Source organism: Plectropomus leopardus, chromosome 3 (genome assembly GCF_026936395.1).
Source record: "Plectropomus leopardus strain MGB_pleo_1.0 chromosome 3, ASM2693639v1, whole genome shotgun sequence".
Lineage (NCBI taxonomy): Eukaryota > Metazoa > Chordata > Actinopteri > Perciformes > Serranidae > Plectropomus > Plectropomus leopardus.
This window is the reverse complement of record NC_142178.1, coordinates 32,273,005-32,561,362: the sequence shown is the minus strand read 5'-3', so window position 1 is coordinate 32,561,362 and position 288,358 is coordinate 32,273,005. Positions and strand designations below refer to the sequence as shown.

General features: G+C 38.8%; 13 protein-coding genes and 2 pseudogenes across 16 annotated transcripts in view; 7 read left to right on the top strand and 8 right to left on the bottom strand.

Annotated features, from left to right (window-relative positions):
• Positions 1–12,197, top strand: part of chrnb3a (cholinergic receptor nicotinic beta 3 subunit a) — a 17,786-nt gene extending 5,589 nt beyond the window's left edge. The window contains exons 2-8 of one of the 2 annotated variants that reach the window (XM_088073494.1): positions 2,879–3,033; positions 6,122–6,166; positions 7,908–8,017; positions 8,196–8,709; positions 9,377–9,567; positions 10,123–10,327; positions 10,569–12,197. In XM_088073494.1, the coding sequence (XP_087929620.1) occupies positions 2,879–3,033; positions 6,122–6,166; positions 7,908–8,017; positions 8,196–8,709; positions 9,377–9,567; positions 10,123–10,327; positions 10,569–10,700 (1,352 nt within the window). In that variant the 3' untranslated portion in view covers positions 10,701–12,197. The remainder of the gene's footprint in view (positions 1–2,878; positions 3,034–6,121; positions 6,167–7,907; positions 8,018–8,195; positions 8,710–9,376; positions 9,568–10,122; positions 10,328–10,568) is intronic. The other variant, XM_042485487.2, reaches the window with a different exon arrangement.
• A 47,961-nt stretch (positions 12,198–60,158) lies between these two features.
• LOC148190031 (uncharacterized) lies at positions 60,159–61,878 on the bottom strand (annotated as a pseudogene).
• Positions 61,879–68,589: 6,711 nt separating this feature from the next.
• On the top strand, positions 68,590–115,614 carry chrna8 (cholinergic receptor, nicotinic, alpha 8). The gene is made up of 10 exons (XM_042485486.2): positions 68,590–68,964; positions 79,648–79,787; positions 87,968–88,012; positions 92,522–92,631; positions 103,002–103,081; positions 104,236–104,403; positions 108,544–108,738; positions 109,253–109,339; positions 111,365–111,474; positions 112,117–115,614. Exons 1-10 carry the CDS (start codon positions 68,895–68,897, stop codon positions 112,699–112,701), a joined length of 1,590 nt encoding a protein of 529 aa, XP_042341420.2. The 5' UTR covers positions 68,590–68,894; the 3' UTR covers positions 112,702–115,614.
• Positions 115,615–123,853: 8,239 nt separating this feature from the next.
• dnah6 (dynein, axonemal, heavy chain 6) lies at positions 123,854–204,402 on the bottom strand. 2 transcript variants are annotated; one of them, XM_088073455.1, is made up of 82 exons: positions 204,261–204,402; positions 191,868–191,955; positions 191,080–191,156; positions 190,728–190,907; positions 189,909–190,259; positions 189,622–189,756; positions 189,408–189,510; positions 189,257–189,323; positions 188,469–188,655; positions 187,868–187,969; positions 187,678–187,785; positions 187,417–187,506; positions 187,215–187,335; positions 186,882–187,033; positions 185,575–185,727; positions 185,189–185,440; positions 184,013–184,141; positions 183,761–183,874; positions 183,501–183,644; positions 183,223–183,378; positions 181,921–181,971; positions 181,051–181,143; positions 180,820–180,939; positions 180,344–180,524; positions 180,163–180,259; positions 179,719–179,950; positions 178,986–179,150; positions 177,156–177,266; positions 176,866–176,991; positions 175,973–176,128; positions 175,044–175,205; positions 168,924–169,061; positions 168,396–168,563; positions 168,157–168,305; positions 166,452–166,559; positions 165,422–165,548; positions 164,827–165,039; positions 164,521–164,742; positions 164,213–164,335; positions 161,897–162,079; positions 161,464–161,607; positions 159,135–159,356; positions 158,838–158,985; positions 157,779–157,936; positions 156,117–156,248; positions 154,699–154,870; positions 153,076–153,222; positions 152,876–152,949; positions 152,603–152,757; positions 151,150–151,381; positions 150,875–151,027; positions 150,204–150,344; positions 149,347–149,589; positions 149,011–149,178; positions 148,170–148,405; positions 145,931–146,075; positions 145,555–145,671; positions 144,426–144,549; positions 143,998–144,194; positions 143,192–143,395; positions 141,290–141,415; positions 140,914–141,078; positions 139,931–139,998; positions 139,532–139,712; positions 139,181–139,360; positions 138,765–138,998; positions 135,232–135,367; positions 134,869–135,041; positions 134,134–134,324; positions 133,811–133,971; positions 133,294–133,382; positions 131,084–131,230; positions 130,857–130,995; positions 128,349–128,468; positions 128,051–128,172; positions 127,587–127,716; positions 127,312–127,439; positions 126,682–126,867; positions 125,657–125,729; positions 125,067–125,218; positions 124,427–124,649; positions 123,854–124,165 (listed from the first exon to the last, which is right to left on the bottom strand). In XM_088073455.1, exons 1-82 carry the CDS (start codon positions 204,288–204,290, stop codon positions 124,062–124,064), a joined length of 12,204 nt encoding a protein of 4,067 aa, XP_087929581.1. In that variant the 5' UTR covers positions 204,291–204,402; the 3' UTR covers positions 123,854–124,061. The 2 variants fall into 2 exon arrangements, with proteins under 2 accessions (XP_087929581.1, XP_087929589.1); XM_088073463.1 differs by lacking the exon at positions 204,261–204,402 and adding an exon at positions 193,839–194,114.
• LOC121942498 (histone H4-like) lies at positions 196,496–197,271 on the top strand. Its single transcript, XM_042485717.2, has one exon. The coding sequence runs from the start codon at positions 196,589–196,591 to the stop codon at positions 196,898–196,900; it is 312 nt and encodes a 103-aa protein (XP_042341651.1). The 5' UTR covers positions 196,496–196,588; the 3' UTR covers positions 196,901–197,271.
• Positions 198,167–199,028, top strand: LOC121942539 (histone H2B 1/2-like). Its single transcript, XM_042485774.2, has one exon. It carries the CDS (start codon positions 198,305–198,307, stop codon positions 198,677–198,679), a length of 375 nt encoding a protein of 124 aa, XP_042341708.1. The 5' UTR covers positions 198,167–198,304; the 3' UTR covers positions 198,680–199,028.
• Positions 202,481–204,834, top strand: LOC121942398 (histone H1 pseudogene; annotated as a pseudogene).
• Positions 204,835–205,920: 1,086 nt separating this feature from the next.
• On the top strand, positions 205,921–207,249 carry LOC121965986 (histone H3-like). The gene has a single exon (XM_042516093.2). It carries the CDS (start codon positions 205,974–205,976, stop codon positions 206,382–206,384), a length of 411 nt encoding a protein of 136 aa, XP_042372027.1. The 5' UTR covers positions 205,921–205,973; the 3' UTR covers positions 206,385–207,249.
• Positions 207,250–207,835: 586 nt separating this feature from the next.
• Positions 207,836–208,855, bottom strand: LOC121941861 (histone H3-like). Its single transcript, XM_088075288.1, has one exon. The coding sequence runs from the start codon at positions 208,826–208,828 to the stop codon at positions 208,418–208,420; it is 411 nt and encodes a 136-aa protein (XP_087931414.1). The 5' UTR covers positions 208,829–208,855; the 3' UTR covers positions 207,836–208,417.
• Positions 208,856–209,326: 471 nt separating this feature from the next.
• On the bottom strand, positions 209,327–210,604 carry LOC121942562 (histone H2B 1/2-like). Its single transcript, XM_042485808.2, has one exon. The coding sequence runs from the start codon at positions 210,587–210,589 to the stop codon at positions 210,212–210,214; it is 378 nt and encodes a 125-aa protein (XP_042341742.1). The 5' UTR covers positions 210,590–210,604; the 3' UTR covers positions 209,327–210,211.
• A 1,390-nt stretch (positions 210,605–211,994) lies between these two features.
• p2rx3b (purinergic receptor P2X, ligand-gated ion channel, 3b) lies at positions 211,995–219,425 on the bottom strand. Its single transcript, XM_042484272.2, has 12 exons — positions 219,304–219,425; positions 218,825–218,960; positions 218,661–218,732; positions 217,131–217,200; positions 216,899–216,992; positions 216,454–216,531; positions 215,676–215,817; positions 214,434–214,570; positions 214,062–214,155; positions 213,785–213,850; positions 212,887–212,964; positions 211,995–212,532 (listed from the first exon to the last, which is right to left on the bottom strand). Exons 1-12 carry the CDS (start codon positions 219,423–219,425, stop codon positions 212,407–212,409), a joined length of 1,215 nt encoding a protein of 404 aa, XP_042340206.1. The 3' UTR covers positions 211,995–212,406.
• Positions 219,426–222,379: 2,954 nt separating this feature from the next.
• Positions 222,380–225,390, bottom strand: LOC121941486 (GTPase IMAP family member 9-like). 2 transcript variants are annotated; one of them, XM_088073413.1, is made up of 3 exons: positions 225,372–225,390; positions 224,692–224,821; positions 222,380–224,025 (listed from the first exon to the last, which is right to left on the bottom strand). In XM_088073413.1, the coding sequence occupies exons 2-3, from the start codon at positions 224,711–224,713 to the stop codon at positions 223,010–223,012; spliced, it is 1,038 nt and encodes a 345-aa protein (XP_087929539.1). In that variant the 5' UTR covers positions 224,714–224,821; positions 225,372–225,390; the 3' UTR covers positions 222,380–223,009. The 2 variants fall into 2 exon arrangements, with proteins under 2 accessions (XP_087929539.1, XP_042340215.2); XM_042484281.2 differs by lacking the exon at positions 225,372–225,390 and having other exon boundaries at positions 224,692–224,924.
• A 2,088-nt stretch (positions 225,391–227,478) lies between these two features.
• Positions 227,479–245,480, bottom strand: tesk1a (testis associated actin remodelling kinase 1a). Its single transcript, XM_042484276.2, has 11 exons — positions 245,281–245,480; positions 243,955–244,749; positions 237,549–237,670; positions 236,529–236,577; positions 236,101–236,247; positions 235,138–235,220; positions 234,302–234,392; positions 233,334–233,417; positions 232,888–232,974; positions 232,581–232,674; positions 227,479–231,600 (listed from the first exon to the last, which is right to left on the bottom strand). The coding sequence occupies exons 2-11, from the start codon at positions 244,159–244,161 to the stop codon at positions 230,381–230,383; spliced, it is 2,184 nt and encodes a 727-aa protein (XP_042340210.2). The 5' UTR covers positions 244,162–244,749; positions 245,281–245,480; the 3' UTR covers positions 227,479–230,380.
• Positions 245,481–249,590: 4,110 nt separating this feature from the next.
• tmx2b (thioredoxin-related transmembrane protein 2b) lies at positions 249,591–254,869 on the top strand. The gene is made up of 8 exons (XM_042484282.2): positions 249,591–249,906; positions 250,615–250,675; positions 250,771–250,884; positions 251,261–251,337; positions 251,437–251,543; positions 251,628–251,693; positions 251,911–252,040; positions 252,201–254,869. The coding sequence occupies exons 1-8, from the start codon at positions 249,718–249,720 to the stop codon at positions 252,378–252,380; spliced, it is 924 nt and encodes a 307-aa protein (XP_042340216.1). The 5' UTR covers positions 249,591–249,717; the 3' UTR covers positions 252,381–254,869.
• Positions 254,870–254,975: 106 nt separating this feature from the next.
• On the bottom strand, positions 254,976–287,948 carry zdhhc5a (zDHHC palmitoyltransferase 5a). Its single transcript, XM_042484275.2, has 12 exons — positions 287,402–287,948; positions 277,347–279,491; positions 275,088–275,209; positions 273,948–274,105; positions 270,175–270,347; positions 269,856–269,958; positions 268,884–268,975; positions 268,056–268,182; positions 267,346–267,454; positions 267,109–267,218; positions 263,172–264,316; positions 254,976–260,973 (listed from the first exon to the last, which is right to left on the bottom strand). Exons 2-12 carry the CDS (start codon positions 277,508–277,510, stop codon positions 260,739–260,741), a joined length of 2,538 nt encoding a protein of 845 aa, XP_042340209.1. The 5' UTR covers positions 277,511–279,491; positions 287,402–287,948; the 3' UTR covers positions 254,976–260,738.
• Positions 287,949–288,358: the final 410 nt, after the last annotated feature.

The following is a 288,358-nucleotide window of genomic DNA, read 5'->3' as shown; positions in this document are numbered from 1 at the left end:
CTCTACCCTGCCCCCTCGCTCTGCCTCGCTCAGACACTGAAGGGAATTGCTCTGGGTCACTCTGTCTCACTCCTTCCCTTATCAGCTCTCTCCATTCCTCCACTCCATCCCCCTTGTTTGGGAGGCTGTTGATTTGAACTTCTCTTTTCTGTCTATCAGCCTCTGCCCTTGTTGCAGCAGTACCATTGGCAGTGCCCGATATCGTCCTCTTATGTAGTCGAATGCTTAGAGCTTTGAGTTGATAGTTACTGTGGGAGGCTCTGTTGTGAGGCTCACGTATAAATACCACATAATGCTCTGAGCATCCAGCAAATGCTGCTGTCATCTGCATCTCTCAGAGTGAATTACAATGAGTAACAGGGACGAGGTTTAGTGTCTTGCTGAAGGACAATTTGACGGAACATACAGTACAGCTCCTGAACGGCATGCTGGCTGTCGGAGGAATCAAGTCTGCAAACTTTAAGCTATTGAAGTGTTTTTGAACAGTCTGACTATAGACTTAATCATTCGTTTTTTCCGAATCAAACATGTATCTCGATTGTTTATTTCCATCTGAGGAGTTAAGTCGAACCAAACTGAATTACACATCATACATTTTTTATTCTAAATTTGCAAATCATTTTAGTGTGTTTCCTTAATTGTCTACGAAACATGTCTGATATCTCCCAGCTGTCTGCAAACACCACAGACAGGTCGCCGACGAAGTGAAAGTTCCTTCATCGCACCGTCTCCTGCTCGACGTGAGCATCACTCTTTAACTGACTATTATGTCTTGTGCCTGGCTGCACAAAGCGCTCTGAGCTCAGCTCGTCTCCCCTGGCAATTGTCCTGTCTGAGGTGATCATGTCAGCGTGATCATTTTGTCAGCCTTGGGAGCTTAGATGCATTCGCTCGGCCATGACCAGCTGTCAGTCCAGGGTTGACACTGTGTGTGTGTGTGTGTCTGACTCTAAGGCCTTGACTTAATTTTTCTCTCCACTTACTTTGGAGACTCTGGAGATGTGGTTGACTTTGTTCATGCATGACTTTTTCTCTGTATGTTCTTAAACATGAAAAAGATGAAAGAAGTTGACGCTTATGTGCACATCTGTCTGTGCACATAAATATTACATGCATGTGAGGGAATTAGCCATATAATCAGGGCCGTTTTCATTATTGATTAATGCATTTTCTTTTCTTTTATGAATCAAATTATTTACAAAATGTCTAGAAATACAGGGAAAATTGCCCAGAGTCCTTGATAGTGCTCTCACACATATTGTTTGGTCCATTTTGTTGTTTGGTCAGTCCACCACTTTGGTCCAGACTAAAATATCTCAACAACCCTTAAATGGATTGTTAGCATTTTTTTTTATTTTTATTTTTTTACTGATATTAACGGTACCCAGAGAATGAATCCCATCACTTTAGTGACTTTCATTCCTTGGCATTGTGAAGTTTTAATTTGTGCTTTTAAGTGCAGTAACTTGACAACAATTGAATGGATCGCCATGAAATTTGGCGGACCCTAATTTTACCCTCAGGATGAATTGTAATAACTTCAGTTTCACAGACATTTGCAAAAAAAATCTCAGTCCATCTGAAATCTTTGTTTTTGACCAAATACCTACAATTTTGAGATTCAGCTGCACTTTGTGTTTAGTTCACATGCTAGCATGCTTAACTAAGATGGTAAACATAGTGATGATGACACCTGCTGAACATCAGCATCTCAGGACTGTCATTGTGAACCTCACAGAGGCAACTCAACGTCTTAAGTGACATGCAGCAGCAATGTAAGTCCTCTATCATTAGGTTTGGGAAAAAAACCTAGTAACAGTACCTGCATTTGATCCTTTTGGTACCTGGATCTAGAAAAAAAAATGGTTTTGTATGTTTTTTCTTCAAATTGATTTAATGTGGAAATAGCCCACTACTTTAGCAACTACAACCCATACAGGCTGCAGTGTGGTGAATTTGTGTCTTGTGTATATGACAGTTACAAATACAGTTCAGCATTGGCAGAGATGGCAGTTCAGTATAGCAAGATGCCACCAAAATGTTCAAAAGTAAGCTATACTGTATGGTGGCCTTTAGGTGGCCTTTAACACAAGTGAAATTCTTATAACGGATATTGAATGAAGTGGAACAAAAAACCACATTAAATGAAGTACTCAGTTGTTGTCGGTATCACTGGTATTGGTGTTCATGCTGGTATTGGTATCATAATTTTTAAATACTCAGCTGTATCAGTCAGTATCTGCACAGGATCCATTCAGGCACAGTGTTGAGTGTAGGTCTCTTTATGTTTTGGCTGAACTTACACAACAAATCTAATACACAATCATTGTAGTTGCATTCATCAAAGGAAGGAAAATAGACTTTAACGTTGTGTTATCAGTGGACACGGAAGTGTCACCAAGCATGCCGATTTTCCATGGAGCACTGCTCGCCTCCTCTCAGTGTCCAACTTAACCAACTGGCCTGCTCACACAGGACACGGCCAGCTTGCAGTTTGCAGCAAATGCTTTGGTGTTTATTTTAGCGAATCTGACAAGAGGACATACTAATAACCTATTATGTGTGATATAAAATATATATTAAATATGATTTGATTACAAGTGACCTGATTATGTTAAATTGTAGAATATGCATCCCATGCTTTTATAGCTATGTCAGTTGTGTTCTGCATCTGTATAATCACACATTTAGTCTTTTTAACTTTATAAAACACTTTCACAATTACTCAGTTTCAAAATTATTGCCAAAGCGTATTACTTAATCAAATAATCTTCTAATTTCAGCACTACTTCTAATCATATTCATAGCAATATTCTAATGAGCGCTAACATTTTCTCCCTATTTTGTTCTAATCACTTCTTTCTTCTCCTGCTCCCTGCAGCTCAGGAAGACTTTGTGTCGCTGGCCGAGATGGAGGATTCCTTGCTGAAAAACGTTTTCAGTGGTTACCAGAAGTGGGTGCGGCCTGTCCAGCACGCCAACGACACCATTACCGTACGCTTTGGACTCAAAATCTCACAGCTGGTCGATGTGGTGAGGAAACAACACCTGCATATGCAAACACACATGTAGGAGGCACATAGCATGGAGAAATGTTAAGTTATTTTAAGAGAGTGGGCCTTCTGGGCTGTGTCTAAAAGCACATGTAAAGCAAGGCTCATACATGCTTCATTACAACTGTTCAATTAAACACATGCACACACAATAACACAACACAAGAATGAATGCTTCCTTTGTGTAATTTATCATGGTCAAATGTCTTTGTTTTTAGCTCTTTCGTTATCATTAAGGCCAGTTTGTGCTGTCATAGTTCCAGTTATTGTGCTGCATTGAGAAAGGGAATAGGTTTATATGAAATGGATAATGAGCAAAATCATCAGGCTGTTTTTGTCCTAAATTCTCAGCAAAATAAAGATTTAAATTGCTATATATACGGGGCATTCAACAGATTTTGATTTGAACATCTACATCCTATTCGTGTGCAGCTGCCTGTGAGATAACTTTGCACTCTAAATTATATTGACAGAGGCAGGGCGGAGGAAGAAAAGTCAATAAATTCAGGCTGACCTTTGCAAAGCCGATCAGAAAGTAGATGTAGCTGAAGCAAATAAAATAAAATGCTGAGAACATGACCTCAGTGTCCTCACTAGTAGCTCTGGCTCTGTCCATGCTATACATTATGTATCATATTAATATTATATAGATGAGGGTATTTTCAACCGTCTCTGCAGTGATCACATCCTGAGCGCCCTTGAGCAAAGTGGAACCAGACATCGAGGCTCTAATGCTTCCAGGAGACCAACGCAGCAAACAGTCTTAAGCTGTGTGTACCTGTTAAGGAAGCTCTCTGCAGAAATGAAAATTGGCTTATATGATGTGGTTAATAGAATCCTGTTATGGTCTTTTGAGAATCAGAGGGTTATATTTTTGGAAAGAGAGAGAGAGGAAGGCAGGAAGGGAGAAGGAGAGGAAGGAAAACTCACCAGAACTGAGACACACAAGAATATAGAGTACAGGAAAGAAGTGTAATTATTTTTGAGAGAATAAAGAGGCATGGAGGGAATAGAAAAAAGTCAATGAGAGGAATTGAGTTGAAATTGCTCAGAGGTGGCTCATCATCTGTTTAGGATGGTACAGAGAGTTACTGTTGAATGTTTAAGTTCAAGTGTGTAAGATTTAGGGAAGTTTAGTGGCATCCAGCAATGGGGATTGCAGATTGCACCCAGCTAAAACTTTTTTACCAGTTAGAATTCCTTCAGTTTTGATTGTTCAGGAGGTTTTTACCGGGAGCCAAAATATCTGCAGAGATCTCTTCCTCTCCTAAACGAATGAACTAGGTGATAAAGACCAGTAAAAACACTGAATAAATCAGTGTCACATTACAAATTAGTGTTTCTCCTATACTGTTTGGCCTGTCAGAGATGTGACTCTTAACCCAACACCTTTTTATGTGTGCTCACCTTTATTCTCTGATAACTTAAGATCCAGACGTTCAGGAGGGTTTTTTTTTTTTTTGTTTTTTTTTTTAATCCAGAGGCGAATTATCTGCAGAGATCTCGTCCTCTCCAAAACAAATGGACACTGTGATTTAATCTGGTATTTTTCCACCCCTTCTTGTCACTGAGGGGCTTCTAATTACAATGGTGACACCAAAACCTTAATGGCCCCAATCTAGAGCCAGTGTTTGGTTTGTGCATTCTGGGCTACTGGTGGTGCAACATGGTGATCTCCGTAGACAAGGACCCACTCCCCAAGTAGATATAAAGGGCTCTCTCTAAAATAACAAAAACACATTGATTCATGTTTTGAGGTGATTTCACCCTAAAGAAAGCTTAAGTATTATAATATATTATATATATGTCACCCGAAATCCTACACACTGGACCTTTTAGAGGAAAACACAACAGGTAACCAGGGCAACAGAAGGCTAATACAAGGACAGGAAATGAAGGTTAGGACTGTAAGACACAGACAGGGGTTGTCTCTTGAGGGAGGGCAACAGAGGAACTATACTATAGAAGCTACTCCAAGAAGAGAAGTGTGAGGATAAATGAGGAGGAGGATGAGGAGCTGAGGGATTTAAAGTGGCAGAGACAGGAAGAGAGTAAAAAGAAGAAAGGTTAAAAGAGAGGTCCAAAGTGGTCTTTCATGGCAGCAGAGGAAGTAATGAGGCCATCAGGCTGAGAGGAACCAAATCACATTTATTATTTAAACAAGGACACACACACACAAACGCACGCACGCACACACACACGCACACACACACACACACACACACACACACACACACACACACACACACACACACACACACACACACACACACACACACACACACACAAAGCTGCTTCCACAACCCCACAGAGGGCCACATTTTGACTACATCAGCCTTTGATGTTCGTACTTCTGCCATGCTGAAATAACATTTAAAGGAGTGCCATCTTGTGGTAGTCTAACTTGACTACTGTGAATAAAATAATAATAAAAACATCTCAGATCAATTTTTGTTCAGATAAGATAGGTATGCAATCATGTTTGCCTCAGTGCTTTGCAGAAGAAGACAAACTGCAAAATCCATTCTACAGATTTTTAATTTTCTCTGGTTTTACTCTTTTTGTTTCTGCAAGGCTTTTCTTGCACAAAAACTCAACTTAAAACCTTTCTGACATCAAAGAAATCATCACTGTCTTTGTCTCCCCACTCCTATTCCTCTCCATATCTCTCTCTTTTGTATTTGTACACTATAATGTCCACACTTTGTATTGAGCAAATGAGGCAGCAGTGCTTTTAATACTGTAGTACTGCCAGTGATTTTGGTCACGGAAGAGTAAATTGTGCTTCTCCCGCTCATTAAATGCTGTATATCCTGAAGCAATGCACTTCACCCCCGGGCTGTTCCAGTGTGCTTTCTCAGTGGCAAGCAAGACAAGCAATTAACCCACTTTAGAAAAAAAATCTTTCTTTTTAACTAGGTTTTAGTACTTTCCTTCATCCCACTCAACTCTTTGTCTCCAGCTTGTGGTTTGCTCCTCACCTCCTCATTAGCCTCTCTTATCGCTCACAGTGAGCACCGCTAAGATGTATAAATAGTGAAGAAAACTTCTTCCCTGTCTTCCCGCAGGATGAAAAGAACCAACTGATGACTACAAATGTCTGGCTCTGGCAGGTAAAAATTCTGAAGTGCTATTTTCACATCTGGGGATTCTTAAAGTGTGCAACATTTTAAGACCTCCATTACTGAGGTTGTTAGGTTGTTATGATGAGTTCATTTTAACACAGTTTGATATTGCATTCATCGGCTGCAATGTGCTATGATAGCCTATATAAAATGTGCAATGTCACACATTATGAAGTGTGATTTCACTGAAGGACTATTCGAGCAGAGCTCACAAATGTAATATACATATTTATTTCTTTAATATGCACATATTTCAAGAAATTGCAAGATATTTGAAAAGAGCTCCATATATTGATAGACTGTTGTAAATTCCATGTGTAATTGCTACTGGAGATATAAAATATGTTATATGATCTGGATTCTAATTTCTGCATAATATCATATTATAATATATTCCATAATATCTGCTTTGCATAACAATTACAATAAACTTACATCTGATTAACTGTCCAATTAATCCAAATAGTGAAAGCAATAACTGCATGTTTGAGATTTTTTTTTTTTAGTTTTTTGTGTGTGTGTGAATATTATATCAGTAAAGAGTTTTCCTGGTAGTTTTAGGAACTTTATACACAATTCTCTGCATGCATTATATATTCATATTTAAATTTTTAACAATCATGCATACTTAATATGATTCTCTTTTGGACAGATTCAGTGTTCTCTTCTCCCCTCTTGGCCATCGCTCTATTAGCTCTTTGGTTCTGCAAAACACAGCTGGCCTTATCCTATGAGATTTTATTTCAAAGTTTTTTTTTTCTTGAATAATGATCTAAACTTTAAAAATAACAATTTAATTTTAGTATCTTACACCCCTTAAAATGATTTTGTTACTTTCTTTTGTTTTTTTTTGAAGTGGAGAAAAAAACCTGAAAAAAAATTGCTACTTACATACAATATGGTTTGAACGCTTGACACAAATCTAGTCTTTGAATAAACAATGACCTATTAAAATGTATAAGCAAAACATTTGATTCATGTTGTATACTATCATCTTCACTGTGGTGCTCCTACACTATCAATATCCTATTATGGATAGTTTTGGTTAGCAGAGTGAAGAATTTGTCTGCCGTAGTGAAGGAAATTGATGTAGCAGCTTCTAAATCTGATGAACCATCACGTAGCAAAATCATAAGAATAAAAAATAAATAACAATGAATGTTTCACATCTTTATAATATTAATTATCTTTAGAAAATATGCCTAAAAACAGGTGTGAGTGATTAATGTTGATGTTATACCCTTATCTGGGCAATATATCCTCCAGGATACAGAGTTTAAATACCTAATTATCAAAAATTGTGATAATACAAATCATTTTATTTATTAACAAGAACATATAAAATCATCTGTATAAAACAATTTTCTAAACAAAATTCCCCCCAAAATATAATGAACATGAAAAAACAACAACTGGTATGTCATGGCCATCGACTTTGTTCACGTAGAATTACATTTTGGATTTTGCTACCTATTATGAGTATATTTTTGGATGTTGGCATGAAGTCACTGACCTGAGTAGCTGATCACTGGTTTACTGAGGTACAGCAGATTTTGAAGCAGCCCCCAGAGACACAGCGATCACTAAAAAATTATGTTTTATGTCACACTATACTCCAAACTTAACAAATGAAGTTAATGTTGAAAAATAGCAACGCTCTCTTTTAAGCTACCCTATGTCTACTAATGTCTTATCATGTTACTATCACACTTTATTTATTTATTCAAAGGAGTGGGTTGATGTGAAGCTGAAGTGGAACCCAGATGACTATGGAGGCATTACATCCATCAGAGTGCCTTCAGAGACTATATGGCTGCCTGACATCGTCCTGTATGAAAAGTGAGTCATGCAGCTCTCTGCACGAATCATTAGCACATTCTGAGGCATTTCCCTGTCCTCACTGATGTGTCCTCCACTTGATTCGCCTCTTCTGTCCTCTTCCACATTTTACCTTGCCCGTTCTTTATCACTTGTCCATACCACATTACCCTTTCACTTTCTTTCAATTGTCTCCCAGTGCGGACGGTCGTTTTGAGGGTTCCCTGATGACCAAAGCCATTGTCCGCTGGGATGGTACCATAACATGGACTCCACCTGCCAGCTACAAGTCCTCCTGCACCATGGATGTCACCTTCTTCCCCTTTGACCGACAGAACTGCTCCATGAAATTTGGCTCCTGGACTTACGATGGAAACATGGTGGATCTCGTCCTGGTGGATCACTATGTGGACCGCAAAGACTTCTTCGATAATGGCGAGTGGGAGATCCTGAATGCTACAGGAGTGAAGGGGAGCAGGAGGGATGGGGTGTACTGGTACCCGTTTGTCACCTACTCTTTCATCCTCAAGAGACTACCCTTGTTCTACACCCTCTTCCTCATCATCCCATGCCTTGGCCTTTCCTTTCTGACTGTGCTGGTGTTTTATTTACCATCAGACGAAGGAGAGAAACTGTCACTTTCGACATCTGTGCTGGTGTCGCTCACTGTGTTCCTCCTTGTCATAGAAGAAATCATCCCTTCATCCTCAAAGGTGGGTTTACTAAATGGGTAAAAGCTGAAGTTAATTTTAAAATTTTCTACTGGGCTCTGTATTTTAAATCCATCCTGCTTTTTCCTGTGTTCACTTATCGTAATTGTAATCTTAATTGCAGCATGTCCTAATTAACACAGATCACAACCACAGCCAGATCAATTACCCACAGCTTAAACTGCATGTCAACTCAATTAACAAAATGTTGACTTCAGATGCATCTTTGTCTTCTACAGAAAAGCAGACCGTTTAAGACAATGACTGCATCCAAAATCACTGACTAACTGTACCCTATACTCCACTGTTCCATATTTTCTCTTGGAGATTATTTTGGCATGTCTTGATGCCTTTTTGTCTGCAAGTATTGTACATTATCTGGGTACATTCAGCTTCTTCTTTTGATGCATTGGCAGTAATTTTTACTCTGTAGCATTTAGGATGCATTGGTTTGTATTGTAATGTATGCATGAAATCAACAACTACCTGACATAACTTTGTCACCTCCTTGGCTATGTCACCCCTTAAAAACAGATTTTATATCAGCTGGTTGTCATTTGGTTAGATAAAGGTTAAATAAATTAATACATGTCAAATCATATTTATTTAATTTAAAAAGTAATGAACCTGAAATTACCATGACATAACCACCACATTTTACTGTCTCCAGGTGATCCCACTGATTGGAGAATATCTGCTCTTCATCATGATCTTTGTCACTTTCTCCATCATCGTCACTGTCTTTGTCATTAACGTCCACCACCGTTCCTCTGCTACCTACCACCCCATGGCCCCCTGGGTAAAGAGCCTCTTCCTTCAGCGGCTGCCCAGACTGCTGTGTATGAGGGGGCACACTGACAGGTAATACAGGATCAACAGTAGTTAAAGGAATGGTTAATTATTTCTAAAAAAAGTGCTGCTTGCTATAGAGTTAGGAGCTTAGCTTAGTTTAGCAGAAAGAATGGACATAGAGGAGAAAGCTAGCCTGTTAGCTATGGAAGCAGTTTTTTTAGGCAATTAGCTGACAACCCAGGAAGTTACCGGTCCTGGGCAAGAAATACTCATTACACATAACCTTATTAAAACATTGAATTGTCATTTTTCGGTTTTCATGTGGATTAAACAAACAAGATATGATGTGTTAATTAGTGAGCTCTAGAGGTTCTTTCAGACAGATTTTGTTACGTTTGGACATAGCCAGGCTTGCTATTTTCTTTTTTTCCACTCTTCGTGCTAAGCTAAGCAAACAGTCTCCTGCTGGTAGCTGTATATTGAGCATACATGCATGAGTGGTATCAACTCCCAGTAAGGAAGCGATTAAGTGCAAAATGTCAAACTATTCATTTAATATCTGCCAGTGCACGTTAGTAGATCATATCTAAAATGAATAAGTCAATTAGTGTCCATTATCCTCAGATACCACTTTCCAGATATGGAGATGCGCAGCCCAGAGCTGAAGCCCCGCAAAGGTGCGGGGAGGAGGGGGGCTCCTGGCCAGCAGAGAGGCCCCCTTGCAGGGAAAGAGGACGAGAACCAAGCCTGGCTGGCCATGCTGGAGAAAGCCACGAGTTCAGTTCGCTACATCAGCCGTCACATCAAAAAGGAGCACTTCATACGAGAGGTGTGTGGGCAGACTTTGGATGAACGTTTGCATGCATGCAATATTAAAGCTTGTTGTTTGTCGAATGGATCTCATTTGCTTTATAACTACTTATCAAAATGACACAAAGTAGTTCTTGAATGAGGGATTTCATTGTGAAGAAAGTGCTTGAGATTGACACAGATTCCTGTGGATCTTTTATGTTTTGGTCATATCTTCCTTTTCCTTTGTCTGACTCTCCCTCTTTCTCTGTCTCTTTTAGGTTGTTCAAGACTGGAAGTTTGTGGCTCAGGTGTTGGACAGGATTTTCCTGTGGGCCTTCCTCACAGTGTCAATACTGGGAACTGTCCTAATCTTCACCCCTGCTCTGCAGATGTACCTCAGCACACCTTGATCAAAACACACGCACACATACACACACGCACACAAACTCATGAATTTGCTCCAACAGTTTGTTCTTGTTTCCCTGTTTGTTTTTTGGCTGTGACTTATTAATGAAGCTCAAAAAAAAAACCAAAAAAACATTCACACTCTGGGCCCTATTTAGATGATCTATAGCGCATGATCTAAAGCCATGGCGCAAATGCGTTTAGGGCGTGCCAAAATCCATTTTGCTAGTTTAATGGCGGATAATCTGGGCGTCAGAGGCAGCGCGCGTCGCAGAGGGGTTGTGTTTAGACTGAATTAGTGTGTATGAATTAACAAATCTGTGCGTCACTTCCCATTCCGTTTGAAATAAACAAGGTGCACCAGGAATTGGCGGATTGTAATCTAAATGACAGATTTGGCGAATGACAGATGTGAGAGATGTTCTGCTAAATAAACCGAACTGCTTGTTTGCGAGGCGAAGGCGCGCAGGCAGATAATTTGCGGAAGTAGTTGATATCCACCAAAAGCAGCAGAGGTAAAGCAGGCATGAGAGGACGTGGCGGTGCAGGTTCAGTAATCTTTTGGAACCTCCAGAACGGCCTTACAATGCAGAGAAGTGTATAGTGATGTGAGGAGGGGTAAACAAAGCTCGCCGCTCAGCGTAAAAATCAAGCAGCTGATCTCTCAGTGCAGGTGTTGCTGCTGGCGTATTTGGGTTAACTGGCATCGACACACGCAGGTAAGCCTCACGTCTTCCTATGTCCTGTAATGTGCCCTCATGTATGTCCAAGTGACATCCATGACGCATATCAATGTTGTGCAACACGCAAAATGCCACAAAAAAGCACCGACTTTGATGGCTGTATTGTGATGTTCCACCTGATTTATCCAAACATCTGAACCGCATTGCAGGCGCATCTTGCTATCTGAATAACCCCCCCCCCCCCTTTAAGTAGCAGGAAACAGACGGCGCCTTTGACTTCAGACCAGTTTTTATTTGGTCAATGGCGCATTGGCTTTCTGTTCCCTCAAAATAGTAATCCGCCATCAGTGCGTCTGACCACACCTCACTTCAAGACCGACACGCCCAGGCACGCACAGATGGGCGCAGGTACATTTGTCATGTGAAGGACCTGGGCACCAGGCGTGAATCTTTATATTTTAGAAACAAGCTTAAGCTACAAACGTTTACCTCCCTAAAGTTTGGCCTGAAGCCTGTAATGACTACTGTTAAACTGTGGTGTTCTCGATGCAACTTGTCATTCATTGTAAGGTGCATGCACAGGAGTGCAAATGAATGAAAGCAATAAGCCAGTTAGTGTAGCGTGTATGATTTGAATATTCATCTTTGTATAATTGTAACATTGTAATTATACATGCAACAAAATTCACAATATCACTCTAAGAATAATTACTTGTTTTATGTGTCACATGCACCTTGTTGTCCAGCCAACTGTATTCTACTGTAAGTGCTGTGATGATGATGACAATAAAAAGAGATTCAATTGGGGAAAAAAACAAATCATTTTTCCACTCTTATTTTTGATGAAAGCGTGATGCCTACAATTAAGCAAAATGGGCCACTACTCCGGAGACCCAAAGAGTCTGAGAAGTTAAAAACATGGTAATTTGTTAATTTGATGAACTGCAAATTAGTTTGGTAGTGCTGTTTATACCACAGAAGCATCAGGGAATTAAATGTCCGGGGACCTTAAGGTGACACTTGCATTAGTGCATATTTTTGAATAATGTGCAATACACACTAATTATTAACACTAATAATTAGTGTGTACACACTAATCCATAAATCCATGCAAGTTCCTTTGCCTGGCAACATTTTACATCTCCTCCTGTGGGATTGCGAGATTTTTGCCATCTTGGACAACATGCTATTGTATAACTTTTTTGTGCTATTTTGGACGAAATGCTCTAGTATGTCTTTTTATATAATTTTGAGAGACATGCTACAGTATTATTTTTTTAATGCAATTTTGATGCTTGACTTTTTTGTGCTACTTTGAACAACATGCCATAGTATGACTTTTTTGTACTATTTTGGACAGCATGCTGTAGTATTTATACAGTATAGTAGTAGTATAGTAGTAAAAAAGTCAAATTTTGACATGTCTTAAAAATGGCTTAAAATGACATATTATAGTTTGGAGAGATGTGTTTTAGTAAACAAAGCGAAAATAAAGGCCAAAAGCGGCCATGTTACTTAGTACTGTTTTAAGGTGTTTTCAGCTGTTTTTGGCACAAACATTTTGACATTTTTGCCATACTAAAGCCTTGCTTCTTTGGTCATTTTTGACATACTATATTATGTTGGTCTTTGACCATATTTGCATGTTTTAATGCTATGGCGTGTATCAGCACGCTATTTTATGCTGTTTTAAAATGTTTTAAGCTTTTTTTGGGACATGTCAAATTTTGACATTTTTGCCATACTATAGCCTTGCGTCTTTGGTCATTTTTTGACATGCTATATTATTGTGTTTTTTGGCCATATTTGCACGTTTTAATGCTTTGGTGTCTCTCAGAATTCTATTTTATGCTGTTTTAAAGTGTTTTAAGCTGCTTTTGGGACATGTCAAATTTTGACATTTTTGCCATACTATAGCCTTGCTTCTTTGGTCATTTTTTGACATGCTATATTATGTTGGTTTTTTACCATATTTGCATGTTTTAATGCTATGGCGTCTCTCAGCACGCTATTTTATGCTGTTTTAAAGTGTTTTAAGCTGCTTTTGGGACATGTCAAATTTTGACATTTTCGCCATACTATAGCCTTGCTTCTTTGGTCATTTTTTGACATGCTATATTATGGTGTTTTTTAGCCATATTTGCACGTTTTAATGCTATGGCGTGTCTCAGTACGCTATTTTATGCTGTTTCTAAATGTTTTAAGCCATTCTTGGGACATGTCAAATTTTGACATTTTTGCCATACTATAGCCTTGCTTCTTTGGTCATTTTTTGACATGCTATGTTATGGCGTTTTTTGGCCATATTTGCACGTTTTAATGTTATGGCGTGTATCAGCACGCTATTTTTTAATGCTGTTTTAAAGTGTTTTAAGCTGGTTTTGGGACATGTCACATTTTGACGTTTTGCCATACTATAGCCTTGCTTCTTTGGTCATTTTTTGACATGCTATATTATGGTGTTTTTTGACAATATTTGCACGTTTTAATGCCATGGCATGTATCAGCACGCTATTTTATGCTGTTTTAAAGTGTTTTAAGCTTTTTTTGGGACATGTCACATTTTGACGTTTTGCCATACTATAGCCTTGCTTCTTTGGTCATTTTTTGACATGTTATATTACGATGTTTTTTGACCATTTTTGCACGTTTTAATGCTATGGCATGTATCAGCACGCTATTTTATGCTGTTTTAAAGTGTTTTAAGCTTTTTTTGGGACATGTCACATTTTGACGTTTTGTCATACTATAGCCTTGCTTCTTTGGTCATTTTTTGACATGCTATATTATGGTGTTTTTTGACAATATTTGCACGTTTTAATGCTATGGCGTGTATCAGCACGCTATTTTATGCTGTTTTAAAGTGTTTTAAGCTTTTTTTGGGACATGTCACATTTTGACGTTTTGCCATACTATAGCCTTGCTTCTTTGGTCATTTTTTGACATGCTATATTATGTTGGTTTTTGACCATATTTGCATGTTTTAATGCTATGGCGTGTATCAGCACGCTATTTTATGCTGTTTTGAAGTGTTTTAAGCTTTTTTTGGGACATGTCACATTTTGACGTTTTGCCATACTATAGCCTTGCTTCTTTGGTCATTTTTTGACATGCTATATTTTGGTGTTTTTTGACCATTTTTGCACGTTTTAATGCTATGGCATGTATCAGCACGCTATTTTATGCTGTTTTAAAGTGTTTTAAGCTTTTTTTGGGACATGTCACATTTTGACGTTTTGCCATACTATAGCCTTGCTTCTTTGGTCATTTTTTGACATGCTATATTATGGTGTTTCTTGGCCATATTTGCACGTTTTAATGCTATGGCGTGTATCAGCACGCTATTTTATGCTGTTTTAAAGTGTTTTAAGCTTTTTTTGGGACATGTCACATTTTGACGTTTTGCCATACTATAGCCTTGCTTCTTTGGTCATTTTTTGACATGCTATATTTTGGTGTTTTTTGACCATATTTGCACGTTTTAATGCTATGGCGTGTATCAGCATGCTATTTTATGCTGTTTTAAAATGTTTTAAGCCATTTTTGGGACATGTCAGATTTTGACATTTTTGCCATACTATAGCCTTGCTTCTTTGGTCATTTTTTGACATGCTATATTTTGGTGTTTTTTGACCATATTTGCACGTTTTAATGCTATGGCGTGTATCAGCACGCTATTTTATGCTGTTTTAAAGTGTTTTAAGCTTTTTTGGGACATGTCACATTTTGACGTTTTGCCATACTATAGCCTTGCTTCTTTGGTCATTTTTGACATGCTATATTTTGGTGTTTTTGACAATATTTGCACGTTTTAATGCTATGGCGTGTATCAGCACGCTATTTTATGCTGTTTTAAAGTGTTTTAAGCTTTTTTTGGGACATGTCACATTTTGACGTTTTGCCATACTATAGCCTTGCTTCTTTGGTCATTTTTTGACATGCTATATTTTGGTGTTTTTTGACCATATTTGCACGTTTTAATGCTATGGCGTGTATCAGCACGCTATTTTATGCTGTTTTAAAGTGTTTTAAGCTTTTTTTGGGACATGTCACATTTTGACGTTTTGCCATACTATAGCCTTGCTTCTTTGGTCATTTTTGACATGCTATATTTTGGTGTTTTTGACCATATTTGCACGCTTTTAATGCTATGGCATGTATCAGCACGCTATTCTATGCTGTTTTAAAGTGTTTTAAGCTTTTTTGGGACATGTCACATTTTGACGCTTTTGCCATACTATAGCCTTGCTTCTTTGGTCATTTTTGACATGCTATATTTTGGTGTTTTTGACCATATTTGCACGCTTTTAATGCTATGGCGTGTATCAGCACGCTATTTTATGCTGTTTTAAAGTGTTTTAAGCCATTTTTGGGACATGTCACATTTTGACGTTTTGCCATACTATAGCCTTGCTTTCTTGGTCATTTTTTGACATGCTATATTTTGGTGTTTTTTGACCATATTTGCACGTTTTAATGCTATGGCGTGTATCAGCACGCTATTTTATGCTGTTTTAAAATGTTTTAAGCCATTTTTGGGACATGTCAAATTTTGACATTTTTGCCATACTATAGCCTTGCTTTCTTGGTCATTTTTTGACATGCTATATTTTGGTGTTTTTTGACCATATTTGCACGTTTTAATGCTATGGCGTGTATCAGCACGCTATTTTATGCTGTTTTAAAGTGTTTTAAGCCATTTTTGGGACATGTCACATTTTGACGTTTTGCCATACTATAGCCTTGCTTCTTTGGTCATTTTTGACATGCTATATTTTGGTGTTTTTTGACCATATTTGCATCGCTTTTAATGCTATGGCGTGTATCAGCACGCTATTTTATGCTGTTTTAAAGTGTTTTAAGCCATTTTGGGACATGTCACATTTTGATCGTTTTGCCATACTATAGCCTTGCTTCTTTGGTCATTTTTGACATGCTATATTTTGGTGTTTTTTGACCATATTTGCACGTTTTAATGCTATGGCGTGTATCAGCACGCTATTTTATGCTGTTTTAAAGTGTTTTAAGCCATTTTTGGGACATGTCACATTTTGACGTTTTGCCATACTATAGCCTTGCTTCTTTGGTCATTTTTTGACATGCTATATTATGTTGGTTTTTGACCATATTTGCACGTTTTAATGCTATGGCGTGTATCAGCACGCTATTTTATGCTGTTTTAAAGTGTTTTAAGCTTTTTTTGGGACATGTCACATTTTGACGTTTTGCCATACTATAGCCTTGCTTCTTTGGTCATTTTTTGACATGCTATATTTTGGTGTTTTTTGACCATATTTGCACGTTTTAATGCTATGGCATGTATCAGCACGCTATTTTATGCTGTTTTAAAGTGTTTTAAGCCATTTTTGGGACATGTCAAATTTTGACATTTTTGCCATACTATAGCCTTGCTTCTTTGGTCATTTTTTGACATGCTATATTTTGGTGTTTTTTGACCATATTTGCACGTTTTAATGCTATGGCGTGTATCAGCACGCTATTTTATGCTGTTTTAAAGTGTTTTAAGCTTTTTTGGGACATGTCACATTTTGACGTTTTGCCATACTATAGCCTTGCTTCTTTGGTCATTTTTTGACATGCTATATTTTGGTGTTTTTTGACCATATTTGCACGTTTTAATGCTATGGCGTGTATCAGCATGCTATTTTATGCTGTTTTAAAATGTTTTAAGCCATTTTTGGGACATGTCAGATTTTGACATTTTTGCCATACTATAGCCTTGCTTCTTTGGTCATTTTTTGACATGCTCTATTTTGGTGTTTTTTGACCATATTTGCACGTTTTAATGCTATGGCGTGTATCAGCACGCTATTTTATGCTGTTTTAAAGTGTTTTAAGCTTTTTTTGGACATGTCACATTTTGATCGCTTTTGCCATACTATAGCCTTGCTTCTTTGGTCATTTTTGACATGCTATATTTTGGTGTTTTTGACCATATTTGCACGTTTTAATGCTATGGCGTGTATCAGCACGCTATTTTATGCTGTTTTAAAGTGTTTTAAGCCATTTTTGGGACATGTCACATTTTGACGTTTTGCCATACTATAGCCTTGCTTTCTTGGTCATTTTTTGACATGCTATATTTTGGTGTTTTTTGACCATATTTGCACGTTTTAATGCTATGGCGTGTATCAGCACGCTATTTTATGCTGTTTTAAAGTGTTTTAAGCTTTTTTTGGGACATGTCACATTTTGACGTTTTGCCATACTATAGCCTTGCTTCTTTGGTCATTTTTTGACATGCTATATTTTGGTGTTTTTTGACCATATTTGCACGTTTTAATGCTATGGCATGTATCAGCACGCTATTCTATGCTGTTTTAAAGTGTTTTAAGCTTTTTTTGGGACATGTCACATTTTGACGTTTTGCCATACTATAGCCTTGCTTCTTTGGTCATTTTTTGACATGCTATATTTTGGTGTTTTTTGACCATATTTGCACGCTTTTAATGCTATGGCGTGTATCAGCACGCTTATTTTATGCTGTTTTAAAGTGTTTTAAGCCATTTTGGGACATGTCACATTTTGACGTTTTGCCATACTATAGCCTTGCTTTCTTGGTCATTTTTGACATGCTATATTTTGGTGTTTTTTGACCATATTTGCACGTTTTAATGCTATGGCGTGTATCAGCACGCTATTTTATGCTGTTTTAAAATGTTTTAAGCCATTTTTGGGACATGTCAAATTTTGACATTTTTGCCATACTATAGCCTTGCTTTCTTGGTCATTTTTTGACATGCTATATTTTGGTGTTTTTTGACAATATTTGCACGTTTTAATGCTATGGCGTGTATCAGCACGCTATTTTATGCTGTTTTAAAGTGTTTTAAGCCATTTTTGGGACATGTCACATTTTGACGTTTTGCCATACTATAGCCTTGCTTCTTTGGTCATTTTTTGACATGCTATATTTTGGTGTTTTTTGACCATATTTGCACGTTTTAATGCTATGGCGTGTATCAGCACGCTATTTTATGCTGTTTTAAAGTGTTTTAAGCCATTTTTGGGACATGTCACATTTTGACGTTTTGCCATACTATAGCCTTGCTTCTTTGGTCATTTTTGACATGCTATATTTTGATGTTTTTGACCATATTTGCACGTTTTAATGCTATGGCGTGTATCAGCACGCTTATTTTATGCTGTTTTAAAGTGTTTTAAGCCATTTTGGGACATGTCACATTTTGACGCTTTTGCCATACTATAGCCTTGCTTCTTTGGTCATTTTTTGACATGCTATATTATGTTGGTTTTTGACCATATTTGCACGTTTTAATGCTATGGCGTGTATCAGCACGCTATTTTATGCTGTTTTGAAGTGTTTTAAGCTTTTTCTGGGACATGTCACATTTTGACGTTTTGCCATACTATAGCCTTGCTTCTTTGGTCATTTTTTGACATGCTAGATTTTGGTGTTTTTTGACCATATTTGCACGTTTTAATGCTATGGCATGTATCAGCACGCTATTTTATGCTGTTTTAAAGTGTTTTAAGCCATTTTTGGGACATGTCAAATTTTGACATTTTTGCCATACTATAGCCTTGCTTCTTTGGTCATTTTTTGACATGCTATATTTTGGTGTTTTTTGACCATATTTGCACGTTTTAATGCTATGGCATGTATCAGCACGCTATTTTATGCTGTTTTAAAGTGTTTTAAGGTTTTTTGGGACATGTCACATTTTGACGCTTTTGCCATACTATAGCCTTGCTTCTTTGGTCATTTTTGACATGCTATATTTTGGTGTTTTTTGACCATATTTGCACGTTTTAATGCTATGGCGTGTATCAGCATGCTATTTTATGCTGTTTTAAAGTGTTTTAAGCCATTTTTGGGACATGTCAGATTTTGACATTTTTGCCATACTATAGCCTTGCTTCTTTGGTCATTTTTTGACATGCTATATTTTGGTGTTTTTTGACCATATTTGCACGTTTTAATGCTATGGCGTGTATCAGCACGCTATTTTATGCTGTTTTAAAGTGTTTTAAGCTTTTTTTGGGACATGTCACATTTTGACGTTTTGCCATACTATAGCCTTGCTTCTTTGGTCATTTTTTGACATGCTATATTTTGGTGTTTTTTGACCATATTTGCACGTTTTAATGCTATGGCGTGTATCAGCACGCTATTTTATGCTGTTTTAAAGTGTTTTAAGCCATTTTTGGGACATGTCACATTTTGACGTTTTGCCATACTATAGCCTTGCTTCTTTGGTCATTTTTTGACATGCTATATTTTGGTGTTTTTTGACCATATTTGCACGTTTTAATGCTATGGCGTGTATCAGCACGCTTATTTTATGCTGTTTTAAAGTGTTTTAAGCCATTTTTGGGACATGTCACATTTTGACGCTTTTGCCATACTATAGCCTTGCTTCTTTGGTCATTTTTTGACATGCTATATTTTGCGTTTTTTGACCATATTTGCACGTTTTAATGCTATGGCGTGTATCAGCACGCTTATTTTATGCTGTTTTAAAGTGTTTTAAGCCATTTTTGGGACATGTCACATTTTGACGTTTTGCCATACTATAGCCTTGCTTCTTTGGTCATTTTTGACATGCTATATTTTGGTGTTTTTGACCATATTTGCATCGTTTTAATGCTATGGCGTGTATCAGCACGCTTATTTTATGCTGTTTTAAAGTGTTTTAAGCCATTTTTGGGACATGTCACATTTTGACGTTTTGCCATACTATAGCCTTGCTTCTTTGGTCATTTTTTGACATGCTATATTTTGGTGTTTTTTGACCATATTTGCACGTTTTAATGCTATGGCATGTATCAGCACGCTATTTTATGCTGTTTTAAAGTGTTTTAAGCTTTTTTTGGGACATGTCACATTTTGACGTTTTGCCATACTATAGCCTTGCTTCTTTGGTCATTTTTGACATGCTATATTTTGGTGTTTTTGACCATATTTGCACGTTTTAATGCTATGGCGTGTATCAGCACGCTATTTTATGCTGTTTTAAAGTGTTTTAAGCTTTTTTGGGACATGTCACATTTTGACGTTTTGCCATACTATAGCCTTGCTTCTTTGGTCATTTTTGACATGCTATATTTTGGTGTTTTTGACCATATTTGCACGCTTTTAATGCTATGGCGTGTATCAGCACGCTATTTTATGCTGTTTTAAAGTGTTTTAAGCCATTTTTGGGACATGTCACATTTTGATCGTTTTGCCATACTATAGCCTTGCTTCTTTGGTCATTTTTGACATGCTATATTTTGGTGTTTTTGACCATATTTGCATCGTTTTAATGCTATGGCGTGTATCAGCACGCTATTTTATGCTGTTTTAAAGTGTTTTAAGCTTTTTTGGGACATGTCACATTTTGACGCTTTTGCCATACTATAGCCTTGCTTCTTTGGTCATTTTTTGACATGCTATATTTTGGTGTTTTTGGACCATATTTGCACGTTTTAATGCTATGGCGTGTATCAGCACGCTATTTTATGCTGTTTTAAAGTGTTTTAAGCCATTTTGGGACATGTCACATTTTGATCGTTTTGCCATACTATAGCCTTGCTTTCTTTGGTCATTTTTGACATGCTATATTTTGGTGTTTTTGACCATATTTGCACGTTTTAATGCTATGGCGTGTATCAGCACGCTTATTTTATGCTGTTTTAAAGTGTTTTAAGCCATTTTGGGACATGTCACATTTTGACGTTTTGCCATACTATAGCCTTGCTTCTTTGGTCATTTTTGACATGCTATATTTTGGTGTTTTTGACCATATTTGCATCGTTTTAATGCTATGGCGTGTATCAGCACGCTTATTTTATGCTGTTTTAAAGTGTTTTAAGCCATTTTTGGGACATGTCACATTTTGATCGTTTTGCCATACTATAGCCTTGCTTCTTTGGTCATTTTTGACATGCTATATTTTGGTGTTTTTGACCATATTTGCACGTTTTAATGCTATGGCGTGTATCAGCACGCTTATTTTATGCTGTTTTAAAGTGTTTTAAGCCATTTTTGGGACATGTCACATTTTGACGTTTTGCCATACTATAGCCTTGCTTCTTTGGTCATTTTTGACATGCTATATTTTGGTGTTTTTGACCATATTTGCATCGTTTTAATGCTATGGCGTGTATCAGCACGCTATTTTATGCTGTTTTAAAGTGTTTTAAGCTTTTTTGGGACATGTCACATTTTGACGTTTTGCCATACTATAGCCTTGCTTCTTTGGTCATTTTTGACATGCTATATTTTGCGTTTTTTGACCATATTTGCATCGCTTTTAATGCTATGGCGTGTATCAGCACGCTTATTTTATGCTGTTTTAAAGTGTTTTAAGCTTTTTTGGGACATGTCACATTTTGACGTTTTGCCATACTATAGCCTTGCTTCTTTGGTCATTTTTGACATGCTATATTTTGGTGTTTTTTGACCATATTTGCATCGCTTTTAATGCTATGGCGTGTATCAGCACGCTTATTTTATGCTGTTTTAAAGTGTTTTAAGCCATTTTTGGGACATGTCACATTTTGACATTTTGCCATACTATAGCCTTGCTTCTTTGGTCATTTTTGACATGCTATATTTTGGTGTTTTTGACCATATTTGCATCGTTTTAATGCTATGGCGTGTATCAGCACGCTATTTTACGCAGTTTTTAAGTGTTTTAAGCTTTTTTTGGGACATGTCACATTTTGATATTTTTGCCATACTATGGCATTGCTTCTTTGGTCATTTTTGACATGCTATATTTTGGTGTTTTTGACCATATTTGCACGTTTTAATGCTATGGCGTGTATCAGCACGCTATTTTATGCTGTTTTAAAGTGTTTTAAGCCATTTTTGGGACATGTCACATTTTGACATTTTTGCCATACTATAGCCTTGCTTCTTTGGTCATTTTTTGACATGCTATATTTTGGTGTTTTTTGACCATATTTGCACGTTTTAATGCTATGGCGTGTATCAGCACGCTATTTTATGCTGTTTTAAAGTGTTTTAAGCCATTTTTGGGACATGTCACATTTTGATCGTTTTGCCATACTATAGCCTTGCTTCTTTGGTCATTTTTGACATGCTATATTTTGGTGTTTTTGACCATATTTGCATCGTTTTAATGCTATGGCGTGTATCAGCACGCTATTTTATGCTGTTTTAAAGTGTTTTAAGCCATTTTGGGACATGTCACATTTTGACGTTTTGCCATACTATAGCCTTGCTTCTTTGGTCATTTTTGACATGCTATATTTTGGTGTTTTTGACCATATTTGCACGTTTTAATGCTATGGCGTGTATCAGCACGCTTATTTTATGCTGTTTTAAAGTGTTTTAAGCCATTTTTGGGACATGTCACATTTTGACGTTTTGCCATACTATAGCCTTGCTTCTTTGGTCATTTTTGACATGCTATATTTTGGTGTTTTTGACCATATTTGCACGTTTTAATGCTATGGCGTGTATCAGCACGCTATTTTATGCTGTTTTAAAGTGTTTTAAGCTTTTTTGGGACATGTCACATTTTGACGCTTTTGCCATACTATAGCCTTGCTTCTTTGGTCATTTTTGACATGCTATATTTTGGTGTTTTTGACCATATTTGCACGTTTTAATGCTATGGCGTGTATCAGCACGCTATTTTATGCTGTTTTAAAGTGTTTTAAGCCATTTTTGGGACATGTCACATTTTGACATTTTGCCATACTATAGCCTTGCTTCTTTGGTCATTTTTGACATGCTATATTTTGGTGTTTTTGACCATATTTGCACGTTTTAATGCTATGGCGTGTATCAGCACGCTTATTTTATGCTGTTTTAAAGTGTTTTAAGCTTTTTTTGGGACATGTCACATTTTGACGTTTTGCCATACTATAGCCTTGCTTCTTTGGTCATTTTTGACATGCTATATTTTGGTGTTTTTGACCATATTTGCATGTTTTAATGCTATGGTGTCTCTCAGCACGCTATTTTATGCTGTTTTAAAGTGTTTTAAGCTTTTTTGGGACATGTCAAATTTTGACATTTTTGCCATACCATAGCCTTGCTTCTTTGGTCTTTTTTTGACATGCTATATTATGTTGGTTTTTTACCATATTTGCATGTTTTAATGCTATGGCGTGTATCAGCACGCTATTTGATGCTGTTTTAAAATGTTTTAAGCTTTTTTTGGGACATGTCAAATTTTGACGTTTTGCCATACTATAGCCTTGCTTCTTTGGTCATTTTTGACATGCTATATTTTGGTGTTTTTGACCATATTTGCATCGTTTTAATGCTATGGCGTGTATCAGCACGCTATTTTATGCTGTTTTAAAGTGTTTTAAGCCATTTTGGGACATGTCACATTTTGACATTTTGCCATACTATAGCCTTGCTTCTTTGGTCATTTTTGACATGCTATATTTTGGTGTTTTTGACCATATTTGCACGTTTTAATGCTATGGCGTGTATCAGCACGCTATTTTATGCTGTTTTAAAGTGTTTTAAGCCATTTTTTGGGACATGTCACATTTTGACATTTTGCCATACTATAGCCTTGCTTCTTTGGTCATTTTTGACATGCTATATTTTGGTGTTTTTGACCATATTTGCATCGTTTTAATGCTATGGCGTGTATCAGCACGCTTATTTTATGCTGTTTTAAAGTGTTTTAAGCTTTTTTGGGACATGTCACATTTTGACGTTTTGCCATACTATAGCCTTGCTTCTTTGGTCATTTTGACATGCTATATTTTGGTGTTTTTGACCATATTTGCATCGCTTTTAATGCTATGGCGTGTATCAGCACGCTTATTTTATGCTGTTTTAAAGTGTTTTAAGCCATTTTTGGGACATGTCACATTTTGATCGTTTTGCCATACTATAGCCTTGCTTCTTTGGTCATTTTTGACATGCTATATTTTGGTGTTTTTGACAATATTTGCACGTTTTAATGCTATGGCGTGTATCAGCACGCTATTTTATGCTGTTTTAAAGTGTTTTAAGCCATTTTTGGGACATGTCAAATTTTGACATTTTTGCCATACTATAGCCTTGCTTCTTTGGTCATTTTTTGACATGCTATATTTTGGTGGTTTTGACCATATTTGCACGTTTTAATGCTATGGCGTGTATCAGCACGCTTATTTTATGCTGTTTTAAAGTGTTTTAAGCCATTTTTGGGACATGTCACATTTTGACGTTTTGCCATACTATAGCCTTGCTTCTTTGGTCATTTTTGACATGCTATATTTTGGTGTTTTTTGACCATATTTGCATCGTTTTAATGCTATGGCGTGTATCAGCACGCTATTTTATGCTGTTTTAAAGTGTTTTAAGCCATTTTTGGGACATGTCACATTTTGACGTTTTGCCATACTATAGCCTTGCTTCTTTGGTCATTTTTGACATGCTATATTTTGGTGTTTTTTGACCATATTTGCATCGTTTTAATGCTATGGCGTGTATCAGCACGCTATTTTATGCTGTTTTAAAGTGTTTTAAGCTTTTTTTGGGACATGTCACATTTTGACGTTTTGCCATACTATAGCCTTGCTTCTTTGGTCATTTTTGACATGCTATATTTTGGTGTTTTTTGACCATATTTGCACGTTTTAATGCTATGGCGTGTATCAGCACGCTATTTTATGCTGTTTTAAAGTGTTTTAAGCCATTTTTGGGACATGTCACATTTTGACGTTTTGCCATACTATAGCCTTGCTTCTTTGGTCATTTTTTGACCATATTTGCACGTTTTAATGCTATGGCGTGTATCAGCACGCTATTTTATGCTGTTTTAAAGTGTTTTAAGCTTTTTTTGGGACATGTCACATTTTGACGTTTTGCCATACTATAGCCTTGCTTCTTTGGTCATTTTTTGACATGCTATATTTTGGTGTTTTTTGACAATATTTGCGTTTTAATGCTATGGCGTGTATCAGCACGCTATTTTATGCTGTTTTAAAGTGTTTTAAGCTTTTTTGGGACATGTCACATTTTGACGTTTTGCCATACTATAGCCTTGCTTCTTTGGTCATTTTTTGACATGCTATATTTTGGTGTTTTTGACCATATTTGCATCGTTTTAATGCTATGGCGTGTATCAGCACGCTATTTTATGCTGTTTTAAAGTGTTTTAAGCCATTTTTTGGGACATGTCACATTTTGATCGTTTGCCATACTATAGCCTTGCTTCTTTGGTCATTTTTGACATGCTATATTTTGATGTTTTTTGACCATATTTGCACGTTTTAATGCTATGGCGTGTATCAGCACGCTATTTTATGCTGTTTTGAAGTGTTTTAAGCTTTTTTTGGGACATGTCACATTTTGACGTTTTGCCATACTATAGCCTTGCTTCTTTGGTCATTTTTTGACATGCTATATTTTGGTGTTTTTTGACCATATTTGCACGTTTTAATGCTATGGCGTGTATCAGCACGCTATTTTATGCTGTTTTAAAGTGTTTTAAGCCATTTTTGGGACATGTCACATTTTGACGTTTTGCCATACTATAGCCTTGCTTCTTTGGTCATTTTTGACATGCTATATTTTGGTGTTTTTGACCATATTTGCACGTTTTAATGCTATGGCGTGTATCAGCACGCTTATTTTATGCTGTTTTAAAGTGTTTTAAGCCATTTTGGGACATGTCACATTTTGATCGTTTTGCCATACTATAGCCTTGCTTCTTTGGTCATTTTTGACATGCTATATTTTGGTGTTTTTGACCATATTTGCACGTTTTAATGCTATGGCGTGTATCAGCACGCTATTTTATGCTGTTTTAAAGTGTTTTAAGCTTTTTTGGGACATGTCACATTTTGACGTTTTGCCATACTATAGCCTTGCTTCTTTGGTCATTTTTTGACATGCTATATTTTGGTGTTTTTTGACCATATTTGCACGTTTTAATGCTATGGCATGTATCAGCACGCTATTTTATGCTGTTTTAAAGTGTTTTAAGCCATTTTTGGGACATGTCACATTTTGACGTTTTGCCATACTATAGCCTTGCTTCTTTGGTCATTTTTTGACATGCTATATTTTGGTGTTTTTTGACCATATTTGCACGTTTTAATGCTATGGCGTGTATCAGCACGCTATTTTATGCTGTTTTAAAGTGTTTTAAGCCATTTTTGGGACATGTCACATTTTGACGTTTTGCCATACTATAGCCTTGCTTCTTTGGTCATTTTTGACATGCTATATTTTGGTGTTTTTTGACCATATTTGCACGTTTTAATGCTATGGCGTGTATCAGCACGCTATTTTATGCTGTTTTAAAGTGTTTTAAGCCATTTTTGGGACATGTCACATTTTGACGTTTTGCCATACTATAGCCTTGACTCGTTGGTCATTTTTGACATGCTATATTTTGGTGTTTTTGACCATATTTGCACGTTTTAATGCTATGGCGTGTATCAGCACGCTTATTTTATGCTGTTTTAAAGTGTTTTAAGCCATTTTGGGACATGTCACATTTTGACGTTTTGCCATACTATAGCCTTGCTTCTTTGGTCATTTTTGACATGCTATATTTTGGTGTTTTTGACCATATTTGCACGTTTTAATGCTATGGCGTGTATCAGCACGCTATTTTATGCTGTTTTAAAGTGTTTTAAGCCATTTTTGGACATGTCACATTTTGACGTTTTGCCATACTATAGCCTTGCTTCTTTGGTCATTTTTGACATGCTATATTTTGGTGTTTTTTGACCATATTTGCATCGCTTTTTAATGCTATGGCGTGTATCAGCACGCTATTTTATGCTGTTTTAAAGTGTTTTAAGCTTTTTTTGGGACATGTCACATTTTGACGTTTTGCCATACTATAGCCTTGCTTCTTTGGTCATTTTTTGACATGCTATATTTTGGTGTTTTTTGACCATATTTGCACGTTTTAATGCTATGGCGTGTATCAGCACGCTATTTTATGCTGTTTTAAAGTGTTTTAAGCCATTTTTGGGACATGTCAGATTTTGATCATTTTGCCATACTATAGCCTTGCTTCTTTGGTCATTTTTTGACATGCTATATTTTGGTGTTTTTGACCATATTTGCACGTTTTAATGCTATGGCGTGTATCAGCACGCTTATTTTATGCTGTTTTAAAGTGTTTTAAGCCATTTTTGGGACATGTCACATTTTGACGTTTTGCCATACTATAGCCTTGCTTCTTTGGTCATTTTTGACATGCTATATTTTGGTGTTTTTTGACCATATTTGCACGTTTTAATGCTATGGCGTGTATCAGCACGCTTATTTTATGCTGTTTTAAAGTGTTTTAAGCCATTTTTGGGACATGTCACATTTTGATCGTTTTGCCATACTATAGCCTTGCTTCTTTGGTCATTTTTTGACATGCTATATTTTGGTGTTTTTTGACCATATTTGCACGTTTTAATGCTATGGCGTGTATCAGCACGCTATTTTATGCTGTTTTAAAGTGTTTTAAGCTTTTTTTGGGACATGTCACATTTTGACGTTTTGCCATACTATAGCCTTGCTTCTTTGGTCATTTTTTGACATGCTATATTTTGGTGTTTTTTGACCATATTTGCACGTTTTAATGCTATGGCGTGTATCAGCACGCTATTTTATGCTGTTTTAAAGTGTTTTAAGCCATTTTTGGGACATGTCACATTTTGACGTTTTGCCATACTATAGCCTTGCTTCTTTGGTCATTTTTGACATGCTATATTTTGGTGTTTTTGACCATATTTGCACGTTTTAATGCTATGGCGTGTATCAGCACGCTATTTTATGCTGTTTTAAAGTGTTTTAAGCTTTTTTTGGGACATGTCACATTTTGACGTTTTGCCATACTATAGCCTTGCTTCTTTGGTCATTTTTTGACATGCTATATTTTGGTGTTTTTTGACCATATTTGCATCGTTTTAATGCTATGGCGTGTATCAGCACGCTATTTTATGCTGTTTTAAAGTGTTTTAAGCCATTTTTGGGACATGTCACATTTTGACGTTTTGCCATACTATAGCCTTGCTTTTTTGGTCATTTTTGACATGCTATATTTTGGTGTTTTTGACCATATTTGCATCGTTTTAATGCTATGGCGTGTATCAGCACGCTATTTTATGCTGTTTTAAAGTGTTTTAAGCTTTTTTTGGGACATGTCACATTTTGACGTTTTGCCATACTATAGCCTTGCTTCTTTGGTCATTTTGACATGCTATATTTTGGTGTTTTTGACCATATTTGCATCGTTTTAATGCTATGGCGTGTATCAGCACGCTATTTTATGCTGTTTTAAAGTGTTTTAAGCTTTTTTGGGACATGTCACATTTTGACGTTTTGCCATACTATAGCCTTGCTTCTTTGGTCATTTTTGACATGCTATATTTTGGTGTTTTTTGACCATATTTGCACGTTTTAATGCTATGGCGTGTATCAGCACGCTATTTTATGCTGTTTTAAAGTGTTTTAAGCCATTTTTGGGACATGTCACATTTTGACGTTTTGCCATACTATAGCCTTGCTTCTTTGGTCATTTTTTGACATGCTATATTTTGGTGTTTTTGACCATATTTGCACGTTTTAATGCTATGGCGTGTATCAGCACGCTATTTTATGCTGTTTTAAAGTGTTTTAAGCCATTTTTGGGACATGTCACATTTTGACGTTTTGCCATACTATAGCCTTGCTTCTTTGGTCATTTTTTGACATGCTATATTTTGGTGTTTTTGACCATATTTGCACGTTTTAATGCTATGGCGTGTATCAGCACGCTATTTTATGCTGTTTTAAAGTGTTTTAAGCCATTTTTGGGACATGTCACATTTTGACGTTTTGCCATACTATAGCCTTGCTTCTTTGGTCATTTTTGACATGCTATATTTTGGTGTTTTTTGACCATATTTGCGTTTTAATGCTATGGCGTGTATCAGCACGCTATTTTATGCTGTTTTAAAGTGTTTTAAGCTTTTTTTGGGACATGTCACATTTTGACGTTTTGCCATACTATAGCCTTGCTTCTTTGGTCATTTTTGACATGCTATATTTTGGTGTTTTTGACCATATTTGCACGTTTTAATGCTATGGCGTGTATCAGCACGCTATTTTATGCTGTTTTAAAGTGTTTTAAGCTTTTTTGGGACATGTCACATTTTGATCGTTTTGCCATACTATAGCCTTGCTTCTTTGGTCATTTTTTGACATGCTATATTTTGGTGTTTTTTGACCATATTTGCACGTTTTAATGCTATGGCGTGTATCAGCACGCTATTTTATGCTGTTTTAAAGTGTTTTAAGCTTTTTTTGGGACATGTCACATTTTGACGTTTTGCCATACTATAGCCTTGCTTCTTTGGTCATTTTTGACATGCTATATTTTGGTGTTTTTGACCATATTTGCGTTTTAATGCTATGGCGTGTATCAGCACGCTATTTTATGCTGTTTTAAAGTGTTTTAAGCCATTTTTGGGACATGTCACATTTTGACGTTTTGCCATACTATAGCCTTGCTTCTTTGGTCATTTTTTGACATGCTATATTTTGGTGTTTTTTGACCATATTTGCACGTTTTAATGCTATGGCGTGTATCAGCACGCTATTTTATGCTGTTTTAAAGTGTTTTAAGCCATTTTTGGACATGTCACATTTTGACGTTTTGCCATACTATAGCCTTGCTTCTTTGGTCATTTTTTGACATGCTGTATTTTGGTGTTTTTTGACCATATTTGCGTTTTAATGCTATGGCGTGTATCAGCACGCTATTTTATGCTGTTTTAAAGTGTTTTAAGCCATTTTTTGGGACATGTCACATTTTGATCGTTTTGCCATACTATAGCCTTGCTTCTTTGGTCATTTTTTGACATGCTATATTTTGGTGTTTTTGACCATATTTGCACGTTTTAATGCTATGGCGTGTATCAGCACGCTATTTTATGCTGTTTTAAAGTGTTTTAAGCTTTTTTGGGACATGTCACATTTTGATCGTTTTGCCATACTATAGCCTTGCTTCTTTGGTCATTTTTGACATGCTATATTTTGGTGTTTTTTGACCATATTTGCACGTTTTAATGCTATGGCGTGTATCAGCACGCTATTTTATGCTGTTTTAAAGTGTTTTAAGCTTTTTTTGGGACATGTCACATTTTGACGTTTTGCCATACTATAGCCTTGCTTCTTTGGTCATTTTTTGACATGCTATATTTTGGTGTTTTTTGACCATATTTGCACGTTTTAATGCTATGGCGTGTATCAGCACGCTATTTTATGCTGTTTTAAAGTGTTTTAAGCTTTTTTGGGACATGTCACATTTTGACGTTTTGCCATACTATAGCCTTGCTTCTTTGGTCATTTTTGACATGCTATATTTTGGTGTTTTTGACCATATTTGCACGTTTTAATGCTATGGCGTGTATCAGCACGCTATTTTATGCTGTTTTAAAGTGTTTTAAGCCATTTTTGGGACATGTCACATTTTGATCGTTTTGCCATACTATAGCCTTGCTTCTTTGGTCATTTTTGACATGCTATATTTTGGTGTTTTTGACCATATTTGCGTTTTAATGCTATGGCGTGTATCAGCACGCTATTTTATGCTGTTTTAAAGTGTTTTAAGCTTTTTTGGGACATGTCACATTTTGACGTTTTGCCATACTATAGCCTTGCTTCTTTGGTCATTTTTGACATGCTATATTTTGGTGTTTTTGACCATATTTGCACGTTTTAATGCTATGGCGTGTATCAGCACGCTATTTTATGCTGTTTTAAAGTGTTTTAAGCCATTTTTGGGACATGTCACATTTTGACGTTTTGCCATACTATAGCCTTGCTTCTTTGGTCATTTTTGACATGCTATATTTTGGTGTTTTTGACCATATTTGCACGTTTTAATGCTATGGCGTGTATCAGCACGCTATTTTATGCTGTTTTAAAGTGTTTTAAGCCATTTTTGGGACATGTCACATTTTGACGTTTTGCCATACTATAGCCTTGCTTCTTTGGTCATTTTTTGACATGCTATATTTTGGTGTTTTTGACCATATTTGCACGTTTTAATGCTATGGCGTGTATCAGCACGCTATTTTATGCTGTTTTAAAGTGTTTTAAGCCATTTTGGGACATGTCACATTTTGACGTTTTGCCATACTATAGCCTTGCTTCTTTGGTCATTTTTGACATGCTATATTTTGGTGTTTTTGACCATATTTGCACGTTTTAATGCTATGGCGTGTATCAGCACGCTATTTTATGCTGTTTTAAAGTGTTTTAAGCCATTTTGGGACATGTCACATTTTGATCGTTTTGCCATACTATAGCCTTGCTTCTTTGGTCATTTTTGACATGCTATATTTTGGTGTTTTTGACCATATTTGCATCGTTTAATGCTATGGCGTGTATCAGCACGCTATTTTATGCTGTTTTAAAGTGTTTTAAGCTTTTTGGGACATGTCACATTTTGACGTTTTGCCATACTATAGCCTTGCTTCTTTGGTCATTTTGACATGCTATATTTTGGTGTTTTTTGACCATATTTGCACGTTTTAATGCTATGGCGTGTATCAGCACGCTATTTTATGCTGTTTTAAAGTGTTTTAAGCCATTTTTGGGACATGTCACATTTTGACGTTTTGCCATACTATAGCCTTGCTTCTTTGGTCATTTTTGACATGCTATATTTTGGTGTTTTTGACCATATTTGCACGTTTTAATGCTATGGCGTGTATCAGCACGCTATTTTATGCTGTTTTAAAGTGTTTTAAACTTATTTTGGGACATGTCACATTTTGACGTTTTGCCATACTATAGCCTTGCTTCTTTGGTCATTTTTGACATGCTATATTTTGGTGTTTTTGACCATATTTGCACGTTTTAATGCTATGGCGTGTATCAGCACGCTATTTTATGCTGTTTTAAAGTGTTTTAAGCTTTTTTTGGGACATGTCACATTTTGACGTTTTGCCATACTATGGCCTTGCTTTCTTGGTCATTTTTTGACATGCTATATTTTGGTGTTTTTTGACCATATTTGCACGTTTTAATGCTATGGCGTGTATCAGCACGCTATTTTATGCTGTTTTAAAGTGTTTTAAGCCATTTTTGGGACATGTCACATTTTGACGTTTTGCCATACTATAGCCTTGCTTCTTTGGTCATTTTTGACATGCTATATTTTGGTGTTTTTGACCATATTTGCACGTTTTAATGCTATGGCGTGTATCAGCACGCTATTTTATGCTGTTTTAAAGTGTTTTAAGCTTTTTTGGGACATGTCACATTTTGACGTTTTGCCATACTATAGCCTTGCTTCTTTGGTCATTTTTTGACATGCTATATTTTGGTGTTTTTTGACCATATTTGCACGTTTTAATGCTATGGCGTGTATCAGCACGCTATTTTATGCTGTTTTAAAGTGTTTTAAGCCATTTTTGGGACATGTCACATTTTGACGTTTTGCCATACTATAGCCTTGCTTCTTTGGTCATTTTTTGACATGCTAGATTTTGGTGTTTTTTGACCATATTTGCACGTTTTAATGCTATGGCGTGTATCAGCACGCTATTTTATGCTGTTTTAAAGTGTTTTAAGCCATTTTTGGGACATGTCACATTTTGCCGTTTTGCCATACTATAGCCTTGCTTCTTTGGTCATTTTTTGACATGCTATATTTTGGTGTTCTTTGACCATATTTGCACGTTTTAATGCTATGGCATGTATCAGCACGCTATTTTATGCTGTTTTAAAGTGTTTTAAGCTTTTTTTGGGACATGTCACATTTTGACGTTTTGCCATACTATAGCCTTGCTTCTTTGGTCATTTTTGACATGCTATATTTTGGTGTTTTTGACCATATTTGCACGTTTTAATGCTATGGCGTGTATCAGCACGCTATTTTATGCTGTTTTAAAGTGTTTTAAGCCATTTTTGGGACATGTCACATTTTGACGTTTTGCCATACTATAGCCTTGCTTCTTTGGTCATTTTTTGACATGCTATATTTTGGTGTTTTTTGACCATATTTGCACGTTTTAATGCTATGGCGTGTATCAGCACGCTATTTTATGCTGTTTTAAAGTGTTTTAAGCCATTTTGGGACATGTCACATTTTGACGTTTTGCCATACTATAGCCTTGCTTCTTTGGTCATTTTTGACATGCTATATTTTGGTGTTTTTGACCATATTTGCACGTTTTAATGCTATGGCGTGTATCAGCACGCTATTTTATGCTGTTTTAAAGTGTTTTAAGCTTTTTTGGGACATGTCACATTTTGACGTTTTGCCATACTATAGCCTTGCTTCTTTGGTCATTTTTGACATGCTATATTTTGGTGTTTTTTGACCATATTTGCACGTTTTAATGCTATGGCGTGTATCAGCATGCTATTTTATGCTGTTTTAAAGTGTTTTAAGCCATTTTTGGGACATGTCAGATTTTGACATTTTTGCCATTCTATAGCCTTGCTTCTTTGGTCATTTTTTGACATGCTATATTTTGGTGTTTTTGACCATATTTGCACGTTTTAATGCTATGGCGTGTATCAGCACGTTATTTTATGCTGTTTTAAAGTGTTTTAAGCCATTTTTGGGACATGTCACATTTTGACGTTTTGCCATACTATAGCCTTGCTTCTTTGGTCATTTTTTGACATGCTATATTTTGGTGTTTTTTGACCATATTTGCACGTTTTAATGCTATGGCGTGTATCAGCACGTTATTTTATGCTGTTTTAAAATGTTTTAAGCCATTTTTGGGACATGTCACATTTTGACATTTTGCCATACTATAGCCTTGCTTCTTTGGTCATTTTTTGACATGCTATATTTTGGTGTTTTTGACCATATTTGCATCGTTTTAATGCTATGGCGTGTATCAGCACGCTATTTTATGCTGTTTTAAAGTGTTTTAAGCCATTTTTGGGACATGTCACATTTTGACGTTTTGCCATACTATAGCCTTGCTTCTTTGGTCATTTTTTGACATGCTATATTTTGGTGTTTTTTGACCATATTTGCACGTTTTAATGCGATGGCGTGTATCAGCACGCTATTTTATGCTGTTTTAAAGTGTTTTAAGCCATTTTTGGGACATGTCACATTTTGACGTTTTGCCATACTATAGCCTTGCTTTCTTGGTCATTTTTTGACATGCTATATTTTGGTGTTTTTGACCATATTTGCATCGTTTTAATGCTATGGCGTGTATCAGCACGCTATTTTATGCTGTTTTAAAGTGTTTTAAGCTTTTTGGGACATGTCACATTTTGACGTTTTGCCATACTATAGCCTTGCTTCTTTGGTCATTTTTGACATGCTATATTTTGGTGTTTTTGACCATATTTGCACGTTTTAATGCTATGGCGTGTATCAGCACGCTTATTTTATGCTGTTTTAAAGTGTTTTAAGCTTTTTTGGGACATGTCACATTTTGATCGTTTTGCCATACTATAGCCTTGCTTCTTTGGTCATTTTTGACATGCTATATTTTGGTGTTTTTTGACCATATTTGCACGTTTTAATGCTATGGCGTGTATCAGCACGCTATTTTATGCTGTTTTAAAGTGTTTTAAGCTTTTTTGGGACATGTCACATTTTGACGTTTTGCCATACTATAGCCTTGCTTCTTTGGTCATTTTTGACATGCTATATTTTGGTGTTTTTGACCATATTTGCACGTTTTAATGCTATGGCGTGTATCAGCACGCTATTTTATGCTGTTTTAAAGTGTTTTAAGCTTTTTTTGGGACATGTCACATTTTGACGTTTTGCCATACTATAGCCTTGCTTCTTTGGTCATTTTTGACATGCTATATTTTGGTGTTTTTGACCATATTTGCATCGTTTTAATGCTATGGCGTGTATCAGCACGCTATTTTATGCTGTTTTAAAGTGTTTTAAGCTTTTTTTGGGACATGTCACATTTTGACATTTTTGCCATACTATAGCCTTGCTTTCTTGGTCATTTTTTGACATGCTATATTTTGGTGTTTTTTGACCATATTTGCACGTTTTAATGCTATGGCGTGTATCAGCACGCTATTTTATGCTGTTTTAAAGTGTTTTAAGCCATTTTTGGGACATGTCATATTTTGACGTTTTGCCATACTATAGCCTTGCTTCTTTGGTCATTTTTGACATGCTATATTTTGGTGTTTTTTGACCATATTTGCACGTTTTAATGCTATGGCGTGTATCAGCACGCTATTTTATGCTGTTTTAAAGTGTTTTAAGCCATTTTTGGGACATGTCACATTTTGACGTTTTGCCATACTATAGCCTTGCTTCTTTGGTCATTTTTGACATGCTATATTTTGGTGTATTTTGACAATATTTGCACGTTTTAATGCTATGGCGTGTATCAGCACGCTATTTTATGCTGTTTTAAAGTGTTTTAAGCCATTTTTGGGACATGTCACATTTTGACGTTTTGCCATACTATAGCCTTGCTTCTTTGGTCATTTTTGACATGCTATATTTTGGTGTTTTTTGACCATATTTGCACGTTTTAATGCTATGGCGTGTATCAGCACACTATTTTATGCTGTTTTAAAGTGTTTTAAGCTTTTTTTGGGACATGTCACATTTTGACGTTTTGCCATACTATAGCCTTGCTTCTTCTTTGGTCATTTTTGACATGCTATATTTTGGTGTTTTTGACCATATTTGCACGTTTTAATGCTATGGCGTGTATCAGCACGCTATTTTATGCTGTTTTAAAGTGTTTTAAGCTTTTTTGGGACATGTCACATTTTGACGTTTTGCCATACTATAGCCTTGCTTCTTTGGTCATTTTTTGACATGCTATATTTTGGTGTTTTTTGACCATATTTGCACGTTTTAATGCTATGGCGTGTATCAGCACGCTATTTTATGCTGTTTTAAAGTGTTTTAAGCTTTTTTTGGGACATGTCACATTTTGACGTTTTGCCATACTATAGCCTTGCTTCTTTGGTCATTTTTTGACATGCTATATTTTGGTGTTTTTGACCATATTTGCACGTTTTAATGCTATGGCGTGTATCAGCTCGCTATTTTATGCTGTTTTAAAGTGTTTTAAGCCATTTTTGGGACATGTCACATTTTGACGTTTTGCCATACTATAGCCTTGCTTCTTTGGTCATTTTTGACATGCTATATTTTGGTGTTTTTGACCATATTTGCACGTTTTAATGCTATGGCGTGTATCAGCACGCTATTTTATGCTGTTTTAAAGTGTTTTAAGCTTTTTGGGACATGTCACATTTTGACGTTTTGCCATACTATAGCCTTGCTTCTTTGGTCATTTTTGACATGCTATATTATGGTGTTTTTTGACCATATTTGCGTTTTAATGCTATGGCGTGTATCAGCACGCTATTTTATGCTGTTTTAAAGTGTTTTAAGCCATTTTTGGGACATGTCACATTTTGACGTTTTGCCATACTATAGCCTTGCTTCTTTGGTCATTTTTTGACATGCTATATTTTGGTGTTTTTTGACCATATTTGCACGTTTTAATGCTATGGCGTGTATCAGCACGCTATTTTATGCTGTTTTAAAGTGTTTTAAGCTTTTTTTGGGACATGTCACATTTTGACGTTTTGCCATACTATAGCCTTGCTTCTTTGGTCATTTTTGACATGCTATATTATGGTGTTTTTTGACCATATTTGCACGTTTTAATGCTATGGCGTGTATCAGCACACGCTATTTTATGCTGTTTTAAAGTGTTTTAAGCTTTTTTGGGACATGTCACATTTTGACATTTTGCCATACTATAGCCTTGCTTCTTTGGTCATTTTTTGACATGCTATATTTTGGTGTTTTTTGACCATATTTGCACGTTTTAATGCTATGGCATGTATCAGCACGCTATTTTATGCTGTTTTAAAGTGTTTTAAGCTTTTTTTGGGACATGTCACATTTTGACGTTTTGCCATACTATAGCCTTGCTTCTTTGGTCATTTTTGACATGCTATATTATGGTGTTTTTGACCATATTTGCACGTTTTAATGCTATGGCGTGTATCAGCACGCTATTTTATGCTGTTTTAAAGTGTTTTAAGCCATTTTTGGGACATGTCACATTTTGACGTTTTGCCATACTATAGCCTTGCTTCTTTGGTCATTTTTTGACATGCTATATTTTGATGTTTTTGACCATATTTGCATCGTTTTAATGCTATGGCATGTATCAGCACGCTATTTTATGCTGTTTTAAAGTGTTTTAAGCTTTTTTGGGACATGTCACATTTTGACGTTTTGCCATACTATAGCCTTGCTTCTTTGGTCATTTTTGACATGCTATATTATGGTGTTTTTTGACCATATTTGCACGTTTTAATGCTATGGCGTGTATCAGCACGCTATTTTATGCTGTTTTAAAGTGTTTTAAGCCATTTTTGGGACATGTCACATTTTGACGTTTTGCCATACTATAGCCTTGCTTCTTTGGTCATTTTTTGACATGCTATATTTTGGTGTTTTTTGACCATATTTGCACGTTTTAATGCTATGGCGTGTATCAGCACGCTATTTTATGCTGTTTTAAAGTGTTTTAAGCTTTTTTTGGGACATGTCACATTTTGACGTTTTGCCATACTATAGCCTTGCTTCTTTGGTCATTTTTGACATGCTATATTATGGTGTTTTTGACCATATTTGCGTTTTAATGCTATGGCGTGTATCAGCACGCTATTTTATGCTGTTTTAAAGTGTTTTAAGCCATTTTTGGGACATGTCACATTTTGACATTTTGCCATACTATAGCCTTGCTTCTTTGGTCATTTTTGACATGCTATATTTTGGTGTTTTTGACCATATTTGCACGTTTTAATGCTATGGCGTGTATCAGCACGCTATTTTATGCTGTTTTAAAGTGTTTTAAGCTTTTTTTGGGACATGTCACATTTTGACGTTTTGCCATACTATAGCCTTGCTTCTTTGGTCATTTTTTGACATGCTATATTATGGTGTTTTTTGACCATATTTGCACGTTTTAATGCTATGGCGTGTATCAGCACGCTATTTTATGCTGTTTTAAAGTGTTTTAAGCCATTTTTGGGACATGTCACATTTTGCCGTTTTGCCATACTATAGCCTTGCTTCTTTGGTCATTTTTTGACATGCTATATTTTAGTGTTTTTTGACCATATTTGCACGTTTTAATGCTATGGCGTGTATCAGCACGCTATTTTATGCTATTTTAAAGTGTTTTAAGCTTTTTTGGGACATGTCACATTTTGACGTTTTGCCATACTATAGCCTTGCTTCTTTGGTCATTTTTGACATGCTATATTTTGGTGTTTTTGACCATATTTGCACGTTTTAATGCTATGGCGTGTATCAGCACACTATTTTATGCTGTTTTAAAGTGTTTTAAGCTTTTTTTGGGACATGTCACATTTTGACGTTTTGCCATACTATAGCCTTGCTTCTTTGGTCATTTTTGACATGCTATATTTTGGTGTTTTTTGACCATATTTGCACGTTTTAATGCTATGGCGTGTATCAGCACGCTATTTTATGCTGTTTTAAAGTGTTTTAAGCTTTTTTTGGGACATGTCACATTTTGACGTTTTGCCATACTATAGCCTTGCTTCTTTGGTCATTTTTTGACATGCTATATTATGGTGTTTTTTGACCATATTTGCACGTTTTAATGCTATGGCGTGTATCAGCACGCTATTTTATGCTGTTTTAAAGTGTTTTAAGCTTTTTTTGGGACATGTCACATTTTGACGTTTTGCCATACTATAGCCTTGCTTCTTTAGTCATTTTTGACATGCTATATTTTGGTGTTTTTGACCATATTTGCATCGTTTTAATGCTATGGCGTGTATCAGCACGCTATTTTATGCTGTTTTAGAGTGTTTTAGGCTTTTTTTGGGCAATGTCACATTTTGCCGTTTTGCCATACTATAGCCTTGCTTCTTTGGTCATTTTTGACTTGCTATATTTTAGTGTTTTTTGACCATATTTGCACGTTTTAATGCTATGGCGTGTATCAGTACGCAATCTTATGCTATTTTAAAGGGTTTTAAGCTTTTTTTGGGACATGTCACATTTTGACGTTTTGCCATACTATAGCCTTGCTTCTTTGGTCATTTTTGACATGCTATATTTTGGTGTTTTTGACCATATTTGCACGTTTTAATGCTATGGCGTGTATCAGCACGCTATTTTATGCTGTTTTAAAGTGTTTTAAGCTTTTTTTGGGACATGTCACATTTTGCCGTTTTGCCATACTATAGCCTTGCTTCTTTGGTCATTTTTTGACATGCTATATTTTGGTGTTTTTTGACAATATTTGCACGTTTTAATGCTATGGCGTGTATCAGCACGCTATTTTATGCTGTTTTGAAGTGTTTTAAGCTTTTTTTGGGACATGTCAAATTTTGACGTTTTGCCATACTATAGCCTTGCTTCTTTGGTCATTTTTGACATGCTATATTTTGGTGTTTTTGACCATATTTGCACGTTTTAATGCTATGGCGTGTATCAGCACGCTATTTTATGCTGTTTTAAAGTGTTTTAAGCCTTTTTGGGACATGTCACATTTTGACGTTTTGCCATACTATAGCCTTGCTTCTTTGGTCATTTTTGACATGCTATATTTTGGTGTTTTTGACAATATTTGCACGTTTTAATGCTATGGCGTGTATCAGCACGCTATTTTATGCTGTTTTAAAGTGTTTTAAGCTTTTTTGGGACATGTCACATTTTGACGTTTTGCCATACTATAGCCTTGCTTCTTTGGTCATTTTTGACATGCTATATTATGGTGTTTTTGACCATATTTGCACGTTTTAATGCTATGGCGTGTATCAGCACGCTATTTTATGCTGTTTTAAAATGTTTTAAGCCATTTTTGGGACATGTCACATTTTGACATTTTTGCCATACTATAGCCTTGCTTCTTTGGTCATTTTTTGACATGCTATATTTTGGTGTTTTTTGACCATATTTGCACGTTTTAATGCTATGGCGTGTATCAGCACGCTATTTTATGCTGTTTTAAAGTGTTTTAAGCCATTTTTGGGACATGTCACATTTTGACGTTTTGCCATACTATAGCCTTGCTTCTTTGGTCATTTTTTGACATGCTATATTATGGTGTTTTTTGACCATATTTGCACGTTTTAATGCTATGGCGTGTATCAGCACGCTATTTTATGCTGTTTTAAAGTGTTTTAAGCTTTTTTTGGGACATGTCAAATTTTGACGTTTTGCCATACTATAGCCTTGCTTCTTTGGTCATTTTTTGACATGCTATATTTTGGTGTTTTTTGACCATATTTGCACGTTTTAATGCTATGGCGTGTATCAGCACGCTATTTTATGCTGTTTTAAAGTGTTTTAAGCCATTTTTGGGACATGTCACATTTTGCCGTTTTGCCATACTATAGCCTTGCTTCTTTGGTCATTTTTTGACATGCTATATTTTGGTGTTTTTTGACCATATTTGCACGTTTTAATGCTATGGCGTGTATCAGCACGCTATTTTATGCTGTTTTAAAGTGTTTTAAGCTTTTTTTGGGACATGTCACATTTTGACGTTTTGCCATACTATAGCCTTGCTTTCTTGGTCATTTTTTGACATGCTATATTTTGGTGTTTTTTGACAATATTTGCACGTTTTAATGCTATGGCGTGTATCAGCACGCTATTTTATGCTGTTTTAAAGTGTTTTAAGCTTTTTTTGGGACATGTCACATTTTGACGTTTTGCCATACTATAGCCTTGCTTCTTTGGTCATTTTTTGACATGCTATATTTTGGTGTTTTTTGACCATATTTGCACGTTTTAATGCTATGGCATGTATCAGCACGCTATTTTATGCTGTTTTAAAGTGTTTTAAGCCATTTTTGGGACATGTCAAATTTTGACATTTTTGCCATACTATAGCCTTGCTTCTTTGGTCATTTTTTGACATGCTATATTTTGGTCTGTTTTGACCATATTTGCACGTTTTGATGCTATGGCATCTATCAGCACGCTATTTTATGCTGTTTTAAAGTGTTTTAAGCTTTTTTTGGGACATGTCACATTTTGACGTTTTGCCATACTATAGCCTTGCTTCTTTGGTCATTTTTGACATGCTATATTATGGTGTTTTTGACCATATTTGCACGTTTTAATGCTATGGCGTGTATCAGCACGCTATTTCATGCTGTTTTAAAATGTTTTAAGCCATTTTTGGGACATGTCAAATTTTGACATTTTTGCCATACTATAGCCTTGCTTTCTTGGTCATTTTTTGACATGCTATATTTTGGTGTTTTTTGACCATATTTGCACGTTTTAATGCTATGGCGTGTATCAGCACGCTATTTTATGCTGTTTTAAAGTGTTTTAAGCCATTTTTGGGACATGTCACATTTTGACGTTTTGCCATACTATAGCCTTGCTTCTTTGGTCATTTTTTGACATGCTATATTTTGGTGTTTTTTGACCATATTTGCACGTTTTAATGCTATGGCGTGTATCAGCACGCTATTTTATGCTGTTTTAAAGTGTTTTAAGCTTTTTTTGGGACATGTCACATTTTGACGTTTTGCCATACTATAGCCTTGCTTCTTTGGTCATTTTTTGACATGCTATATTTTGGTGTTTTTTGACAATATTTGCACGTTTTAATGCTATGGCGTGTATCAGCACGCTATTTTATGCTGTTTTAAAGTGTTTTAAGCCATTTTTGGGACATGTCACATTTTGACATTTTGCCATACTATAGCCTTGCTTCTTTGGTCATTTTTTGACATGCTATATTTTGGTGTTTTTTGACCATATTTGCACGTTTTAATGCTATGGCGTGTATCAGCACGCTATTTTATGCTGTTTTAAAATGTTTTAAGCCATTTTTGGGACATGTCAAATTTTGACATTTTTGCCATACTATAGCCTTGCTTCTTTAGTCATTTTTGACATGCTATATTTTGGTGTTTTTGACCATATTTGCACGCTTTTAATGCTATGGCATGTATCAGCACGCTATTTTATGCTGTTTTAAAGTGTTTTAAGCTTTTTTTGGGACATGTCACATTTTGACGTTTTGCCATACTATAGCCTTGCTTCTTTGGTCATTTTTTGACATGCTATATTATGGTGTTTTTTGACAATATTTGCACGTTTTAATGCTATGGCTTGTATCAGCACGCTATTTTATGCTGTTTTAAAGTGTTTTAAGCCATTTTTGGGACATGTCACATTTTGCCGTTTTGCCATACTATAGCCTTGCTTCTTTGGTCATTTTTTGACATGCTATATTTTAGTGTTTTTTGACCATATTTGCACGTTTTAATGCTATGGCGTGTATCAGTACGCAATCTTATGCTATTTTAAAGGGTTTTAAGCTTTTTTTGGGACATGTCACATTTTGATTTTTTGCCATACTATAGCCTTGCTTCTTTGGTCATTTTTTGACATGCTATATTTTGGTGTTTTTTGACCATATTTGCACGTTTTAATGCTATGGCGTGTATCAGCACGCTATTTTATGCTGTTTTAAAGTGTTTTAAGCTTTTTTTGGGACATGTCACATTTTGACGTTTTGCCATACTATAGCCTTGCTTCTTTGGTCATTTTTTGACATGCTATATTTTGGTGTTTTTTGACAATATTTGCACGTTTTAATGCTATGGCGTGTATCAGCACGCTATTTTATGCTGTTTTAAAGTGTTTTAAGCTTTTTTTGGGACATGTCACATTTTGACGTTTTGCCATACTATAGCCTTGCTTCTTTGGTCATTTTTTGACATGCTATATTATGGTGTTTTTTGACCATATTTGCACGTTTTAATGCTATGGCGTGTATCAGCACGCTATTTTATGCTGTTTTAAAATGTTTTAAGCCATTTTTGGGACATGTCACATTTTGCCGTTTTGCCATACTATAGCCTTGCTTCTTTGGTCATTTTTTGACATGCTATATTTTGGTGTTTTTTGACCATATTTGCACGTTTTAATGCTATGGCTTGTATCAGCACGCTATTTTATGCTGTTTTAAAGTGTTTTAAGCCATTTTTGGGACATGTCACATTTTGCCGTTTTGCCATACTATAGCCTTGCTTCTTTGGTCATTTTTTGACATGCTATATTTTAGTGTTTTTTGACCATATTTGCACGTTTTAATGCTATGGCGTGTATCAGTACGCAATCTTATGCTATTTTAAAGGGTTTTAAGCTTTTTTTGGGACATGTCACATTTTGACGTTTTGCCATACTATAGCCTTGCTTCTTTGGTCATTTTTTGACATGCTATATTTTGGTGTTTTTTGACCATATTTGCACGTTTTAATGCTATGGCGTGTATCAGCACGCTATTTTATGCTGTTTTAAAGTGTTTTAAGCTTTTTTTGGGACATGTCACATTTTGACGTTTTGCCATACTATAGCCTTGCTTCTTTGGTCATTTTTTGACATGCTATATTTTGGTGTTTTTTGACAATATTTGCACGTTTTAATGCTATGGCGTGTATCAGCACGCTATTTTATGCTGTTTTAAAGTGTTTTAAGCTTTTTTTGGGACATGTCACATTTTGACGTTTTGCCATACTATAGCCTTGCTTCTTTGGTCATTTTTTGACATGCTATATTTTGGTGTATTTTGACAATATTTGCACGTTTTAATGCTATGGCGTGTATCAGCACGCTATTTTATGCTGTTTTAAAGTGTTTTAAGCTTTTTTTGGGACATGTCACATTTTGACGTTTTGCCATACTATAGCCTTGCTTCTTTGGTCATTTTTTGACATGCTATATTTTGGTGTTTTTTGACCATATTTGCACGTTTTAATGCTATGGCGTGTATCAGCACGCTATTTTATGCTGTTTTAAAGTGTTTTAAGCTTTTTTTGGGACATGTCACATTTTGACGTTTTGCCATACTATAGCCTTGCTTCTTTGGTCATTTTTTGACATGCTATATTATGGTGTTTTTTGACCATATTTGCACGTTTTAATGCTATGGCGTGTATCAGCACGCTATTTTATGCTGTTTTAAAATGTTTTAAGCCATTTTTGGGACATGTCAAATTTTGACATTTTGCCATACTATAGCCTTGCTTCTTTGGTCATTTTTGACATGCTATATTTTGGTGTTTTTGACCATATTTGCACGTTTTAATGCTATGGCGTGTATCAGCACGCTTATTTTATGCTGTTTTAAAGTGTTTTAAGCCATTTTGGGACATGTCACATTTTGACGTTTTGCCATACTATAGCCTTGCTTCTTTGGTCATTTTTGACATGCTATATTATGGTGTTTTTTGACCATATTTGCACGTTTTAATGCTATGGCATGTATCAGCACGCTATTTTATGCTGTTTTAAAGTGTTTTAAGCTTTTTTTGGGACATGTCACATTTTGACGTTTTGCCATACTATAGCCTTGCTTCTTTGGTCATTTTTTGACATGCTATATTTTGGTGTATTTTGACAATATTTGCACGTTTTAATGCTATGGCGTGTATCAGCACGCTATTTTATGCTGTTTTAAAGTGTTTTAAGCCATTTTTGGGACATGTCACATTTTGCCGTTTTGCCATACTATAGCCTTGCTTCTTTGGTCATTTTTTGACATGCTATATTTTGGTGTTTTTTGACCATATTTGCACGTTTTAATGCTATGGCGTGTATCAGCACGCTTATTTTATGCTGTTTTAAAGTGTTTTAAGCTTTTTTGGGACATGTCACATTTTGACATTTTGCCATACTATAGCCTTGCTTCTTTGGTCATTTTTGACATGCTATATTTTGGTGTTTTTGACCATATTTGCACGTTTTAATGCTATGGCGTGTATCAGCACGCTATTTTATGCTGTTTTAAAGTGTTTTAAGCTTATTTTGGGACATGTCACATTTTGACGTTTTGCCATACTATAGCCTTGCTTCTTTGGTCATTTTTTGACATGCTAGATTTTGGTGTTTTTTGACCATATTTGCACGTTTTAATGCTATGGCATGTATCAGCACGCTATTTTATGCTGTTTTAAAGTGTTTTAAGCCATTTTTGGGACATGTCAAATTTTGACATTTTTGCCATACTATAGCCTTGCTTCTTTGGTCATTTTTTGACATGCTATATTTTGGTGTTTTTTGACCATATTTGCACGTTTTAATGCTATGGCATGTATCAGCACGCTATTTTATGCTGTTTTAAAGTGTTTTAAGGTTTTTTTGGGACATGTCACATTTTGACGTTTTGCCATTCTATAGCCTTGCTTCTTTGGTCATTTTTGACATGCTATATTATGGTGTTTTTGACCATATTTGCACGTTTTAATGCTATGGCGTGTATCAGCACGCTATTTTATGCTGTTTTAAAGTGTTTTAAGCTTTTTTGGGACATGTCACATTTTGACATTTTGCCATACTATAGCCTTGCTTCTTTGGTCATTTTTGACATGCTATATTTTGGTGTTTTTGTCCATATTTGCACGTTTTAATGCTATGGCGTGTATCAGCACGCTATTTTATGCTGTTTTAAAGTGTTTTAAGCCATTTTTGGGACATGTCACATTTTGACGTTTTGCCATACTATAGCCTTGCTTCTTTGGTCATTTTTTGACATGCTATATTTTGGTGTTTTTTGACCATATTTGCACGTTTTAATGCTATGGCGTGTATCAGCACGCTATTTTATGCTGTTTTAAAGTGTTTTAAGCTTTTTTTGGGACATGTCACATTTTGACGTTTTGCCATACTATAGCCTTGCTTCTTTGGTCATTTTTTGACATGCTATATTTTGGTGTTTTTTGACAATATTTGCACGTTTTAATGCTATGGCGTGTATCAGCACGCTATTTTATGCTGTTTTAAAGTGTTTTAAGCTTTTTTGGGACATGTCACATTTTGACATTTTGCCATACTATAGCCTTGCTTCTTTGGTCATTTTTGACATGCTATATTTTGGTGTTTTTGACCATATTTGCACGTTTTAATGCTATGGCGTGTATCAGCACGCTATTTTATGCTGTTTTAAAATGTTTTAAGCTTTTTGGGACATGTCACATTTTGACATTTTGCCATACTATAGCCTTGCTTCTTTGGTCATTTTTGACATGCTATATTTTGGTGTTTTTGACCATATTTGCACGTTTTAATGCTATGGCGTGTATCAGCACGCTATTTTATGCTGTTTTAAAGTGTTTTAAGCTTTTTTTGGGACATGTCACATTTTGACGTTTTGCCATACTATAGCCTTGCTTCTTTGGTCATTTTTTGACATGCTATATTATGGTGTTTTTTGACCATATTTGCACGTTTTAATGCTATGGCGTGTATCAGCACGCTATTTTATGCTGTTTTAAAATGTTTTAAGCCATTTTTGGGACATGTCAAATTTTGACATTTTTGCCATACTATAGCCTTGCTTTCTTGGTCATTTTTTGACATGCTATATTTTGGTGTTTTTGACCATATTTGCACGTTTTAATGCTATGGCGTGTATCAGCACGCTATTTTATGCTGTTTTAAAGTGTTTTAAGCTTTTTTTGGGACATGTCACATTTTGACGTTTTGCCATACTATAGCCTTGCTTCTTTGGTCATTTTTGACATGCTATATTTTGGTGTTTTTGACCATATTTGCACGTTTTAATGCTATGGCGTGTATCAGCACGCTATTTTATGCTGTTTTAAAGTGTTTTAAGCTTTTTTGGGACATGTCACATTTTGACGTTTTGCCATACTATAGCCTTGCTTCTTTGGTCATTTTTTGACATGCTATATTATGGTGTTTTTTGACCATATTTGCACGTTTTAATGCTATGGCGTGTATCAGCACGCTATTTTATGCTGTTTTAAAGTGTTTTAAGCTTTTTTTGGGACATGTCACATTTTGACATTTTGCCATACTATAGCCTTGCTTCTTTGGTCATTTTTTGACATGCTATATTTTGGTGTTTTTTGACCATATTTGCACGTTTTAATGCTATGGCGTGTATCAGCACGCTATTTTATGCTGTTTTAAAGTGTTTTAAGCTTTTTTTGGGACATGTCACATTTTGACGTTTTGCCATACTATAGCCTTGCTTCTTTGGTCATTTTTGACATGCTATATTTTGGTGTTTTTGACCATATTTGCACGTTTTAATGCTATGGCATGTATCAGCACGCTATTTTATGCTGTTTTAAAGTGTTTTAAGCTTTTTTTGGGACATGTCACATTTTGACGTTTTGCCATACTATAGCCTTGCTTCTTTGGTCATTTTTGACATGCTATATTTTGGTGTTTTTGACCATATTTGCACGTTTTAATGCTATGGCTTGTATCAGCACGCTATTTTATGCTGTTTTAAAGTGTTTTAAGCTTTTTGGGACATGTCACATTTTGCCGTTTTGCCATACTATAGCCTTGCTTCTTTGGTCATTTTTTGACATGCTATATTTTAGTGTTTTTTGACCATATTTGCACGTTTTAATGCTATGGCATGTATCAGTACGCAATCTTATGCTATTTTAAAGGGTTTTAAGCTTTTTTTGGGACATGTCACATTTTGACGTTTTGCCATACTATAGCCTTGCTTCTTTGGTCATTTTTGACATGCTATATTTTGGTGTTTTTGACCATATTTGCACGTTTTAATGCTATGGCGTGTATCAGCACGCTATTTTATGCTGTTTTAAAGTGTTTTAAGCTTTTTGGGACATGTCACATTTTGATCGTTTTGCCATACTATAGCCTTGCTTCTTTGGTCATTTTTGACATGCTATATTTTGGTGTTTTTGACCATATTTGCACGTTTTAATGCTATGGCATGTATCAGCACGCTATTTTATGCTGTTTTAAAGTGTTTTAAGCTTTTTTGGGACATGTCACATTTTGACGTTTTGCCATACTATAGCCTTGCTTCTTTGGTCATTTTTGACATGCTATATTTTGGTGTTTTTGACCATATTTGCATCGTTTTAATGCTATGGCGTGTATCAGCACGCTATTTTATGCTGTTTTAAAGTGTTTTAAGCTTTTTTTGGGACATGTCACATTTTGACGTTTTGCCATACTATAGCCTTGCTTCTTTGGTCATTTTTTGACATGCTATATTTTGGTGTTTTTTGACCATATTTGCACGTTTTAATGCTATGGCGTGTATCAGCACGCTATTTTATGCTGTTTTAAAGTGTTTTAAGCTTTTTTGGGACATGTCACATTTTGACGTTTTGCCATACTATAGCCTTGCTTCTTTGGTCATTTTTGACATGCTATATTTTGGTGTTTTTGACAATATTTGCACGTTTTAATGCTATGGCGTGTATCAGCACGCTATTTTATGCTGTTTTAAAGTGTTTTAAGCTTTTTTTGGGACATGTCACATTTTGACGTTTTGCCATACTATAGCCTTGCTTCTTTGGTCATTTTTTGACATGCTATATTTTGGTGTTTTTTGACCATATTTGCATGTTTTAATGCTATGGCGTGTATCAGCACGCTATTTTATGCTGTTTTAAAGTGTTTTAAGCTTTTTTTGGGACATGTCACATTTTGACGTTTTGCCATACTATAGCCTTGCTTCTTTGGTCATTTTTGACATGCTATATTTTGGTGTTTTTGACCATATTTGCACGTTTTAATGCTATGGCGTGTATCAGCACGCTATTTTATGCTGTTTTAAAGTGTTTTAAGCCATTTTGGGACATGTCACATTTTGACGTTTTGCCATACTATAGCCTTGCTTCTTTGGTCATTTTTGACATGCTATATTTTGGTGTTTTTGACCATATTTGCACGTTTTAATGCTATGGCGTGTATCAGCACGCTATTTTATGCTGTTTTAAAGTGTTTTAAGCTTTTTTGGGACATGTCACATTTTGACGTTTTGCCATACTATAGCCTTGCTTCTTTGGTCATTTTTTGACATGCTATATTATGGTGTTTTTTGACCATATTTGCACGTTTTAATGCTATGGCGTGTATCAGCACGCTATTTTATGCTGTTTTAAAGTGTTTTAAGCTTTTTTTGGGACATGTCACATTTTGACATTTTGCCATACTATAGCCTTGCTTCTTTGGTCATTTTTTGACATGCTATATTTTGGTGTTTTTTGACAATATTTGCACGTTTTAATGCTATGGCGTGTATCAGCACGCTATTTTATGCTGTTTTAAAGTGTTTTAAGCCATTTTTGGGACATGTCACATTTTGACGTTTTGCCATACTATAGCCTTGCTTCTTTGGTCATTTTTGACATGCTATATTTTGGTGTTTTTGACAATATTTGCACGTTTTAATGCTATGGCATGTATCAGCACGCTATTTTATGCTGTTTTAAAGTGTTTTAAGCCATTTTGGGACATGTCAAATTTTGACATTTTGCCATACTATAGCCTTGCTTCTTTGGTCATTTTTGACATGCTATATTTTGGTGTTTTTTGACCATATTTGCACGTTTTAATGCTATGGCATGTATCAGCACGCTATTTTATGCTGTTTTAAAGTGTTTTAAGCTTTTTTGGGACATGTCATATTTTGACGTTTTGCCATACTATAGCCTTGCTTCTTTGGTCATTTTTTGACATGCTATATTATGGTGTTTTTTGACCATATTTGCACGTTTTAATGCTATGGCGTGTATCAGCACGCTATTTTATGCTGTTTTAAAGTGTTTTAAGCCATTTTTGGGACATGTCACATTTTGACGTTTTGCCATACTATAGCCTTGCTTCTTTGGTCATTTTTTGACATGCTATATTTTGGTGTTTTTTGACCATATTTGCACGTTTTAATGCTATGGCGTGTATCAGCACGCTATTTTATGCTGTTTTAAAGTGTTTTAAGCTTTTTTTGGGACATGTCACATTTTGACGTTTTGCCATACTATAGCCTTGCTTCTTTGGTCATTTTTTGACATGCTATATTATGGTGTTTTTTGACCATATTTGCACGTTTTAATGCTATGGCGTGTATCAGCACGCTATTTTATGCTGTTTTAAAGTGTTTTAAGCTTTTTGGGACATGTCACATTTTGACATTTTGCCATACTATAGCCTTGCTTCTTTGGTCATTTTTGACATGCTATATTATGGTGTTTTTTGACCATATTTGCACGTTTTAATGCTATGGCGTGTATCAGCACGCTATTTTATGCTGTTTTAAAGTGTTTTAAGCTTTTTTTGGGACATGTCACATTTTGACGTTTTGCCATACTATAGCCTTGCTTCTTTGGTCATTTTTTGACATGCTATATTTTGGTGTTTTTTGACCATATTTGCACGTTTTAATGCTATGGCGTGTATCAGCACGCTATTTTATGCTGTTTTAATGTTTTTTATGCCATTTTGGGACATGTCACATTTTGACGTTTTGCCATACTATAGCCTTGCTTCTTTGGTCATTTTTTGACATGCTATATTTTGGTGTTTTTTGACCATATTTGCACGTTTTAATGTTATGGTGTGTATCAGCACGGTATTTTATGCTCTTTTAAAATGTTTTAAGCTGCTTTTGGGACATATCAAATTTTGACATTTTTGCCATACTATAGCCTTGCTTCCTTGATCATTTTTTGACATGCTATATTATGGTGTTTTTTGACCATATTTGCACGTTTTAATGCTATGGCGTGTATCAGCACGCTATTTTATGCTGTTTTAAAGTGTTTTAAGCTTTTTTGGGACATGTCACATTTTGACGTTTTGCCATTCTCTAGCCTTGCTTCTTTGGTCATTTTTGACATGCTATATTTTGGTGTTTTTGACCATATTTGCACGTTTTAATGCTATGGCGTGTATCAGCACGCTATTTTATGCTGTTTTGAAGTGTTTTAAGCTTTTTCTGGGACATGTCACATTTTGACGTTTTGCCATACTATAGCCTTGCTTCTTTGGTCATTTTTTGACATGCTATATTTTGGTGTTTTTTGACCATATTTGCACGTTTTAATGCTATGGCGTGTATCAGCACGCTATTTTATGCTGTTTTAAAGTGTTTTAAGCTTTTTTTGGGACATGTCACATTTTGACATTTTTGCCATACTATAGCCTTGCTTCTTTGGTCATTTTTTGACATGCTATATTTTGGTGTTTTTTGACCATATTTGCACGTTTTAATGCTATGGCGTGTATCAGCACGCTATTTTATGCTGTTTTAAAGTGTTTTAAGCTTTTTTTGGGACATGTCACATTTTGACATTTTTGCCATACTATAGCCTTGCTTCTTTGGTCATTTTTTGACATGCTATATTTTGGTGTTTTTTGACCATATTTGCACGTTTTAATGCTATGGCGTGTATCAGCACGCTATTTTATGCTGTTTTAAAGTGTTTTAAGCTTTTTTTGGGACATGTCACATTTTGACGTTTTGCCATACTATAGCCTTGCTTCTTTGGTCATTTTTTGACATGCTATATTATGGTGTTTTTTGACCATATTTGCACGTTTTAATGCTATGGCGTGTATCAGCACGCTATTTTATGCTGTTTTAAAGTGTTTTAAGCTTTTTTTGGGACATGTCACATTTTGACATTTTTGCCATACTATAGCCTTGCTTCTTTGGTCATTTTTTGACATGCTATATTTTGGTGTTTTTTGACCATATTTGCACGTTTTAATGCTATGGCGTGTATCAGCACGCTATTTTATGCTGTTTTAAAGTGTTTTAAGCTTTTTTTGGGACATGTCACATTTTGACGTTTTGCCATACTATAGCCTTGCTTCTTTGGTCATTTTTTGACATGCTATTTTAAAGTGTTTTTGACAATATTTGCACGTTTTAATGCTATGGTGTGTATCAGCACGCTATTTTATGCTGTTTTAAAATGTTTTAAGCTGCTTTTGGGACATGTCAAATTTTGACATTTTTGCCATACTATAGCCTTGCTTTCAATGATATGGCGTGTCTCAGCATTATTTTTTATGCTGTTTTGAGGTGGTTTTGGACATTTTTTTGGACATTCTTAATTATGAGGATTTTGGTCTTTTTTGGCCTTCATTTCTACTTTGTTCAGTATGAGGCTTTCTCTACAATGTACAATATATCATTTTCAGCCATTTTCATGACATTTCAAAATTTTACATGTTTGGACATACTATACTTTGGCAACACGCGTCATGTTGAAAAAAGTCAAATTTTGACACGTCATTAAAATGTCAAAATAATCAATCAATCAATGAAAATGACATATTATACCTTGTACAGATGCATCATAGTATACAAAGTGGAAATAAAGGCCAAAAAAGACCAAAAACCTTATAATTTAGCATGTCAAAAAAAATGGTCAAAAATGCTATAGTATAGTATGGTGAAAAATGTTGAATTTTGACATGTTTTAGAAATGGCTGAAAATGACATATTATAGCTTGTGGAGATGCTTTATAGTATACAAACTGGAAATAAAGGTCCAAAACATCATAATTCAGCATGCTAGAAAATTGACCATAATCATCATAGTATAGTATGTGGAAAATTGTCTAATTTTGGCACGTCATCAAAATGGCTGAAAATGATGTTGTAGCTCGTAGAGACACGTCCTAGTGTACACAGTGGAAATAAAGGCAAATAAAGGCCATTAACATCATATTATAGCACGTTCCAAAAAATGGCCAAAAATGCCATGGTATGGTATGGAGAAAAATATCAAATTTTTACATTTGGCATTTTGACATTTTTACAAATGGCTGAAAATCACATAGAACAGCATGCGGAGACATGTCATAGTATCCTAAGTTGAAAGACAACACCCACAAACGTAATAATATACAAGTAGCATGTTGGAAAAATGCCTTAAAATGACATAGTATAGTATGGCAAAAAACGTCAGATTTTGACATCTTGAAAAAAAATGCTGAAAGTGACAAAGTATAGCTTGTTAAGACGCGTCAAAATAAAGCATGTTCAAAAAATGGCCAAAAACATCATAGTGTCAAGGATCCGCAGCTCTCCTCTTTAAGAGTCTCTGTCTCTCCCCATACGCAGACAGTCCGAACAATTAAATGCCGCCTCAGACCTACAAGAGCATGGCTTGTTTGAGAGGTAAGATATCTTTTCTTTTTGAGTGATGGATATCTAGTAGCGTTTACTTTTCAGTTGACCAGACCAGGAGAAAATCCCTTTACCACTTGGTCTTAGGAAGTGTCTCTGGTCCGTCCTCTCTTGGGGGATCCAGGGTGGCTCAGGGAGTACCTCTGGTACTACCCTCCCTTTATTTTTGTTAGTTTATTCACTTGTGATCAAAACCAGGCAGCAGACAGTTCGCTTTGTCCAGAAACCTGTTTCTTTTTTTTTTGTTTTGTCTTTAAGCCACTCACCAGAATCTCAAGGATGAAAAGCAAACACCAAAGGATGGTAAAAAAGGTTAAAACTGCTCGAGGCAGGCTTTATTCAAGGACAAAAATGTCAAAGCGTTAAGCTAAGATAACAGTTACACTCCCTTTCACAGGAGCTACACAAACCATCTAACACAGTGTCTAGGCAAGATAAGACAAAAAGCACTCACAGTGATCTGTTGTACCTCTTATTTGGACGTGCATTGTGTCATCACTCTCTCCACTCCCCATCTCTCCTCATTGGCTGGACTTGGGGTGGCGTGTTCGAGTAGAAACTTCGTCCTCCCGCAAGGGAACTTCCGTTCCTCGGCATGTGCTTTACTGTTAACGGTTGCTCAAACGGCTAATGGTGCTGATTCATAAAAATGTTAAACATGCTCATGAGCCAGGGTGCAGCCCCTTGCATGTTCATGAAGGGGTTCATTGCCCTGGTAGGGAATGAGCTGCCGGGGTTAGGATCTGGGTGCAAGTTTCAGTACCTGGCTGATCTCCCAAAATATAGCATGTTGAAAAAAATAGCTGAAAACAACACATTATAGCATGCAAAGACACGCCATAGTATAGCATGTTCAAAATACGGCCAAAAACATAATATAGCAGGTCAAAAAAATGAATGAAAATGACATAGAGTAGTATGGAGAAAAATGTTGAATTTTTATGTCGAAAAAACGTCTAAAAACGACATATTATAGCTTGTAGAGAAGTTGTAAAAACATCCAAAAATGTCATAATATAGCATGTCGAAAAATGTCCGAAAACAGCATAGTATAGTATGGCAACAAACATATATTATTTAATATTTATAATATTTTGACATGTTGAAAAAAACGCTGCCAGTGACATAGTATAGCATGCCAAGACACGTTATTGTATAGCATGTTCAGAAAATGGCCAAAACCATTATAATATAGCATGTCCGAAAAATGGCCAAAAACAACATGGTATGGTATGGCGAAAAATTTTGACATGTCGAAAAAATGTCTGAAAACGAAATAGTATACTACAACATGTCTCGGCATGCTATGCTAAGTTTAAAAAACAGCCAAAAACATTGTAAAATAGCATGTCGAAAAAATGAATGAAAACAGCAAAGTACAGTATGTCAAAAAACGTCAAAATTTCACATGTAGAAAAAATGTCTGAAAACGCCATATTATATCTTGTCTAGACATGTCATAGTATAGCATTTTCAAAAAAATGATAAAATGGGCGAAAACGAATGTCGAAAAATGTAAAACTTTGACATGTCGTAAATGGCTGAAAATGACGTAGTATATAATGTCTAACACATCATAGTAAAGCAAGTTAAAAAAAACTGCAAAAAACATCATAATATAGCATTTTGAAAAAAAGGCTGAAAATGACATAGTATAGTATGTCGAAAAACATCATATTTTGACATGTCAAAAAAAACAGCTTAGAATGACACGTCACGACACACTATAATATGACTTTTTCTTGTGACATTTTTACAACATACTGTACTGTGGCTATTTATATTATGATTATGATTATTATTATTATCATTATTATTATTATTTATGACATACAGTACTAGAACTTATTTCTGACAATTTTAATGATATACTATACCATATCTCTTTTAAAATTTTTGGTACTACACAAAGTCTTTTTATTATGTCTATTTATTATTATTATTATTTCTTTAATTCTACTTAAATAATTACCTTTAATTAGAATTTATAATGGCAAACAATAATATGACGTTTTAAAATAACATTTCTGTGTCATTTTGTACTATGTCTTTTTAAAACATGTTTTATGAGAGACGATGCTATGACTTTTTTATGACTTTGTTTAGGACACACTATACTACAACATTTTTGTTGTATGTTTTATGACATACTAAGACTTTTTTTAGAGCAATTTTTACAGCAAACTTTACTATGAATTTTGAATATAGTTTTTCCAACATAGTTTACTGTGACTTTACATGACATTTTGCAGGAGATACTTAACTATGATTTTTTTTCCTATTACATTTTAACAACATAATATACTATGACTTATTTCTGAATTTTTATTTATTTATTTATTTTTATTACAACATACTATAATATGACTTTTTATTTTTGACATACTATGCTATAACTTTTTAATGCTATTTTTTTTAGTTAACATTTTGGTAGGCATGCTATACTATGATTTTTATGCTATTTTGGACAACATGCCACTCTGACTTTTATGCTTTTCTGAAACACATACTACACTATGACTTTTTCATGTAATTATGGGCGAAATGCAATACTATGACTTTTTACACTAGTTTGAATGACATCCATTTCTATTTTTTTTTAATGTTATTTTTGACAACATGCTATACTATGAGTTTTTAATGCTACTTTGGATAAAATACAATACTATGAATTATTTAATGACACTTTTTACAACATACTTTTACTATGACTTTTTTTGTCACTGTTTTGTGTAATTTTTACAATATACTTAAGTATGACTTTGTTATTGCATTTGTATAACACACCATAGTATGACATTTCCATGAAATACTATTGAATGACTTTCTTTGACATGCTATACTATGGCTTTTTTAGGACGTTCTATCCTATCACTATTTTACTGAACTATTGAAGGCATTGTATACCTTTGACTTCTTTTTTATTACACTTTATAAGACACAGTACTACACTATGACTTTCTATATGACATCTTCATGACATAGGATAGTATGAATTCTTTCTTAGATCTTTTAAGACATCCTTTTCTTTGACTTTTTTAATTACATTTTTGTGACATAATATACATACACACAAGTTTTTTGTGCACACCTGCACAGAGGCAAACACAGTAACACTCTAACATTAATTACAGGCTTGAGAAACCAGAAAGGTTTTGAGCTCAGCTTTAAATTTAGATGCATTTCTCACAGATTCCAGCTCAATTGTCAGATCATTTTAGGGAAAAAATAGACTGTGGACCAGGTGGATTGGATCACAGGTTGTGTTTTTGACTGTAATGACATAGTATGGCCACTGAATGGCAGCAAAAATCTCTCTTTTAAAGAGAGCTGCTTTTGTTTAAATTCTGCTTCACTGCAATAGTGACATGACAACAACAAATTATGTGCGGTATATGAGAACCCAAATAACAACTTCAAAAGATAAGAATAGATACTTAATTCAGCAGGGTACCATGGTAGAGATCAATTTTTGGATAATGTGACCAATTCATGATCATATCCTAAACAAAAAACAATATATCTTATCTCACAGCATCAGCCCAAATGAGTAGCTTCATGGGAGAAGGCGTAATCTCTAACAGAGCAGTGCAAACACACTGTACAGGTGGAGGGAAAATAGAATAAAATCTTGTGCAATAAGGTCAGATACTAAATACTATCTCTATGAAGCTTATAATGTCCACCTTTTTTAGGAAATTATATGACAGTAACACTTAAAGTATTTAAAAAGGAACAGAAAGTTAAAATAATGCAGAAATCAAAAACAAAAAAAGACAGAATAAATAAATAATAGTAAGAGCTGGTAACATAAATAAATAAATGTGTCACCCCTCTTCAAATTAGCTCTACTCAAGCCTTCCTAAATTGTTGCTAAAGGGCACATCATCAGTAGTAATTATAAGAGGAGACAGTGGCTAAATCATTTCCCCCATTTCATTCCTCCCAACCGTCTGAGTTTTTCTATCTGAACTGCCAACCTTCCGGTTATTAGCTGCTCTTACTTTCTTGTCTAGCCTTCAGGCTTTTGTCACCCACCAAATTTGTTACAAGTGGCAGTCCCCGGTGATATCGCAGCGTTGTGTGTGCTTCGACCTAGTTTTAGGGCAGACATGAGTTTGTTCTCTGACTTATTAAAAATGGCTGGCATGCTTAAGTGAGAGCCTCTCCCGTTTCCCCTGCACTTGAACAGTCTGACCTCAGCCCACTCTTCTATTATTCACAGCTACAGATCTGACTCAGGCAGACAGGTGTGTGTGTGTGTGTGTGTGTGTGTGTGTGTGTGTGTGTGTGAGTAAGTGCATGTCTGTGTTCAAGAGAGACAGAATGAGAGAAGGGCATATTGTGTGTGTGTGTGTGTGTGTGTGTGTGTGTGTGTGCGTGTGCGTGCATGCGTGTGTGTGTGTGACACAGACACACTGTGACAGAGGAGGGTGTGAGCCCCTCAGGATTCCATACAAATAAACAAGCTTTCAGGTCTAAAAATCTGTGACGGTCTCTGAGACACCCAAAATGTTTTGAAGAGAGCCAGCAAAAACATATTTCATGTACTCAGATTCTCTAGTGCTGCTGTGAAATTTATAATTTACTACTACTAAATATAATGAAAAAAAAAAAGTATTTGTATCAAAAGAGCAAAAAACTGTCAATCTAATGCGATTTCTGTATTAAACTTTCTTGGACCAAAATCAAAGCCTCACCCTAATCTTGATAAAAATCTAATTATTTGATTTTAGCTGATGGCTGGTGAAAATGTCATTAATTTTGTAAGTGTTTAGTTATTACTACAATGTATGACTTCATGATGGCATGAGATTAAAAAAAAGTCAGGGGATCACTAAAAATAGTACTTATTCTAACACAGATTGAATTATTTTAACTTAATATACATTTAATACAACATACTTACATTAAATTCTGCTATGTAGTTACATCTACATCAACTAACCCAAACTACGACTTTTTTCCTAAACCTTATCAGCAGGGGCATTAATTTAGGAAAACAGTCCTGTGGGCCTGAATAGATACCCATGTGAGCACACAGGGTGTATAGTTTGGAGGACTTGTTGTATATTCTGAAACCTCCTGAAAAGATTTCTTGTGAGCAAACTAAGATTTTAAAAGTCAAGAAAATTTACAGATCCTTTGAAATCTGAAGCAACATCACTTCTCTTGTGTTCTTTTTTTTAAGTTTATTTCATATTGTAATGAATTGTAATTGTGTTGTTCATAATATTGGCCATGTAATGTTAAAAACTGCATAATCATGTCTTTCATATGGTGCCTAGATGAAGTTTCAATTTCCTACTCATGTCTTCACAGCACATCCAGCATCACTCTCTTACTCGACCACACGGTCACGGTGCACGCACACAAGGCACTGAGCTGAGAGAGGATGAGAAAAAATGACAAGTCTCCCTGCATGCTCTGCAGCATTTGTTCGGTTTGCTGTCACATCTCTTGACACCATATTTGCGAAAACAAATAGCAGAAAAGTTCTGCCACAAAACTATATTGTTATATATACCTGCACATTTTTAAGTGGGTACGTGGAAATCTAGATGCTTTCTTGGTGGGAATACAGCATGTACTGTACCTGCGCATCACAAACTACACTACTGGTCTGTACTAAGTTTCCTGGCAATCCATCCAGTAATTTGTGGAATTGACCAGCAGACTGACAGACAGTATAACAATGGTATCCTTGGAGCCATGCAACAGAAACAAGAGGAAATGTCTGTATGGAGTCTACATATACTATTATTATATTCATAGAGATTTTGACTGAGTTGTAGTGGTTGCCTTGTGCCACAGGGCAATTGGATCCATCTGAGTGAACATTATTTACTAAGCTCAGCCCTATACACTCTGAATCCAACCTGACCTGAATTTATATATCAGGTACTGCAATTTAAAGTCAAGCAAATTGAAATACACAATAAAAACTCATTCTGAGCAACATGCAGAGAGAGTGAAGAGTTGCCTTTGTTTAGTATCGACTTTGGATGTGAATACTTTATTTTCTGTGACGCTTGTGTACAGCTCCACTAGCAATGAACAAGAAAAGATTGAAAAGGTGATTATGGGAGCACTCTGGGGATTTTTTTTTTTTTTTTTGGTTTGTTTGTTTTGTTTTTGTTTATGGCATGACTCAATTTTCTGCTTCACATCTGTTATCACTGCTGTGAATTGAAGCTCATCTGGATGGAAAGACTGAAACATACATTCTGTACAAGGTCAGTCTCACATACATTCTTAATGAAGCAACCCCAGGTTGTGCATCATGGGGAAATTATAGGGTGGAGTCCAGGCTCTGTGGCCGCAAGCAGCTCTGGAAGAGAGCTAATCACGCATCCAGTTACTGATTGAACTGCCAGGAAAACAAAAGCAATAAGATGACTGTATCTCACCTGTGCTATCCCCAATAACGTCACAAACACAGACTGTGCGTGTGTGTGTGTATGTGTGTGAGCCTTGTCACTTTCTGGCTACATGAGTCAAACTGCCAGTAGCACTCTAGCAGTGTGAAAAGGTTGTTGTAGGTTCTACAAAACATGCTCTGTTGCTCACTTGAACCTTCCCATTTTAAGGTGTGATATTTTGTTTCGAAGAAAGCAGAACCTGATTTGAGCACGACCTTGACCTTCTACATCCTCTACAAATCAAGGTACACTGTCTGAGTGAAAAGTTTTATAATATGTTTGCTCACTTAGACACAAGATGAGACAACAACTAAATGGTGAAGCATTTAGCTTGACTTAAGCAGTTTGCCAGAGAAATGACTCCAAATATATGCAAATGTTGCTTCTCGCACGCTGGATGTAAATAGGCACTAGTTTGTAAACACAGTTCCTAAATCATCCATCCATCCATTTTTGTCCGCTAATCCGAGGACGGGTTGCGGGGGCAACAGGCTAAGCAGAGCACTCCAGGCGTCCCTCTCCCCAGCAACACTTTTTAGTTCCTCCTGGGGGACCCCAAGGCATTCCCAGGCCAGATGAAATATATAATCCCTCCAGCGTGTTCTGGGTCTGCCCTGGGGCCTCCTACCAGTAGGACGTTCCTGGAACACCTCCAGCGGGAGGCGCCCAGGAGGCATCCTGATCAGATGCCTGAACCACCTCAACTGACCCCTTTCGAGGCGAAGGAGCAGCGGCTCTACTCAGAGCTCCTCACGGATGTCCGAGCTCCTCACCCTATCTCTAAGGCTGAGCCCAGCCACCCTCTGGAGGAAGCTCATTTCAGCCGCTTGTATCCGCGATCTCATTCTTTCGGTCAGTACCCAGAGTTCATGACCATAGGTGAGGATTGGAACATAGATAGCTCTTTCTTCTCCATGACAGTCTGATTGCAACTCCTGCATCACTGCGGATGCCGCACCAAACGGCCTGTCCATCTCACACTCCTTTCTACCCTCACTCGTGAACAAGACCCCGAGATACCTAAACTCCTTTGCTTGGGGCAGCAACTCACTCCCCACCCAGAGGGATGAGTCCACCATTTTCCAGCAGAGAACCATGGCCTCAGATGGAGGTGGTGACTCGCATCCTCGCATCACTTCACACTCGGTTGCAAACCGCTCCAGTGCATGCTGAAGATCACGGTGTGATGGAGTCAAAAGAACCACGTCATCTGCAAAAAGCAGTGACTCAATTCAGATGTCCCCAAACCAGACCCCTTCCTCCCCCTGGCTGCGCCTTGAGATCCTGTCCATGAAAATCACAAACAAGATCAGAGACAAGGGGCAATCCTGGCAGTGGCCAACACTGACTGGGAACGTGTTTGACTTCATGCCGAGTATGCGGACACAGCTCCCACTTTGGTTATACAGGGACCGAATGGCTCGCAGAAGCAACCCTGGTACCCCGTACTGCCGCAGTGAAGGACGTGAAGGCAAGGTTCAGGAGTTCCTCAAAGTGCTCCTTCCACCGTTCGACAATGCCAGAACTTCCTTGAGGCCGACCGAAAGTCCTCCTCCATGGCCTCCCCGAACTAACAACAAAACACCACTTGAGTTTAGATTGGGTAGGCCGTTCCTCCCAATCACGCCCTCCAGGTTTCTCCGTCGTTGCCTATATGAGTGTTGAAATCCCCCAGAAGAACTATGGAGTCCCCAGTCGGCACACTTTTCAGGGCACTGCCCAGAGACTCCAAGAAAGCTGGGTACTCTGAACTGATGCTGGGTGCACATGCACACACGACAGTCAGAGACCTCTTCTCTGCGACTCTCAGTCGCATCGAGGTGACCCTCTTGTTCCCTGGGGTAAACTCCACTCTCCAGGGGTATGGTTCCAGAACCAGTGCTGTGCGTCGAGGTGAACCCAACTATATCTAGTTGTTACCACTCAACCTCCCGCACCAGCTCCAGCTCCTTCCCTGCCAGAGAGGTAACGTTCCACGTCCCTAGAACCAGTTTGCGATGCTGAGGATTGGCATGCCCCGGGAACCCGCCCCCGCCTGCTACCGGGCCCCATGGGCAAAGGCCCAGCCACCAGACGCTCGCCAGTGAGCTCCCTCCCCAGGTCTGGCTCCAGGCAGGGGCCCCAGTGACCCCATATTGGGCGAGGTACCCTCTACTTTTGGCCTCCACCAATGACTGCATATAAAAATGGACGTGTCTCATATTCCTCCCACTGTACAAAAGTGAAGCAAAAATATCCATATCATGTCAGCTGACATCTTATGCTGGTGATGTCTTTTAAAGCCTTTGCCACCAGCTAGTACAGGTTTTTGTTTAAACATTCGCACCAAAAACAACTTCCTGCTGCTACCTGAAAACTACTTTATGAAAGCAGTGTGAGTGAACCTTAAAATAATGTTGTGGTCCACACAGAAAAACAATGAGCTTTAGCTTCATAAAGCAGAGGGGATGGGGCTGTAGATTCAATTAATAATTGCCATTTCCATTATTATTTTCTTTGGCAGTATCTGCTTCACACCATTTCATTTCCCATACATGTACAGTACATTTAGATGTAACATGTTGAAGTATGCTGACACATATGCACTGGCATAAGTGTCAGCACGCACCACATGTCCAGCCGAGCTTGATGATGTTGTTTATGATATTTATGGCATGGGCTCGAGGGTGCCGTGTACTGTATATGTTAATGTGATGTGTGTGGTAAAGGGAGGGAGGGCTCTTTCAGTTGGACTACAAAAGACAACACAACACTGCACTGTAAATAAACAGGTGCACACATAAGTACACACATAAGCCTGCACTCTCACAAATACACACACAGGACCAACTCCAATCCCTGCAGGCTCAGCCAAAAGGACATTTACTTAATGTGAGCTGATGGCAGTCTACATACATGTGCAGCACAGTGTCCAGACTGAAGCCAGAGGGAGACAGAAAGACAAGGAGGGGAGGTTGGGGTTCCGCACTGAGGTTGGAGTGAATGGGAGAGTGATAGATAGTGAGGGCTTGAGAAGCGCTGCGGGCGTTCTCGTAATGGTCTGAGGACATCACAACATCTGATGCTCAAACTGCAAGAGAACAAAACAGAGACATGAAATAGGAAACAGACGAGGAGGAGAAAACAGACAGGATGATCAACCATGAATAAGTGTGTACAGCAGATGGGTAGAGGGTACAAGAAAGGAGACAATGGCAGGAAGTGAGAGTGGATGACTCAGAGAAACACAAAAAATGAAAAAGAACAATAAGACGATGATGCAAAGATGACAGGGGTGGCGCGTATGAGCAAGCTTAGATCATCAAAGCATCATCACACCAACAACTTGAAGCATCTACATACTAACGAGGCCACAAACTCATTCCCACACACACCTGCACATGCAAACACAAAGCAACATCTCATGTGACTGCAGTGTAAACGGTGCTGCCCTGAAGATGTTTCTTTCCCGCCAACAGCACCACACCGGAGCTCAGGCTGTCTCATTAGAGGTAATTACGGGATGCAATATGCTTTAACAACTGGCTACATGCACCAAAATTCACCACACTGGACTGCTGCCAAGCTGATTAAAGACACGTTCAGTGATGCGTGCTGACATGAATTTATTTATGACTTAATTCATCATCTGCGCCACTGCTGCACAGAAATGCTTGGAACTCAAAATAGCAACATATATTGTCCTTGTTATGAAATGTACAGTACAGCAGCTGATATCCCTGATTCTACAACTATTATTTAAGAGGGAAACAAGGTACAACATAGAGCAAAATAATAATGTGCAGATTGATTGGGCTCAACAGCTTTCTTTTTGCCACACAGTAATATTTATGACTTTTCTGTGGACATTTCTGTAAACCACATTTATATTTATAGGATGATTTTTCTGTAATGATTTCTTCAAGGATGGAGACACCCGTTGATCAATCAATACACGTTTAATACAAGTATAAATATACAATTATGATAACAATTACAACAAATACAAGTATCTAATTAAAGATGAAGGCAACGGTGAAAGGGCCCTCGCACCCCACGTATGTCGAGGTAGTGGTGAACTCCAGCTAAAGCTGTTCATTTCTGTGAAAGTCGGATAATGCACGCAGAGAGTTTGGACCCTGGAGATATTTCATGATGTTGTACTTCCAGTGCCCACTAGCTGGCACTGGAGGGCACAAATAAATTTCATGTCATCTCAGTGTATGTCATTTGTAGACCAAATCATGACAACTTCATTTAACTTAATTTCTAAATCAATTAATTAATTAATATTAAAACAAAAAACTATTTGGAATGTTGAGTTTGAACCTTAACCAGGGCAGGTATGTTTTACGGGCTGCCTCCTAGAGAAGAGTCTGAAGAGCAACTTAAAACATAGTTGAAATGTCTCAAGGTATAGCTCAGTACGTTATAGGGCTTGCCTGGAGACTATGAGATCATTGGTTTGAACCTCACCCAAGACAGGTGAATTCAGTTGTCCAAAGCAAAGAGATATCTTTAAGGTAAAAGACAGGTGAAGTGTCAGATGCATTGGCTCGGTCTGTTAAAACACTTACTAATAAACCATGAGATTTCAACTTTAGGTTCAGCAGAATGTCGAAAACACACAAAGTGTGTGGAGGGTTGGCTCAGTGGGTAAATCAGGTGGTTGGTGTGCCTGACATAGCTGGTTCAAGTCCTGCCTGAAGCAGGTGAATTTGGTCTTTCATTGCATAAATAAAATCAAATATCAGCTGATATATCTGTCTGCTCTGCTGATAAAAGTCATCAATGACATACCTTGCAACAAACATTTAAAAAAACATACAATTGTCTCCTGGTCTCCTGAATTTTCATATGCTGAATACTAATTTTCCCTGCCAAGAACTTAACTGATATATAAGTCAGGTCAATAATCAACTGAGTTTTCAATGCATGTCACTACCGATACTGAGCTAAAGGGAATATCCAAAGTATGCAAAGTGTACAGAGGTTTGGCTCAGTGGTTAAATCAGGTGGTTGGAATGCCTGAGATTGCTGGTTCAAGTCCTGTCTGGGGTATGTAAATTTGGACTTTTATTGCATAAATAAAATCAAATATCGGCTAATATATCTGTCTGCTGTGCTGTTATAAGTAATCAATGACGTATCTTGCAACTAGCACTTCAAATAGTTAAAAAAACATACAATTGTCTCCTTGTCCCCTGAATTTTCTTATGCTGAATACTAATTTTCCCTGCCAAGAACTTAGTTGATTATCGACCTGACGCATATATCAGTTGAATTTTCAACAGATGTCACTGCCGACACTGAGCTAAAGGGAATATCGAAAGCTTATAAAGTGTCCAGAGGTTTGGCTCAGTGGTTAAATCAGGTGGTTGGTGTGCCTGAGGTTGCTGGTTCAAGTCCTGTCTGCAGCATGTGAATTTGGACTTTTACTGCATAAATAAAATCAAATACCGGCTAATATATCTGTCTGCTGTTCTGTTATAAGTAATCGATGACGTACCTTGCAACTAGCACTTAAAATAGTTAAAAAAAGACACAATTGTCTCCTTGTCCCCTGGATTTTCTTATGCTGAATACTAATTTTCTCTGCCAAGAACTTAGTTGATTATCGACCTGACTCATATATCAGTTGAGTTTTCAACATGTCACTGCCAATACTGAGCTAAAGGGAACGTCGAAAACACATTAAGTGTGTGGAGGTTTGGCTCAGTGGGTAAATCAGGTGGTTAGTGTTCCAGAGGTTGCTGGTTCAAACCTTATCTGGGACAGGTGAGATTTGATTTTCAGCATGACTCATACATTGGTCGAGTTTTCGAGAGACGTTACTGCCGTTACTGAATTTTGCCTTTCAACACCATATGACCCTTATATCATCAGAGCAGACATATATCAGCCGATATTTTGTTGTATTTATGCCGTAAAATATAATTTTGATGTAGACTCATACAGTTTTGACACTGATTGTTATATTGCAAATGAAATTTGGGCACGTAAGTTAAGTGATATATTGTTTTGGCCGATAAATTAAGTCAAGTGGTCCTGGTAAAACCAGTATCGGCAGATGCGTCTGTCAAAATAAAAAAATATCGGCCTGACTCATATATCAGTTGATTTTTCCACAGACGTCATGGCTGATACTGAATTTTGCATTTTAACATCATATGACCCTTATATCAGAAGAGCAGATCAATATATCAGTCGGTATTTATTTTATTTATGCCATAAAATACAGTTTAGACACTGATTATAATATTGCAGAACAAATTAAGGCACATAAAGATGAGTGATATATCGTTTTGGCCTATAAATCAAGTGAAGCTGTCCTGAAACAGGAAAAACCAGTATCGGCAGTGACGTCTGTCGAAAACACTACTGAAATATGAGTCAGGCTGATATTTTGGCAGGGAAAATCAGTATTCAGTCTATGAAAATTCAGGAGACAGGGAGACAATTGTGTGTGTTTTTTTTAACGGTTTTAAGTGTTTGTTGCAAGGTACGTCATCGATGACTGATATAAGCAGAGCTGACAGATATATCAACCAATATTTGATTTTATTTATGCCATAAAAGTCAAATGTCACCATGACACTTTGCATGTTTTCGACGTTCCCTTTAGCTCAGTGTCGGCAGTAACATGTTGAAAACTCAACTGATGTATGAGTCAGGCCGATAATCAACTAAATTCTTGGCAGGGAAAATCAGTATTCAGTATATGAAAATTCAGGAGACAAGGAGACAATTGTGTGTTTTTGTTTTACAAGATATTTTTCACTTTAATGATAGAGCAGCTGTAGAATGACAGGAAATGTGGGAGAGAGAGGGGGAATGACATGCAGGAAAGGACCTTGGGCCAGAATTGAACCCGGGCAGCTGCAAAGGCCTCAGCATACAGGGTGCACAGTCTAGCAGGTGAGCTATAGGCCACCCCACAATTATTTTTTTAACTGTTTAAGTGTTTGTTGCAAGGTACGCCATTAATGACTTATATAAGCAGAGCAGAGAGCTATATCAGCTGATATTTGATTTTATTTATGCCAAAAAAGTCAAATGTCACATGTTTCAGACAAGACTTGAACCTGCAATCTCTGGCACACAAACCCAATGATTTACCTACTGAACCAAACCTCCAGACACTTTGTATGTTTTCGACGTTCCCTTTAGCTCAGTATCGGCAGTGACGTGTTGAAAACTTGACTGACGTATAATTGTGCCACCCCAAAATTATATATTTTTTTAACTGTTTAAGCATTTGTTGCAAGGTAAGACATTACTTATATAAGCAGAGCAGACAGATACATCAGCTGATATTTGATTTTATTCATGCCATAAAAGTCAAATGTCACCTGTTTCAGACAAGACTTGAACCAGCAACCTCTGGCATACTAACCACCTGAGTTACCCACTGAACCAAACCTCCACACACTTTGTATGTTTCCGACGTTCCCTTTACCTCTGTATCGGCAGTGACATGTTGAAAACTCAACTGATGTATGAGTCAGGCTGATAATCAACTAAATTCTTGGCAGGGAAAATCAGTATTCAGTATATGAAAATTCAGGAGACAAGGAGACAATTGTGTGTTTTTGTTTTACAAGATATTTTTCACTTTATTGATAGAGCGGCTGTAGAATTACAGGAAATGTGGAAGAAAGAGGGGGAATGACATGCCCGAAAGGACCATGGGCCAGAATTGAACCCAGGTAGCTGCAAAGGCCTCAGCATACAGAGTGCACACTCTAGCAGGTGAGCTATAGGCCACCCCACCATTACATTTTTTAAATGTTTTAACGGTTCGTTGCAAGGTACGCCATTAATGACTTAAATAAGCAGAGCAGAGAGCTATATCAGCTGATATTTGATTTTATTTATGCCATAAAAGTCAAATGTCACCTGTTCCAGACAAGACTTGAACCTACAACCTTTGGCAGACTAACCAAGTGATTTACCCACTGAGCCAAACCTCCAGCCATTGCTTTCAATGTTCCCTTTAGCTCACCACTAGGTGCTCTGCCCTAATAAACAAGGACAACACAAATGAAGACAAATACAAAGACCAACTAATACGAACTATAAAATAAGATGAGTACAACAAAAAACAAAACTTATGCTTTAGTGAGTTGTGCAGCTTTTTAGGCACCAAACAAGAGTATTTTGTAGCAACCTGCTGCTTTTTCACACATAAAAAATTGTTGTTTTAGAGACATTGCTGCATTTCCTGCTGGGATTGTACCCCTAAAACTGTGTTTTTGAAGACAACACATGATCTTTTATATTTATAATATGATGCTGCGTTTCTGGCCAGGAAAGCAAGTGTTAAACCAAGAAATTGTTGCATTTCCAGTTGACATGCAACAAGAAAGGGGTATTTTTTTCACCTAAACCTAACCACACATTAATCCTAGTGTTGAAACGTAAAGTGAAGTGATAAAATTTTAACATATCCGCTGTATAATAATGTGTGAATTTTTGCTTCGGTGGTTTGCAGAAACATACAGCACCAACACTTGCAAAAGACGAAAAGGCTGCTAAAAGTGAAGAGTTTGAAGAAGAAAAATCCCACAGTAAAAAATTAACAAAGGCAATATTATTTTCAGGCGCCCACCTGAACTTTAATAGTACTCTTTTTGAAGGAAATTCTTTATTCCTGCTCAGATGCATTAGACTAACTCAAAAAAGGTTAACATTTAACATTTGCATGAGCAAAAAAGTTTTCCAAAGTTGCAGTGTGTTGGGATTTCCTGCGTCCTTGCTCATCCCTCCTTAGTCATAAGCCATAAAGCTGATGAGGATGAGCCCGAAATGACTTGAGGGGACAAACATTGACGAAGTTGACGGCATTGCGCAGAAGCAGCCAGCGGACAGGTGGCTGTCATCATCAGCGCACACGGAGGAGACAGGAAACGCGCAGAGGACAAGCTCGACATGTTTGATATAAAGATACAGCTGAGCGCGGAGAGAGGGGAGGAGAGCGGAATCCAAAGTGACTTTTGAGGTGACGGTCGCGTTGGAAACAAGGAGACAGACGGCATCGTGTGTGTCCGAGAGAGAGAGAGAGAGAGAGAGAGAGAGAGAGAGGGAGAGAGAGACAGTGAGAGAGAGAGAAAGAGAGAGAGAGAGCGCAGCAGCACCAGCAGTCTGACAAAGCTGCGCTCCCTCTAAGTTTGACATCCCCAGCGGGCTACAGAGGGAGTTGTGCTCCGTCGCTGCCATGGAGCCTCCGAAGTGTTTTGGATCTGTATTGATTGGATTTTACCTGTGGGCGACGCTCAGCTGTCAAGGTGGGTCACTGATGGAGCCTTCAGTCTGTTTTCTGTCTGTCAAAGGATGCAGAGACTGACAGAAAAAGCTGCAGCCGCGCACCTTTTCTTTGATATGTTTGACTTTTGCGCATCATTTCCATCAACATTTGTCAGAAAGATGAGAGCTGCGGTTAAGACAACTTCGGCTTAGTCTGGCTGTTCATTGCACATCTGGTGTGACAGAAGCATCTGTATGCACAACTGTCAGGAGGAGTAGATGTTTCTTAGGAAAAATGTAGTATTTGGTCAGAAAGACAATTCAACCCTTTAAAACCTGGAAAGACGTCAGTGTTCTTGTGCTGCGCTCAGACGCCTTTTACAAGCATTTAACGTGAGCAAATAAAAAGATGTGGAAAAGGCGATCAGCGACGTGGCATTGAATGCCCCACAAATTCAAAAAGAAACAAGTAAAGTTGATGAGGAAATGACCTTAAAATTATCTTTAAAACGTGTGAGAGAATCATTACAAATATTTCTGGGATAAAATATCAAGAAAACTACATTTATAATTATTATAATTATACAATTAAAATAAGGTTACAGAAAAAGGATTTATTAGTATTAATTTTAGTATTCGTTCTTATTTTATTCCTGTTTTCGCTATTTTACGTTTCTTTCTGCTAATTTCTGGTAGTTTTCTTTCTTTACCTTTTTTTTTTTTTTTTACCAATTTCTTGCTAATTGTTAATTAATCTGCTCATTGCCTTTTTCCCCATGCTTTTGTGAAAAAAAAAGTCAAGCCAATTGGCTCAGGTTTCTAAGGGTAAAAGGAGAGCTCAAAGCATAATCATCTTCTTTCATTTGTTCCAACATTTTCTATTTGTGTTGTTGTATGTTTAAGGCTGCTTAATCCCTTAAGATCACCACAGTTTAATAAATTGTTATAATATTTAATTTACAAGCTTGCAGCACATGGTTAAGTAAATGTTTGTGTGCACGCATGCGAATGAGCCTTCTTTAATAGTCCTACAACATCTGGCCCAGAATGGGCGTCCCGGTGGTGATGCACGAAGCCCACTGGGACCGCTCATCCCCTCAGTGTAATCTGCAGCTAAAGGATTGTTAAATGCGTGACTACATTGGAGCAGAGAAGACCCTCAGAGGAGGTTAAATCTCTGCAATATGTTTGAATCCCAGTGATTTACATTTTAGACTCTAAAGATGTATGTTTTAAATATCCAAAGAGAGGTCTCCAAACGGAGACACATCTGTATGAACTCCAACATGCACACAGCTGAAGGTAGAAGTAAAGAGGCTTCTCTATGTGCGTGTGGCCTCACATATTCTCCCCACAGATAGGAGAGTGTTGAGGAATAATATGAGTTAACTCAGTAAACAGGTGCTCTAGCAGGTGTACTTGTTTGTACTTAATGACAACATAGAGATGCAACTCTGCTAAAACACAGAGTCAGATGCTCTTCGTTAGATTCCTAATCACCTTATGTAAACATGTTTGAACCCTCTAGGAAAATGTCTGGAGTGCAAAGCAGATTTCTGCCTCTTGTATCCCTCAGTAAAGTAAACGCTTTCCTTCTTTAGTGTCTCATTAGAATCAAAAGATGACATTTTTCCCGATGTTAACATGAATAGCTGTTTGTCCACCCTCTTTTCCAGACACAGTCCCTCCAATTAGCTTTTCAGTGTGTCAGATGTACTCTGGACATAACGTTGCCATTACTCACTGAACATGTGATTGGATGAATTTGCAGTTGGTAACAGATGTTTTCAGTGATTGCTGTTGGTAAGATCTTTAAATCTAAAAAATAACAACGACAAAAAGACACATTGGTCTATAAGTCCCTTACTGTACACTCTAGAAGTGGCTGAAAGATGAGCTTAAAACTATTACTTGCTCAAACGAGGGTGTAATTTCTGTCTAATGATTCTCTGAAATGTGTGTCCCAGTTTTAAATGAGCAAAATCATTTTTAGCTACTGCAGTTGATTGGGAATGACCCTTGCTGAAAGCATCAGCTCAAAAGACAGTAAATCTATTATTGAATGTAAATGCATGCAAATGATGGGTCTGTATCCAGGGTGACTGAGACACAAGTTCTTCTTGTGTGTACTTCTCTCAATAGTAGCTGATGAGTTGTAATTTACTATTCAATGGCCTCAATTACCCTGATGTTGACTTTGAATTTGCCCACTCCACTGATTTGACTGATTTGTCCACTATTGTGACAGGAAACAGCAATTTCCTGGTTAAAATAAAAGGCAACCCATTAATGCTGCAAAGGGAGTAACAATCTGCCAATCAGCTCCACAGTTGGGACTAACGCCATTGTCAGGTGGTGCACCAGAACCAATGAGTATAATAACAACAATGGTGAGTACTATATGCAAGACAGAGCTGCTATTAAAGCTGTCGACAAGTCTTCTCAAAATCCGCCAACATTTTTGTACTTTTCATCATTGTAGACTTAAAATTACTTAAGATTCAAGTGGAGAGATTGGTCTCTATTGAATGGTTATGGGACATTGACTTCCACATAGAAATTTGTTAAAATGGACACAATGACTGTCATTACATGGACATGAGATACTCATTTATGAGACTTGACCTCAGATGAATAATAATATTGCTTCCTGTCTACTGGATGTGTTTTGCTAAAAGGTTTCAAGGAAAGTATTTCAGAACAAATAATGCTGCACCACAGCATAAATCTGAAGCAAATATGTAACCACTAAAACTTGCATGATGCATGAGACTAATCTGCATTTAAGAGTCACATTTGTGCATACTCAGAAGAAATGCTCCTTGGAAAATATTTGCACAAGCTAACAAAGTGACCTTGTTTGATATTCTCTAAGAAAGTAAGTCAGCCCAATCTGCTCCTGTTCTACTGACTTTTTTTGGCCTCTCAGATTCTGGATATGTTTCGATCTCATACAGATACCAGTGAACCAGCTGCTTTTCTGTGCATCGATTTTAAACTTTGCCAAGTCACCTCAATGTTCAGAGTGCCTGAGGTCAATCAATATCTAATCTGTCTCTGTGGTCCTTGTGAGTGTTGTCATGTTCTTGAGATGAAATGTATCTAGTTTCAGGTAAATTCCTTCATCAGACTGCAGCTCAGACCCCAACAGGTGCTTACTGCTACTTCTCTGCAGCTATACATATCTTGAAAGGAGAAATATTTTAAATGAACATAGTAAAATACATCTAACATGATAATATAAAGAATAGAAAATATGCAACAGCAGCATTAAAGTGAAAAATGAGAGTAATATCTGTCAAGGAAAATGTAATCAGCCACTGTATGATAACAATACTTAAAGCCTTTATGAGCGCTCTGCATACAGCAAACTGCATCTTACATCTTGTATATATTGAAAACTGTCTCAGGGGCATTGTGCTTTATCCATTGAGTTAGAAACCAGCTGAAATTTAGTCACCTGTGTAAATATGGCAGCAGATCGTCTCACATTCTGCTTGCATCTGCTCGAATGGTCACGGTAGCGGTGATCCATTTGTATCTTTTATTTGTTGTGTATTTACAATATTGTTTTGATGTGGTATTCATTAGATTGCTTTCTGGAAACCAAGATGCCTTTTGGGGACATTAAACATTGACTCTACTCTGGCAGCGTCCCACTAATGTCCCTCTTAGTGTGGAGTTAATATTGCTGCAAGCAGCAAGCTGTTAGGGGTTGTCTTCTAGCCCTTTGAAACTCCAATATGGAGCACACTAAAATGGGAAAAACCCAGATTAGGATTTTGCTCAAGGGGTGTAAAACTCATCTGCAGCTGCTCTCTACTAAACCATTTGCCAGTTGCCAGAATAAATGTTGCTATTATACATGTCTAAAAATCACTGATACATTAAATTTGTACATTATTATGTATAACATGTGGTTAAGTTTAGGCACAAAATCCACTTAGGGTAGAAAAAGACAGCCCGTTATCAGTCCGAACTTGTCAAACACAGCCACTTTGAACGGGCTTTCAGCGTATATTCCCGACACCAAAAGGCACCTTTTGTGTTTGTGTGATACGCCCCTCGATAGCATCAGTTAAGAGCATGGCCAGATAAAACGAGTCACACTGTTATTATACCCTGCTGGATGGCCGCATGGCCAAATACCACCTGCCTCCTCAGCCTGATACGCAGACAGGCAGCATCACTTGCAAATGCAGCCGGATGTAACCTGTCGCATGCAAATAATACCCCACAGAGTGGTGTCAGGTTGAAATGCTGCCAGTAACGATGCAATATAAGGAGTGTGAGTGTGCCTATAGTGCAGGTTGGAGGGTAGGTGGATGGGTACAACAAACCCTGGACTTTCTTGAGTGAGTCTAGTGTTCCCTTCCTGTCTGAATGTGGGTTGAATGTGTGTTTTTTTCTACAACTTACCATGTGCCTCCTTCCTCTAATACTAACCATGTCAGCATGTGTGTTTGTTGACGTTCCAGCATTAGTTGCCATGTGCTTGTGTTGTCTAAACATAACCACGAGTCATGCCATCCCACCCCTCATGTGCATTTGTTGACATCACGGAAGTGGCATCCCACAATGCAAAGAGCAGATGCAGAATACCTGAAACGTGATATATAGATGCAGAAGAGGTAACGTGACGACTTGGGATGAGTGTTGGAAAAAATCATATTTTGGCTAAGAATAATCACTTATTGTGGCACTACACTGTCTGGAGATGCAGTGATGTCTAGTAAAAAAAAAAAAAAAATCATTTGTCGCACAATTCCTGGCTGGTAAAAAGCAGCCATGTTTTGTGCGTAAACAGCCACTAGAAGAACATCGATGACTCACTAAAACACAAGCGATTTTGTTGTTTGTTGGTCTCAAACAGTGGTCTGAAGCATGGTGGGTGTCATGTCATCCACCATCTCCTCCTCCAGCACCTCCAAATGACAAAGTCAGCTCATATGCTATGTCACTTTATAAATATTGATATGATATGTATGCATCATATAAATGTACCTTATACGTATGTAGTTTGCAAAAACGTACAATGCCAACATTTTCTACCAGGGTTAAGGACTGGGTTTCACTACTGACTACTGGTGTGCCGTGTTACATTTTATGTGTCTGCATGCTGTGATCAGCAAAACAAAGTAATTGATACAGTATGTGCTTGTATATAATTTTAGTTGCATGTTTGTCTTGGTGTCTTAATGCTTTTGCATTTATTGGTTCCATGGTTCTACTAATGGCGAGTCACAACGTTAAATTGTCAATGCGATGATATTTACACAAATGGCACTTGGCCTATAGGGAATGTGAACTCAATACAGCATGCACTTTATTAGGATCACATCATTGATCAAAAGAAATCATTACTCTGGAAATTGGAACAACATGTAATTAAGTAATACATAAGCAATTCATATGCCTTTGTGTATCAAAAATGTACAGTGTGTGTAAGTATTATATACATTCAGAAATAAATAAAACATCACACAGTTGATAAGAGGGAGGAAGAGCTGGGATATTGTCCACACAGAAGATAGCTGTTCAAGACCAACAAATCAGGTGTGTTTAAGCGAGTCATTGCTGTATTTCCTGCTGATTCTAAGCCACCAAACGTAGCTGTTTTGTCGCTTTTTTCCATCACAGATAGTGCCAAAAAAAGCAGTTGTCTTTTACCGAGATTTAACTGAATTTGTATGACTATTTCCAAACTGCATTCAGTCAAATACATTGACAAAGGAAAAAGGACAATTTTGAATTTCACTGAACAGTTTTGTGTGATATTTGATTTCAAACCTGTGGCAGGTTTTTTTTCTCAATGATTTGTTACACCTTTGAGTGTCATGACAGGAAAAAATGAGCACACCATGGACACTGAGTCTGTAAAAACGATTTTGAAGCCAGCGAGTCCTTTCAAGGGTGAACGACTCATAAAGTGAATTGCCTGTGTGTCTACTTGCTGCAACATCCTAGCAAAAGATGACAGCCGGTTTATTTCTATACAATACAACTGAGCTTTAATGATTGAGGATTCGAATGAGGGCCCCCAGTGGGCTCTGAAATGGAAATATAGGAGGTCACTAAGGCTATGAGAGAGATATATAGTAGCCATTTGAAATTGATAGATGCCTCCAGGCCACGCTGTCTGTATTGGTATGTTCAGTGCATCTATTGAGGTTGTGGATCTTGGAACATATCAGTGGGCACTGGGTTTATTGCTGATAACTGAAAAAAAGAACAACTGTTGCAATTTTGGAAATGGAGAATGTCAGAGGGAAGCTTTCTGCAGGTAACACAGAGGGCAGTACCACCCGTAGAGGTCAGATTTTCTTAAAATGTCTTATTAGTCTTAATGTCACCCAATTGCCAGAAAAATATTCTGAAAACCACAGGTATGTTACATTTGTACCTTATCAGGCAGCCAACAATGTTGGGCTTCATGTATGGTTAGGTTTAGGAACCAAAACCACTGGGTAAGGGTTAGGAAAAGATAATGTTCAGGCTTAAAAAAAACAGTTTTGATTACACAACCAGCTGGCTGTGGAAGGTATTGATGTCTCAGTAAAAAAACAACCACTTTTTGTAGCACTATCCCGGCAGGAAATGCAACAATGTCTCAGTGAAAAACAAAAGCTTTCCACTGCATTATCCCGACAGGAAATGCAGCAATGTCTTGATAAAAAGCAACCATGATTCGTGGCCCCATCACAGCAAAAAATGTAGTGATGTCTCAGTAAAAAAAACAAACGCTATTTGCGGCACTATCCTAGCAGAAAATGCAACAATGTCTGGTTAAAGATGTCTGCGATGTCTCAATGAAAAAACAAAAACAAAACAAACAAAAAAAGAAATGCTTTCCATGGCTGTATCCCCAGTGAAAAAACAGATATGGGTAACTAAAAAAACATGTTTTGTGGCTAAAAAGCTGCTGCAAACACAGTAATTGTTTCCTAAAAGACAACTCAAACAGTGGTCTACAGCTTGGCAGGCATTTTGCCAAGGAGACACACCATCCACCATCCTGTCCTCCACTCAAAGACAAAGTCAGCTGGCACTTTAGAAACATTGATACTATGCGTATGAAATGTACAATAATCAAGGTTTGCAGACATGTACAAGACCAACATTTTCTTCTGGCAACTGGGCTGGTGAAATTAAGATTTTAACACTTTTAAGCAAAGGACACTTCAACAGTGCTGCAGCAAGGTAAGAAGTTAAACCACTTGAGTTCAGTAAAAACAAAATTTTCATGGCATGTTCAACCACACTTTAAATTTGACAACATCGAAAGGCACTGATTGGCCAATCTTTTCATCTGAATTTTAAATAAAGGGCCCACCAGTACCATGTATTATCAGATACTGTACATGCAACCTTTATAGGCATAAACACACAGCGCATAATAAAAAGACGGACGCATACAGAGTGAGCAGTAAGTAAGAGAGGCGTTACATAACTACTGCACTACTGACATGGAGCTTCACATATGGGACACTGTAGAGATAAACATGCAGCTTTCAGGAAGCAGTCCAGATGCAAACCAAAGCCCAGTCTAATAACACAGACACTCTGCCTGAGGACGCACTGAAATAAGTCATCACAACTAACTAAAAACATGCTGTGTGTATGATGCAGTCTGCTGTACCTGTTAGTAGCTAAGTCTGTCCATGGAGGTTTAAAGATGTTGCCTTTTTCATCCTGCAGTGAAAATAATAATGAAAACACATAAATCTTTTTATGCAGCACTTTTCAAAACAAGATTACAAAGTACATAGCTGAACAAGAATTAAAACATTTCAGGACTGCAATAAGGCAAGTCAAATCAGTACACTTAAAATAATGCGAAAATAAAATACCCAAAAATAAGCCAAAAAAACAAAACAAAACAATTATTATTATTATTATTATTATTTTTTTTAAAGAAAATGTGTTCTGATCAGAGATTTAAAAGATTTCATTGATTCTCAGAGCTTCAGATCTTCAGGCAGGGAGTTTTAGCACTTTGGGGTCATGACTTCAAAAGCCTGGTCACCATCAGTCTGAGCCGGGACATAGAAACACCCGGCAGAGCCCTGCCTGAGGACCTGAGATCTGAGGCTGCACGCTGGCTCATAGGGGAGCAGCAATTCTGTAATGTAACTGGGAGCCAAACCATAAAGTGCTTTCAAGGTAATCAGTAAAATCTTGAAATATATATCCTAAAACTGGTAACCAGTGAAGAGGGATTCAAGCAGGGATGACTCTATCTTCTAGTATTAGTTTAAGCCAGTGTGTGGTACTTTTACATGTAAATTAATGTCTGTAATGTCCGTTACATCAAGCCCTTGCAAACAAGTTGCCAATAATATTACCGCCTGGGGAAGCTCTTTGTATTTCACAGATTTGTTTTGTTTTGTTTACTTTTTCTGCTCAGCACTGCTTTCTGTTTTGTTTTCTAAATGCTTCGTGTGTGACTTTGATGTTTTATTTTAATATGTATGTTTACAATTAAAAAATAAAGATTTCTAAACGAAAAAGAAAAAAAGGAATAAGGGAAAGACGATAGCTATTGAGCAGCAGCTAGGAGTATGCAATGAATCATAATGATCTTATCTAATATATGATATAAAAGCACTAATGGTTTTCTCAAGATCAGGACCAGAGAGAACACCCCAGACTTTTAAGAAGTTCCTCAATTGATAAGAACACGATCGAAACATTTTTGTACCTTGTTTTTCAAATGGAAAGGTCACTGTCAAATATTACACTCAAGTATCTGCCTGCAGGCTTGACATTTTGTAGACAGCAAACCAGGATGTTTTTGTAAAATTGGGATGGACTTCAGAGAACAAAGTCATTGATTTCAGATTTGTTTTTATTCAGCTGGAGTAGTTTCGGGAGGTCCAGCTCTTGATATCTGACTGAGAAGATAATATATTATAAGAATCGCCTTCTATAGAAATTAGGAAGTACTTTGCGTATTTCTCTGCTTGGACCCCAGAAAACAAATTGTTCCGATTTTCTTGTACTTGTACCGTCCTCTGTCTCCGGGGCAGGAGGCACAGAGAGTTTGCCGTGCAGAACTGGTACTTAAAGAACGAGAAAACAATGCAAACAATGGAAACACTCAGGTGGGAAATAGGGGTTTTACTTAATTATAGATAAACCGCAGTGTATCCGAGGTTGCCATCCATTGAGAACTGTGTTTATTTTCACAGTGACTCTGTGACAGGGCTCTCTACTGTTAAGCTCAACTCCGTTCAGCTTGTTTTGACTCGGCTCATTTCGCTCCATCGACTCTCAACACTTTTGCTGGCTGCCACTCACACCCATTATGCAGATTCCCCGTCACACCGAGATTTAGGGGTGCCTCATCTGACTGGCTCACACACAAACACACAAACACACAGTGAGCTTTCTTTGTTTATTTTTGCCTCATTAACTAATGAGTCATCCACTCAGTCATTGTGGGAGCGCTCCTGTCTTGGCTGTCACTCGGTAATTGCTGGAATATGTTGAGACAACATCTAATTTAGACAAGGGTCACCGGGGAGATGCAGGCTGAGACCTTTTCGGTTCTGGCTGAGATGAGACAGTGAAGGATGAGGGAGTGCTGTGCTTGTGGCAACCTTGGCATTAGAGGAGCTGTTCTTTCCAAGTTTCAGTGAGTGTGTGTGGGCAACTTTAAGCTACTATTTTCAGAATATTTATATGATTATGGCACACAGGGTGAGTTCTCACTGAATGTTTTGTTACTAAAAAAACAACGCAATCCCTGAGATTAGAGCTGCATATCAACATCACTTTTCTTGTGCTTTGCTCAGACATTTTTCCAAAGTATTGAAACCTTTGGACCCTGAGAAAATTGGTCTAATTTCTTTTGAAAACATGGGGGAAAAGGCAGGGAGCAACATGGCAAGAAATGTCATTCAAACTGCAAGAAATTAGCAAATTAAAAAAAAAAAAAAGTTATTTAAAATAAACTAGAGAAAAATGTCCAGAAAAACATATTCAATTTTATCATAATTATACATTGATTGATATTAATAATATATTTGGGGGGCTTTTTAAAAATAATCTGCAATAATCTCTTCTTTACTTTCATTTTAATTATGTTATTTATTTATTGAATTTTTCGTACATTTTTATTGATTTCTCACTAATTCTTGGTTCAAGTTTCTCATTGCCTTCTTCCCATGTTTTGAAAGAAATCAAGCCAGTTTACTCAGGTTTCAAAGGGTTAAGGAAAAGGGAACCAGCCTGACTAGTTGAAGAAAAATGATTCACCAAACATGTAGATACATAGCACATTAAAACAGGATTGTTGTGGAACTTAAAATGTTAGCTGTCAGAGACAAATGTCAGATGCCCCTTCTGGCCTCCGCACTGACGGGTTTGATGAGGTGGACTCCTTTTTACAGAGACACCGGTAAAAAGGAAACAATGTAAGCAGCGTGTGCCAAAGAGAAAACATGCTACCTTCATGACTGGCTGGGTTTTCTTTTTCATCAGGGACTCCACAGTAATGTTGCTTCCTGTTAAAGATGGACGCCTGGTGCTTCAGTGTAAACTTCTTGATGAGACCTAATAAACAGACAAAAACAAAGCACAGTCAAAACAGTTTCAGTCACTGAGTTAATAATGTGCTTGTTGCGTTCAGCATATTGTGACTTAATTAGGATTTCTTTAAGGTTTTGGGCTGTGCGAACAATGTTTTATCTTTTTTATTGTTCATCCTCTTTTCGCTCCAGGTTGCCATGGCGGTATGTACCAGAGGAAGCTGTACCGCGACCTGATGGTTAACTACAATCGTCTGGAAAGACCCGTCCAAAATGACTCTGCACCTATCGTTGTGGAACTCGGTCTCACGCTGCTACAAATCATTGACGTGGTGAGTGTGTGTGTTTTGTTTGAGTACGAAGTATGTTTGAAGACAGACTGAAAAAACAAACAAAAAAAACCAAAAAAAAACGAGGGTGTGTGTGGAATTCATTTGGAAATCAACACAAAGAGTTAGTCACAGAAAGTTGGGTTGACACTCTGTCAAACTTTTGCATATTTTTTCAGGATTTTTTTGTTTTGTTTGTGTTCAAGGTATTTCATCTGATTTATCCACAGTGACTGTGGCGCATGCTAATGCTCACACCTTGTGCTTACTACACTTCATCTTCTCTGAACTGTTATTCCAGCAGTGGCAGCACCCAACCAAGTGAAACTTTATTCGTCTTTGAAATAGCAAGTTCTTAGTTTCTCCCAGAGATGCTTTTTCATTTTGTGGCACTGCAGACCCTCAGTCCTTTCTTTCATTTGACAAGAAAATTCAATTTCAGTGTTGAGACATGCCTCTCACATTTTTTTTGAGCTGCTCGTGTTTAGGGTAAGAGTGTCAGGGTAGCCAATCAGAGGCAGAATAGTCAGAGTAAAGCGGTTCATTCCTTTGCTATCCAAGGAAAGGCAGTTTCGTGGACCAGACACGGCTGCCAGAGCAAAAAAAGAGATTCATTGCAGATTCATCTGGTTCCCAGGTTAATCACCGCTCACTGCGACCATTACTGTGTTATGTCTGTACGGTTGGTACACTGGCTGTTTGGGGTCAGTCAACTGTACAAACTGGTGAGCTCGTCTGTCCTTCCTGGAGGAGGGATCCCTCCTCAGTCGCTCTTCCTGAGGTTTCTACCATATTTTTCCCTGTTAAAGGGGTCCTTTTGGGCATGTTATATGTTGTAAAGCCCTCTGAGGCTGATAATGATTTGTGATATAGACTTGAAATTATTGAACTGGAATTGAACTGAAATTACAATTTGTGCAGCCCTTTGGGACATGTTTTGTGATTTTGCTACAATTAATTTTGACTGGCATTGAGCAGTAAAACTGTCTGAAGATAACTCTACACTCTGAGGGGTCATTTTATTTAGCCAAGAAACTCAAAAGCATGCCATTTTTACTCTTTGTTTTGTTTTGTTTTTTTTATTGTAAATATTAAAAAGAGAAGCAGCATGTTGATTAGTGAACTTCAGAGGAGTTGGCAGGAGCTTCTCTTTCAACCTTTGGACAGGACAGATTAACTGTTTTCAGTCTTTCTTTTAAGCTTAAACTAACTTGATGTTGCTGTACCCTCATATTTACCACACAAATATGGTATCAATATTAACCTCTAACTCTCTGCAAGAAAGCAAATATGTTTAGTTCTTAAAATGCCAAACTATTCCTTTAAACACTTTCTGTACACTCTCCGAACCAGAACACAGTAGCGATGTTTACTTTTCTTAACTCTTTTCTTGGAGGAAAGCTTTGTTGGAAACATCAGTTCTTTTCCATTTTACAGCCACAAACACACTCACAAAAACATACCCAGAAACACACAGAAACCTCATTTAGATCAATATGGCCACAATCTTCTCTTTCTCTGTCGCTCTTCACTCTTTTTCATGTCAAACCTTCGGCTCTTAAATCGACACTTCTGTGGTTTGGGTAGAGTTTCTGTCACATTTCATTTGATGTTTTGCTCCCTCTGCGTTCACCCTGTGCTTCATTGTGAGTTTCCTCCTGTTCCTCGTCTTATGCACCTATCCTCTCTTCAACCCACACATAACCTCTTGCCTGTTAGCCCCACCACACAGCCGGAGCACTCATCCAAAAAACCCAAGCCGACACCCCGTCACATCCCAGAGCCAGCCCTGTCACAAGACGTGTATGTTTTCTCATGATAACTACATGCTGGTAAGAGCTGGGCTGGTATATAGGATTTCCATTCTATTATTAATACAGGCAAGTTTTCTACTGCACTTATAAAACAGCATTTTAGTATATTCTTAGAGCTTGCAAATGAGAGAGAGTCAAGAGGCGAGGTAATTTCCAGAGAGAACATATGGCGTCTTTTAAACACTATGCCCAAGACCCTTTGTGCCTTTTTTGAATGACAGGTTAATCTTACATGTTTTTAATTTGGTGAAAAGTTTTAGATAATGTAATGACTTTAAGTTATAGCTCTGACAAAGTCTAACCTCATACATTGGCCACAAATTTCCATAGACAAACACACATTTATGCAACACACTGTTTATGCAATGCTTGTCATTATTGTTGTTATCTACATTGTTCACTACCTCAATACATAATGGATAAGATGGCAACACCACATGAATTAATGCTTGCTGGGCAGTTGTAAATAATGTAAGGTAGGTAGTGTGTGTGTATGTGCTTATATGAGTGTGTAATGTGCCCTTTGATTCCTCCATCTGCTCTGGGTAACTCTCTAACCAGGGAACTGGGGCAGGTCAGCACAGACCACAGACACCACGATCATCACCATGAATAATGACAGAGACATGGGCAAACTGACAGCTGAGCGCAGGACTGGTCACAGTTCAGTATGTGAAGGGCCATCATGTGTCTTACTGCAGCCAAAAAAACTAAGGTTCAGTGGCGAATATAATGCATGGATGTATTAAGAAGTCTGGATACAGCCATGGAGGTACTCATTGGCACATGAAGCAAAAAAAAGCTTTATTTCCAGGTATAAAATAGTCACATCTATGGGCCTATGAGACTTGCGCACTAGAGACTTACAGTGGCCGAATGTTGCCCGAGAGGGTAACTTCCACCGACAAAGCTGCTGACTTCTGGTTTAGTGCTGTGTTAGCTAGAATAGCAGTCTAAAAAAATTTAGCATGCTCTATTAGAGTTTCCAAATGTTATCGAACTGGATGGCTTAAATCTAGATAGTGAAATGAGTCAATACGCTGGTGTTTTGATGCTCACAAAAAAATATCCACTGATTTACAGACATCTCTTTCTTTTTTGTAAGTATATCATGGATGTATTATAGGGAAGTCTGGATACATACATGGGGGCGGGGCCTCGTTCATTCCTATGAGAACTGCTCTGTGGCGCATGAAAAAAAGCTGTTTTTCCACGTTTAGAATTGTGTAAAATACCCAAATCTACTGGCCCGAGCGGGTAACTTCTGCCAGTGGAGCAACCGAATTCATCATTAGCGCCTCACTATCTTGAATGGCGGTCTCTTTTAGACTTTCCACATGTTATTGAACCGAATGGTTTAAATCTAGATAGTGATAGTAGTCATTTCGCGGGGGAGGTTTGATACTCACAAAAATTATTTACTGATTTACAGACGTCTCTTTCCCGATGTATGTCAATGGGGAAAAGTCTTTCTGGGCCATTGTGCATCACATGACAGACTCGAATGGTGTAATTCCACTTTTGGCGCACTTAAAGTAGACTAATACCGCTCTCATATTTGCCCTTTAAACATAAGGCAACAAGCAGTGTTAGCTTACCTGAGCACAAACAGTGGGAACGGGAAGGGGGCAGCTAACATGGTGCTGTCTAAAAGTACCAATTTCCAGCAAGCCGGACGTTTTCAGTCCATATGCTAAGCTAAGACAACCACCTGCTGATCCGAGCTTAATATTTAATGGACAGATATGAGTGTTGCATCGATCTTCTCATCTAAAGACCTGACAGGATTACAGGGTAAGAGGGGAAAAATATTCACTGTGCTCGTCTGTAATTCAACCCATTGTTATAGAAATTCTGCAGGATGCGTAAAAAAAGAGAAAACCAGTACCTGCAGATGACATCATACGACCATATAGGCCTATATGTTGGGAACAATATTTTTACTGTGAATCATAGTAGCAAATAATATTTTTGACTTCCTCCAATGTCACATAAAAAGTCAAATTTCAACAGAGCTGATAAAGCACAGAGGACGGAAAAGAAGCTCTTCCTGCAGGAAAAATTGAGTAGGTACTGCAGCTGTAATTATTACAGAAATTACCCCCATATGTGCTCCAGACAAGATTAGTGCAGGTTTAGAGAAATAAATCCAGTCAGAATGGCGCTAAGAGCAAATAAGAGTATTTCCAAAAATGTTTGCTCTGAGTAATGGATCTGAATATCTCCTGCACCACCTACGAGGTTTCATGTAGTGCATGTAAGTAGAAAGAAAAGAGAGAAAGAATGAAATTAAACAAACCTAAAAAAAAAAAAAGGCTGTAAGTCGAGAGTTGTTGGTGATCATAGTGTTACTTAACAACTCTTCACAAGTCGTCCTGACAAAGATTCCCACAGTCAGAGACAATCCTCTTAATAAATGTGGCTTTTCACAATATGATGGCAGCTTTCTGCGTGTGTTCACATTTTATTTGAACAACCTTGTGACATAAATGTAGAGAGACACATCCCATTGTGTGCTTGCTAAACCAGGCTGTGTTGAATTCACCTGAAATTCGACCGCATCTGTTGGAGCATTATTAAATCACGAAGGCGTCCTGTTCAACCCCCATGTCACAATGCCCTGTTTAAGAGCTTTTTTTTGTAGAAATTGATGGAAATCTGAGGTGAAGTCTGGTGCAGGGAGCACAATAGATGATTCTTAGGTATGATTAAGGATTTCAGGATTTCTTTTCTTCACTGTTTGTCGATTGAAATGCTGATTCTCAGATCTGGATTGAAAGAAAATATAAAAGGTATATTGTTCCCTTCTGGGAATAAAACACAGATAAAAAAGCCGATTCTGGAACAATGCACATGGAGATTTACAGCAAAGCACCAATTCATATATATATGACAGCATGTTTTTGTCGTGGGGAATATGGTGTCAGATGACTTGCAATAAACTACAGTTAAGGAGCTTTCACTGAATGCAAGTGTCCATCTTGCCCTTGACAGTCTGTCTAAAACCAATCAGAGCAGATTTATGAGGAGATTAGAGTGTTCATGGCGGCAGTGACAGGCCTGAAACAGGCTATTGCAGCTGAGCGAAATCCCACAAAACGCCACAAAAGAGAGGCCAAGCACAAGACAGAGTGAAAACACAGCAACCTTCTGAATCTCCACGATTGCGAGCTCAATTGCGAACATACACACTCACCAAAGGGATAGAAAATTGTTGCTTTGTGAAGCAAACAATGTAAGGCTGTTCTATTTCAGCAGCGGAGAAAGGAGGCTGTTTAGAGGAGGGACAGACCAGCAAAGGACAGGGGGAGAAAAGATTGGAGGGAGTTAAGGAGGAGGTGAGGGGGCGGGGATGAGAGAAAGAGAGGTGCAACAATTGTGTGGAGATCGATTTCCATTATAAGAAGTAAGAGCAGCGAGTCTGCTTTGGTTGTCATTGATGACAGAGTTTAAGCACCTTTAAGTTCATCCATACATCTCAATAATAATGACAATGTGTTGCAAAAACAATATTCGCATTCATATCAGGGGTGGTTCCAAACCTGAGTACGTAGTTTATCCATGTTGATCTATGTTATCCATGTTAAGTTCTGTTGCATCACCACGTCAGTATCTCAGGAGGATGGAGGGACACCTGAGGAAGAGAGACACATACTTTTTGAGTTAACGAAACCCATGTCTTCCTAACTGGAAAAGTTGTGCTGGTTTAAGTTTCTTAAATCTGGCTTCAAATATATCTGGAGCAAAAAGTCATTAAGCTCAAGCCTGCAAACATACAGGCTTAAGGGCTGATCACACTGAGATGAATAGAGAGGCATCGCCAGCAAAAACATTGTTTCCCTATGGTACGGCGCCTGTCGGTCCTCCTCTCTTGCTGCTACGCGCCACATTTTTCTGGCTGTTTTTGGGTGCGCATAAAAGCTAAAATATTTTCGACTTTTCAGCACAAGATACAAAGTCAAACACTCATCAGTGTTGCTTTTGCTCACATGCACACAGTATGTGCTGCAGCCCCGTTCAAGGTCGTGCCTGGTGCAATGCGTCTGTGTGATCACCCCTTTAGTCAAAATTAAAGGTGCCCTGTGTGGTTTTTTTTGGCCATTAGAAGCTCTGTGGAGCAATTTGTTGTAAGGGGCCAAAAGTCACACAATTTGTTACTTATGTAGAAGTAACAAATTGTAAGAAGCTTAACATTTTAATGTACAATCTCACTAGTAGCTATCGCTGTACAATAAATATAGTTCAATAAAAATAGTGAATGAAATGGAAATAATCAAGTAGAGAAGAAAAAACTCAAAATTAAACTTAAATACAGTATTGAAGTAAATGTAGTTCCTCACTTTCCCCAACTGGACTGTAAGGGTGCACACAACATATTTTGGTGAGAAAAAAAGAGTGTATACATAACTTTGGGTAATATTCAAGAAATCTACAGGATACCCTTAACTGGATCATTATCACGTCCTCTAGTGTTCATCGTGTTTAAGAACTCTGTTCCCAGATGTGAAAGACCACTGCTCTCATGCAGAGTCCTGAGAAATCACCCATTTTTTTAGTCTTTGAAAGGTTCAGGTTTAATTGAATAACTGTTACAATTAAAACAATAAATATTAAATAGCCTGCAAATGTACTAACACAAAACCAATGCTGTGACAAAATGGAAATTATCCCCAATTCATCAGCTAACTTACAGTTTGAAACTGTAGACGGATATAAGATGACTTTTTGACTTTTCATTTTTGCAGTGGAATCTTTTTGAAGTGATACATTTTTCCACTCCCATTTACATAAATGAAGGTGGACTAAAAATACTGCACATCTCAGTCTATTGTGAAACAACAGCACCACAAACCACGTGGTTTTAAAACGGAAGTGGCTGCATAAAACGTAAGATCATCATTACTCTGTGATATGAACTCAAAGGGAAAAAAATGCACTGTCATCTTATTTAATGTAATGACATCAGCTGAAAATACTGTACACTTAATCGAGGACTTTTCAAAGGACCAAACTTGTGATTTTGCAAGTTTTATCCCATTAACTCCAAATTTTGCTTACTTTACAATACTGTCAAACATTTTTGGAAAGCCCTGATATGGCCCTTTGCTCCTTTAAGGAAAGGACTATGCAACCAGTAGTCCATCTGAGCACACTTATCTGTGACTATCTCTCAACATAAGAATAACTTTCATTTTTCAGGTTCCACCTCTGAAATTGCGTGCCTGAGAGAAAGAGAGAGAGAGAGAGAGAGAGAGAGAGAGAGAGAAAAGCGGGATGAAACGAGCGAGAACAGAAACTGTGTGATAAGAAAGAAAACTGTACAGTAGATTAGGTCTGCTGGGATGAGAAATAGAAAGAAATAAAGTGAGCAAATTGATTTCATGATTTGATTTCACCACAGTAACATTAAAGGAAAAGTTTTCAAAGGGTTGGACTTGTGGTGTTATTCCAGCTCGTGTCATCGATGGAAGATAACGGGATAAATCACTAAAGCGATCTGTGAAAATAAAAAAGGACAAATGTGCAGAGCAACAGAGACGAGAAGATGCTGAGCAGTTTGCACAGTTCTTAAAGGGTAAGAGGGAGGTAATGAGCCAGACACTCAGCGTACCAGTGTGCAACAAGAAGCAAAACTTGTCGCTGTCATGTAGGATTTTGCAAAACAGACTTTAAAGAAGTCCATTCCCACCTCAGAGTTTTTTTGTCTCTCCTTCCTTGTGGCTCTACTCCTGACCTCTTTCAATGCTTTTTCTCTTTGCTGTCTCATGAATTATCTCAGCCTCTGTCTGTTCTGATTCTCTTTCTGTCAATCTGGATTCCTCTCACTCTCTCCTCTTTACTTTGTCCTTGCTATGCTCCCCTCTTTCTTTTTCTTTCATGGCCATTTGACCACAAACTGACCCTTGTGAAATATAAAAATGCAGCCTATGCCACTGACTGTTTATTTCTATTTTCATGACATAGACGGAAATTGCCGTGAACTCATCTCTTTGTAAAATTGCCACATCTTTTCTGCTCAGTGTCACTGTCCATTCCTGTGCAAATTGCTCTCTTTTGTTATATTTTTTCATTCCCTTTTGTTTACAATTCCAATTGTTTAAAATGGCAAAACACGACGTCTGTTTCATTACATCATAAGAATCTCGTAAAAGGGGAGAAAGCTGAATGCATCATTGTCATTCAGTGAGCACGCCAGCCCCGAGTCATCTGGGTTGCAGTTTGACTTCATTGCCGATCTGTCTCATAATCCCACCTCGTGTTTACCAGACATGCAGTATTTATTTTTTTATTTTCTCACCCTGAAGAATAATTTCTGTCTCCAGCCATGTCTACTCACTGCTGATAATTCTCTCTCTCTCTGTCCTCCAGGATGAAAAGAACCAGGTGTTGATCACAAATGCTTGGCTGCAGCTGGTATGTCTCCTCTCTAAGCACTTTTTGTGTGATCACTGTGTTATAATTGGCATTTCGTATATTTTTGGAAACTGTGTGTCTGATGTTTGTGTCTTATGGGCTCTGACATTTTCAAAAAGTGTTCACACCTAACTGCCTTTAAAGGCACAGAGCCAGGTATGACTTGAGATGCAACCAATAAACTTTTGTTCTGCCCCCCTCCAAAGTGTCTATACATATCAGTGAGTTTCCAGGGCCTCATGTGACCAAAAAAAAAAAAAATGCCTAAAGTTTATGGCAGGAAGTGCTGTCAAATGGTGTAGATGTGTGCTTTTCCTTGAAATAAAAACGAAATAACCGTAGGCTGCGTCAGAAATTAGATTTTGTGAGTGATTTATTCTTTCATTATACTTAGCCTAATAATAGCATGATAAATATTTACTGTCATCATGAGGCTATGTCACAGGAGAATGAGGATAATTATATCTAATTAAGCCAGCAAATCATGTTTTCAAAAATATTCTCAAGACATTTCTGATGCACACTTGGTTACTTTCTTTTGCCTTTTTAAGCCCTTATATTTTAAATTAGTTGATGTCTTTATGTCTCTAATCGTAATTATGAATGGGAAATTGGCAAATGTTGATGATACCCACTTTGCCGAGTTGTGACGTTTGCGTGGTGTTTAAAGGCAGCAGAAATGTAGGAAAGTATGGAAACAGCGTCAACAATTGGCAGCAAAAAAATAATATTTCGTAATTTTGTTCCCAGTAGCTATCATTTACTTTTAGTAGTTGCACATTTTAGAATATGCATCTATTAGCTGTAGCAAAGTCAACTTCTAACTGTAAAGCATGCCAGGCGAGTATACTAACATTGATAATAACGTTATTTTAACACGAGTTGCTGACTTGATGTCATAAATGCATAAACATGGCGGGCAAAAGCCAGTGTTTGGTCCATGGTAAGAAACTTTTATTAATTCAAGTATTAAATATATGTTTTTGATCACATGTAAAGTGTAATATGGTATTAATGTTAACTGCTGTCCATTCAGAGTGACCTAGATTAAATATCAAAATATGCAAAGATATAATATGTAATATATAAGAAATAAGATAAAATAAAAAAAAAAAAAAACTGGAAAGAGCTATCAAGCTCTTGTCTAAAAGCTCAGCATTAAAATGCATTTCATCTTCTCTTTAACTTCCATGTTTTTCCACTTTACAACCTCAAAGCACATGAACACAACAAAGTCGGAAGAACAACTTCCTTACTTGGAAACTCCGCCCATCTGACATCACATCAGTGCAGCATAAGACATGATTTGGGGAGAGTATCGATTGTCAGTTTCCAAATAACGTCTACTCTGCAGTTTAAGGATGTGAAACTAAGCTACTTAGCTCAGCTACATCACGTCTCTCCCATTAAATAAAGCTGAAATAAGTTAATGGTAGAGAAGTATGCATCGCAATGTTCAGTGAAACATAACATCAGGCCAGTCAGGTAGGAACAACAGCCTCATTATCACAGCAGCCCCAGTCAGAATAGCCTATTAAGGATGTCACAGCCTGCGCTCATTCAGGTTGAGTTGGCTGCTGACTGGCTTACAAGTTATGAATGGATCAATTATTCAGGAAGCTATCTCTTTAATACGGGCATCTACTTTGGTGTAATGGCTTAAGGGGGCTTTGCAGATGCAGCAGATTTTGAAGGAGACTTGAGAAGTACATTAAGTAGCTCACAGACAGTCGGACAGACGCAGAAGGGGCAGGTTCACCTTCGCTGCGTCGCAGAGGATTTGAGGATTACAGGTTTATCAGGCAATGAATGTCCCACATCCGAATGGACAGGATTTTATGCGGTTTTTAGCTGTGAGAATTGTAATGAGCTTAGGTTTTCTAAGAACTTGGTGTAACTTTTGTCTCCTCGTCTGTAGCCATTCAATGCAGCTGCTGGAAGAGTGACCTTTAAAGGGTCAGTTTAGGACAAAAAAACAAACCCTGTTTCCTCCAGATTTTGAGTTATTTGAGTTCTAAAAATTGTGTTTGTGGTACTCAAAATCTGTCGGTAATGTGTCTTCCAGGGGCCATGTTGATGTGAATTAAGATAATCCAAGAGTCAAACTGTGGATACATGACCGTAGCCTGATGGGACCAGTGGGAACCATAGGATAAAGATGAAGTCGCTTGCAAATGTTACATGGAAGAAATACTATTGGCCATAGAACGTTATCTGTTTTGACTGACAGTCAAAGTTTAATGAATCCTAACCAAAAACCAAACATCAAAAAAAAAAAAAAAAAAAAGTTGCAAAGCTAAATATAAATATATATATGTATGTGTTTATGTATAGTATATGTAGTGGAATTCTTAGTTATTATTTGTGCATAATTTCTAATCCAATCATCTCTCTAAGTATACTAGCTGTCCAGGCTATGGGGACTTTGCAGCAGCAAAAGTGCTAAATATTTAATTATCTACTTAACTATTTCAGCAGACACTTTTCTAGGATGCGTGATATATACTGCATATTTGCATCCCACACCGTCTCCTGGGGCTTGCATTCAGTGAATGAATTTCACAGTCCCTTAATAAGAACCTAGTTGTTTCAAATTAGTGACGCTTTCTTAAATTTCTGTTATGTAACCCAAAACCTATTCTTAGACAGCTGTTACCTTACGTAGCCCAGTGTCCTCCTCATCTATTCCTGACTGACTACAAAGTTACTGAGCTGTAATTTGTTCTGTTGGCTGCTGGTTGAGCTTTCCCAGCCAACGTGAGCAACATGAAAAAGAGGCTCCATAGCACCAAACCGCCAAGGCCCACAGTTGACAAGTGTAGTGATTAAGTCATTAACTGCGTGAGTGGAGACATATGTCAGCAGGCCCTCTTTAGATGGATGACATCTCTGAAATGGCTCAATTCAGGCGCCCTCTGTATAGGATTTGGGGTTGATTGTAAGGTTACTTATAATATGGACAGAGAGGCAGACGGATTTGTATGGAAACATGCACACATTGAACAGTCCCAAGAGCATATTCATGCAAACACAAATATACACACTGCAGAATATCCATATGTCCATACATGCACAGTGACACAGACACACACACACACACACACACAAACACACATGCACAAAAAGGCACAAACAGATGTATTCACTGTACTGTGGCCACATTAGCATGGGACTGTGTATGCTCCATAGAGAATGTGCCCTGTGGCTACGACATCTGAGTGCCTCCACCTATATGTGACTTCTATAAATACACACACACACACACACACACACAAAGACAGAAATAAACACGAATGAACATGTTTACCAAAACTCAAGCTAATATGTGTACCATTCCACAGATCACACATCATCTTGCTACATATTTTAAGTCATTTAGAGGCAACACACACTCACTCTTTGTGGCTTAAACACTTTGATGCTGAGCTCAGTTAGCCCCTTGCTGAATACAGACCCAGACTCAGTTGGGAGTGTAGGGGTCACTGCCAACAACTGTTGGCTTGGCAAGGTTTCACTGCCAGGCTTCATTAGCAGAGCCGAGACAAAGCGTAAGAGCCAACAGTCGTCGGGATATTAGCCTGGCTAAAGGGACACTGTTTGACTTCTGATGATTTTAGTTTGATCATGATTGTAAAGAAAGTTCTGCGTTGCTGCAGTGTGCCAGGATATGTTTTATATTAAAAAACAACAACAACAAAAAAGATGACATGATGCACATGTGATAAGCAGCTGGGTAACATTGTACCAGCACTATTTAAATGTTGAACATGTGTTGCTGTCAGAGCTGTGGATATTGTTAATAATATAGTAATATCAACAACAAAAACAGCACATTGGCTTGCCTGGCTGGGATGCAAACTAAAAACAGACAGTTAAGAGTCTAAAAGGGTAACTAGGTATTTTTCAATCTGAACCCTATTTTGTTTACCCTACGAGAGAGAGAGAGAGGGAGAGAGAGCTGCAATGTAATGTTAATCATTTTACGTCCACTAAAAGTGCTGGTTTTGCCACTGACAGGCTCATTGTGATTATAAACGTCTGACAAGATTATGAAAAGGATCACTACAGAGACAGACAATTGGTTTAAATATTAAGGTATTTTTTTGTTTCACCAGAAACAGCTCCGAAATCACCATCGATAAGTCCACCATCTGAAGCGGTCAGTGGCCAAACAAGCACTTTTTGTGGATATGAATTAAGTCATTGATGCCCTGAGTGCTTATTTTACAGCCTGTTTTGCTGCTGCTGGCTGTTGCCCTCCCACCCAACATTGGACCAGTTTCAAAACAATGGTGTCCCCATTGGTCACTCAGACATCAAAAATGGGACAAAGGGTCCAGGTTAAAAAAGGTTACCCTTTAAATTTGACATTTATGTCAACATCTTTTTATTTCTGACCCATTCTGCTGTTTGCTCATTTAACCTTTTTTTGTTGAGTGTTTTGTCCTTGTTTTAATGCCATCACCTCTCCTTGATCTGTCTCGTTTGCTCTCTGTGTTTTTGTTTCAGTATTGGACGGACATTTACCTTTCATGGAACCCAGAGAACTTCCCCGGAGTTCAGAACCTGCGCTTCCCCTCCAACCTGGTTTGGGTCCCAGATATCCTCCTCTACAACAGGTGAGGTGAAGTTGTAACTTTTGTCCCTGTTCTTTTGCCTTTAGTCTTGTCCTCTTTTGTGTCCTTTTGTATTTGTTTCTCTCCCACTTAAATGGATACTTTTCCCATTTTCAACCAGGTATGTGTCTCTGCGGTGTGGAAAGTAAATGCAAGAGAAGAGTTTGCAGTGCTGCTTGACCGGGGGGCGCCTTAACACACACTGTAGTGACGCATGGCTAGTTAAAAATAGGCAAAGTATCCCTTTAACCCTTTGAAACCTGAGCATGTTGGTTTTCAATGAGCAACAATAAGACATGAACCAAAAATGTGCAATAAAACAAAAAAGTTAAAAACAAAAAAATAAAATATATATATATATATATATATATATATATATATATATATATATATATATATATGATAATAAATAATTTTTAAAAATATGTACGTATCCATTTAATATAATTTTTGTGACATGATTTTAAAAATAAAAAAAATATAGTTATAAATATAGTTTTCTAGACATTTTTCTATATTTTTTAGATCATTTTCTCAATAATCCTCCCTCTTTTTAAAAATAATTTTAAAGCCTTTTTTTCCGGTCACCTTTTACCAAGAACAAGAACACTGAAGTCAATCCAGATACCAGTCACTGCAGTGTTTCTCCAGCTACTCCTGAGATGTTTTACTGATCAAATCTACTTTTGCACATTCTGAAGGATGCCAGTTCAGAAAACTATACAAAATATTTTATAATGCCATATCAATATTGGTATAATAATGTAATTGTACTGTTCATATTTCATCTCTACTCCACAGACCCTCAGAATATCCCCACTTTTGAGCTGACAGAGTGATTCATCATCTCACCATACTGCATTTAAAATGGTCCACATAGCGTACTTTTACTCGTACGAATAAGAATGGTTATTTGATTAAGTATATTGCCGTTAAGGAAGAGATGAAGAAAGGCAGCTAAAATGATGAAACCTCATTTTTACTGATAATTACATCAGTGGCTACTGGCATGATCAGCACAGTGGATAATTTGTCACTGCTCGTACAGTTTCATTTCATTCATACTCCTCTTATTTATTTTTCATCCATGTTTTCCTGTTCTCTCTGGCTATTTTTATTATTCATCTATAGGAATTTGTTTTCTATAACACACAGATGGGTACTCTGTACGGGTACGGTTTACTCAGTGACACAGTGGATACAAATATTCCCCAGACGAAATTTCACTCTTGGTTACAGCCTTGTTTAATGAGGTTATTGAGCTGAATCCCTCTGGGAGGACATAAACCATAACTCCCATGGGGCTTTGCATCTGTTGCCTGCACTGGGCAGCAGGGATTAGACGAGTGAAAACATTGTGCCAAGTGGCTGGAAATGTCAACAGACAGTATTTGTATATAATGCATGCAGTGTTTCAGTCATTTATTTTAGACATCCTCAGGTGTTTTAATCATTTTTGTAGGGATGGTTCACTCTGAAACTCTATATTTTTTACCGGAAACTTCCATGTGGCTGAGCTCATTTTTTTTTATTCCTCAGTCAAAGAATCACTAAGAAACAGAAATAACGACTGTTAAACAGCTCGTCCGTCTCTTTCATTCAGAGGTCAGCCTAACAGAACCTCTTCCCTGTTCAATCTTCTCAGCCATTTTGGCTCTCTGCTGTTTGGATAGAGATGAGACTGCTGTGCTTGTTTAAATAAATTAGGTTGCTAAGTGTTTCTGAGATTGACACAAACGATGTTGTTGGGACCTGCTCAGTTGCTAACAACAATTCAAGGATCTCTTAAGCCTGCCACTGAGCAACTTGATCATTTTCCAGCGTCTTTTGTGTTCCGGACTTTGGCGCACATTAAAAGCATGCCCAATCTCGTCCTCAAAAAGAAGCCACGTTTAGACATTTATCACAGACAATTGCCTGCATGGTAAACAAATAACATTGAGAACATTTACCCTCTTACTAAACAGCTGTGACATACTGAAAAACAACAAATACCCAGTGTGCCTCTTAGGTTGTGCCTGTGAAATCACATGACTGTCTGGCACACATGAGCGATACGGGTCTCAGTTCTTTACCCGAAAACTCTAAGAGTTTCACGAGGCTTGTTGGAAGATGTGTATATAGCTGATGCAATAATCTTATAGTGCTTTAGTGCAATTATTTTTGGTAGAGCATCTGGGCAGCGCCTGGGTTCAGGGCATTGTGCAATGCTCCTGGGGTGTGTGGATTGGGAGGGGTACTTTGTGTTTATTGTCGTGTGATTGTAAATGTGTGTGGCCGTGTCGCCTGTGTTCTCTCGACCTGGTGGATGGATCCGGGGAGGATATTGTGTTAATTGTAGTCTGACTGTATATAAAGACAAATTTCTTCTAAGGGAGACAATAAAGGCTAATATTTATCGTAATCTTAGTTGTGGAACTGGTTATATGATATGAATAAAAGTAGGTTGAAGAGGCTGAATATTTATCTGAGTAAACAAATAATTGGTTAGAGTAACAGTTTAGTAAAAAAAATTTTAATAATGAAAATCTAAATGCTGGTTTGTTTAGATAATCTGTGTTTGCAGAGGACTAAGGACAGTGGACTGATGATTCAGGGACTAAACCCAAACTGTGTACTGTTATGACAATATAAACTGAATATGGTACAGGCAATTATGTTGCATAGAATTTGTCTAAAAACACTTAAATAGAAATTTTAAAAAGAATGAATAAATGAATAAGACTGTACAGATAATTATAGATCTCTTTGTCCAAAAGTTCAATAGGAGGGAAAGACAAAAGCAAAAAATGAAATAAAAAAAAGAAAAGAAAATATATGCTTACCTTGCACAGAAGTTTGGTGTTTTTATCTTGAAGTAGTTCTGGCTGTGGATGATTCCATTTTTTATTTTTGTGCCTGCAACACCAAGATAGAGCAATGCATTAGATAAAATGCAATTATGGAGAAGAAAATCAGATGCTGCAAAGTCTGTTATCAGGTTATTGCAATGGTAAGCATTCCATACAGTTTTTTTTTTACTGAAAATATAGTAATGAAAGATCATTTTTACTTGAATGAGGCACTCCCCGAGTAAACATAAATCATGTTAATGTGCAAGGGAATACCACCTGAGGAAATACCAAAGTGGTGTTTGTCTGTTGCTCTTGCCTCTGTGAGTAAAACCGTTTTTTTTTTTTTTTTTTGTAGTGTTGCTGTAAAAGGCACCGGGGGAGTAAGGCTGTGTGATTGTTGACCATTATTAAACTGTCAACCCCTAAGAGAGGGTATTTAACAGGAGAGTAAGATGTTTTAAATGCACCAATCCTTTCATACTTCCTTAGAATCTGACACACACACACACACACACACACACACACACACTTGTAATGAGGGAAAGACGACTCGATACATGGCAGAGTTGATTGATGGCGTCAGCTTTTCAGCTTTACCTTCAAGGTGATTGAGGATTTTTTCGTTTGGGGGGGGCAGTGACAGATTCCCCACTTAGTGTGCACGAGAGACGGAGAGGGAGAAGGGAGAGGTTTGGCTATCTAACAGGGATGATACAGAACATTAAGCAGCTTACGGTGGGGATCAGCGATCGCTAATGATAACAACAATATAGTCCTGACACAGACACAGATTGAAACTGACATTCCTCATGCGTGCAGCATGAATCATGAGTAAAATCATTCATTTCTATTTTTATGAAGCAAGGAGACAAGCGAGAAAAGGGATTAAAACTATGAGATAAGATGAACTTTTACTGATCTCCACCTGGAAATTAGGGCGTTGTTGTAGTGAGACTTCAGCAGGGACCAAGACAAAAAGTGTAAGAAATACAAACTGTGCAAATATGTTAAATGAATACCATAAAAACATCTTTTATAACTGTCACATGAGAAAGCGAAAATAATGTCACAAAAGCATTGTGCAGGTTTCGTTTCAACACGGAGGACAAGTGAAACTGGGGGTTTGAGGTCCTGAGGTGGAGAATTTTGAGCATTAAACATATAATCCCTGCATTCTCATGAGGTTATATGCACCAATTTGTGCCTTTTCTGCATCAGTTTACAGTGGAAATGTCTTTAACTTCAAAATATGGTCCTCTACTATTTTTATATATTTATTGGGGGAATGGACCTGCACATATTAGGATTTATCCCCTACATTACTCTAAATCTACACCTATGATGCTGTATTTGGCTGTTCACGTGAAAAATGACAGGAATAGTTGCGTCATGAATTGAAAAAAGAACTTCAGAGAGAACTTTAAACCCTGGCTTCTTAGTGGATGTGAATGTGACATTGTTGGTTTCAAAAAAGTTATAGAACTTGTCAGACAAAGTCACCCAAATAACAACATTGGAAAGGTCGGGGGTATGAGATTTCCAAAGTTTTTCAACCATTTGACAAGCAGTTTTGACATCATGTCTAGATCGAATTCAGCCCTGTGTGAAAGAAGAAAAAAAAAAAACCCCGAAAAAACAGCCTTCTCATTAATTTGAATGAGGCCAGTGTGGCAATGCAGAAGGGATGCCAGCGCAAAGGGCTTTGGCAGAAAACATCCAGGGTCATCCAGCTGGACTGTAACCCCTCATTTGGCAAGATCTTGTGGTAACCAATCAAAAACAGACGTGCCCATTCCTGGTGGATTACTTTTTATTTTTTAAGGCTTACATCACAGTCATTGCACACAGTAATATAAACCACTGCGTGAGCTTTGGTATAATGCTTCTTCAAACTCATAGATCTTTGAGTCAAATTGGACTTACTGGATCATCTCACCCGCAAAACACACAGCGCAATTTTTTGGTTTGAACGCCTATCTTTAAACAAAGTGCTTGTCAGATAATCAAACAGCGATTCAGATGTTGAGATGTTGCGGCCCTATAGTGTGATCTCTGGGTAAAAGCAGCTTATGTGTGTGTGGAGTCTCATTAACTGTCTCCTGTGCAGTGTTCACACTCCCGCAGCAACTATCTCCTAATGATGGGGACTGAAATGATATATGTGTTTATTTGCATGTGGAGCCGAGAAGTAAGATCCAATCATAAATGGTCACTCGAGACGCATATGGAGACGTAGTTTAATGCCAGATGTTCACAGAGATAGATCTGTCTACTTATGATGCGATCACCCAAGACGCATGTTGAGGCTAGGCTCTCTGTCATGTGGCAGGTGAGGGTGGATTCCCTGGTGTGATCTCTGTCTATAAAAGCTGTCTCTGGGGACATGTCAGCTCTCTGGTGGGGACGAAGCCACAGGACCATGGCTTGAAAAGATCTGTCTTGTATAAATATGATGTCACAACCTTGTTGTAATCAGAGGGACTGGGGGTGGGGGGGCGTAAAGGGCTTAGGATATTTTGAGGATGAAAGGTCTGAACGTTGTTAATGCCTATGCAGCAAACAGCAGTTCAAAGTATGTGATCTTCTGTGAGTCTCTGGGTGGGGTTCAGAGGCGGATGCCGCCTGGGGAATTCGTAACAGACATATTGTTTGATCATACGGTAGTTCATGCAACATCACCTGAGGCCAAAGATCAATGATCGCCTTTGATGTTATTTCAATTGCAGAGAATTTGCAAAGTTGTGCATTTTCATGTATCCATCCATACGGGATGCAGGATAGTTTGTTTCTTCAGTCTAGCTTGGAGAGACGGGTAGTCTCTCCACGTTAGCCAAGACAGTTTGGACACAAATGCTGTAAAGCCAGACTGGTGGAAGATCTAACAAGTAGACAGCTGTATGTTTTCTATGTGCCCACGTCAGCACTGCAGCAAACCTAAACCCATTTCAGATGAATAATATAGGATCCATTTGTCCTGTCCCTGTCATGATTTTGAATATTTCACCATCTTCAGACACTTGGGAAGCTGTAACACAAAGGGCCCGACTCTCTGCTTTTATTGTTTTTTGTGTAAATAATGGAAGCCATCTCGCTGTTGAGCTGCTTTTTTTACATGTAGAGATGGTTGCCCTTGTGAATGTAAACAGTACAATGGTGTCTTTTCTGACATTAGCTGGCTGCATATCTTGATGATGGTGTTTTAACATACACTATAACAGTGTTTTCACAGGCATGAAATGTCAGTGTGTGTGATGCCATTTCACTGAGCGAATGGATATTTAAGTGGTACATTTTGTTCTGTATGAGAGGAAAGGCTATTTGCTTAAAATTGTATTCTTCAGGGCTCTATGTTTATATGTGTAGCAGGCACTGAATGCAGCATGCATTCATTTTGACAACTGACTCGTCTATCTTGGCAATAATTACCAACGGCAACAAACTCATTATAATTGGTTTTGTCTTCCAGTCTAGTCGCCAGCAGAAAATTCTGGCATTAAGCATTTCAAACTATGCATAGGTTACATTTGTGTACTTATATATGTGTTATATCAATGTTTATAAAGTGAAGTATAGTACAGGAGCTGACTCAGGAGGTGGAGGGGATGGTGGATGGCGTTTGACCTTGGCAAGATGCATGCCCAGATGCACACCACTGCTGAACACCTTTGAGACTGACAACTAAAGTGCTTTCTTTCATAGCAAATCAACACTGCATTTTCAGCAACTTTTGTTGAAGCTTTATGCTTTTTGGTGAGTAGGAGCCAGTTTTTACTAAGACATTGCTTCGTTTTCTGACATGAAAGTGCCATAAAGAGCAACTGTTCTTTTACCGAGACATTGCTGCGTTTATTGCCAGATTGTGCCACCAAAAGCAGGTGTTTTAAGCCAGAACATAATCTTTTCTAAACCATAACAAAATATTTTTTGTGCCTAAACTGAACGACATGTAAATAAGTGTTGCTGAAACTTTGAACTTTTGGACAGCTGTAGCTCAGAGGTAGGTCGTCCACTAATTTGAAGATTGGCGGTTCGATCTCCGGCTCCTCCAGTCAACATGTCAAAGTTTCCTTGGGCAAGACACTGAACCCCAAATTGCTCCTGATGGCTGTTTATTCGGTGTTTGATTTTGTCACCATAATAGCATCACAACCGTGCAAGACGCAGTCACGAAACTTAAAATTGTTTTAGTTGATATCAAAATGAAGGCTAAATTCGAAGATGAATGTGGTTCGAGCGAGAGAGCAGGAAGTAGGGAATAGGAAGTAGGTAAAGGTCCACTGAGCTCCCATTTTACAGAGTTCAGAGGTACACTTCTACATCTGATTTTCTTTTGTTGTTTCTCGTAACTGCACTGAGCTCATACTTTTGGTAACATTTGTAAGTAAATGGAAAGCCTTTTTTTCTAATACGTCTTTCTTTTTCATTAAACAACTGGCATCTAAGAAAAAGAGTTAAATCATTGAAGAATCCCTTTGCGAGCAAAGAGACTCTATTGGGATTCAACACCTTGATCTTGCCCTTTTCTTTTCCGTATAGCAAATGACCTTTTTCAAACACATTCCACTTGGTTATCTCATTAAAACGTGATAATGCATCAAGAAATCTCCAATGCTCATGCGTGCTCCATGTTAAGGTACACATATGTAGGTCACTACATTTCTATAAGGTTCACTGAACTAACTAAAATGCTAATGCTACACAACTAATGTATCTGTGAGGTAGATGTATTCCAAGTACCATTACAAGGCTAAATGCTAATTTAGCTCATTTATTCTCAGCAGTGAATAAGAGTGATTACTGCTGTTTCAAAGTATTCTCACAGCCTCTTTGTTTTTCCACCCTGTGCTAAGTGAAAAGAGTGATTAGATGTAGATTATTGATGCAGCGGCTATAAATCTGCATTGGGTAAAGCCTTGACCTGTTATAGGCCTCCTGGGCTCGTTCCCAGCACACTTTACTGAAATTTATGTGCTACCTGTCCAACAAAAAGCCTCCAGGAAGAGTTTAGGCATGCCCCTCACTCTTTCCCACTGCTCCCAATCTCATACCGTAAGTGGTAGATATGCACTAATGGGCAGTAATAGATGATGGTCTGAGTCTGGCTCTAGATGAGCACTCATTAATTGTTCAAAATGAGATCCATACAGTACATATCTCATTTTGAGTTTGTCTTGGGGTCACACTGAACAGAAAAGTATGAATACATACTGGTTCTGAATAATTGCATAAATACTAAGTTGCCATCACAGGAGACCTTTTACTGCTTCACTGCATTTGTAAAGGATGTTAGGTTTTGTTTTGTCTGCCATGCCAGCAGATCTGTAAAGCTGTACTTAGCTGTGCTTTGAGCTCAATAAACAAATTTAATTTTAACTTGTAGATGACGCTAGAGGAAAAGTCAGGGATCAACGATGTCATTATAATTCATCTCAAGGCAAACATAAATGTCTGTAGGAATGCATCCAATATTCGTCAATATATTTAACTGAAAACCATAAATGTCAACCTGCATGTGGCGCAGGAGGAAAAGTCAGCGGATCACCAAAGATACAACCCAATCACCACAAAAAAATATGGTATTCTACGCTCCTGCAGACAACCTGTCATTGTGGTTATCATGTGGTTATGTTTAGGCACCAGAACCACTTGGTTGGGGTTAGGAAAAAATATGTATTGGCTTAAAATACCTATTTTTTTTGGGGGGGGGGGGCACTATCCTGGTAGGAAACACAGCGATGTCTCAGTAAAAAACAAACGATTTTTGTGGCACTATTTTATAACTAACTAACTTATACCTCACATTAGAAAAGTTGACATACCGTATGTATGAAAGCTTCACATGTAACATGTTGTTTTGCAGAAATGTACAATGTCAACACTTTCTTGTAGCAACAAGGACAAAATATATCCTTTTGGAACCATGAATTTCATAGCAATCCATTTAATAGTTGTCGAGATATTTCAGTCTGGATCAAAGTGGTAAATTGCAGCCTGAATTGAACGACTGACGTGGTCTTCCCTTGAGCCACTAACATGGCTAAAAAGTACCTCCTCGATCTTAATGAAACATGGTGAAAGGCAATTTATACACAAAAGATATGTATAATCGTTTTCTTGGATTCCTTAATTCATAGGCCAAGGTTTTCTACCTAAACAGATTTTGTGACATTTGTTTCTGACATAAAAAATAGGCACTATAATTATTTTGTTTTGGTAAACGTTTTGTCGCCAAATTCTTGAAGGTGTGGCAAATTTAGGCGTTGTCCACATATATATGGGTATATTTGAAAATGTAGTTTTTTCTTTGTGTTTTGCTATTTTGTCTTCATGCAAACTGAGTTTATGTCACTGAAAACAGATCTCGTGTAAACCTCAGTGCTGGGTGAAGATTTTTAAGAAACTCTGTTTAAGTGTAGACAAGAAAAACTGAGTTATTGGCTTGAGACGTCAGAATGCATGTGAATGTTTTATCTCCTTTGTAAGGTGCCACAATTAAGATGACATTTTGTGCAATGGCAAACGTGACCTAATAGTGCAGTTTGTAAGCTTGCTAAGAGAGCTTTTTAAATGCTTAAAGATTAATGTATAGTTACTCTTCCACTATTCAAAACAGAGATGTCAATGAGTGCAACAAAGGTCACTGCATCATGTAGCCTTCCAGTAAAAGGTTTTATTCATGTTTCATGATTGGCCAACATCTTCTTCTTTGCATGGCTTTAGGGTTATGATCATATCGCTGCCTGTCAGTTTGGCATTCTCTTGGAAATGCTTCAGTTGGGAGTTGCATTTTTATTTGGTTGGAGATTTTTTTTAACAGTACTCGTATGGAAGGGATTTTTTTCTGAATGAAGCCTCGATGAAGAGATGAGCTCTTTGAGTGCTTTTTAGATAAGAAATACTACAGAATTGAATGCACTTCTTAGGTTTATTTTAAAAGTGGTCCCTCAGAAACCTCTTCTCAAAGGTATTCAGTTTGCCAGGACTGAATATTTAATATCTCTGACATGCTTCTTTTTACTCTAATGAATGCGGAGAGACACTTTATATCAAGTGTAATTATAGTAGAAAAATGGCTGTTCTTTGTTCAGTCTTTTGGTTTTATTCTCTGAAAGGAAAAATAAATAAATGTAATGCTTCAGGGATGATTTTTATTCCTGTGTGAAATGTGTGATTTTGTGATTATGATGCCTGTACTTTAATTTTTTTGGCATACATAATCCCTGCCTGCCTGAAGGACGTCTCGATGGCAGACCATGTTTGTTTAAGATGATCAGTAAAATTAAACACTGTCTGTCTGATCTACACTAATCCCCTTCGGCTGTACCTTTTTCTGTCACCTTCACTTGCTGTTGATTGTCTGGCTTTTTCTTGCTATCTGTCTTTACCTTTGTACTTAACTCTCAGTCAGCTTCATAATCTCTGGCATTTTTATTCCCGTTCTGATGTTTTCTCTAGAAGTCCTGTTTTTCTTGTTTAGGGGGCCTTTTCTTTACATGCTCCAGTACTGATTTTAAATTATCCATTATTGTCTCCCTGTAGTGCTGATGAGCGATTTGATGCTACGTTCCATACAAATGTGCTGGTAAATGCTTCAGGAGCCTGCCAGTACATCCCACCAGGTGAGACATTCAAGATGTTCTCTCTCTCTCACTGATAACTTCCGATTCAATTTCATCAACCGGCCAAGAAAATGTTGGCATTATGCATTTCTGCAAACCACAAATACCTTACATTTACATATTTCAAATGTATCATATCAGCGTTTCTAAAGTGACGTACTACAAGAGCTCACTGGGGGATGGAGGGGCTAGTGGATGGCGTGTCACATAGATGAGATGCCTGTCAATCTGTAGACCATTGTTCAAGAACAAACAACATAACACGTTGTTTTTTTATGTGTCGTTGAAGTGTTTCCAGTTAGCCATAGAGATAATGCCACAAAAAGCGACTGTTTTTACCGAGACATCGCTGTGTGTCCTGCCAAGGTAGTGCCATCATTAGTATCTTTGCACATAGAAACTGTTGAGATCATCACTGTCATCATTAGGAACATCAGTACTACATTATTATTACAACCATTATTATCATCCTCCTCTTCACTTTTATCTAAAATCTATGCATCAAGGATAAAACAGGCAAAATATTGTGGAAAATAAAAAGCTTTTAGACACCAAGGCTTCATATAACAGCTGTTTTAACAGCGTGTCAACGACATCTCAGTGTGTCTATTACTGTACGATCTGCCACAAGGTGAACACCATGGAAACATTTATATGTGACATACACATCTAAATAGATGTATGTCTCATACACTTTTAGCCCTAGATTTTGAACTTTTGCTGATTACTCAGATTACTTTATTTTTAAATGAAAATGCATTTAAATAGGTTTATTCTGTCACTTCATTTAATCAGTTGTAAAAGCTTGTTTGTCTTTATTCCTTTGAAATGGTGTTTTTAGTAACTGAAAAATAAAATAGAATTACCTGGTTTTGGTGTATGATTGGATATTAAATTACATGTAAGTGTTTCTTGATCAACTGAACCTACATGTAAAGTACATTGGGGCTTTAACACTACTTCTTTTGTGATGCATCAGAAATACTTTTGCCTCAGGGTTGTTGGTATATTTTCCTCCAGCTAGCTTTCCTCCAGACTCTTGAGGCTCGAAAGAGTGAAAAGGCTTCTACTGAAAGGCACTTTAGATTTTAAATAAATAAAGCAAAGCACATACCAAAATAAAGTAAGCATCTTTCCCCAACACCTGTCTCCAGGCATCCTGAAAAGTACCTGCTACATCGATGTGCGGTGGTTCCCCTTCGATGTGCAGAAGTGTGACCTCAAGTTTGGCTCCTGGACGCACAACGGCTGGCTGCTGGACCTCCAGATGATGGATGTAGACATCTCCACCTACATACCCAACGGGGAATGGGACCTTGTAGGTAAGAAGACGAACAGACAGGCACAAAATTTTTTTACTTACATTACTTTTATCAAAATGTGTCATTAGTCAAAAAGTGTCATTAGCAGGCTGTTTTCTAAAATTTACAACTATGTCGTGTTGTCAACAACTAAACATTCTTGTGATGATTTGGTATGGATAAATCTAAGTGTAAAAAATCATTGTTCGAGCATGTGCATGGTGACACAGGAGGGATACGCTGACTGACAACACTCCCGATATCTGTGGGATATGTTTGAGCAGCCAATTGTGAAATCCTTCAGGGAATCTGACAGCTCTGAGACAGACAGACAGAAACTTTCAACATTATTTAGGCCCTCCTTGTCATATTCAAGAGTTAGACAACCAGTCAGTCAGACACAGCTCTGACAGCAGGTTATTCAGTGATGTCGACTTCCTTGTAAGATGCTGCTCTCACTGACATTTTTTTGTCTACCAGTCCTAGTTGCAGGGTGCTACAGACAGGCTGGGGAATATTTCTGTTGTTTAATGCAGTAGTATTCACACAGACCTTTTTAAATTCTTAAACCTATTGCCCTTGCCCTTATATATATTTATTTTAAGGCTGATGAAGTACTTTGGATGATTGCTACCTAAAAGGCCATTCAAGACTTGTGTGAGAATTATGAGACAAAAGGTTGAGTGGCTTTTATGGTTTAGAATAAATGGGTTAAGCTCACAAGTAGAAAATGATCCACTCAAGATTTGTGAACATCAAAGGAACTTTATCCCAACTCTGGGGGCACTGTCAAGACTGCTGTCCACGTCTGCTGTCCATGACTGCTGTCCATGACTGCTGTCCATGACTGCTGTCCACAACTGAGCCCAAACAATGCAGAACTTTTGACAATTTTTTGCCAGTTCTGATGCGTATGCTAATTTTTGTAAGTTTTGGAACATAGCAAGTCCCTCAAAAAATGCAATTTCTCAGCATAATCGAAATAAATAAATAAATAAATAAATAAATGAATGTTTTATTATTATTATTATTATTACTATTATTATAGGTTTCTCCGGATTCAGTGCCAGGGAGCGTTGGGCTTAAAAGTGCTTGGGCCCTCATAAAGCATAGTGATTATTGTTTGTCTTTCTTTTCTTCTCGTTAATTTTTTTTTCTTTTCTCTCCCCACATTCTCTTCATGTGGAAATAAAGCGCTCACATCATCTCTTGCTCAAGTTTGGGTGTTAATCAGAGGCCAACAGAATTATTCACTTTCACACACAAACATACTTAAACACAAAGTGAGAGTACCCAGCTGGCTGGGGGAGTGAAGGGGCATGTGTGTGTGTGTGTGTGTGTCTGTGTGTGTGTGTGTGTGTGTGTGTGTCTGTGTGTGTGTGTGCGTGTGTGTGTGGTGACAGCTGGCCTGGAGACGGTTCACTTAATTCAGGCACAGTCAGGCGGCAAGCTGGCCAAGAACACACACTGTCCTGGTGCCTTACAACATTCCCATTCCTGCATATATATCTTCACACATACACACCTACACCTGCACACACACACACACACACACACACACACACACACACACACACACACACACATTCATATGATGCGGTGGATGCATCTGCAGGTCTGCAATCGATCAAATTAATAGATGGTTAACAAAGGCTATTTCTCTTCAGTGTTTAAGTGACACAGTTTCAATTAAATTAAGTGAAATCCATGCAATTAATTTAAACTGAATTTCTATATGAGCAAACACTGTATACACACACACACACACACACACACACACACACACACACAAATATGTTGCTAACTGTGTTGAACCAGGCTTTATTCAGAATCGTTAAACAAAAGGTGTGAATGGTTCAGACAGCTATACAATGACGCTCTATTACTTAACAGATTTTTGACTGTGAGCCACTGATGACTCTCGCTCCCTCTCTAAACACTCACAGTTCCCTGATTGTTCCTTTTTAATCACAGGGAAAAGATAACACTTTGAAATGACTGTGTTGTGAAATCTATCAAAGTCACACTTTCTATTCTTCTTCCCACACAATGACTCTCGTTTGAGAGTTTTTGGGCTTATTTGTGGACCAAGGTGACATTGTCTGTTGTTCATCTGATGGAAAAGACAGATTAGCCGTGTGAATGTGAATATGCCAACAAGACAGATAAGGTCCCGGTGATGAGCATTAGGGATTAATAAATGATTGAGGATTGTTTCTGGAGGGGTAGTGGGGTGATATGAACTTGACACAGAGTTTAATGTGCTTTTTGACAGATCTTGATTGTTCCTTCTGCCCAGCCAATGCTCTTACAATCTGAAAAAGTTCAAATCTGAGTTTAGGCGATGGATTTGTATTTCTTTAAGTTGTTTTTAAAGGGTAACTCCAATGAAATCTGTTTACACGTGTTGGGGAGTATCACTTCTGATATGTAAAAAGCTGTGTTAAGCCTTTTGTGGCTCCAGGGGGAGCTTTTTGAAGTCTGATAAATGTCACTGAAGTGATGTCACTCCTTGAAGCTGGGATTGACATCAGTTTTCTTGTGCTATGTTCAAACGCTTTCCATAAGCTATTTGCAAACTGGTTTTCTTTTTATTAAAAGATGAGGGGAAAAAAGGCAATGACCAACTTGGCAAAAATTTCCCATAAATTGCAAAAAATTAATAAAAGGTGAGAAGAAAATGGCCTAAAAATTAGTTTTAAGAAAGGGGGAAGAATTATTAGAAATTGAAAAAATAGGAAGAAAACATATTTATAACTGTAATCATATTATAATCAACACTGCAGAAAAAATACATAAATATTGAGGCGAAACACAAAATGAAAATGAACAGACAATCCTGCATAGTATACCTTTAAACTGTCACTCAAAATGAATGCTATATAAGAAACTGTTGCTGATGTTTGGCTGTAAAGTCCACTGGACATACTGGATGTGAGATTGAATTTTGAAAAACTTGACCTGACTGACAAGGTGCAAATCACCTTGACGGGACAGATCCAGTAAGGATAAAGTCTTGAGGACCAACAACTGTCAGTCAGCGTACAGATTCAGAAGCAAAACACTACTCCCCAACAGATGGCTGCCATTGTGACATTAAATTTAATTTGCAGTAGAAAACATATTAACTCTATGGATTTATGACTGAAATGTTTAGACAACAAACCACAATGAGCTGTGCTTTAAAGTGATTTAAGACCAGCTAAATGTGCTGTTATACCCAAGGTGAAACTGTGTTTGGAGGATTATTACTTTATATAAAAGATTACATCATGTTCAGTACATAATTCATTAAGGCAAGAGCGCATTCGCTGTGTTTTTCAGCGACAAGCTGCTTTCCACAGGGATACCAAGACAATACATTAACGGTGAAATCCTAATCTTTCTAAAATGACAACAACTGCTACATTTGGGATTGGTTAAAGTCTGGGATTTTACAATCAGATAAGGAAAATTTAGTGGAATATTTCAGTGAATTTAGAGAAGCTGACAATAAATCCATAACCATCTATTTTGTTTATGATAAAGTAACTAAAACAGGGGTGTATTTTCATTTAATTTTCTCGCTTTCATCCAACAGGATTCAAACTACCAACTGTTCACTCACGTTTGAATGGATCGGATAAAAATGTATTAATAATGCCTAATGCTTTGAAACCTGAGCAAATTGGTTTGATGTCTTACAAAAACATGGGTAGAGGGCAATGAGAAACTACAAGAAACAGGAAAAATACCTGAAAATGAGCAAAAAAGTATTTATTTCATATATTTTAGACATTTTTTAAAATAAATAAATGTAAAGTTAAATATAAAATGATTAAAATTACATTTTTTTTGGAAAACTTTCTCCTCCTTCTCTCTTTGTAAAAACTATTTCCTTGTCACTTTTTACTAATTTCTTCAAATGTGTGGGACATTTTTGTAAAGTTGGCTGTTGCCATGAAATCAAACCACTCTGCTTAGATTACGAAATTTCGGAAGGCTGATATCTATCCATGGTTTAAAGGGTTAACTGATCTTTACCAAATAGTCAATCAACTGCACATTAACCGCTTATTTTCAAGATCTTACTATTATTCAGCCAAGCAGAGCTGAGAACTAGACTTGTATTTTACAGTTTAAGTTATTATTGTTATTCCCACTTCTCCGTTTCACCCCCAGGTGTGCCATCTAAGCGTAATGAGCTGTACTACGACTGCTGTAAGGAGCCTTACCCCGACGTGACGTTCACGGTCACCATGCGCCGCAGGACACTTTACTACGGACTCAACCTGCTCATTCCCTGTGTGCTCATCTCTGGCTTGGCTCTGCTGGTCTTCCTGCTCCCTGCCGATTCTGGAGAGAAGATCTCACTTGGTAAACACACACACACACTCTCACAGTTACACAGAGGGACAGTGATTCATGATCACAATCATACATGCAGACAAAAATGTATTTCTCTCCCCCGCCTCAGTGATCTCAGCCCACCAGGTCCTGACGCTGTTGCTAACTCATTTATCTGTCATTGCTTTATGCTAATTATGGCATTATGACTGTGAATTAACATTTGAGTTGTATTTTATTCATTAGCAGATGAATAAAAGCTCTGTTATAACACAGCAAAGATAACCACCTGGACCTGAAAATGTCAGCTTGTTTCTAAATGCCATTCAGTGAGACAGGGTCAGAGTAAATATATAACTGGGAGTAATCCCTGGAGGGTAGAAAAGAGAGTGAATATTCCAAAATAAATCCACAGCTGATTTCACCTATTTTGAAGCGACCAGCTGCATTTATTTTGAGTACTCTCAAGTCACCATTTAAGAGAAAACTAGGCTGTGATGAAAGAGTTTATCCTCTGTGCTTCTGCTCTACTGTCGTCCACCAGGCATCACAGTGCTGCTGTCTCTAACTGTGTTCATGTTACTGGTAGCAGAGATCATGCCTGCCACTTCAGACTCCGTTCCTTTGATTGGTAAGACACTTTTCTGCTTTAATTATTGCTCCTATTGATTTTTTTTTTCACTTTCAAAGTGATGAAAAAGAAAAAGAAGCTATTAAGATGGATCACAAAATGATCAAGGGCATAACTCCGTAACAGTTGTCTATTTGCGCTCGACATGTGATATTCACTCAGTATGTTTACATGCACAGTTAAGTCGAGCTAAAATTATATCGTTTAGGACATATATTCAGACTACTGTTATTGTCGGAAGTATGTCCGACTCCGCCACGCTAGGTAGTGGTATGCTCCCTTTCAGTTAATCACTATTGGACCTTCTCCTGGTTGACCTATTATGTCACATAACAAACAAGTTTGCAAATTTTACTTGTATTCTGTCCAAACACCAGTCTTATAAAATAATGGATGTAGCAACTGTGGTGTCACCCATTTTTTAGCCAGAAGAGAGACCAAAATTAACAATTAACTTTCATGAACCAAAAACACACTGACATAGTGACAGCTAACTGTGTGAATCTGAGGTCACGCCATGGTTGTTACCTAACCAACATGTCTGTCGTGTCATGTCAATGGACAGCACCTATCTGTCACTCAAAGCGACCACCTCTTGTACAATTGTCATGAATGGGAAAACCCTGTTTTTTGTACCAGGCTGGAACCTGTTTATTTCTGTGTAAAGTTGGGGGTTTTAACATGGGGGTCTATGGGGATTGACTTGCTCTTGGAGTCAGCCTCAAGTGGCCATTTGAGGAATTGCAGTTTTTGGCACCTCTGCGTTGGCTTCATTTTTCAGCTCTGGAGGTTGCCGCTCAATCCAAAGACAAGTGGTAACAAACTTTTCATCACGCTTTTGGCATAAGCCTATTTCCCAAAATGTTGAACTATTTGTTTAAGACAGTACATTTAACCAGTTTGGTAAATTTAAATGAGACAATACAGAGTCTGGGAAAGAGTTCTACATTAAAACTTATAATATTAAAATGGTGGTGTCAATCATTTTGCAAGAAAATAAGGTAATAAGGTTATATTTCATGTTTTTATCCACTTGCACCTGAATCTGACCTTCATCAGGGAGCTGGACAGGATAGAAAGTTATTCAGCATGGTTGTTGGGTCAGTGTGCAGACTTTTCCTCATTAACTATAGGTTTCAGAGAAAAAAAAGAGAGATAGTCACACCTCATATTCACCACAGGGCAGCCGTTAGCAGCTGGATGTGGGAGGTTGCTGATAGAGAGGCATTGTATGAAGCCATACTGATACAGACCAGAAATGACAAGGCAGCGGCCCATGAGATGGGAGGGGAGGCTGCAGACAGTGATGCTGCTCGCTGTCATTTGGCAGCTCAATGATGTAAAACGAATCCATTAGCAATCTCGCCTTTATTGGCGTAGACACATTAACACATAACAGGTGGAGCAGAGCTGAAAGATGTAAGACAAAATAAAATGTTCAGGTTTTCATACAGCTTCAATAATAGGCCTTCTTTGAGATGGCGATGTTTACATTAGCATCTAGTTGGTCTGCCATTTTTTTGAGGTCGCTGACATCAGAACTGGAGCAAAATTTAAAAAGAAAAAAAAGGACGGTTTATTTTAGAGAAGATTGTCTCATGTTTGTGTGTAATGGTGTGTGTGTAGTGGGTAGCGTGTTTGCCTACATACATATGTTATGCATTTTAATGTTTCAGTGGCAGCAAATGCCCGCGAGTATATGTTTTGGCTGGTTTGTACATTAGGAAGTAAACGTTAGTCATCCTTCCACCACTCCCTGTGGTGGTCTGACCTCAGGTTTGTTGATGGGGAAAACTCCCCACTGACTAACCAACCAACCAACAGACTGACTCTGCAACAGTCAAAACACTATGCAGACCTCTCATGTTTCTCCTTGTTCTGTATGTAGATACACAAGTTTTCACTCAGAATGTAGTTTGATTTCACATAACAGACGATGACTTCTCTTTATCACACTGTATAAATTGTTCTCTGTCCCAAATGGAAATTGCTGTGTTATACTTATGTGCTCTTCTCTTTTTTCAGCTCAGTACTTTGCCAGCACCATGATGATTGTGGGCTTGTCTGTGGTGGTAACTGTCCTGGTGCTACAGTTCCACCACCATGATCCCCATGGAGGGAAGATGCCAAAATGGGTAGGTTAACAAAATGTTTCAAACCCAATAATTAATCATCAGCCAGTGATAATACTTCTAGAAATTGCCATACTCAACTACTGATATGGGCTTTTGCTATGCTTTGGCTCCCATTTGTTAGACGAGTGACATTTACTCAAAGGTTGGCAAAAGTTGCATCAACACAAAGATTTGACTAACACACACAAGTGTTGCCAACTGTATCACCACACAGAAGGAAACATGTATCTCCAGGTAGCTAACCAAGAACCACTGAGCCAGGCCTCCAGGAGATACACCACAGTTTAAAGTCTATGGTCATAGTGGCCTAACAGTGGAGTAACATCTGTGATACCATTGGGTAAGTCCCAAAAACCTACATGGCAAAAGGGACATCTGCAAATCAGTGGTTGAACTTTTTGGGGTGTCACAATCCCCGCAAAATGACTCTTTTCACTTTCATAATTTGATTGAATCGGTTAGATAACATTTGGAAAGTCTAGAAGTTAACAAATATCACAATAAAAGTACTATTTTTCTCTCTATTTCTATCTTATTCTCTCTCTATTTTCTGTATGAATTTGCTACCCAAATTTGGGTTTGCAACTCACCGGTCTCTTCTCTGTCTTCCATCTCTCCACCTTCTCTCCTCTTTTCACCCAGGTCCGAGTTATTCTACTCAACTGGTGCGCTTGGTTTCTCCGCATGAAGAAACCTGGAGAGGAAAGAAAAACAGCAGTGAGCACTCAAAACTACAAGTACTCCCACCCTCCTGCTCACCACACCAGCACCAACAGCATCCAAATGAGCACCATACCTGGGCAGGCGTCCACCCAGTCGACCACGACCAACGGGAGCATGAACCTGTACTTTGGCTACCACGCTATGGGCACAGACAACCCTGCTTTCCCTCCAAGCACCGATTCAGGTGTGGTGGTGTGCGGCGGTGGCGGCGGTGGCCATCCTAACGGCTCCTCTCCACACGACATCCACTCAGAACAGACGCGGACTTTGCTGCTGGAGCAGATTCCGGAAATCTCCCGGATCCTGGAGGAAGTGCAGTACATTGCCCGCCGCTTCCGGGAGCAGGATGAGGGCGAGGCGATCTGCAGCGAGTGGAAGTTTGCAGCGGCAGTAGTAGATCGGTTGTGCCTGGTGGCTTTCTCGCTCTTCTCCATCATCTGCACCTTCACCATCCTCATGTCAGCTCCCAATTTCATCGAGGCTGTGTCCAAAGACTTCACATAAGGCTGATCTCCTCCTGCTCTGAGAGGGAAAAAGAGAGCTAACATTAAAAATCCAGACACGATTGGAACTGTGCCACACAAGCCTCCCTGCTACAACTATGTGAAGCCACACAAGTTTTATTTTAAGTGTAGTTACGAGTCACCAGAAGCAAACTTTCCCTCTATCTTCACATATTTGTCAGTAGTTCTTGGTTGTTTGGAGATGATGTGATATTTCCCATTCAAGGTGGCTCTCCTAGCTGACATTGTGCATCCAGTGTGCCGCAGTATGTAGGAGGTTGAGGGCTACATGCAGTATTTAATGACGTAGAAACTCACACTAATGCACTTTTCATCTGTACCCCTGCTGCACCACATCATTTACCTGCCACCACCTGGGATTCACGTCTCATTAGAATATATCGCTAACACTCCTGCCCCTTACAGCTCCTTTTTTTCTGCTGTTTCCCACTTCCTCTCCCAACTGTCGTGCTTTTCATCTTCTACAAATGTCTTAATGTCTTCAGCAGTTACATACAGTACAGTCAGTAGAGTTCAATAAACACTTTTAGGAGGGTTTTTTTTTTTTTCTGGCCTGTAATCTGGTGTTGCCGGTCTTTTGTATTTTGTAAATAAATCTACATCTCACTTTATAAATATGGTGAAGCTGGGATTAAATCTTTTTAATTCAGTTGTTGAATTTACTGAGAGCTAATGACATGTTCACTTTGTACATCTGTTCACCTCACGTCTATTCTACCTATGGCTTCAACTTGTCATTTTTATTTTAGATTAATTTGCCAATGATTTTCTTGATCCTTTGATTATTTATTTTGTACACAAAATGCCAGAAAACAGTTTTAAAATGCTTGCTATATTTTCCAGAAGGTGATGTATTCACATGGCTTCTTTTATCCAGTCGCTACTTCAGTATACTATCATATATTGACCAAATCGCCAGAAAAAAATGTTGGCATGGTACAATTAAAAAAACAAATGATATGTTACATTCAGTGGTGAAGTGGAAGTTGAAGAGGTGGGTGTGCTACTAGTTAGATGAGCAGGTGAGGGGGAACCTCCTACTCTCCTACATATTCATATGGCTTTTTGGCTGATGGGAGGGTATATTGTAAATAGCCAGAAAGAGAAGATGGTATACCCTGTAAACTGTGTATACCCTCCACTACAACACAGGTTACATCTGCATGTTATTATGTAGCAGACATGCGCTAACTTAACTTTTCCGCTATGCTGTGGTTAATGTGAGGATAGGTTTAAGCCCAAAATCCACTTGGTTATGGTTTGGATAAGACCATTTTTTGGCTTAAAATAAAATAAATTAAACAAAAAGCCTCAAATGGCACCAGCAGGAGAAGTGGTGATGTCTTTAAAAAAAAAAATTGTGCTGCTATCCCTCAATATCTTGCTAAATCACACCCAGTTTTGTTGTTCATCGGTCTCAAACATTTGTATGCACGTTGGCAGGCATCTCGTCTATGTGACTCACCATTTCTTCCATCTCTCAATAACCACGTCAGTTTATATCTTATGTCACTTCAAAAGCCTTGATATGATGCGTAAGAAATGTACAAATCTAATTTATTTGTGGTCTACAGAAACATACAATGCCAACATTTTCTTCTGGCAGCTGGGCTGCATATATGAAAATTAAAGCACCAATTCATCACATTTGAGGAGCTGGAAACAGCAAATGTTTTTGCTTGAAAAATCAGTTCATTATGAATCAAAAAGGTGCATATTAACTGTCTTGAGCGACTCATCCATGTTTTTACAGTTCATTTCAGCTCTACTTTAAGCATCTCCATCTTATCTCTATAAAAGAAAAAACATATGTAAGCACTGGATTAGTCCTTACTCACCTCTTTCTTGCCTTTGAAGTCATCCTCATTATTTCCTTTCACTTTCCTTCTGGCTCACATCCAGGTCCTAAATCCATAAATGTGAAGAGATAAAGTTTTACTATTGCCAGTAAAAGTCATATTTAACTGTGACATCAGAGACTTTTACACTTTTGCTCTTTACAAGACAGTTTATTAAAGTGTGAAGTAATTTCAGAGGGTTCTCCCAAAATGTCTCCCTGCCTCGATTTCTTTTATTTAACAGTATTTTTGGTTAGCATATGTTATACTCTGGCTATTTGTACACTCACATTAGACCATAATGTATTTTTCTTTAGAGAGTCATTCAACGTTTTTCTGACTTGTGTGCCAGTTATACAATGTGCTGCTGTATTTGGAGAAAAACTAAAATGAAAAAATTAAGAAAGAGGATCAGCGCATGAGTGATTGAAAGACAATATTTGTTCTTCTGAGGGATTTTTAGATGGATTCTGAAGGGACGTCACCCCAGTGGAGATGCATTTGGTACTAATCTTTTGTAGTGAAGAGTGCTTTGTGTTTTTACTCTCTAATACTCAGCGAAAGGCAAACACTTTCTTCTCTAATCTCTAGCAACAACATGCAACAAGGATTACTGGGTGACCTTATGTAACAGATTTGTGTTAAACCTTCTCGCCACCCGAGCGTCCCTGCTGATCCTCAGTTGTACAAGACACACATGAATTCCTACTTTTACTCACGCAACTGCTCTCGCAGTCCAACTTAGCACATAGGTGTTTTAAGTGGAATTTTAAGAAGAAGCGAGGGGGAATGAAATCAACAAAATGCTGGACACTTTGTGACTGCTGTAGAAATAGCCACTGAAATGGAATTCATGCTGTTACGGTAAATCGATGGGCCGAATGCAAACAGCTGCCCGCTGAGTGGCCTAGCTTTTGCTCCATAACTCCAAGACTGTAAAGCATTAAATGTCATATCCACTTAGAGCTGACAGGAAAAGGTGAAGCCAATCTTGACTGAAATGTACATGAAGTACGCTGCAGTACACTTTGTGTTCCTTCATTTTTTTTTTTTTTTTAAATCCAGTTTTGAAGATTTAATCAGGTTTCAACAATATTAACACCCCTTTAAATGTCCAACCAGGGATGTCACATTTGTTTGGTTTAAACATCACAAATATGGTCCATTTTTCATGTAATGTAATGGTATTAGCTTAAAGGAATTGCTCTACATTTAGGGTTTCTTGTAAAGAGTTGAAGATATGACTACCATATGGTAATTATGAAGCTACAGCCAATTAGCTTAACTTAGCATTAAGAGTGGAAACACTAATTAACGCAATTGGTAGTTTTTAATCTTCTGTTTTTGTGTACATAAAACAAGATATAACTTGTTAATTAGTGATGTTTAGCACAGTAAATATGAATCTACAGCCAGAAGGGGACTCCATAGGTTGGTTGGCAAAACTATTTTCGAAACTATTTGACCTTCGTACTTCGAAGGTCACAGAAACAAAAATGTACAATCAAAATCAAATCTACTATGTTAAAACATTTGAGCGTCACTATTTTTTTTTGTGTTGAGAGTAACATCTCAGTTTTACAGTATCAAAACTAAAAAAAGTGGTCTGTGGATTAAACTTAAAACTGTGTTAGAGATATTGGAAATGTCGTATTTTTAGTTTAGAGAATAAACTACATTTTGATATAATATTTAAAAGTCTATGACAAGTGATGGTAGCTTGCTAAAAGAATTAAATCAGGGTCAAATGTGAGCGGGGTGGGTTGGCACACTGATTTTGGTGTTGGTCAGCACATGAAATTAAGAGTTGTAACTGTTTTTGAGAGAGATTAAACCTATTTTGAAAGATTGAATTATTCTTGTATGAATTAATTCTTCTTGTTTCTATTGGTTGCATTTTAACATTGTGCCAACACATCTCGTAATGGGGCTGACTGGAACAAATACACAACGTAGCATTGGCACAAATCACCCAATTATGGAAGACATTTTTACACATTAAAACATTTTATTTAAAACTTAGACCTTAACCTTTCATCTGCTGCTGGTTTGAATATTAGAAAATAAATTTTGCTGGAAGTACGGCAGAGTGGAAAGCGTGCCTTCCAACCCCGGTTTCATCTAGCTGGTTAGTTTAGCTCAGCACAAACACTGGAAACATGCAGAAATGACAGTTAGATAAGAAGGTTGATACCACTTTCACGTATGAAAGCAGTATCATTTTTCTTGTCCAACTCTTGGGGAGAAAGTGAATAACTGTTTTAGTCAAAATGTTGAATTATTGCTCTAATATTGGTCCATTTTTTGCTGCACATTGTTTAGATTATAGGTTTCAGGGGTTTTTGCAGGTGAAGATGTAAAGCTGAACACTGATGGTCTAAGAGAAAAAAAAAGCTATTTTTGAAAGGAATTCATGCTGTATTTGTTATTCTGCCTGTCAAAGTTGATGTGGACAGATGTGGGAGGAAGGGTCTTGGTCGCTGTAATTATGTTATGTGATAGATTGACAATACAAATCTTGAGCACTGACTCATCTTGGAGATGCAATGACTCATATGAAACATGGAGTGAGAACTGCCCTCTACATACATGTGACTCAGACTGATTTATGTAGATAATCTGTGAGATAACCTGACCAATTTCTGTTGTTACTCACTCATGTCAATGTCTATTCAGCTTATGTTTTTCATGTCAAAGGCATTTGATGCTTAAAGTGTTAAAAGTGTGAAGAATGATGGAAACTTGCAAATAGGACTAAACAGAAAATATGAAGAGAGAATAAGTGTTCAGGGGTAAAAGATATTCTGCAATTTGTTTTTGCCATGCTTTTAGTTTTTTTCTTTAATCACCAGTGTTGTATTTTGGTCAACTTGAGTGTCTTTTTCTTTGTTGTCTGTGCCTCTTTGCTCAGTATGATTCTTTCTTCTTTGAAGGATGTACATAAATGCTCACTGTACATGACTATTTTGAGAAAAAAAATAAAGTAGAAATGTGATAATTACTGGCACTCGAATGGCTGATATGCTACAATTCACTGAATAATATATTTAAAAGTGCTTTTACTCACCAAAGTTGTCAGAGCATTCTCGGTCCTTTCTTGAAGTGACTGTGTTTTGGCAGGGCTGCTGCTGATCTAACGGGACAGACAGTGTAATGGCAGCTTGTCATCAGATGTGCTGGTTAATCACAGCGTGCAATTGTCATAATATTGTTCCCATACAATTAAGTTATTTAAAAAGTGACAGCTTAAAAAACATCAAACTGACAAAACAGGAGGTGTTCATTTTCTTCACTATATAAATTGATTTTTAAAACCAGGGTGGGCAGCTTTATTTTAACTTCACTGGAAAAAAATCCCATAATAAATGTGGTGTAGTGTTCTCTTAGACCACTTCAATTGCAATTTCACTAAATACTGTCCCTGTCCTCCTAAGCAGCACTAAAACACAGACCCAAAGACATCTGCACTGAGTGTGAAAGAGAAAGTGGATAAGTAGGAGATATAAAAAGAGGAGAAACCACTGAAAAGTTTTCAAAGATCTCTGTTTCTGCTGCTGTCTACTAGTGACCTGTTCTCCTGCCTGTCTGTGATGTTAAGTGGAAACACCAACAGAACAACCCCCCCCACCCACACACACACACACACACACACACACACACACACACACACACAAAAGCTAACAGAAAGGCAGACTCATGCGGTGTTTGCGGGTTTGCTGGCAGTTGGAATCGAGTCAAACGCTTATGTTGAGCAGGTGTGGTTGAAAAACCCACATGCACATGTTCATTTTGGTGATGGGAAAGGGGTATGAGTGACTGTATGAAGAGCATGTGGTCGTTTGGTGGGAGGGGCTTAGGACAGAGAGGAGAGAGCTACAAGAGAAGGGTGTATTTTTATTTTTAAGTCTGCAGTTTCTTTTGCCTTTTCCAGATTTTTGCCTACCTCAGGAATCTAATGGTGATCAATGCAGCAATTAAGCATATCTCTAAGATGTCAAGCTATCTAATCTAAAAAGAAGCAAAAATGGTTTTAGTGTTTGTGTAAAGACTACTTCATCACAAAATGACACAGAAAGTAAGACAAAAATGTCAGCAACTGAGCCCAGCATTTGTTGATTTATGAAACCAGGCAGCTCTCTGTATTGATCACTTTCTTTTGATTGATAAACAAGAACTAACACATTTTCCCTGATTCATGGGTTGCTTGTCTTGGGAACAGTATTTCTACAGTAAATGATGTGCGTGTGCTTTATCATTGATTTGCTTTTCAGGTTTATCTTAATGTGCATGTGGCCAGATATAGTGGTATTAAAGTTTAAAGACAAGTTTCAGACTACTGCACAAAGTTTTTAAGCTTCTCTGCACCCAGAGCTGAGCTGATGGTTTAACGTGTGCTCAGATATGTGAAATTTCAGCCACTGAGGCTCAGAAACCTTCGCCATTTCCCAGCAGGAATGAATGAATGGGAAACTGTAGGCCAAGTCAGGAGGGATCCAATCTCCTCGCTGATATTTGTCAGGACATTTGGCAGCTCACACCCGCACACATAAACAAACACACACACATGCGCACACACACACCGAATGCTGCTCAGCAGAGTGATGCCATGTTCAAATTGGTCAAATCTAATCTTAGGCTTCACTACACGCAGACAGACAGCTGTTGGTGGCTGGAATTGTAGCACACTGTATCATACTATGCAAACACACAGACACACACAGACACACACACACACACACACACAAATTCAAAATCCTCCTCTGATTTGCCAGCAGACTGAGCAGACAGAGACAGCGTCCCCACTCCACCCTTCCCTGCAGACTGTCCCCAAGCTACTTCCATTTTTCTGGTCGTGAGATGGAACAGACCACCTGGGTAATAGGTGGGGGGGTTTCGTTGCGTAATCCTGGTGATTAATGCTTGCTCTGTTTGGTGTTGGTACCAGGTCAGCTGGAACAGATCTCTGCAGACGTGGTGCAGTTAATGTAATGTAAAGATCAAACACCTGCCCCTCCTATGAGATCTATATTGCCTTTTACTTTGTAGAATAACTGCCTGCACGCACACACCCTTCTGGTCATCAGGTGGGGACTCTGCACTGGTTCAGAGCTTGGACATTCCTCTGCGTGACTGAGGTGAATGACCTCAGATGCTGTTCACTCTGACCTGTATATCACTGCATAATGTATGTGTAAGTGGCTCATTTTGATCTTTGTTCTGCATAAAGAACATAATTATGGGTCTGAATTATCGTGACTGACAAGATCAGGGCCCAAATACTTATGCCAAGTTTCAAAATACTGGAATATTTTTTGATAATTAGGTAGAAGTTATGAGGTACAAGGTAGATATATTAGTCGTTTTTTAATCTTGTTTAAAACTATGTTGAAAAAAATGAAATCTATATTTGTCCTTGATCCTGCTACATTTCTGGAAGTTGAATGACTTGACTGAAACCACCAAAATTCCATGTGGTTGCTCGGGCATGTTGCTGCTGATGCTATCATACAATATCTGCAGTGCATTTTTTGAATTTGCTTTGGAGTCTTGTGTCCTGTTGGCTCTGAACGTGGTCTGCCCAGCCAGTGCAATAGCTTGATCCAGGAGGTTAGGGGTTTGCCATGTCTCTGTAAAGATGTGCGCAGATCAGTCTCTAATTTCCCGTTGCTGAGTGAGCCTCAACCACATTTATCCACTTTATTCTCCAAAGACCAGACATTAGCCAGAAGAAGACTTAGGAGAGGAACAGCTCTCGGTCAGCCTCGCCCTGATGACGGCTCTCCACACTCTCTTTGTCCGGTTCTTTCGGTTTTGTTTCTCCCCTCTGGACTGACTGGCCGCTCGGCATATGCTGTTGGTGGAGATCCTCTAGCGGTCTGCTGCATTCATTCCAAAACCCACACAACTTTCCCCAATGTTGATAAGTGCTTCTCTATTGTAGAAAAGTCATGCTTCAGCAGAAGAGGCCATGGAGTCGAAAAAATAGAAAAATAAAGCAAAAAGTAGCAAGGATTTGAGGAGCTACTCGCTGCTTCATCTACATGCGCTGCTGTCATCATAGCAACACTGGTAGCCATTCACAAGGAGCAAGGTACCTGCTCATCAGTTAAATATTCAGATGCACTCAGTCACTGATGGCTCAACCATCGAGAGCAGTTGGGGTTGCCCAAGGATAGCTTGATATGCAAACCGGAGGAGCCGGGGATTAAACTGTTGATCTTCTGATTACTGGACGACCCGCTCTAACATCTGTGTCTCTGCTCATTCCCTTTATGCTAAACTAAACTGGCTGCTGGCTTCAGCTTCATATTTCCTTTATAGTAGAAAAGTATCACTGCTGTGATGGAGCTTCCGATGAAATCAGTCAATGCCGAATAACCTAAAAGTCTGTTGCCAACATCATTTAACCAATAACAAATTACTACAGCGAGAGCACAAGGCGGACTCACAATCTGAACTTTTCATCATCACAAACATGTCCATTAGTTGTCAAATACTCATGTTTACAGATGATCTGATTGTCCTAGAGCTGCATCAACTCCATTTGTTTTGTGTCTCAATCCTAAACACTCATCATATCATGTTTAATCTCTTCTCCGTTACTTTCCTCCAGTAGAAAAAAAAAATAACGTGTCCATTTTCCTTTGGACCCATCTGTTTCAGACATCAACCATGCTCTCTTCACTCTGACTTAATCCATAGGGAAGTGTGTCTGTGATGATAAAACATTGTTAATCTGGTTTCAGAGTGACTGGGCATATAATCTCATTTACTCCTTTAATCCTTCCCCTCCCTCCTCATATGACTCCTAACTTGACATCGGTACAGTACATTCACAGTTATTCATAGAGCATAATCTTGGCACAAAAAGGATTGATCTGGAGGAAGTAGGTTAATAAAGGAGGTTAGGATGTCAGTGGATGTTGCCGTTGATGATACAAGAGCTGCAGATAATCATGCATGTGTGAAGTCATTTGTGCAGTCACTGCGTATGCAATTGTACAAAATGAAAACGGAGTCAAACTGGATCACTGTGCTTTCCCAAAGCTAGGAAATCAAGACAAACATGAGGGTTTTTTTAGTGTATGAAGGTGAGATTAATAAAAAGAAAGGTTTCACCTCTGAACCGACATGTCCAGATGACGTGTCCTGATGATGTGTGCTTATAAGCCCCCGCAGAGCCAGACAACTCATCACCATTTACAGCTTTAGGGAAGCCTGTGCATGCCATGTAACGCAACAGTCCCTGCAGAACCTGCACAAAAATAGACAGAGTGGGTTAGTCCAATAACCAAAGTGCAGGTGGGACATTAAAGGGCAAAGGAACAGATTCAGGTAAAACAGATATTGAAAAGGTTAGAGTGAATGATGAATTGAAAAAAAAGACTTAGAAACCAGGTAGAACCACACACCAAAGCTTTGGTTAAAACTTTTCACAACTTTTTCTTTTTTCTTCCACTTGATGGATGCTAGCAAAAAGGTAATAACCCCTATAACAAATTTAACCATATTATTTAACCCTATTTTCACTGTATTAGAATTGTAATAGTATGACTACATGTTACACTGTTTTACAGGTATCAGTAACTCAAAACAACAACATAAAAATAAAAATAATACCAATTAACATAAAGTGCTTTCCTTAGGGCTAAACGCTAAAATATGTTACAGCCACCTCATATTAGCTCAAGTTACAGCTGTTATTAAGATGTGAAGTGAGACTCACAATTCTTTATTTTTATTTAATGCAATTAATTTTAATGAATAAAATTGAGATTTTCAAAAATTATACTTAGTCTACATCACATCAAATAACTTTTGCATCGATTCTGCATTTGTTTTCTTTTTGTCTCCTGGTCTTTTTATACTGGGTGGAAATGACCACTGCATACTGTGCTCAAATGAGACTTGTTGCAGCTCTGATAAACTTACTGAATGATGCATGACTTCTGCACAGATTCTACATTTTTTTCTTCTTGTCTCCTGATATGATCAATACAGCTGTAATTTTACTTATAACGGAATGCAATCTAATGAGTATGTTTTCTTTGGTGTATAATCACCTGAAAATAAGAATTGCAATGTTTTGGTTACCTTAGAATGAGATGTTTATATCTATAACAGGAGCGGGTCCTTGTCTATGGAGAGCACCATGTTGCACTGCAATGTTCCTACAACAGTCCAGAATGGAAAAAAAACAAACACTGGCTCTAGATGGGGTCATTCACATAAGACAGAAAAAAACTAAACAAAAAACGTGTGAAAAGTGTAACTGCATTATTTAGTGATTTTACCGATTTAAATCACCTGGTCCATTTTTTTGGAGAGGAAACGATGCATGCGGTATTTTGGCTCCTGCTAAAAACCACCTGTTCAATGGCAACTAAAGCAATCCTTATGGGAGATGTTTCCGCCTGTTGCAATCAGCAATTTTCACCACTAGATACTACTAAATCCTGCATACCTTTAACAGTTAATTGTATGTGCTATGTGAGCTTTTGAGGGCAAAGTTATTGAGTTGATATTGTGTGTGTGCCACAAATAGCAAAATGTGTAGCAGGGATGCAGGTATATTGTCATATACAATATTATTTCAACTATGCTTTAACAGTTATCTTTCTCTCTACAGTGCCGTACTTTCATTTATGTTTCTGTGCAGCTTTTCATCGGGGTGATGTTAAATATTGTGTTTATATATGTCCATTCCTGCCTGGCGTTACTGGAGCAGTAAGGCGTGGAGGAGGCAGTGTGTGTGACAGAGACAGAGATTGAGTGCGTCTACGGCCTGCCCCAGTACTGCGGTGGGTGTACTTAATGTGCTTGAAGAGCCATATTTTATGTGTTTGCAGTGCATGCCCTAAGTGACACAAATAGGCTGCCGATGTGTGTGGGGGTTGTGGCGGAAACATTTCATCATTTGATGATCATCACTCCTGTTTCTGTCTCAACTCATCCTTCTTCCCTATTTCATTTTTTCCTCTCTTTTTTATTTGAGAACCATTAACATCTATGTGTCTGGCCACACATCTCCGCTCATCCATCTACTGCAGCTAGTCCGCTGTCCATCCCTCCGTCCTTTCTCTCCCTGAGGCTACATGTGTACTGTAAATTTCAGTAAGCACATTCATTTGCACAGCATGAATGGAGCTGTCCAGTATGGGAGTCTAGTATATGGTGTTTACAGCGTGGAGACTGCTCATCTCATCTTCAAAGATCTGGATGTACTGCACTGCTATCACCCAGCGTCAGTGGGAAAGACTTTGTTGCTGCATATAACTGATATTAATCTCAACGGATATTCGAGTGCACAGAGGAAGTGGATAGATCAGTCGGGGAGAGCGCAGAAGTGTTTATTGAACTCTACGTGCATTTTCAGCATAAATCTTTGCTGTAAAAATCTTTATAAATAATTTCACAAAAGGTTCAACCCTAATTCAAAGGTGTGCATAGAGGTACATGTTTCAGTCCCATTTAAAATTCCCTTTTGTCCTTGAATAAAAACTTAATCATCCAGCTGGCACAGGAGGGCAGAGGCTTTTGATATCCAATAGTCGCTGGGTCGATTGGAGGGAATCATTACTGTCACAACAAAATTAGTTGAGTGACCTGGAGGGAGACAGAAATGAAGAGTAAAAATAGCTATCCATTACATTGCTTCATGGTAAAAAAGGTTGTTGTGGATGCCAAATATGCCCTAAAACAACTGGTGAGTAATTGCCTTGCTAAAGAGCCCTTAAACAAAACAATGAACCCCTGCCTGCTCATTCAGCATCAAATGTGTCAGCTGAATGCCCTCAAATGTAAAAATATAAAGTACAATCTAAACCAGTATGTAAGCATGTGTCTCTGGGCAGAGCCACTATGTACCTGTGGTGGACAGAGTCCCGGCTCTGGCTGAGGTCTTGTACAGAGGAGCGTGGTAGAGATCAGGCTCAGGCACGTAGTTCTGCTGTGGTTCAAAGTGCACCACTGGCAGCATGGCGTTCATCACTCGAGGCAACGCATCCTCTATCACCATGTTGTCGTCGTCCCAGCGACTGGAATCCATAAACATACCGTGCACGAGCACACCGTCCTCCGGCTCTGGTAACTGTTGCATCCACAAATGAGTTGGAGTAGTGGTAAATGAAAGGAACATATTCAAACACAATAATCACTCATCTGTTTTTAAATGAATCGCTGCGTTGTGTTTTCACAGTAGATCTATGTAGCTTTGGAGCACAGTTTGCTTGCACACTCATTACTGTTCTAACTGCTCTGTTCTAATGAAACAGCCACCTCATACAGAAACAACAATAAATGAGGGGACAGCAACATGGAGAACAGCAAATAAAGGTCCCCAGCTGGGTATGAACTGAGGTCGCTGTGGTTACCGATTGGTGCCTTAGCCCTCAGGGCACCATATTTGTTTGAAACAATTGCCCGAGAACAACTTGAACCGTCTGGATTCATCAAAATCCTGAAATATCACTTACCAACAACAACAACCCCTTCCCCTTTCCAGTACCTCATCATCCATGTCCAGTTTAGCGTTGTTCGGAAGAGTGCGCAGAGCCTCACAGACTGCTACCTGGTCTCTGTAGGCCGGCACCATGTTGAAGCGGAAGTTGAGCTCATCGATGGGCAAATTGTAGCATCTGGCGTGATTTTGAAGCACCCCTACAGGCCAGCAAGCAGAAGAGAACATATATGATAAAATATGTTTTACCATGTTGATCAGATCTAACACGCTAATAGTGGCAACAGAGGACATTGCTGAGCAGTAAAAAGCTAATCACATTAGTTTCATGTATACTTAAAATAATAGAGCAATTACCACATAGGATCCCCACAGCTTAAGGCAAATTAAATTTAATACTTTTTAAAACTTATTTAATTATGAAATTAAGGACCAATTTTACAATAAACTAAACTGAAAAAAATGTACCAAACTTTTTTACAGAGTTAAGAACAATTTTGCCTTTAAAGAATTCGATGCCTTTAAAGACATTTTAAGGATCCGCGGGGACCCAGCCATATTCTAGCAGCTTTGAAACGTCCCTTACTGCTACGGTTAATTAAAAACATAGAAGATATTTTGGTGCTGCAGTGTTTTACCAGTAAGAAAGCCTTGAGGGAAGAAGAATCCTGAGATCCAAAAAGATTTGGGCTGACCACGTGTGATCCAAGTCTACCAACAGAGACAGAGAGAGAGAATGTGTGTAACTTATTTAATGTGTTGTGTCCAGTGTTTAATAAGCCATGGTGCGTTATAAGCATCCTGTTACTTTTGAGAATGACTCAACTTGGACGGGCAGTGAGGTAGATTCTTTCTTCTGAGGTAGTGAACATGTGCAGGGGTGCACTAATGCAACCCTCCCCCGTTTGTCCCATTTGTCTGTGTATGTATGTGTGTGTGTGTGTGTGTGAATTTTAGTTATTGTGCAGCACACATGTTCAGACCAGTCTCATGGAAGAACAATTTCAAGTCAGGGGAGATGAACCCAATGTGGAGAGAGGGTGTACAGACAGAGAGAGAGAGAGACGGAGGGAGAGAGGGATGGTCTGTGCCTCAGGGAAAATGCAGAATGCTCATGTGTTATTAGTGTTTTTCAATTTGATGAGAAAACACACACACACACACACTTTCTCTGTGTGTGCGCAGAGAGTCAGTGATGCAGAGACTTGAGTCAGAGGGATGAATTCCAGTATATTTTTCCACGTTTCCAATAATATCAGATTAATTTAAAAGCTTTTCATTATTTTTCACCAAGAAAAACAACTGTAAACAAACTACAAGTACAACTCAGCGTTAGCAAATGAGGAAAGTGCCAATATGTATGTGTAGGCTGCACGGGTAGATTGGCGGTACGATATGCATGTAGGTGTATGCATGCATGTGTGTGTGTATATATGTATGCATATGGATATGTGTGTGTATGTTTGCATGTATGTTAGTCTGTGTGTGTAAATATGTAAGTGTATGTATATATGTTACAGACAAAGTTCACAAATTTATTAACTAATTAGCTGAGAAGGGGAAGGAAATAATGAGTTTATACTTCCTCCTACTTATTTTCGAACATGCAAGATGCAATTTCTTGTTGCTTATTTGAATGTATTCATTGAGTATAGGTTCAAACCTGGATAAAGGAGGTCCGTAGGGCCAGGTCTCTGACCCAGGAGGCCAGCGGTTTGAGAGACGGGTAGGCGGAGTTTGCCCAGTGTGTGGGAACCTGGTTGTTCAGAAAACTTGTGTATATGCGGTCCATCTCCTCTGACATCACCACCAGACCTGCTATGGCCTTCTGCAGAGTGATGAGAGACATCTGGGAGACACAAAGAAAAGCAAACATCACAATGAGGTGTTATAAAGGACAACAAATTTCTCTATGGTATGTTGACAGTAACAGGCTTAATGTCCAATTAGGATTTTTTTCCCCAGATCAGATCTTCCTGCCTACACTGTTCGTATCCATGTTTGATGTGGCGCATATCTGACGTCAGTGTGAATGGATCTCTGCCCTGATATACCAGAGGTTTTTACAGAGGAACAGTTCTTCAAAAACTAAGGACGTTTCCAACATCCATGCATCATAGAATGTAGGCAAACTGTCCCCTTCAAAAAGTGCCTGAAAACTGGGCTGTGTTAACTGGCAACTGGAACAGCATCAGTAAAGGTTCAGAGCTCCCTGTAGTTTAAATAGACTGCTATCCATCTATCCATCTATCCATCTATGAGTGTATTTATGTGAGTAAGCTATGTGTGTCACCCTTAGCACTCTCAACAGGTTGTTGAATCTGTCTGCCTCTTGGCCCAACACGGTTGTCAGGGAGTTAAGACGGCCGTTTTCATCTCTGACAAACAGAGTTTCCATCGCCTCATCCATATCCAGACGCTCTGCGCAGACAGGCAGACAAGCAGGGAGACACAACGATAACACAAACAAAAAAACAAGATAGACATGGAAAACACTGCATTAGATAATGAGTTTATGATGAATCGTATTCTCAACAATGACTCAAATGTATGTGTGCGTGTGTGTACCAGGCAGCTTGGCTAAAACAGATTCAGCGAGCTCGCAGACGATATCGTCGTTACTTTTAGCTCCATGGCAGGCTGATGAGCGAGGATTTACATCCAGTATGGTGCTGATTAGAGTCATGGTTTCTTGGCGCTGTGGAAGCAGAAAAACAGACACACACACACACACACACACACACGCGCATACTGTAGCATCCTTGTTTGATATTTCACAGTTGCACTCTCACACTCTCTGAATAGAAACGCTTTTATAACAAGCTGTAAACTGAGCAGCTCCATATTAAATCATGACGGCCCACAAATGATGACATTTACTTTTTAAAATGAGCTATTAAACACACTGCCCTTCTGCAAAAACAAACAAAATGAAAACATACAATGAGTCAGTCAGTTTTCAACATCTGCTCATATGAGAAACCAGCAGAATTGTACCTTTTATTCTTGAAGATACCACTATTGTTCCTCACCTGGAAAGCCAGGTTGGCATTCTCATGCATGCCAAAGACCTCGGGATCATCTATGATAGGAAGACTCTCGATGTATTTCTTATATTGCTCGAGTTCATCTATCTCTGGGGCATAGTAGATACCTTAGCATATAAGAAAGTATACAATTGATTAGCATGTACAGAGACAAAAGGCATTTTGCAAACACACACACCTGATATACTGAATTCAATTACAATGTAAAGTGTCCCTGTTATTTTGTCCATGCCCTATATACATACAACGAAAGAGAATGAGAGAAACTGAGACTGACAGATACCTGAGGAGGAGTAGGTGTAGTCAGGCTCCAGGGTTTGAGGCGAGAAGAAGCCTTTGAGGATCGTCCTGAGGCAGCGTTGGTCCCACGCGTCTGTCACTCTGCCTCCATACGTGATCTCACCTGAGGTGACACAGACATGATGTCATCAGTCTGCATCAGTGCAATGTTTTATTTTAACAGTTAAAGCAGGTGGTGGTTTGAATGAACAAATTTGCTTTAGTTTCAGTTTGTTTTTGGGTTTTTTTTGCCTGGAGTGCTACACCCAGAATCAGCATGACAAAACACTCGGTCTAAAGCTAACATTTTTTACAAGACATTAAATATTTATGAAATTTAAATATGGATAAGTGACCATTGAGTAAACAATGTCAGGAGAAAGCAAACCTGAATAAAAAAATGTTAGTCGCATTTCAAAAATGCGGAGCTCAAGGCAACATTTTGGCCAGCAGTGATTTAGGATGGAGACAGCCGGTGACAGTGCTACAGTGGCACTGAGCAGCCCTACGCACAAACCAGAGTAGGAGGGCTTAGAGTTTATTAAAAAAAACAATCTTTTTCTTCTTCACTCACAATGATGTAAAAAGACATAAATCACAGACATCATCGACAAGTGTCAGCAGTGTTTTCAGCTCTTTGACTTCTCATATAATAATGACCAACGCAGAGACAAAAACAAGTAGGAAAGACAGACAAGAGGAAAGGACCTCAGAGAAGACAGTCATAACCAGAGGGTAAATCTTACCAAAGAGCATAAGGTAAGATGGAATTGAAATTATATTTAATACTAACAATCCAACAATTAAAATCCATACTTTGTGTAAAGACACAGTTATGTAAGACAGTACAGAAGGGAGTGAATAATCAGACGAATCTCGGCTGAAGCCTTTGGTGAGCTGCAGGCGTGGTAAAGCTGGCAGAGCTTCTTTTTGCACAAGAAAAGAAAAACTGTTCCTTCTATAAGAGGAAAGGCAATATCATGCTTGGTTTAAGCCCACATTCTTTCCCTCAAAGAGTGTGCAGCTCTGGCACCCAAGGACTGTTAGAATTAAGGATTAAACTAATAACACGGTGGTGTGATAACAACGAGAGACATCAATTTGATCCGGTGTGCTCCACTGAGACCAAACGCTGCACATAATCATTTGAAGGTGTAATTGAAAACCAGATTAGGAAAACAAATGAACTTTAGAGGTATGATGAGTATTGTTAATGAAAGGGATCCCTCCTTCTTCTTTATAATGACTCTGAAGACGTCTGTTGTTGAAGTCCAGGACAGACGATATTAAATCAGCATAATTCAATTTAAATAAAATTTAATTTGTGTCCATATGTGTGCCCAGAATATATGGTGATAATACAAATACATTACAAAAAGTTTTCAGTTTTATGTCTGAAAATCTATCATCAAAGAAAATTAAAACAGGAAACTTTAAACTCCCTGGACAAATAAATTTAAACTCTAAAGGCCCTGACACACCAAGCCGACGGTCAGCTGTTGGTCAGTGTTGGGCCATCGATGAGTGTCCGTCACCTTAGTAACTGCAGTTTGGCCCTCATCAACCCTTGTCTGCTTTCTTTACACTGATTCAGCATTTTAAATCGGTGACCGCATAGTTTGTCGTCTGCTGGTATGGAGGGGTATGTCCTCTCACACAGATGCAGAACCTACGTGCCTGTTTGCCTTTAAACGTGCCTTTAAAACTTGCCACAGTAAGACAATAACAAAATTTAGGTCAATACATAGAAATTCAAATCTGAATTTAAAGTGAAACAATCAAGAAGAGGGTTTCTGCAACATTTCTAAATATAATCCAACTTCTCAGTGAACGAACAGTGAAAGCTGTGTGTTCAGTTTGTGTTTAAACTGTTTGGAAAATATTTTGATTTATCTTTTAGATTTGGAGGATGTAGTCATAATGCAGAACAGAATTATATTGTGTTATGCTGTGGCGTACTTCTAATATTTTGTCTACCCTTATTGATATAAGTAGGGTAAACACTCCCGTGTACCCTGATAAATGCTGTGATTTGTAAATCTATTTCATATTACCGGACTTCATAGCCATAACATTTGGATTTCTTTATCTACTGTGTTTGACATAGAAAAAAAGCTTGGCTGTACATGGGAACATCTGTTCTTTTCCATTTTATTTCTATAAACACAAAGCCAAGTGGAAGACAGCAGCAAAAGTTCACTGAGTGAGAGTTGAACAAACGTGGGATCGCAGCTGCAAAACAGAGTGAAATCGTGTTACTGAGCTGCCCCGCTTTATGAAATCAGTAAACATTTTGCCTTCCCAATTTCACACAATGCTAAAAATGTGTGTTGTTGACAAAACAACAACGTGCAGTCTGTGCCACACACTGGCAACACAACAAACACGCCAGCCTGAGCGACAGAAAGAGACTGATTCTGTCCACACTTTGTGTCTCGTTGTTGAAGTTTCATGTAATGCTCTGCACACTGCACAGATACACACACTGACCCCTGTGTGAAGGCTTCCCTACCAGTGATGTAGATGAGTGCGTCCCAAGGGATGCTGCCCTCTTTGCAGTAGAGGTTGAGGTTGAGCAGAGCGCACTCCCTGTCACTGTCATTGAACTCATAGCGGATGTTCCAGCCCAGAGGACCAAACTTCTTCCGCTCCTAAGACACATACAAAACAAGACACAAATAAGGACATACAGGTAAAGATACAGGTGAACGATAAAGCATGTGTGAGAATGTGTGTAACCTGGATGATTGCATGGAAAAAGCAAATTCCAAAGACGATCTTCCTCCACTGGCGCCCAAGTACATGATCTTCAAAGAAATTGCTGGAGATCTCAGTGAAGGCACGTCGCATGTTGGCTCGCAGACCTTTAGGAGGCTCATTAGTCACCTGGCAACAACAAAACAGAGGAACACAGGGCTCACTGACTGCTATTGAGAAGACCATAGTGACTTCTGCTCAGATTGCCAAACATTCTTGGGCTATGCTGGAGTCAATCTAATCCTCCTTGTTGTGCAGGCAGTAGGGCATTCACAACTACTGCGTTTTAGTATTTATATACTACTTAGAATGCAAAAAGAGACATTTCTTGCATACTGTCCAATTACTTGCGAAAAAAAACAAAACCGTTAATCCATGAACAAAGTTTTGGTCATCAGACCATCAGCTTAAAAGGATATTTTAATGGATTAAACCCCCAGTGAACTTCTGTGAGTTGGAGATACTGTTGAGACTGCAGTAACAGCGTGACTGCTGTCTTGATGGATTGCAGGAGTGTTTCTTTCTCACAATACCTAATATTATGTTTATTAACATTGTGTAGCATAGAAACTGATTGTCAGTGCCACAGACTTATTGCCAGACAGCACCTAAACCACAGGCGGCAGTGGTGCAGTGTCAACTAGTGGTTTTGATAGTCGACTAGTCGATTACTCTGTAAAACACTCGCAGGCAGTGAGTGAACCTAGTTATGATACCTGCAGCTCCCATGCAGTTCTCCCTCGTGGAAACCTGTGTATAACATCAACAATTACATAAAGAAACTGTAAACTGGAAAATAACCTAAAAATTCCCAATTATCAAGAGCACCTCACTTTATTACTGTGAGAGAGGCAAAATGAGTTAAATAAGTGAATAAACAGTTGTGCAGTTCATCAATTCACATCAACATCCACGAATGGAGAAACAATCATGGATTATTGCTCCATATTTTCGTGTGTTTAAACATGTGCATGCATATAAAAGTACATTGTTTCTCTCCAAAGAACAAGAAAGATTAGACACCAATGCAATTTCTACCAGTGGAGAATGGACATACCTAAGGCTGCATTCACAATTTATTTTTTAATAACTAGGAGCTCAGATTAAACTATATGGTAAATTCATATTGTTATGAGTTTGTTGTCAAAACTTTTTTTTGAAGTGAGCGCATAGATTTTTGAGAAGTTTCACAGTTTGTGTGACACCGTTTACACTGATTTTTGGAACAGTTCCTTTTTAGAAGACTGTATCAGTTCTGTGTTTTGTTCAGCAAATTACAAAGCATGTAAAATGTCTCGCAGCTTTCAAATGAAAAGACTGCAAATTACATCCATTTGGCCTTTTTACTAACTTGCCTTATCCCATCAGACACATTGCTATTATCTAATGCTTTGGAGTATGACCATCAGGTTCCTCTTTGTAATTAATGAGCCTCTTTGACCGACTGTCTCTAGAATACACAATGGCATTGAAATTAATTATTAATAGACTATGCACAGATGCAAAATTTGCAGCATCAACTGTAAGTTTCCCACAGAAGTTGAGTAAGTTCAACTTGGTTTATGTATTTAGAGTCCTAGTGTTTGAAGCATTTGGGTGTGAATAGAATGACGAATAGCCACAAGATTGTCAACAAGGGGAGATTGTTATTTAAAACATTACTCAATAAAAATTGCGAAAATTTGTGTATTAACAAAACAGTGGAATGCTCTCCCTACAAATGTGAAAAACTATTAGTTTTACTCAGCTTAAGGGAGTTATTAATACTAATTTAATTATTGAATAAATGGGTAGGAAATAAAGAAGTTTATACTTCTTCCAACTCCTTTTTGCATATGTACATTTAGGCAATTTGTGGATGGATTTTTATGTCTTTTTTTTCCTTTTTGTTGTTCATGTTTTTTACAACAATGATGTATTTCACATGTTAGACAAAAGACTTCAATCAATCCATTTCACGCCCCAAAGAAGACTGATGAAAATTAGCTTGTGCTATATCTGGTTCAATACATACATTGTATAGTGATCCTTTTTTTAAATATAAATAGATAAATGAATGAAATAAAATGAAATCCAAAATTGCAGAGTGCTTAACAGCAAGGTTGTTGATTTGTTCAAAACTTTTTTCCATATTAAAAAAGAATCGAGTTACTTTCTTAACCCTGCATGTTTGTGAGTATGTTTATGTTTACCTTGACGGAGTTCTGAAGCACTGTAACAGGGAAGTCTTTGGTCGGCATGGAGCTGAGAAACAACCGAAAGTTCTCGTGGATTGATGTGTCTGTATAGGAACAGAGGGGACCGTTATTCAAAGTCATAAACAAGAGAAAAAAAAAAGGAACTTAATAAATGTGTCTCTGACTACACAGAACAATGTGTATTGAAGTTCTTTTTTCAGTAAAACAAATGATGTGAAAAAACAAAGGAAAACACAACAAAAGCAACAATCCTTTATTCATTTGTGTCCCCGGAAGCTCTTTTGTTTTTGTGTGCACATTGCAGTGTGTTTGTTTTCTGTATTTACTTGGTGTTTTTTACCCATGATGTGGTGAGCTGGGCTCTCAGCCACCAAGCTTAAGTAACAGCACTAAATGTAATCAGAAATGGGTCAGTAGCCACATCTAAAATAGGCGTCAAGATGCTCTGCCGTTATGTGATATTGTGTTTAGTTTTATGAAATGTTTCGTTGATGTTTTATTGTGGTAATACCAGGCTCAGTAAAGGTCTTGATGAGCTCCTCCATGGCTAACATCCAGGAGACAGCAAGGTGACAGTTCTGCAGAAAGACCCAGTTGCCGCTCTTCAGTGCTGCGTGGATCATTTTCTCGGCTATGGGCCCCTGGCCTTGACCCAATGAGATGGACTCGACTCTGAGAAACAGAAAGAACAGAAATAACCCTGTGATCATCATATCAATCTCCTCTCCTTCTGTCTCCTTCTATATATATATATATATATATATATTTACCTCTTCTGTCACACACCACCTTTGTAAAATTTGTCCTATCTGTCTGTCCCTCTTTTATTTTTACCTCTCAAGACAGCCCCTCTCTTTTGCAAAGCGCTGGAAGGCACCCATGGGGTCCGACCCTGTGCTGAGAATGAAGACCAGTGGTGTGGAAGGGGACATATCGTTATAGAGGTTTGCCAGATCCACTGGGGGATTCTCCACAAACTGCTTCCCGAGGCTGACAATCACAAACTCTGTTGCTGCGAACACCACCTGGACAAGATTAGGAGGTAGTGATTCCGAGAAAAACAGGACAAAGAGGACAAGTAGGAGTAAAATAGTGGTAAGGAAAGAGCGGCACAGTATGTGCATGAAAGAATGCGACATGAAAAGAACAACAATTAAGAAAGGGGTAGACATCAAAAGAAAAAACAATGTTGTAACCAAGGGCTTTGGCATTATGGGGAGTTAAATTAAAACAAAATTAAATGTTTTATCAACAGTGGACTGGATATTGCTGATTTTCTAAGACGTAGTTGCTTGCATGTGAATTTTTCATGATGCAAAGTACAAAGGAATGTTATACAAAAATGAACACTAAAAAGATACGTGGTCAATTGTATCTGTCCACTTTTTTAAATCCCAAAACACATGTTAAAACCAGGTATTAACAGGCTTTTAGTGTAAATATTCAAATCTCTGCTGGATTTAATAATAAAAATAAACAAACATGGACAACAATTCTTGTTTGAAATTTTCAACTTGCTCAACTGCCTACAAGCGACCAGAGAAAAAAGTTGTTGCAGTTAAAGCTCACCTTTTCTTCAATAAAGCTCTTGATTAGGACGAGCTTCTGGAAGGTCCCCAACCTCTCATTCCAGTCACCTCTGATCCCGCTCTCCTGTTTCAGCTCTTTGGACTCTCCAGGGAGTGATGCGTCTGACACATAACCCTCCCAATTCTCTGGATTGATAGATGCTTGAAAATGTCCTAAAGGAGAGGCAACTGTCATTTAATGCTGCACAAATCTTCTCTACAAATCACTATGTGGTAGAAGAATGGCAGAAGGATGATAAGAATATCTGACAGTGATACATTATGTTTGTAACTGGGTCAAACAGTGTGTGTTTATATGCTGATTCCTGTCAGATCAGCCAGGATAAGAACTGGGCTGTGTTACCTAGCTTGATGTGAATATGGGTTCTTGTGATTTCCTTGGAGATGTCCTTGAAGCAGGGCAGTGTGTCCTCCAGCTCACAACATGTCTGCCAGTAAAAATCACTTAGCCATGGCACATCTGGCCGCTCTGCATAGTCCTGGGAGAAGGCGAAATTGAAAGGGAGACGATTACAACCATAAAGGAGGGAGATGGGAAAGAGATGGAGGACAGACCTTGGGAGGAGAGGCAGTAAAGACAAATTAAGGGATGTCAATAAAAGTGTGAAGAGAGGATGATTCAACACGTCGAAGGCAGGTAGACGCAGCAGCAGGTGAGACACTGATTTGAAAAATTCGAAAGGTGTTAAAAATCAGTGAGAGAAGCATAGATGATGGATGCATTGAAACTGCTACGCAAAAGACGGGACAGAGGTGCAGAAGGGAAGGAGAGGACAGGAAGGACGGCATTAGCAGGACGATCACGACGGCTGACAGGCAGAACCTCCAGCCTAACTAATGCCATATAAATGGTGGATGAACACAGGAGTGTACCCCTGGGTGCCGCTGACTGATCTGTAATGTGGTCACAAAAGCGTCTAAATCGAGCTGAATCTCGAGGGGGCTTTTATTCATCGCTCGGTTCTACCTTTCACCTTCTTTATTGCCCAAACCAACAGTGCCGCAGCTGCACAGGGAAGAGGGGAGATAACAATTATAGAGAAAAATATAGAAAGGAACTGACATGAGAGACAAAAAGAGATTATTCAAAGAAAACCTTTGAAATGTAAACACATTGGACTATTTTGAGGTCTACAGGACTTTTTATTCGGATGACCTCAGCCTCCCTGAAGGTGTCCTGTCTGATTTAAGGTATTTAAGGCCTATTAGCATGCTACATACAGGTGGTACAAGCAGCTGAGAAACAGAGATACTCTCCTTTTCTTATCTCTCTTCCACAGTGATATTTATTTTGTCAACCTCTCCACAGACAGATGTGCTCATATGTTCTTTTGTCTACCACTTACTGTGTGTGTTTCCATCAGTCTCAGTAGTTCCTCAACAATAAGCCAGCTGAGAAAGAGAGAGAGGCTGACTGCCACTTTGTGACAAAGGACTATTTTTTTTCTATCAACTCAATCCCAGCATAAGGGTGTGTGTGTGGGGGGGGTGAAGATAGTGCCTGCAGGCCAACCTGGGGAGATTTTCGGAGGGAATTTAAGAAAGGCACCTTGTTTATCTGCAGTTAAGAGGATCCTGCCAACAAACTGTAACAAATTTCCCAATTTCTGTTTAATTATAATAAAAACGGGATGCCAAATATATGGAAAAAATATAGTTTTTTTGTTCCTTTAAAGCTCATGACACAGTTAAAAATAGGATATTATCATTCTGTTCCTGCAGGCAATTTAGGCCTCATACCTTACAATTAGTTCTGGTCTCATTGATCACTCACCTCACTGACAATTGGCAATCCTGGCATATTCAAACCAAAGACTGTATGTTAAAGTCAGGGTGAAGTAGAGTCTGAGATTTACATACATAATATGTGTTAGAAAACACTTGTTGAAAACATGCCAAAAGACTGGGAACTATATAGTACTGAATTGTGGAGTTGAACTGATTTTTTTTTACATTTTTGTCCAGGATTTTTTGCGCAGGGGATATAAGCCTTTTCAATGACACAGTGGAGCAATCCTTAGCACAAGTCACACCCCTACACTATATAAGAACTAGAACTGTTAAGTTTTGTTGTTGTGTGATAAATTAAATAGGAAATTACCATTCTGTTGTAGACTGAGAAGAACTAGGTTGGTTTTCGGGCAGGTCAGTGCCTGGCTCTGGTGGTTCAAACGCGTATGGCTGTACAAGCCAAACAAAGCTGCTAGGTGGAGCATCGATTGTAGTGCTACAATTAAAGGAAGCTGCAGCTTTCCTGCAAGTGGGCACGGCTTCACTGCATTCAGCTGACATGCCCACAGCATCTCAGAGCAAAGAATACTGACTATTTTTACGTGAATTTGAAACCTAATTTCATATACCTGACCACTTTTTTGATCATTTAAATTTGGCTGGGTGTTCTATAACACTTTTTTCTGTTGGTTGTGTGACAAACTTATTACACATATTCATTTTTTGTTCTACCTGGACTTTAAAGCTGGACAACATGACAGTGAAGCTAAAACACCTCGATCTTGCCTCGGAGACTAGCTGCAGCTGTTAACCCAAACTAATAATTAGTACACGGCAAGTATATAGTGATTGATTCAAACTCTAAACTGATGTGGTCCAGCTATTTATCTGTACTTTTCCTCAATACTTTGGCAGACTGTTGCACCAACAACTTTAAGTGTAGTGTAGCTTAGTTTGAAAGTAGTGGATAAGTTGCACTAAAACTAGGACAAAACGGATGTCACAATATAAGTTAGCTGCAGCATAGAGCTAAGATGAATTTAAAATGTACACCTTCCCCAAAGCAGGTTTAAGTCAGATAGTTAGAAAAATGGCAGAGACTACAATAAGAAGAACCAGACATTTCTACTTCAATATTTATGCTAGGAGCACATTGCCTGTGACAGAATACATCCCTTTATATTTATGATGAAATGCACTGACATGCACGCCTAGTATTGTGCTCTACAGTTAATGTTGTTTTGAACAGACGGGGGCACAAGTGGGATTTTATGCTGCGTTCACCTGAGATGAGAAGTGTTGCTGGCACCACTTGGTTAGTTGTAACAAAAACTAGCAGCTGTTCTGGTGCTGATTTCTGGAGATTATGTGTGCAGAAATGGTTTCAGCAGAGACTGCTGTTGGTATTTATTTTAGTTATAACCGTATTTATGTGTGATCGAGCCAACCCATCAAAGGACAACAAAGGTGACTGATATATGACAGATGAATTATTAGTGAGGTAAGAAGGAAAAATACAAGCATCCTATGCCAGCTTGTTCACTCATGATAGTGCAGACTACATTCGCTTTTTTAAATAAAACCGTCAATCATAGTTATTTTACTTTCTGTCATTTGTTAGGATGGTCCTTAGTATGGTTCCCTCTTTTCAAAAATGTGTAAGCAAAACTTTTATTTTTGCTTTCCTCAGAGGATAGATTTTTACCTGACACAAGCAATTAACCAGCATTTTTTTTTTTGAGAGAAAGAGAGAGAGAGAACAAGTTGTGCTCTAGCACTGTCTGGATCATATGAAACTCTTGGTGCTCTTGCAGAAAAGGGTCAGCACATCAGAGGAAAAAGCAAACTTCAGACCTTAATTCAAAGAGCTGGAACAAATGTACTTGAATTAAGTTGAAAAGCCTTTATTTAAAACATGGCTACTTGCATTATAAACCAACCAGTTTTGACCCTAAGGTCTTCATCAGGGTGCAGATGAAAACCTTCGGGTCAAAACCGGTCAGTGTTTTAAAGCAAGTATCCTTGTTTTTGAATAAAGGGTTTTTGACTTAATGCAAGTGCATTTGTTCCTGCTTCATGTATTAGGGCCTGAAGTTTGCTTTTTCCTCTCATTAGTTTTTTTTTTTAATTTATTTACCACCTCACCTTTTCCAAAGAGGTAGATCCTCGAAGGAAATGCTGCCACTCTGCTTCAGAGATCTCGCCACGCTGCCTCATGATCTCCACACACAACATGAAGCTGTAGATGAGCTTGTGCTGCTCAAAGAGGCCTCGGGACACATTGATATAGGAGTTGAGCAGGATCTGGTCCAGCAGGATCTGGAGACGCTCTTCTAATACACTGCTCTTTTCTGACGTCTCAATGGTGGAGTTGAAGAGCTGAGGGTGGGGGACGAAGAAAACAGAAAGATGCTGAACAGGAAGACAATAATTATATTACATGGGGAGTTGTAGTCTTTTCATAGTGTCTTTCATGCAAAAGCTTAAAAACACAGATGAAGATTTGTCCGTGGCTTGTAAAGTAAATGTAAAAATGTAAAATGCCACCTGTACTGTCTAACCTGTTTGAAGTACTTGAGGGAAAACTGGTACATTGGATCGATCTCAGAGAGACTGGCAATGACAAAGTATAAGACTGAGCCTCGGGTGGCCACAGGTCGGTAACGCTCCCTTGCAGAGTTTATCATCTGCTCTGTGGCCTCAGCCTCCTCCAGACGGTGCTTTATGGCCTCTGATGTCACCTGAGGAATGGCAGAAACAGAGAGGATAAGTCAAAAAAGAGAAAGAGGAATAGCGAGCAAACAAGAACAGATGGGATATGGTCAAGGAAACGAGAGAAACAGAATACAACAATATAAGAATAACAAGTGAAATTTCAAACTCATGTGATCTTTGCCTTATGTAAGATTTACCTTTGACTCCTGAAGAGTCTGAACTAGCTCCTCGTTGTCAAGAATATTCCCCTCAGAGGTAAAGAGAAGCTTAAGGATGCGGTCTTCAATGTCTTTAAGCTGGTTGCGGTCAGCGTTGATGCGCACAATCAACTCATTCCTCTGTTCCTCAAGATGTGGACTCTCCAGACGCACCACATCACTGAGGAGAGAAGAGGGTTTACAGAAAGATCAGAATAAAGAAAAGGATGTGGAGATGAAGTAAATAAATGACGGGCAAATATCGCCCACTGAAAATGACAATGCAAATAGTCATTGCTGAGGTATATAGAGTTATTTGAAGTTTTTTCATGTGGAGATTGTGATTCAGGGAAGGAAGGAGAATTTGTTTTTTTCATGTGTGTCAAAGCATTTCTGTACCTCAGCAGTTGGTCCTCCAAGCCAGACTTAGTCACGGTGAAGTTGATAATTGTAACTTTGATGCACACCTAAAATGCAACAAGAACACACACCACACACAAACACACACAGAATGAAACTGCCATTTCAAAAAGCTACAATTCAACATGTGCGCCAAACAACAATTCATTTGCAAAAAGATTTCAAATGCCATGTCACTTTAAATCTTTCATGTTTTTGACAGCTGGTGTCCCACAAAAACACAAACAACAACTGCCGTATAGGTTCATGTTGTCTAAGTTACAGCCTTTATCCACTGCAGGTCTGGATCGACACTGGAATAAAAGCTTTGATCACATGGTGTTGATGATCTCTTGGGCTGGTGTTGACTGAAAGGCCATCACACAGTTGGCGAGCTGGCAGGAGACTACATCTCAATAATGCCTGCAAACTGACCACAGTCGATGCCATTACAGGAAGCCAAGCACTAATTGTGGCAGGGCATAAAGATTCTTTTGTGTTATTGTTTCTCCTACTTGACAAAACATGTTTTCTTTGCAAGCTAGCGCTGTCAATCTTTGTGTATAATCCAAATCAAATATTGGCGAAAGTGACGTGGCCATAAATTACAGCAAAATGCAGAAAAGACTCCCCCACAAACGCAAATCATTTCTGAGTGAATGAATAAAGTACAAACGTAGAAGATAGCGAGTAAGCTACTCAACCATCTTCTAAGCAATTACATATCGAGTCTGATCTTGAGCACATGGGTGATAGATCTGGGAGAGCGTTCAATGAACTTGATAGTTGAACACTGAAATACTAATTATGGCATTCAATTAGTATTTATTTCTTTATTTGATATATATTCAACTCCCAAAATGTGTTCCAACAGCCCTACTGCAAGCCTAGACTCCACAGTAAATTGGCATCTCTGAAACACAACTGCTGATGCCAGATAACCCTATTAAGGAGACATAAAGGAGTGTGTGTGCTGTCCTCACCTCTGGTAGGTAGTGTGGGTTGGCCATCTTAGTGGTCATATAGAACCTGAAGTTTTTATCATAGTCTATATCTGAGTCTCCGAGTCGGATCAGTGTCCGGCCACCAGCCACAAAGGTCTGCTTCAGCAGGATGGGCTCCAGAGCTGGATCTAAGGTTTCCTTCAGCTATAAACACATAATACAATAATGCACACTCACACATAAATAGTAATAATAAAGGCCACATACTTCAATCAATGCAAGTAAAAATGTGCAGTTCAATTAAATTGTAAAACATACACACCAAATTGTGTATAAATACACACAAATACTTATGGAACAATGTTTTACCATGAATCAACTCCTAATGCTGAAACATGTCCACGTGTGTCCCTACCTCCTCCAGCAGCACAGGCATGCCCATGCGTATGGCATTCTCTAGAGTGCGAAGAAAGTTTGGGTCCGTCAGCTTGATCACCTTTAGACCGTGCTTGGCCTCCTTGGAGCGGATCCATCGGTTAGCCTGAGGGTGAAAGAAATAGCCTTTATCCATTGTTTTAGCTGGTACAAAATCCAGCTGCCTGTCTTCTAACAGAAAAAGGAAGAATGAGACCACACGACATGAGTAATGGCATTCCTCCGCTGGCAGTCCTGTACTTTTTAGGACTGATTTTAAGATTTTCTTGCTTGTTTTTAAGGATATAAATGGTCTGGCACTACTACTAACAGAACTTTTGTAACTTCATACTCCAGTTAGAGCAATAATGTCCAAAAACCAGATCCTCCTGGATGTTCTCAGAAATAGCCATGAAAACAGTGGTGACCAAGCCTCTGCAGTGGCTGCCACTAAACTCTGGAACAGCTTACCTATCCGCATAAAAACTGCTATGACTATAGAAACCTTTAAGAAACTGCTGAAGACCCATCATTTCTTGTTGGCATACAATTGGTCTAAGCTTTGATCGACCTCATCCTCCGTTGTGCTGCAATTTGTTCTCCATTGGATTTATTGTTTTCTATTGTTATCATTGTTGTTTGCTCACGTATTCATCAGTTTTGATGTTTTGTGCCTGTTTAGCACATTGGTCAACTGCGGTTGTTTTAAAATGTGACCTACAAATAAGTTTGACTTGACTTCATTAATGTGACAAAAAAATGGTCTTGACATATTTTGCATGCAGTACAAATGAATGTTAGAACTTGAGGCAGAAAACAAAAGAATACTGTATGAGATTAAGCTGAATGCTGTGTCTGACCCATATCTACATCCCTCTGTCTATATAAAGCAAGAGAAAGCAGGTGGACTCAAAAAACGGACAAGAGATACAGTCATGGGGGAGAAAAAAGGCTAAAACATGACAGGAAATAAAATTTGACTTGTCAGTGTTTAAAAAAAAGACACAGAACAGTGAACTAAATGGAGGTCTCAAAACTGAAGCTGTGACAATATTCCCATCATGCACATGTTGGTGAGTCGGAGTGAGTTGGTTTTGTGTTTTCTCTGCGTGGGGAAGCTGGGAACTGTGTGTCCTGGGGCCACGGCTGTGACTTTGTCTCTGACCATGTCTGACAACGGGTTCTATTTTGAGAGAGATTTTTCTGTTCTTTACACTGGTACCGCAGCCATGTATCCAATGTGTTAAATCACATGAAATCCAGAATGACAAAGAGGGCTCAGGCCACATGCACACTAATATGTTTTCATTTCAGAATAGAATTTTAAGACAGAAACGATTTCCATACACACAAGCGTTAAGCACTGTTTCTGAAATAAATCTCACTTCATACTGACTGCCTGAAATCACATGACCATTGACGTACACTGGGCATGCATGTACTGATGTAAACAAGAAGCAAATCATCTACTCTGTGGTTGGTTGCTGTGGTTTTACTTTTCACCGTCTCCATAGTATTTTCTTTAACAGAGATTTCTTTGCTTGGACCGATGACGAGTGGCAACTGTTTTTGAAAGCATATTAGAGCAATACCGGGAGAGATATCCATTGCTGGAGGAAGACCTGGCGATGGGAAAGGAGTAACACTGGGCTACCCACACAAGAAGGGTAAAATAAAAAGTATGTGGACCAAGCTACAGTATTTTGGCTTGACACATCCTCACTGATAAGACCCTGCTAAATACCCATATACATTGATTTTCAGCAAAAAAAAAAAAAAAAAGGTTTGCAAGTTGAGTTACTCTTTAATTAGACGAATGGAAAGTGGAACTCCTTGAAAAATAAACTGATTAACTGATCACAAAGAACAACAAACGCAGAATTGATCCCAGTTTGTAGCTAACCTGATCCTGTGGGTCGATCATAAGAGGCCAGCGACGGCCCTCGGTCACCAGGATCCCGTTCTCTGTGGACACGGTGTCACGAGGCAGACCCTCTGTGTTCCACTGACGGATAACAAACGGGTCACCCAGAATGTTGATCAGGCTGAAGCTGGAACTGATGGGGATGTTGAGCTCCTGACACTGTACTATCCACTGGTCAATTAGCTGGAGAGAGGGGACACACACATGCATGAGTACATTTTTTTTTTTTTTTACTGTTTTTTTTTTTTTTTTTTATTTGAAAGATGATTGGTTTGTAGCGTTTCATTTTAAATCTGTTTCTTTTTTGTCTGTTTTTTTTACAATGTTTTTACTTTCTCTATGACTTTCTTATCACTGATTTTAACACTGTACTTCTGTGCTTTAATAATGCAAAAACGGATTCAGTATTGCGCCATTAACATATATATCTATTCTGTTCTGGGAATTGCATCTCTAAGCAGGGGAACAATAATGAGACAAAATCTGGCTTCATTTCTTACATATAGACAACATAAAGGAGCGTACAGTACTGTAACATAGTGTGAGAACTTAATGAGCATGCAAGTTGTCTATTGTTTTTTATTGTGATCAAATTTTTATTTAGTTTTGCGCAGATTGTAATAATAAATCACATAGTGGCATCTCATCTATATGTGCCTATATGTTTTACAGATTTTGCAGGTATTGATACTCCAGAAGGAAAGTTCATCTTTTATCAAACTCTCATATGACTACTAGAGCAGTTCTACAAGGATTTCAACTGTAATTTATCACACTGTACCTACCAGCTGTCTATAGTGGGATGTGAACGCTCCATAGTAAGCCACACAGGCAGCTGCAATGAAGACATTCCCAACAACGTTGATGATCTCTTGCTCAAACAAGGTAACACTCTCTTCCCAGCGCACTTGCTCATCACCAAGAGCAGAGGTTAGCTTCCCTGCCCTGGTCAGCCGAGCCTGTGTCAGAGCCATGGTGTTAACTTTGAAGAAAGACACAAAGAGAGGGTGGAAAAATAATATTAGCAAGGTAAATGCTGGCAGACTTTCCTCAGTTCCAGTGGGTAATAAAACATCCTTGAATACTGAAAGGGAGAACAGAAATATAAGTGAGAACTTCTCTGTAGAACTTCCTCCATCTCCAGAGAGTCTCAAACATTAGTTTGTATAAAATATACAGTGGCTGGGCAGTTTATAAAGGGCGCACCCCGTACCTAACTCCTCCTTTTCATTTTCGCTGCTCTCAAACTGCTCCTGCAGGACCTTGATCTGGCTCTCCACCTCCTGAAGTTTCTGCTGCTTCTCCCGCAGGGTTGCCATCGTCATATCCAGCTCCTCCTGCACAGGTTGGAATAGAGGGAGTAAGGAGAGGAAAACGCCGTTAATGAACCACTCAGGGAACATTAAGTCAATGTTTTATTCTCATAATCTGCTCTAATGTAATCAGGGCAATTGTGAGTGAGACTGAGAGAGAATACAGAGTGGATTAGTTTGGGGTGTAAAGACTGATCAATCTAGGTCGATGAATGATCAACATTCTAATATTATCGATGCAAAGCTAAAACATCAATCCATATCATCATTTATATATTTAAATTAGAAATTCCCACGGGTTTGTCTGAGTCACCATCAAACAGGAGTGCCAGGCAGATAGTGGCAAGCAGAAAAAAAAAATATTTACTCCCTTCTCAGGAATAGATCAGTAGTGTGGAAATTGTGGATTTTGGAGAAAAGACAGGTTATCACAAAATGCTCATGCCATATGCCATTATGAGATAAAATACACAAGGAAACACAAGGAACCTGGCTGGGAATCTCGCTCCACTATTATCTGCTCTGTTTCAACAGTGTAAGGCTAAAAAAATGTGCATCCAGGCTGAAATTCATCCATGCTGTTTTGTTGGGAGATAAAGTGACTTAATGCGACTGTGTGTTGCTCTCATTGTCCTCTGTGATCTTGAAAACTCAACCCCTGGTGTTCTTTACCACTGATATGGAAGACAGAAATAATGGAAGTAAGAGGTAAACCAGCTTTAAAGTGACAAGTGACATTTTTTAATAAGAGGATGACTTGATCCAACTTAAGATGGTTTGAAGAGTGGTTCATGTGGATTTCGAAAAGTAAATCATTAATTGAAAAAGTAGGCTTACTGTACAGAAACTGTGAAGTTTTAACTGTGGGAATGGGATTCAGTGTGGCAGTAGGTGATGGAATGAGTGTTTAGTTTTGTTATTGTAGCAGTCTTTGTGATATCAGCAAATATCACGTAAAGCACATTTCATGAAACTGTAATGTGATTAAAACCTGTATGCATACTATACTGTATACTGTATGTAACTGACCTGTGCCTTAGCCAGTTTTTCTCTCTTGGGGCCGACTTCTTTAAGGACTCTGGAGTAAAGATCCATGGCTCTCACCCACATGCACATTGATCTGCAAGCTTTGGACACCTTCTCCACCTTGCAACAACAACATGAGGAATTACACAAAGTCACAGATATTGAAGCATACTGTGTTTTGTTCCGCAAATTATTGACAATTTATGCCATCGTAGAATCTTGATCGTTCAATTCAATAACGCTCATTTATTATTTTCCAGTTTCCATTCAAACTCAAACAAACAAATTCAAAGTGTTTGAACTCCAATTACATGTGTTTACTGAGTGCAAAAAAATCTGCCTGACATATCAGAGTGTTTGACACGGAAATCAAACAGACCTTCTCAGGTATGAAATCGGGGTTGTTGACATATTTCTGCAGCTTCAGCAGAATCTGTGGCTTGATATTGTCCTTATCATAGTCTGTCAGACGCCTGAGGAAATTGGCATCTCCTAGTAATTGCTTGGCACCGGTCCAGTCTGGCCTGCAGGGAGACAGGCATGTTAGTAAGGAGTTATGAGAGAGGCTGAGACAATGGCTAATAATAATTAATGTGTGTGCATGTGTTGCTGAATTTCTAAAGAGCCAAAACATATCTGTTAAAAATGATTTTCAATTGTAATACGTCTGGCATCTATAGAATGAGCAAACCCAGCATGGACCATTGATAGGAAATTATATAAGAATTAAAACACTACTTGAAAGGCTCAAAATAATGAAAACTACTATAGGTCAAAATACCATAAATATAATGTTGACACATATGCAGTAATTCTAAATCATATTTAGCAGACTCACAACACAACCTAAAATGAAAAGAAACAAAAGTCGAGGGTCTAATCTATTAACTGCTATAGTATGCATTCATATAAATGTAAATTTACATAATGCTAAGTCAGTGAGGGTCCAGCGTAATGTTTGTGTGCCGCAGAGACAAACAGTAGGTGTTAAAAGGTTAAATCAGACCGGATATTGGATTGGATTAGATTTAGTGCAGCTATGCAGTAGATTAATAACTGATGATATTTAAGGATTGACAGAGGGATGAGCGCTGAGTCAGGAGATGGGAAGGTAATCCGTCTGGATGCTGACTACAAAATATGTAGGATTAAAAAAAATAATAATAACAAAAAAAGGCCCAAATCTCATGCATTTGGTGGAGTGACTGTATACCAACAGAGAAGATTTTGATTATGATGATGATAATTTTTTGGGGATATCTAAAATTATGGTGATTGTGATTATGAAGATACACACGTCAAGATAATGAAGGTGCAGTGATGATTGTGATTAGAATGATGGATCATCATGATTAATGGGATGAGATCAGGATGTCTGATCAATCTTTTTTGGGACTCGTATATTTTAGGTGAACACATTTTCCTCTTTGGTGTTTTTTCAGTCACTAATCCTAGTCTGACAATGGATCGGTTATAAGAGTATTCTCTTTTGAGGATGAACTCAGAATTAAATAGAGTTTTCAGATGACCATTTGTCGTTAGTGTCCAATTAAATCAATGGTGCTGAATAAATGAAACACATATCGTGAGATTAGCGATTAAAATTAATCAAGCCCTTAAATTCTGGTCTGTTTTCCATGCTTTAATGACTTTATTATGAAAAAGCCCAATCAAATGGCATATGCCATCCAAAATTTAATGTCTTGCCTCTTAAAGAAGTATTTCACTGCAGAAGATATGGTCTTTTTAGAAAAATAGGATGTCTTTAAGCAATACACAGACACAAATACTTTTGAGAATTGGTGCTACATGAGCAGAGAAGAAGGGCTGTTCACTTTTGCTCAAGAGGCAGAAATCCTTCAACTACCAGAATGCACTGTGCTGCACCACAACAGAAAACTCTCTAGCTGGTGGATAACATATAGCGAGTTGTGCATTGTTGGCTTGTCCAAAAACCCATAGCGGCTGGCTGCAAACAAACTATTTCATATTACAGTTGAATGATACACTAAAGTATGTTTCTGAAAATATTTAAGAAAAAAAATAGTGAAGTAACATAATAGTTCATATTTGATCAGTACTGCCTAGTTGTGCCATTTGATCTCAGCTTTTTCAGTCTGTTTTCACAGTACAGGAAATAAGATGGCACCCACTTCCTGTTTACAAACTGTTATTTTACAGCCAAAAAGGACACTAAAATATGTTTCTGAAAACATCTTAGGCAAAAAATAAGCATTAAAGTAACAGTATTTGGTTGAAATTTGATCAGCTTTGCATAGTTTCACCATATACAGTCTGTAGTGTGAGCAACAGACCTAGAACCAGTGGATTTTTGCTGGCAAATGAGCAGGGCTGCTGGCAAAATGGGGGGACAGTTCATCAAAGCTCATTTATACATAATATCCATATTATTATGATAAAAAGCTGGATGAAAATGAGCATGCTAGTGTGTGAAATAATTAGCGAGAAGAGAGTTTATAACAATGGGATATATGCTGGGGAGAGGTCACTATTATGTGATACAAGAGGTGGAGATACCTCCCCCTCCCCGATAAACACATATTTGGGGAGGAAATGTCTTGTTTTTTGGAGGGAGAGGGAGAGAGAAACACACTGACTTGCAGTTGAGCAGGATGCAGACGGCCTCCATGACGGTCATGACCAGGTCTGGGGGCTTGGTGAAGACCTTGATCTCAGAGATGTCGGCCTTGTCGAGAGAATTAAGGGCCTGATTGGCGCCCTCCAGGGCTGGCAGAGCCTCATCCAGGTCCCTCTGGGCATCATCGGCTATGGCCTGGGTGTCTTCAGCTTTGACCTTGGCCAGAGCCTCATCTTCTGTCACTACTTTACGCACCTGTGGCAAGGATATTTTTCGTATGATACATGCACATGCACAACAGCTATGACAAAAAGGGTATCATGCCTTTTCACAGGGTTCTCACACATTTTGATGGAGAAAATTCTAAAACATTTTCATGACTTTTCAAGGACCCATGATAAAATTGAATGACCATTCACAATGTATACCATGAACAAAACTATACGGTTTATTTTACTCTAAATGTTAATTATTGTATGAAAACTGAACAGCAACCTTTTCCAATCACTAATAGGTGGTTATGTTTGTAACATAACATGAAAGTTTATCCACAAACAGTACTTCATAACACACAACAAAATTCCATAGCTTTGCTAAAACTTTTAATGCTTTTTTTTTTTTTTTACCAATTCCATGACTTTTCCAAACCTGTATAAGGAGATTTTGAAACTCCATGACTATTCTAGGTTTTCCATGACTGTGGGAACCCTGATTTCTACAACTTTCAGGAAACAATAAACACCATTTTGAAAATGATTTCTTAATGCTACCTTATCTCCCTCATGAACACACACACACGTACACACACACACACACACACACACACACACACACACACACACACACACACACACACACACCTCATCTGCCTTTTCCTGGTCTACAGCCAGTTTTTCCATGAGGGCATCAACGTCAATGGATTTTTGTTTAAGGACTGGCTCCAGAGCAGACAGGTCCACTTTCATTTTGTCCACAAGCACATTGGTCTCCAGCAGTTTGGTCAGACCGTTCTTCACACGATCCTTGGCCTATAAACAAACACCCCCACACAAAGTTATATATACATATTTCACATGCAGACATAATCTACAAAATAGGAAAAAATGCATTGCAGTGCTAGAACCACAGATTAATCACAACAGCTAATGACGTGTACAGATATTTGCTTTTTGTGCACTTTGATGGTCGAGACTTACAAGAACCAACTGCTGTCTTTTCTCCTCCAGCATGGACAGGTAGAGGTTGATGAGCTCCAGGTAGGAGGTAGGCGTGGTGTAGTATCGGCGTCTCAGCTCCGAGTAGAAGCGCTCAGCCATATCAGTGACACTAACATGTATTTCCACACACATGGCTGAGAAGCTCTGCTTCAGCTCCTCACTGCCAAAGTCCACATTCTGGAAGAAGGCCTGTGAGACCGATCGCAGCGCCTCACGAGGCCACTGGGTATCAGGGGGTAAAGGGGGGAAAGAGTAAGATAAGGATTGCAGTTGTTTATTTGCAGTGATTTAACAGAACAGCAATAGAAAGTCATAAAAAATACAAAATGCAATAATAAAGACATTCAGTGAAGATGAAAATTACAAGCCTCCACAACTGAGTTTAAAAACAAAAATTCAATATGCCGACAAAAGACATAAATGGAACGATAAAGCTGGAAAGCCATTAACTCGAATCCTGAACAAGAGCTTGTGAACAAAACAGTGGATGAGAGAGAGAAAGGACATTTGTAAAATCAAGAAAAATGCAATGAGGAGAAAGACGGAGCTGGAATTTAAAGTCAGAGTAGAGAAGAGCAGAACCAGCAGCATGATGGAAATGTTGGAAAGACTCAAAGAAGAATAGTGCTGAAGACCGGCTCAGGACGAAGGGAGTGAAACATCCTAACAAACATGTAGATGATCCCTACAACCTGCCTAAACCAGTTAGAATAATTGTATTTATATTCTACAGCATCTATGTATTATCATCATCTTTAATTTTACAACCCTAAACAAACCTGAGTCATTATATATGACTGTATGTGGTCATAAAAATAGGAGCTATCTCAGCATACCTGCACAAACCAGTCAATGGTGCAGCAGTTAACCAGCGAAGGAAACATACGACAGCGGGACCGGAAGGCATCGCCCACGGGACTCATGCACAGCACGATGTGCAGCTTCTCACGTACACGAGAGATAAAATACTGGAACACCTGAGGGCCACACACACACACACACACACACACACACACACACACACACACACACACACACACACACACACACACACACACACACACACACACACACACACACACACACACACACACACACGTTCTGGAGGTTTGGTCTCAGCAGGCAGATAACATTAAAGGCTGATGTTTTCTCACAGCTCGCTCAGGGGCACTGACTTTAACTGACTGTTCCTGCACACTCTATAGCTACTTTGGCCCTTTGTAGAAAACCCTGTGTTTGTGTGTTGTGTCTGAAATGTTATGCAAATTCTTAGTTATTTTTCAGCTCCTGACAGATTTTCAGTCTGATGATCTCTTGATTTTATCAGGCGATCATAAACATTCAGTGGGTGTATCTGGCATTGCTGTAGACTGGTTTATTCATATCTCTAAAACAAGGCTCTTTGTGTTACTTTGCCAAGCACAGACAGTCAGATATATACTGTGCTGCATTTGTCCTGCCTGAATTATGGATGTATTCTACAGGAAGTGTTTGTGCCCATGGTTACCTCGTCCCTGTTCTCCTCACTGATCCCGGCCTCTTTGGCTTTAGGGCGGGTAGCAGCGAGAACTTGTTCCAGCTCATCTTTCTCAAAAAGGTTGGGCACCTCGCCAGAGTTCAGCATGTTGTTGATGTCCTCCAAAAACTCCTCTACAACAATCTACAAAAGGAGTACGAGTGGATGACTCTAAAGACACTTGGCTGCGCAAAAGGAAAAAAAAAACACTCTACGGGCATTCAAATGCTTTTTTTTTTCATATCACCAGAGCCCATCCATCATACCTGAGTATCCGTAAAGAGGAACACCATATCGTCGCCCTCCACTCCAGCCATCTTGTAGAGCCTCCTCAGGTCTTCATGGAAGCTGACATAGTTGTAGCCTCGGCTCAGTTCAATCTCAAAGCAGCGGTACCCACACATGTGGGATGCCAAGCGAGTGAGTGACTGTTTGCCTGTTCCTCCAACACCAACGAGAAGGGCGTTGCCTCTCTCCTGGCGAATCATTCGGGAAATCCTAGAAGACAAGAAAAAACACTCAGCCCTCTCTTACATTTGGCGCGATGCGGCACACAGTGCAGTAAAACTATAAATGCTAGGTTCAAGCTGAAGCAGTTATCATTTTCACAGCCATCACTCAAAATGTTCAGACAACAAATGTACCTTTGGCGTGTAGGTCTTAAAATGAGATGTCGTTAGGTGCATACTTGGTGCATTGCTATTTTGAGGCAGCAAAACGCAATTGCACCATTGACCGAAAAAGAGCATGGTTCAAAGTCAATATCATAGTATTTCCCTGCCACTGAAAGGGGGCATTATCCAGATATTAAGATGTGCCTCCATAGGCAGTTTTATAACGCACTAATGCTCTGCTTGTGACACACACAAGGATGCACAGATGGGTTGCGGTTAAGTAGAGTAATACATCATAAATGAGGAAAATATTAATTATACTTTCTAAACTGGCAACATAGCAGAGAGCAGAGAATAGCTGTTTTCAACTCTATTAAGAGAGACGCTGCGCACATTTACACATACGGAGCAGGGTCACTCCATTGATTATTTCAGAAACTGAAAGCTTAGTCTAGTTTCCTTTGTCAAATTAATAACTACAGTTTTGAGTTTTGCTGCTAATATGTCTCACAATATCTGCTACAGTGACATTACTGCTCTTGTTGCATTACTCTCGTCAGAAAAGCGCTTGCTCCTTAAATTTGCCAAATCTGCTATGTTTATAGCAGTGCGCCAGTTGGAGGTGCACCTGGCATTTGAAAGGGAATGGGAGATGACAATATGATTGGTTTAATTCATGTTACGCCCAAAACACACTTATGATTGATTAAAAGACAAAATACGACCCCTTTGCCCCTGTTCCCTACATTGTGCCGAGATTTTGCACCATTTAATAATCAAAAGCCAATAATCAATTTATAATCAAAGCTCATTTAAACATTACAGAATCATCTCATCAGCAGTGACATATGTGTCATTGTATGCAATACATCTGTGCCTACTTCACACACTGTAATTGCTCAACAGAGCAGTTTTTCAAGAGACAAACATTACGTGAGCATGTCAGTGTCTTTCTATATATTTCTGTCTCCCATGAAACTTCCTCTGTGGTGGAACTTTTAATCTCACAGTTTGTACCACCTACTGCTAAAATCCATCAACCACCAACCAGGAAGTCACCTTACAAAAAAAAATCTTGCAATTCAGCGGTGCAAGTTATACACACCTGGAGACATGCTCGATGGCGTCCTGGAAGAAAATCAGCTTGGTCTCCTTGGAGAAGGTCATGTTGTAATCATCGAGATAGTCCTGGAGAACAGCCTGAATCTTATCCATGTCGGTCAGGTCCTCGTACAGACGATCTTCTTTCTCTGCACCCACCTGGGGGGTGGAAGAGCGATGGGAGTAAATACAGGTTGTCAGGTATTGCTGTGTAAATACAAAAATCAAATGTTTTCTGAACTTATCAAGCACTCTCAGTAAGAAGAGAAAATCTGACCTTAATGAAGTCCCCAAATATGATGGGCTGAGTCACAAAGTATGAAGGCTCCAAGTTGATACTGAAATATTTGCCTGGCAGAAAGAGAGAGGTCAGTAGGAGGATTCCTTAGCTGGAAAAGATGCAAAATAAGTGAAAAATGGATCGAGTGACACTTAATGGTGCTACTGATGTGACAGTTTTTGTGACTGTGTTCTTACTGGCCATCTCAGAGACGATGGTGTTGAAATACGTCTTGTCTTGGTTGTTAATGAGTCGGTCGTGGAAGACTCGTTGACACTCATGGCAGAAGAGACGGAAGATCTGGTTCTTGTCTCTCACTTGACTCGGTTCGCACTGTAGTATACCTGGACATCAACAGAGGGAGAGATGCATGAGAAAGGAGAACTGTTACGTTTTTTTCATCCGAAATCCATCTTTAATATATGAATGGGTAGATCACCTTTTCAAGATATTCTTCTTAAAATCAGATATATGAATGAGAGTAGATGTTTGTGGCAATTAAGACTTCACAAACCCAAGTTTTAGACTATTTAATTAATTTTAATGGCTTATATATACAAAATTGAGTTAAAGAGATTTTAAGATTTTAAGGACCTGGAGACATCCTGCTGTCATATGTGTGTGTGTGCAAAATCTTTGTTTCTGCGACCCACCTTGTGCAACTTCTTAACATGCAGTTTATAGAGAATGTCTAACATAGTATTTTACAAACCTAAAAGTTTTTGCACACTAAGTCCATATTTTTCGTACGATTTTTCAAATCCAGTGTGTAAATGTGATTAACACAACATGGGGTCTAATTCATTTTTAAATATGCAACAATGTTAGACAAAAAATATGGACTTAGGATGCAGAGGCTTTAACAGTTAATTTTTTAAAGTTATATGAAGGTAACGGCTGAGGAAGGAAAACAAAAGAGGAAAAGACATTGTGTAAAGACAGGCCATGTGATGAGAGTGGGTTTATTATCTCTCACCCACAATATGTACTGCTAAAGGGACCGTGTGTTTGAGTAATGCACTGTTGTTATATTGAACAAGTGATGTACAGAAAGCAGTTGTACTGAAGAAGTCACTTCAGCTCATCTCTACGCTGTAATGATGCCTGCCGGGTAAACGAAAAAAGAGAGAGAGAGAGAGAGAGAGAGAGAGAGAGAGAGAGAGAGAGAGAGAGAGAGGGGTGGAAAGAGTGATGGTGCAGACAATTTGGGAGCATGAAGCTGAGACAGAGCTTATAAATGTTAGTAATGTGGCTTGAAGAGATAAATCATAGCCCTCCCCCAAGCTGTGGAGGTACAAAGATTAAGACACTCTCTGTATCTGTCAGCCTCTTTTAGCAAAGCTAAAGTTTAATTTGCGCTGTTAAGGAAAAGAGAGGGTGTATGTTTCACCCAAAACCAACCCACTGTTCAAGTCAAATCCCAAATGGCCATTCAAATCTGGACACAAGGTATTAAAAATAAATGCCAACATCTTATCTGGCTGCATCCTTTTCACTAAATGCCAAATTCTGCTTCCTGTATTTCAGTTGTATGCATGTTAGCCCTTTTGTCTCTCTTATTTGTGTTTTCTCTTCTGAAACAAAATGACATACAAATCTTCAGACAGCTGGATAGCCAATGGGTGAACCAGAAAGCTGCAAAAGAGATGCTGATTTTGCTAACAAGTATCAACAACAGCCGAGCCCCTGAACTGGGCTCAGGGCTGTTAGTCAAATATGACAACTGCAACTGTTCTTTGCAGAGCCCTGTGTGGACAATGAGCTTGATCATGTCTGTGTGGTGCAGTGCATCACCACAACAGTGCATGTGCACGTCTCACCTTGGACACACTTGGAGAGGTCTCGGAGATTGAAGACATAGTGGGACTTAGCCGGAGTGGGCAGCAGATCTACACTCAAGCGGTTGTAAATCTCAACGGCTGCATCCACAATCTGACCAGCACAGTCCTTCACCGCCTGGGAAAACTCGCTGAGGAAACCAGTCAGGATGGCCTGGAGGAAGGTTTGGAGGGAAGAGAGATTATTACAAGCATGAAAGATGGAATTAAATGTGCTTAATAGAGGGGAGTGGGGTGACATGGATAAATGAGAGAGTGAGAGAGAGAGTGAGAGAGCAGATACCATCAAAAGAAGTATATTACACATTCTGACCACATAATAATGTTCCCGAACTACTTAAGAACACAGTTATTTATGATGAGCTAAGCTTTTCCAACTTCAAGCTTAGTTTATAATTTTGAGATGGTGTTTAAAAGCATAATATGATAACAGATATGAGGTATTCAAATGTGTAATATTCAACATCTTCTTGAACCATATGCCAACTCCTTTAGGGCCTTTCCCATTGTCACTTTTGGCCATGGTGAGTCAAACTGTGGTGCACAGATTTGCATTTTCCTTTGTTGATTTTAACATGCGCCAGCGATGGACCTTCTGTATAGTAGGTCCAAAGAACCTGACAGCCTCCAAGCGGGTAGTGGTGATGTCTTGCAAACTGCAGCCAACCCCCAACAACTGCCCTTTTCCCCCTGAAACAAGCGTGTTTGACAAGACTCAACTCACCTCTGTCTGTGCAGGAGACCAGAGAGGAAGGCGTTTTTGTTGTCAGGTTTCAGTGCTTTTGTAGCTTCTAATTGAATCTCTGTGGTTTCATGTTTAGTTTATCTCCCCTATCCCTGTTTGTACTTTAGATTTCTGCTTTTTATTCAACTATTTCATGTTCACTTTCAGCAGTACAAGAGTCTACTAAGACACTGCTGTTGAAAACTCAACATTTTCTTTTTTTGCAGCTTTACAATAAAAATGTTTACATAGCAAAATAACAGGAGGGTCTAATTTTGAAAAAAACTAGAGGAAATGAAACGTGTTTACCACCAAATAAGCACAATTTTGTTTGCAGCTTTTCTTCAATAAAAACAAGTCTACTAACACAGCAGGGAGATAAGTAAAAGCAGAAATAGCCACAGTGAGATGTTAGGTGTAGAGCTGCACCACTGCAAACAGTTCACCTCCAACAGGTAAATTTCCTTATCCTGCATTGTTGTGTGATGGAAAAACATTCATCATCGGTTAAAGACACACCTTAAAGCTGGTAGCCATGTTGTAATGTAGACACAAATCCCTGCCGCGCTTTGCTGATGGGCTAAGACAACCCAAACCGGCCCACCGCTGTGGACATGGAGTATCTGAGAGCCATCAGTCTTTGTGCATTGATGTGTATGTCTGTTTGTCTCCTCACCTTGAAGATCTGCTTCAGGCTGTGCTCCGACGGTGTGGGAAGACACAGCATGCTGAAGTGGCGGATGAATCGGGGGGTCACCGGGTTGCGTCCCCCTCCTGGAGGAGCACATGCTGCAGCGATGGTCATATCCTGGATGACATGAAGAAAGGAGGAGTTGAAAGGAAAGAAAGAGGAAAGAAATTAAAAGAGAAGAAAGGCAAGAAAATATCAACAACATTAGAAACTCCAAACATCAAATGTCTCTGGCTGGAGAACTGAAAATGAGAGGTGGATCCTGTGCAGTGCATTATCACATGAGACTGTGAATGTTTTGCTCATGTTCAACTTCAGCACCACAAATACGCACCCTCCAATACATAAAAATGTAAGACATCACATGCAGTAAAAAGCACAATCAGTCTTGTATGGTTATGTGCAAACTCAGGAAACTTTATATCAAGTCAGAATACAAATTTGGAACTAATATATTAACACAAACACACACAGGCAAACAAAATAAGTGGTTTTCTTATTTAAATGGACGAACTTAATTTGTTTGTCCATTGTTTGTTCATTTGTTTTAAAAGAAAACAAATGAAGCCGATGCTGACTGTGTAAAACAAAACAAACTGCTGTATATTTACACTTTTGAACTTAACAAAAAAAAAACCAATCAAACATTAAAAAAGGCACTGCAGCATTTTGGGGAAATGGTTGTTTGCCATCTCACCCACAGTTAAATAAGAACATCAATATCATTTACATCTCATTGTATGAAGTGCAGCAACAATTTAGCCTAGCTTAGCATAAAGAATAGAAAGAGGAGGAAACAGCTAACAAATTCTGACAAAAGTGCTCCTACAACAACTACAAAAATGTCTTGTTTGCAGAATGTATTTTTTGTGCTTAACATGTGTAGAAATAAAAAACGATGTTTGTGGCTAAGCCAGCACTTCTATAATACCCGGGAGCTAGTCTGACCATAAAACTGCTGACCCCAGTAACTGCAGCACCTCAGTAGTCTTAACCTCCTGGTTAAGTTGACAGCTAACTCTCTGTAAGGGCATGTATACATACTGCATTTTTGCACCCTCAAATCTACTTTTTTCAGTGTTGAAAAGCAAGAAACGAGCCAGAACAACACCATCGTAATGTGCAAGCATTCCAGAGCACCTATTTTTCAGGGCGCAACAGCTGCTGTTGAGATGAACAGAGTTTAACTTTAAGATCGCAGCAGTGTGCACTGCATGTCAACCATTACAGCCGACAGATATCTTTCCCTGTGTACATATCAGTCTGTGGTAAATGTGGAGGAGTAGTGGATCATTTTAAATACACAAAACAATGCCTGGAAGAACTCAAGATTACAAGTTATTACACTATGATACGATGGTGGTTACTGTTGATTAGCAAACTCAGACACAACCTGCCTCTGCACTAAGACAGCAAACAAGCTTAGTTTCCACAATGTGCAAATGTTTCAAATGCTTAAACAGGTTTAACTGAACACAAGGATATTTCTACTTCTCTGTTTGTAGAATCAGCAAAGGGACAACACCATGTTATGGGACACTAATGGCTATCTGCTGTAGCCAAAGTCAGATGTACGCACAGTTATGCACAATCATTAATGTTGATGTGTGTTACAATGCGGCTCATCTTATTTGTATATGTTTATACCTGGATCTCCTTCCAGAAGAACTTGTCTCTGTCATAGAGGCCTGAAAAGTCCTGAAACTGACGCAGGAGCTCTATAGGGGGCTGAGAGCCATAACTGTCCAGTTTTGGCATATTCAGGTCATCCACGAACACCACTAACTTCTTGCTACCAGGAGCACCTACAGGGAGGGGAAGTGAGAAGAACATGGACAGAAGGAGATAAAGGTTAACAGATGTACAGATTGAGAGGTGGACAGAGGGCAAGGATGTCTGATACTGTATGTAGATGGAGTGTAAATCCTGAACTGTGAAGGACTGTATGAGCAGGTAGAAGATTAAAGAGTCCCTCCAGGATTGAGGCTTGATGTTTATAGGCATCTTTTTTCAATGTAAATCAGGGGAGAAGAGAAAATTTCAAAAATAGTTGTGATGCTGTCTCAGATTCAGAGCTCATTATAATGAGCATTCAGTGTTTCCCACAGAAATGCACTCTATTTGTCACGGTAGATTGTAGATGTAGCACTGGGACCACTGATGATCAGCTGCTGCTGCTGTTCTGAAGCAGAGCAGAGGAACTGTTTTCATGAGCTGCTCTCCTCATGTTCTCTCTGCCCTGCGCAAGCTAACACAACATCTGACACCGTTCTGTTTTACAGTCCCAACAAACTCACACCGAAAACAAAACAGCTCAACGGTCATTAAACCCGTGCTAACAGTGATTCCTGTTACTGTGGGTGTGTGACTCTGTCACAGGCTCAGCAACCGTTTAATCATTAACAGAGAAAGAAGGGCAAGGAGGGGATAAGTGAATCAATATGCTGCATGCAGATCTATGATGAGAAATGAGATATTACCCCAAAAGTCAAATTTGCAGCAAAGTTGCAGTGACTGGACATAATTGTAAGGTCGCGTAGAATTAACGGACTTTGGCTGAATTTGTGTTAATTGGTGCAAATGCGACATCATGGAGGGACTGATAAAAGGACAATAACAACAACATAAATTTTGAATGTTTAGGCAGAGATTTTCTACATTGCAGTATGTGAGTGGTTATGTGGTGATTGTAACACAAGCTAGTACCCAGAATGTTTTTCCTCTTTTTCTCCAGTTTGGACTCAATGATCTCCTGTGTGCGGGCGGAGGAGGTCTGAGCTGAGAAGTTGATGTAGACTGGGAGGTAACCTGCCTTTTCCTGGATACTGTTAAGAAGACCCCGAGCCACCACTGACTGTTTTAAAAATAAAAGACATATGTAAGTGGGCAAATAATTATCAGCATCAGCTTGTTAAATTATTTCTATGAGGTCAGTGTGCTACGATTTAAAGTACAGTATGTCAAAGTGTTACTGTTGTGTCTACTGTATCCATGTATCCTTACCTTCCCAACTCCAGTGCTGCCTGTGAAAAGGACAGAACGTTGCACAGATAGCAGTTTCTCCATCAGGTAGCCGTAGCGAACAGTGTCTGTGGTGGGGACCAGCATCTCAAAAAATGGCTGCTCCCTGTTGTATTTAAACGAAGGGATTATCTTCTCCCATGGCTCCAGACGTTTGTGATTAAAGTTCATGTATACGCTCCACAGGGTGCCATACTTTGGGAGCTACACATCACACAAAAATAGGCAAATACAGTGTAATTCATTTTTCAAAAATGTATACAGATGCCTATATTAGACTGTATATCATCACTAAGGTCCCTACAGCATTGGCAAGCCAAATTTAAGACTTTTCCAGAGTTAGTAAGGCCAGTTTTCCAGTAACTAATTGAATTACCATGAATTACTTAGAGTTAGGGACAATATTGCTAAGATTTGTACTTCAATGAATAAAATAAAATATATATTTTTTGTTCAAATTAAATTGTTAGACAATCTACCTCAAATGCTGAAAAAATTAATACTGTCTAGGGTGAAACAGATGGAAAATAACAAAATTATGTTATCTATAAGTATCCATTCATTGATTTTTTTTGTTTTATTTGACTGGATGTTGTAAATGTTTATGGGTATCATTGGTTCCTCTATCATATATGCTTGATGTTAAATTCGGAAGATTATTTGAAAAAATATACATACTAACAATTATTTTAAGATTTTATGATGCACATCAAAAAAAGAAAAAAAGAAAATCATAAAATCCTAACTCACGTCTTTGCATTTTAAAGACTTCTGACAGATTAATTTAAAACATTTTTATACCAATGAAGGCCTTATTTATAGATTAATAAATTTAATGCATTTTAAGACTTATTAAGGATCCACGGGAACCCTGATTACCTATAAAACCTCCTTAGAAGTAAAGCATTAAATAAACTTTTTAATTTTACTCTGTTGTTTATCCCGTTATGTGGCACTTCAGAAATTTCCCTGGTGTCTGCTACATTTGTTTCCTTCAATCCTGCTGTTACTGATGTGTGTGTATGTGTGTGCAGTTTATTTTCCCTCAAGCTTCACAGCTGGAAGTCGGCTGCGCTGGCGTCATCTCAGGGTAAACAGACAAAAACGCAGACACAAACAGTTCTCTGATATAAATAATATTAAAAGTACCGAACGCACACATCACCACAAAAACAAAATCAACATCAGCTCCTTCTGCGCACATGGATGAGCAGATGTGGAACGTGTGGGATGTTCCAGACGATACTCTGCAGTCTTAACAGACATTTCCCTTCCATGCTCACTCAGGTAAGTAAGTCATGTTCCTGCCCTACTGTGCTCTGCCTCCATCAGTGACGCATTCCCTCAATCATCCACCACATCTGCCAGCCAAGACAAACCTCTCAAACAATTAAATTTCCATTTCCTGTTAGGCTGAAGGACTTGTATTGTCAGCCCATGCTTTCCTTCATCTGTTTCTCTGCGCTTTCTTTCCAAACGAAAACAATCCCCTCTACTCGATAATGATCAATTCATATTTCTTCAAAGTTGGCAAGGTAGAATAATTATATGCAACTGCCTTTTATAACCTTGGCACAAAGCTCATCATTTTATCAGATTTACCTTTCCTATACGTTCCCCGTGACCCTCTGTAGGTATTACTAAAATGTACAAAATGGATGCTCTTTCTTTATGTATTCATTTCACATGAGTGACTGATATCATGGAAAGTAATCCTTTTTCAGACTAGCTATGCTCCAGCTAGATATATCCAGTGCCAAGAGTACTTTGATGTGATATAATGTGAGAAAACCTTCAGGCCTTTTCACATATTTCATGCTAATACCAGCAACACTTCGGTAAATGGATTTGACTCTGTAATACAGATCGGTGATAAAAAAAAGAGGAAAAAAAAAAGAATACCGCTTTGCAGTTATATACCCCCACCTACAACTCAGGTTGCAGTTTACATCCATGTCTATCCAGACTCATATGTAGAGAAAACTTTGAGGGGATTTAATACAAGGTATAAAATGTATTTTTTGGGGAATCTGATGTTCCACACACATCTTTATCGGCATAAAATCTTTAAAATCAACACAGTTTGAAGGATTAGTGTCAATTATGGCCAAGAAATGTGCTTTTGCAGAACATTATGATGCCACAGTGAAGTTGACCTTTGACTTTGGATATAAAATATCTAAACTTCATTACTTTATCCTATTAGACATTTGTGTGAAATATTGTCATAATTTATGTATGAAATTTTTGGGTCCCTGGACCTGAAGACATCCTGATTTCTGTATGTATCTGCAGGTGTGTGTGTGGGTACCTTGGCATTGCTGTTGTCTTCAAACTGCTCCCTGACGAAGGTGTCAAAAGCATCCCAGTGAGAACTCGTCAGGTTTCCGCCTACTGCCCACAGGTAGCAAAATATGAAGGTCTGACATAATATACTGTTGAGATGCTTGGAATCCTAACACAAACAAACACAGAGACAAACATAAAAAAGGCTTGTTTAGAAAGTAATGGCGTGGTTGAACTTAGATATACACATAACCAACCCTTACTGTGCCATGTGTGGTTTTACCAGAGGTGCTGCCTTTGACATCTGACCACGACAACACTGAATCTTTTGATTTACAGTACTGAATTATTGTGCAAAAATATACTTGTTTGCTCTAACAGACTAACAGACTGGCTACTGTGAGACACCACAGACCAAAATAAACTACAGTGGCAGTTAAATCTTGTGTTTAATGTACCATTTTAAGGTCTGGCCCTCCATGGCCCAGCAGCAGTGCCTCGAGCAGGGAACACAGAGTGGTGACTTTACTGATGTCCACCTGTCGGATCGCCTGGGTACAATGCTTCAACACGTACTGGAGACCCTTCTCCACGTACTGCTCAAACAGCTCCAACAGGTATGTCCGCACAGCGTCTGGGAGCTAGAGACACAACATCGAGTAAATTCACAGAGAGGCTGAGAAGGGGAACGGTTATGCAGTCATGTTACAAGATGTCTATATTACATAATCACTAAGGCAATGTAGCTAGTTCGACATATCTAGAGTTGTGTAGTTCAGCATTTGGGGGAAACATTTATTCACTTTCTTTCCAAGAGTTCGATGACAAGATCGACACCACTTTCAGACATGAGAGTGGTATCAAATCTTCTCACTGAACTCTGAGTAAGAAAAGGGATAAGCTTATTTTCCAAAATATTGAACTATTCCTCGAAAAGGTACTGTATACAAGCTAATAATCTGAAGGAGATTGTTCGACGGATAAGACGAAAAATTTGTATGTAAGTATGGTCAATGCTTCCCCTGTCCCCAAGAGACACAGAGAGACAGACTCCCTCAGTTAAAAATGCTAAGTTGAAATCAATACAAAACAAATTAAAACTTGAATAAACTCTAACAACTCCACAAATTTGCTGAAACTGTAATCAAAGTTATCCAAGACAAAGCACTGCAAAAATCAAACTATGGAAAGAAAGTCTCATCCACCTCGGAAAAATTCTGCTTGAATTCCTTGAGTCCTTGAGTGAGGATGAAATAGATAAATGTGGAGAGAAAACGGAAAGTGCACAAACAAAACAAAGGCAACAAACACATGGCATATTTTCACGGTCAACATATGGACTAGCCTGAGTCAATTAGACATTAAGACAGAGAGAGATATGTTATGAGAAAGAGTTAAAAGTTGAGATGAGGGTGAGATGACCCACTCTCACTGTGGTATTAAGGCGCCCTAAAAGGCTCAGGGCTAACGTTGCAAGCTGTAAACTTTAATGTGATGTGCTGTCATCAGTATTTATGCTGATGCTTAAGTTCTTCTGCTTGTAAAGCTTGAAAAGGCACATTACCATTCATGTACCAGTGCATCAACAGTGAGGAACACACAGTCACACACGAGGAGGACGGAGATAGACATGTGTGTCAAGAGCTGCAGGAATGCAAATGAGACTTACTCGGGCTCAGCAGGTATGGAGGGCTGCTGTCGGAGAAAGTCACAGCGAGCGAACACGCTGTCTGCTGACTTTGGACTTGGCCAGCAGTCTCCGCAATAAGCTGATTGGCTGTTAAAAACAGGTGACGTGCCTTACATTCTCAAACCAGCCGCTGGCGACTTGCCTAGCTGAGTTGCAGGTAACAACATTAGCCAGTTTGAGTTGAACTGAGATGGGCCAGATCACATCGCTGTAACCTTTCACTGCATCTTTCTAAAACAGTTTTGTTTTGGAATCTTTGGTCTAAACTGGGCTTAAAAATGCTTTAAGCCCGGTATACATTGTGCGATTTTGGGCTGTCTCAGATGAAAGATAACCATAGTGACAGAAACATGGTATCTTTGGTTGTGGCTCTAAAACAGTGGTCCTAAATTACAGAGTGAGAGAAGTTCAAGGGTGGCCGTTGTCTCGGTCTTGTGATCAAAGACAGCCAGGGATAAAATTCTGACAGAAAATTTGGGCTCACTGACTGCTGTTAGGACCTACGTCTACTAACCAATCAATAGGAATGCAGCACTAAATGATGCACTGATCAGTGCGACACTGCTAGAGTGCTAGTAGACGCTAATGAATACTTAAAGCTCTCACTGCAAAACTGGCATGCCAAGTTGGCCTCTTTTCCCCAGCCATAATCACGTCCACATTCTCCTCCTGTGCCTCTTCTTCAGACATTTTTGACACACATTAATGCCGATACAGCGAGAGCTCCATTTGTTTACATTTTGCTCTCACTGCAACATTGGTGGAGATGGATGATGCAGGCCGACAGCGTTTTGTTCTTGATTACTAACATCGATGGACTTAGGTCGTAGTCTGCGATTCAGGACTTGATGTCATCGTATAGTCTGCATACATCAAACTTGATGTCGTACGCTAGTTTATTAAGATCTATGTCACAGAGTGTAGCTGCACTAAACTTAAAGGACTGCTAAAATCTCAGTCTGCAGGAGGCTGTAGAAGTGGTTATGAGCCAACCTTCAAGCACGAACCCTCTATTACAATGACCGTGTTTTCAGACATTTTCAAAGGCATTTCACGTGAATGATAGGGATACATCATGTACAACCTTGTCTCCTAGACCACTGATCCATGTCTGGACGTAGGGCATCCACTTGAGCTCATCTGGGTCAATATATACCATCCCACAGCGACTGACTGTGGCTGGAGATGCTACAGCCAGGTCCTGGACCTAAAAAAGGTTGAAGAGGGAGATTAAAAAAATCTGATCGAAGATCATGTGTAGAATCAAGTACACTAAAACAAAGAGCATCAAACTCAAGCTTTAGCTGTTTACCCCTGGACCAATATTTAACACTGAAATCATAAGTCTGAAACCTGCTTATTGACCAGACAAAACATTTAACTTTGTCTAACCTCAAACACCATGTGTATGGATGGAGTGAGTTTGATTCGCTCGCTGTTTGCCAGACAGAGCATCTTGTTGTCATCCAGCACCGTGTTCATGTTCTCAATCCACAGAGCATCAACTGGCCCATCACAGATCACCCACTTGTGGTCCTCAGTGGTGTCATTGACTGCATCACGGACGCTCAGCGCCATCAGTCCGTCACGCCATTCAAGTGTTAATGTGTTAACCTGAGGGGTGGAGGAAAGTAATGAATGAATACTGAGAGAGAAGTAAAGAAGCTGTCGTGTCATTTATTCTCTTATCTGCACTACCTCTCCATAGAGCTCTCCCATTGTGACAGATTTTGGGTTGAGAACATAGGTCTTGACACGTTGATAGAAGGGGTTGTTGGCCGTGTGCCCTGCGCGATGAAGGGTCTCCAGCGTGTCTGCCAGGATGCTGTAGACAGTTGTCTTACCTCCACCAGTAGGCCCAACCAGCATGACACCATGACGCACTATCATGGTCTCGTAGAGCTGGATCACCTGGTTGTACAAAAAGAACAGGAAAAGAGAGGGATGAGGATGGGCCTGTTTTAAACAAAACAAACTAAATGTATACAATGCATACAATGCAAACAGAGCATACAGAGCAGGCCCTTTCAGTTCACAACTGCAGCATCCCTCCTCCGACAAAGTATTTATTTCTAAAAGAACAAAATGACAGGAGGAGCAGTGGGCAAGTAATGAATTTGGTGTATGCCCGAACACATCAAGCCTAACTACCTCATGGTTTTGTCTATTCAAGGGATTTGCTGATCGTAAAAAACTTAACAACATAACAACAGCCTCATCTTTCAAATCTATCTATCTATTACATGCAAAGTGGTTTACAGGAGTAAAATATTTATAAGCATATCTGATGTACCTTCTTGGTCATGCTGGCCAGTGGCTGTAGGTTTCGCTTAACCAGAGAGTCCAGGATGGTGGAGTGTAGCACACCATAGTCATGCTCGGGAATACACACACCGGGGAAGAGGTCAGATAGGATACCACTGGGCAGAGGGTAGCATTGTTCATACACACATACAGCACACGCACACGCACACACACACACAATAGGAAATAGTTGTTTTCATGTGTAAATACATCTCATTTTAACATATCTTACTTGTGTAGGTGGTCTGATTTAATATACTAACATCAAGGATGGGGAGTAATGGAATACAAGTAACAGTGTTAGATATTTAATATACAAGTACGAGTAACTGTAGTCTGTCAGAGTTAGTTTAAACGTATGGTGTTATGAATGGAGTTACTGTCTTTAACAACAGATTACCTGAAAGGACTAACATTTTGTCCTAACTGAATGCAATGCGAGCGAGCGTCTGTTTGACTGTGGCGTTTTCTGTTTGACTGGCTGCGAGTAATGCAGCACTGCACAGCGCAACACGTACTATTGCTCTGAGCTGAACTTTTATTGTACAACTTGTTTCTATTTATTCCTGTCGCCTGGTTTTAAAGAGCTGCAATGGAAGAAGAACAGCTGATTTGTGAGGCTGAAATGGGGAATTATCTACACAACATCTCATTTAACGAGGAAAACCTTAATAAAGCGGCAGCTGGCAGGAGAGAGCTCACAGGAGAGCAAAACATTTCTGGTAAATGACCATTGCTAAGAATAACCTGCTTGCTGTTGGAGATACTAAATGTCATTTCCAGTATATATTACATTATGAAATATGCTTTTTTTTTGTTTAAAAAGTACAAATGTAGAGAGATAGTACTTTTAAAGTATTTACAATACATTACATAGTGTGAGTAATCTAATGAAATATGTTAAAAATTACATTTAAGGGCATGTATTCAGTCATCTGTAGTGGAATACCTTTCAGTATGTGTGCATTAAGAGCACCGGGATTAAGATGTGCTTCCCTACAGAAATGTGATAGGCTTACCCAAACAGCACAGCATCATCAGTGAGGAACTTCGGCAGGTTGGAGTCCCTCAGGGCTCTGATAAGAACCACATCCTCACTGAGGTGGGGATTTTCTCTCTTTAGAGACCTGAGAAAAACACACACCATTACATCAAATCACATGTTTTTTGTATAAACCTGGATACTGTGTACATCAAGCATTTTCTTCAAAGAGGGGCATTTGTGAAATGCCGTTGACAATCTACAAATCTGCAATATAACAAGCTACATTCTTTGGTGGTAGTCCTTCACATGTGGCAGCCAAGCGGTCTGCTTTTTTCCCCCCTGGATGTCACAAGTCTGTTAATTCATTTGTTACTTTATCATGGTCATATTCTAGAATAAGCCTCAGTTTTCATTTTACATGTTGTTCACCACCATCTTTTAGATTAACTATTTAGTACAATAAAAAATGCTGTAACATAACAGAAAATCTGTTGAAAAACAGAATCCAATGACACTTTTCAACTGACAAAATTGCTGCAATAGTGACAAGAAAGACATCTCCAAAGAAGTTGGTGCATTCATTGAAATAAAATGTATATTAATGGGAGAACTATTGTTAAAATGGGCAACTTCATTCGTGGAAAATAGACTCATTATAAAAATAGATGTAATAAGGATAATAAGCAGCCAAAGTGAGTTGATAATTCAATTTTGCATAACCTGATATTCATAACAAGTCCGCTGCACTCGATTGTAGAAAAACAAAGTAGAGACATTAGAGTAGGAGATAATGAATGTGTGCTTAGCGTGGAACAAGCCGACTCACAGGAGTAATACGTAGGCAAAGACAGACAATGAATCACAAACCAATTACTGTTCCCTGAGCTTCAGCTAATAACCAACCGGCGAAAGCATGACTCTCACTATTTACGGCCGAGATCATTCGTTCAAATCTAGTTGGAATGGGATTCTTTGGCCATCAACCAGTGTGCAGCTTATTCAGATGCTTCTAAGTTCTAGGACAGAAAATCTCCAAGGGAACTGGAGCACACCGAGTGATTCGCAGCCCTTAATTGTGCAAACATTTTGATCCTACTCTGTCTTTATCAGAGCTTAATTTTTTTTTAAATTCAGATTAATGGCTGCAAATCAATCTGTGTATTCAAGCTTCCCTTGAAGATCTATTCATGTGCCCATGCAGAACAGGAGCAACCATTTTACGGTCTCCAAATCTTTCCTTTGTCTATCTAATCTTCTTCTCTTCAAGTTGGTGATCGCCTGGTGATTCTCCCGTGGGACTTTTTTTAAAAATTAATTTAGTTTTTTTTTTTTTTAATTTAAATAAGTTCTGTTTCTATTTTTTATATTTACCCTGGCACCTTATTTACTTTAAAAGTACAAAAATTTCTCAGCATTAATCAGTTTATTTCCATTGTGAATTAGGAAATGTTCTGTGGGCCATCATCTGGCACATTATCTGGCCCACAGGCCGCAAGTTGAGTATCACTGCACTTAAATATAACAACCATGTGCTGTTAATCAACATGACAGTTTAACCATAATAATCTCACTGCACATTATGAACATTGATGCTAAATACGCTTGAGTGCATGTGTTTCTGGGTGACTGTCAAAGTCAGGATGGTCCTTCTGGGACATGCCTGAAAAGGTGAATGTTTGTTTGTCTCTAGAACTGAATGCACACGTGTCTCAGTGTATGCGTGAGTGTGGTGCTCTGACCCCGCCATAACCAGGACGGACTTGACGGCTCTCATGCCAAAGTCGTAATGGTCCTGCTGGGACAGCTGCTCAGAGCACAGCTTGTACATCTGTGTCATTTTCCTCGCTAGGGTCTTACTGGACTCGAATCCCTCAGAGTACAGAATTACCTGAAAGGAAGGGAGAGACACAAAGGAATGATAAAATAATAGTAGGTAAAATAAGCAAGCATATATATGCATAATGAGAGAGGCTGTTACCTCGGCAATGAGTGCGTAGTTTGGCACCATCATGGCGATGGGTCTGAAGAGAGCTTTAAGGTTGTCAGGTAGCTCTGTTCTTCCAGCATAGCCGGGGTTCATGGTGATGAATGCAGCGCAAGTCATCACCAGCTTGATCTCCCGGCCCTCAAATCGAAACCTCGACAGCTGCATAACACAGAGTTGAGTGAGTGGCCCTTGTTTCATGCAAGCGTGATGTCCTAAACATCTACAAGAACAAGTAAACTTTGTGTGTCGCAGTGATTTATGGATCTAATTAATTTCTAATTTATGTAATCTGCTCTGGCTACCGACCTAATGGCATCAACAGTATACAGTAATGCTGCAGTAAATTACTGACTGATACGCAGGTGAACTTGTGGCACTTAACATAGGCCAAACCGCTGTGCATGGAATTAATTATCTATAGGATTCCTTACATAGTAAGTGCCTTTTGAACAATCCAAAAGTGGTGTGTGTGTGTGTGTGTGTGTGTGTGTGTGTGTGTGTGTGTGTGTGTGTGTGTACCTTAGCAGCTTTAGCGTTTCGTATGGTTATAAGTTGCTGAGCGATGACAGACAATACTTCAATGTCGATTCGGTTAAATTCGTCAAAACAACACCAAGCACCCGACTGAGCAAGCCCACTGAAGAAGCGCCCCATCATCTGAAAGAGAGAAGTGTGACTGCTTAAAGGGGCCCTATTATGCTTTTGGGGTTTTCCCTTTTCTTCATTGTTTTGTGTAGCATTTTTGTGCTTGTAAAACATGTTGAAGTCATATAGCCCAAAGTCCAAGCGAAGTGGAGCTCTGTCTCCCTCAAAAGACACTGCTCCTAAGCTGCCTGAAAAAGCTTGTTTAAGTTTTGGTGTTTACTTCTGTAACAATGTGACATAACACTGTAACAAATAGAACAGAAAGGGCTTTGAATGTGCAGAGAGCCAGCTGACCAATCAGAGCAGACTAGGCTGGTGTCGGGACAGAAGCTCAGACAGATTGTTTCAGACAGAGGTGCCTCAGCAAAGGGCAGTATGACACAAACGCTGTTTTTTTAACATTATGGCATGTAAACCTGTTCTAGTAGATCGCAAAAATATGAATATGATCCTGCAAAATGAGCATAATAGGGCCCCTTTGAAAACAAGAGTAAACTTCATTAAACTTGTGTAACTCTGTGTAATGTGCAACACTTTCATGGATGATACATAACAACAATTTAAAGTTGTAAATATCTCATGGACAGTCATGAATTAAATGTTACAGTTAAATGTTGCTAACCCACGGTGGAGCAAAGCTCAACAAAGTATGAAACCACAGACTGTTGTGATTCTAGCCGTGCCAAATTGAAGCCCTGTCCAGCTCTAATACACCGGTGTCTGCTACCAATAACTAACTGCAGCAGACACAGTGAGAATGGCTTTCCTGCTGTCTTGACAGTATGTGCTTTCAGCTCCAGCCTCAGTGATGCTGTTTTACATTAAAGTCAAATGTACAGTATGCCTTAAGATTAATGGCCAAATCTAAAGTTTTTGGGTAAACAAAATACATATATATTCTTATATATAGCTGAAGGTTAGCATTGTGCTTCTTTTACAAGTGATAATAATAAATGGAAACTAACTGATGTAAACTCATTGTAAACAAATGGTGCATAACTTACAAAGATTACCATGTGCTCAAATGAAGTATTTTTTAACAACTTCGTATCATTTGAGTATCATGCCTTTGTTTTTAGCAACCCCCCCATTCTTTGCTTAACCGTCTACAGACCACCCAGGTACTCATCATCTTTTATCAATGAATTTTCCGAACTTTTATCAATTATCTATAGTAAATACAATAGAATTTTAATAACTGGTGATTTTAACTTGCACATGGACAATTCCTCAGACACAGTGTCCAGAGAATTTTTAAACCTTTTACACTGCCTAGATTTTAGACAGCATGTCACACAGCCAACTCACAGCAGGCGCACCCTGACCTGGTCATAACTTGGCCTGTCCATTGGTGGGCCATCTGTTGTGGATCTCATGTGTCTGACCACTTTTGTGTGTTTTACAGTCACCAGTTTTAATCAACGGAGGCCCGGTGAGATCAGTGAGGAAACGCTACCTAACATCTGAAGTGGCTGCAAAGTTTATCCGGATTTTACAGAGCACTCCAGCAGATATTTTACCAGCACCATGTGATTTCATTGTTGACAGTTTTAACAATAAATTAAAGACAACACTGGACACAGTGGCCCCACGTCAATTGAAGACTGTTAAAACAAAACCTACACCGCCCTGGAGAAATATGAACATCAAAAAGCTGAAGAGAAACTGCAGGAGTGCTGAGAGGAGATGGCGAAAGTCAAAGTTAACAGTTCACTACGAAATATTCCGTGAACACCTCAAAACCTACAATAACACTGTCAAACAGGCAAGAATTTCTACTTTCAAAAATTAATCAACCATAAAACCAACCCAAAATTCCTCTTCTCCACAATCGACCTTTAACAAACGCAAAATTTTAATAGACCCTCCAAGATACCAAGTGATGCCCTTTGTGAGGATTTTGCAGACCACTTCCAGAAGTAAAATCAATGACATCAGATCGAGTCTTTTACCGCATCAGATTTTAAGTGTCTACTCACCCGGATCATTGATTTTACCGGAGGAAGCACTGGAGAGTTTTTCCCTGGTAGATCTTGAGGACACTTGGTGGAGCTTTTCTCCCAAGTAAAGCCACAACCTGCCTCTTAGACCCAATTCCCACTCCATTTTTTAAAACGTTTCATGCATTCTTTGAGGAACAATTGATATACATGGTGAGAATTGCTCTCTTCAGATGGTGTCTTCCCCACCTCCTTTAAAACGGCGGTGGTGAAACCCCTTCTGAAGAAGAGCAATTTAGATCCCAACATTTTTAATAATTATCGACCTGTATCGAACTTTACCATTCTTAAGTAAAATCTTGGAAAAACTTGTGTTTAACCAAGTAAATGACTTTTAACCACAAATAACATTTTAGAGAGGTGTCAGTCTGGTTTTAGGATGAATCACAGTACCGAGAGCCCTTGTAAAGATTTTAAATGACATCAGGCTCAACTTAGATAACCATAAAATCACTGTCTTGGTACTACTGGATCTAACCGCCGCCTTTCGATACAGTAGACCATCACATTTTATTAATAGACTGAGGAACCTGGTCGGCCTCTCTGGTACAATTGTTCTGAACTGGTTTCACTCCTACCTCACAGATCGACACTTCTTTGTAAGTATGAATACATGTTCCTCAGAATCCATGAGATAAAGTGTGGGGTTCCCCAAGGGTCAATTTTAGGCCCAACTCTTTAATCTGTACATGCTTCCCTTGGGGACGCCATCAGGAGTCCGGCATCAGCTTTCATAGTTATGCTGATTTATACTCAACTGTACATCGCTGTGTCTCTGATGACACAGGGCCTATTGATGCCCTTTTTAACTGCATTTCAGACATAAATTCATGGATGGCAGCAAATTTCCTACAGGCTCAACCAGGACAAAACAGAGGTTTTAGTCATCGGTCCTGAAGGCCAGAAAGAGAGCTTTTACCAAAGTTACAGGCTTTTAGAACATCACAATCTGTAATAAATCTGGTGTGATTTTGACTCTGAGCTTACTTTTTATCCCACACATCAAAAACACAACAAAAATTGGTTTTTATCATCTAAAGAACATAGCCAGAGTCCAGCCTGCTTTCTCTCAGGCCAGCACGGAGGTACTGATGCATGCTCTTATCTCTTGTCGTCTAGATTATTGTAATGCCCTGCTCTCTGGTCTTCCCAAAAAGAGCATTTCCAATTTACAACTATTGCAGAACTCGGCCACACGAGTGCTGACGAGGACCAGAGGGCGGGAGCATATTACACCGGTTTTAAAATCGCTTCATTGGCTCCGGTCTTTCAGGATTGATTTTAAGGTTCTTTTTACTTGTTTTAAGTGTCTCAAAGGTCTTGGGCCTTTCACTCTAACTGAGCTGCTTTTACCTTATCAACCTCATGGACCCTGAGGTCCTCCGGCATCATGGCCTTTTAACCATACCACAAGTTAGCTCTAAAAGAAATGGGAGGCGGCTTTCAGTTACTATGGCCCCTGCCTGTGAACAGCCTCCTCGGAGAACCTCAGGATCACAGACAGTGTTGAGGTTTTTTAAAAGAGGCTCAAGACCCATCTTTTCAATCAGGCTTTTAACTAACTAACTAACTATTTATTTATTTATTCTCCTTTTTTATTTTATCTTATCCCACTGTTTTAGTCTCCCATTTATTTATCTATCTAATTATTAGCGGTTATAACCTTTAATCTATTTTACTGTGCACTTGTATTCTTTGTCTTATTTTTCTGTTTCAGTCCCTTACGTTCTTAGGTTTTATGTTCTTTACCTTATTTTATTGTGTTAGTTTTTAGCTCCAGTGTTTCCTCATCGGGGCCTACCGGACTGGGAGTGGTCTCTGGTCCACCATTGGGGGTGCTGTACCGTGGACTGTTTCGGCCCGGGTGGCTAGAGGGCTCGGCATCTTGGTGCGGGCACTCCTGTCCGCCCGGGTTGGGCTGGTCTCTGTGGCGGCTCGGGTGCTGGACCGTGACCTCTCTCAGTGAGGTTGGCCCCAAAGGTAGCTTCTCCCTCGCCTCAGGTCTCAGTGCCTAGCCATGTCTCTTTAGTAACAATTGGTGTGTTGGTGTATGTGTGCGTGTGTGTGGTGGTAAGGGTGGATGTTCGGGTGCCTTTAAGTAATATGTGTGGGAATATCTACATGATTGTGTGTGTGTGTTGTTGCACGTCTAGGTGGGGGGTGGGAGGGTCAGGCTGTCTGTATTTTTCTTGATTTTCATTAATGTTTTTCATTTCTGTTATTGTTTTTAATCTCTGTGAGGCACTTTGTGTTACTCTTTGTATGAAAAGTGCCATACAAATAAAGATTTGATTTGATTGATAACTTAGATTAAAGATCTGAAATCAAAAGATCCATCTCTTAAGGTGAAATTGGTAGCAGGTAACAATCCTATGTTTTTTATTTTTTTATTTATTTTTTTTGATGAGGCCTGTGGATACTGGCTTACAAGTTTGATCCTGGAAGCAAAACCATCGTCTACAAAACCCTGATTAAGGGCACTCCTGCCTTGCCTGGATGAATGCCTCACAAACAACTCTTAGACCGCTATCCAGAATAAGGCAGTAAAGATCACTGGTGTGGATGAGGAGTATGCCCTAAAGGATTAGGTCATCGCCAAGCTGAGCCTTCGCAGGACAGTTACTGCAGAGGCATACTCCCAACTGTCGAGCAGACCTGAATGCATTGCTACCCTAAGCTCAAGTCACAAGGAAAACCGCACGGAGGTTATCACCAACCCATACCAACCAATGCCTCATCACTCCCCCATGGCCAACAGGAAAAGGCCTTGATAAAAGCTTTCTCCACTCCGCTGTGGCAACATGGAGCAACCTTTCCTGTTCTGTCATCAGAGACCTCAAAACAAGTATGCTCATCTAAGTAAACACCTACTCAGCATTAAATTGTAATTCTAAAGCTCAAAGACTTCAATCACAAACAAATAAACCCTATACATATCCCTGAGTTGTTGCAGATTAGTGACAGGCTTTCTGAATCGCAATCTTTTTTTTAAATCTCTTTGGATCACAGCATGTGATTTTTATATGATTGTTAACGTGATAAACGCATGTCTATTAGCCAGACATAGTATAATACCTATTATCACTGTAATATGCAATTGTCATATCATTCTTCAACAGCTACTGACAGGACAGATAGACATTACAGACTAATTGCTTGAAAAACATACAGGAAAGGACCAAATATGGCTTAAAGCAATGTTTTAGATCACACAACAATTAAAGGCTCTTCACAGTGCATCTGTACTTTAACTGGCACTGGCACTTGACTGCTTTTGCAATAGTGCCATCTAATGGTATCACAGAGAAGGTACAGTCAGAGTGAGAGAACCTCCCAAAGCTAATTCTGCTGATTCTGCAACTGTTTTTGGCTCGCTTCTTCTTTGTGTAGGCTCTGCCCTCTAAGAGCTGTTGCTATTGAGTTTATCCCGCGAGCATGCGCAGGTGTGAAGATTTTCTTTTGAAGCCTTTGGGCCTCACTCAGGTTCAACTGCAGTATAAGAAGCCTGCCTGGCCCAGGTTCTGCTCCCTATTTTTCTTCAGCGTTTGCTGCAGTGATATCTAAAGATTGAAGAAGCACCATATGTGGTGACCATTACCACCCAGAGCAGTAGACTAGGTGTCCCCTGCATGGCAACATTTTTCCCTGTTTCAGCCTTTTTTCGCTGAAGCGGCAGTCGAGCCTGGGAAACTCAAAGCTCCAGTGGCCTGCTATGACCCATTCACCTGAGTGAAGGGTGCTACCGAATGAGGGTTTCATGGTGTCTCTTCACTGGAGTCGAGTCTATCCTCCATCCTGCTCCCAAGGAGACGCAAGCCCATGCCACCCTCTCCTTGCGACCAGGTCACTACCCACCTCACTGACTGTGCCCACCTGTGTGCCGCTCAGACAGCAGCAGCCATCAACAACATCTCGCTGCTCTCCTCATCCATCTCCTGATCACGGCTCAGCCCAAGATGAGGGTTATAGATTAATACAGTTTGTCACAGCTAACCTTGTAGTCGAGTCCATCAGAGCAGTTGAAGACCACACACTGGATGGCCAGGGCTTTAGCCAAGTCCTTGGTGGTCTCCGTTTTGCCGGTCCCTGCCGGCCCAGCTGGAGCTCCCCCCAGATCTAATTGGAGAGCCCCCATCAGACACAAGTAGCAGCGGTCCTGAGCAGGGTTAGAGATAAAGACCAGCATCAATAACATTCCTAGCTACTGCAGGACATACATTTTGTAGGCTACACTGTTAACTCCCTGTAGCAGTTTGGAAGCTTATGGCTTAGATTTTGGTGTCTTTTCTATACAGGTCTGTGGGTTTACAAACAACCTGAGTGAAGTGGTTATTTGGTTCCTGATAGCTATCATTTAATTTTAGTAATTGCACATTTTAGTACATGCATCTATTAGCTGTAGTAAGCAAGAAAACATTTACTATAAAGCATGCCAGGCGAGTACACTGACATCGATAATGTTATCTTATAACACGAGTTGCCAACTTGACGTCATAAATGCATAAACATGACAAGCAATATTCAATGTTTGGTCAATGATAAGAAACTTTTGTATTAATACACATACTAGATGTTAATTTTTGATCACATTTAAAGTGTAATATGGTATTAATGTTAACTGTTGTCTATGCAGAGTGACACTGATTAAATATAAAAAAAAATAATTATTTAAAAATATAAATAAACTTAAATCAGTTATCAACCTCTAATTTAAAAGATCTTAGCATTAAAATGCAACCCATCTTCTCTGCAAATTTCATAAGCAACTTTCAGAAACACGTGTTTCTAGTTTTAACCCACCGCAGTTGCTTTCAACATAACACATAAAAAAGGTTTCAATGTTAAACAAGAGTTAAATTAGCACTGGGACAGGATAAATCATGCCTTTGTCATGCGTGTCTCAGTACTGTATGATTGTGTTACCGTGAGTGGTGTGATGACCAGTCTAGGACAGGCTCCCAGGTATTCATAGCCATAAATGTACGTGGACAGAGCCATTTTGGCCACACAGGTGTCCAGGTCCATGTCCCAGTAGTAGCGCAGCTGTCTCTGCCATTCAAAGTTAGACCTGGTGTCCACCTGAAAAACAGGGCTGAAGTTATTGTAAGGTAATGAGTTTTTACAAACATTTTCTGATCACCTAAAAATCCACAATCAATACCATCACCTATTATACCAAACAAAGGACAGAAATAAGCTGTATTTATAAAAAGACCGCGCTAAAGGACTGCAACAAAGTCCTTTCTTTACACCACTTTTGCATTTTTACACAGAGCCAAATTATGGCAGCATCATGCCGCTCCAGAGTGGGATTACAGAAAGCATGCCAGCATCTTGAAAAACACAAGAGGTGTGACAGGCATGACGTTTAACAAAACAGCGTCAGCCTCCACTGTGATATATAACATATGCGTCAGCAGTGCTTTATAAACAATAACAATGGCATAACATGGCAGTAATAATCATTTACCTTCTCTGTCCTATATGCCTTCTCGTCCCCTCCTCTGAGGGTAAGGAGCTCCCAGACCACATTATTTTCCCAGTTTGCGTACATTTACAGCCGATCTTTTTTTTGTGCAAGTTGCTAGCTGCTAAAAGTTACTTTTTAAATCTCCAGTATGAAGAGGACAGTCACTCTTATGATGTTTTATGGCTGCCACCAGCTTTAGGGCTAGACAACTAACTCTGACGCCCCCATTATATTATAGAACAACAAAGAGCATAATAGTACAATACTACCACATTGAACAGGCAGTGTAAAAATTGGCTATAGATACAAGCTGCGATTGTGTCCAAGTGTGTTTGCACCATTGTACCTTCTGGCGAACTAGATCGGTGACAATGTCTCTGGCATGGACGTCGATGGTGATGAGGGCAGTGATGATGTTACGGTGTAAAGTAGGCAGCTGTCCTCGCACCAATGCGGCAAGGGCATTCAGCCTCTGGAGTACACGCAAACACACATGCACAAACATCACTGGGTTATAAAATTAAAGTGGCAGAATAAAAATAGTTGGGGACACAAGTGATTTGTTTTGCCAAATCTAATATTTAAGCAGACAGTTAAGAAAGAGTAAAGGAGAATAGAATAATTAGTATAATTTACATCAAAGTTAGTAAGTTCAAATTCCTGCAGGGCAGCAAAGTGGTCGTGGTCCCCCTCTAGGCAGGCGTCCATGTCCCTGCACCACATCATCTGGGAGATCGTCAGCACCACCTGGTGGACACACACACAAACTAAATTTAAATTACAGCATAAAAAACATACAATGAATCATCACCTGAAATTATAGAAATTAACTGTAAAATTTATCAAAGCTTTAGACAGTGGCAATCATTACTGAAGTGCTTGGACATGGTTATGAAAACAATGTATCTGTACAAGTGAAAAAAAGGTTCTGGTAACTATGTGTGATAACTTTATCCGTAACTGCTTGTCCTCGTAAGGGTTGCGGGAGGGCTGCAGCCTATCCCCCCTTTCATTGGGCCAGAGATGTAGTACACCCTGGACAGGTTGCCAGATTATTAAAGGTTGACACATATAGACAGACAACCAGTCACACTCACGTGCACACCTGCAATGTCACCAACTAACCTGACATGCATGTCTTTGGACTGTGGGAGGAAGCCGGAGAACCCAGAGAGAACCCACGCAGACACGGGGAGAACATGCAAACTCCGCACAGAAGAGCCCCTGCCCAAGGTCCGAACCTTGCCCTAATGTGGATTCAAACCGGGGACCCTCTTGCTGTGAGGCGTCAGTGCTAACCACCAGACCACCGTGCCGCCCCTGATAACTATAAGCGATTGTCAATTGTAGTAATACATTTACATTTTTTGATGCCACTCCCACTGTCTAGCAGGATGTCCTGTTCAACCTCATCAGGCACTGGGCTGACAGGGAAGGGTCACTGGTTGGCCTAAACTCACCCAGGACTTCCAGGCTATAAAAGCGGGCCTGTGTGCTAACTTGTGCTTGCTACAGCAGACAACCACCTTGCATCCCCGCCTTTTGGTGTTGAATCTTCAACACCTCTACAGCACAGTTGTCACACATCACATGCATGGTGTTTATTACTGACTTTGCTGAACTACACACTCCTTTGCTTATTTGAGTTGACCGCAGTGTAACTGTGCAGAATCACTTCTTGTAACATTCCCTGAGCCAGTAAGTGGCACGTCAAACTGTCTAAAAATACGGTAAGTAATCCCACTCACCCTCTGCATAGCTCTTTCCCACTGCCATAAATATCTTAAAAGGTAATGATCCATACATCTACATAAAAACAATGCCACTTTGCACACATCAGTTGTACTTATTATTCTGTCTAAATTATTTGTAATAGGTATTTATTCTGTTTTTTGGAACATATGCTGTATGTTTGTTGACCGAGTTTGTTTTGCACTGCATGTTGAGCCACGTCCAAGATGATTTTCTGTCACAACAGACAATAAAGTTTTCTGAATCTGGATATAAAGCTGTATCTTTACAGAGGCATTAGCCTACATGACCAGGCATTATATTTCTTAATTTTAGGTATATTTTGTAACATTTTTACTATATTTTTTTTCAAATTTCTTGGCCATATCTCGTTAAGTTGCTTTTTGCATCCTCCCCACGTTAAAAGAATTCAAATCAGTTTGTTTAGGTCTCAAAGAGTTAAAAATCATTTCATTGCAATGGTCTGCCTCAAACTTTTGTATCCATATAAACCATTGATTACTGTAACTGTCATCACTATAAGCAGGTTCCATTGCGCTATAGGAAAAAAAAGCAAAAAGGTCTGTGACTGAAAAATATGATTGCACTGGACCATTTAATGTTTTTGTGACTCTCTCTGTGTGTGTGTGTGTGTGTGTGTGTGTGTGTGTGTGTGTGTGTGTGTGTGTGTGTGTGTGTGTGTGTGTGTGTGTGTGTGTGTGTGTGTGTGTGTACCTGCGATGGATGTCCAGCCACCACCCATTCCTCTCTGGACTTCACTTGGTAATCGGCGATGGCAGCCTTGCTGAGGCGTCGCAGTGAGGAGAACATAGCCTCCTCCACCTTGCAAAGCCAATCTTCCACATTGCCCTGTGCCTTCAGACCTTTAGTCAAACGCACCTATGCGTACACACAGAGGGACAAGATCAGCTACAGTAGGAATGCAGATGCTTTTATCTTTTCTTTTTTTTCTTATTAAGGGTTCACTGTGAATCCTCTGTGAGAAAAGTCATGTCATTCAGAGTTCATGCAGTAAGGAAGTTAGCATAAGAGTGTATTTTTTCTCACTCACTCACGCTCTCATTCTCAGCAAGAACTTCAAGGTATACTATGCAAGATTTTTCTAAAAAACAATGTATATAGATTCATACAGAATAAATCCCTCTTAGTTATTACTTATGAGACCTTGATTGCTGTGTTGGGGATGTTTATGAGCGTGTACCTCCACAGTGCCTAGGTGAAGTTGGTGCTTTATAAAGGGAGCAACCAGTAAGCAGGGGGCACCCAAGAGACACAGCACAGAAAAAACTAAATATGGCGAAACATAATGCCAAGAATGAATCTGGGGTCAGCTCTTTTACAAACAGTAGCCAACAATCCTGCAAAGTGTACCTTTAAACAAGAGAGTAACAAGTAGAAAAAAAGGGGTGCCATTATGATTGCAGGTGTTTAAGTGACTCAAACTGACCTTCTCTCCCTCAGGAGACACCATGCTGAGGATGTCTTTGCTGTAGACCTCCTCCGGTTCTCCAGTATCCAGCGCAGTTCCTGTATTGACACCAGAAGATTGTTTGGGCAGCAAAGCGAACTCCAGCCGTGTAATGGCATCAAAGCATTTCCTGAGGTGGGGCTGCACCGCCTGCGGGTTTCTTGTCTGGGCCAAGATCTTCAGGAGCTCGTCGTTAGATAAGAAGCAGAACCTGCAAGAAACAGATAGACAACATATAAGATTTATGAGAGTTCGAACACGACACATCAGCATCCACATCACATGTTTATCCCTCTGCGCTCACTGGAAAGTTTAGAGTAACATTTTAAATTTAAACAAACAGTTTAGGATGATAAAAGGAGATGAATTATGATGTAAAAGTCTGTTGTTGTAATGTGTAACACACCAAGAATGTGTGTGTACCTGGGGAAGATGACTCTCTTGGACTCCAAGTAGTCTTCCAGACACTTCTGTATTTCATCCAAAAGAGTGTTGTTTTGCTGAAAAGTCTCCAAACGATCTGTGTAGGATAAATCAAGTGCATGTGTGATTGTGCATCTCTGTCTGCTTGTCTATTTTTTTTTACAGTTTTATGGCTACATACCAGGCTGCGTGGCTGCTTTAAGGGCATTGGGCATCTTGTAGACCTTCGCCATGATCTGTTTCCAGGACTTGTCGACCTTAAGAAACATCTTGGACTCAGCAGGAAGCTGCCGCTTTATGTCTGGGGCCAAGAAGATACTCTCTAAGTATAGCCAGTTCCTTTGGCACGTGAGCCACTCATCCTGGAGAGGACGTGAATGAGGAGAGGGAGAATAAAGACACAGATGGGGGAGGCAGAATAAACAAGCAGTAGTCTTTGATGTGATGCTGTTTAGTCTTTCCTTACCTGAACCAGAATATAGAACTCAGTAAACATTAAGAAAGGTACATTTCTTTTTCAAGGGGTTTGGGAGAGCTACTGTGTAACATTCGAGGATAAATTCAAAGTCAAAATCTGCATTTAGCATGTTGATATACCCTTTAATATCTTGCAGATAACACAAATTAAAGATCACTCCACACAATCTTTTTCTTTACCAGAGTTTGGTTGAAAAGCGTCAGCTGTCTCAGCAATTTGTCAACTCTGGCCTTGATAGGAGCTACGTAGCGGGAAGATGCCACCGTGCCAACACTGATAATGCCATCATCCAGGAGTACCTTCATGGTAAACATAAAAACACACAAAAAACACAAAAATCAGATGAAACTCTTCAAGGTTGGTACAACAGACTGCGTTGTGAGTGTGTGTGTGCTGCATGATGTTACGACCTGGATATCATCTGTGCCACCCAATATGAAGACCTCTTTGGAGTCGCCGTGAGGCAGAACAGTGAACTCTGTGGTCTTCCACACGTCTTCCACCTGCACGGTTCATTGAGAGGGCAGAGGTTAAAATTAAAACATCAGATCTGAACTCCAGACTGAACAGTGCAACAATTACTCTACACACTGATTACTCAATTCACAGATAATCAATAGCTTCATTCATTTTTTTATGTAAAAATTACAAACACTCTATGATCTCGAATTCTCTAATGTGAGGATTTCCTGCTTTTCTTTGTCATATATTACAGATTAAAAATAAATATCAAGTTTTGGGACTGCAAATTAACTACAGACTTGCAGAAATTGTAAATGACTTAAAAATAGTATAGATTTGGTCCTTTGCCAAGGTAGGTTTAATGCAGGAATATGATTATTAGAGTGGTTTAGGTTATCTACATTTTTCCAGCAGCAAAGTGCAAATATAAAGGAAAAAGACAATATTCAGTTCAGTGGTATATTTACAGACTTGTAACATTAAAAATGTGGCTTTCACACAGAGGAGCTTGACTCATTTTGACAAAAAGAAATAAAAAGATGAATGAAATGAAATTAGATTAAATGTCCATGAATACTTCACAAAATCCAAATTGAAGTCTATTTAAGGCCTAAAGTTTATAACATCAAAGTTAAGACATATTAGGACTTTTTAAAGACCTGCAAGCAACTTGAGAGTTATTAAAATGGCAAATGTTGACACCAAATGGCATGATTAAAAGTTTCTCTTATTCTACAGACAGGAAGGCAGAGTACACTGCTACTGCAGTTTAGACATAACTCTGCCAGCATATTCTTAGTAGTTCCCTTTTCACGCACCTTCGTAATAATGGTCTCCACTGATGCCTCTCCTGAAGCCTGTCCTGACACCTAAAAGTCAAAGGCTGTGTTAGTCATGTTTATCCAGGTCAGACGTAAAGATATTAACAAGCTAAGGTACTCCTATAATTGACTTTAAGGTCAAAATCCAAAAAAAATCAATTTAATGCAAGGTAGTAGGTTAGATCAACTTAAAGAATTATTTCACTGATATAAAGAGGGTCCTCACATAAAACAAGGCCATCTATGCAGCAGAAAGTGACTTCATAAAAGAGAAAAAGGGGCAGTAGCATCCACTTTTGCTCAAGAGGTAGAAAACCCACAACTTCCAGAATACACTGCCCCGTACCAGACCACTAAATGCTCCTGCTGTTGGGTGACATAATCTGAACTTGTTTGTTTGACACAGCGGACAACAAAAAAAATAATTACAGTTTAACTGTGAGCTAAAACGTGTTTCTGAAAAAAAAAATGCAGAAAGAATTATGTAACTCAGTAACAGAATTGTGGTTCATCTTTGATCAGGACTGCTTAGTTTCATCATTGATCAATGTTTTTTTCACTATGTGGTAAGCCATATGGCGCCCACTTCCTGTTCACAAACTCCACTATTAAAGTTAAACACAACATTTAGACATGTTTCTGGAAATATTTTAGGAGAGTAATAGGCAGTGCAATAACATAATGTTGATCTACATTCGATCAGCACTGGATAGATTTAACCATTTAATCTGATTTCAGAGTTTGAGACAGAGAGAGACAGAGACAGAGGCAGGTCTGTCTCGTGAACTATTTCTCTACTCTTCATGTCTGAAGTGATGACATAGGTGGGACAATAAAATTTAAGACTGATTTCACTGTAACCGAAATGGGGGGAGGGGGGAATTCTGTGAATTTTTCTTTTTTTTTAAGTTACCTATTATTTTGAGATTTCAGAATAAAGAATAAAGATTTCAGAATAAAATCGTACCTTTTATGTCACTTTTAAAACTTGTGAAAAATTTATTTTAGACATTTTAGGACCAATTAAGGCCATATTTTTAGACTGATTAATTCAATGCCTTTTAAGACCTTTTAAGGATTCGCTGGGACCCTGGGGCGGCAGACAATATGGAAATGCAGAAGTACAGCCTGTTTTTAGAGCACTGGTTAGAAGTTTACCACAGTTCATTTAAACATACTGCCCACACTGCTCTGACACAAAGTTGGTTGAAAATCGGCAAAGTATCCCTTTAATAGTTAGCACTGAGATCCCATGTGTAGCAGTAAAAGCTTACAGTGTAGGCTATATTTATGTGTTACCTCCTGTATCTCTGTTCCATAGGAGAAGATGTTGAGCTCCTCCAAAACAGCCACAGTGAGCTCCTCCACATTCAGGGAGGTCCCCACAACAGACTCCAGAGTCTTCCAGTGCTCTGGTTTCATACACGGGTTACGTAGATCAGTGATCACAGGCAGCTGCAGGAAAACACAAGAGTATCATTTAGACGAAGTCGCAAAAATGTACTCAAGAACCAACTGGCTAAATTGCTAGTACTTGTTTGCAGTCCATATTTTGATGTGGAATCAATTTAACCCACCCTCTGCTTCATGACTTCCACCTTGCTCTTCAGACTTGGCACTACATTGTTACGTGGCAGACCCTTCTCCAGCTGGTTGACGTATTTGCTGTACTTGTTGACCATTGAGCTGAACTGCTCCAGGTCCAGCTGCTGAAGTGTGCTCTGGGGATGGGTGAACATGGAACACCACAGTTAAACTTGGAAGAGAGCACGCGTGTGCATGCATGTGTATGCGTCTTTACATGGCCTTTACATACAATTTGTTAATTCCACCTCACCTGCCTCCATCCATCTGATAAAGAGTCCCATTCCTCTAGAGAGTCCCACAGCAGCTGCTTCAGTCTGAACTCTGCAGTCAACTCCTCCAGGGTGTCAAACTTGGTCACCTCCACCTTTATTTGTCAGAAGGTAGAGGGGGAAAATAATTTTTGTCTGGATAGTTGGCTTATGACTCAGTTTTACAACACAAAGAAGATTTGTTAATACTCGAAATTTTGGAATTACTGAAAGGAACCAAAGAAATTCAGCACCTTGAATTTCTTCTGGTAGGAGGTATAGGCAGAGGCCTGAGCCTGCAGCTCGTCTAACGAAATCTGGATACCCCCCAGCAGCAGACGCACTTGGGTGGAATCTGCATTGATGTCAAGGATTTCTGAATCCTGAACATGAAAAAAATAAGACAAGCAAGTGAAAATGTAGCAAAGACATATACATAGCAGTGTTTCCCACAGATTTGGAGTTTATGTGTGCCTGTTGGTGTACGTGTGTCCCTTTATATCATTGTGTCCTCTTTCTAAATTCAAATGTGTTGCAGGCCATTAACATAACACAAGTGGAGCTCTACATGATTTCTTTTTTTTCCTCAGCAGCAGTTTGTGACTAGCGGGGTGATTTATCTGTCGATTTACCTGGTCAGAGCTGATCAGATCATATTCATGGATGAGAGGAGCAGCTGCTACGAGTGAATGCAAACTTTTAGCTCCAGTAGAATGAACAGTTAAATTTAACTTTCACTGCCCCAGAGGTTTTTCTGCTCCTTCAGTGCCCAGAGTAAGCTCTGCCTTTTGGTAATGCATAACCAAATGGTAGCATTCCTAATAAATTGTCCAGCTTCAAAAATAGAAAATCTCTTTTTGGCAGCAGATGTTTGAATTATGGCAGGCTTTCATGATGGAAAAAAAGGTAACGCCTACACACTTACTCCGTGCCACACAAGTTTATTGAAGACAACATTCAGATCCTGCCTGAATCTTTGTCAGGTCAAATGTTTGAAAAGACGAAACCACATCTATATTTATACATATTATACACACCAATAGGCTGACGAGGTCTATGGTTGCAGGTGTGGTTCACCATCTGAATCATTCAGGGTAGTTTAACAATTGACAATCAACAATTTTTCAAACATTTGACCTGACGAAGATCCAGGCAGGATCAAAACATTGTCTTCAATAAACTTGTGCAGCATGGAGTAAGTGTGCAGGCATTACCTTTTTCCCTCATGAAATTTGATTTTTTAAAAGCCTTGCACCTACACAATGCACGTATAACTATCCTTTTTTTCAACTTAATCATGGCAGGCTGCCATAAATTAATAATTTTGTGGGGAGACTCCTCACACACACCTTGAGCAACAAAAGCTCAGCATACAAAACACCTTTCCAGGCTATGGCTGATAGAAAAATGAACAGAGCTCCTCCACACACCTGTGACTTTAGCTTGACTTTCATGACCTCACGGTTCAGCTCCTTTATGTCCTTGTGCAGAGAGCTGCACAGCTTGTCCACACTGTGGTCCCTCTCTGCTGCTGCCTCATCAATAATGCTGTTTAATGAGATAATGGACGGCTCCAAGGTGGCGTAAACAACCAGATCCTCAGGTTGTGTGGGAACTGAGTACGTGTTAATCAGATTGTACATCTGACACACTGTCTCCTGCTCTGCGTCGAGCACTGGAATCTATTGAGAAAGAGAAAAAGAGAGGAGGTGAGAAGAGGGGACAGGAGAGAAGCACAGAAACCATGTTGATGACTATATGCTATAAAAATATGATTGACAAAGAAACTACTTTGAATGTGAAATGTTTGTCTTACCCTTTGCTGTATCTCATCCAGGAAGCAGAGGGAGTTGGCTAACTCAGCAGTGGTCGAGGGACTGAACTCCAGTTTAAACTGAGCTTCACAAGCCTCGGCAATGATAGCATCTAGCTTCGTCCTAGCCAGTCGGGTAAGCATCTCGTTGATGACCTGAAGCACAAGTTCAGAGCAGAGCAGTGATTCCTACATGCCCTTAAAGAAATTGTTTGGATTTTATAAGCAGGGTTGTATGAAGTATTTATCCATAACACGCGTTTAACCTTCAGTACATGGTGGTCAGCTCAGCCCAGTTTGGAGAAGCAGGCAGGAGTTTTGACACAGAAGCATAACAACATACTGTTGGAGACAGGGGCTGGTAGCAAAATGTATTTTAGCCACTTAAAAACAACAGTATTAGGCTTAATGGACGTCATATTGAGAATATTTTCACTGCTTTAATTTGCCATCAGTAAGCCCCTTTCTTTTGGCACTATATTTTCTCAACTATAGAACTTCCATATTCCTACGCATACATGTTACGCCGCAGCTAATTCAGTCACACTTTCAAAAGTTTAAAGAAGAGAAAACAAATGCAAGAACATTTTTAAAAAAGGGTGATTATTACAGTGAAAATGAAATGCTGTTTACCACGGAGACAAGAGGATACCATTGTAAAATAGACCATACAGAAGAAGAACTTTTGCGGAAGGATACTGAAGGGGTTGAAAGAGGGAGATGAGTAGAAATATGAAAGTTCGATGGTTGAGAGAATGTAGTTCCAAGTGAAAGGGCTGCCTGACATTGAGGTAAAGCAGTGAAAAAATTCTCAATCGCGCCTACTTAAACTGATAAATTTTTTAGGGTGGGCCTTTTTTTTTTAGGTGGCTAAAGTGCATTTTTGTGGCACTCCTACCTGCTTCTCCAAACTGGAAGCATGCCGACAGACATCTACTGTCGGTAATTCACTGATTATGGATAAATACAATTTGATTTATAAAACAGAAAATCAGAACTATGTCTGAACATTTTTGGTTGTAGCATTAATTGAATATTTTGTTGTATTAGAAATATTTCTATCAAATATATCACTCACTGTGGCCTAAAGGCTTAAATTTCCATTTCAGTGAGGTTTAATAAACCAAATGGACACACCGCTCCTTAGTTAAAATCAGTTGTTTGTGATGGTTAAAAAAAAATCTCAATTTATTGTTTTTCTTTGCTCTAATTTGATTTAATTAAATTTTTTATTTTATTATTTGATTTTTCCCCCCTTCTTTTTCTGTTATTCGTTTTGTAGTATATGTTTGCACATTGCTCGTCCTCACCTCCAGACAGCGAAGCGGAGAAGACAAGAGGTTCTCCTTGAGCTGTTTTGTGTCTATAAGCAGTAAGCCCAGATGTCTCTTCTGTTGGATGGCTACGGCCTCGTCGTGCTCACTGTTATATAACTTGAGTGCTTCTCCAAAAAAGGACAAATCTGTGAGACGATCGAAGAAGTCAACATCCTAAAGTCTAAAGGGACAACATTATTTTGGATGCTACAGCTTGTTTAGGGTTTGCTTAATGAATGCTTTTCAGTTGTTCTTTTAAAACCACTATTCTCACTATATCTCTGAACTGCTCTGTGTTGTAAGTGACATTTATGTAGAGTACATCACCATGATCCTTTTGCTGCAATGAATCCAAATCCAGGCTCTCATTCTCTTTGTAGAATAGCCGAAAATGCTCAAATGTCTTTGCGTAAACTCTTGCTGCATCAAAGGCAAACTGGAGTGATTCCTGAGGAGAAAAACAAGAGAGGCCCATACAAACACAGTGCTGTACAGACAAAGCACAAACCAATGCAAATTAAAAACTGACCTTTATGTCTTGGATGGTGCTTTGAATGTGGCCATCATTCTCTAAGATGGACTCCAAACAGGGGCCATCCTCATATTTTTCTGTCGCCTTCTAAAAGTTTATAAACGCACACAAAAACACAGATACAAACTAAATCAGTAAAATCTAACTGCACCATTTGTTTTTGACATATGGACATCAATAACATTTAAAACAGCTAAATTATCCTGAATATACACATCAGGGCTGTCAGGTTGAGGTGGTTAGTTGTTTTTTTGCTACCTCGCAGTCTCCAGGCTCTGTCACTGAATCAAAGTCGGGATCTGCCGTAAGTGTTTTGACTGACATCACCGTTTTCTCAATGCTCCCAATGATCTCTGCAACAGTCTCCTGTAGGAATCAACAAAGAGTAAACTGTAGATAGGAAAGAAATGGGTAATAAATTAAGACTGTAATAATTTGGAAAACTAACCTGAAAGTTTTCTTCAGAGGGTTTGTAGGTCAAAGCATTTGGCTCCAGTATGAGCTCAGAGATGAACATAGGTTGGAAACGGGGAGTTTCTGACTCAACAGACTGTGAAATAAAACACACCAATCAAAACCAAAACTGAGTACTGGTCTGAGTCTGCTTGTAACTAAAATTGGTGTGTATGGTATTGCTGTTTATGTGTGGTGGTAGCTGTCAACAGGGGGGCTGGATAATTGATTTGTCAATTAATTCAGAGCTAATCTGATCAGATCAGATTGATGGATGAAAAGAGCAGCTGCTGTGACTGAATGCAAACTTTAAGACCCAACAAAATGAATGGTTAAGGTTCTCTTGCAAAATGCCTGGCATTCTGCTGCTCCATTCTATGCCCAGAGTGCACTCTGCACTCCAAGAGGTGTAATGCATAACCGAACAGTATCTACATTTCAACAACACTCCTTATGAATGGTACAGCTTAAAAAACAAAAGTGTATTTGTGGCAACACATGTTTTTATCATCTTGAGCTACCACAAATAAATGACTTTGTAGGAAATCCTGATGTTAATAGTGTAATATCGTAATAATGTTGAAACAACGCCTTACCTGCTTGTCAACCTCTTCTTCCGGAGGGTCAGTGGCAGCCTCAGGGCGCTGGCTCCAGCTCTGAATAATGTCGTGGCTGGGCGTTCGACGTACATGCTCATGAAGTGCTGACAGTAGTTTTGCCACAGCGCTCGCCATCAACGTGTGCAAGGTGTTGACAACCAAATAGTCAACAAGACGGATGAAGCTGGTGAGATGACAGACAAAGAAGAGTCAGACTGTTTTTAAGTTATAAAAAGTGCTGATTAAAGCAGTCACAGGCCTCTTTCACAGCAAGCTTTGAGTTTTTGTTTGCACCTGGTGCCAATATGTGTTTTAGTGATCCAAACACAACTGGACAGCTGAGACATATCATGCTCACACCTGTGTCTATCATGTGTCTCCAGCAGACCACTCAGATTTAATGGACAATTTAGTGGACTACATATACACATAAATTTCATTTTTTACACCTGTTTTCTCCGACTACGACATGTTAAACTGTCATCTGTAGTTTAAAAAAGCAGGCACGTCTGATACACAAACCCGCAATGTTAAAATGCCCAACTTTACAGCAAAAATCAACATGTTTACAACCTGGGACTAAAAAAACCTTTTTGTCCCTAAAGATAATTTTCCTTTTCATGCAACAGTATTGGGGGTATTTTTTTATATCCATCCATTGACATTTTACCTGTGTTCACCGACTATGACATTGTCTGCAATGTAAAAAGTAGGCATGCCTCGACACAAATAGGGACAGAAAGCAAATAAAATTTAAAGGAAACAAATACAAGAAAATTACCCACCGGATGAGGTGTCGAGAGTTTTCAGTTTTGTTGATCTGTATAAGAGTTCCCTTATCATTTTTATCATCTGAGAAAAACAAACAATACTATTAACCTTTACACATTCTGATACATGCATTCCACTTTCTCCATATGGTCCGTGTGCACACACCTAGGACGTTAGAGTTGGACTGAGATGCCCACAAGTAGCTGTGACACGCACTAACAGTCACCTCCTTCACCAGGTCTTGAAACTTCTCCAAGTCAGCCACCACCTGACAATAATGAACAAACGAGGGCAATGCATGAGGCGCACAACATGTACAAAATGCATGGACATACACTTAAAACACGGGGTCCAAATTTGTGTTGATATGCAATTGCACCTCTTGCAGTTGTTTGAACTGGATGTCCTGGAACTCCCTGAGTGTGTGCGTGCCTTTTTTTTCCATGTGACACAGGCCCTTGTCGCTGATTTGGTGACACATTTTCCTGATGTCGATCAGTGCAGGACCTAGAGACTGTATGACATAAACAAATGTTAAAAACAACATAATATCCACACCAATCACAATAATTTTAAATTCTAAATCTCAAACAAAATATGTCTCAGTGAGCATATTTCAAGTGAGAGAGAAAATCCAGCCATTAGTTTATACACACAGTTACATACCTGACTGACAATAAACAAATGCTTTTGGAGGGACTTCCTGGCCAAATGAATCTTCAAGGCGCGAACTTTGGTACGCCACACATAGAAGGGTTTCCACATTTTGAAGAGGGCAAAGAAGGGGATGTGGACCAGCTTGCTGTGATAGTAATGCTCATCACGGCGCTCTGGGTCTATAAAGTCAGACTCATCCTCATACGCTGACAAGACACCTCCATGGCTCATCAAACAGTCCTCCTTCCTGTGCTTATAGGTTTTAACTTTGGATGGAGCATCCAGCAGTCTCTTGGCACCACTCTTAATGGAAAATGGTTGTTTGGGAGGACTTGGGTTTAACATTGCATTCTGGGACACCTGAGGAGTGGTGAAGAGTCACAGTCAGTGATAAATTTCCTCCTGCATATACCTCATTTAAAAATGATAAACAATAAACCCCCTTTCTTTAGAGGTTATTGAGACTGGCAAGTGAGCCTTTTTTGCCACAGTTTAACGTCGTCTTGAGTTTCAGCTTCAGATACTTTTGAGGTACGTGTCCATCATGCACTGTGAGCATCTTTTAAAGAAGCATTTAACTGCTGGGAAGATGGCCTTTTAATAAAACTAGGCCATTGATGCAGTAGAGAGACACAAATACTTCTGAAATTGATGCTACGTGACCAAAGATAAAAGAGAAAAAGGACACTAGTGCTTATACGGAGGTACCTTTCCCACAGTTCATTTACACATATTACCCACATTGTTTTTACACAAAGTTGGATGAAAATCAGCAAAGTATCCCTTTAAGCAATGTTTATTCTCTTCTCAAACATGTCTGTCACTGACCTTGGTCCCAGATTGCAGAGGAGGTAGGTGGACAGACCATTGTTCACGCCGCCTGTGTGGCAGTTCTGTTTGTTGAGACGAAGGCGACTGAGTGTCCCAGCCGGGAAAATACATCCGCTCACGGGTTTTTAAGTGGCTGAGGCTGGGCTGTTTCCGTCTTACACGTCTCTTCAGCACAGCCTACATAAAGGCGAAGAAACGGACATTTACAAAAGACCCATGTCTACATACTGTAATTACTTTTTGACTAAGACAAGGATCAATTATATTAATATTACTGGAAATACTAAATTGGGTGTACAGTAGATGGTAATATGTTGACACAGTTTGATCTTAGTTTGCCAAGTCTCACCTGTGTGTCTTGAACAGGGACTGGAATCCTTGGTAGGATGGAGGCGCTCTGGAGGTCAGGGAGCTTGTGCAGCCGCTCTGCAAACATATGACAGGTGGATTTTAAGTTTAACTAACATTTAATTAAAGAGATGAATAACCGAGGCTTGTTGGTAATTTTATACACTAAAATACGTGAGCCATAACTAACAAAGTTAAATAATACCAAAAATAACTGCTGGAAGGTAACTTAGTAAAGTGTCTGAGTACATGTTTGGCAATTTTGCATAATTTTGCATCTCAACATGCAAAAAAAAAAAAAAAAAAAAAAAACATTTTCTTCACAAATTCAAGGTAACATGACATGACAAATTGTTTTAAAAATAGTCATTTTGTGGGGAAGGAAATTAGGTTATCTTAACATATTAATTCTTCACTTATTGTAAGGCAGAGATATAAAACAATATTCTAAAACGGGCCATTCTGCTTGATGGATCCAGACCTTTGAATCTGCCGGGTCCAGTTGACTGATTCTGTCTGAGGTCAGGCAACCATTCTGTATAATGAGTACTTTAATTTTTGGTCACTTTAAGTATATTTCCATGCCAATACTTATGTATTTTTCACATTTTATTCTGACTTAAGGACTTGAACATGTTATTTATTTTATACTATTACTACTTTCACTGAAGTAAAACAGGTTACTATCACATTTTATCATATATATATATATATATATATATATATATATATATATATATATATATATATATATATATATATATATATATATATATCAGCCGGGCTCACCTCTGGGCTCATTTTCCCTTCGTTGACCAGGGCAGCTCAGCAGAGGGGTCCTCGGGGACGCAGAGGCCATGGCAAATATCCTCACAGGCTATGGGACAGTGGAGGGACAGCATGACAGAGGAGTTAGTTGTGGTAAAGTAACAATGTCAACTAGAGTATGTTTTATCAAAAAAAAAAAAAAATTGTATCGATTCAACATTACACATCTAACTTTACAAGCAGTCAAATTTTACGAACCCTTAGCTCAAATTGTGACCCCAGAGTGTTTCCTTTTTTTTAAAAAATGTATTTATATAATTTTATTTAAATCATTTGTACAACACTGGCTTGCACAACAAAATACAGCTGTAATAGGAATTATACACTGGGGAAACGTTTAAATACAGTATAAATAGCAAGCTAAAGGATTTAATTTTCAAGATAATGCATTCATTTCATCCTGTAAAGCTTGTGTTGGAATAATTCAAGCTGAATACTGGTGATAAAATTTTTGTGGACTGGAAAAAGAGTATTTCTCACTTATTTGTTCAATGTATATATAACAATGTTTTGGATGGATGTTGCCAACTTTCTAGAATAGAAACTTAAGATAAATGTTGAAGTGTGCTTGATGTAATGCTAAACTTCATGAAGATGACATTGAAAATAAGAACTTGTCTATCATACGTTTCATTAGTTTTTGTAAAATTGCATATTGACAAAAAAAATGGTCACAAACTAAACTGACTTTCCTGCATCTTGTTAATGAATTCCAGCAATAAAGCACAATACCATTTAATTTTAAGAACACTTAAGGTATTAAGACATTTAAGTTGTTAAACAATGATATGATACATGTAAAACAAAAACAAAAATTATATTTGTTTGTTTGTTTGCTTTGCAGTTTTTGTCTTCTTATTTTGTTTTTGGTTTGTTTGTTTGTTTGTGTCTATCTATCTGCATGTATTTCTGTAAATTAACTTGTGTACAAAAGAAAGTTGGGAAAAAAATGGGCGAACTTATGTCCACCATCTTCGACTACACCAAAGGTGCATTCCATTTAACATTACATGAGAAAATTAACATGTCAAGTCTTAAATAGGTATTGTAAAGATACATTTTAGTAGTAAAATGTAAAGCCTGTGTTGGAATGATTCCAGCCGAGTATTGATAATAAATGTGTTTTATCATGGACTGGAAAAGGAGAGTATTTATCAATTATTTTTCCATATACACTCTACTATACTATACTTATATCATTTGAATAAAATTATACAAAATACACATCATACAACATTTTTTAATGTTTGGAAAATTCCATAATGATAAGGAAAAATAGTCAGAAACTAAACCAACATTCCTAAACTTTATTGGACTATTGAATTTCAGCAATGTAGTACAATATTATCGAATGCTGAGAACAAAAAAAGCTGTTCAGACAATTAAGTTATTAGGAAATTAAAATCTAATGCATTTAACATAAACCCTGGAATTATGAAATGTGAATGCAACTATTGTTTGTTTCTTTGCTTTTTAGTTTATTATTTTTATTTATTTAGTCTATGTATCTGTAGGTATTTCTAAAAATTAAATTATGTTCAGTAAAGAAAGTGGGGTAGCATTTTAAACAAATATATTTAAAGACCAGAGTTGACCAAAGAGCTGCACAATAGCATTAAACACAATATATATATATATAGCGCAAAAAGCTATAGAGACACAACACAATACAACAATAACCTCATAAACGCCATGCACAAATTAGTGAGTAAAGAAAAAAGTGTGAAGTTTAGAATATAAAACATAAAATCTTATACCCAAAGGCTTAGCACACTTGCTAGCCATCGGCCGTTAACTACGGCGTTAACTAGCTAGCTAGGCAGTGTTACTTTAACACTGAATTCAAACGGTAATGTCAAGTTGTCAACTTTGTTTGTTAACTTCGTCTAAGTGAGGAAGCCCTAGCGTCGAGAGACATTAAAACAAACCTACCTTACGAAATATTACACCACGAGTTATCCTTGATATAGTTTAAGGATAGCTAAATTTAGCTTTGTAAAACTGTGAGTGACAACAGAGCCCCGGTATGTTTGCTAACTGCAAAATGTTGCTGACCGTACGCGAGGTTTACATTTGCTAGGATGTCGAAGGCATGACCCGCCTTACTCTACCTCTGATTGGCTTATCTGAAATTCCTTCCCCAATCCTAACCAATCGTACTCCTCTCCCAAATTGAGGCAACGACTACTAGCCAATGAGAAGGAGGATCATACCTTCGCCATCCTAGGCGGAAAAAAGGCACCTACAGCTGAAGTTTACCGTCTCCTAGCAACAGTATTTTCTCCCGGCATGCAATGCAGTCAAACAAGTCGCTGGTTTCTATGGTTTCACTCGCCCCAGTTTGTTTGTTTAATCTCACCCTGTCAGTTTAACAGATGAAAAAAGTTTCTTTAAGAGCCAAAGTATTGGATTTCCTTTTAACTATGTTCCTTTATAAAGACAAACAACTAATAATAATAATAACAATAATAATAACAATAACAATAACAATAATGATAATAATAATTATTATTATTGTTATTGTTATTATTATTATTATTATTATTATTATTATTATTATTATTATTATTATTATTATTATTATTATTATTATTATTATTATTATTATTATTATGGCTGCATTACTGGACCTATAGCACAGTGGCAGCCCCTGTTCTCTGGATCAACCTTAGCTGTTTTCCTTTGCTGCTACACTAACATAGTCAATTGTTAAAACAAAGAAAAATAAAATAAAATAAAAATAAATTTTATAGTATAACTGATAAAAAAAAAAGCCAATATTAAATCAAATCTCTCATTTAAAAGTATATGAAAACATTTGAGTTGAGAAATAGAAAATGCAGCACCAGAACCTTGATTCATATTTGAACTTCTGTGTGCTATGTGTGTAAACGGCTCATCCCCAGGTCATCAAATACTGATGCTTTGTCATGCCTCTCGGCCAGTGGTGTAGTGCTAGTTGGTGAGGTGGGTGTACTACTACTTAAGTAGATAGGTAGGTTACCAAGGAAGGAGGAAGCTACTCTACAATGTATTACAATGGCTTTCCAATTGATAGGTAAGTAGGAACCCAATTATCTTCCAAACACACAAAAAATAGTGTGAGGGTGGATTTCTACTTTAAATGCACTCTCATCATTAGCTTTTTTTTTTGTTTTTGTTTTGTTTTGTTTTTTATTAAGATACTTAATTATGTATTTTCTGTCTATTCCAGCGGACAAAGAATATGAACAAAATATCTTTAGCCAAATAAAAATGACAAGAAATGGTCTAAACAAGACCTTTTTCAACAAAAAAAAACCTCAGAAACTGAATGGTAAGTTCATATCAGTGATTAAAGTAATGCTTTACAACACACTGCATATATATTTTTTATTGTACTTACCGATGTTAATATTCTATGAACTTCATCAATAAGAGGCATTAATAATTAGACAATCTGATCAGTATAAAAAATTCCCCCATTCATTTTCTGGTGACACTCTGATTAGATTATATTCACTGTCCTTTCCAATGGACAAATCATTTTGAAAAACATCCTGAGTAAAAGCTATAAATCTTTAATATGATATTTTGACATTTAAAAAGTAACATAGCATCTGATATTAACTTTACGCAGCGTAAAAAATAAATTGTGTACTTTCACAATGATTTTTAGACTGAAACATGCCTCATTACTTCACAGTGGGGCATGGTTGTTAAAAATGTAATTCATGTATATAGTTATGTATTCTTCCTTTTTATACATTTATGCAGTGTATTGTTGTGTTTCACATGTGTAAGAGCTAATATTACTCATTTGTGTGTGATCCTTCAGCTCTTATGGTGGTTTGGAGTGTGATTTGAAGAAAGTGTTTGGGCATCGTTATATGGAAAATGGTAACGGTGAAAGAAAATAAAAACCTTTTGAAACCATCACTACGCTCATCCATTGTCTGGCCTGGGGTTTGCTACGCTGAGTCTTAACCCTTTTTGAAACCTGAGCAACTTGGCTTGATTTCTTTCATAAACATGGAAAGAAGGCAAGGAGCAACTTGACAAAGATGACCCCAAATGTAATAAATTAAATTAGCAAAACAAAACAAAAACATAACAAAAAATAGGGGAGTCTGAGAGTATAAACAGTAAAATCGCAAATAAAAATAATAATTTAAAAATGCTGCATTTGTTCCCCTTACCTAATAAAGAATTATAATCCTTAGAAAAATACTTTCTTGATATTTTTCCCTAGTAATTTGATGATTTCCTGTCTCTCTTTTAAGCTAATTTTCTAATCATTTTATCACCTTTTATTTATTTTTTTCTGCAGTACGCCAAGTTGATAATTGCCTTTATCTCCATGTTTTTTGAGAAAAAAAACAAAAAAAAAAACAACCTAATTTGCTTTTGTTTAGAAAGTTTAAATGCTTTTGAGAGGCGCCTGAACGCAGGACATGAAAACTGAAGTCGATGCAGGTTTCAAAGGGTTAAGACAGGAGACAAGCTGTCTCTGATTCATGCTGTAGTTCATCAGCAGGTGGCGCTGATGCACCAAAATGTTCATTATCAAGTCAAACATCTGGAAAAACCAGCGAGGAGGAAGAACAGGCTTCCGGTGTCTTCTATCACGTCCGCAGACGACAAATAATGAACCGGGGATCCGGTGACGGTTTCATTCAGCGTTCAAAGTCTGATCTGCGAAAATGAGTGGAAGAGGTAAAGGCGGGAAAGGACTCGGCAAAGGAGGCGCGAAGCGTCACCGCAAAGTTCTCCGCGACAACATCCAGGGGATCACCAAACCGGCCATCCGCCGCCTGGCTCGCCGCGGCGGTGTGAAGCGTATCTCCGGTCTGATCTACGAGGAGACCCGCGGAGTGCTCAAGGTGTTCTTGGAGAACGTGATCCGTGATGCTGTCACCTACACCGAGCACGCGAAGAGGAAGACCGTGACCGCCATGGATGTGGTGTATGCTCTGAAGAGGCAGGGTCGCACTCTGTACGGGTTTGGATGTTAAATGGTTTTCTTCTGATAATCAAAAATCAAAGGTCCTTTTAAGGGCCGCCCACCTTTTACCTGAAAGAGCAGGCTTTCTTCCGTTGTTAAAAAGTTATGTATCTAATGTTGTGTTAAAATTGATAATGTGTATTTAGGTGCTAGAAAACTTCAGAAGGCAAAATACTAGAACATCTAATCAACAACATTGTAACATTTCACACCTGATTTAAACACATTGTAGTAAATGCATTAATACATATCCAATAATGTATGAACAAGAATCCCACTCCTTTAGCCAAAAGTGGTTTTTTTTTTTTTTCACAAGTGTGCAAGGAGTAAATGTATACTGTATTCAACTGAGTTGGCACCACACTAATATTTTGATAATGTTTCACACATTTTCTATATATTTTTTAATAAACTTTTTAATTTTTAATCACTCGTACTGTTACTTTGCTGCTCGTCCTGAACACCCAAAGCTGCTGTAACAATGCAAATGTCCCCACTGTGGGACTAGAAAAGAATATATCTTAAAAATCATTCATTTAAAAAGGTATTTTATAGAATCACTACAGTAACTTAATTTTTTTTTTTTTTTTAGCTATATATTGATGCTTACTTACTTCTTTCAGGTTACTTAAATAAGACCTGCTTTGTGAATGTTGCCACATGTTTGATGCTGATTTTGTTAGATGTAAATGAAATGTTAAATGCATTTAACTGATGGAAGTTAAAATGCATGTTAATGTGTTTTAATGACCAGACTGGAGCCACTTTAGTCCCTTTGTAAAGGAATTAAGCACTCAATGTTTGTTGTTGGTTTATGTTGATTTTTTTCACTTTTCTTTCTTCTGTGCACAAACTGTATCAACTGACTGAATCAGGTTTGGAAATACAAAAACCTGCTTAATACATGGGGAAATGGACACTAACATACATATTAATGCATATTATTTGATGATACAGTGTGAGTTTTACGAGATTGATATTATTCAGCTTCCGATCACTCTTGGTAAATTTCATGTCCACAAACCGAAGCGGTCTGACTCCAAACCAAGCCTGTTTTAAGCTTCTTTTTTGTTTGTTTTTTGCTGATCACAAGCAGTATGGCACTTTACCAGAAGATGTGGAGACCAAAAAACGTGACAGACTCACAGTATTTTAGAGGAAGTAGTCTACATTCAAAAACTATGAAATGACTTAATATGAATAGACACTAAACGCCTCGGGCATATTTCTCTCTGTGACCGTTGTTGTATGTCTCTTTGAAATTAATAAAGTTTTCCTACGGAGAAAAAAGACAACGCCTCATGAACAGCTCAGCCAATCACAGGAGGGAGGCCACACATGCTGATCTGCATGAAAGTGGTATAAATACAGCTGCTCGCATGAGTACAGTCATCGTTTGATAACAAGAGGAAACATGGTTGAACAGTCGAAAGCTGCTCCGAAGAAAGGCGCCAAGAAGGCAGTCATCAAGGCTACTGGCAAGACCGGTACCAAGAGGCGAAGGCCCAGGAAGGAAAGCTATGCCATCTACGTGTACAAGGTGCTGAAACAGGTCCACCCCGACACCGGGATCTCGTCCAAAGCCATGGGCATCATGAACTCCTTCGTGAGCGACATCTTTGAGCGCATCGCCGGTGAAGCTTCCCGGCTGGCTCACTACAACAAGCGCTCCACCATCACCTCCAGGGAGATCCAGACCGCCGTGCGCCTCCTGCTCCCCGGTGAGCTGGCCAAGCACGCTGTGTCCGAGGGCACCAAGGCCGTCACCAAGTACACCAGCTCCAAGTAAACGAGTAGACGTTTACTAATCCAAAGGCTCTTTTAAGAGCCACCCACTTCCCCTGAGAGCACTTTTTCTCAATGCTTAATTGCCTTAAATGTGTCACCTCCTTTTTTGCACAGCCAGACCTAATTTGTGACTTATGGTAACTGCATCTGTTAAAACAAATCCACATACCATCAGTGCACCATGTTATAAAAATGCAGTTTTTATATATCAACAGAAGAATTTGAAAGGTTCTGTGTTTTCCTTTGATTGTAATGAGGTAAATTAACTGTCAAAACTGTTTCTGGACATCTTATTACTATTAACTTAATTCTCTGCATATCAATTATAATAAATCTTAATAACAAACAATTGGAAATGGGTGCTTTCATATGTTTCATTTTAGGAAAGAAACACAAAGGTACAAATATAAAACATAAAAATATACTGCTACCAAATTGACACCTACATACATTAAGTGTGCTAACTGATAATAAATACAGTGTGTAAAACAATCTAAAAATGCATTTCATGACACAATATAGGTGATAATGCAAAATGTTAAATGTATATTTCCCTCAGTTCAGATTAATAATTGCAGTCAGTGTGTGAATGCAACTATGCATATTTCAGAACTGTATTCAATCGCAGTACTTTTTCTGTTACATCACAGAGGCAAATATTGTACTTTTACTCTTCTATTAGACTTTATGCATCAGATTCAGAATAATGCAAAATATCCATTGACGAAAACTATGATATAACATAGAATAAGCTATTGAGCAGCATGTAAGAAGTTGAAACCAGTTCCACCCTTTCCAGCTGCAATGTGCATCACTAATCATAATATATATATTTATAACAATATCATAACAATGAAATGTATATAATTCTGAACAGGGTCATTCTGTTATATGGGTACTTCTACTCTTGGTTAGTATATTTTGTTGCAATTAGATCTGTAGTTTAGTAAAATGCAGGACTTTTACTGGTAACAAAGCATCTCCTGTTGACACAAAACATGTATCAACTAATAAATCATTATTTATGATAACTTAAGCTACCTAGTTGTATGTAATTGTAACACCCTCCAATAGATGCAACATTAAAGTGAATACATTAATGCATCACTAGTTAGGCTATTATAAAAGTACAAATACCCTCCTCCGTATAAAAATAATAAAATATATTTTATTTTGTTATAAGCCATTCTGCAGAATAAGTACACTTACATTAATAGATGCTTTATGTATTAATTAATGCAAATACTTTCGCACTTTTAGGATACTTAATTGAGATTCCAAATGCAGGACTTATTCTGTAGGCCTACTAGTCAGTGGTGTCTTGTACTGTACTTAGGTACAATTCTCTTCCACTCTTTTACATCTTAGAGGCAAATATTTTTATCTCATTATGTTATTCATTTGTTATTGGAGAAATTCAGAATAATACAAAACATGAATCTACTAAAAATTATGATGTATTATGAATTAAGATACCCAGCAGTTTAAAAAATAGTTGACCTCCTGCAGCTGAATATGTCTTCCGTCACTGCCCCCACCCCTCCTACCAGCCCTAAGACGAAACCAGGGCACACTCTTAAAAAAATGGATTTTTACATAAAGGCTATATTTTTCATCAAGCTGCTACAGGTCTTTCTACCTGCCCAAAAGTGCTGCAGTAAACACAAATATAGTAAAATAATAACTACTTTGCAGCCATTATGAATAGCTTACTCTGAGGCCAACATACATTTACAATGTGGTGAATAGTAGTATGAATAATTTGGCAATCTGGAAACATAAGATCACTGTAATCAAAGTGTTTTAAGTGAAATATGTAGAATTTATATTATAAACGTGATGTTACTGTATCTGAGAGGCTATTATTACATCTAAGGAGAAGAGCAGTGTGACCCATTTTAGTAATTAAGGATATTACACTGGATAATTGGGTCATTTGTAGACACAGGCTTATTGTTACTTGTTTGTATATTTTGAACCTTACTGTGAGCTAGTTCTTGTATTTATTAGCTAGATTATTTTCATTGTTAAATCTGATACTATACTTTATATTAGCTATATATTGCCTGTCCATACAAGTCCTCACTGCATGATTTATATCTGCACTCCTCCAACTTTGTATTGCAACAGCTGCACAGCAATGTTTCTGAGAATAAATCTTTATCTTATCTTATAATGAATGTACTTTGATTCCCTGAGTTATTTTGCACTACTGTACTTTGTAATACAGAACACCTAGAGGTTAGAAGAAGTGTGCACACTTCACCACACATGTAGTGAACCCTATTAACTCCTTCCGAGTGGTTTTCATTATCAGCTTCAGCTGATAGAGGTCATTTTTAATACAATTTTTTGATTACAGGTCTTCATCCAGAGCTTCTTAACTTTTCAAGGAAGGCCCAAATTGAATTACACAAAGACACAAAAAAGAAAAGAAAAACAAAAATGCAGAATAAGTGTAACACTGCAGCATGGCACTCACTTAAGAAGTTATTTTTTAATACCTATACTCTGCAGTTAATTTATGAAACAGTGTTACTGTACTGAGATACATTTAAAGGGATTTCCAGTGCTTCCACTAGAAGCTGTTATTTACTGTCAATGTGTTTATGGACAGAGAAAGTAACAAAAACACAGAAAAGATTCACTAAACTTGACATTGTGACCAGTGGTAGAATAATTATTCAGATCTTTCACTTAAGTAAAATTAGAAACACTGCAGTGTAAAAATACTCTCTTACAAGTGAAAGTTCTGCATTTAAAATCTCACCTATAAGTGCAAAAGTAGTAGTATAAAATATACTTAAGTACATAAACCAAAGTATAAGCACGTATTTTACAGAATTCTATAATTTGCATTGTTAGAATTAATGATGCCTCGCTATCTTCATTAAATGTTGCAGCTGAAAGAGGTGGAGCATGGTTTCAACTACTCTATACACTGCTGGGTATTTTCATTCATAATATATAATAATATATTAATAGAAATAAAGTGGACGTACGTATAATTATCAAAGTAAAATAATTTATTTTACAAAGTGGCCCATTTCAGAGATGTAGATGTTGTGTAGTTGACTGAGAATTAGTGATGCGCTCCTGATGTAAATGTTGCAGCTGCAGGAGGTGGAGTTGGTTTCAACTACTTTATACACTGCGGGGTTAATGAACAACGTTTGATACAAACGAGTTGTAGCGACTGTGGAAAACAATGTTGCAGTGTTTTTATATCAAAAGTCGTCCTCGGAATAAAAGAGGAAATGATCACAGCAACAGTGAGCAGCTCTAGTGGGAAGCCTGGCGCTATACGCCCTGAGGTCACAAGCAGTGTGTTTGCTGCCACCAGAATAACTGTATTTATTGCAAACTGATTATCAACAGGTGGTTGTTTTTACTTTTAGTAACTGCAAAAGCATTTACGTCAGCTGGAAAACTGCTTTTGGTGGAGTTTTGACGCATTTTTAATCATTTAAGGAGACAAATAAGTCGCGAAAGCCGCTGTGCAGTGCTGGCTGCGGCGGTGAACAGGTGAGCTTTCGAGACTCCACAGACAAAATGCAGAGAGCATCAGAGCTGTTGGTGACTTTAATATGAGGAGACACATGCCTGCTATCGGCCCCTGCACTCTCAGGCGTCTGCACTTCTCCCACATTTAGTTTGGGGTGTTTTAGTAGCGAAGAGAAAACACAAGTGGAGCAGCACTGCAGGCTGCACCTCTGAGTCACAGCCGGGCTGAGTCTCCACGGTTCTCATGCTGTGTTTAAGTGCAGCCTCCTGCTGTGAACGCCTCACCACTGTACTCATCTACAGAGCAAAACTTCCAGCACACGATGGCAGAGGAAGCACCAGCACCGGCGGCAGCAGCACCCGCTGCCACTCAGGAGAAGAAACCAAAGAGGAAGGTCAAAAAGGCGAAGAGCTCTGGGTTAAGCGTGAGGGAGCTCATCATCAAGTGCGTGGCTGAATCCAATGAGCGGGGCGGTGTGTCTGTGGCCAGCATCAAGAAAAAACTGGCTGCTGGAGGATATGATGTGGAGAAGAACAACAGCCGTATCAACACCGCCATTAAGGCGCTTGTAGCGAAAGAGGTTCTGGTCCAGACCAAGGGCACCGGGGCATCCGGCTCCTTCAAGATCAACAAGAAGACGTCAGAAGTAAAGCCCAAGAAGAAGCCCGTGAAGAAACCTGCAGCTGCGAAGAAGCCCGCAGTTAAGGCAGGCAAGACATCCGTGACGCCTAAAAAACCCAAGAAGCTAGTAGCCGCCAAGAAGTCTCCAGCGAAAGCTAAAAAATCGGCACCGGCTAAGAAAAAGGCCAAGATCCAGAAGAAAGCGGGCAAGAAGACCCCAGCTGCAAAGAAACCCGCCGCGTCAAAGAAGGTTTCCAAGGCCAAAAACAAGAAGGCAGCACCCAAAAAGAAGTGAGCTGCCACTAACTCACCGAATCTGAACAAAAGGCTCTTTTAAGAGCCACCCACATCATATTCTGAGTCCATATTCCTTATTATTATTACTATTATTATTATTATTATTATTATTATTATTATTATTATGTTCTCTATAGTTTTTAGCACACATTTAAGGAAGCAGGAAATCTTTTACAGCAAAGTAAACATTAATATAAGGTGTGTAAAACACATTATGTTAAAGTGAAAATTACAAAAGTTAAAAAAAATATTATCAGGTTATTATCATAGCAGATTTGGTCTGTTGGTTTGATTTGTTTCTAAAAACACAGGTAAATACAGTGAGCAACTTAAAAAAAAAGCAAACTTGGGGAAAAAAACAGGACATGATCTGATAGTAAGCACTGGGGATATATATATATATATTCAAATGTATGTTGTTAAGAGGGTTAAAAATATATATATTTTTGCTATTTATTTGTCATTTTCCTTATTCTTCTGTCCTTCTCATAATCATCTTGTAACTTTCTATTAAGTTCTTGATAGTTTTTATTTTTTAAGTTGTCCATCACTGTCTTGCCATGTTTTTGCAAGAAATCGGGCCAATTTGCTCAGGTTTCAAAGGGTTAAAGAGGAGGAACTGTACAGTAAATAATATAAAACATACAAGAATAAAAGAAATAAAAACAGTTAATTAAAGCTGCAAGCCGCGATGAACGGGCCCTCGCACCTCTACACACGTCGGGGCACTGGCACGACTCTGAGGCGGTCATTCATTTTAGGGAAAGTCAGTTTTTGCACGTGGAGAGTTTGGACTCTTGAGTGAGCTGGTTGACATGGTGTAGTACTTCCTGTCGCCACTAGGTGGGACAGGAGGACACCGAATTTCTGCTTCATTTCGGTGTATGTCATTTCTAGACCAAACCCTGTAAATTTACTGATGATAAATAATAATAATAATAATAATAATTCCTTTGATTTCTATAGGGCCTTCACGACTGCCTGTGGCCCTAATAATAATAATAATAATAATAATAATAGTAACAATTTAATTTATGGCACACTTTTTAAGATGTACATTACAAAGGTCTTTAGGAAGGCAGCAAATTCAGTTTTTAAAAGAAAACATAAATAAAACAGTTACAAAAACAAAAAACGTTGTCTGCATTAAAGCCAGTACCGTGAGGATGTGCTTGTAGTCGTCCATCATCTGAACATTGTAGTTTGATCACAGCAGACCTCGTCAATAACACCAGCCATCTCATCATCACAGAGCCGAGGAAAGGTCCCTCTGAGAAGTTCCCAAAATGCTGTCCCAGTTTCTTAGTGTTTCCTTCTGAAGCACATACATGCACAAGCAAATAAATAAACTCTCACACACACATACACACACACACAGTAGACTATATTGTCACATAATGTACATTTGCTATTTGCTATCACTAGAATTCATGACCCTACTGTGATCCGGGCTTAAGACCTTAATGTCCTCATCATAGAAACACACCTAATTGTAATGACAAACCAGCAGTTTGGGGATATTGGTCATCAACTGTTGAGTATTGGTTGAGGAATATTTTCTTTTTAATGCACAAATGGATTTTGTCTTAATTAATTTATTTTAATTGGGGTACGTTGTTGGATCTGTGCATCAAAGACAGAGCACTGTAAAATCTGACAAGTTGATCTGACTTCAAATGATAATGGAAATCATTTGTCTTGAAAAAGAAAAGTAAATGTAACTATTAATCTTATTTTCCATTTACTTTGTTAAATTTTTTTAATTCTGGCAGTATTTTCATATTTGTTGTTGCAATTTAAAAATGACCAGCGTTCTTGTTTTGTCCAAGTATTAGCAATATCAGTTAACCAAGTAAGTCTGACTTGGAGATTTAGCCAATGAAGTTAGAGATCTGCAAGATCTGTTTTCTCAACATGTTTATAACTATACAGATATGATTGATTAGTTTTCAACTGGCTAAATAGAGATACATTACAACAATAAGTACAAAATGTCGAGACTGATTTAATCAAAATTGTCATTCATGAGTTATAATGTCTTCACAATATTAAGTAGCCTACATTTAATTAATTTAATTATGTCATTTTTAATGGGCAACAGCTTAATAAAATGAAACATTTTAAATAAACTTAACAGAAACATTAAGATCAAGCTATATTTACAGTCCATTTGGTGGATTTCTTTTTAAATGTAAAGGTTCTTGTCAGATTTTAGTGTGGGAGCATAGCTCTGTATCAGAAGTGTGTGTGGCTCGTTTCAGCTTACTTAAACTTTGTTATTTTCTCGGTGTTCTTGGGCAGCAGCACAGCCTGGACAGCGTTGGTCAATCCTGTTGTCCTCTTGTTGTTGCAGGCAGTGCATAGCAAAAGATCAGTGTCATTAGGTAACATAGCTAATAATGATATGAAATAATCACAATATACTACAAGAACTAAATCAATAGCAGTTTGATTTGATTTGCATGACACCTACTGAGGTAGGCTTTTGGGATGCAATGCAAGCTTCAACCGGTAGATTCAAATGTAGAGCGAACAGGTTACGAAACGCTTCAAATCAACGGTTTAAAAGTACTGAAACGTTTCAAAGTTTCAAATTTGCCATTTCTACCTGTCAGACCAACCTGAGGAGAGGCTGCAGAGGGCGGTCCGATTTAAATTTTGGCGCCAGGTTTGCAAAAAGACAAATGTATCCAATAAGCAGCCGACTTTTTGACAGTAGGCGGTTTTGAAAACCAGGAAGAGCCGGTTCACCAATCAAGAGCCGGAGCTTTGAAACAGTGTCATCATTTCACATCCGGTCTTACAGTTTAAGGAGAGCGCGTTTTCTTCACACCTTATTATTTGCTCTTCAGAGGAGGAAGAAGAAAAAGCCATGGCAAGAACCAAGCAGACCGCTCGTAAATCCACCGGAGGCAAAGCTCCCAGGAAGCAGCTGGCCACCAAGGCTGCCCGTAAGAGCGCCCCGGCCACCGGCGGCGTCAAGAAGCCTCACCGCTACAGGCCCGGTACCGTGGCTCTCAGAGAGATCCGCCGCTACCAGAAATCCACCGAGCTGCTCATCCGCAAGCTGCCCTTCCAGCGCCTGGTCCGTGAAATCGCTCAGGATTTCAAGACCGACCTGCGCTTCCAGAGCTCCGCTGTCATGGCTCTGCAGGAGTCCAGCGAGGCTTACCTGGTCGGACTCTTCGAGGACACCAACCTGTGCGCCATCCACGCCAAGAGGGTCACCATCATGCCCAAAGACATCCAGCTGGCCCGACGCATCCGCGGAGAGAGAGCTTAAACTGCCGGCTGATCCGCATCACACACGCACACACACACACACACACACACACACACGCACACACACGCACACAACGGCTCTTTTTAGAGCCACCAAAGTCTTCATCTAAAGGCTCTCTCCAACAATTCACAAACACGTTTCATTATCAGCGATAATATTTGGAAACAAACGCGTTCTCTCCTCCTACAGCCCAAATAATTCACATTTGCATGTCTTATATATTTTTTTAGGCCTTTTCTTTTTTTTAAAAGATGACAATAAGACCCTGCAGCCTCTCCTGAGCCCTTCTAACACTTTGAAAACTGAGCAAAATGGCATTAAATCTTTCAATAACCTTTGAGTAAAAGGCAATAAATCGCTTAAACATTTTGCAAATTAAAAAAAAAAAAGAACAGAAAAAAACGTACTAGAAAGTAGAGGGAAAATAACTAGATAAATATGAAGTCATGTGCTTGAAACTTTCTATGAGAACCTGTAAACTACGCTTAATTAAAAATATAATGGGGCATGCTGGCAAGTTGAAGTTGGCCCTCTGCATCATTTTTTAGTAATAATCCAAATGTCTTTACCCTTAATATTATTCTAAACGGCTTTAGACGCAACATTTTATAATCAGAAATTAAGAAGAAACAAAGGATGGATGACCCTCATGCACAGTGACACCAAATCAGATTTTTCCAGGTGCCTTTTGCAATTTGGAAAAAAAGAAATTATCTTTCAGGTTTCATTGTTTGATAACCAACATTATTCACCCCAAAACAATCGTGTGTGTGTGTGTGTGTGTGTGTGTGTGTGTGTGTGTGTGTGTGTGTGTGTGTGTGTGTGTGTGTGTGTGTGTGTGAGAGAGAGAGAGAGAGAGAGAGTGTGCAAACGTGTCTACTTCTCGGTTTGAAATGCTGTTGCGTGTTTTATTGCATTCTAGACACTTAACCTCAGCACCTCTAATGTGCCATTATCTTCCGCATTGAGTTTTTCTTTGTTTAAATGTAAAGATTTTTGCAATCTGTTCCATGCATTTTTATATGCTGTCCACTGGGTGTCAGTTTTTCATTTTGAAAACAGTTTCTCAGTTTTGAAAATGTAATCTCAGTGCAATTTTGCATTACTGGGGGAGCAGAGGTTCAGAAGTAAATGTCCAGAGGGCGATTAATGCGCCATGTTGTCTTCTTTAGGATAAATTAAATGTCGGCAAACGATATCTTCAACCTATCATCTGTTCATCTGCACCCCATCCATGACACCCAGAGCAAATCATATAAATGATAAAATAAAATAAAAACGGTTTCAGTTTGCAGAGGTACTTGGAAAATTAGGTTTTGAGTCACTGTAATTGAGGGAGAGTCTACATCCTGTATTTGTTATTTTCCTCTCTGTGCAAACCTTTCAAATAACAATGAGTTTATTACTCCTAGTGAGAGGTGATGCTTTTGGTTCAGCACATTTTATTTTGTTGGGATTAGCAATTAAGCTGAACACCAACATTTGATGAGTAAATTTATAGGGGGAAACATCACCTAAATAATAATTTTAGTAAAGGTCTGAAGCTATTTGGAAATTTCATAAATTTGGATTACATTGAAAGATGATGCAGAAAGTAGCCGACATTTTCAGGAAGAGTCCCACTTCACTAGCTTTCACTATATTTTAAAACATTCACAAAATTTTTATGACTCAAAAGATTTATTCAGGCCTTTTTATTTTTTCTTTTAATTCAAATGCACAGGTACTATCCTGTGCTTTGGCTTATGAAAAGAGTGTTAGAAGGGCTCAGGAGAGGCTGCAGGGTCTTATTGTCATCTTTTAAAAAAAAGAAAAGGCCTAAAAAAAATATAAGACATGCAAATGTGAATTATTTGGGCTGTAGGAGGAGAGAACGCGTTTGTTTCCAAATATTATCGCTGATAATGAAACGTGTTTGTGAATTGTTGGAGTGAGCCTTTAGATGAAGACTTTGGTGGCTCTAAAAAGAGCCGTTGTGTGCGTGTGTGCGCGTGTGTGTGTGTGCGTGTGTGTGATGCGGATCAGCCGGCAGTTTAAGCTCTCTCTCCGCGGATGCGTCGGGCCAGCTGGATGTCTTTGGGCATGATGGTGACCCTCTTGGCGTGGATGGCGCACAGGTTGGTGTCCTCGAAGAGTCCGACCAGGTAAGCCTCGCTGGACTCCTGCAGAGCCATGACAGCGGAGCTCTGGAAGCGCAGGTCGGTCTTGAAATCCTGAGCGATTTCACGGACCAGGCGCTGGAAGGGCAGCTTGCGGATGAGCAGCTCGGTGGATTTCTGGTAGCGGCGGATCTCTCTGAGAGCCACGGTACCGGGCCTGTAGCGGTGAGGCTTCTTGACGCCGCCGGTGGCCGGGGCGCTCTTACGGGCAGCCTTGGTGGCCAGCTGCTTCCTGGGAGCTTTGCCTCCGGTGGATTTACGAGCGGTCTGCTTGGTTCTTGCCATGGCTTTTTCTTCTCCCTTCTCTGAAGAGCAAATAATGAAGTGAGGAGAAAACGCGCTCTTCTTAAACTGTAAGACCGGATGTAAAAGGGTGTTGCTGCGTCAGAGCTCCGGCTCCTGATTGGAGGAGCGGCTCTTCCTCGCGCTCAGCACCGTCTAGAGGAGCGAGTCAAGTCAGCTGCTTATTTGATGAAAATAATATTCAAACTAGCCGCCAAAAGTCAGGGCGGGCCACAACCTGTCTTGATTTCTGGTAAGAGAAAATTTAAAAAAGCAGTGATAGAAATTACCCAAATATAAGCATGGAACCAATAAAAACCACAAGAACAGTTCGTTAAAATTGTTTATTAATAAATATTAAGAATTATATAGCCTAGACGAACTCAAAGATGCTATAAATAAAATGCAAAAAGGAAATATGAACACAAAAAAGAATACTAAAGACGCTTATGTGAAACAGAATAAACACAAGGGAATAAAATACAAATGCAAAAGAGGGTATTTAAAGTGGATCCTAGTTTTATTTACTGTATCATAGTAATCGAAAGAATCCGCAAAAATCGTGCAACAAAGTGAAATAATTCAATACAACAACTCGTTTTATGGTCAGATATACATTTCAGTCATTACACAGTGGACGACAAAATACAAGTACAGCAATCTGTAATCTGTGCCATATACCTGTGCTTTTTGATATTTTACATACAAAATTAAACAAGCATATAATACATACATAATTCATATTTTCCTAAAAAAAAACACATTTTCCCAGACAAAACAAATCTTTTATTGTATATCTGAACTCGTTTTTATGCAATTAACCAGTCTTTATAAAACAAATTACTCACATAATTAAACTGTCAGATTAATGCTACACAGTAAAAAAAAAAAAAAAAAAAACGAAAGACAGCTCATTATATCACCAAACAGAAGTACTCAAGCCTTATGCAAGTATAAAAACACTCTTTTCAATGGGCCCATATCATAATTACATATTGTTGGATTATAATGTGTTTCATGACACGGTTGTATACTGAAATGGTCACTCTAACAGAGCCCGTAAGTGTACAGAAAACAACAGACTAAGAGTAGTAAATAACATGTACTTATAACATGAGATATTTCATACTTTAAGGAGCTGAACAAAGTCTTGATTTAGCATTTATAAAACAAAGATTTTTATACTTTCAATAATTTATGAATTATGTTTGGGCCTGGTTGTACCGGTGAGTCTCTTGACATGCAGATGTCAGTTTTTAAGCTCAGTAAACAATTCAAACGCAGTGAAAAAAAACTCGTCTGACAGTTACATAACCAGAAAAAAGTGCTCTCAGGGGAAGTGGGTGGCTCTTAAAAGAGCCTTTGGGTTTGTAAACGTCAACTTGTTTACTTGGAGCTGGTGTACTTGGTGACGGCCTTGGTGCCCTCGGACACGGCGTGCTTGGCCAGCTCACCGGGGAGCAGGAGGCGCACAGCGGTCTGGATCTCCCTGGAGGAGATGGTGGAGCGCTTGTTGTAGTGAGCCAGCCGGGAAGCCTCACCGGCGATGCGCTCAAAGATGTCGCTCACGAAGGAGTTCATGATGCCCATGGCTTTGGACGAGATCCCGGTGTCAGGGTGGACCTGCTTCAGAACCTTGTACACGTAGATCGCATAGCTCTCCCTCCTGGGCCTCTTTCTCCTCCTGCTGCTCTTTCCGCCGGTGTTTTTCACGGCTTTCTTGGATCCCTTCTTCGGGGCGGTTTTTGTTGTTGGATCAGGCATGATCTTCTCTTTTCAGTAACTCGCAAATGATACCTCTATCAGCGCGAGCGACTGTACTTATACAAGCTTCATGCAAAAGACACTGTGCAGTCCCCCTCCTGTGATTGGTTCAGCTGCTCACGAGAGCTGTTCACCACTCATGAGTTGTTTCCTTTTTACTTCCACGTTGCAAACACACTGCAGACACGTGCATGACACGCGCGCGCACACACGAAACTTAGAGTTGTACAGAACACACTCACTCATCAAAAGTGGCGAAGGAATTTCTCACCAAATCATTTACTTAGGAGCAGAACTACTAATATAAACTCCAAAAATACTCCAGTAAAAGTTGTGCACTGAGTATGTTACAGGCCACTTAAGTAGCCTAAAACTATGCAAGTACAATTATCAAGAATTAAATGAGTCAGCGCATAACATTTCAAATCATCAGCTGGTAGTGATATTAGGGACTGTACATTGTGTATTGTTTTATATAGCCCAACGGCTTTCTCGCTTATCAGTGGGTAAACTGTATATGACCAGAAAAAGAAAGTGTGTATAACCCATTTAACCTCATATTCCCTCCACTGCACCACTGAATGTACTTGCAGGAGGCTCCATTAGGAACATGAGAAGACATCTCATGGTGTTGCTATCTTGATTGAATTAGCTTTCTTTCTCTCCTCGGCATCTGCTTAATCTCTTTTTGGTGTTTCCTGTGTACCATCCATCCTCTCATTCCTCCACATACAGCAGCCTATATCCTCCAGTTATTTAGAAAAAGGAATGACAAGTATATGTACATCATGCTCCTAGGCAAGGCAAGTTTACTTTTACAGCACATTTCAACAACAAGGCAAATCAAAGTGCCTTACATAAAACATAAAATGCATCAAGACAAAGTGCAAAAGACTTGCTATAAAAGGAAATTTCAATGCCATTAAAACTGTGAAAGAGTAACTCAACCCCCAAATCTTTTTTTTTTTTATTATTATTTTTTTCAGTTGAAAAGCAATATGCCTATATATGAGTATTAAGTACTGTTGGTTATTGATTCAGGTACCACTCTTGACATTTAAGTGCAAAAAATTTTAAAAAATTACATATTGTGTTATAAATATGCATAGTGACCTTAGAGTTTGAAACCTGCATATTGCAACTGAATTTTGCTATTGGCTGATCCTGGAAGCTAGAGTCTGCTTTCATCACCAACTGAGCCCTCCATCACTGCCCTCTCATCAATTGATCACCTTGTGTACGCACAGGGGGCAGGGAGGTGCTGTGGATCGAGAGGCAGCACAATTGGGTGACTGGGCATGTCTGGGCAAAGAAAAGAAAAGAAAAGAAACCACAATAAAGAAGATCATGCCAACTATGGTATAGTTTATTCCCGTTTTCTCATCACAGAGGCCTTTATAATGTAGTTGTGGTGCATTACAGTAGTTTGAATGCAAGGTACAAAACAAGCAAACAAAGCTCAGATATAAAATCTGTTTTTGGATTTAAAGAAAAAGTTTTTTTCCTGCTTGGAAAATCCTGAGCCTACGTCACATGCCAAAAATGTCGTCATGCAAAGACAATTTTGTATTTGATTTATTTTATTTTAGATTTCATTTGTCTGTAGCTGTTTTGATAATTTCAGGATAACATAGCAGCATTTAATAGTTCTTCAGATGTTTTTGGCAATGACACAAACAAATTGCTAATGCTGATATCATGTGTTATATAAAGAGTTCATGCCCTGAATATGTAAAATTGAAGTTTTACATAGTTTAACAATTTTTAGAGAAATCCAACCCACATTTTCCATCCTCAGTCCACTGCTCCCTGACCACTCAGCTGTAATGTTCGATGGAAAATGCTCCTGAGTCGCTGGACCTCATGATAGTCTCGTTGTGTCTGAGTGACAGCTGGGAGCGGTACAACCCATTGCTTTGGGAATCCAGCGGGTTGTCCGACACCTATAAGAGAGAGGGAGAAATGTTGCTTTTCATCAGAGGTCACGACAGTGTTATCTGAGGAAACAGCCAAAGCACAGTGCTAAGATAGTCAGCGGGATACACACACAAAGGGTCACATGCACTATGCAATGTTAATGCTATGAATGTTGCATACAGAGCCTTTAACCATAACAACTTTAAATGGTGACAGTGGTGTTCCACTGCCCCCTGATGGTTCAGAATTAATTAATGCAACTTTAAGACCTGACAAACCACAAATTTGTGACTACCAACACTGTGATTAAAAGAAATCAAGAAATTTCATAACATGCACAGTCCATTGTGATCAATTATCTAAAGAACCTCATATTTTACCTCTTCAAATTTCTTGGCCTTGTACTGCTCTGCTCCTTTCAGGAAGTTCAGCAGTATGATGTCACACAACACTGTGCCCTTCATAACAATAATGATAACCTTTATTTATACAGCACTCAAGAAAACAAGAATAGAGGTGTAACTTTAAAATGTCAGCCTGTCAGCCCCAAATTTTCTCAAATCTTGCTATTTGCAGCTAAATAAATCACATTTAAGCTTCAGTGAGATTATTTGTAATGTATTTAGGTATGACAGAGGTCAAATTGTACTTTAGATGATACGTGAAGGGATATTTCTTGATTTTTGAAGTGGGGCTGTTTTGGATACTTTAGTATAATCAGTGTATTACATACAGTAGCTGGCGACTGGCGTGCTCCTCGTTTGCAGAGACAGTGGGGGCACTCACCCCACAGAGGTTGATATTGAAACATATTTTAGCCACTTTAAAAAAGGCCTACCTAAAAAAAAATCGACAGCGGTCTAACTGGACACTGTATTTAGAGTATTTTCACCGTCACACAGCCTTTTTCTTTAGCACTACATTTCTCATCCACTGCCACTCAGCTGTTTGGGTCAGAAAGTTCTTCTAGCGGCTGTTACGTGATCCAACTAAAATTAAGCTTTGCGTTAAAGTGGCCAAAAATACGTTTTGATATCAACCCTTCCATACAGCATGGTAATGCCAAGCTGTGGGGTGTGCACCCCATCTGTTTCAGCAAACCAGGAGCACACAGACTGAAAGCCCCACTTCCAAAAAAACTGAGCTATCCCCTTAAAATCAGAGACAATAGGGGAATATTTAACTCAACTCCATTCATCAGTTTTAAGGAAAAAAAAGTTTTTTGACTCTTGGATAATGACTGGTATAAAGACTGGTTCTGTCACCAGAAGAACTCACCACTCCCACTGACGTGAAGGCTGCCACCATGTTGATGAGTGTAGGGATCATGTTGAACTTCCCTGCCTGCAAAAAAAAAAAAAATCCAATTCAAAGGCAACCTGTTTTAATGACTGTGAACATATGCAACTGGTGCCATAGAAAATATTTCAGTACAAAAAAAAGTACAAAAGCTTCCATGTTGAGCTGTTAAAACAATGTCATACAGATCCATATATCTCTGTCTTTATTCAAATATGTTGTATTTTGTTAGTGCACAGATACATTATATACTCACATTTCCATTGACCAGGACATCAAACCTGATAGCATAGGCTTTGACAAGAGTGCGGTAGTCCGTCCCATTTTCCATCTTAAAGTATTTGGCAAACCTGTACAGACAGACAAATTCCATTTTTATTTTAAAGACAGCAGTTTTAAGCTTATGGATCCGTGAGAAACTGAGAACCATTTATTGGTGTAAAACAAAGAAAATTCTAACCATGAATGATTGTGCCACACTTGATAGCATTGATAAAAGCACTTTTCAAAAGGTCAAAAGAAATCATCCCCTGGGGACCATAATTTTCCACAATGACTTTCATGGCAATCTGTCCAGTAGTTGTAGAGTTCTCCAGTTGAGCTCGGTCGAACCATGAAGCTTTAATACCTGAAGTTGTAGCCCGGTGAGACAGCGTTCTTCTGCGACATGGCATCCAGTCGTGTGAATGAGTACGAGGGGTTACACTGGTCATCTGCTTTGTCCAGATCACATACCCACCCGATCTTTATTCCAATAACTCCTCCCTGATAGAATTTTCAAAATAAGAGAGGCATAAGGATATATTAGTGTTTGTGCTCAGTCCCATCTCCTAGAAATTACATTATATATATACACACAACTAAATTGCACTGCATGGCTAATGGAAGACAAGTTTTCTACTGCCTGTGTTACAGCAACATGGTCTCATTCCAAGGGCCTAAAATGAGGCCTGCAGTGGCAGGCTAACACACAACACACTTGAAATTTCCTGGGCTTTTAAATAAGTCAAATATTATCTTGTCCAAAGCAATAACATCACACAAAGAGCAAGAAAGTTTGAGTAAAGTAGAAGGGAGGGATGCTGAATGGATCAAACAAACACCAGACTTTCACCATGAGAGGGGTGTTTGAGTCCCATGTAAAACCAAAAGTCAACTTTTGTCAACCATGTAACAGAGTTTGGCGTAGCTGCATGACACAATCGTCAAAGACAGACTCATTTAGTTACTGTAATAAACTGAGTTATTTTAGACTTTTTTAGACAAAGTAAAATGGGGGGGGGGCTAGTTTTTATCCTGTCACCCTATGTTGATTGATTATTTATCATTTGTTTTATAATATATATATGTTTAAAAAAAATCTGTATCTGAGTTTGTTTTTATATATATATTAAAATCCCTGTCTTTTCACCTCCTGTAAAATCATTTCAAATGTTGGATGATTCATCCTGCACTCAGGGTCGGTCATTCAATGATCAGCTAGCCACACTGGTCAACCCCACCTCACAGCCTGTGGGTTGTAGTAGCTACTACCTAACATAGCAACATGGAGAAAGATATGAGGAGATGTTTAATGAGCAAAACCTTTGTTTTCATTTCCAGATCAATGTTGCGGAGGTCTAATTCATTCATCTGAGAGAGAGAGTCAACAGCATGCTCAGCAGTGGATGCCGTGGACTCAGTTGTAACTCTGTATCACATTTAACAACAACCACTATTTAATGGTCTAACTAAAAGCAGAGCATTTGATTTAAATACCACTTTAACTGTATACCGCACGAATATGTCATTTTACCGTAAAGCAGCACAGAACCTAAAGATGCTCTAACATCTGTTTCACAGGGATTTTAAAAACATCTCTTGACTTTACCTTGTCTGCCAGTTTAGTGAAGTTTTGCTTTGCGTAGTGGACCACGTCTCCGACACGAAAGATGGGGCAGTAGGTGTTGTTGACCGTATCAAAGTTACATTTTTTTATGTAATCGTCAGTGATGGTAGGAAGGAAGTTCCCTCTGCACACAAACATAGTTGTATCAGTATGTCAGAATTCATTATTAGTGTCATCATCATCCAACACATTCTCACAGCAATACTTGAAATGGACACGACCTCTTAAAAACTCAGTACGTTGTGGGGGGCATTAAATGTGTTAAAATTACTTGCTGGTAACACAAAAACAATACTAATGCAAAGTCTGACGGCTGCACTTTCAAACACATTGTTAATTTGGTTAACATTGTGAAATGGTTGTCATTTGGTTTTATCTATGGAAAGAAAAAATACTTGATCAAGATCGAGGTATCAGTTAAATAACTGAAGAAAACTAATTTACTTTACAAAGATATGTAAAGTACCTTCAAAAAGTATGTAAAGTCATGAGAGTTTTGGTTTCCCACAGGAAGCGGTCTCCTGGTTGCAAGTCCAGGGACTTTCTTGCTCTTTATACTTATTTAGTGTGTCCACAATGAGAAAAGATTCTCGTAGACTTTTTATAGGTATTGTTTTTGTGTTTCCATTACATTTCATTTTTTTAACACATTTCATGCCCAACATCACGTATTGAATTGTTAAGATCTCATATATGTCTATAAGACCAGGCTACATCATCATCATCATTATCATCATATTTCAAATCCAAAATATCTTACTTAGTGTAGTTAAAGGTTGGAAAGCGGATGCTGTTCTTGATAAAAATGGTGAAATTCTCCACTTCCTTCATTGGTGTACTGAAATAGATGAGACAGGAGGAACATGAGAGAAGTGAAAAGATAGACGTTCAACAACATCTTTTAAAATGTCTTATTTTTATCGAGCCTCACAAAGCAGGCAGGCAATTTTTTCTTTGATTATCGCGCAAAGATCAGTTTCAGCCAATGGAGACAATTCTGTTCACCTCCACTGTGCTGTAATCTGGTCAAATAAATCCAAAACTATCTGAATGGATAGATATGACTAAATAGTTAGAGACCTTTTAAAGAGTGCACTGCCCCAACATGACGTTGGTATCAGGATAATCTCTCTCAGTCTTCATTACATTTCAGAACAGTGGTAGTGCAGCCTTGTAAAAAGCTCTCCATCACAGTATCGTCTTACGTCTTGATGGTGTCGATCTCGGCAGGGCACCATCCTTTTATCTCACACATCTTAGTGGTGGTGTTGAAAGGAACACATTTCCCTGTCAGAATTCCTGCGCAGGAAAAGAAAAAGATTTTATGCAGCCCGCAAAAATAAATGTCACTTCTAAAATTCAGCTCACGTGCATAAATATTTTTTATCAAACACAAATACAATAAGAGAAGATAAAGAAACAAAGAGAAGATCTCACCATAACTTCCTGGCTTGTGGAGATGCTTTGTGCAGTCACTGTCCTTTATACAAATATACTTCTTCTCACTCTGAGTAATACACACATTACAACAAGAACAATATCAAAAATAAGCAAAAATGGATCTCAAGAAATAGAATAAGTATGAGCCATAAAACTGTGATAGTAAGACACTACATAAAAGCTGGACTAAAAAGACAGGCTTTTAGTTTACATTTTAAAGTGTTCATATGTTCATCTCCTGTCAGATGTGAAAGAGGTCTTTCATATTGACAAAACCATAAAGAAACATCACCCAACTTTGTTTTGTGTTGTGTAACACAGTTAGCGTCCAGCTGAAACATCGATGAACTTTAAAGAGACAGATATTTTCTCAGGAGTTGCTGAAGACCTGATTTCTATTAACAGATAACTGCATATGTATCTGGTGGCAACAGAGCATAGTTTTGGTATTGAAAGCATTCTGGTTGCTGTTTTAAGTCTGAGTCTTTTTTAAGAAATGCCCGGGTGAGAATAACTTAAAAGTGTTGTTGGTGAATATTTTTCAGATATGTACATTATTAACATTTTTGCACTTTGGCTTGGTAGGTAATTCACAAAATTTCTTCCTTATATTAATAGAAAGTTTCAATTAGATATTAGTTGAATATCTAGGAGACAGGGCTGTGCAGACCAATATCACTCTTCACAACAGTAGCAGTTCTGAGACACAACACAATGCAAGATTTAGAGGTGGCATGGATGTGTTGTCTACAGTGTCAATGAAAAGATGCAAAACTTAAATGAACATGTGCCATTCAATTCTGATGCACACTAGTTGTAATGTTTGCTGACCTTCTGCTAAGCCCTGCCCTCAAACCCCACGAGCATCACATGTCGTGCAGCTGCACAATGAGCTCAGACATCCAGCTTGTAAAGTTTTTATTTTCTTGCAGTTTTGTTGAAATTTATGCAATTATAACTTAAAGAATGGTCAAATGATGTGCATGGGGTAAATATAACATTTGCAGCAGCAAAATTTGCTGCAAAGTGACAATTATATAACGTCATGCATTATGTCAGCAACATTTTGTATAACGTCACCTTGCAGCAAACTTTGTTCGGTAACTGTAGCTTTAGTTAGCTAGTAGCCTAATGTTATGACCAACTTAAGCTTTGTAATGTCAGCTCATCATGTCAACTGTCCAATTTATACTTATATAAATATTTTTGTTCTATGACAATGGGAAATCAGTGTTAACTGTAGCAAAACGTTGTAGTTGAAGTCCACCCAAATGAGAACTAATACCGTTAACTTAGCTGTAACATTACAAAGAAAGCAAAGGCTGGCTAACACAAACGCCGGGGCATCGTGAAGACCCTTTTGATGGCTTCTGTGTGAAATAAGGAGCTTCTGTCCTAAACAGTTGTGTCTGACACTGACAGCTACCATTGTGAATTTAGGCGGCACGCCGATTGTTCGGGTTAGCGTTAAGTCAATTGTGAGGTACTAATAATGGCAGTAGTATTGCATTAGTGGCAGCAGCTGACCTCGGGACAGTATCCTTGGACTTGGTTCTCAGTTGTGATCATTTTGGTGATGATGCAGAAGACCGAAGCTCCCTGTGGAAAACACATGGTACCATCACTGTATCCGACTGTCAATCATCCATCCATCCATCCATCCATCCATCCATCCATCCATCCATCCATACCTGTGTTGGAGTGACGTAGTCTGCTACATCCATGACCTTGTCATTGTAGATCCCAAAACCTTTGACCTTGGTCATCACTGAGGATTCAATAGCAGTGTCTCTTATCTGGTAAGCCTTCTCAGTCACAAACACCCACCTGCAGCGCACGCACACACACACACACACACACACACACACACACAAATGACACAAAATGTTGCACTGAGCAAAAACAGACACAGTGCTGTAAATAGTAAGACCTGAACAGCACCTTTCTAGTCTTCTGACCACTCAAAGAGCGTACTTGTCACATTCACCCTTTCACTTAAACATTCACTCAGTGGTAATTAATCAGGGTATGCAGGATTTGATTATAGATGCCTAATGCATTACATTAAATATTAATGTCTAATAAATACACATTTCTATAACTGGCAACTGCTGTTGTTTAATACAATCAGACCAAATCCTAAAACATCAGGGTGAAGGTAAATACTCACCCAATGAAGTAGGTGATGATGAGGAGTTGGACGACGCGGTTGATGATGCCGATGGTCCAGCTCTTCACTACCACTGACTTGGTGGTTTCATAGGTGAAAAAGTCTTTTATACAAGACCACATCCTAACAGTATATGTGTGAGTGAATAAATTTTAAAAAAGGCTTGTGGTTGTATATTTTTTGAATGAGGTAATGTATATAAATATAAAGAGGAAAATTCCACTGTGTATTGATTATGGAAATAAAGGCTGAAAAATAAAAAAAGCAATTATTAGTTTCCAACACAGAGCAGAATCCAGATATCCAAGAGTCGTATATCTTCTTCTTTGAGTGATAAAATCCCTGTAGCTCACTGAAAACAGTCTTCAGTTAATGCTCTCCTCCTGTAATGTCATGTATGATGCTGACCAACCTTGTCAACAAGTAAACAGCTTTCTCTCACTTTCTTGTCCATATCTCTCTCTTCACCCACCCTGCCAGTCTCTTTCCTCTTTCTTCTTTATCTCGGGCTCTCAAGTTCCCCCCTCGATGGTCTAAACGGCTCCTGAATGCCCCCTCCCTCCTCCTGCTCCATGCACCAATGTAGATGTACAAGCTCAAGTTGTTTTTTTTTTTCAGCGACATTCTGAGTTCATGTCAAGGGAAAAAAAACAACAGTAACTGTACTGTAATACGATAATTGACTAAATTGGCTTTGAGAGGTATTCAGATTTGTTTTTTGCTATTTAATTCATATATATATATATATATATATATACATTTGTTCCTTGAACCTGCACTCTTTGCTGAAAGTGATTCTAAAGTCTTTACATTGTCATCTTGGTTTGAGCTACATAGTCAACTTAAACTAGACTCTAATATAAGCCCGAGATTTAAAAAACAGGATTGACTTATTGACTAATATTAAGATATTGAGAGATGGCCCAAAAATGTGCAAGAATTTAAAAAACAAATGTGTGCAAATAAAATGGCAAATACATTTTAAGTTAGAAGAAAATTAAAATAAGAAACAAAAATTATATATAAATGTAGTTTTTTGTGCCTTTCCCCCAGTTTTTGGATAATATTAAATAATTACGCCTAGTTAATTATATGGTCTTTTTTACAAATTTCTTGCCAGACATTTCTTGCTACGTTGCTCATTACATTTTTTTTCCATGTTTTCAAAGGAAATCCAATCAATTTTCTCAGGTTTCAATGGGTTAAATACTTGTGAAAGGTGTCTGAACACAACACAAGGAAATTAATGTTGATCCTGGTGTTAAAGGGTTAAGGACCTTTTGAACACTGAATACAGATGTCGAGTTTCTGAGCGCTGCTAACTGGATGTTAATGCTGTTGCTTGAGCGTGAATTTTTGTGCTGCATTTTAACTTTTGCTGTTGTGTTTTTAGTCAGTTTGTTCATTTATGTGAAATTCTTTATGCCGCTGTTTTGGCCAGGACTCCCTTAAAAAAACATTTAAATCTTAGTGGGGCTATTACTTGTTTGAAAAAGGTCAAATTCAAAATGATAATAATAATAATAATAACTTTGGTGTAATTTCAGGAAATTGCTTGCACACTCAATTTAGTTCAGCAGATCGGCTGAATGATATGATAAATATTTCAGAATTCAAAGTGCATTAAATGTGGACCACAGTGAGTGTATAGAGGTCTACTATCAGCCTCATGTAGGCGATCAGCCTCTACATCCGAATACACACCATAAACCATATCCAGGAGATAGTGTTTCACTCTAACTCAATCACAGCTGTCTTCAGTTCAGCGGCACCTCGACTTTCTGAATACCTCCATTAAAAAGCAGTCACGAGTCGATAATGGATGAGAACCAATGAGGAAGGGGGACGGGTAACAGATAAGACAAAAGGAAAGCAAAGCGATAGAGCAGGGTTACTCAAACGTGAAATAAAGCTGAACAAAACAGGAAGTCAACTCGTTTATGTTGACCCAAGGCCGCCAGTCAGGCTGACGACTCGTGTCCAAGAAACACACACACACACATACAAGTCCACAGTCCGTCCACCGTACTGCAGCTAGAGGTCTTTTCATACAATGCCACGTCATAAAAAAAACATCTGTAATGATGGTTGATTTTGAGTTTCAATGTGGATTTTTAGCACCGTTTGCTGGTCTAAATGCTGATAAGAATACATTTGTGTGGAAGAAAGTGAAAGATTGAACGCTTTTGGTATAAAGATGCAAGAAATCTTGTCGTCTTTTTGATAGTAATTTATGTTTTGACAACAGCTTGTCCAGTCATGTTCTTATCACCCAATGAATAATGCAAAAATAAGATCTATTTCGATTATTAGAGATGCAGAAACTGCTGTTCTTGCTTTTGTCTCTTCGTGTCTTGATTATTGCAACAGCCTCTATTCCTGTCTAAACCAAAAAAACTTTGAGCTGACTACAGGTTGTGCAGAACTCAGCTGCTATTTTAGCTTCTCTACACTTTTAAGGCTCTTCATGGCTTGGCGCCAGATTACATTTCAGACCTTTTAATCCCTTATGAACCTTTACACAGTTTGAGATCTTAGGGCAGAGGTCTTTTGTCTGTTCTTGAATTCAGGCTGAAGACTAAAGGGGACGGAGCTTAACAACCTGCCGGAGGATAAATGTCTGAGTCAGTGTCTCTCCTCAAATATTACTTCTTTCGAAAAGCGTATCCTGATTTTACCTCCCGTTTGTGATGTATGTTCCCATGTGACAGATGGAGGCTGCGCAGTCATCACTCACTATTGGAGCCCAGTTCTGCCAATACAGATAGTTTGTAGTATACAGTATATATGTATAATTTTACAAATTATTGGTTCACTTACATTTTGTACTGTCTTCATTAATGATTATTTCATCAAGTTTTCATTATTTCGGTAATAAAACACAAAAAAAGTATACATCTTTGGGTGAATAATCTAATAAATTAATTCTTCGAGTACGGACATCTGACATACCAACACATATCGACTCTAGGTCCTCATCAGGGTCTGAGAGACAGTAGACAAACTTACTGCTGCCATGTCATGTTTTAGTTTGAACTCTGTTTCTAAGTGAAACATGAAGAGAAGTACAAAGTAATTTCAGTTTTTTCTTACATTTATTTACACATGAACATTGATACATACACGCAAACATACATACATGCAGTACTCACTACTACCCACATACATATTACAATTGATTCATTCTAAATTTTTCTATTATAAATATTTAAGTTGCTGGTTGACGAATATTTTAAGTGTTTGATAATAAACATGATTCGATAAATACTTTATAGCATGCAATACTGCACACTTTCTTTCAAAAGGTTATTGCCCATGGTGCTGAAATTGGTAATTTTAACAAAATCCTTCTTTGTTTTGGAGATTTTGAACTTTAAATACTAATCTATTGAATTTATTAGTCAAGGAGGTAGTAGCTCGTTGTTATTTGTCAGCTTTTCAGTGGCAGCCGATGCAGTACATGCATTATCTTCATTGTTTCTGCTTATTTCAGTCAAGAAGAATTACCTACTTTCTCCCACTTTTTTATGATATTGTGGCATTTTCAATGTAAATCAGTGAGTTAACTTGAGGTAGCAATGGCTTGTGAGCTGACGTTACCATTCTGTTACAGTGAGAGGAGAAAATACCACCCTTTCTTTCTTTAATAAATTTAAAAATTTAAATTGTTGCCTCAGCACACAAATCCAGAAAAATTAAAAACAAATCAACTAATTTGACATCCGTTTGATCTTTGGACATGTCTTATCACCTCTACCTGCCTTCTCAGCCTTTCTCTCTGCTCTTCTAATTCTCTTTCACGCTGCTCTGCTAACTGTCTCGTCATATTTTCAAGCTGCCTCTGTCTCTCCTCTTCCTCTCTCCTCCTCTCTGCTTCTCTTTCCTCTCTCTCCCTCTCCATCTCCCTCTCCCTCCTCTCCCTCTCCCTTTTCATCTCCTCCTCTCTCTCTCTTCTCTCCCTCTCCCTCTCAGCCTGGATTTGTTCATTTATTTTCCTCATTTCTTCTTCATATTTTTCTTTCATTTTCCTCTCAATTTCCTCTCTTTCTCTGCGTATTTGCTCTTCTTTCTCTCTCAGGATGCGTTGTTTCTCCTCTTCGATTTTCCTCTCGGCCTCTTGGAACATCTCGTTGGTGTAGTGGCTTCCTCCGTTCCTCTGGGTTAAGTTTCTGATCTTCTGGAGCAGCTCAGTGACCTGACAAGGATAATTTTTCTTGTTGTTGAACACGTGGTACTGGCTATTACATCTGGCCACAATTTCTTGCAGGTCTGAGCTTTCGACCAAGAAGTCCTCAATAGTTGTTTCTTCAAGTTGGTCACCATGAGTGAAGAGAACCATGCTGTATCTGTCTGCAGCCTGGCCGAAGATTTCTTGAATCCTTTGCACCGTCTGCTTCTCCTCGTCAGTGAATCGGCCCAGTCTGATGACCACCAGGAACACATGGGGTCCAGGAGCAGCGTAAGAGATGCACTGGCTGATATCTTGAGCTGTTTTATCCATAGCAAATCTGGTGTCAAACAGGCCCGGGGTGTCGATAACAGCAACCTGTTGCCCATCCACCACAGCTTTGCCCAGGGAACAGTCTACAGTCATAGAGTTTGCACTGAACTTGGATTCAAAGCACTGTCGTCCCAGAATGGTGTTTCCAGATGCACTCTTTCCAATTCCAGTCTTCCCCATCAGCACTATCCTCAGCTCCTGATTATTTTGTCCAGAATATCCTGTGAAGAATGCGTCACACTTAATAAAAATCTGCACCAGGTTGTAACATTGTAATTAGTGCAACGAAAATGGTAGAAACAAAAACATCTTTTCTGCTGCTGTGACTGTGACTGAGTCTTCCACATGGCCACTATCCTCACATCCACACCATTTTGTCACATATGGAAGAAGAAATAACGTTAGAATAAGAATCAATGCCCCAGATACGCATACGTTTTTGTAAAGTGCATCAACATCATGCAACCTTTTACAGTTTCGAGCCCATTTGATGTCGGTATTACTTTAGTGCCAAAGACGTAGGTGAAGTTAGTTATTTTATGATTTTGGTAATAAACAATAAGGCTCTTGTGACTGGTCACTGTCCCTGTTAATTTCCCTGTGTACGCTGAGTAAAGCCCTGCCAGGATATTATCAATACATCAACTGTCATGACCTTGGGATGAAATTAAAGCTCTTCTTAATACACTCACGATCTTGGAGAAATACAGAATTATTATCATTTAATATTATTATTAATAATAATAATATCAGAGTCCTCAGTATTTTGAACATCAAAGGATGTAAACATGTTATAGTAGACCTCAAAATAAAAGTATCAACCTGAAAATGAGCATAATATGTCTTTTAACAACATGAATATAGTAATATTATGAGTCATGACATACCATTGCAGTATTCGCTGCCCATGTTTGAGTTTGAGAGTGCAGGTGCCGGCACACGTCAAGATTTAGAGTTCAGCGTCTTCTTTCTGCTGCTTCTCCTCTTTGTCAGACGTCTTCATGCTGTAAACTCCACCTACAAATAATTACACCAAAGAGAAACTGAAACTGAATCTTGGCTGGTATTATGAAAGCAGGGATTTTTACAGCATAAATGGGAATGTACAGACATCATGTTGTTTCACTGTTTGGGGGGTTTGATTGTTAGACAGTGACTTTTTTTTTTTTTTACTTGCTTGCTGTCCTCATTTTATAATACCCCAGACTAAAAAATAAGAAAACAAAAGGTTATATTTATTGGTACAACACATTACAAGCAGATCACACCTAAGTGTTTGCTCTCTATCTGTCGTGGTGTAACTGCAATGTAGCAGTATACCGTAAGAAATTCCTGCTGCGATCTTTTCTCTGTCAAGTGTTTCCTGCAATAGGTGGGGTGGTTTCACTGTATGGAGGACCAAAGCTGACTGAGAAAGTAAATAAATACATGATTTGAATAAAATAAATTAACTGTCTAAACACTGTCTGTAGGCTGCAGCGTAACAAAGTAGGAAACAACAATAAGCACAATTAAAATAGACCAAAAAAGGAACAATTTAACTAGGCTACATAGCCTACTTACTTACCTGTGAGAGAAGGACAAATATGAGCTTCTATAATGCTTTTGTTGTGGTATTTGTGGTAAGAAAACCGGTTGGCCCAATGGCAGCTGCAGCGAGCACAGTGGAATTTCCCCTCCCGACTCTCTGACAGTCGAGACGGCAGCAAAGATAACAAAAACAGTTGATTCATTTTTTGCTTAACGTGCCTGACTTTGGTTGGTCATACATGGGGTATGGAAACACAAGATATGCTTCAGTTAAGAGTGAGATCAAACTTTTCTGTCGATGTTAGTTTTTGAGTTGGGACAATGGCCAAAATGTGGCCTGCAACTGATGAAAAGACCTGTTTTTAACAAGCCCACTCCTGGAAATCATGTGGACCCTACTGTCAGGTTAAAAGGAGCGAGGAGTAAGCGGTCATGTTTACATGGATAACCTGATTATTATTACATATATATATATATATATATATATATATATATTTTTTTTTATTTTTTTGGGAGTATCCAGCTTTGTGTTTGAACATGTAAACACCATATTCTGTCAATGATAAACCTGAATATGCTAGCTGCAGTACTCTGAAAGAAACTGGGATGTATACGTGGAATTTAAATAACCTGATTTCTCTGTGCTCACGTATACACCATATCTGAATATGACCATAACCAGGATATGCTTCATAAACAGGTTATGCGTCTGACTGCACTCGATGATGATATCAAACAGTCAACGAAACAGATTTTTTTGACGATTGTGAATCACTGCAACAAAGACAGGTCCTTGAGCATACGGTCATGAATGTTAACATAAACTTTTAGGCTGATTGGTCCAGTAGTTTGAGAGATTAGCTGCAGACAGACAGATACACACAGGTACACACAACAAAATGTGAAAAAAAAAGTATAAACCAAAATTCAAAAATTCCCTTGAAAGTAAAGCCCTATTTAAATCTATCTAAATATGAATTCATCAGTTGTTTATTGTTAAATACTTTGTAAGACATGAATCAGTTCATTTTGTCAAAATTAAATAAGTATCTTACGTGAGCTAACCTTTACTTTCTGTTTGGATCCAACAATCGTTCACCTCTATACATTATTTAAGATTTTTGGAGTTGTGCACACGACTAGTTTTCACAGGACAAACCTATAGACAACTTTCATATTTTCATGTCTGCCGAAAAACTCTCTTTCTAATACATTAGAAATGATTATATGATCTACCAATTTAACACTGTTCTGGTTTGCTATAGTCTTTTCTATGAAACATGTTAAAAATGACCAGGAAATTATTTTTGAAAAGTGCACATGTCCCCATAAATAATGCATGAGTGAAACTTTTCTGAATGAATAAATTGATTAATTAGCTTAATTATATACATGACAATATGTCAGCCGTGATCATCCTCAAGGCAGCAGAAGAGTCAGCTGGCTGTTTATAGGACTCAAGCTTCTATATCTGCCCATCCTGCATAACCAGAGAGCTGATGATCCACACATTGCTCACTGCTCACCCCTCCCTCACCCATTTACAAGAAATGGAAGCAAACTGCAGGAAACAGTGCACAAAGCTGTTCCCCTACAGAATGAAAAAGGAACTACATTCATTTGACTGTCAATACAAGTGTGGTATTGCTGAACAGGAAGAAAGAGGTCTTTTTTGCATGTGAGGATGAAAAGGTTCTCAGTTCATAACCGATAAAGAGATTTTTGTAGCATTTGCCAAAGTGACAAGTAAGTAAGAGCATAAGATTGCTTTAAGCAAAGGTAATCATGTCTGTGTGCATCAGGTTTTTAAGAATTTACAGTGCCTGGTTGAACACAACTTCATTTTTCTGTGAAGTTGTGATCTCTTAAGTATGCCATATGCTGTATGTTTTCTCAGAACAACTCTTAGAGCCCTTTATCGTTTTCTTTTTAAGATGTTGTGGTCTGGCACTGTTGATCTATTCAGTAACTTTTACTCAGCTCCTCTTAAATATCAAACACTACTGAAATAAATAAGGATTTCACTAAGTTGTTAAGGTTGTCATCTAACATCATTAATTCTTTGGCATGCCATTTCCCCAGTTTAGTACTCTTCCACTTTCATTTAGTTACTGCTTAAAAGAAATTAAAAATAGCACAGAGGGTAATGCACAACCATATTTGTTTATTACCAGATTATTGCACGCAGGTTTCTAGCTGTATAGAAGAACAGAACATAGAAATGAAGCCAGATTCATCGTTGAACATGAGAAATGACGGGATAAATTAAAGTTATCCTGCGAGTATCCATCACTCTACCTTTCGCTCAAAAGCACATACACACACAGTGTGTGGAATGATCTGTACAATAAATACGCATACCTGCTTCACATACCACTTTTTAAGTTACAACAGTGTAATCAAAGTGCACATGTACACACACGAGATACATGTGAGGGGGAGTAGAAGTCAGAGGATGAAAGGTGTGTAGTTTATTGGGCGAGAACCACGCACACGCACACACACACACTCACGCTCACACACACATATACATATAAAACACCAGAAGCACATATTTAAATAAAGCACCATTTAGTAGAAGCCTGGTGTCTTACTGCAAAGTGCCCCGAAACTGAAGTGCAAAAATAAACAATTTACATGACATGCCCAGGATAAGTCCCCCAAAGCAAAAGATATCAGCTTCTCTCTCGCTCTCTGTCATACACACACACACACACACACACACACACACAGGTCAACTGCTATAAAAATGTCAGAAGTAAATCATCTTTATTCATTTTATAAATATTCCCCCTGTAGCTACCGTTAATCAATTAAATATAATCAAAAACAGTGTATTCACTTCATCTGATTCAAACCTGCAGCCACACTGTGCTTTACATGTGTCTGTATAGAGCCCGCGCTTAACGCTGCACTGCGGCAGTGTTTCCATCAGTAGTGGGCCTGCAGAGCGCCGCCATGCAGGCGACGCCATGCAGGCGCCGCCATGCAAAACAAAAGAGCTTATTTATTTCTCCTAACCTGCCTCCATAAAGGGAGGGACATTAAATTACAAAATGTTCATTCCCCAACCACCGTTACCAAAAAGCACTGTACATATTAAAGGATTTTTAACTTATTATTGTAGCGTTGGCCATCGTTTATATCTATACTTACTGAAATCATTGCTGAGAAGTGGGAACATGGTGACATCTAACTAGAAAGCAACACATCTCTGTGTATGTGCGCTTCGCAGAGCTCGAGAACCTTACATTCGTTCTATTTCACACTGGCGGTATTATTGCTAGGGACACAAAATTGTGCACTGTCGAATTTGTTGCACTTTGGACACGCGACACATTCAATATTAACAAACACTACGATGACACAAAGCTGGTGGAGAATCATCAAAGTTTCCCCAATTTCCTCCATTTTTTCTGAAAAGGAGGACAAGGCTTTAATCACAGTAATAATTCTTAAAAAAAAAAAACAAAAGCAGCATGTGTACATTCTTCAGGATACAGTTTTATCTTTAGTAGCTCGCTAGCTGGCTGGCTAACCCCAAACTTTTCAGGGTTTGAGTCTGATTTAGAAACAGGAAAAAATTGTTTATCTCCTCCAAACCTCTCTCGTTATTACACAAATCCCAGACACAACGTTTAGCTCGAAATCTACAAAACCAGCCCGAAAAAGAAGAAAATCTGACAAAGGTGTATGAAAGTCAATGATGCACTGCCGAGAAGTTGTCGGAGCTGGCTGATGCCACGCTATGATTGGCCAGTCTGCCTTCGAGGGGAGGGACTTAGAATAAAGTCAATCAAGAGTAAAATCTGCATCTGCAAGGTAACCAGTAGTGTGTGTCTGTCAGGTTAATGTTACACGGTTTTCCTCTGAAGCAGAATTCGGTTAGAATACAGCAGGGGTGGGACAAGACAAGCATTTCGCCTCCTCTTATTCATTTTTGGACATGAGATGTAAGTTAAAGTTGCTTATTGAAAATCTTTTACATATGTAAACTATTATTTTTGTTTGTTTGTCTTTTTCATATGAAAAAAAACAAACATTTTTTTAATGTTCAAAATTAAATATCTTCAATCCAATATGGAAAAACGCATAAATACTGTTATGTTGCATGTAGTTTTGAGTTCTTTTGAATGTTATTTTGGCAAACAATGAGTAAGAATAGCAACATAACCTGTCAATTAACTTACCTTGTACTTACCTAAACATACCTTGTACCTTGTATCTAAATCTATAGCTGTTAAGGACCCAAGAAAGAGTGTGAAGTTGTTTGTTTGTTGTTTGCAAGAAGACTGCAAGCAGCAATACCACGAGCCACACACGCAGCCTCTTCTGAATAGGCACTGCCCGAAATCTGACAGGGCAAAAATCCCGAGCAGAGCAAAAGTGACCCGTGTGTACTGTAAACATCTATTACAGTTTACAGACGGTGGGTCTTTTTTTTTCTCGCGATCCTTCCAAAGTAGTTTGACTTTTTTCAAAATGTCGCATATTCACAGATCTCAGCAATTAAATTGGTGAGTATGTTATTGTATTGTTACTAACAAAACGATGACCACGACTACGAATAACTTGTAATTAACTGCAAGTGTACTTAAAATTAGCTTGTTAAACCCGAAAAACATGTTTTTTCTATGACAGCCTCCAAAATTGAAGCCAGCACAGTTGAGTTCAGTTAGATTTGGTTCAGTAGAGCTTAGGCGAGCGTCGCCGTAAGTCAGACTAGCTGCTCTGTTTGGATCAGCACCACTCCAGCAAAAGAAATGTGTCGTTAACCCCAACCGTTAAATGTTCTGCCTTTTAGCCACCACTTACATTACACCATGTTCTTCACTGTCAGAGTGATTTGGTCGTGTTTCATCCTCCAGCCCACCAGGTGGCGCTCTAATCCCAAACTGTGACTGCACAGAGTTAACAACACATCTCAGAGCTGGGGTCAGTATTCTTGGTATTATCATAGCAACCTTTTGTGTTGCCATGTTTTTCCGCTGACATTAAGTGCTGGTGCGTGTCACGGGTTCAAAACCAAATCCCCAGTGAGCAGGCTTATGTCTGGGCCTCCGGCAGAGACCGGCCTGGTTCACATGGCACTGACGGCCCACCCACTATTAGTCCATTTGTGCTGCGACACAGCAGAGCTTTGGTTGCTGTGGCCGCTGTTGTTGACGGGGAAGCACTGCCACCGGTTATGGTGCCGTTGAGGTTCCGGTAGGGTCGCTGCCGCGGTAACGAAGCCCTTCGGCGGGGGGCAGGCACGGCAGCTGAACCACGGAGGCACACAGAGGGAAAGCTAAAACCCACCAGACAGCAGCCCGGACAGGAAATGACCTCGTCCTGCTCAGAGGGGCCGTTAGGGTCAGAGGACTGGGCTCCGCTGTAACCGTTAGCTCGCCCTCCTACGCCCCACTGCACCTGCTGGCCAATGACAAGCGCTGAGCCGTTGTTGTTGTCCAGTCGTGGCAGAGCGGGCAAGGAGGGTGGTCCGTTGGAGATGGGAAGTCGCCAGCCGTTGGTTTGTACGGAGGAGGAGGAAGTGGAGGTGAGCAGGGGGCGTCCAGGTGTGGAGTCCGTGACAACCTCTGCTGGCTCAGGAGACTTGGTGCAGTCCATGGGTTCTGTTAGACACACACTCTCATCTTCCTCCTCTTCCTCCTGCTCCTCTAACCGCTCCAGAGACACCATCTCCAGCTCCACAGGAAGACCCGAATCCTCTCCCACCTCGTCCTCCTCCTTTAACACCTCTCTCTTTATAGTTATTTCCATTTGCTCTACCTGCCTCCTTCCATCTGCTGTCTCTGTCTTCTCTTCGTCGTCCTCGTCCTCCCCTGTCACTCTATTCATCACCACTCTTACGTCCTCTTCATTGTCTTCCTTCCCTTCATTGTCTCTTAACAAGGCTACAGTCCGGCTGAGCTCTGGAGTACAAGGGAGTGACCTGCACCTCCTCGGCAGCGCTTGTGTCCCCGGCATCGATCTGAGAAGATGGGGGGAGGAGCACGGGTCACGAAGCGCTGGGAGGGTGAAGGTCAGGGAGATGACGGACTTACTCGGAGTGTCTAAGAGTTTACACCGCCCCCCATTGAGGTCCTGTCTGAGAGAGAAGGGATTCACCCGCGCAGGTGTCCCAAGGAGAGGAGGGGTTAGGGTTGCAGGGGGTAACATGTCCGACTGGCTTCTCGCCAAGCCTTGCCGTTGCTGGCTGCGGTCACCGGGGTGACAAGGAGAGCTGCAGCGCCGGTACGGGCTGACGTCTACCGCCACCGGCTCTGAGTAAAGGTAGGAAGGAGAAAGATGTGTGAGTGAAGGAGAGAGGATGCAGTTTGAGGTAGGTGGTGCTTCCTTATGGCTCGTCATTCTCAAACTGCGGGTCACAAACTTTCTCATTTTACAGCTAAATAGAAACTTAAATATATTTCTGAACTCATTTCATCCTCTTTTTCATCATATTCTCTGACTAGTTTTAATCATAGACAGCGTGGTTTTAATTGTGTGCCTCTGTTTAAGTTTGGAGAAGCTGTCTTGCTAGATGACGTGCTAAAAAAAACCCCAGTTCCATCAGGTTCTTTACCAGTAAAAGAAAGCAAATGTTTTGGGAGATCTCCTGGGAAATTACAGAATGACGTTTCCCAGGATTCAACCCTGCTCTGTATTTGAGTCAACCTTGAAGTGAGATAACTTTCCAGGGGAAGATCCTGAAAGGGGACACCCGTCTCTGACAGTTGTGGCTGTCATATGATTTTATCATGAGTCAGAAACTGTCACCAAGGCTGGATTACAGGCTGGACAAGGTGTGCAACGACTTCGAGGTCCTGTGTCATGTTTTTTTTCTACTTTTATTGAATTTGAACTTACTGAAGAGGGCATCAAATATCCCGAAGTTAATGTTCAATAGAGATGAACAGGGAGGTTGATACTGGCTGTTATGCAAGCGGTGGCATTTTGACAGCGAAAAACAAGACGCCTGTCTGCACAAATTGATTTAAATATGAATTTATATAGTGTAATAATAAAATTCTACCTAAATTTAAATTTTCTTAATGTACGAGTGTACGTTTAAGCACCAGAAATTCACTGTTTTGTGTTTGTTTTTTGTTTTTTTACCGTAGTACTGAATCAGGTATTAAGCATGCAGGAATTTCACTGGACTAACACATTTCTGGTGTCACGAAATGCCCTATCAACATTGCTGTAAAAAAACTTTCTTAATTAATGAAGAAATAAAAAAAAACTTTATGATCCTTTTTACCAAGTGCAATGGGCTTCTCTCTCTCTTCTTGTCTATCCATGCCCTCCAGCGTGAACACAATGTCTGAGAACGAGGGTCGCCTCTCTGCGCTCATCTGAAAACAACACGAAGACAAAGAACCGTGCTGAGAATTACATCTTAGAATCCTAACATCAAGTCTTATTAAAAAAAACTTTGTTGTTAAAAAGGACACACTGACTCAGAGATGTCCAAAAGTACATGGTGATGTCCAACAAGTAAAAATTAAATTGAAAACATTGATGTAATTCAGGGTTATGATTAATGCGGTGTATGTGTGTGCACTTACGTTACAGCAGGTGACAGCGAGGCTAAAAAATGGAGCAGGACAATCCCCAACCATGTTCTCAAATGCCTCCACGTCCAGACCAAAGTCCTTTAAAATCAATCAAAATGACTGCATATCAAGTATAAATAAACATAGAGGCTGCAAATACAAGTTATATTATTACCATTCGAATTACGCCTTACATGCATATTTACACAGACAGTTCAGGGCCTCTCGCTGCAGAGCGACGACTACTTTTACCTGGAACAACACCTGCAACTACTTTACATGGCTCTCTGTTGAAAATATTTATCTCATGAAGAGCAGTTTGCTATATTGACATTGGAAATATACTTCTTCCCACCAAAAAAAATACAAGTAGCGTTACGTTTCTGTCTGTAAGGGAGAGACATGTCACTTCTTTACATCACTACACAAACAGATTAAATTATAGGTCTGAGGGCTACCTCTGTCCTGGGTAAGAAGTCAGGATCAGCTTCAATGCGGGCGATGATCTCACACAGGATGATACCGTACGCAAACACGTCCACCTGAGCAGCGGAGAGGACGTGCATGTTAGTTCTCTGATAATGCACACACATATAGATAGTTTAGGTTTAGGTTCAAACTAGATTTCACTCCGTGGTGGAGTAAGAGTATTTAAGGGCTAAAGCTCCTCATATTTTTTTGCTAATATTCTGTGTCATAAAACATGTGAAATCATTTGAGAATTTTAATTTATTTCAGGTTCAGCATCCACGGATTAATTTGTTTCAGTGGCCAATATTGCCTCAAAATCCCAAAATCTCACCTAAGCTGTCAAAGTTCGAAAACCTAACAATGCACTTTGTAGATAGAAGGGTTAGGTGGTTAAAAAAAAAACCATTTTACCTACTTAAAATTTTATTTTTTACTTAATAATGTCTGTACTCGCACATCAGAAAGTAAAGGCTAAGACTGCTGTCTTCATCAGATCAAACGGCACTATGACAGACTCTGGCAGTTTTTTTTATTTGCTTTTAAAAGGATCCTTTTTTCTCTTTTACTGAATATCACCAATGTGTAATTCCATGCATGTTTATACCAGGGTTGGACAATCATTTCTATTTTTATATTATTTTATCCTGCGGATCTTTGAGATTTGTTCCAAATGCAAAGTGCATGACAAATCAGTTTATTATTATTATTATCATATCATCCAATCCTGGTTAATCGAGACTGCCAGGTGGCAGCAGGAGTCAGAGGAGATAGGGGGAATTGCGTCACAGCATGCCAGTTTGTGCCAGCCTCTAAATAGATTTGCATGATTTGCTTTTGGGAATTGAAGCACTGACCTTTCGATCTGAAAGTGCAGTTGTCTATTTTATTTAATAGAAGTAGCAGTGGATTAAAGATTTTAAATAATCATCATCAACCACAGATGCTGTGGTGATACCTTCTCATCGTACAGCTCTCCTCTCAGGACTTCAGGGGCCATCCAGTACGGGGAGCCCACGATGGCCAGAGGCTGCTTCCCCACACCGTCACTGCAAAAAAAATAAGGTTTCCCAGAAAGTTAGGTGCCCATTCAGAGTCACGACCCTTGTCAGAATTTGCTGTGAGTTATTGCTATGATATTATTCATGAAATATACAATTTTTATGAATCACATCTTGTATTCTAGATATAACGTAAAACTTGACCACACTAAAAAACCTAATGCAGTTCAAAGCACCTGCCCTGCACGTCTTTGTTGAGCTATTAATGTTCAGTTTTGTTATCACTGTAGTTCTTTTCAAAGCGCTGTATTAGTTTATGTTATGTTGTGTTTCCTCATAAATTTGGGAATTATTTTTAAAAAATGAAAGTAAAGCTCTATTTCTAGCTAAAGAAAGAACATGCTAATCTCTGGTGTTGCCTAAAGACCTGTTTTTGCAGAAGGAGTCATTCATAGATGCATCTTGCACAAGAGACAGACTAAGACAGGTTAAGCTCTGACCTTTCACTTTCAAGCATAAATAACCTCTAATACTGCCACATGTTTACACCGGCTCCTCGAGTGACACAGATCTGTTTGGTTTTTGTTCAAATTAATAGTCTATCAGATCACAACACTTTAATTTTTGCCCATTTGGGTTAGACATGATCTCTTATTGACAAATAACAGTTACTCACACATAACAGAGTCTGTGCCAACTAAAGTTAATCAGACTTTATTGGTTACTTAAATTATCTCACTGAACGAGACAGAAGAGGGAAAGGCATCAAGATTTTGGATATTTCCCCACTGACCTATAATCAGGGATCTTCTCTGCCAGGCCGAAGTCTCCCACCACAACCGTGAAAACTCCGTTATCACAGCGAACAAGACAGTTCTGCACAGAAAAAGAGTCTAGAGGTGAGATATATTCACCACTATTGGTAAAAAATTACAAATCAACTCAAGAGAACAAAAAACATATGCTCGCAGACCTATTGTCCAGCCATGCCCATAGATTTGTTTTTATTTGTCCAGGTTGTGATGAAAAAATAAAGAATTTTGTAAGATGAGCCTCCTAATCTGAACTGTTGTTTAGGATATAGTTGTAAGATGTAAAACTTTCTAAATGCCAACTTGAGGCTTCAAAATGGGGTAATGTCAGAGTGGCTAAGTCAATTATTTTTGTAAAGTCTTTGGTGCTTGCATGTCTTTGATTGATGACTTCAGCCCCTAACAAGATTACATAGCAATTAATTGAGCCTACTTGAAGTATTTCCGTTTTTTCCTACACATTACTGCCCACTTCCACATGCCGAAAGCAGTCTGCCAGAAGTCCAGGCCGATAACTGATGAGAGAGTAGACTTTCTCAGTGTTTTTTGACATTACTTGTGTTCAGAGCCACTAATAAACTTGAGCTGTTGTGTTTCTCAAGGTGCCCTGCGTGCTGCAGTGAGTACTTTTTGCGGCAGTAGGCTGGCAGCCAAACATCAGGCCTTGACCTCTTGGCTGCTCACGTTCGTCATGCAGATGTGGGCGTGGTTCATCTAAAATTAATGCGGAAGTATGCTTTTTGACACAGACATGTCAGTCTGAACAAGCACCAAAGGTCACATTTCATTGAACTGAAAGCTGGTATCCTCCCTTCTCCCTGCAGCACAAACTTTCTGATATGAAACTACAACTCAAGCTGCTTCTTATCAGTTCTTTGCTTTGACCCCTTCTTTTTCTGTTTCTGTTAACAGGCGACACCCCAGCATGTGTTTGTCTGCTGCACCTTGGAGGTGAGGTCTCTGTGGAATATGCCCTTGTTGTGCAGGTACTGCAGCCCTCGGGCAATATCCAGAGACAGACCAATCCGGACGCACCACGACAGGTACAGGTCACTGTCCAACAGCTGCTCCAGGTTGCCTCCGTTTATATACTACAGAGAAAAACAAAGAAATGTCTTCAAACCGCCTTTAAAAACGCTGACAGTGTGATGATCAGTCAGCACACACACAGATATTAATGTGTGCCAAAGGAAGACACCAAATACATGAATCATTTACCACCATCTGCAAGATACAAGGTTTACAATGTTTCCATGGATACCTCCTCTATGTTACTGGTGGGTACGAGTAAAACTGACAAAGGGACAGTCACATTTTAGACATTTTGGGTAACTTAAGCCATCGGACAATGTTAAAAGAGTGATGTTTTTACCTCAGTCAGAGCGTGGAGTTGACCTTCGTGAACACAAACCCCAAGAAACCTGAGAAGAGGGGAAGAAATACAATGTGTTATAATTAACAAAGTTTCAGTGTTTATCATTTCTTTACATTATAATTATCTCATCCATCATTTCAAAGTCCTCTACATGCATGAGGTTAAATATATAGACTCTGGTGCCACCTTGTGTTTCTTGGTAGTACTAAAAAGTCATGTTAAACTCCCACAATACAAACTGAGAAATGGGATGGTTTTTTGTTTTTTTTTCACATACAATTTAAAACATTTTATTGAGTGGAGTCAATTTGCAGAAATAGTTAGTACACACACATAGAAATTATTGGTAAAATAAATTCAATAAATGGCAAATGCCACATGAAGATAATAAGTGCATTTACATAGCTAATACAGACACTGCTCTCCTCCAGGATTTTTAAAAAAATAAGTCACTAAGAAAAAGGGTGAAAAAAACCCACAAAATAAAACAAAAAACAAAACCAAGCACCCAAACTAGACGCTCAAGACTACATCAAGGGATCCTACATTCAGTTAATAGCAACAATCTGCAAATGACACTAGACTGATATTTTCTCCAAATATTGAATAAGAGGTTGCCAGAGGGCATCAAATGAGTTTACCAGCTCATTTCTAATACTTATCCTCTTCAGCTCAAGTGTCCTGACAAGATCATCAAGCCACATTTAAATTTAGGGATACTTCTAGCCTTACACAGTGTTAGCAAAGATCTTTTTAGCTGACATAAGAAAGTAGTTAGTAAGTGTGTGGCTCAGGCTCAGTTCTTCTGAATCAAGAATTTCTGAAATTATATGGAAATTGTTGCAACAGTATTTCTGAAGATGGGATTTTTTTAAGATGTGTTCATCAGGAGCTACATTCAGCTTTATCATCAGTCACAGCACTACCTCTGCAGCTGCTGAGACACTGCTTTGTCTGAACAGCTGGTGAGGTGGCGCTCAATTATCAGTGATTATTATCTGTTTTTATGGAAGCTACCTGAGTATGTTGGGGTGGCAAAGGCGGTTCATGAGCTGCACTTCTCGTAGCATGTTAGCTTTGTTGCTGGCCAGTGTGTTCATTTTCAGTGCCATCACCTGTCCTGTGATCCGATGCTGCACCTGAAAAACAAAAAGAGAGGGTTTACAGTTTGGAAGAGAGCTGCACAGAGGGAGAGCGAGGTGTGGTGCTATAAGACCGGCGCTAAAGCATAAAAAATAGAAAATCAATATGTGGCAGTCAGTGTTAATACTGTGGCATGAATAAATCTATGCATGGGGAACACTGTATGACTTCTTCCTCGCTCTTTGACGAATCATCTGGTGCTTTTGCCATTGGCAAGACACCAAATGAAACCTTTAACTCAAATAAAATTACAGTTTTCCTGGGGTTTGAGCGTTACTGGAAAAATAAGGGATAATGTAAGTACACAACTAGAAAAATGTTTATATCGAGTTTTTTTTTTAGACATTTTTTTGCAGAAATATTACATATTATAATTTTAAGATGTAGGCCAGCTGATATTAATGACATTTTCTGATTATATTCTGAATGTAGAGACAAAGTGCAAATGTTTGACCTTTATACTGTGAGAATCCCCCCCGTCACAGTACGTGAACATGTGCTTAACATGTGAAGCTGCAGGAAAAGTGGGACTGGGGTCATGTGTGTGGCTGAATGGGTCATTGACTGGTAATTTGTGGCCTGCAAAGTTCAGACAGTGTCTGCACCTGCAAGTGCATGCATGCATACGTGTGTGTGTGTGTGTGTGTGTGTGTGTGTGTGTGTGTGTGTGTGTGTGTGTGTGTGTGTGTGTGTATTAATAGCGTAGCAGTAATAGGCTTTCTGGATTTCCCATCAACCCTCCTGATCTGCACAAATCCAATGGGCCATTACTGAGGCTCGGCCCAGCAGCAGACAGGAGGCATGCACGCCAACACAGTGCAGGGTTAACGGGAAAACAGGCTGAGTTTAATGGTTATAACAACCTTAATAAACTGTTTCCATTTTAAGCCAAATGCGTCTCCATCATCATTACTTTGTGCTCATTCAACCAGTGATGATTTGATCCAACAGCAATAAGTGCAATGTAAAGTGAGAAAATGATCTTTCTCTTTTCTTTCCTACACAGACACTCAGAACTATGAACATTCAGCCAACTTGGGCTTTGAATACATTTGGATTTCCCAAATTGGACATGTTTTAGTCATCATTCTTTCGATTATGTGTGATTTGTGTCTGACAGTTACTTCTGAAAAAATGCCATCCTTGAAAAACAGTTCTATATTAAAAACTTCATTAGCCCACAGTGTTTTATCCTCTAAGTACAATATACTGATGATCCAGATAGATGCATTGATGGTTTATTATATGTAAATATAACTTTAAATTGTCATCTATTTGTAAATGAATGCATTATGTCTGTGGGTGTGTGTGGTTATTAGGGTTATTTAATCAATACCATGGATAAGTTCACGTTAGCATAGACATAAAAGAAGTGTGTGCAGTGTTACATGTTGATGTGTTGTTTTTTCACCAAATAAACTCCTAATTACAGGATAAGTGAAATTCTCACTTGTGCTTCAGCTCATAAACTTTGTCATTACCCATCACCAATTTCTTGCAAGTGTCTGATCGATACCTTAATGCATGTGTGTCTCAACAGAAGTGACAATAAGGCGAAATGGTTCCCTCCTTAGCTTCTTCCATTATCAGCTCCAGAAAAAAAGCAACTCACGCCACCCAACTAAACTCCAAACTAAACATTTTCTCACGAGTGCCTGATTGGTACTGCGCATCTGCAACTCTCAACAGACAGAAGAAAAAAGCAAATTACTCCTTAGCTACTTCCATCATTAGCTGTGGGGGGATTTTTTTTTAAATTAATTATAAATTATTTAATTATTTTTATCTACTTGCCTAAAGTGGCATTTTACTCCCCCCTGACAGGCAATCCTTATTTTTTAACCCTGAAATATTGTTAATGTATCTGAAATAACTGGGTTGGTTTACAGTTTGTAGACTGAAGAAAACAAATGAAACTTCATTCTTAAACAGAGTATCTGCAGACACTTTAAAGCACTCGAGCACTTTAAAACCTGGTTCGACAATCTATCTATCGCTTTGAAACCTGAGCAATTTGATTCGATTTCATGGGGAAAGAGACAATGACCAACTTGGCAAGACATGTCAAACAAATTGCAAGAAATCAGTAAAGGGGAAATTGTTTTAAAAAGGGTTTTAAAAGGGTTAAAAATATTTATTACTATTTTTTTAATGGGAAAATGTCCAGAAAAAAATATATTTAAAAAATATAAAATATAAATAGAAAAAATATATTTAAAATCATTATAATTATATATTTATATTTTTTCTGCACTATTTTGGGAGTCATTTCCTTGTTTGATTTTGTTTTTTAATTGTCTTTTGTTTTCAATTAATTTTCTTGTAGCTTTTTTTTACAAATTTCTTTCTATTTTTTTGGGCCGTGTGAAGTTGCTCATTGCCTTCTCCCCATGCTTTAGAGAAAAATCAAACCAATTTGCTCACGTTTTAAAGGATTAAATGACAGGATGTTACAGGAAGTATTCATATCATTTAAACCAAATTAAGTACTGACTAAACTAACTTTAAGTATGAAGTTTTATGAAAGATATTCTTCAAACTACGTCAAGACTTAAACAGTCCTAATCTATACCAGGCACAGCTCCCCTGGTTGTTAATGTCTCTGTTTCTGGGTGTGAGTGTGAAAAGCTTTGGCTATTTCAGATAAGAGCAGAGGAATGTGTGCTGGAATCCACTTTGTATAAACCCTCACCCTGAGCAAATACTCCAACAACTACTTTACATGCCTTTCCTGTACATGGTCATGACTGGTACATGTGGATGTTGTGTGGACTCTTGATTTGGTGGGCAGGAAGCTATCATTTACAAACCTGCATTAAGATTACCCAAGGAGGGGAGAAAAAGTAAGATGTCCACACACACACACACACACACACACACACACACACACACACACACACACACACACACACACACACACACACACGGTGTGAGAGTAATCTACTTAGTCTGGACAGTGGGATCTGTCCTCCAGTCAGCCTGTCACCTGACACACACAAGCAGACAACACACACACACCCACACACTGTCTGTGCAAACCACACGCAAACAAATATGCACCAATAAACACACGAGTATCTACATGTGAGACAAAAATGCCTCAGATAAGAACAAAAATAATGACTTAAACATTGGTTTGATGCATAAGCAAAGCAACAGTCTCCAGAGTGACGTCTTTATGCTGCTCTATAAACCAAACTCAGTCTGACTTTTGCATTCATCACTTGAAGTCATCGCCAGTGTTGTTGCTCATAGCTCGGGCTGAGCATCTAACCTCAACGCTGTCTTGGCACTGACCAAAAATGAGTCTAGAGCGCCAAAAATGTTGAGTGCTGCTGCTGAAGAATTGTTCTCTATCTATTTTATCACACAGTTTCTGAATGAAACAGAATATTGCCAGTTTTAGACTTGATTTAACCCTTAGGGCCTGATTTTATATTACACACACACAAATGCGCTCTTCAAAAACAAGCTTTTAAACATTTTTATTTCATACATTAATATTATTTTCTACTGTCACTGAGTTCATTCTTTTTAACCATTATCAGTTCTAATCATAAATATCAAATATTCATCAATTTTTAGAATTTTAACCCTTTAAAAGCCAGGTTTTTGTCATGATGCCACAAAGTTTTTAGATGAAAAAAACCAACAGCACAAACACTGAATTATTTTTAATATACTTTTTATTATTATCTCTATTGTTATTATTATTATTATTATTATTATTATTATTATTATTATTATTATTAGTAGTAGTAGTAGTAGTAGTAGTAGTAGTAGTAGTAGTAGCAGTAATATTAGTAGTAGTGGTAGTATTAGTATTATTATCCTTACAGCCTGGCATATGTCAATGATTTGCAGCAACATGTATTGTGACAGTGCACCGAGTGGAAAAAGCATGAATTTCTCTCCATATACAAAATATGGTAAACATTATGTCATCAGGTGGAAAATAATAAAAATTACAAATTCCCAGGTAAAAGCCCAGAACGACACCCATAAATAATACTATGCATGTTTTTATGCTTTGTTGGCTGTGGGATCAAAAATTAGAAATGGGTTTCAATAGTGCATTTTTTACTCTTAACAGTATGAATTTAACAATTTTGTTTACACAGTGTATTTTAGACATATTGTAGGAGCTCAGCTGGACATTCAAAGATCTTACCAAATGTATGCCATGTGCCCACACCCAAAATTATCAAAAAATGAAGAATGAAAAGCCCATTAAATGTGCCAAACAGTTCCTAAGGGATTAAGTCACAATAGCACAACATTTTTGGAGTATCTAGTTTCAGTATCGGCCTGGTACCTGGTCACTATGTTCTTAAAAAGCCCAAGCCTCACCTGAGCGCTGCGGGATTAGTGCCCAAAAACGTCCTGAGCAAAGAAAATAGGACGAAGATAAGAAAGCAAAGTAAGAGGGCCGAGTCTCTGCAGAAAAATACACTGCCACACATTTCCAATGCGTCATAAGTGATGACTGAGAGAAAAAACATTTGTATTAGTCTATACATGTTTTTTAATCCTGCATAATATATCTGTAAAGTCATTCATAAAGCAAAAATGACGGTCTCTTGTTCCTGCCTCTCCAATGTACTGTTTTTCCTCATGTCTATATCATTGTAAATTGAATATTTTTGGGTTTGTGCACACAGTTTGGGCATCTGTGTTGTTAATAGGGATGCACCAATTTTAATATTCATCTGCTGATACCGGGTACCAATTCTGAGTACCAACAGACCAACTGTGCCTGCAGCTTCACATGTTCAGCACATACACCAGCTGCTCCTTTTCCCTCCAGAATTTAAAATATGTAATCCTTGCTGTTATTGGAATCATTTTAGGTGAGGTAACATCAGTTTAAGGATGCTGAGAGACTAAAAATACTGTCAGCAGCCCAAAGTGGCTGAATGTTATCATCATACTGACAGCGAAACTGTTTCATGAGGATCTAGTCTATCATGGCCAGTACTTGATTTGCTTAATAAGGTCAATATCATAGCATATTATTGGTAAAACAAGAGCTGAATTTGGCTAATTGATGCAATTTAGAGATAGTCATCTGAATTCGCTAATATAAAAAAAAAAAATCGATATAAAGATATGGTTCAAGTATTATTTTCCTGTATGCAAACAATACAGAGCCATATCAGACAAAACAATAATAACAATAGAGGTAACTAACAGTTCATTTAAGTTAAGCAAATTTGTATCTCCTTTGTTATTATCAAATTGTTGTTTATTTATTTATAAACTGTGCTATTTTATCAAAATAAAGACAACAACATGATATTGACGTTACAAATCGGTCACTGACTTCCCTGTTTGTTAAATATCGGCATCAGTTATTTAAAAAAACATATTGGCGGACGACTTTTGACGAGCCATGTGAGGACGACCATGAGCATGAGCAAGGCAGGAATACCAACCATGCAAACAGGACCCCGGGCCCCTAGGGGCTCCACAGGTCTGACGTGTACACTGAATGTTTTGGTGATGGATAAATGGACAAATGAACAGGATGCTTCAGTAAAAAAGTTAACATAACATATATTCTACTGAGTAAACTATAAAATGGGGATCATTACTGGACTGGAGTTCTGGATGTGCTGACCCAACAGTGATAATAAACCCACAGAGGTTATTTTACCCTCTGAGAAGCTGCTGTTTAACCCTTTGAAACCTGAAGCAACATCACTTTTCTCGTGCCGCTTTCAGGCTCTCTTCACAAGTATTTAAACCTTTGAACCCAGAGCAAACTGGTGTGATTTCTTTCAAAAACTCGAAGAAAAAGCCAATAAGCGACTTGAAATGATCTACAAATTCAACAGAATTAGTAGATAAACACTAAGGGGAAATATCTAAGGAATAAAGACAAAAAAGCTTGGGAAAAAAATGTATTTATTGCTTGGTTTTGGGTGCTGATAAAATTGGTTTGTTTTGAAAAAATGTAAAAAGCTAGAAAAAGTTGAGAAAACTGTATATGAAAAATATCATAATTGCAAATCTAAAATAATGTTACAGAATTATTCTATTTTTAAGCACTTTTGCCAGTTCATGTCCTTTTTTAGTTATTTAGTTCTTTATTTAGTTAGTTTTTTTATTTCTTTTTTTTTCCAGGTAATTTTCTTGAGCTTTTAACTACTTTCTAACTTTTTTTATTTTTTGCTATTTTTGGGAGCTGTTTCTCTCTTTTTCACTCATTTTTTCTGATAGAAAAATCAAACCAATTTGCTGAGGTTGCAGATAATTAATTAGTAGTAAGGTCACGTACCTTGAAGACCTCAGAGAAGAAGCCTGAGCCGATCTTCTCACAGAAGAAGTCATCAATGCGGGCCAGACTGGACACAGCACTCCTCAGGGCTCGGTAGGAGGACGGACGGATCCGGTTGGGCGCGTGGATACTGTGGAGCGGTGGCTCATCCGGACCACCGTGACCCTCCTCAGGATCACAGAAGCAGCACTCCGCGTGGTAGTCCATGATGCTGGAGGACCACCAGGTACTCTGATCTTTCCCACAGGGGAACTAAAGTGTCTGTTAGATTGTAGTAGTCCTGAGACACAAGGTGATGGTGGCTTCCACCATCATGGTGCCAGAATGATCAGAGTGTCTCCTATGGGTTATAGATGACCTGATAAAAAATTTGGGCGACTCTGATTTAATCTGCTGTCCAGGTTTCACCCTGATGAAGACTGCAGACCTCAGGTTATTACACAAACATAGAGAAAATATTATCTACGGGCCACGTTTCCCATCCGTTCAGCGTCCTCCATTCTTCCACAAGCCTAAAAGAAAAACTCCAAAATCCCACCAGCTCCAGTGGCTTAGAGATGAAAAAGTCTCACTGATGAAAAATGAAGCCACTTCAGCTCTCCGGGTCCCTGCTACAGCGGTTTTAGAAATTCCTGCAGTCCATGAACGTCGCCTCGCCGTGCCGGTAACCTACGTGCGGAGGCTCGGTTCCCTCCGTCATCCCGTCAGTGTGGAGGCTGAGATGACGGATGCTGCAGCTGCACGGTACCGGGAAAGAGTAGGAGGGCCGAGCAGCCGGCTGCCATGTAAAAATCCCTGTGGAAAAATTGTAAATATTAAAGTGATATTATAAGAAGCAATATAACACAGCAACATCCACACACTTAACGACACACGCAGCTACGAAAATTACAGGGATGGTGGTCGATGTTAACATCTCTGTGTTATAATTTAACACATTATGCGCTGATTTTGTCGCATTTACTGATTGAGAGCCTCGTCTGAGGGCCTGTCTGCTAGCTGTGTTGTGTGTACGGTAGCCACGAGGCTAGCAGCCACAGAAAATCGCCGCTAGCAGGCTGATAAGCCATAACCTCCGGTGGATATCACCGACCTGCAGCCGGGACTATCGGGCTTCGAAATAACTACAGGCCTCATTCAACCATGTTTTTATTCATTTCACAACTAAGTATCGTAAATTATATTTTACCCGAGACTAAATAAACGTCAAAGTGTAACCTCAGCGTTTACAAATCCCATATTTCTCCTGGCTAATAAAAAAAAATCCGGGCTACAGTTAATAACGCGAGCTGTCAATGACAGCGGGCTGCAGAGGCGACGGCTTACCGCTCTGCTCGCGGCGGTCTGGAGGGAAATGTCGACGCGGTCCGGAGGTCTGAAGCGGACCGAAGGTGGAAATATCTCCCGGCAGCTCGGCGGTGTCTGTTGTTGATAATCCTGTCTGGATTCCTGCTTTACGAGCCGCTTCTTGGGACGACTACCATAATGAAACAGCGCGGAGTCAAGCTCGCGAGAGTGATAGCGACGACTTCCGGAGATTTCACAATAAAAGCTTCTCAACCCATACTATTATATATATATAGACCCACAGATATAAAAACATTACATTATAGATGAATATAAAATATGAGATGGCATTTCGGCAGGATATATTATTTCTGTCGTTTATATAAAGTGATGACATTTATACTAAAGCAGATAACAATTTTGTGTTTCTCACTGCTAACTGTCTAGGTCTCCCTTAAAAAAGACATTCTTAATCCCAATTGGACCAACATGGTTAAATAAAGGTTAATTTAAAAAAAAAAAAAAAAAAAAAAGAGTTTAGTAAAGGAAAAAAAAGACAGTATAAAAATCTTGTCTTGCTGTAAAATGAATACATATAAACAAGTAATTTGTATTTGTTTGTTTTTTTTTTCATTTTTGTCCCCTTTCAAGTTCTCGTTTAAAATTTTACTTGATTTATGTTGAGCTTTTTGGTCGAAAACTTACTTAAACTTCCTGTATGTTTCTTTCTGACTGTCTCGAGCTTGACAGCTGGCACAGGGCTCTGATTGGCGAGAGGAGTCAAATACTAGCAGCTGATCTGGAGTCGGTTTCCTCTGTCCAACCTCAGCGCTATATATCAGAGATTTACAACAAAAACGGACCCCAGAACAGCTACAGAGCCGGAAGTGGCGCGCACTGGCAATGACACACTTTTTGATTTGAATAAATAAATAAATAAATGATAGCCTAATAATTTCTTTAAAATAGTAATATTAATAATAACAATGATAATGCGAAAGTAAATACTCTATACCGTAAATATAACAAAAGATAATTGTGGAGAATAATTTCAAAATACTGTAAAGAAAAGGAAAAATGTATCATCTTCATGTAATCCCCACCCCCACTCCTCCTCCTCCCTCTCTTCCTCCTCTTCCTCCTACTACTGTGTGCTACTGACACGATTTTCCGTGCTGACGCTGGAGGAAGTGATGATGGCACCCTGCACCATGGATGTATACATCCATACTGCACAGGCCCACAGCTCTGCACGGCACGCAGCACAACTCTTCTGCCCCATCAAATAAATACATTTTCTCATGTACAAAAAATATGATTTTACCTAATATGTTTGATATAATGCTGAAATATCCATCAGAATGCAGTTTTTGTGGCATTTTATTATCCCATGAAGCTATTTCCTTAGAAAATAATCAAATGGTTAAAAGTGATGTCATTGTTGTCACTGTTGGTTTAAAAGCTGTCAGCATGACATCATGGTTTGGTTTCATTTCAGAGTGCAATATGTCCTTATTATCATTATGTCATTCTGTGATTATGTAGATCCTGACGAGTTATGTAGACACACTTTGTAGACATTATAAATCAGAAGTGACAGATGACAGAAACATCAGGATCCACTCTGAAAAAAACAGTCTTCATACTCAGAAACCAAGAGTTCATGTTGCTAAAGCTACCATGAGCCCTTTACATTTTTTTTGTATTGATTTTTAAATCGTTTAGTAATAAATTCCACTTTTTACATCTTAACTTTTTACTCTTTTATTGTAATTATGTATCCTTTGTTCTGTTTTTATATTTTATTGCTTTGTGAAGCACTTTGAATTGCCCTGTTTTGTGAAATGTGTTAAACAAATAAAACTGCCTTGCCTTTTAAGATATACAGCCTTCTACTTTATATTTATGCCTCTCATGGGTGGATTACTCAACAGGCCTTCTGGGTACAGGCCCAGGGGCCCCACTAACCTTCATCTGTACAATGCCACTCAAACTACTGTAACACCTACCAACACATGAAAAGATGCAAAGGAACTTCAAAGAGACACAACATGACCTCAAATGAACACAAAACTGCAAAAGATCTAATATGATGCAAGACAATGCTAAACAAGATGCAAAACCACAAATTTGGTGTCTTTCTCTTATATAGGACAGTTTGTGGGACGCTTTTCACATCTGTGCCCAGCTGGGCCCATTGTCTCATAATCAGCCCATGATGACAACCATGTCTAATATTAACTCAAAGACAGACACATGGACACACATAGTAGCACATTAACAAGCCAAAACAGCAACAAAACTAAAGACCAATGGCCTCTTTCCTTCTTCTTAGCTGCTGCTGCTTCTGGCTGCATCTTGCACAGTTATTGCCTTGGCAAAATCTGTCCAAAGACAGACATATAATCACCTGCCAAAATATTCAAACTGCCTTGTTTTATGAAAATTCATCAACAAAACCCCTTTGTAAAAATCCACAAATGTGGCTGATGAGCTCATAAAACTAAAATCAACATAATATCCCCATGAATCACACAGGATGATGTCACTCCAAAGCAAACAGTAGAGATTGCACAAATACATGCCTGTGCTGCATTCAAGTGAGGTGGGAAAATTGGCACAAGAAAAAAATGCATTGTTACATTTCCATCTCAGGTCACTTACATTTACATCAAACCAAATATTATAATTGAAAACAACACATTTCCAACTTGGGTGTCAGCTCACTGTGAAATACCTTTCACTATAATTCAATTAAATGGTATTTTCTGCTTTGAGTTAATTAACATTTTTCTCCCCAGTCTCTGACAATATTGTAGTAATGTCAAAAGTTCCCATCATGCCTCGTGCCGGACTGAGAAGTTTGTAGGTTGCAGTTAGGTTTGCTGTTTTATGTTCAAAAACACTATTACTTTTGTCAGTGTTAATAACGTGCCTGTGACATTGAGGCTCATGTTGGTCATTGGCATTTTTATATTTGTTTATGGTTTACACTATTTGTGATGTTAAGATCACATTCTTCATAGATTATTAATGAAATCTCTTTGACAATCATGGCCACTGGATGGCGCTGTACAGCGTGAGAAAGTCAAATCAAAGAGTCAATAACACGAGCTTTACTCTCTCTTCCCATACTGATATTAGGGCATCATAACCTAATTGTCTGAACGGTCATGTTTCCAAACATTTATAACAAGTGGTCAAAAACCTTCTGAAATCACTCATAAACCTAGTTATTGTCTCTGATGATTTTTTTTAATCCCTTAAAATGCACATTAAATTAAAATAAAAATTTGCTATACAAACTTTTTTCTTTCAAGCTACCTGCGTCTGCACGGTTTATTACAAGCTGCAGATCAGACTGCGCAATGTGCACAGCGGAGAAACAGTAGGGTACAAAACACAACAGTAGGGAAAAAAACAGAGTTAAAACTTAGACTTGTTCTATGGTTTTAATTGCCATTGTAAAATTATTCTAACTTAACCCTTTGAAACCTGGATCGACATCACTTTTCTTGTGCTGCACCTTTCGCCTTTGACAAGAATTTAAATTTAAAATTTATTTGAACCATGAACAAATTGTTTTGATTACTTTTGAATATGAATAAAAAAAGGCAATGTGCAACTACTTCGCAAGAAACGTCCCAAAAATTGCAAAAATCTAGTAGATTTGGGTTGTTTTTTAAAATAGAGAGAACTAAGAGAACTATATTTATAACTACAGTATATATGTAAAATTATTTTACATAATTACTTTTTTTAAAAAACATTTTTCAGGTAATTTCTTAGTTGTTGTTGTTGTTTTTCCCCTGTACTTATTTTTTTCTTTAAATTTTCTGTTAATTTTTTATTTTTTATTTTTTTTTTTTGAAAAAACTAATTCCTTGCTGTTACGGTACACATTAAACTCCTTCGAGGAACAGGTATTTCACTATATACAATGATCCAATCAGCAGTAACCTGTCTTCTGCTCTGACCAATCAGCTCCTTGTATAACAAATTCGTCCGGATTGACCTCCGCACCTTTTTCCGCCCCTTTAAATAAGGATTTCTATACAATTTTGCCGACCGCAAAGTGCAAAACCAAAACAAGCTACCACGAGTTAACCACATATATACCGGATTGCAGGGCTTCCACCTTCACATTAAAGGCATATATAGGTTAAGATGGGTGAGAAAACGCGTCTGGGGGTGTTAAATCTCAAAAACGTAATTAATTGGAATCTTAATATTGTAATCACTTCAAATACGCTTTGAAATGCGATAGAATGCGTTTCAAAGTCACACCGTGTCATCATAAATTGTTTTATTTTTAACAACTAAACCGGAAGTTGCATTTCCAGTCTACTCTGACGCTGCTAACGTTGAGACATTCATATTAAGCTAACTGCTTCATCACCGGCCGCCTCGGTGTTTTCGAGGTTCATCACCGGTGTTAGCTATAGTGCGACAGTTTAATAATAATTATAATAAAAAATGGCTCTGCTAACGCCGTTATTCGCTTTCTTGTACCACCTGCCGCAGGTGTACAAGTGGCTGCTGAAGCCCTACTATATAGCCTCTCTCTTCATGTCTATAGCCTTTCTAGCTGTCCGCAAGACGCCTGGCATCTGCGACCACCTTTCCACACAGCGAGAGGACGGCAACTCCTGCGACTTCGACTGGGTCAGTAGAAAATGCTAGAAAGTCATAAATTTCTGTCCAGTGGTTGCTTTAAACTCGCTAGCCGGTCAGTGTTTAATGGACACAGTTGTGCTAACGTTAGCCGCTAGGTGACATTAGCTGTGCTCAGCTATGAGGAGAGAATGATAGGCCAAACTACGGTCAAAAAAATTAAAATTTATATTGTTTTTGCTTATTGGCAGAGACACCCAAGTGACAACGCGATTTATAACATCCTACAATTAGATAAGCTGTTTCTATTATATGCGGCTTACATAAATTCTAAAATAAGCGTTAATCGGGGTCATATAAAACCTGGCAAAGTCAAGGAATTTCACAATCACGTTTTCCAGGCCTGGAAAAGTCCTGGAATAAGTATTAATAATTGGAAGTTAGGGAAAATCGTTGCATATTTAACATTTTAAAACCTGGGAAAACTGGGTTTATTTATTTTATAAATGGGAAAACGGCAACCAGCAACTTAAAGGGAAAAAAAGACCCCAAAATTGCAAAAAAATACTAAAAAAGTATCCGAAACTTACCTGACCACAAGCAAAATTTTGAATTTTGATATTGATACAGTTTTCTGAACATTTTCTGTCTTTTTAAATCTAGTTTTCTAAAACAATTAAATTCTTGCAATTTGTGAGACATTTCTTGCCATCTTGCTTACTGCCATTAGTTTAAGACATGTCATGTTTGTATGTTTAGAGGGAGGTGGAGATCCTCATGTTTCTCAGTGCCATCGTCATGATGAAGAATAGAAGAGCGAGTGAGTAAATTTAGCATTAGTAATTAGTATTTTCTATTTTGTTCTGAATAAATGTCTTTTTCTAAAACACATTTCTCTTTTCATTTTTTTGTCAGTTACTGTGGAGCAGCATGTGGGCAACATCATCCTGTTCAGCAAAGTGGCCAATGTCATCCTGTTCTTCAGACTGGATATCAGGATGGGACTGCTTTACCTGACGCTCTGCATAGGTCAGTCCAACACACACATCCAAAAGCTGCTGAAATTGTAGTATAGTATCTAAAATACCAGAAAATATTGAAAAATGCCCACCATGATTTCCTAGAGCTCAGGGTGATGTATCCGTTTGGCTTCTTCGGTCTCTCCGATAACTGTAATATAACGAGCACAAAAAAATAACCGCTGGTCAGTTTACATAATATCACAAAAACAAAAACAAGCGGACACTGGAGAGTTTAGAGTGAGAATATGAGGTGTTATAAATGACCCCCAATCATAAAGTGATCAAATTTATGTTCATTGACCTTCAGTTGACTGTTTGAACTAATCATTGGCACTAATTCTGGAAATATCCTTAAAGTCCTGTCTGCCTCTGCTGTGTTTCAGTGTTTTTGATGACCTGTAAGCCTCCTCTTTACATGGGACCGGAGTACATCAAATACTTCAGCGACAAAACCATTGATGTGAGTAAAAAAGGTTACATTTGATCCATTTGCCCATTACCAGGAGAAACAATCAGAACGATTTCTTTTAAATCCTAAATTAAAATTGTGTGTGTCCAGGATGAGCTGGAAAGAGACACTCGCGTGACGTGGATCGTTGAATTTTTCGCCAACTGGTCTCCGGAGTGCCAGTCCTTCGCTTCTGTCTACGCTGATCTCTCTCTCAAGTAAGACTCCATCTGCCCGCTCAGTTAAAGCAGAAAGAACACACAAAAACTATATCATGAATCTTTTTTTGTTATGTGTTTCAGGTATAATTGCTCCGGTCTCAAGTTTGGAAAAGTGGACGTCGGACGTTACGGAGAGGTTTCCAAAAAGTAGGTCATTTGGCCGTGTTTTGCCCATGTTGATACTTTTTTCACATTCTGGAGGCTTTTTTAGTCCATTTCCAGGGTAGAGGCACATTAGCCAAAATCCAGGAGTTTAGTTACTCTTAAGCAAGTTGTCATGCATCAGTGGACATTTATTTTGTCTGCGAGGACTGGAAAGACGTGTGATTATGCTGTCTCATATACATTTAATTCTATTTTGCAGGTACAAGGTGTCTACCTCTCCACTGTCCAAACAGCTTCCCTCCTTGGTGCTGTTTCAGGGAGGAAAGGAGGTGATGCGGCGCCCACAGGTAGACAAGAAGGGCAGAGCTGTATCCTGGAGCTTCACTGAGGTGAGACCGAAGGGAGAACTTCAAATCTGTCACTGTTGATCAGAAAATATGTAATCAGAGATGTGCGGTTTTTGGTGACGGTGTTGTCGAGTAGAACAGATTTAAAGTGTGAAATTCAAACAGACTCCTGTCAATAACAGTCCCTGTCTCTGTCCACCAGGAGAACATCATCCGAGAGTTCAACCTGAACGAGCTCTACCAGAAATCCAAGAAACTCAACAAGACCAAAGGAGACAAGATCAGCCAGTCCCAGTTCCCACCGGTCCCCGAGGAGGACGAGCCAGAGCAGCAGGGAGCCCTCGCAGAGGAGGTGGAGTCTGAATCCAAGAAGGACAAATAAGACGGTTTGAACTCACTCAGCTTTCACTCCTGGATGGAACTTGTGGGTCCAGGTCAGCTCCTCCTCCTCCTCCTCTTCCTCTTCCCTCTCCTCTTCAAAGTGTTCAGTTTGCTCACTCGTGAACCAGAACAGGGCTGGTGTCGCTGTGGATCATCGTGCGAGTGATTTGTCTCTCTTCAGCACCATTAACCCCTAAAGCCCTGTTAAACCCACAAATTAAACAGTGGAGCGGCTACAGCGACCTCACTTTGTTTTCCCTTTATAAAAGAACAAAGACAACAAGTGTAGACTTTAGCAGAGGAGCAAACTGGGATACAGTAAACCAGCTTTTTGAGGAGGTTGTAAAAACCAGTCCAGTGTATCAGTGAAAGACCTGGAAATGTGCTGCGTGGACTCTGTTATTAGTCTACACTGCACATTTCTGATGGTCAAAGCTGTGAAGTCTGAGTGACTGCTGATTTAGGAGTCTACTAACGAACAGTAAGGGAGCAGTGAATGTGATGCTACTTTGTTGTTTTAGATTTTTTTTATGCAACTAATTAAATTAAATTAGAGTAGATTTTTTAAAATCATTCTATGAATAACTGTATATTAATGTAAACTAAGTTATAACTCAGTGGCTGTTTTGACATAGACTTGCTTTGCAGTGTTAAAGGTTACATTCAAGTTCTGGCTGGTTTTGGTCTGATATCAGAGATTCGATTTGGGAGCGCTTATTTAACATCAACGCATCTGCGGTTGGGAGTCGGGTGGTGTTACCCAGCATCCCTGTTCATCCCACAGACTTGAATGTGTACTAATGTGGACAGACCAAGCTCAACTAGTCATTCCATTAATTTCAATTTATTTTGACAGATTTAAACTCTCCTTTGTTGTTTTTTTATACAGTGTCTGTGCCTCTCAGAGAGAGATTAATATCTTTAGCTCTCAGTTGTTTGTTCATAGCTAACTTGGGAGTCATTTTTTTTGTTAAAAACACTTTTCAGGCTTCTGATTGGGTGTCATTTTTTTTTGATTATTCTTATTCTGCCAACAAGGTATCTATGCTCCAGCTTCAGCATCCACTGATACGCTATGTTTTTAAGTTTCTTGACCTTCAGTAAGTTTTGTTAATCCTGATCATCAGCCCCTCCAGGATGCTGCCATGTAGTCACGGCAACAGTTAACACAAATTCAACCAATCTCAGCGAAGTCTGCGCAACCATGCAATTTCCTCAAATCACTGCAACTTCTCTGCAAATTTGACCAATTATAGCACTCCTCCACATAACTTGAATCAAATGCACATCCTTGTTTCTGGTTGTGAAGATGCAGATGGAAGTGACACAAACACTAACAGATAAAAAAAAATACTGTACAACTTTTCTTGAGCAGAGAAAAGCGATTTACAAATCTGTAACGTCATCACAGTGTAAAATCTGAGTCGACTGGGAATTCACAGGCGGGGCCAGCGGGAGAAACACTGCTGTGCATATTCAGTAGTTTGCATGCCATGAATGTAAGCCTGGAAGCCAGATTTTTTTTCTTTTTTTGGCATTTGTGCCAGGTGAACAATTTTATAGGCCTCAATAGACGGCATCGTGGGGTCTAATATCTAGTTATTAATATACATCTATGCCAGATACCTGCAGAACTTAATAACGTTCCCATCACATCAGCATGTTAGCATCGTCACTGTGAGCATGTTTGCATGCTGATGTTAGTTAGCAAGTAAAACCACAGCTGCGAGCATGTCTGTGGAATCAAATCATCGCAAACAAATAACAATATGTCAGAAATCATCCACAACCCAGTCGTCTTCACATCAAGTGATCCCACATTGGGTCCTAGGCGTGGGGTTGAGAAACTGTGTGCTATTGGAAACCAACAGAGCTCACCTGAACGCGCTGCAGAACTGTTGGCAGTCAAACAACAGTGAACAGTGTTTGTCAGATTCGCTCCCATCATTAGACAGTACTGTGATTCTGGTACATAGATTGTCATTAACTGAACCTTTAAGACTCAATTTTTGGATTTAAGAAGCTTTGGTGATTTAGAATTTCCACATTTGTTTCCATAAATTGCAATTTTATTTGTGTTTGTTTGTTTTTCTGTTCTGTTAGTAAAAGGTAGAAAAAATAAAGAGTTTTGGGAGCAATTAATCCCCTTTTTCCAACTCACTTGCAAACATTCCTGATCAAGATTTTGATCTTTTTTCCTTTGTCGTCATAAACTGGTACATATGCACACATACTGTTTAAATGTGCTTTTCTTTTTTAAGATACTGTGAGTTTATTTCCGTAATCATTCTTTTATTACTAAAACTGTTGTTTTGTATTGTTGACTCCTTGTGAAACTGATTTGACCTTATGTTGCATTTTATTTGAGCTGCATTTCAAGGCTTGTATGTATATTTGCTCCTGTACATGAATGGAGAAATCTGCTGAAAAGACCTCAGAAGTCTGGCCTGTTTTTTTGTTATTCATGCAATAAAACAATGTGCACATGAAGTGTTTTAATGCAGTCTTCATTCTGTAGATCAATATTAGTTATTTTCTGATATCTGATAGTCTGCAGTGTTTGGAAATCCCTTTTAAAGTGAAAAAAGTGACTATATTCCACCTCTTTGTTAAGTTTATTATCAATCCTCCAGTCCCGCACAACATCCATGCATCCATCCACATTCACACACTCACACACTCACACACACACATTAAGCTGTACAGTACACATATTTGTCATGTCTTTGACTCTGTTTCCCAGCACTTTCCCAATCAAACACATGGGCAAAGAAGCCTGCCAAAGCTGTGCTTGCTAACCTGCAGCCCACTGAACTGTCTTCATCTACACTGCATTCAAAGACATGTCCTCACACAACAGGACTGCTGCTCAATTCTCTGATGGTACTTCATGTGTGCTTCATATATTTTTTTTACCATACCTGGTTCTGTCATTTCTAACCATGAGTGATAAAGTGGTCCTTTGTTTGTGTCCTAGACTGCGTTAAGACAACAAGGCCAAAACCTAAAGGTGACGCTCCAGAGAAAACAGACTCAAGATTAAAAGTCATACTACATAGGTCCATTATGTTATTACAAAGTAATGACATAGTCACAAAGCACTATGTCACTAACCAACAACTGTCAAACACAAGTTGTCCTTCAGATTGTTGCACCAGTTGGCTCATTAATTTTATGAAATGTTTTAGAGAGAAAGTAAAAGTAGCCATGAAACTAAATGGCTGGATTATTTAGCTTCAAGGTTAGACTTAGGGCCGTTTCACACTTACCTCATTTGGTCGAGACCACAGACTGTATATAACGATGGACAACACGACAGCTCCCCCAAGGTGTAACATTTCAATGTCGACTGCCCCCTGGTGTCTGTCTGCAGTATAGGTCATAAAGCCCGCCCCTCCATGTTAGTAAATGAGACATAGGCCAAACTCAAAACTGAAAGTGCACACCAAATAAATTTTTCCCAAAGTCGGTTTCTGTCACTGAAGGTAGTTCTTGTCAACCTGATGATTGATCAAGTGATTGTTTTTATTTTCAATTCGGTTTCAATGAGTTATTCAGTTATACAAAAGGGGCTTTTCCGCCATATTTGACAGCTGTGACAGCCAATCCATACACTCGCATTCAATGGAGCTGCTCGTGATTGGTGGGATGGGTGTTTTGGTGGGAACTCCCCCACCACAGATATCGCTACTGTGCAGACGCTGGCTCTCAATGACATCACCAGCGCAACATTGCAATGCCATATCTGGGATATTTTAGCCTCATTTAAGCATTGCGGGGGTAAGTGGTGGCGCGTCTTCCATCTTTATATACAGTCTATGGACTTTTCAGTTTGATCTGTACCAAAATTGCAGGTGTAAAACCTTCCTCGGACCATAGTCCAGACCAAACAGCCAAACCTTGGTCCAACAAAAAGAGGTGGTCTCAGTCCGGATCAAACTGAACCGTGTTAGTTTCTGGGGTCAAAACGTTTTTTGGATGGTTCAGACTTTCAGACAAATCACAGGAATTTTAGGCAGGCTGTCTTAAAGACCACTGCAGCGCCTCAATGTGTGAGAGAGGTTCAGCGACAGAGAGAGCGACATTGACTGCGCTCAAAACAGACGCGTTGGCAATCAGAGCAGAAGAAAAATTAGTAAGCGGCAGTTAATATACAGTGTAGGTTTCACTTTGTCCATGAACAACGCAGCATAACAAAATAAACCATGATAGAAAATGGGGAGAGTAAAGAGTCAGATGAAAAGAACACAAAAACACTTGAATTATTTTTGGGGAGGATTAGAGAGGGGAGATACGAGAGGACGGGAGAGCCTATCTACAGAGCAATCAGTGTGAGGTACAAGGAGACACAGCTCATGTGCTTGATGATGTATAGTCCTTCAGCGTGTTTGCGTAATTGTAATGTGAAACAAAAACTAGCCAGATCAAATGTATACAATGTAAACCTTGATTTTGACTTTCAGGTGTGAAAAGGCCCTTAGTGGACACTGTGGACTTAATGTACAGCTGAATCAGAGTTAACTGGTGCAACAAAGTGCTGGACTTAACCTCATAAAACTATCAGACACATTTGATGCTGAAAGTGTTTTGGATTTGAATGTGAAATCTTTAGCAAACAATGGAGAGTTAATGTTTAGCGGGGAAAGGAAGACTTGGTGCACTGCTTTACAAGTGTCCACTACATCGTTACAACTTTTTTTTTTAAAAAACCATTTAACACATTTTCTCATTTGAGTTTTAACTTAAAACCTGAAAAAAATCCCCCATACACTTAAAGCTAAAATAAAACTGATTTGGAGACTAGAAGGTATTTCACAAATGTAGTTAATTTGAATTGTAAGACATAAGAGTATTTGGATCACTGAATTCTTGAACTTAAACACTATCATAGAAAAGATCAGTTCCATGTGACATTTGTATGAATGACTGACTACAAGATCTTAGAAATAAGGCGTCTGGTTTGAGAGTTTATAACTGAACTGTGGAACTTCAACCAAAACCAATCATAAGGGCTGCTTTAATCTTTCTACCGTGATTTAAAACTCATCCCTCTTCTGAGTCAATATTAAAAACGCTCCATTTATCAATAGCTATATTTCCATATAAATTCATATAAAACAATTTCAAATTAAATAGGTAACATAAAAAAACACTTTCATTTTCAAGGCAATTGCTCGAGGAAATAATTTTCTAGAAAAACTGACCTTGTCTTAAGGATCCCATTAACGACAAAAGGCCAAAACATGATTTCCTTGTTCACTTTAGTTTCCTCACCTCCTGTTTGTTCAAACAGACGACATGGTCCACAGCCAAACACAGTGGCCTATAGTGGCTAGTAGTAATAGTAGTGCATGCTGCAGTCCAGTATGAACGCCACTTAAAAAAAGAAGAGAAAAAGAAAAAGAAATCCACATTTAAAATCACATCATCCTGTACAAACATGGAATCATATTCACATCTAGGAATAAACCAACAAATGAATCAAAGAAAATGGGGAATCAGCATTTTTTTTTCTTCAATGTCAGATTTTTTTTCATCCCTCCATTAAAAGGCAAGTCAATTCACGCAGCGACGTCCATCGAAAAAGTTCACGTGTGTTCCTTCCAGCCACTGGTCGATTGTCACAAGTCCAGATTAGATCCTACTAACTGCTTGAGTGTTGACTGACTGGAAGGCTGAGAACGAGACAACGGCCTCGAGGAGAGACAGCAGGTTTCAGGATTCTGCATTACTGACTCCATGCATCACACAAAAACCACGTGTTCTTGGTCCAATTAAATTTCTCTGTTTGGTGGATGCTGTTATTAAAAATAGGGTTTAATCGACAACTGGGGTCATAACTAGCATGAAAGAATACTTGACCTTCAAACTGACCTTTTTTATATCAAGTTCTCACTGCAAGTCGCCTTAAATTGGCGGGCAAAACTTTGTTTTTTTGCGTGTCTAAATGGTGAACGGACAAACCCAAAAAGCCAAAAATTCTTGCTTGACAACAGCAAAACTATATCGAAACATCTCACACAACTCATGCAAGATAATCCAAGTCTCATTTATCCAATCGTATTCTCAGTGCTGCCCAAACACATGCATTTTTGCTTAAACACTACAATGTAAAACACTTCTGTCTAGGGTCATATCAACACGAAATAATGTCAGTCAGATTGAATTTGGCTGGCAGTGAAATTTCCTAGTTTCCTAGCTTATTTCTGTAAATAGTAATGAAAAGTTGTAGATATTTGATTTTGGGTTTGTGGGTGTATTGCTTGATAGTTGTTTTTAGTATATTTATAACTGCCTTTTTAAATGCACAGAACTCAAATGCACTGGAATGAGCTGGTGAGAAACAACATTTCGTTTCATTCTGTGTATGTGAATACTCAGTGAAATAACATAAAATGAATCTTGAATATATGTTTATTGATTATCGAAAAAATGTATTTATTATCGAAAAGGGGTGTGATTAAATAAGTTTGTAGTTCTTCTCACACCTTTTCGCATGTGTAAACCAAATCATAATGTGGTTGACCGTTTATTTTGCTTAATGTTTTTCATTGTATTTTTGCTTAATATTTTTTATTTCATTACCTTTTTGCCTGTCTGATTGTTTGCAAAATCATTTGTCTTTTCTTTTTTTACACATTGGAAATAAATCAAATCAAAATCAAAAATTCAAATAGGAATGTTCAACTATTTGTTCTTTTTTTTCCATACGAAGTTTGAGAGATTGAACAAGGGTCGCTGGTTGTTCAGGGTGACAGCGAAGATCACATAATATAATAAACGAGCCAAGTTAGCCCTGAAAACTACTGCGTGCTAAGTATGCTATCAACAAATCTGAAATGTGTAACAACATTTGCTGCCAACACTATAGAGATCACTTCTAAGCAGGAGGCAGAAGATAACGTTATCTCTGAGTCTGACCAGGCAAAGCCTCCATGTCAGACTCACCCTGGGTCTGCAGCTGCCTGCATCACCCTGCAGCTACACCTGCAGACCGAAACGTCACCAGAATTAAACTGCACACTACCCATCAAAATAAATTAATAAATAAATACAAATCTTGAAAAAGAAATCTCATTTGACTCAGGGGTTGCCATCTGATGTTTCGAATCTTCGACTTTTAGAGAGCAGCCCTAATTCTGTCTGCAAGTAGTGCACCCTGAGCACATGCATGTGCATGAGCTCCACTTGAGCGGAGTTCAAATGCACATGTGCATAGGTACACTACTCAGCTGAGCATGAGACTGTTTGCCCAGACGCCCTTTAAACTGACATGTTTTAGCGAAACTGCTCGTGTTTTGGGAAGTACAGAGCATACTACTGGACATATGAGACTTAAAATATACTGCTTGACTTATGTAAGAGTTTGGAAACAGACGCTTTAATATAGTTTTGCTGTTCTAAACACAATCCCTGTTAACTTCAATTCATGAAGAATTTATTTGTTGTCGTAGAGGCTTATGAGAAAAAGGTTTCTCCATAAATTCAACTTAACACGCAGTGAGTAATTGTTATACAAATGGTCAATTTGTGGTGAAGTATTCCTTTAAGAACAAGCTATGACTTCATCTTATATGGCTGATTACTTATTTAGTTTATACTTAAGTTGTTGTCTATAGGAAGCCCTTAACTTTGAATGGATTCTACCTTGATTTTGATCGGGTTCCACAGACTGTGCATAAACGTGTTCTTTATTATACCATAATCACCTTAGGGTTTTGTGTTCAATGATCTAAATGTGAGCTTAAAAATGGTGAAATATTACGCATATGCACCACTTTTTACCTAAATGCAGCTTCAGTGCAAAAGTGCTGATTCCGACTGTCATACACATAGTTTTCAAATTCCCAAATCCAGAGCTCACCGGTGACCCCAGTGTGGATCAAACTCCTCACCCTGGCAGTGGTGATGCCTTGCGCTGCTATACTTTTATTATGTGACACCCAGACCTGACCACACCAGTGCCTCCTGCTACCTTCTGAGCTACAGTGAGGATGAAACCCACAAAAAACGAGCCAAACCGTCATTCTTGTTTGGTCCAGTGAGATCCCAAAGAATAGTCTTGTATAGCTCAGTGCCAGAAAGTCCTGGCTTACATCAGTGCAGGTTTTCCTCTCATTTTACCAGCAGAGTTACTGAGTCGGATGTCTGGAGGCAGGACTGTTAGCTCCACCATCAATCAGCCAGCGAGGAGTGAGATCTGGACAAAATGGTTCAATTCATCCTCAGATGTCCTGGTCGACAGTCTGTCAGTGGCTTGTTGTGTTACAAAAACCAAGATCTCTCCCTCAAAGGCAGGAGGAGACGGTAATACCTCCTCTTCTTGTCACTGGTCCTCAAGTGGGAGGCTGGCTGCCAGTCAGACAGAAATCTCATAGGTGGTGCCCCCGACACCCGTCACCTTCTTCACCCCGCCACCCTGAGGCTTGTGGGCGGGACTCTGCACCAATGCCGAGCTGGGATAGGCCACTCCGGGCCGGGCAGACACGCTGACTGGGTGAGAGGGAGAGGAAGGGGCGGAGCAGGAGGAGGTGGAGGAGAAGGGCTGGCCGCCGTTGGTCCGACTCAGAGGTTTCATCTGGATCAGCTCATCCCTGGTTTTAGGAAAAAAACAAAAAAACATCAAGACAATCAGCGTGACAGTTCAGGACAGGAAGTCCAATGACAGTAACAATCAATAATTCAACATTTCAGTTCTGTTTTGCAGCTTTAGGTCTGGAAGGTCTGTGTTTGACTTCTTACAAAACCCACCAAGAGTCGTTAACATGACGTCACACAGACTGACAGCCCTCGTTACTTTCACAGTAGAAGGCTGCGAGACTGTCTAACACACACAGTAAATTTGACAGTGTTTCTACTGTCTGCAGAAAAGAAAGTACAGCAGAAATCATGACATAATGCTACAGCTTGTATCTCAGTATGAAGGTTGAAACATTCATATTACACCAACATTCGATTGGGAACTTTCGCTCAATGGAGAGATGATCAGAGGCACATTTCCCTTTAATATTTGGTTAATCTGTGAACTAGATCACATGCAGCATTCAAACTCTACACAGTCCATTTCTTTTAGTCATCAAGGTCACAATGAAGACGCACAACGAGACATTCCTGTGATCAGAGAACCACAGCAGTAAGACTAAACCCATGCAGCTGTGGACTACAGAGAGCAGGATGGAAGAGCAGCGGGGATGTTGGACAGGACAGAGACACACGTTGTCACCATGTCAGAAGATGAAACAGTCTAATTGTGGTCATGCAAAAAGTCTGACTGTGCCTTCGTGGAACTGAAACATCAGGAACTAACCTAATACTAAACTAAAATAATAAAATGTGGGATTCGGTTCTATAGTTTAGTCAGGAGAGGAAACGCAAAACGTTCCATGCATTGTGCTTAATCATTATATATCTAAAATGCATCATCTCAAGCTATGTCAGCTGTCATTGCTTTTTCTTTTCTTTTTATAGGTTACATTTGTTTAGGGATGCAATGATTTATATCAGTATTGTCAGATATTTGCCTTATTGACTGCCATTAGCCTATTGGCAAATTAGATGACACTCACCGATGGCCGTGGCCGATGATTTTCTGTTGTGTCAACATGAATTTTGCACGAGGTAAAAAGCAGTACTTGAGAATCATAGCTTCTCCTTGTGTTTGGGGTTAACAGAGGGGTTTGCCTCTTTGTCTCAGGCTTTGGCTTTAGAACCAAAGGATGCAGTAAACTTACAATTTGCTCATCGGGGGATGCACCCTTTAGTTTCCCCTAATAATACTTCATCGTGAACAACAAATTCATGTAAAAATCAGCTGGGTTATGATGCATTCAAGCTCTATCCTGCAAAAATGAGTATTGGGTCGAGATAAATAATGTTATGTTGTTTTTCTGTGTAATTTTACAAAATGTAGATTTTAGCAGGAAACTTAATTATAGTTGTTTGAAAAGTACATTTGTTGACGTTTTCAGATCAGTATGAAAGTATCAGAGAGGGAATCATTTGACAGATTAAAATGAAGGTTGTTTAATAATTTGTATGGCTCAAATTGTGCTCAATCAAAGGTAGAGTAGTGAAAGACTGAATGTATTAACACAGGGCAGTTATTTTGTTTCCCCGGGATAAAAGGGGAAATAAATACAAAAACAAATTAAACAACAGCAACGATGTCGGTTAACTTCAGTATCAGTTCAGAATTTTGCAATTGGTGCATCCCTACATTTGTTTGATAAGATGGTAAAAATGCGGATAGTCATTTCTCATCTTGCATGTTTTCACTTTGCAGTTTTATTATCATTTCTACTGTTGCGACTGTTGCTTTTGCACATCCTGAAATTATGTTTTTGTAAGTCTTAATTCGTTGTTTTAATCCCACACTAAAACTGTGTGCCAAGTATGATAACATACATCCTCCCTTTCTCTATTTTTGTCACTCCTACACTGCTGTTTCATGCTGAATACTTCCATGTAATAGTATCTTTGTTTTTCATGTAGTGGGATGGATATTTGCTGCTAAAGGTGCTGGCACAAATCAATGCACTGATCAAACAGAAGGTGGTAATGATGCAGAGGCCAAGAACAAACAAGCAGTCCACAACAGCATCACGCATGTAACAGCGAGAACCGGAAAGAAAGAAGAACTCACAGGAAATCTGGCAGGAGGAGGAGGAGAGAAGGGAAGAGGAGGAGGAGGAGGAGCAGTCAATCAGGTAGTCAGGTTTTCAGGCGGGCAGGTGGTTTGTTCAGGGTTAACAGCAAACCAATCGTCCTGACAAAAGGCGGAATTCATACTCACTTCGGCGCTTGTATTCCTCCTCCTCCTCCCATCCCTCCACTTCCTCCTCCTCCTACCCCCGCCGCATTTGCTCCAGCTGACGCAGAAGCCTTTCGGACCAGCCGGTACTGCATTTCAGCGGCGGCTGCGCTTGAGTAAGAGAGTGACTTGCCCAGAGGTGGTGGGTGCGGGGAGCGGGGAGGGTGGGTTGTGGAAGTGGTGGAGGATCCCAGAGGGGTGTCAGTGGAGCGGGTGCGGTAGGGATAAGCGTGGTGGGGTTGTGTGTGAGGGGCAGAGAAGCGGGGAGGGCGGGAGGTAGAGGAAGAGGAGGAGGAATGGTGGTGGTGATGATGGGCGTGGTGGTGGTGGTGATGGTGGTGGTGATGATGGTGTGGGGGAGGCGGGGCAGAGGAGGAGGGAGGGGGAGCCGAGGCCTGGTTAGCAGGCAGTGGGTGAGCACCGGTGTGGGGCTCGCCCAACAGGCGCTCCCTCTCTGGAGGAGGCGGTGGGGAAGAGGACGTGGAGGAGGAGGAGCGATGGAGGAAGGAGTGGTGGTGGTGGTGGTGGGAGGTGCGGTGGTAGTGATGGGGGGACTGGGAGGACTGGGAGTGAATCTCAGCATCTCTCTGTTGTGACGACAGGAACGGGGAGTTGTAGCCGCCCGCTGCTGGCGTGCAGGGTCTCGCGGAGGAAACCTCAGGGGCTGCTGAACTCGCTACCACCCCTTTGTCAAACTCGTCACCACCTGCTAGTAAGCTGTCATACGACAGGCTCCCGTTGCGGGACGGGTGGTGAGGCGGGGGTGTCTGATTGGCTAAGCTCTTGAAGCTGGCTGAGGTGGTGGTTGCCTCGGAGACGTGGACGGCGCCTGCTGAGGTGTGCGTGGAGCTGGAAGATCGTGAAGCCACTCCCGACAGAACCGTAGGGTCGGAGAAGGAGGGGTACGAGCGTCCGCCGAGGGAGTAGCCAGGGATGCCCCCTCCCCCCGCCTCTCTTCCTCCCTCTCTCCTCTCCCCACCTTCTCCCCCTCCCACTCTGTCAGACGAAGTGTCCCTCCGGTCCAGGCTGGGCTGGGAGCGGAAACCAGGCTGCTGGCTGGCCTGAAGGAGGGAGGAGGTGGAGGAGGAGGAGTCCCTGGCACTGCCAACACTCTCCCCTCGACTTAACTGGAGGAGGCAGGAGGGTGAGGAGAAAGAGGAGGGAAGGTGAAGGAGAGAGGGGGCAGCGGGAGGGAAAAGAAACAAGAAGAAGCTGAGCAAATAAGCGTAGAGAGCCATATGGGAGTTTCACCATGAATTCCTGCTGCACCGAAACTCCCTCTAGTGTTGACATCCTCACACCACACCCCACTGCCAATGTTTCTTTGCTTTTTACAGTCAGTGCTGATATTCTTGGTCATAAGTTTACAAAAGGCCCTTTTTTTAGGTATGAAATGTGAAGATTTTGTGAGGAATTTTGAGAATTTGAGAATATGACCTCACAATGCAAAGACGAAGGAAGGACATGGAGAACTGAAGGGCTGAAAATATGAAGATAATTTTCTAATAAGGGTGCAAATATTCTAAATTCAGCATAAACTTGAATTGATATTGATATTCTAAGATGAGGACTTTTCTTGGGTCGCTAAAATATGTTTTGCTACCACCCCTATCCACAGCGGTACATTGCTTCGCTTCTGTGGCGGTACTGCTGTCTGCCTCTGCAAACTAGGGTCATGTCAGTAGGTAATACAATGACTATACAACTACACTAGAAAAAAACTATCCCTTTCCGACATAATGATGAATTTAACAACAAAGAAAATTTTGTCCGAACTGGAATTTTAGCAAAAATAATGATCAGAATTCATTTTGTGGGTACTTTTATCAGTCCCTCCAGGATGTCACAATCACAATTAACACAAATTCAGCCAGTCCCTGTGAAATTAAATAAAATTTTAATTAAATTTGACTATTTACTAATTTTACACTGCCTGTTCAAGGCAGGAATTTCATACCGTTATGCCTCCTCACTGTTCTGTACATAAGGCACGATCGCAGAAAGGAGGGGGGGCAAAGTGGTCTCACCTCTGAGATAGGACCAGAGGTAGTAACCTAGTAACCTTAGGAGATTTAAAAAGCAGTCCTTAACAATTAAGGCTAACACAAAGAAAAAGAACAGTGGCCATGAATTTATGCAAACTAGGAAAACAACGAGATTCAGGAGCTCCTAACCCTCCCTGCAGAGGACGAGATCAGCCGCCATATAACAGAGGAGGTAAATGATTGTGATTGACATGTTATGCCTCTCTTATTGTTTAAAAGGCACTACCAACGCATGTATTATTTGTCACATTAGAGACTGAGGCTATTGTGTTACATGTCACATCTGTCATGCCTCTTTTGATTGCAGAATGTCGCGATGCAGTGCATTAACGCACACTGGAGCGGAATAATGCCACCGTCGCTTGGTTCCATGTAGAAATACCCTGACAGTATAATTCATTGCAGCCCTATAGCGCCATCTCCGCGTAAAAGCTGCTTTCGACACAGTGATGACAAAAGAGTTGTTACTGAGATTGAACTTTGCACCCACTTCTTCCCATTTGATTCCTCTTTGTTTTCTCCATTTGAGACAAAGTCAAGAGCATGAAACATCAACATTAGATATGTTCTTTCTGAACTAAAACACAAAATTGACGTTAATTTTCTCTTTTTATACTGTGTCCGTACTACAGGGGAATTCTGGGGAGAATCTACAGGAGACAATTCTAATCAGGGAGAAACTGAGGAAACTCAAAACTATATTTTTTACAGTGTTGGATCGACAGGGGGGAGGTTATTGACTAGACATGGGTACAAATACTGAAATTTATCTGTACTCAGGTCCTCTGATTTAAACGCAAAACTTTGTCAGCCTTACACTTATGTTGTACTCATTCTGTCCAGTCATGCCGCAGCAGACAAATCTTGTCACTGACCATTTTAAATGTATTCAAACAGTATTTTACCCATGTCCAGAGCAAACAGAAAGGGGCAGGAAACAAAGTTACAAGTGAAGATAAGAGGGGAAAAATGCTTTCAGAACAATCACTTACTGATACTGATCAACAGAAAGCCACTGAGAAACCAAACCCAGATGACGGACAGGAAATCAAAAGGAAAAACACAAACAAAAATGGAGATGCATTAGATTGAAATTGAAGAGATAAAAGAAGCAGAGGCATGGACAAATGGAAAAAAAAAAGTTATTTTCTTACAAACACATACACACACACCATGCATGTACTTTCTAGATTTGATCATATTCAAAACTTTTTCTTGTTTTATTTATATAAAACATAAATTCATAAATTCTCTTTCCCCAAAATTCAACGCCTGTTAAGACTGTTAAGGATCCACAGGATCCCTGTAAATACAGACAGAACTGCTGGTCACTGGCCCTGCTCCACGCAGACACCAGTTTGATCAAGTCACAATGACTCAGAGCAACTGTCTGATCTCTCCAAGTTTCTATGTCTCACTCGTGTGCTTGATTTCGTTCTCCGTTCTTTGTGAATGTGGATACAGCTACGGCCTTTATGTGCAGTCTTGTCCTCCTCTCTGGTCTCCATGGAGGACGGGAAGTTGTGTGTTTCAGGTCTTGTAAGTTTGGTAACACCTTGCTTGACTTACTTCTGGATCCATCCATATATTTTTACAATCTGTCTATAATATTGTAGTTCTTACTGTCTATACTGTAACTGTTTTATATCTGTACACACAGAAATATTGCACATCTGTCTGTCCACAGAAAGGGATCCCTTGTCAGTTGTTTCTTCCATTTTTTCCTTGTAAAGGTTTTTACTTATATAAAGTGAGTGTTTGAAGACAGAGGGTGATTTTGGGCTACAAAAAACAAAAAACAAAAAAAAAACCCTGACTTGACTATCTCTGTAAATCACCTGGCTGTCTCTCTTGTGTGTTAATGTGTGCGTTACCTGGTTGGCGTATGCATGTGTGAGCGCTGTGTGGTTCTTGCCGGGGCTGTAGGTGGGCCTGTATTTGTACATGGTGGGGGTGGGAGGGGCTTTGTTCAGTAGACTGCACTCTGCAGGAGGGTGGGAAGAAAAAGAGTAAATCTATCACTGTGAAATTAACATTTCATGTTAAGACAAAGTCCATGTGTAGATGGCTGGTTGAAGTCAGAACTGTAGCAGGATGTTAGAAAACATTACCCTCTGTGTTTCCTCTGGTGATCCCAGGGTAGCGGAGCTCTGGTTTAGGAGGAGGAGGAGGCTCAGCGTCACATGACTGGCTCTCCATCATCTCCAGACTGGACTTGGACTAGATAGAAGACAGTCGACAGTTATACCAACAAGTATGTCAAAGCCAGAATAAATGAATGAAAACGAGACTAAGTGAATGACTAACATCTCTTCTGTTTTCTCATATAACAGAGCAGTTAAAAAAAGGATAAGAAATGGCTAAATGTTACATTAACCTTTTTTTTTTTAAGTTGCTTTGTAAGGCACAGCTGCAAACAGGGATAGATTAATTAAAATACTGCTATATAAAATGATAAATTAGAAGAATGGCAGTAATTTATTTTTAGTTAACACTGTTTAACCAATAGAATAATTGCAAATAAAATAAAATAATTCTGAAAATTCTATCTTTTTTTTTGCTTCAATATATATGTTTTATCGTGATGTGACCTTAAAGGATTTCTGACTGTTGAATTTTAAACAGCTTTCAAACCCCTTGCTGCCCTCTGGACTTGACGCCTTAAAGAAAAACTTATGCAGATTTGAATGAGATGCACAGCTTCCTTACATAACGTGTTTACCAACAGGGAAAAGCAATTCTGTTTTTTCTTTAACTCATGTCTATATCAAACAGGATGACGTTAACACTGCAGTATTTACATTTATCCTGCTGTTCTTACCCGGTGCAGGTCTCCCTGTATGCCATTGTCCAGGATCTTTGCAGCCAGCTGGGCCTCTGTCAGCTGTGGCCGCAGAAAAGGAGGCTGCACGCACACACTCTGCACACACTTCTTTCTGCCCAGATACCTGCAGAGTCACAGAGACAGTGAGTGTCCCCATTATAACGACCAACCACAACACAAGTACACTGATGTTACAAGCTTTGTTTTGAAAGCAGCAACACTCTGAGTACTGAAATATGCCATTTCTCATCAATGCAATTTTCAAATATCAACGAATATTTGCAATCTCAGTTAGTCCCTAAAATGCCGGTCTTTAAATATTTTATGTATGTGTCATTTTGTTGTGCAGTGTATACTGAGGCACACTGATGGATTTAAGATGGAGGCATGCACTTGTAAGGTTATGCAATGCTTATGAACAGCCACCCCCAGAGTGTATATTTTATGTGTATGTATATATATATATATATATATATATATATATATATATATATATATATATATATATATATATAGATAGATAGATAGATGGATAGATAGATATATATATATATAATTACTACAAGTATTCCATGTCTGAAAGGAGTGGAAGAAGTTAATACTTATGAACTCCAATCCTCTTTTTTCGTATATATTTTTTCAGTACATTTCATATCAAACATAAATATTCCCACTTTCCGCCTCAGTGCTCACAACACACATCTCGATCAATAAATCAAATGAAAATAAAACATTTAAAACAAAACAAGAACAGAATAATCAAGGGAAAAAAACAACACAGAGTAGTAGTTAAAAAAAAAAGAAGAAAACAAGAAAAAAAGACACCTGGGTGCTTGTGAGCTGCAGAGGACGTGGGAGACATTCTTCCAGCAGCCGTTGGTGAAAGGGTTAACACCTCCTCTGAACTTCCCTGTTACCTGCAGAAAGAAAAAAAAAAAAGACAATGGTCATTTGTGGCAAGTGGTGGGAAGTTCTAAATGCTGGCAGCTGAACAATGAATTTGGTTTTATTGATACTGAGTAACTTGGAAACTGATGCAATTTTAGATATATTGCACAAGAAAGAACCCTCAGTTGCAGCAGTTAGTTCTCATCATTATAAAATATAAAGTCAGTAGCTAAAAGAAAGGTTTTAAAACAGGGTTTTAAATGCTCTTGGCTCAAAAAGCCCCATGTGGGGATCGGCCCATATTCACATGTGAAGAGGCCAGAAGGTCGGAGAACAAAAACGTGCACACCAAAAGCCAAACGCTAATGTCATCATTTGCTCATAGTTGGCAGAAGTTAGTATTTCTTTTAAAAAAGATGTTGACTGTGGTCACCATTAACAATGTGGATTTCATTCTCAGCGCTAATGTGAGTCTCACTTTTGAAGAAAGACATGAGACTTCACACTGCAGTGCGCACCAGCTGAGATACTGTCATAAACCAACCCTTTGGTAAATATTATCAGATTTAATGTGGCGTGGTTGTCCAGGAAAAAATGGCAAACTTTTTTTTGCTTCCTATTTGATACCATTCGGAGGTGATGGCAAGTAGACAAAAACAGGTTTTCAGGATCTCAAGCAGCTTTCTGAGAGGATTACCAAACATGAAAATTAGTGGACAACATGGCGACAATGTGATAGGTGTGTACTCAGTGCAGTATGTCAAGTTATCATGTCTGTAGTAGCTATTGACCCACAAATTTTTCAACCTGGAAAATCTGCAATTTGTAAGATGTTACACTGTACACTGTTTTCAAATATAAACTTTCCTTGTCACTGGTGCACCAGTACTAAAACACTGAGTTCCCCACCTGTTCATTGGTAGTCCTTCCTCTAGCCACAAGCACTATGTGGAAACCAGTAAGACCAGCAACAGGGATGAAGAACAGGCCCGCAACACACATTACAGCCAGCCTGAGAGCACAGGGGCGTCAAGGAACATCTCAAGAAAATCACATTAAACTCGTTGTGAAACCCTTCCACACTACATTGAAATGGATCTTCAGGACAGCTGATATATCCGTAACTACTTGTTGAAGCAAAGAAAGAACTTCAGTCACTGCAGAGGTGGACGACACTGTAACAGACTGGACAGGACAGACGAACATCGTAAAGATCCTAAAAGGATACGTGACAATGGCGTGCAGGCGGTCGATGCTCTGGCGATGGTAGAGGATAAAAAGCAGGCCAAAGCCAAACACGGCCATGATGTGAGCCGTCAGAGACAGGAGGAAGAGGAAGAAGTAGCGGTAGTTCCTCCTGCCGATGCAGTTGTTCACCCAGGGACAGTGGTGGTCGAAGTCCTGCATTAAGAGGATTATAAGACACTGTGGTGAGAAAAAGGTAATGTCATTTGTCGGCAACATGAATACAATTACCACAGAGTGTTGTATCATTCTTTACTTCCTCTAACACATCATATGAAGCAGCGTCATTACAAAGACAGCAGAGAGAGAATTTATTTTGATGTCTGACTTTAGTTTACTAGCACATACACATGTATAGAAAAGACAGCAAAAGAAAATTTAAATGTTTAACCCTTAGGGCCCTCTTTAATATTACACACAATCGTACCGCACTGCGCACAAAATCAAGCCTTAAAATATTATACACTTGTGTTATTTTTTTAAAATCACATCAGCCCTTTTCATAAATATCAGATATTCATTCATTTTCAGAAATTTAACCCGAACCCTCTTTTTGTCATGATGACACCATGTTTTTAGATGAAATTAAAAAAAAACCAAAAAAAAACCAGACACATTAAAAAATTGTTTTCAATATACTATATGAGTGGCAGCAACGCTGATTGCGACAGTGCACCCAGTGGAAATAGCATGTATTTGCTCCATCTGCCAAATATAGTAAAAATGACAATCAATGGCATATAGTAAAAATTACAAATTACAGAATGACACCCAGAAGAAATACAATGTATGTTTTTATGCTTTGATGGCCGTGGGATCAAAAATTGCAGTTTAAATGGGTTTCGTTGGCACATCTTTTTGCACTGAACAGTATGCATGAGAACATTTTGTTCAGACGGTGTATTTTAGACATATTGGAGGAGGTGAGCCGGAAATTCTAAGATTAAACAAAAATACTCAATCGTGCCAAAATGTGTGCCATATGCATGAACGCAGCCAAAATTAGCAAAAAGTGAAGAATCAAAAGCGCATAAAATGCTCCAAAAAGTAAGTTCATAAAAATGTGCAAATGACAAAAAGTTTGTATTTCCAAAGTGAAATGAATAACAAATTCATGAATGAAGTGCTATGAGTCTTTGCAAATCGGAGTCCTTTGCAGATGTTTCTTTTTTTTAAAATAATGACAATGTTGATTGTAGTGATGGAAGCAGGTTGTTCCAAAGAGATGGACCTGTGTATTTCAATGACTATTCATTAAGGGAAGTCCAACAATAGTTATTTTAGCTCCCGCAGGAGAACTCAATTAAAATTCAAAGAGGTCCAGTTGTTAATAAGTTTCTTTTCCAAAAAAGTCCAGATCTCATTTTGTCTAAATTGTGCCCTAAAGCAGAAAGTAACAGGGTCAGTTGCTTCATGCTGTCATCTCCCTCACATCTCTCTTTCGCTGTTCGCCCCAGCAAACTGCAAACACACTGTAAACAATCGATTTGACTGACAGTTGAGCGAAGCTATTGCTGCATTAACTGGATTAGCTGTGCCCGCAGTCTATAGCTGTGACCCTCAGAAAAAAACAACACTGTGAGGATAACCATTTATTCTCTTTAATTTATTAGAAATTGGTCACGGATCTGGATAGAACTGTCACTCGGTCTGGATCTGGGAAGCAGTCCTCCATTTGGTGATGCCTGTCCTATGTTGTAAATATTAAAATAGGTTTAAATCTTTCACACCCCATGGGCTACAGTCTGCAGTCAAATTAACTCATATAAAGGTTTCTATATTCTCTCAATTTCTCCAAGCTCCCATAATACCTGAATCCTGAATTGTGGGCACAGCTTTTGGTAACTGTTACCTAACTGGCATCCGTAAGAGAAAGCAGTTTTCCCCTTTCTGATAGATTTTTGAGCAATAAATGATGTGGGAACACACCTTAAACAGGATAATGAGATCATATCTGCCTTCTACTGCAGAAGGAAGGGAGGCTACTGAGGAAGTGGCCCTGCATAATTTACAGCAGCATATTTTGCTTCTTTACTGAGTCTGTTCCTACAAGGGATGTCCCGATCCACATCTGAGTCCTTTGACTGTGGGTATCTGCTGATACAGAGTCCAAACAGATACTTTAGCATGCCTTATTTTTCACTGGCTTTTTTAATCCAAAAGTGGAGGCCCTGGTTCATAACTATTAAAATGATAATCTTATGGAGTAGGGCTTGGCGATATGGCTTTAAAATAATATCACGATAGTTTTGGCTATACTGTGATACACAATATGTATCGCTATATTTTGAAATCTCTGCTAAACTACCATAAAATACTAAAATACAAACTTAAAAAGTAGCTACTGGCATAAAATAAAATAAGGTCAACAATTGTTATATTCAAATTTAATTAAATACTATCATAAATTTAAATAAAGAACTGTTATAGTAAAGTTAAATAAAGTATTGTTAGATTTTAAAGTTAAACGTTATAATTGAAGTTTTTGCTGTAAACTTGAAGCTTCTGGTCAACAGTTGGATTTTGGCGTTAGTAGAAAGTTAAAACTGTAACCACAGCATGAAGATTCATAGACTGAGTAGTGGAAATAAACCAACAGCTCTTCAGTTCATACATCACATAGATTTCTAAGATGCACTGGTGCTCCATGATCACAAAATGTGATGAAATACTCACAGACTGGAGGTCTACAAAAGCCCTGCTTTTTTGTGTGTGTCTGTGAGAGGCAGAGTTGTAGCTTGTGCTGAATCTCAAGGTTCAGTATCACTTTCCAGCTCCTACATGTTTGTTTTGGCTGTGTGGATGGAGTGACAGTTTCAGCAAATACGACAAAAGGTGGTTTATTATTAATACTGCCAACTGTATCTTTAGGGACTATTTTATGGCTGTGTTCCCATTTTATTTCCAAAAATTCTAAGAAAAGGGAAGAAACCTCTACAACAAAGCTAAGGCAGGAGAGGAGTAATCGAAAGTTGCACAAATAATTCAAAGAAGTTATCATGGAGCCAGGAATAATGCCATTTGTACTAATTTATTATGTGTAATGATGCAGTGTGGGCTTTTTCCAAGTCAAATTGCACTTTCAACTGCATTATCCTGCAACCATTAAACAAAATTGAAAACAACAAGGGAAGACAAGTGCAATGAAAGGAAGGCACAAGTACTTGTTTTGACATATTCATGGTGCCAAGATCACAAAAGGTCATATTCAATGAATCATATACCACAAAGAAAAAGGTCTAGAGATGTCCCTGATCGGAAACGCTGTAAGAGTTTAATGGACTGGCATCAGCTATATATAGCCTGGAGTGTATACCCTCAAGTGAGTCTAGGAAAAACAAAGTCTTTGTGCCTATGACAGAAACATTTTGCAGATGTATAATGCATCTAAAGTACTGCTGCTGGGTGCATTTGAGCCTGAGTTTCTGTTGATTCAAAGGACGAGAAGAGGCTGTCCAATGTCTTGCCACAACAGATCAACACTGACACTTTCAACTCCACCAGAAACCATTAAAAGGAATTATGCGTTACAGGAGAAATAATGTACATTTAGTTTTATCAAATATATCTGCACCGGATTGGCTTTACAAAATGTTGACATTGGCCTGCATCAGGCTAAGTGTCAAGCTGTATTTTGAAGCTTTCTTGTTTTTTCTTTCACTTTTCTTACTAACTTAGTTTTATTCAGAGACAATGTGCATCAACAATGTCCTAATTTATCATTTGTAAAAGGTGAATGGGTGAGTGTGAGCACACCTCAACACAGTTGTCGCAGACGGAGCAGTGGGAGCACCGTGGCGGCCTGTAGAAGCGGCAGGTTGAGCACCATTTCATCCTGACCTGGATCCCTCTGATCTCCACAGTCTTGTAGAGGGGAGCACGAAAATCGTCCTCCTTGTCCTCGTCCTCCTCAGCTGCAGGGACGGGAACAAAAGACACACACATGATCACACACACAACCCTGAAATTTAACATAATGAACATTTGAGAGTGTTTGACCCATTTTTTTGTTCGAATTCTCATTAAAAACTTGGCACTAGACCCAACAATGCACATGCACAATATTCCTACAAATTACTGCAGAAAATCACTAATGAGTGCAAAATCTGATGATACAGATCCTGCTTTTAGACTCTGAGAATCTTCATCCCATTTTCTCCGATCCTAGTTCAACTACAGGGCAATGAATTAATCAGTCTGTCAATCAGCAATAAGATGTTACGGTTTCTGTAGTCATGATGAACCGTCACAGTCTGATGCACACAGCAGCATGCAGACTACACAGTATGTGGGCTGATGCATGCAATACGAAACCAAAGTTCACAAGCATGCCTTTACGCCTTTAGCCACATGTGATGTGGTTAGCAGAACAGCATCATAGAGACGACGGTGTGTCAGCGCTGCTCCATCAATAAAACGGTATTTTAGCTCTTTGAAGCTGCTGGTTTACTGTGGCCTCAATCAGTTAGTTTCAATCAGTTAGTTAGTTAGTTCTATTGTTTGACTTTGATGACTCCAAACTAACCATTTCAAAAACTAAAGCCAGTTTCTGAGTCGGACTTCAGCCTGCTTCTCCAAATTGAAGACAAGCCGGCTGAAATCTACCAAGTTTATACACCGACTACAGATAAGTACAATCTCTCTGTTGGAAAAAAAGTGGAAAAGTTTCTCATCTTTCTGAGGCTGATTAAATGGGAATAAGAGTGTTGAGGCTGTGTCATGAAATCACCTTTAAATGTGGATAAGCAAGAAATGTATATACTTTGAGTAAGCCAGAAAACAAATTGGATATTTTTAAACGATGGTGATATAAACATACTGCAGATGGTGTTTAGTGGATGACTTGGTGACACATGAACAACACACACGTACATACTAAATAATCCACGCACTCACCTCTCGGGAAGATGCCGGGGTCCATGAATGTGGCCATACAGAAGTTAGCCAAAACAAACAGGAATATGACTCCATTGTAGATTGGCACCGCTACCGAGAAACGCTCTGAAAGCCACGGACACCTGAAACATGGACAAAGACCTTTGTTTTCTTATACTGTATGGTATTGTATTGTGAGGCACTTTATAACTCTGGTTCATAAACAAATGCTATAGAAATGACAATTAAAATAATAATAATAATAATAATAATAATTATTATTATTATTATTATTATTATTATTATTATTATTATTATTATTATTATTATTATTATTGTTGTTGTTGTTGTTGTTGTTGTTGTTGTTGTTATTATTATTATCATCATCAAATTTATTATATGTTATCTTGGATATATTGTATTTTATAATTATATATATATGTATTATATTATATATAATTTAACAATAACATAGGAGATATAATACCATAACCAAAGTAAAAATAAAAAACACATTATAATAATAATAATAATATATTATTATTATTATTATTATTATTATTATTATTATTATAAGACAGGGCCTGACACAACAATAATTAACATTAACTAAGAAAAATTCTTGTCAAATTTCTAGTCTGATATTTAGTCCATCCTTTACATGATCTCTTGTTATTTTAAATTTGACTTTATGCAAAATTAATTACTGCAAGTCCATATTCATGATTTTTTTCCAAATAAAAACAAGCCAACATATCAAAATGACCTCCAACGATTTAACTGCTTTATGGTCTCCAAGGAGGTGTCTTCGATTTTCTTTAATTCACTTGTGTGAGAGTGAGAGTGACCGCAGGGATTCAAACACCAACAGACTCAGGGAGAAAGAATCAGTGAGAGACTGGATGATGGGCTTTTGTCAGAGTGACAGATGTTGGCCTATTTTCTCCTCACTAATCTGACCACCACACTGACCACACACACACACAGATTAGATTTTCTCCCATATGTGTGCACAAATACACACAGACCAGCAGGCACACTAACGAACACACACTTGTTCACACCTGTCAATCTGACTTTCTCACATTTAAAACCCCACACACGCTGTTTTTTCCCAGATACTGCTTCACACACTCCAGCTCTCACCACTATTTTCTCTCTCTCTCTCTCTCACACACACACACACACACACAAACACACACATCCCCGCTCCAGAGTGAGGTGTCAGCAAAATCAGTGATGACAGTCTATAACACCATTGACTTAGCTTTCTGTCAGAAACACTCAAGGGGCTGAAGGCCAAACTGAGGCGGATAAATCCATGTGAAAACGAGCTCAGTTCAGTCCACACTACTGTTTTCAACTTTTTTTTTTTTAAAAAAAAGCTCTTCATCCAAACTCCGAAACTATAAAGCCTGCTTAATCGCTTTTTTCTCCTCTTTTTCGTTATCCAAACTGTATCTGACCTACTCAGGGCTGACAGACGGACAGATAATATTCTTCTGTGTCTCAATTATGTGTTCTGTTGGCCAGATAAAATGACATCCTAGGGGTTAAGGTTCACGTCCAGCTCGGGACATTTTGTTGTTTCACAACTCTCTCCCTCTCCTCACTCTGCTGCTGATATCAAATAGGCAAAAAATATATCTGACTCCCTATCTTTCAGTTAAAGTTAGGGATGGGGATCATTAATGTTATTGATATTGATACCATTATCAAGACTCCTTAACGATCTGAGTCTTCATCAGTACCACTATCGATACTTTGCTATTATTTGCTTGACTGGCGAGGTGACAATGCCTTTTTAACGGAAATGGTTTTGCTTTTATTGCTTTACAAGTGCGTTTTTAACTGACGGGACTTGCTTCAGAATTTGGGTGTGCTTGGATTTAAATGACGTGACTCGACTCAAGATGTAATGTTACATTATAGGACTCACAGGACTTGGCAGCAGTATTGATAAGCTCAAACGTTGTTGATTTTCAGGTTTTGAAAAAAGCGGGACCGGGTCCTCAATAGAACCAGGCTTCGATCACCATCCCAAGCTGAAATTAGGTAGCTGTTCTTACAAACACAGCTCGAGGTTTAAAATGTTCTTGGGAGTAGTTATCTTGAAATCATCAACAAACCAACCAAGCAAAAAAAAGAAAAAGGCATGCTCTCAAATTACTTATGTTTGCACCATATGAACAGGCTCAAGTGTGTGTGTGTGTGTGTGTGTGTGTGTGTGTGTGTGTGTGTGTGTGTGTGTGTGTGAGCCGTTGCACTGTTGCCACTTACGTGAAGCAGAAGAAGAGCGTGGTGGAGCCAACGAGGAAGAAAGTGGCTGCCGACACCGGGACATATCGGGAGGGTCTCAGGGGTCTGCTGGGCGGGACCACGGCGTGGGGGAGGGGCGACGAGGACGGACCCCGCCCTACACTCTTACTGCTGCCACCTGGCATCACTTCCTTTGAGTAGTTGTGTGTTTGTCCGTTTAGTAACCACTATGCTGAAGAAGTTATCATTCAGAGTTCCTTTAGGTGAGTTGAGCTGAGTGGTTTTGTAGTTTGTGGATAACAATTATGGATTGGCAAAATAAAAAAAAATGTAAAAGGACAGATGAAAAAAAGGGGTGGAGGGATAATTGAGGAGGAAAACAAGAGCGGGGAGGAGGAGCGATCGCTTGTTTTTTTAGGTTCTTAGGTCAATCCTGATCTACTCTGTGTGTCTGTGAGATTAAAAGAAGCTTACAAGTCGCTCTGATGTAAAAGCCTTGTTTTCCCGTCAGCCAGAAAACAGGTGGGAGGGCAGGATGAACAAATAAGCCACTGATTGTAAAGAGGAGGAGGTTTCCGGACTGATATCGCTTACAGGTAAAAACTAGTTTGACTCTCTTCTGCCCAACGTGACAATAATTACAAACATAAGCAACAGAAAGTAATGATTCTTAGAGGTGTGCTTGTACAAATCAGTCTAAAAAGCGGACATCTGCATGGTGAATGAAGGCTTAGTGAAAAACATGATAATAGTGCAATAAAAAAATGGCTCTTATTAAGATATTTAAAAAAATATTTGGACCCTTACATTAAAAAATAATTAAGTGAAGCGATTTTGTGTTTTAATAAAATCCTAACAGACAGAAAACCTCAGCTAAACTTTTGAACCTGTCGTGAACGTCCTCGAACTCGTCCAGTTTGATTTGATTGGTCTATAAAAATGGGAGTTTAGTGAGGTACAAGAGTTGGCAGAGGTAGGCCTGTTTTGGTAGGAGATGGACTTACATGATGGGGAAAAAAAAGCGAGCGCAAGAAATGAAATGAGGCAGAAAGAAAATTAAAAAGCTTGGGGGGAAAGTTGAAAGAAAAAAGGCTGGGATGTCAACTTTTTCTCAGCTTAGAAAAAGTGCAGGTCAAGACCTAAAATGGGAAAGCGGCGTGTCTGTAGCTACGTCTCTGCTAGCAAAACATATGGGAATTCCCATTCACTTCTATTTAAAGTTTTCGCACCCAGAGATGAGCAGTCTGGGCAGCTGCAGCAATGTGTGAAAAGTCTTGTAAATAAAAAGGGACCACCCCTTGCTCCTGGGGACTATTTGCTTTCAGTCCAGGACTCGTATTAGAAACAGCAGTCTGTAAGCGGGCCAGTGGAGTAGCCTGGTTTTCCTGTGTCGGGGCATCCCTAAACCCCGCCGGTGGCTGGTTCAAACCACCTCACCTGCCAGCTGCTCCAGGGATGTGATTGGAAGACAAAAAACAGGAAGTGGCGTGGTTCTTTCCAAAACATTTGGAGGAAAATCCAGTAGAACATCCATTAGTATCCATGAAACTGAAATGTTTGAGAAAAACCTAAAATTGCTGCGCTGATTCGGAACGCTGGGGATTAGGTGTGAATAGATGATGATATCTCATACATCAGCCAGGAATGGCAACATAGAACAAGTCAGTTTCCCCACTGGTTTCCTCGTTCCACTGTGTTAGTGGACAGCCGCGCCTGTTAGTTACGTAACCGTCAGCCTTCAAGCTGCAGGCCGTTTTCTGCTTTGCCCTCTTCTCCAGGGACTTCCAGGGACTTCCCTCTGCTTCCTTCCCCAGCGGTGAGCACTGACGCTTGGATAACACCCTCCCGCCACAATCCCTTGGCGGATACAGCCTCTCCAGGCCAACGTCCTAACAATGACCTCAACAAAAATGTGAAAAATTGAGGCTTCTATGTGTGGAAAATAAGATTCCTGGGGCCGTTTGAGGTTCTTCAGGTTTTAAGAATCCTTCTCCAACCTCAAAAACAGGATCTGTGCTGATCAGTAGCCTCTCTGATTGTTGATTTGGGCCGCTTTGTGTGTATGGATGAAACACAGAGGTGGCAGTACTGAATATCAACTTCCAAAGGTCACACTGGATCACAAAAGAAGAGAAACTAGTCCAGTGGTTGGTCAGGATGCTGAACCTAGAGTAGCAATGAGAGGAACAAGGGTTGAGTAAATACCAAACACTCCAGTATGGTAACATTTCTCTTAGCTATGTAGATTAACACGGACAACTAAGAAACAGAAAAGGATCAAAATTAAACAAAACGGCAACAACAAAAATGGACGATAACCTGTACAAAAAAACTCAATAAATTGATACAAATCAGCAACAAGAAACTGCATCTTACATGTAATCACATGTACAAAAGGAGTATCAGGAAGAATAAACTTATTTCATAATCCTTCTCAGCTAATCAGATTTGTGAACTTCATCTCTAACATTTTACACACAATTTACGATTACCTCTACAAAATACTGCACAATAAATCCACACAGGATGATAAGAGGCTGGTATGTGATGACAATATTATGTTTTCCTATGTTTAGGATCTGAGCTGCTCCAGCTACTCACATTCACTTCCATGAACACAATGTCAAATTCAGAGTTGAGTCCTAACCAAACACCAACAATCGCCGGTGCATGATAACAATTCGAGGGGAAACACAACTTCCTTAGACAACTCTGTTGACGATGTCTGCACACAACCAGTTTTTCCACTGCAGGAACTTTCCCAGTGGACCAATAACCTTTTTAGGAACTGAGGAACTTCACCTGCACTTTGACTGAGGGAACCAAGGACTGCATTTAGTTCCTGTAGAATATTTGTGTACAAAAAGGAAAAATAACGTCCCTGCTCCAAGGGTAGAACCCTATTTTAAGTTTGCTTTCGCACCTAACTCGGACTGTGTCCATAACTGCACCACCGCAATACTGCAGTCATGTGAGGTCATCACCACATTTTTATTTTTTTGAGGCAATCTAATAAATTCATTGAAAAATGTGCTTCTTTTGCTTGGATGCATCTGCAGTCACCACTCTGTAGCCTCACTCAGTGTCCTGCCCACAGCACTATCTGATGGCAAAGATAGAAACAAGAGTTGCTCCAGTGAGCGAGTGGACTCAGACGTGTGCGTCTACTGATGCCAAAAAACACTGAGCAGCAGCACGCAACTGTCTATGTAAAACTGCTGAAGCCTCTCTGAGCTGTGGCTGTTTGATTCTGCAACTAAGTGTAGCCAACCACAGATGTATAATAAAAAGTACATACGGGACTCCAAGATGGAGCCTATTCAGTCCAATGAAACTGCTTGCCTAGCATGTATGCCAAAGTTTCTTGCTTACGGGTTAACTTCCTCTGCAGTGTTTCTCCCACAGGCCCTGCCCACGACTGCCCGCTTGGCTCATAGACTTTTAAATAGTTTTTCTCAGCTTGAGGAGGGTTTTATACATGTTCCAAAATGATCACCAGCCATGTGCCAAATGCGGGTCAATTTTCCATTTGGCGAGTGAACTTCTGAGGGCTTTCCACCACACTGGCAGGTAAATGTTTGTACCAAAACTATGCTGAAAGACTCTGTCGAATATTGGTGTCATCTAGGGGCACACTGCTCTGCTATTCCTCTGCTGTCTATGTCCCAGACACACACACCAGCGCCGGTGCAGCAAAACCTGATCGTCTCAAGCGCTACTAGTTTTGCGGCACCTTTTACCGTACAGGACACCAGCTGATCCACTAAACTATCACTTGCTTCCAGTCCACTACTAGCAAGCACTGCGTGCATATCTATGAAGGACATGAGATATTAAGATGGAGTCCTCATAATCTGAACCAAGACGGCAAACTCTTTATTGTCTCTCACATTGACAGCAGCCCATTAGCTCCACTTCCTCTGTTCTTACCTTTCACAATAAAAGGAGGAACATAATCACATGCTGAGGCTGTGGTGATTAACTGTTCAATATATTCAATCACTTTGCTTTAGATTTTGCGCTGGCCTCTTCTCTAAATTTGGTTACATGATCATCTCAATTAAATGTACTGAAACAAATGTATATGTGACACAAAAAAAGGCAAATTACTATTTTGGCTGATGATAGAAAATGCTTGTCTGGAGGATTTTTTTCATCTACCAGCCACGTTGATCTGTGAGACAAAAGTTACTTTCAGACACTAGTTTTACAAATACAACACCTTCATGGATGAAATATTTATGATAGAAAGTGTCATAATTGACCATGTTAGCGGTTCGAGTTGTCCTGGCAACAGTTTTGCAGACATTTCTTCTGTGGTGGTGGTCTATGGGGATATTTTTTTAGCAATACTGCAAGTGGCCACTGTGAAAAATTAGAAGCAAGGCTGAGCTGCTTCCCTGGGGGAACAGCCTCGCTGCCACAGAAAATGTAAGAATTGTGGGGAGCTGCACTCTGCTGCTGCTTGGTGTGTTTGCAGCGTATTGCAATAAATATCACAATCTTTTTTACTAACAACAGACTAGTGTTTCTGCTGGTAATGTTCTGCCGTAAATATTTACTAGACATAACTTCAGTTGTATGAGTACAAAAAACAGCAAAGAGAGGCACTGCAAAGTAGAGGCTCACATTTTTGGGGGAATCCTGTGGGTCAAGGGATTCCTGTGGGATTCCCACGGGACGGGAGTCAATTTCATCACGTACGCTCACATACAGCATGCGTAATTAGTGTTGAGTGTACACACTGAGCTTTTACAACAAGAGATCCTCTACAGGAGACCCTTTCATCAGATGCTGTGTTGTAAGTTTCAACAACACTAACACTTCTGCTGTGTCTCTGAGTTTTCTATAAAGCTACTACCTGCCCCTCGCCCTCATCCTTGATTCATCACTGAGCACTCAGCTCAGCAGCTTAACCAGAGAAAGCTGTTTGCAGGGACAAACACAGGCAGAGAGACACAGTCCATCTACACAGTTGGCTACTTTGTGGATTCAAGGCTTCAACTCTTCAATCAATAAGCAAATGAGTGCACCTATTCCAGCCAGGTGTGATGGATGGACCTGTCTTCCTAAACTGTATCTATTGCTGCTGCCCAATTTATCTGCTTTAATTGCCCCCAACCTCATTTTCTCTGCCTCGCCCTGTACTGATGCTCATTGTGATGTTACAGCATGTTCAAACTATTCAGAGTCAAGAAAATCTCCTCTGACAGCAGGTCTACAGCTCAAATAGCATATTAGGTGTCCTACAATTGCATGAGACAAACTCTGAAAAGTCTCAAGAACAGTTGCAATTATTATAATCATTTTCATAATCTGTTCTTCATATGTCATGTTCTCATTCAGAGACACTTACATCAAGAAATTTACCCTTTATTTCCAAAAGGCATCCGCCTAGATTTGGGAGAAAAGAACTTTAATGCAGAAGGGTAATGTTTTGGAAGCTTTTCTAATTAAAACCCATATATTACCACTAATGAAGTCACATTAAGCACATTTGAACAGAGCTAATTAATAAACAAGGTTTAAAGAGTGTACTTAACAAGAGTGATGCTCTCTGTTGCCCACCCTCATCATATTGGATCTATTCTAAACAATCCAAATTAAAAAAGGTGGGTTGTAACAGGCAACACGTACTGCTGCATCACCTATCTCGGCCAGATTTGCACAGGAACACGCCAAACCAACAGCAAACAAGCATGTATGTTCTGTGCCTGCGTGAGAGGAAATACCTCCCTATACCAGCAGACGGCGGTCGTCTGTAAAAGTCATTCAAAACAGGAAACTGGAAGATCGCCATGATGCTACTTAGCCATTTAGCACGTTAACAACACAACCCAATATTCACAGAACTGAGCATGTTTACTAAGAACAAGTGAACAATGACACAACCCATGAGGAAATGTTTCACTTGAGAGCTCAATGGTTAAAGAAAAACAATCTAACCTCACAAGAAGTTTGTTTCGAGCTCACTTTTCCCCTCTTGACATTAGCCATTTGTTTGCATTATTCACTTTTTGTTTCTTTTCTCCTGCACTGAACTGAACAGCCAATCAGAGTGATTTCATTAACCGACAGGCTCCGCAGCCACTGCCGATTCAACATGCTGAACTGGCGGAAAAAAGCAGAAGGTCGACAAGGGTAAACGGTGCGGGACACACCGACCCAATGTGGGCAGACCATTGGCTTGGTGTGCTCCTGCCTTTAATCCCATCCATCAGATTAGCCAAAAAACATTTGAATTTTGCCATTTTATCTGTACTCACCTATGTATTACACAATCACTGCGACACTAAGATTTGGGCAGAATCATTTTGATCATGCTATCCAGAAAACACAATGTCTGCAGTTACTTTCCACACATTTTTTATATCATCACCTTAAATTAGTATCAGTTTCAAACCAAACATTCCTAAAAATAGGATTTTCAAATAAAATTCTGTCTCTGAATGGGCTTAATGATGACAAGCTCAATATACAGGTAAAGGACCGGATCTGTCAAGTCTGATAACAAACACCTGCCATGCAATCTATTAGAAATGCAAGGTATGGTGTCTTGTTAATCACCCAGTATTTGCCTTAACTTGGCAGGCTGCCGTAGTGTGTTATGTTATGTCAAGGCCAAAATTAGGCTATGGTTCACAACTGTCAAATGATCCTGCCTAATGTTGAACACACACTCCTGCAAAATGAGACATACATCTCCTCTGATATGCTGTAAAAACCTAGATTGTATTAATGCAACCCAACCATTCATTAAGTCACACAGTCTTTGAGGGACTACACACAGAATGAGTTGCTCACTCAAATCTAAACTGCAGCGGATTTCTAAAATTACACCGCTTCATTTGCATTTCCTCAAGATCCGTGAAGACATAGTTATGTCCTCATTCAACCATGACTCCTTCCCATGTGATCTTATCAAATCCGTGCATCCAAACGCCACCAGGAAGAATCTCGACTCTTTAATTTAGTAAATACTAGAAAATCACCGGACACAATGGCACCTTCTTGCATCTAAAAAGGAGCCCACGGCATTGCCAGCAATTACACACATAAATCCTGGGTGTGTATGGCCCGCTGCAGTCACGGCAGCGCTGTAACAACAGCATCAGTATATGCACCAAACCGGTAAAACGATGCCAACAACCCAATTTCCTGAGCACGAGTGTCCAATTTTTTGGATTTGTGATATTTAGCAGCGTAGGAAAAATACACTGGTTTGCAGAAATCGCTTACTATTGTCTCAAACGCTTGCAGAGGACGCTTTATGGATATAGCTGAGCCAGGTGACACGCAACCCCCTGATTGATTCAGTCAAACGGCCCAGCAGCATTTGGTTTTGACAGCTCAGTGGACACGATTCACCCAGCAAAGATGTGCTATTCAGTCTCTAAACGGAACGTCTTGCAAAACTACGTTAGAAAATGTCACAGTTTAGCGCGGAGGTTGAGATAATCGGTCAAAGGCTTTAAATGGTGTGCTGAAACATGTGCTCTTTATCATCATAGGATCCACTCTGGTAATCGGCGCAGATACATGATCATGCAGTGACTTCTGTGGTTGATTATCGATAAGCGAAAATTTCAGAAAAATCATTTGGTGAAATGTTCTGTGCATACAAGTGAAAGATACCCAGCCCACACTGGACAGTGGGAAATATTGAAGCCGGGGTGGGGACATGATGCTGAAGTAAGCTTCAAATTCGTATCTTGCGATTCAGCAGTTAAGGGGAGAGTTAAGGAGATATTATTTTCAATAATTGAGGGCAGATTCTCGGCATACTGCACCTCTTGCTGTGGTGAAAGCATTTTTGAAATTTTAAGTAAGGCCCCAAAGTTGTGTGAAACCCACTTTCAAATTTGTTAAACCTTTATTCTATTTGTGAAAATGTTAAAAGGAAAATCCCACAGCATGTCACATGTAGACCACACTGGACAACGTCCAGATAAAAAAAAAAAAAATACTTAGACAGGTCAAATCTGGACTAGATTATCACAGATAGGCTAAGGATTATTTAAAACACAATTTAAATTTATATTCTATGTGTGAAAATGCAAAAAGATTAAGATCAATATCTCACGACCAAAACGATTTTACTGTTTGTTGCGATTACATCCCTTTTGCACTTACACAAGTAACATATAGGTTGCACATCTCTGAAACTGTATTTACAATAATCATTAGCCTGTCTGGGATAATGTCATCCAGATTTTCAAGGTTTTCAAGACAGACCTGGCTCAATGTGGTCTACATGTTAAAATGCAGTGTAATCTCCGTTTTTTTTTTTTGTTTGTTTGTTTGTTTTTGGGTTTTTGTTTACATTTTCACTCATAGGATATACATTTTACAAATCTGAAATTGTGTTTCAAATTATCTTTAGCCTATCTGGGATGATGTAGTTCAGATTTGACCTGTCTGAGTGTCGTGGTTTTCAAGAGAGACCTGACTCAATGTGGTCAACAAGTGTGGGGGGAAAATGCATTGAAGGCATCTTTACATTTCCACATAAATAAAAATTCACAAATCTGAAAGTGTATTCTAAACAATATTTAACATCTCTGGGATAATATGGCCCAGGTTTGATTAATCTAAGAGTAGAGTTTATCAAGAGAGCCCCGAATTATTACAGTCTACAGATGACAAATACCAGTTAATCTCTTTTTTGCATTTTAATTTTTATCATAAAGGTTTCACAATCTGAAAGTGAGTTTCAGACATTGCTGAGGCTTCACTTAAAACGTATAACACGTGCAAAAAATACGAGAATCGGTTGGTAAGCAACGCAAATTACATTTCCCTTAACTCTTCCCTTAACTGCTGACTCTGAATCGAAAGCTGACTTCAGCGTCGTGGTGGGGACGCATATTAAAGACTATAATAAACGTTACACACCTGGGATAACGAGCAAAATTAATATACCATATAACCTCGGGTGTCATGTTAACGGAAACGTTAGCTAGTTTGTATTACAATGCTGTCAGTAACGTTAGCGTGTCAATAATGATGAAAGAGAAGTAGGGTGGAGATACCAACCTTAGCTAATGTTGAAAAGCAACGATAGCAGCACGATAATAGAAATTAATTAACAAGATACAAAACAAATGTATTACACTTACGCAATAGCAACACCAAAGCAAAGATGATTCGTGGTTTATACGTTATTGATAACGCTCAGTATACCGCAGGAGCCCTTTTCCATTTAACGTTAGCTAACGACGCTGAAGTTAGCTTTCGATTCGTTGATTCCGTTTCAGCAGTGGTCACCTAGACCACCTTAACCAGGTCTCTCTCGAAAACCACCATACTTAGACGGGTTAAATCTGAACCAGATGATCCCACACAGGCTAAAGATTATTTAAAACAAAAAATTCTGATTTTTCAAACGTTTATCCTGTGTGTAAAAACGCAAAAAGCTGGTATTTCACTGCATTTTCACATGTAGACCACAATAAACCTGATCACTTTTGTAAACGACTATACTTAGACAGGTGAAATTTGGACTAGATTATCCCAGACAGACTAAAGATGACCTGTACTCTGTTTGTGGACCCCCCCAACACACACACACACACACACACAATAAAATCTCATTTTTTTGCACTTAAACAAACTGAATAAGAGTTTCACAAATATGAAATTGAGTTTTAAATATTCTTTAGCCTTTCTAGGGTAATCTAGTCAAGATTTGACTTGTCTGAGTAATGTGTTTTTTGGCTTTTTTTTAATTTTTATATAAAGAACACTATTGTGGTCTTAATATGATAATTCAAGTTAAGTCTCCCTTTTAGCATTTCCACCAATAGAATAAACGTTAAACAAGTCTGAAAGTGGATTTCACACAACGTCCAGGCTTTACTGAAAATGTCTAACATGCTGTCGCCACAGTAGGAAGTGCAAAAAACAGGAATTGGTCGTTAAACATTGAAAATTACGTTTCGCTTAACTCTCCCCTTGACTGCTGAATGGAAGCTACGAATCGAAAGCCAACTTCAGCGTCGTCTTTAGCTAGCATTAAGCTACTCAGGTCTCCCCTGGCTAACCCAAGCTAGCAGCAGGCTAACAAGTCATCTCACCTGTAAGGGGTTTTACAATTGTCCTGGGTCCAAAAACGGTGAATGGGATGTGCCAGTCTCCCTCGTGTTATTTCCTCTTGAGATTAAAATCAGCAGAGACAACTCCTTACATCCATTATGATCCATACGGCTCATTCAGCGGTGCCAGCAAGCTGTGCGAGTCTTCCTGTTGTGGCTAGCTAAAGTTATCCCAGCGCCAAGCTAATACAGTTAAATGTTTGGCTAGCTTGCCGGAGTCCGATACGCCTGTCGTTATTTTACTACACGCAGCTATCTTAACTAGCTGTTAGCTAGAGGTGGAAGCTGCTTGGGTTTCTTAACTTCTTTTAAAATAACTAGCATCTGTCTGCAGGCAGGCCGCTGCACCAACACGGAAGTTCAGAAGTGGATGTATATTCCCAAAACAATTACGTGCTCCTCTCATATATCCACAATATTGGTGGCCAAGAGATTCCCAGAGGCCGACATATTTGTCAGTACTATAAAACTCTAATGCCAGGTTCAACAGCGGAATTGTCGCAATGAAAATAGCACCGATTGGAGAAAGAGGGTGTCAATCAAGATGTAAGCGGTTTCTATTAGTTCTGCAGATATGACGCCCCGCCCCCTCCTTACAGTAGCGTAAACGTCATGATTGCACTAAATCGTGATTAAATTTATTCCCCAGCACCAAAACACAGTCCAGGGCGTGTTGACTGAGGCGGAATAGGTAATAACGCCTCGGTAATATATTTTATTGTCACTAAGCATGGTTGGCACATAAGCTGTCTCTGACATGAGGTTTTAATCCTCTCATGTGACACACTGACACAGTAACGTATGCTTATGTGTGTGTGTGTGTGTGTACTCATTATGTGCACGCACACGCACGCACAGATACACGCGCGAGCACACACGCACACACACGCACACACACACACACACACACACACACACACACACAGATACTGCCAACAC

Excerpts from the sequence above, each read along its gene's own strand:
- LOC121942539 (XM_042485774.2), top strand. The coding sequence starts at position 198,305 with ATGGTTGAACAGTCGAAAGCTGCTCCGAAGAAAGGCGCCAAGAAGGCA.
- p2rx3b (XM_042484272.2), bottom strand. The coding sequence starts at position 219,425 with ATGTGGTCTTGTATAAAAGACTTTTTCACCTATGAAACCACCAAGTCA. Across the intron at positions 214,156-214,433 it reads TCACCGGGCTACAACTTCAG|GTTTGCCAAATACTTTAAGA; the intron begins GTATTAAAGCTT and ends CTGTCTGTACAG. Across the intron at positions 212,533-212,886 it reads AGGCCAAGAAATTTGAAGAG|GTGTCGGACAACCCGCTGGA; the intron begins GTAAAATATGAG and ends TCTCTCTTATAG.
- tesk1a (XM_042484276.2), bottom strand. The coding sequence starts at position 244,161 with ATGGACTACCACGCGGAGTGCTGCTTCTGTGATCCTGAGGAGGGTCAC. Across the intron at positions 236,578-237,548 it reads TGCCACCCCAACATACTCAG|GTTTCTTGGGGTTTGTGTTC; the intron begins GTAGCTTCCATA and ends CCCTCTTCTCAG. Across the intron at positions 232,675-232,887 it reads TCGCTGTCACCTGCTGTAAC|ATGAGCGCAGAGAGGCGACC; the intron begins GTAAGTGCACAC and ends TGTTGTTTTCAG.
- LOC121942562 (XM_042485808.2), bottom strand. The coding sequence starts at position 210,589 with ATGCCTGATCCAACAACAAAAACCGCCCCGAAGAAGGGATCCAAGAAA.
- tmx2b (XM_042484282.2), top strand. The coding sequence starts at position 249,718 with ATGGCTCTGCTAACGCCGTTATTCGCTTTCTTGTACCACCTGCCGCAG. Across the intron at positions 251,544-251,627 it reads TACGCTGATCTCTCTCTCAA|GTATAATTGCTCCGGTCTCA; the intron begins GTAAGACTCCAT and ends TATGTGTTTCAG. Across the intron at positions 252,041-252,200 it reads TATCCTGGAGCTTCACTGAG|GAGAACATCATCCGAGAGTT; the intron begins GTGAGACCGAAG and ends TCTGTCCACCAG.
- dnah6 (XM_088073455.1), bottom strand. The coding sequence starts at position 204,290 with ATGATGGACGACTACAAGCACATCCTCACG. Across the intron at positions 180,260-180,343 it reads TAAAGCAGCCACGCAGCCTG|ATCGTTTGGAGACTTTTCAG; the intron begins GTATGTAGCCAT and ends TATCCTACACAG. Across the intron at positions 128,469-130,856 it reads CGCACTCATCTACATCACTG|GTGAGATCACGTATGGAGGC; the intron begins GTAGGGAAGCCT and ends GTGTCACCTCAG.
- LOC121941861 (XM_088075288.1), bottom strand. The coding sequence starts at position 208,828 with ATGGCAAGAACCAAGCAGACCGCTCGTAAATCCACCGGAGGCAAAGCT.
- LOC121942498 (XM_042485717.2), top strand. The coding sequence starts at position 196,589 with ATGAGTGGAAGAGGTAAAGGCGGGAAAGGACTCGGCAAAGGAGGCGCG.
- LOC121965986 (XM_042516093.2), top strand. The coding sequence starts at position 205,974 with ATGGCAAGAACCAAGCAGACCGCTCGTAAATCCACCGGAGGCAAAGCT.
- chrna8 (XM_042485486.2), top strand. The coding sequence starts at position 68,895 with ATGGAGCCTCCGAAGTGTTTTGGATCTGTATTGATTGGATTTTACCTG. Across the intron at positions 92,632-103,001 it reads GATATCCTCCTCTACAACAG|TGCTGATGAGCGATTTGATG; the intron begins GTGAGGTGAAGT and ends GTCTCCCTGTAG. Across the intron at positions 103,082-104,235 it reads CTGCCAGTACATCCCACCAG|GCATCCTGAAAAGTACCTGC; the intron begins GTGAGACATTCA and ends ACCTGTCTCCAG.
- zdhhc5a (XM_042484275.2), bottom strand. The coding sequence starts at position 277,510 with ATGCCAGGTGGCAGCAGTAAGAGTGTAGGGCGGGGTCCGTCCTCGTCG. Across the intron at positions 275,210-277,346 it reads ACGCTCTTCTTCTGCTTCAC|GTGTCCGTGGCTTTCAGAGC; the intron begins GTAAGTGGCAAC and ends TCCATGTTTCAG. Across the intron at positions 267,455-268,055 it reads TACAGGGAGACCTGCACCGG|TCCAAGTCCAGTCTGGAGAT; the intron begins GTAAGAACAGCA and ends TCTTCTATCTAG.
- LOC121941486 (XM_088073413.1), bottom strand. The coding sequence starts at position 224,713 with ATGGGCAGCGAATACTGCAATG. Across the intron at positions 224,026-224,691 it reads GGGCAGCGAATACTGCAATG|GATATTCTGGACAAAATAAT; the intron begins GTATGTCATGAC and ends CATTCTTCACAG.